The sequence below is a fragment of the Onychostoma macrolepis genome, chromosome 07 (assembly GCF_012432095.1).
Source record: "Onychostoma macrolepis isolate SWU-2019 chromosome 07, ASM1243209v1, whole genome shotgun sequence".
NCBI lineage: Eukaryota > Metazoa > Chordata > Actinopteri > Cypriniformes > Cyprinidae > Onychostoma > Onychostoma macrolepis.
The window spans coordinates 33,404,017-33,692,374 of record NC_081161.1 but is presented as its reverse complement, the minus strand read 5'-3'; the positions used below and the strand labels follow the sequence as shown (position 1 = coordinate 33,692,374).

Sequence of the window (288,358 nt, the reverse complement as noted above, 5' to 3'; positions counted from 1 at the left end):
GCCCCAGTTATCTAAATCTCACTCTCTCTTCCTCCTGATGAGAATTCAAGGACTTCTTCTCACACTTGAGCTTGTACGATATGTGTCGCCCTACTGCTGCTGCATGCTCATTTTAAGTCTGTAATATGTAGACATTGACTTTTTTCTTACTGGTTGGGGTGAACGACAGATGAACCCAATGAGCAGAGCGTTCAATGTGACCTGTAGGCAGACCGTATTCTTGACTAATCGATATCAAGGATGTAGGATTGTATTATTTTAAGGTGATATACAAGTGTAAGAGTGGTGAAAATGTCTTTATTTGGGCCGATTAGTTCACTTGTTGGACTTTTTTTTTTTTGGATGTGATCTACATGATTGACAGATTAAAATATAATTACTGTTTGTTTGTCTTTCTTTGTTTTAGCTGTGATTTGCTCTTTATCTCTGTGTCTCTGGCTCTTGCTCTCTGGGGTGTTGGGAAAGGGCTCACTCCCCGCTCTCCTAATCCTCTTTATCCTGTCTGAAACCTACCCCACCTGTCGTTACACATCTGGGCAAACACACACACACACACACACATTATGTGTGTTAAGTTAACACTGTCATATATAGCTAAGATTTAAAGATATAATGTATATAGTTGGCATATGGCAGTGGGAATTGGGATTCCAAATGGGCAATAAATACATGAAATGTATGAGATAATTATCATAATATGGTGTAATATTCAATCAAATGGTGAGACTTGCAGAATCAGTCACACTTTAGTGTTTAGATTATATTCAAGATAAATGACAGCACAGAAATTGTAATCAGTTCATCTCCTTATTCAATTATACACACAATTATTGCTTCCTAATTAAGATTTGAACAGCAGTGTGGGTTTCTGTGTGTTATGGGGATGCTGGTGGCTTTAAGATTGAAGATCTGGGCTAGTAATCTGTCGGTTAGCAGTTCATGAAGTGCAGAATTATTGGGATCCCCCATCACCAGTATGCCCTTGAGCAAGGAACTTAACCCTGGGCTGCTCCGAAGGGAAGAATCCCTGCAGTAAATGTGCTGTTAGTCACTTTAGGTAGGAAAATGTCTGCCTAAATGACAATAGTAAGATGTGATTTTAAGGTATTTCCCTTTAGAAATGTACTTTGACGATGCATGCTACCGTTCAAAAGTTTGGGGTCAGTAAGATATTTTTAAAATACTTTTATTCAGCAATTAAATTGATCAAAAGTAACAGTAAAGACAATAATGTTACAAAAGGTTTCTATTTCAAATAAATGTTGTTCTATGGAATTTATTATTCATTAAGAGTTCTGAAAAAATTTACCAGTTTCCACAAAAATATTAATTGGCACAACTGTTTTTAACATTGATAATAAGATGAAATGTTGCTTGAGCACAAAATTAGCATATTAGAATGATTTCTGAATGATAATGTGACACTGAAGACTGGAGTAATGGCTGCTGAAAATTCAGCTTTGCCATCACAAGAATAAATTACATTTTTAAATATATAAAAATAGACAACAGTTATTTTGAATTTCAGTCAAATTTCTCAACATTACTGTTTTACTGCATTATTGATTTAATAAATACACACTGTAAAAAATGCAACTGCACATTTTCCAGTTTACAAAACCTTTTGAGTCTCGTATACTAAAAAATACTGTTTTCTTGAAACTACATAAAAACCCTTGTCAGACCAACAAAATTACCCCAAATGTTGTCCCAACTAGTCAAACACAGTTGACTGAACAAAGAATTTCATATTGTTGAAATGTTAAGGCTTTGCGAGTTCCCAGCATGCATTGATGCAGTATGTTCAACCACTTTTATCCGTTTTCTGGATATCTTAGTCTTGTAACTTGTCTTACAAACAAAGACAATATTGTCTACTTATTGGACTAACTTAGCCATTAGTCTTTGTCATTTGTAAACAAGTAAAAAAATTCACAGAACATAATTTGAGACGCATTGGAAAAGCATTATAAGTCATTTTAACTAACAAAACTGTGTTAGCGGAACAAAAAAGAGACATGTGACTTGGGTTGAGTGAACAACTTGGTCCAAAGTTGAGTAAACTCAAAAAAGCTGTGCAGCAAGCTGCCTTGAAATTCTAAGTTAAGTCAACTTTTCATTTTTTACAGTGCAGCTTTGGTGAGCATAAAATGTCTTTTTAAAAAACTTTCAAAATCATCCCAATATCCCATATTTCCATATTCATCCCAAACTTTTGAATGGTACTGTATATATTTAAATATTTGCAATGCAGTTATTCTCATATTACATTTCTATAGAATATGTTTCACCATAGGATAGTTAGAGGATTAAAATACAAAAACATGTGAAATACACCAAGAGCTGAGATTTATTATCCCCAATATAGAAAAAAAAAATGATTCTACAAATTTTGCCTCTGTTTAAGAGTCAGCAAAATCAGTATGACCCTTTAACCTCAGCTTATTAGCAGAGAGTTGAGAGAATAGTTCCAATTCTCTTTGTTTAGATGAATTACTAATCAAGCCATAATATATTTCTAGCTTTATGTGGACTGCTTTTCATACAGCCTAATGCATATATAAATGAATATAACTTTTTACACTACTCTTCACTCGACAAACTGTCATTAATACATTAATACAATATATTTTTTTCTTAGTTAACATTTATGTAACTAGACAGGTCACGTCTTAACAAATGCTTATCTGCAAGGTCATCCTGTTTGTGAGATGAGCGTTTGTGCTCGTGCCGCAAAAGACAGAGTTTGAGGCAGAAAGCATCACCAGAGCCGAGCAGAAGACACCAACACACACACACTCACGGCGCACGCTCACACTAATGCAGTGGCGCATGGCTGCCGGGCTATTCTTTGTTTATTAGCATATCTAGATGACAGTGGCATCGCAGAGGCAGCGGTAATTAAGGGCACAACAATGGAAACAGTAATGATGATTGGCATACCATTACATGCCACAGGGAAGGAAGGAGGGAGAGAGGAAAAGAGAAAAAGAGTGCAGTGGGAAAAGAGATAAATTAAGAAAGCTTGCTCTTTTAATCTCAGCAGGGCTACTACCTCAGTGTGCATGCGGGTCTGTGCGTGGGTGTGCACGTGTGTGTTTGCTCTCTTGTTCGCCTGTGTGTAAATATGCGCCAGCTCGTTTACTTTCGCTGGGAAGTCGCTTGTTTTCCTTTCCCCTCCCTGTCACACAAGCACACTGATTTCTTTGAGATGGCTTATTCAGAGAGGAGGGGTTTTCTTTCACCCCGTCTCACCTCTCCTAGCTTTTACTGCTTTAAAACACTCTATCCTCTTAAGTGTCTCATCATATTTCATGCTAAAAGTCTACTTTTGCTCCCTGAGTATTTGTGACTTTTACATTTCACACTAGCATTGTTTTGCGCTTACAGGAAACATTTGTGCCGCATGAAAATTCTCTCATTATGTACTGAAATCTAAATGTTATTTGTATAATTTACCTTAATGTTGTTGTAAACCTGCATGACTTTCTGCAACTCAAACTAAATGTTTGAGCAATATCCTGATCTGTCTTTTCCACACTATTGTCCAAACGTTTGGGTGAGTATGTTTTTTTAATAGTTTTATTCAGCAAGGATGCATTAAATTGATCAAACATTGTAAAGACATTCATAATATTAAAAATTATTTTTATTTGAAATGAATGTTGACGTTCAGTCATCATTAGGCAGTACAACTGTTTTCAAGATTGATAATAATAACAAATGTTATTCACCAAATCGGCCTATTAAAATGACTTTTAAAGGGTCATGTGACACTGAAGATATAATGAAAATATATTAAAATAGAAATAAATACTATAAATATTTTGTGTATTGTAGTAAATTGTAATATTTCACAATATTACTGATTTTAATGTTTTTATTAAATAAATGCAGCTTTGGTGAGACTTTATAAACATTATAAAATCTTACAGACCCCGACCTACTAAAACAGTAGTGTGTGTAATGAAAGTGAATGAGAACTGGGGCTACAAGCTACAAAATGACAAAAAAATATATACCAAAGTAATCCAAATGGCACACTCACATTCCAAGTCATGTGATAGCAATTATGTGAGGAACCGACTGAAATTTAAGTCATTATTCACAAATAATCATACTCTCCAATGAGATTTAACCACTATGGTCCGAGTCAGTGAGTCAAACTAAAGAACCAGATTTACCAATTTATATCAGAGTTATCTGAACTGGGTCAAATGATTAATTGAAAACATCTGACTTAAAAGAACAAACTAGACATTATTCTCTTGTGAAGTTATTAATGTGCCAAGGACAGCAAGTGCAGATAACACAATTTTCAGTGAATAACATCTTAAATGCCAGTCTTTTTAATGATATCCTTGATATTAGGATTTGAATATAGCACATAAGTTGTATGGGCTATTTTTATGATGCTTTTGTGACCTTTTAGAAACTGGCAGCCCCAGTCCTCATTAACTTTCATTATTTTGAAAAGAGAAAAGAGAGTTGCCAAGATATTAATCAAAAATTCGCCTTTTGTGTTCCACAGAGGAAAGAACGTTGACTAAACAATGACATTTTTGGGTTTAATTTTCTCACAGGGATCAGAAAAGTACCTCTATCTCAGCACCTCTTTGAGGGTGTTTGTCTTTGTGAGCGTATGAGAGGTTGACTATGTGTTTTCCGGCACACACACATATACACACACATTAGGCGTGTTTATGTTGGTGTATGAGACGAAACGCTGTTTATATGCGCAAAAAGTGTCTCCAGACCCCTCCCATTCTGTTTCTCTTGGCACAGACCCTCCCTCTGCCCTACTCTGTATCTCTATCTTTCTTTCTCTTGCACACGCACTCCTCATCCTGTTTCTGTGTTCTCTAACAAGAGGGACTGTCCTTAATTACCCTCTTTGTACAGTAAAACGTACGGGTAGAAGTAGCTTTCTTGAAAATCTTCCTCTTAACCCTTTGATGCACTACATGGGTCTAAAGTGACCCGTCTGAGTTTATTTTTTCTATATCTTTGCAAGAAATTCATTTCACCGTTCAGAATTAAAGGGAATTCCTCAATTAACTTGTTTTTGATCATTACATATTCTTATTTTTCTTTTTTCTTTCTTACTTTTTGAATAAAAACTGTTTTTGTGTCACTACCCTTCTAATGCACAACATGGGTCTAAAATGACCCGTATTCATTTCCTATGTTATTTCAGCCATGGCTGAGAGTTTCTTTGCTGAATCTTTAAAAGAAATGCATTTTATAATTAATTTTTCCAGATATTCATTAAATATCTTGTTTTTGATTTCCACAAATCATTGTTTATTTTTCCTTTCTTCACTTTATAAAAAAAAAAAAAACTGTTTTTGTATTTCTACATCAATTTTACATACATGGGTCAAAAATGACCCATAGAGAAACCTTTGATTATTTGCTATTTTTTTGCAAGTAGGAACACATTTACTGCAGAAAACTATTCACCTGCCCCACATTTCACAACCCAACATGGCTGCTTTTGTATAACTGATGCATTTAGTCTTATTTTATCATTTATTACCACAGAAAATATTTGATATACTGTGGAAGATAACTGGACATAATATTTGAATGTTAAGGTTACCTTGACCTTGAAATGTCCAATACTATTAACTAGCTTGTTTTTGACATATATTCTAATGTTAGCTAGGTCAACAAATAATAGTCAAAATAATATATTATATACACGTATATATCATTGCTGTCAGGCAGAAACCTTGTATCTCCATATTTCATCATTTTTATTTTTTGTCATAAATAAGTGCTAATGGTCACCCTTTATGTCTGTCAGTGTTTCTGAAAAGTAATGATTTTGGACATACAAGGTTTCAGTCTGACAGCGACAATATATAATCAGGATATACATGATCAACTGCTTGTTGTGCACTCTTTATCTAGAGTGTTAGTATGGCTGATCCCAGACATTCTAGATTAACGGCTGAAATGTTTGTAGAGATGCTACATGATGAGGAAGATCAGACAATTCTTAGTCCTGGTTCAGAGTCTGAAATATCTGATGCTGATGACCTAGACTATATGTCACCAGGTCAGTCTGGAGTTGTGGGTGTAAATCCAGCTCTCCTAGATAAAGAAGACTCTGTGATGACATTGAAGACTTATCTGATCAGTCCTCTGAAGAGGAAACTCAGACCCAGTCCAATAGATTGAGTAAAAATGGTTTGCACCTATTCACGTAAGCGGAGAACACGGAGGTGGCCCATGGTGCTATGATGCAATGTGCTGGATGTTGCCACCCTCAATGCTTACACCAGGGGCTTTCAATGTTGGTCCTAGAGAGCCACAGTCCTGCAGACTTCAGCTCCAACCCTAATCAAACACACCTGAACAAGCTAATCAAGGTCTAAGGGTTACTGGAAAGCTAGAGGCAGGTGAGTTTTTATCAAGGTTGAAGCAAAACTCTGTAGGGCTCTGGCTCTCCAGGACAGATGCTGACCACCCCTGGCCTACACCAACTTCACTGAACAACACCCTGATTACATAGGTGGTGTGCCCAATGCATGACAGCTATTCATCAAGGAGCTGGTCAAAGAGCTTGTGGTGCCACATATGAAGAGGTGCTTGGAGGGCAGGCCCCACCTTCAGAACCATATGACAGAGGCAATGGAAAGATGTGGGATAAAAACAAAACATAGCCACCACCCGGCCTCAGATATACATCAGGCAGAACGGTCAATCAAAGAGGAAGAGGTCCAGGATCTCTGGTGTTCAGTGTCAGGCCTGTGTGCAAGGAGCACAAACCTGTAGTTGTCATTTGTGAGGCATGTAAGCACTGAGATGGCAGTTTGAGATAGCACTGTACCTTTATGATTTTATTTTGTTAGTTTTATTTTCATCTATTCTGTCACATTCACTACAGTTGCACTACAGACAGTTCAATTTCAGTGTTATCGGTTATCAGCGATGTGCGTACGTTATGTGTGACAAAATGGCAAATAAACATATTCAAAGTGTTAAATGTGTTGGTCTAAATAACTGCTAAAATAATTATTTTAACAAAATATCTTTTATTCTTTTGTTTTTTCATGCTTGCATAGATGGGTCATTTTTGACCCATGTGTGTAAACTTGATGTATTAACACAAACCCTAGGGGAAAAAACTAAATATTAATTTGTGGTCATTGTAAAAAATATATTTTGAATATTCATGGATCATGGAATTTATAGATCAGGGAATATTAAATGCTGAAATAAACTGATTTCAAAAGATAAAACAAGAAAATTCCCAGTGAAGCATGAAATAACATAGGAAATGAATACGGGTCATTTTAGACCCATGTTGTGCATTAGAAGGGGTTTTCATAGCGTGTGCATCAAAGGGTTAATCATTTCTCAGATAACCTGCTCTCCACAAACCAAAAGGGAATATATTTGGGCTCTTCTGAACTGAGTTTTCACTGAATTCATGTTTTTCTAATTAGTCACTGCACATTCAGTGAACATTACTTAAATTATTTAGAATTGTGGTAAGCTGTGAAATCCGGTTAGTTGATTAATGGTGGTGGTTGAAGTTAAACGAACTTTTTATGAATAGTCATTTGAATTACTGTGAGTCATTTAAGATAATAATGTGTCAAAGATTCCATAACTTTGTCTTATCATCTGTGAAGAGTCCAAAAGCTTCTGAATCATTGATTCGTTTCAGATGACTGCACAGACAGGGACACAGTGGTTGAATAATCAGCCGTAGCAGAGGTGGATCGATAGCAGCCGTCATGGAAAGCTGTGTGTGTGGACATGACAGCGAGGTCCAGACACAAGAGGAATGAAGGATGAAGAAACAAATATAATAGCCTAGAAAGAATCTTACGCAGACCTGTTATTTACAAATGATTCGAATGCACAAAACCAGGAATTCTAAGTAGTTGGAGTATAAGAACATGAGTAAATTCTAGTGCCTCTTACTGCTAATCAGTACTAATTTTAGATAGGCTTTTTATTAGATGCAGCATAAATACATTTTAAGATGAAGAGATAACTTACAAATTGTAATCCGTTACTGATTCCACTTAGCGTTAGGGTTAGCTTGTAATCTATTACATTACACACTTTTGTTCTATAATCAGGTTACTTTTTGATTACTTTTAGATTACTTTTGACCTAACTTGTTTATCACATTGATTTAAATAGGAAAATCTTGTTCCATGTTGATATAAAAATACAAAGAGAAAGGAGATATATTCCATTCATGGTTATTAACAACATGAAGTGCATTAATCCGACTACAATGGTTGAGCTGTATGTTATTGATTCACTACATAACGGATGACTCTAATTAGTGAATCAAACTGAATTAATTCTTGTAGTAGGTTCTGTGGTGGTGTTGCTGTGCCACTGAATAAGTAATGCAGGGAACTCTTTGAGAATGTTTTAGTACAGTATGCATTGCAGGTGCTAATGGAATTGAATGTCATTCATGCCATCCAATGTCAATCATGGTTTTGACATGGTATGCAGTCCAGTGAACATTGGAACATGGTGTGCATTTTTGTAGTTTTTGTTGGTTTTTATTGATTGTTAAGGTAGTATTTTATTGATAATTCTTAGTATTGGTGATGGTGGCTGTAGTATTTTTACTAGGCATTGTTCTAATTGACACTTTGGTCTCTGGTACTATTTGATGCTTTTTATTTTAATCTCAATACCCACCAAATCCATCAACCCAATTACTAAAATTTACCATTACACGCACTCAGACTGCACTAATTTACTAATCCCCTCTCATCACGGTACCATTCTGTTTGTTTAGCATCCTGCATGTGTGTACAGTATATGTGTGATTTTGTGTGTGTGTGTGTGTGTGTGTGTGTGTGTGTATTCAGTGCAGCTTTAATGAGAATCAGAACAATGCAATCAGATGTATGCCTTACCAGCCATAATTATGAGGAATATGCACAGCAGTGTGGATGATAGGTTTGCTCCCTCTCTCTCTCTCTCTCTTGCCAGCGCTCTGTGCTGACAGATGGTTGTGTCAGTCATAATGGGACAAATCCGATCGCTACCGAATGAAAGGCGTCCCTCCAGCAGAGAGAAAGAGAGAGAGAGAGAGAGAGAGACAGTCGATGTGTCTGTATTGATGTGTTTACTCGGGGTGAAATTGGCATCCATTAGAGAGAGAATTGTGTGTGTATGTGTGTGTGTGTTTCAGTGAGAATACAGGCTCTAAAATGAAGGCTGCATTAATTCATATTCTGTTACACATGCACAGACACTCTTCCTTTTCGTCATGTGTTCACACTGTCTCTTTTTCAAACAGATACACACACACATGCACGGCAGGGTGGACTGCGCAGACAGCTTGGCGATGCCGGGGAAGGTGTGTCTCCAGAGTTCCATTGTTCTAGTCAGAGAGGAATCTATGTGGAAAACCTCCTAGATAAAAAGGGGGTGGGGAATGGGGGGATGAAGGAAGAGAAAGGAGGAAAGAGTGCTTTTGTAGGAAGTGGTCTAGCAGTGTCCACAAGCCAGCTTCTTGGGAAGGGGGTGAGAGGTGTAGTGTTTATATATTCCTGTATTGTATCTAGGCGGATACAATGTAGGGAGCTGTCAAGAATGTTTTTTCTATATGATATGTACAAGGCAATATTCTGTAATGGTTTTCCCAATGGCTTTTACAAGCCTGAGAAAGAGCTTAAAAATGGATAATGGTGTCAGGATCCTCATAAAATAGAGAGAATGCAGAAGAAGAAACAAGAATGAAAAAATACTGCACATTCTTCTGCAGCTGGAATGTTACAGTAAATTATTCATCCCGTCAAGAATCCATTTCTTTGGAGGTCTCTCTTCATTCGTCTCTCTATCTCTGTCTTTCTCAATTTTTCTATAAGTTTAAAAGTGCCATGGAACACACAGGATTTCTAGCCGCACTGGGACTAAAATCCACCAAGACTTTGTCTTTCCAGCCATCTCCTCTCTCTCTCTCTCTCTTACTCTTACTCTCTCTGTCTTTTTGTACCTCTCTTTTGGGAGTCCACTAGTCTCTTAAACGATAAATAAAAATGCTAAAAATGTGTTGCTCTCATGAACTGAACTGCTAATACATGATTTTTCTGGTTTATTTTGTAAGACCAGAATGAACACTTGCTATTTTAGTTTACTAGCATTCTGTTTTAAGTTTAATTCAGTGCTTTGCTTTGATAATAGGAGTTCCTTGGAGGCCACACATCTAAAAACCGCCCAGGCTATGTCTTTTATATTATGTGACTTGCAAGTTTGCAAACATCTTCATTCTGAATGTGAATGAGGTGCTTTTGATTGGCAGCTCTTTAGACTTAATCCGCTAAGAGGGCTCTCCAGAGGGCTAGAATTGGGGAGGATGGGGTAAGAGAGAAGGCGTTCAGGGTGCTGACCTACGCACTAATGGAAACGGTCTGCTGAATGATCCCACTTTTGGCACCATTGGACAACAGCTGGGCCCTTGGAAGGCTCAGACCCAAAAAAGCCCATTTTGGAAACAGGCATTCATACTGGTAGTGTTTGAAAGATAGAGCCTTGAGATCCCTACAGACCATTTGTGGGCAGTAACAGACCAGTCAGCTTATGGTAACGATCAAGTTGTTGCCAAAAAACTAAATATATACTTGAGAAACGTGAATGAATGTCCAGATTTGGACTCTTAGTAAATGTTGTCGCATAACATTAAACAATTCTGGTTAGCAATCTTTTGTGGGGTTTTTTTGTTTGTTTGTTTTTTTGAAGGTCACCTTTCTGTTTTCCTTGAAGCAACTTGCTGTGATAAAAAGGCTGTGTCTTTCTGTGTCTCCACAGCTGCCAGGATCCCTGAAGAGGAAATTGACTGGGGCCGTCGAGAGTTCTGCATCACTAAACGGGGTCTCTGACACGTCTATGACCCAGGGAGGTGGCAAACGACTATGTCTGGAAGATGTCACCCTGGCCATGGGCCCCAGCTACCCTCAGCCCCCATTCCCTTCTGGGATGGGCAACCAGGGGGGTGTTCTGGAAGCTACTCGACTGAACAGCAACAATAATAATTTGGGCTCTCCATATTCCGTACCCCCAAATGCTAGTCCTGGATCAACACCAGGTACCGGGGGAGGCTCAGGGGGCTTGACAAGTAACTTCAACCCCAATGGGAGTTCGGCCACTCCTTCGGTGGAACAAGAACTGCAGGAGATTTTGGATGAACTTACAAAGAACCCTGATCCCTCTTTACCAGAGCTTGACATTGAGAAGATCTTAGGAAAAGAAAGTGATGAACAGGCAAGTACAGCTGGAGGTTTTGTCCACCCAGAAGGTAATGGCACCCCCAAAAGATCTCCACAGAGACAGTCACACCTGGAGGCCCACCTCACTCAGTCCCCTGGTTTCTCTCAAGCTGGGTCACCTCAAGTGGGTCCAAGTCCTGCTGGGGCACCATATACTCTACCACATCCTTCCAAACCAGTTCCGTCTCCACTCTCAGCATCACCCCTGTCCTCCTCCTCTTCACAAGGGCAAAATCAAGCACGGTCACCCATGCTTTCTGCCGCCCTATCAAGCCGGCCCGGATCCAACTGGCATGAAGTGTCCCGGGCTCAACAGCTTCAGCAGATGGCATCGAATAGTAAGCATCATTCTAACAACAGTGCAGGTCCCCCACCTGCACAGTCGGGGTTGTCTGGATTGGGCCAGCAGAGTACTTCTTGGGCTGGTCCCTCTCCACCTTACCGACCAGGGGATAAACTGCCTAACTCATCACCTCATCAGCAGCCCTTCAGCCCAGCAGGAAATATTCAGAGCCCCCAGAGTTCTCTAATCTCTAGCATGGCTCCAGCCCCATCAACCGGGCCTTCACCACCCTACAGGCCAGAAAAGCTAGCCAGCCCAGCAATTGCTCAGCCCCCTTTCAGCCCCCAGAACAGCATTCTGTCTGGAAATGCCCCACCAGGAGTTTCTGGCACTGCAATCCAAGGTTCTCAGGCAAGTTATCTTCCTGGTGTTGCCCCAACATCAAACAACACTCGACCATCACCTCCTTACCGACCAGATAAACATCCCAGTCCAGCTGGGCAATGCCAAGCAGGAACGCAACCTCCCACACAAGGACATCTTTTCAACTCACAAAATAATCAAGCACCTGCAATGTCTAGTCAGCTGTTCAAGGCCATCACATCCAACCAGCCACCCAGTAGCCTCAAGCTCCTAATGCAGGCGCAAGGAAAACCCTCACAGCTGCAACTAAACAAGACCACCACAGCTGGTATGGGTCCAGAACCATACACTTTCAACAACACCAAGCCGTTACGACATTTTGACCCCGATCCCTCAGTGGCCAAGCTGGGTCCTCTGGCTGTGGGAGGATATCGCAATGCTAGCATGCAACCCACGACGCCCACCTCAGCCACAGGACATGGGCATCTTCTTCCACTGCGCATGCAAAGGGGGATGCCTGCTGGTGGTATTGTGCCTCACTGCAGAGATGTGAGTACTGATTCTTGCTTGTTAAACCTGTGCGTAAAATGTCATATATTGCAAAACATATTTTCACAAATAACATCAGACAGTCAGACAGCTGGTTTAAAACTCAACTTTTGATATGAGCTTAAGGATTTTCATTACGTGCAGGACTAGTGCTTTCTTTGTCTAACTTGATGTGTTTAGCCACATGAGACTGATACTTTAATTTAAAAGGGTTAGTTTACCCAAAAATGAAAATTCTGTCATTTAATTACTCACCCTCAGGTCGTTCCAAACCCGCAAGATCTTAGTTCATCTTTGGAACACAAATTAAGATATTTTTGATGAAATTTGAGAGCTTTCTGACCCTACATAGACAGCAATGCAACTGACACATTCAAAGCCTAGAAAGGTAGTAATGACATCGTTAAAATAGTCACCATGTGCACCATGTGTGTGTTCTACGTCAAAACACCGGGCTCCTGTGTCAGCAACATCACACGCAAGCGTCGTGGTACTCTTGTAAACGCGCGTTGAAGACTTGACATGGAAGAGAAGAAATAGCTTTTTTTTTGCACAATTCTCGCTGCTTCATAACATTTACAGTTGAACCACTGATGTCACATGGACTATTTTAACAATGTCCTCATTACATTTCTGGGCCTTGAACACGGTATTTCCACTGCTGTCTATGCTGGGTCAAAAAAACTCTCGGATTTCATCAAAAATATCTTAATTTGTGTTCCTAAGATGAACGAAGGTCTTACGGGTTTGAAAGATGATGGTGAGATATTACTGACAGCATTTTCATTTTGATTGGACTCTCCCTTTAAGTACAGGTGATAGATTGATCAGACTGTGATGCATCTGTGTTGTCTTCATAATTCTTGTTTTGTAAAGTCGACAGACAGAAAAAGACAAAAGAATTACATTTAGACAGGGCTTCTATAATTACACAATTAAAAATCAAAATATACAAGAAGAGAGAATTAAATCCCTGATTTTTCCATTAGCTTGTGGAGCTTTGGGTATGCTCACTTCATACAGGGGGAGACTGTTTCTGAAAGATGGAGTGGGCACCCTGTGGTGTGTACCATGGGAAGGGAGGGGAGTGGGTGTTCCGACTCTGATGTGTGTATAAGGGGGGCAGTTGGGAAGCTCCAAAGGTTAATTGAATGGACAGCTGAACAGAGAGTGAAGGAATGTGAGTCTTTGTATGTGATTAGCATTCATGCTAAGAGGCTGAATATGCTCTGTCCATCTCTGTTAATTAGGATAAGGCCAAAAAAATTTTGTTCTGTTTTTTAGTTGTTTTGCTAGTGTATCATGTCTAAAAAGATCAAAATCAAAAAAGAGAAGAAAAAAAGCCACATTTTAAGTTATTTGTTTTGTGCAACCTGAGAGAAAACTTGATTTTGCTCTGAAGTGAGAGTATGTGTGTTTGTTTACACAGTAAAGAGCAAAGGCTTTGTGACTGTGTGTATGTGAGTGTGTTTGTATATCCGTGCAAACGAGAGAAAGACAGTGTGTGCAAATGTGTGTGACTATAGAGTTTCAAAGTACCGCTGTGCATTCTGTTTCCCTGCATGGCGGTCTGTTTGAAGACAGAGTCCCCCTCTTTCAGCCCAGTAGTCCTCTTTCATCACACCAATAAAAGATAATGAATTTTAGAGGAGACTGAGATTGAGGAAGAAAGAGAAAAGGGGGCCGGTTTCTTTAGTGTCTTGGCATGCATGGTTGCAAACTAAAGAGGGACTCAAAACTTCTATCCCCCAATCTGACTGGCTGTCTTTCTCTCTCTCTCTCTCTCTCTCTCACACACACACACACACACAATCAGAGTTATTCACAACCACATTTAACAACTCAACTCACAATGATTTTTGTTTATGATAAGAGATTAGATTTTTGTCCATCTTTTAGTAATTTCTAATCTTGGACATTTTTAATTAAACATTGTTAGTTAACCGAAGTTGCATTGCTTGAGTTTAACATTTATAAATATATAAAATTTTATACAAATACACACAATACAAATTATATTTTAATAAATGTATTTATATTTATCACATACAGTATTTTATAATTACATAATATTTACGTATTATAAATACACTTATAATATATTTATGTAAAAATATATAATATGTACTTATATATAACTAAATGAATAAACTTACACAAGTAATACACAAGTAACCACTAAATAGGAAAGTGTTTGTAATTGTTTTGGTAAAACTGTGTGACGTGTCTTATAATAAACACACCATGTACGTCTATTTCCTCGAGGAGCATAAACGGGTAGAAAACAAAAGTTTGATTGTTAGAAAGAAAGAATTGTTGATTGTAAAGAAAGATTCATGATTCACAAGAAATATACAGCAACACAGGTATTTTCCCAGCAGGAGCAGCTTTCTCGTAGTCGTTGACTCAAGTGGGGATTCCCTCCTCCCACTGAACACCTCTCTGTCATGCTTACAGTTTGTGGAGGAAGTCTGTTTGTCTGTGAGCTCAGAAGCAGAAGTGAGATTGCCTTTTTTTTTATCTTTGTAACCTCTCTGACACTCCTCAATTAGAGAAAGTAAGAAAAATCTTCAGAGCGATGAATTTATTGTAAAAAGCCCAGAACCAGGAAGAAGCGAGAAAGAAAGTGAAGAGGATGGGGACAAGAGTTGTTAAATGTCGAGAAAGTAAATTTCTATGTGGGATTTTAGAACAAACACATTTTCTCCTCGTCTTGCTGTCTGTTTGTAGTCAGTTCCAGTTACCTAGATATGAAAAATCCTTTTATCCTTTCCTCTACTTGCCTTTTTGACATCGGTGACAAATTCTTTGTTTCACTCTGTCTCTTTGTGCTTTCCCCCCCCCATTTTTTGCTGTCTTCTGTGCCTTGGTGTGACAGATTGGATAACCCTAGAGGGGTGTGTGTGTGTGTGTGTGTGTGTGTGAGAGAAAGAGAGAGAGGTATATTTGCCCTCACAGTAGCAGTGGACACTTGACCACATGTACTGAATATAGACACTCTCTCTCACAAAGCCTACAGGCTATAAACATGCCTGATTTGTGTTTGTGGTGTGTGTGCTGTCATATAAGCATAGCTGCTTCTGTCCACCTCTCTGTGTGTTTAAGTGGTCATTTGGTCTTTGCTCATGCACGAGGAGAACCTCAGGTGTGGTTTTATCTGATTGGTTTATGTGACTAGAGACCTTTTTAATGTCATTTCTCTCATTCCAAATTAATGTTTAAGTGACTCAGTGGATCTGAGGTCAGAAGGAAAGCGTTTGAGTAATGTTAAAGCGCAGTGGAGATGTGGTTGAATGGTGGAGAGAGTTGAATTTATAGGGGTTGAGGAACTGTGCTGCCTCTACTGTTTATAGTATCAACTTTGATCTCTGCTAAAAGTTCATTAAATATAGAGTTGTTGATAATCAGATGATTTGATTTTGAAAGAATTGAATCAGAAATGTTGATTATAAAAAGATTCTGTTGAGACTTTTCATGTCAAACTACAGTCATCTTTTTAAAGTATACTTGAAACAAAACACAAGGATTAAATGTTAATATCCCACCATTAACAATCTCCACCAGTGTCATTGTAGTATTATTTAAATACTGTTATAGCATTTATTAATTTAGCTTAAATTATATATTTTTTATATTTTCAGTTTTCATTTTAATACTGTAAGTTTTAATTTTGTTACGTCATTTTTATTTTTATTTTCATTTTTTCTATTTTTCTATTTTTATTAGTGCTGGGCAACGATTAATCGCGATTAATCGCATCCAAAATAAGTTTTTGTGTACATAATATATGTGTGTGTACTGTTTATATTTATTATGTATATGTAAATACACACACATGCATGTATATATTTAAGAAAAATATGTTATGTTTATATATGAAATATATTTGTATATAATAAAAATAATATGAATATAAATATATACATGTAAATAAATTTTAAATATTTTCAAAATATATACTGTATGTGTGTGTCTTTATATATACATAATAATAAATATACACAGTACACACACACACATTAAATAAACAAAAACTTTTATTTTGGTGCAATTAATCATGATTAATCATTCCCCAGCACTATTTTTATAGCTTTAATTTATTTTTATTTCGGTTTTTGTTGTATGAAAATTATAAATGTTGCCTTGGCGACTAACTGAAATAAGTTTAAGTTTTAGTAAGTTTAATTTTTCCATCTAATATTTATAATTTATTTTATTACATTACATTCCATTTCATTCATTTTAGTTAACAATAACAACACTGATCTCCACTCAGCCCTGTTAGTATGTATATGTATGTATCTTTCTCTTTTCTCTCTCGTTTGTGTGTTCATGTCCTTCCTTCAAGGCTGAAATGGTGGGGTGGGGGGGTTGGCTATATACATGGGAGAAAATATTGCATGCCAACACCACACACACACATCCACAGCAGTCTTCCCAGCAGGGTGTGGAGAGTCTAACCTTGTTTTGTGCCTCTCTTCTGCTTGGGCACGTTCAATGATTTTAACCATTTTTAAAAGCTCTAAGTGGGTCAGCTGTACATAAATGTGTCTGAGAGAAATGCCGAGACAGACAGACAAAGGGAGGGCAGGTCACTGCTGCCACACATTTCCCCACATGTTATCTATGGGTTTTGTGCCATGCATGTGTTTGTTTTATATTTGGAAAGTTGACGTGTCCTGAGTGACGTTGTACTCCATATAAAACTACTGTAAACAGAATTTTTCTAATTATTTGCTAATTCTTTCATTTATTCATTTTTGTGAATGCAGCTTTTATGACTTTAATTTTCTATACTTTATTCAGTTGTCACATCACAGGACCATTTAATATCAACTAGTGAAGGCAAATAAGGTAATAAGATATGTTTGTATTCATTTTAACTTTCATTGACATGTCATGCGCAAAACTCCAGACTGTGACGAACATGTGTGGCCACAAATGCAAAAGCAACTTAAAATCTTCTTGGGAAAGCTTTTTGTGCATCCCATATGAGATTTAGATATCATCTGATTAGAGTGCACCCCACTGTTTCCTGTGTGTAACTACAAACTCAGCATGAGCCATGATGGCTGATTCACAAATCAATGGCTCATCTTGGTCAAAAAGATTCATGAAACAGACTCAACCTTGCTGGTTTTGACTCAGTGAGTCAATGAATCCTTCAGAGCCGTTACGGACTTCACGACTGATTCTTATTCTCTCACTAAACTGCAAGTCTTTTTTTTTTTTTTTTTATCTCTAACTCGAAATGAAACAGGAAAAATTACTGTGATTGGTAGTTGCACCATTGTTTCGGACACTTTAGACTGTTGGTGTATACATTAATTAATATATTCTATAATATATAAGTGTTTAAAAAGAAAAATTCAATATTTTACAAAAATATTGGTGGTTTCTTGGTTGACTATGAGGTCCAATTGTAATCAACTGTAATGAAAACTTTTTTATGGGTGACATGTTGGAAACAAAATCAACTCCAGTTTTTTTATTTATATTTAAATAGCACAATTAACATCAGAATGTATGAAGTGATAACACATTTATATTAAATACAATTAGAAAACCACCCTAAAGTTATATAGTATATAACTTAAATCATTTAAGTATATATACCAAAACAGCATTTCATCACAGCACACAGCAGTGACTGTTGTCCTAAATATTTTATTTTATTTTATTTTTGTCTGGAAAACTGATGTGTCAATCCTACAGCTTAGCCCTTACTGAAGAGTTCATATTAGGGACACAAATGATATCTTGATTTATTGTAATGAAACTGACAAGGAGGTCTTAGACTAAATGCCTCCTTTAATTTTATTCAGTGAGTATAAGAAAGAAGCCTTGTTGTGTCAGCTTCTGTGCTTTGTACCCGGAGGAGACAGAGAGAAAAGAGAGACAGAGATAGAGAGGACATTCAGCAATCCAAGCCCTCATCAGTATTTTATTAAGGGAACGAGAGGGTTTTGCCTGCTTTCCACACACACAAATGCATATTCCTGCTCTTCGTACTCCCATTTCCAGCCGCCAGAATCTACAGACGTACTCTCAGTCAATGTCAAACACATTTACCTATCCTCTCTGATTCTTTGTTTTTTTTGTGTGTGTGTGTGTGTGTGTGTGTGTGTGTGTGGTGTTGCTGTTTTAACAAGAACAGCAACGATTAAACCCATCTGCACCAAATGCTCTCTCTCTGTCTGTTCAAAGGCAGCTCATGTTTAATTCTCTCGTTTTTTCATCTTACTGTGGGGGGAGAGAGGAGGGGACGGATGCTAGAGGAAGAGGGAGGGAGGGAGGAGAGGAGTGTCAGAGTAGAGACACTGAGAGAGTCTGACTCCAGACAGGAGAATGAGGCAGACATACAGAAAAAGCATAGTGTGTGAGCGACACTGAGAAAGAGAGTATGTGAGTTTAGTGAGGGAAGAAGAGAGAGAGAGAGAGAGAGAAGGAAGGAGGGAGGGAGGCGGAAAGGGAGAGACAGACAGGAGGCAGACAGAGTGAGACAGTCTTGGCGACTGAGTTCTGGGAGCTGCTTTACACACACACACACACACACACGTTCTAAAAGTATCTGAGTGATATACACTGTCTATAAAAAATATCCACCTACACAAGAACTCTGATTGTTTAATATCAATGGACTAGCTCAGATTTATTCAGGACTGAGGCAAAAGCAGTCTCTTGGATGTTCTTGTTAGTCTTTCTCGTCTGTTTAAGATGTGTACAATATGAAGTTATGTCAAACCAAATCATTTTTATTTTAAATACATATAACATGAGCATACTTTTCAACCAAAAACATATTTAAAAGATTAGGTTTTAAATGTAAAAGCAATATATATGCTGTTTACAATGAAGACAAATATACTGTATCTGTTGGTCAGTCTTTACTAGGATTAAAAAACAAAATGAGCATGTAATCAATGAAAGCCTGTTTCCGCCATATATACGAAAAATCGATGTAATTGTGAGATACTGAGATTATTATGAGATGATAATTATGAGGCGAGTAATATTTTGATATAAAAAGCCAGAATTATTACTTACTAAGTTAAAATTAGTTGAAAGTGAGATTTGGTATATCATAATTATATACATTTTTGTCATAATCATTACTCTTATTTTATAATATCGACCTTTTTCTATCTCAGAAATTATGACTTAATACTTTTTTGTTCACATTTGATTTTCCAAAACATGTTTTTTTTCATGTGCCAGAAATTAACATTCGTAGTAATGCAGTGCCATTCACTACCGAAAAGAAGTATTATTACCCTTAGTATAATTTAAATCAGCAGATCCTCATTCACGAACAAGACCGCTCATTCAGTGTCAATCTGAGTCTTTGAATTCACATTCAATATAGTGACTTGTTCAGTGAAGTGCATGTTCAAACCAAAGAAAAATGCTCAAATGCTATTGGCTTGTGCTCTAGTTAGTCTTTGAAGGCAGAAAAAGCCAAGCGGTCCAAGATTTTAAACAAGAGAGACATGAACTACTGTAAAAATACCAGTGCGTAGAAATGAATGAGAACTGTCCAGTTGTTTAAAGGGTTAATTCAAAACCACAAATTAATTTGTGAAAGAAATGCCACTATGTTTCACTCTGTATCGTTGTCATGCTGTAAATTCCTGTTTAGTCTATAATTCCCGGCTGTTGCTAAACTGCTCTCTTTGTATATTTAACATCAGTTTATACAAACTAGGCTACATGGCCAGCCACGTGTGTGATGACTTTTGGATTTAGTTAGACGCTGTGTTTGTGTTACAGCGGGTTATATAAATGTCAGATTGAGTCTAACACGACATGAAGCCATGTGTTGACAGTGATGACTGGCTGTTTGACAGCTCTAGTGTATCTGCTTGCCAGATATAGTACATTTACCTATATGCATGGTGCTTTTTCATATTTGTTCATGTCTTTATGTCAAATCTGTGTAACTTTAATAGTGACCATGCTAGCTCTGTTTCATATCAGTGCCTCTGCATGTAAAAGCACGAGTATTTTAAATTTAAAAATTTAAAAATGCATTAAGCTTGGATAATATGACATATTTCTGACTGTGTATTGAGTTGGAAATAATATAGGATGGGACTTGATTTGATTTGATTAGGTTTGATATTGGATTATATTTTTACCAGCCGAAATGAACTTGGTGACGTCAGCAGAAAAGAAAACTTGCTTCAGAGGCACAGAATGTACATTTGGAGCAGCAAAACCTTCAGTTCAGATAGTTTATGTCAGTTCTTTGTTATTGTCAAATATTTTCATTATAGTTCAGTATGACAAAGGATCATGTGTCCAAATGCCCTCATCCTTATAAACCATGAACAAAACTTCACAAGCTAAAAGAAAATATGACCCAGACGGCATTAAATACTGGCACGGGTTAAATTTCAGTGAGGACAAACATGGTTGGTGCTTTTAGTGAATTATTGGCTCCTGAGAGCATGAAAGTCAAAAGTTCAGAAGGCCATCAAAGTTCAAAGACAACCAAACACTCCAAACTACAAAGAAGAGCCTGTGGTTAGTCTGATCTTAATATATTGCAGCAAATTATCAGTTTATAGTTAAGATTAATACCATTTAATGTTGTATTTCAGAGACATTCTCATTTACTTTTGCATCGTAAACAATTTTGGGTCGCCACTCGGTGTTCTAATGTAAAATCTGAGCCTGAAGCCAAAGCGGTTGAGATGCAGTGATCTAGACAGCAGCTCTTGCTGTAGTGGATGCTGATTCAGTCTTTTCTCCTCTCAGCGCCTTCCTGCTCCTGTTTGGGTGTGTTTCTCTCTCTCTCTTTCTCTCTCTCTCTCTCTGTCTCTCACTTTCTTTCTCTTTTCTACCATTCATTCTGTCTGACATGCAGTCGTTTGTTGTTGTCTTTTCCTCGCCTTCTTCCAGACACCCTGTGGAGAGAGTGATGAAGGAGAATACAGGAGAACACAGAAGAGGGAGAAAATGACGAGGAGGGAGAGGGAAAAAAAGAGGGTGATGGCGTAAAACTAGCGCTGAGCGTTTGAGCCTTTGTTCTACTTTTATGTTGAGCAGGAATAAAAAATGCTGCGGTGCGGTTAGAGAATTACCAGATCTGAGTGTGATTTGTGCGTTTAAATGTGTGCTGTATAGCTTTAATAAGGATGTGTTTTCTTGAGCAGGTTAAAGATATCAGTCAAGTGCAGTGTGTCACTGTTTCAACAAAATTGATTTCTCTCTCTCTCTCGTGCGTTTTCTCCCCATCCATCTCATCTGTCCCAATAATGCACTCCCAGCTATAAATATATTATTTTAAGGGTGTAGAATACAACAATCACAAGCATCTATAAAATTGCTTTCACTTACTGGTGGTAGTACGCTACAAATGTTTCAGTTCCTAATATCAGAGCATCATATCACGGTGTATGTCAAAGTATAGCCTTATTTTAGACCAAAAAAGCAATTTTGGGGTATTTTAAATCATTTTTTCAACCATGCAAAAGAGTAAAAAGTAATGGAAAGTCATGGAAATGTCTGAAGTGAAGATGCATTTTGTAGTTGCGCTCAGCTCTAAATATTTAATCAGCTGAATATTGCTCTTCTGTAGAATAAAACACGCTCACATAGTGAGCATTACAAATGATTGCTTTGAGTCATTCTTTTGAATGAATCAGTCAATCTGGTTCACAATTTGGTCTTAATGGTTCATTAGCAAATCAGTCTAAATTAAACTGTTTTTTATTTGTTTATTTTAATTTCGTATCTAGTAATCACAGAGGATTAGAAAGGTTGTGGTAAATCCACTGGTCATTAACACAATCCATCTAAAAGATTTGCATAGCAGAAATAAATGCTCTGATTTATTACATCTATTCAAACCACCGACCTATAAACACCCACATTTATACACTCATGCAAACATCCTCCTCACGCCTAGAAATGATTCCAACAGGCCTAGTGTAGAGTACAAATTGAATTCTTTCAGATTGTGCAACACTGAAGGTTCAGTCGTAACACTCAGTGGTTTATTTTGTGAAATCTACTCAAGTAATGCCACAAACCATAGACACACCCAATCCTATTGGCCGAGGAACATGCTGAGGGGTGTGGCTACAGTCCACTAAGCTACCAAATCGACCACTTGTAGACATTACGCCCATATGTGTTTGTTCCTGTCTGTTATACACGTGTGTGTGTGTGTGTGAGAGAGAGCGAGAGACCACAGCATGGTTTGTGTCCGTGGTTAGTCAGACGTTACTTGAAACCTCTCTCAGCTTGACCTTTGTGTAAAAGAAATATTCATTATACATTACGTGGGTGAAAAGAGAAACATGTAGTTGTAGATACTTAGACTTTCTTAAAGATACAACAACCAGCATTAGACAGTTTTTGTATACACGACCTTTTAAAAGTAAGACTTTTTTTGAAAGAAGTCTCATCAAGGCTGCATTTATTTGATCAAAAACACAATAAAAACAGTAATATTGTAAAATATTATTATAATTTAAAATAACCGTGTTCTATTTTAATTGTAATTTATTTCTGTGATGGCAAAGCTGAATTTTATTCTAATATGCTGATTTGGTGTTTAAGTTAAATATTAACATCCAAAACAGCTGTACTGCCTATTTTTTTCAGGATTCTTTGATGAATAGAAAGTTCAAAAGAACAGCATTTATTTGACATATAAAGCTTTTGTATCAATTTAAAAGTCTTCAATGTCTCTTTTAATAAATGTCTTTAATGTAATTTGATTGCATCCATGCTAAAGATAATTTCTTTCAAATAATAATAAAAATCCTACCGACCCTAAATATTTGAATGGTTTCTATCAGTTTTTTATAAAACTGGTTGTCTGTAATAATGGTGGATGAATCTGCATGTCAACGATTCCAGTATAACACTAACATATTGCAATAACATACTTTACAGAATAATTTAGACAAGATTAAAACCCGGATTAAAGTTGGCAGTCCAGCAAATGTTACTAAAGTGAATCCATCTCTTACATTCTATCCCATTTTATTCCCTCCCCAACAGGGGATCATCACACACATGGATGTTCATTCCTGCCTCCTCTGTCGCACTCTTGCAGAGGAACATATGGGTGGGAATGTGGCATGCATAATTAAACAGATCACCAATAACGTTAACAACACCAGTTTGTTTCAAAAAAAATAAAAAGTTCAAATTCTGCCTCACTGATTTTTTTTCAGCATGATTTGTTCTCAACTTTAAGAATTGCTCATCGAAACATTCCCTTGAATCATTAAATTGTTGTACATGAGTCAAGTGCTCTGCATAATGCCTTTTAAATTGTGCATGAGGTACTTGGCTGTGTTTCGATGTTTAATACAAGTAGCTAATGACAGAGTAAGAGGTTGAAAAAAGAGGTTTCGTTCGGTTTCCTCCTTTTAAATAACAATAAATAAACGTAATGATATGCCACTGTGGCCCCTTAGCGTGCGATTCGTGTTTGCGTGTTTGACATCTGTCAGTTTTAATGGTGGCGGCTCCTCCACTCATCCCATGGGGCTTTATCTTCCACTCAGCACACAAATCTCCCAATCAATTTACCAAATGAAACCGGGTGTGCAGTGCTTAAAAGAACAGTCCATGCTTACTGAGCATGAGAGTGAGATGGCAAGAGAGAGAGAGAATATATTGTTTATGTGACCTGTTCCCCGGCATTAACCTAATTCATTCATCCAGGATTACATTCTGTTATTAAAGAAACAATGGAGGGTGAAAGAGAGTGAAAACAAGAGAAGACGTTCAAGAAACTAAGACGGAGGGAAGAATGAGAGAGCAAGAGAGATGGGCCAATTGATCTTGAAATATCAATATGTCTGATGCTGATTAAGGAGGTTGATCATGCATTAAAAATATCTGTTTTAACGCTAACCTTTTAGTTATTTATTCAGCAAGAAAGTTAATGTGTGTCATAAACATCAAAGTCGTAAAATGAACTGTCAGCAAGAAAAGCATCATGCAGTGGCATTTTATTTCATAAATATCGATATCAAGCAAGTTAAATGTGACATTTATCTTTTTGTGGCATTTACAGAAACAGAAACTCGCTCTACTACACCATTTGTTTTATTGTTTAATGACTGTAATTACCCATAATTATCTTAGAAAATCACAATAGCATTAAGGTAACCAGTGTTGATTCTATTGTACTTGATATTTGATTGATAAAAAACAATTTAAAAAACAGTTGGAACAACCTGAAGCTTGGATTGTTTCGTGTTTTCACATCTTTTTGGTAGCTCCTCCCTTTCCTGATCAAACTGAAGCTCTGGTTGTCACACTAGGAAAAAACAGTAGAAAGAGCAGCCACATAAAAACACATGGGTTTTTTATAGATCCTCTCGCATTTCTGCATCATGACAAGAGAGAGGGGAGTGATACTGAGATACTAGATAAATAAAAGGAGAAAATGTTCAAGGACGTGTGTGTGCGTGCGTTTTTGTGACAAATGAGGACATATAATTTGTATAATGACAAGGGTATGACATATGTATTACAAGGAGAAGGTGACTTTTCAGGACATTACGCCATGTCCCCACTTTTCAAAACGCTTATAAATCACACAGAATGGAGTGTATTGAAAATCTGAAATAGCAGAAAGTTTCCTGTAAGGGGTAGGGTTAGGTGTAAGGTTGGTGTAGGGCAATAGCACATACAGTTTGAACAGTATAAAAACCATTACGTCTATGGGATGTCCCCACTTTTCACGAAAACGATTGCTAACCTTGCATGAGGAGAGCCAAGAATTGGTGGATCTCAAGGTTTCCCTCCAATAAGTACCTTGAACGGGCTGCAGATGTCACAGAACACACACACACATCTCATATTTGGAATACTTGATTCTGATTGGTCAGTCATGACATACTGGGGTCAGTTTCAGTGTAATGTTAAACTGTAATTGGTAAACTGTATATTTGACCATTGTATCTGGTAAGCAGCCTTTTGTGCTTCAGTGCTTTTTAAAGTAAAAATGCATATATTTTGCATTATCATATATACAGTTAGTTATAGTCAGTTAGATTTTTTTCAAGGAAATTAATATATTAATATTTTTATATAGCAAGGATGCATTTAATTGATTAAAAGCGACAGCAAATGTATTTATAATGTATAATTTTTAATAAATGCTGTCCGTTTGAATTTTTATTCATAAAACAATCCTGAATATAAAAGGTTTCCACAAAAATAAAGCAGCACAACTAAAACAAATGATCCTTGAGCACAAAATCAGCATATCAGAATGATTTCCAAAGGATTAGGCTGTTGAAAATTCAGCTTTGACATTTTCAATTATATTAAAATATTTCAAATGTAATATTTCACAGTACATATACTGTTTGACATTTACATTACATTTAGTCATTTAGCAGATGCTAAATAGGGTCTAAATGACTAATACATTTAATAGCTAAATGACAAATACATTTAGTCATTTAGCAGACGTTTTGTTTTAATGTATTTTTATCAAATAAATGCAGCATCTGTGAATTTATTTATATTTCTAATTCATATACCTATTTATTTATTAAGTAGCCAAGTGAGTCTGGGTTATGACCACCCTTTTGGGGTTTATAGCAATTTCTCAAGCTTTTAGCTAACAGACATGGTTTGGTTCAGCTTTTAGCTAAATCAACACAAAGATTTAAATAGCTACTTTCTATTTCAGCATTTCTTGTGTTTCACTCATCCAGTTTTGAAATGGAAGCCAAAACGTAAATGCATTACAAAAACATTTGTGTGCTTAAAGGAAGATAAAACCCTACGGAATGAGTGTTATTTTAGGGCGACAGCCTGTCATGGTAGCTTTGTGGAGTGTCTTAGAGGCTAATAAGCTACGATTACAGGTTTAGAAAGAGCGTCTGAGGTGTTTATAAAGTGTTTGTAAAGGATTGCCTGTTTCATGTAGCTTCTACCAGTCTGATTTAGACAAGGGTGAGTGGTCTAAGCAGCTGATCTATCCTGACAGCAGTAATCCCCCCACGATCCCTCTCAGACTGTCTGTGTGTGTGTGTGTGTGTGTGTGTGTGTGTGTGTGTGTGTTTCAGTGTGCATGTCTGTAAGAATAACAGTGGAATGGAGCAGATTGAATAAGGATGGAGTGAGAGAGAGTTAAATAATAAAAGAGTCTCATAATGACCAGGAATGAGGGAAGTGTGTGTGTCTGTATGAATAACCTCTAGGGAAGGTGTTGTGCTGGTGCTCAGACAGAAGTAGTACTGCCTGATGTTCATGAATCTTTGTACACACACACACACACACACACACTTGTGGTCTGCAGGAAGGAAGTTCTGGTGTGCTGTTGACTGTTCTTGCAAACTGAAAGCCAGAGGAGCCACGGCTTGTTCGCTGAGATCTCTCAGACCGCCGTGTTATAGCTAACAACTCTCTTTCTAACTCTAAGCTGAGGATGAATAATTAAAAACTCTTTCAGCTTAGTTCACTAATAACTGCACATACACTGTTTGCGATGTGCTGCTGAAGTGCTTGTTTAAAATATGTTTTTGTGCTTCAGTGCTCTTTAAACTAAAATGTGGATTTTTAGCTTTATCATGTGTATCCCAGAGGATGCAAACTGAACCTTGCTGAAGTTTTGTTTTTTAATGTTGTGTATTTGTGATGTGAGGAAGCCTCTTAGGGAGAATTCATCTACACATAACTGGTTTATGGAGCAAAATAATAACTTTGGTTAATTATTTTCTTGTGTGCAAGTTTCACTTGCATTTTGTGGACTAGCCAGCAGTTCATATGAGAAAACAGCTGAAGAAACATACAAAATAAGGTCTTAAAGTGCTAGCACACCCAAAAATCTGTCATCGTTTACTCACTCTCATGTCATTCCAAACCTGTATGATTTTATTTCTTCTGTGGAACACAAAAGAAGGTGTTTTATGGATGTTAGTAACCAAGCAGTTTTTGACTTCCACTGTAGACTGTCAGAAAAAAAGTGCAAAATTAATAAATAAATTAGCCGTTGTACCCCTAAAGGTACAATGTTTGGCGGGGACGGGACGTGTATGGACAAAAAGGCACTGGGATATTTTTCAAAATCTTTTCTTTTATGTTCCACAGAAGAAAGAAAGACATACAGGTTTGAAACAACACTGAGCACCAGGGAGAGTAAATGATGACAGAATTTTCATTTTTGGGAATAACTTTTCAACATCCTTTTGAAAAAAGTTTTTGTCAGGGTTATTTTTAGGAGGAAGGGTATAGAAATTATCATTAGCTCAGTATAAAACAGTAGAAGTCAATGAAAAGTCAACACTATAATAGAAAAACAAGTGTGTGTGTGTGTGTGTTTTAATTGAAAAAAGTGTCTTTGGTTTCAAATGAGAGGTCAAATAGTACACTGTGGCAACACACACTGCTCTTCAGCTCTTCAGCTCTTAATTTCTTTGTTCCAGATAATCTTTCCCCATTCCCTTCTCATTATTAGATATGAGCCACCAGACCTGTGTGCTTGGTATTCTGCACCACACTCACACACACAAACACACACACACACACACACACACACACACACATACACCTGCAAGGTATCAGTATCTCAAGAGAACTACATGGAAATCAAACTTTCTCTCTCCCTGTAAACAGTCTACATTGGAAACAAAGCCCTCCTGTCTGTGTAGTCAAATAGACACTGTGTTTGCCCAGTAGATGAGAAACGCAAAGGCTGAACATGTGATCAGATCAAAAAAGAAGAAATGCCAGAGGTCTGTCCCCAATCGGGGACTGTAAGACATCAGGGAAGCGAGCAGCCAGTTACAGCAGCCTGTGTTTTTCATGGAAGAGAGGAAGTGAAAGACGCTGTGTAAATGCAACATGTGAACTAGTAGTCAACCATCATTCAATTTTAAATTCAATTACCGATGACCAATTGCTGGCTGTTATAATGTAGATATATGCTTTTTATTTGTTTGTTTGTTTTTGTATTTGTATTTTTTAGATTTCTTTTTTAATTTTTTCATTAAAGTGTATAAACCTCTATCATTTATGTATTAATTTACAGTTTTTTTTTATGTGAAATGCAATAAATTATTAAATGTCTGTAACTTTAAATAGCATTTAAGTGAATTCATTTTATTAAACATTCTATTTACATTTTTTCAATGTAATAAATCATTAAGCATATCTAAATTGAATTTTTCTTAATTAAAAAAATATATAAATATAGTTTTAGTGAATTGGCACAATGTATTTTAATTAAATTGTACTAACCTCCTATGATCTATTTTATTGATTATATTTAAATTATATGTAAATGTTTTTAAATTGTTAAATGTACATTATTTATTAAATTAAAAAATATTTCAATTTAATCATAAATATATTAATTAAAAAATATAAACATTTGAAAATATGCATCATCTATTGAACTAACATATTAGTCAGCCAACCAACACACCCAATATCCTTCTGGTTGATATATTGGTCTATAACTAATGAGAACTCATGCATTGAGAATTTTGATTGATTCAGTTTCTGTAGAGCTCTTTTTTATATTAGAAGACTTCAATAATTTGTATAATTGTTTAATCAATTAGCATTATTATTCAGTGTATAGTAAGAGATTATAACAGGTCTGACTCTGTGTGGAGAATATTCACTCTAACAGTACAAGACGTAACAGTGGCTAAAATGGCTTAATAAACCACTCGTTCAGATGCAGTTGAAGGCCGACCGTGTTGTCTTTGTGTTGTAGTGTAGCGGCTAAGCAGAGCCCGTCCCGAGTGACCTTGCCCTGAGGTGGAATGGAGGGAGGAGGGTGGACAGGAGAGGGGCGGGAGGGGGGTGTACACAGATGGTAGAGAATATGGTTCCAGGGTATTTCGGAGGGGCCTAGCTCGGACAAATGCAAACAAATAAGCCTCTGCATCCAGCGTGGAGAAAGAGAGCCTCATTGTTATAGAACTGCTGAGACGGATCTTAGAAGACAGCCAAGGTAAAGTAAAGCAATTCAAGAATTTACTAAGTAATAATTAGAACGGTCCGCCAGGGCCTAAGGTGTGAGAGCCGCACCGAAGATATCGTAGCCCAGCGCGGTTCTGTGGTTCTGCAAGGTTGAGGACACAGAGCCCAGCTGCGGCAGGAATGAATACTGAATAAATTAAGCACTCTGCCAAGTTAACACTAGCCTGGCAGCGGCTCTTTCCCTCTAAGCCCAGGTGTGTGTGAATGTGTGTACTGTACGTGTGAGAACATTTTTAATGTGCAAATATGTTTTGTGCGAATGCAGTATGTGGGCATGCTTTATCACACAAGTGTGTGTGTGTGTGTGTGCATCTTACGCTTTCCAGTGTCTGGCACTGGTAGGGGGATGGGTGAATATGTGTGTGTCTGTGTCTGTGTGTGTGTGTGTGTGTGTGTGTGTGTGTGTGTGTGTGCAGAAGTGCGTGCCAGGAACAGTTCGGGAATTTGAGGCGGTGTTTCAAAGGGTCCCAGGATAGTTAGCAGGCTTCAAAGCAGCAAGACTGGGGGAGCTTGTTCTCTCCTTCACATCCATCCACCCACACACCTCCGATCTTTATTCGCTTTCCCCCTCAATAACAGGATTTTTTTAACCTTAAATCTATTTTTACGTGTCTGAACAAAACACGTGGAAATCCTCGGCGCCCCAAGAATTGCATTTTTGTGATGGGGTGTATATGGTAGACATGGCACAATGTGGTTAACCAGACTGGCATGAAGACTGGATCTTGTCTCCAAGCCACACAAACAGAGAAGGAGAGAGAGAGAGAAAGAGGGAGCTGATATGTGTTGTTATGGAAGTAGGTCAGGCATCACATTCATTAACATCCTCCTCTCATGCCCAATGATGTGAGCCGCTCCCATTATCACACACGAATACGTACATACGTATCGCCGTAAGTGTGCAAGCATGAATCTGGGCATGCATATTAAATATTATCAGAGGTTATCGATTCGAGGCAGACGCTTATGCATTTGTAAAGAAAGTCGGTACTGTGTCGGTCATCATTTCATAGCAATTGAACCCCACCATCAAGGCAATAGACGTAAATAAACTTGGTTACTGTGGAGATAAAAGCAGTATTTAGTGCCTGTGCTCTGGACAGCTGGACTACTGCCAGGACGACAAAGCGGAGCTCTCTACACAACTCTGTCCCACTTTCTCTCGCACGCTTTCCTTGCATGCACTCTCTCTTTCTATCTGTCTCGTGTCTGCTTCCATTATCCACTGCGCTTTCTAATTCTACCTGTTTTGCAAAAGTTGTGTGCCTGAGTCAGTCCTTTTCTCTCTTCTTATTCCTCGCTTTCTGCCCACTCCATTCATCCTCATCTCATTCTTTCCTAACTCTTGCAGTCATAAGCTTTCCCTCCTTCTCTGTCCCTCCCCCTCTCTGCTCCCAGCAAGGTCACTTGGAGTTGCATGACAAAGCGACTTCACTGACATTCAACAACAACCTCTCTCTCTCTTTCCCTTCCTATAGTCCTGCACTGCTGCTTCTCAGACATTTTCCCATGACAATTAGCTAAAGCCTGGAGAATGGACCTAAATATAGAGAGATTTGATTTTCCACTTGTTTTTATTTTTTTGGCAAATAAAGCCTTACTTGGTGTTTAATTTGGGGTCTCAATCAAAGGATGCAACTAAATGTTTAACCCTGGAGGATTGTAATAGTTTATGAATGAGGGCATCTATGGTAAAACAACCTACCTCAATTCACTCTCTGTATGCGAGTAAACTATTGGAGTGAACTGTACTGGAGTGAGTACATTTGCAATAAGTGACTGCAAAAAAAAAAAAAAAAACTTGTAAAGGGATATGAGTCATTTAAACTATGCTAAATTAACTCAAAATATTACTCTTCCGAAATAAATCAAATGAAATAATGAAAACTAAAACGAAATTTAAAATATATATAAATAAATAAATGTCAAAAAACTATAATAACCCTGGTTCAGATGACAAAAGCAAGGTCAAACATGCACGCTCTGGGTTAAGTGAGAGAACATCCTTTCATGCTCAGCAGCACGCAAACGCATAATTGGTTTTATTTCTCTTGTTAGTTTGATATGGGTAATTACGTCTCTTTTATGTGGTTTAGGGCATATTTAGTGCTGTTTTTCATCGTTATGCCTTTATATAGCTTTTAATTCATCTAATTTTGCTTAAATTTGCTTTCGAAATAATACTCTGCACTTTTAATTATGTTCTTTTTAGATCATTTTGCTTACATTTGCTTTCGAAATAATATCCTGTACTTCTTTTTTATATTATTGATAATTTTATTTATTAATAGTATTACTTTATTGCTATTGTACTTATTTTGCAATGCAAACACAATACTGCAATACAAATGGAGAGAGGGAGAGAGAGAGCAATCCAAATTTACATTTCTTTCCACCCCGATGGATTTGACAGGGTTAAACATATCTCTCTTTCTTTGTTACCGTCTTGTACGCACAGGAACGGTTGCATTCTGTTCGACAACAAAGGCAGCGGATTGCTTTGATAACCTCTGCCGCTGTGATATCTAATCTATTAAATGCACGCTGAAATGTGAGTTGCATGAAAAGCTGAGTGAGCGCGCGGAACGGAAAGGGGAGGCGGTTTGCTTGACGGACTGCTTTACTTGAAACGTGCGTGTGTTGCTGGAGGCTCTGAAAAGCTTGTGAGGTGTTGGGGTGTAGCTTAGGACAGGGGAAAAGAATGAAAGGCCCTCTCTTATCGAGGGCACAATCGGAAACGCTGTTTAACTTGGCGAGCTTTCCCGGATGGAGCGCAAAGCTGCGTCCTGACAGACTAAAACATAAGTCACGGAGTATAACCATTTATATTTATCAATAAATACACTAGGCTGACTTGATAGAGAACAGACTGGGGTTTTTACAATAAGGGGATCGATAAAGACAGGCGACAGAAAAGCTCACCGTAAACTCTTGAGGTGGATCAAAGCGGTTAAACGCGCAGAGCGTACTGTTTTTGTTACGAACTGTGAGAGTGCGCATGTGCCATCTAGCGTTTGTTTAGAGGGAAAATCAAGGTTTTTATTCATATCTCCCTGCTGGATTTGTGAGAGAGCCGCTGATTATCATACTAATCAACTGACTATTTTCTTTCCTTGGGCTTTGCAGAGCATCTGAGCGGCTGACGAAATAGAAAATGTTTAAATAACATTTAAGCATTACTCATAATATCTTAAAGGGATAGTTTGACTAAAAATTCCAATCCTGGCATCATTTGCTCAAACCCATATGACTTTAAGTGATTGGTGACTGAAGCTTACTAAATTATGACAGAATATAAAATTTTTGGATGAACTGTTCCTTTAAGAAGTTACAGATGTGAGTGTTCTTTATAATCATTAGAAGTGTTAGTTCTTAATGGCAAACAGAATTGTGCATGGGCAATTCTCAGGCACAGCCCTAACACAACACAACCAACAAAAGCATGCATCTAAACCAGCTCTTCATTCCTGCTGCACATACCCAAGTGCTGGATCAATATCCATTACCAGCACTAGTGCTGCAGACAAGCCATTCATTTCCACTGCAAAGCACCACGATATTCCCCCTGGGAAGCCGTTTCACCACCCTGCCTGCTACAAGCAAAGATGATTACACCAGATTCATGCTAGGAGTGTCTGTTAGTGCCTCAGATTACCTCTGCTTGTTCTTGAGCATGATATGCTTAGCATCACACATAGCTAATATGTAGTTGGAGATTTAATTGAATTCACGCAACATAATAAACCCAGTAATTTCATTTTGTGTTTGTGTCTTTATGACGTGAAGCAGATCGTTGCATTCTGCCATGGACGGTATGCCAGACATGAAGTGGTTATCTCTCCACGTCTTCATAATGGTCCGTGATTAATGTTCTACTCCAGTTACGCATATGTTTTCAGGATTTGGATGGGAGTAGGGAGGGAAGAGGGTGGGGAGTGTTTCTTCTGTGGGAATGGGAATATGGGAATGCCTAGCTGGACTGTTCGGGTGGAGGGGTGCATTCAGACAAAGCCAACGAAAACAAACGTCCGTGGCTCTGGGAAGGCAGGGTCTGGTCTGAATCCTCTGTGGTTATTTACAGATGTTTACAACTTTGCTAAGGAAAGAAGCCCTGTTAGAACATGTGGGCTTGGTTGAGATGACCTTTTTAGCGGTGTTGAGTTACACTGAATGGCGTCACGTCTTTGATCACGGTGAGATTATGCGTAGTTAGTTACAGTTGTTTGTGTGGGTCAAGTGAAGGTGAGATCATGTCTGTGTGAATATGGCAGCTATTGTTTTGATGCATTTGAGTTATGCACATCTAAAATGTAGTTTGAAGGTGCGTGCAGGTTTAATAGTGATCTTTCTTTTATTGTGTGTTTTAGGATCAAGGTGCAGGAATGGTGCCACCGCTTCAGGACCCTCCGTCAGCTGTGCCACGGCAACCCCAGGGCAGCAACTACAACATGATGCTTAAGAATCAGCTAATAAACAAGCAGCTTCAACAACAAGTCAGTTCTCAAACTGCATGTTGAATGTATTATTCTGTTAAATTGTAATTTTGTTGTTTTGGATGAATGGCCTTTTGATTTGCACTTCTTAAGAGCTAGTATTTGATTGCTTTAATTGTGTTAATGTATTATTTTCTGCTTATAGGAAAAGCAAAGGCAGATGGAGCAAATGAATGGAGGGCATATCACAGACTGCCAACAGGTGGCACCATTTCAAGGTAAAGTATCATCACCATATAACATGAACTATGGTAATTACTGGGTTTCCTTTACCATTTTTGCATAAAATCTAAACACAGAATTTTTTCAAAATGCAAAAAAGTTTACACACAGAAAATTCTGAAACTGCGCACACAAAAATGCTCCTGGGGGCAAATCATTTATTAAGACTTGACATTTAAAAAAAAAAAAATGTATTAATAGAAATGGAATAACTGAATTTAAAATTAAATGATACATTTCTAAAAAAGAAACAAATAAAAATACAGAAGCCCTTATATGGACATAGTTTGGGCATGTTTTATGCAAATAACCAGTTGTGTAATTACTTGTAGGTGCAGCCTTTGGAGTGAGAAGTATGGAATACTTTTTATTTAGTGCCAGAATTTTGATATATGAAGAGATCAGATGCAAAAGCCTCTAAATGCCATCTGAAATTTTCTTCTAAAATGAGCATTTTTATCAGGCCCCTATATTTATGTTCAGTTATTTCACTTTAATTGCATAGAAAAGGACCTACACATTGCCATTAGAGTAAAATTACTAAACCTAAACATAGCAGCCTGATAAAAAATGCTAATTTTAGATGAAAATTTCAGATGGCACTTAGAGGCTTTTGCATCTGAACTCTTCATATACACTCCCATCTGTCTTCTTTCATTCATTTTATAAATAAAAAATAATACTTTTGATACAAGGATGCATTAAATAGTTTAAAAAAAATGTCCCAAAAAGACTTTTACAGATTTAAAAATCTGTTTTAAATAAGCTTTCGATTTTCAAAAAAAAAAATTGATATCATCATTTCCACAATCATTAAGTGACACAACTGTATTCAACAGTGATAAGCAGAGATGTTTCTTGAGCACCAAATCAGCATGTTAGAATGATTTCTGAAGGATCATGAGACACTGAAGCCTACACTAAGAGTAATGGCTGCTGAAATTACTTATTTTAAATAATTAGATTTCACAATAGTACTGTTTTACTGTATTTTTAATCAAATAAATACCCCCATGGTAAACATAAGAGATGTCTTTTTAAAACATTAAAAGTCTTACCAACGCTAAACTTTTAAATAATAGTATACCAATAGTGAACTATTTTTGCTGTCTTGCAGGTCCAGGTCGACCGCTCCCTCCAGAGTGTGGTGGATATCCTCTGGGAGCTTCTCAACAGCTGAATTCCTCCATGCTCTCCCATAGTGGTCCTTTACCCACAAACCGAATGGGTCTTTCCTCCAGCTCGGTCTCTCAGATGGGCCCGTCGGTTGGAGGATACGTGTGTGGCAAAGGTTCCAAACAACCCCTCTGCCACCCGTCGCAAGACTTTGGAATGGCGATGCAGCCTGGCCAGAGCATGATGGGAATGGGTGGGCCTCCACGTCAACCATTACACCCGGCTCACGCTGTGACGCGACCAGGAATGCCATGCCCCAACCTACCAGGCGGTCCCGTGCCAACCCACCACCTGCGGCAGGCATTGCACCAAGCTGGAGCTCTTCAGTCGCGTATGATGTTCCCTCCCCAGCAGCAGCAGCCCACGTCACAGTCCCAGCTCTGGCAGCACCAACAAGGGGTGCAACCGCATATGGACCCTGCGAACCACCCACATCCTTTCCCCGCCGGAGGAGCCCTACCTGGATGCGGAGGTCCTCAGTTTCCACAGCGATCCGGCATGGCAGGTATGCCGGCCAACTTCCCTGGGTCCCGTCCTCCTCCTAATCAAGTAGCCCCTGGTTTGGTTGGCAGACCGGACCAGAAGATGCCCACCACCCAGCCGCTATCCTCCATGTCCCAACAGAACCTCAGAATGCGAGGTCCACTTTCCGCTCTAGCTGTTATGAAACCAGGAGGTCCATCCATGATGCACCCTGCCCATGGGATGGGGCCTCCTAGTTACCAGACTGCTTCTGCCAGGAAACACTGTTCACCACAGGGCTACAACCCCGGAGATAAACTGCCTTCCTATGACTACACCCCACAGCATCAGAGCAATGGGGCAATGGCAGCGGGGCTACAAGGACCTGGAGGAGGAGGCGGTGGCCGTGCGGAGGTGGACTTCATAGACACTCTGGTGGGCAACAATGAAGACTGGCTGAACAATCTCACCATGATAGATGAATACCTTGAGCAAAACTCATAGGGACTGATCAAGAGTGTCCTAGGTTTGAAAATCACTACACAGTGCAAGAATAGGTTTGTGGGGTCATCACTCTGTAAGGGCATGTTCACACCAAGAGCGCTAACTATAACAAGAACTATATTAGTGTCCACTCCAGCGGACGGTAACTTTCTGTTTGCTATAACCGCATAGTTGTCTGCAGCTTTAAGGCCCCGATATACTCACGGCAAAGTTTTTATTGTTCTTCGCTTAAAAAGAAGTTTGAGATACACAATCAGCTGTATTCTGATTCTGACGCCATGGACCAGTGGTAGTTCCAAGGTGTTTACTTTTCCAGAAAGTTTGCTTGGGCAAGCTGTTTCGAGCTCCAGAAACGAACTTTGTTCTAAATTATGAAGTATATTGGGTCCTATACACATGCAAGCTTGGGTGGCATCTGATTGGCTTAAAAACCTTTTAGTTCATTGTTATAATTATCATCGTTGGTGTGAACGAATCTTAAAGTCCTAAAGCATTTTTTTTTCTCATGGCTAGCATTAGTGAGAATGTATCAGTGGAAATGAGGCACTGCTTAGGCGCTGCTAAGCCTGGCATTGGCCGTCATTAAACTTGCTTATATTATAAGATGCCCTTTCCTTTTCTCAATGGTTGCTCTTCCAGTGCTCTCTGCGCTGTTTTAATAATATTGTAATTATCATCAAATTTATTATGGAGTGAAACACTGATTTATGAAAACATGGGCTTTCCCCAGCAGTGTAAAGAAAGTTCTCATTCAGTTAAAGGGGCAGTTCACCCAAAAATGACAATTCTGTCATCATTTACTTGCCCTTATGTCTTTCCAAATCTGTATGACAGAATACATTTTAAAGAACTTTTTTTTTGTCTGTTCAATGGAAGTTTATGGGGTTTAAAACAACATTAACTTTCATTGTATAGACAAACACTTTTTATTTACTTATTTACATGGGGTGAGTAGATGCTTTTTGGGTGAACTGTCCCTTTAATGCAGTGTGGTAACAGTATTGTTGGCAGTCTCATGCCAGACCAGGCTCATATGTGCAGCTTTTCATTCTTGCTATTTGAAAAGCGTATAAAATCATTTCTGTGATGAACTATTTGAGGGTATTTCAAAAGGGGCTTGTCCTGTACATAAAGTATTTTGTAAAATATGGTTTCTTAAACTGTAACATACAAAAGAGAAGTACACATATTTATGCTTCTTTTCTGCTGATGAATTCTTCAGAATTTCTTTGTAAATAATTATTAAAAGAATAAATAAAACAAAAATGCAATGATGTAAAGAAATGAGTGTCACATTGAAATTGCAAATGAAATATTTTACACTAGGAAACTATTGTAATTTGTATTATGCAAGACAGTATGGTTAGTTTTGGAGTAATACTATGTATTACAAAGATGAAAAATTTGTTATGTTTTTGACATAACTGGACTTCTGGTACTCCAGTCTGGCTAAAGAAGGTTTTCTGCTTTGTGTTTTTAAATTGGGAGGTTTGGAGTACAATGTTTCTCAGCCTTGTTACAGCATTTCATTCTGACATAATTGCACAGTCTAAAGGTTCTCTAACTTGTGTCATATTGCCATAGCATAATACATTTTACACTAGACACCAGTGTCTTTGTAATAATCTGTTCCATCTAACGAATTGAGGATCTTAAGGATCTTGATGCTTTCTGGACCAAGGACACTTTTCAGCAATTCTAGGAATGTCTTTTGTAAGTGCACACCAGCTACACTGAAATTGCAGCCTCAATGTAGCAGAGGGACAAAATATATGATCACACCACCTATTATGTAATACAAGAGCAACACCTGTCACAGTAAGTGCATAAAACCCACAGTCCTTTGTGCCAGAGTCTTGGGTTTCCAGTAGTTCATGAACATGTAGTTGATGCCATGAACTTTAAGACATTCTGATTTGTGATTAATTGTGATTTATTATATTTTGTCTTCATATTTTTAGATTGGAAAATAAACCTCATAAAAACAAAAATGTCTCCTTTTGGTTTTTGTTTAACCTTTTCTTCTTCAGTATATCTTACTTCCATTTCCATTGGTGGTATGAGTGAAATTTATGACTACAGATAAATATTAGCACCACACCTCATTTAGTGTTGAGATGCCTGATACATACTGTGCTAAAATGATCTTATAGGGTCACAAGAGCACCACGGCCAGTATATCTCTTTGTGACTGCTTATCAGGACGAGGCGGGGACAAAGTAAACAAATTTGTGACACTACTGCTCACTTTAACTTCTGTTTTAGTCTGTTTTGAACAATCCTTAACTTTTGACACAGTTAACTTTATTTAATTAAGTTATTATGAAATAAACAGTTTCATTTCCTTCACAGTGTAGCTTTTTACTGTGGTAAATTAAATCACTATTTTCTTATCTAGAAGTAATATGCGAATGAGAAAATAAAAAAATAAAAAAAATAAAAATTAGTCTAATAAAGGTGCTCCAAAATTTTGTGAGGCAATATTTTCTTACAATCATTCAGTGAAGCCATACAGGACTCATGGAACCATGCATTAATGTGTATCTAAATTGTTTGATTTAGTACAAGCTAAAGGTTCTGCATATACAGTCTCTGTTCTTTTGCACTTGGTTTCCTTATAAATAGATACATATAAATAGCCATTTTTGGTATAGTTCCTCTTTATGCTGTTTTATGGTTTTGCCTGTTTCATTTTTAGATCAGCAGTTTTGCTTCCACATAAAAAGCTGCCTTTTTTTTGCATCAGCAGTTGATAGTTTTAGAAACTCATATCTTCATGTATCACAGTTACAGAAGTCTGGGTAAAATCAAACTTGATAATCTACACTTTGGAAAGCCACAAGTAATTCAAAGTAATACAAAAACCTGTGTGTAACTCTGTCTTGCTTTCCAGAACCATAATTTGCACAAGATGCTGTGTGGACAGACTCTAATGAAGTACAGTTAACTTCCATCTGTAAGAAGTGAATGGAATGATTGGTATGACTATGACACTGCAGGGATCAGATTGCACAGCCGTTAGCTAGACTTTACTGAGCAAGACTCTTTAGTTTGCACTTTTATGAAAGATGTTAACAGTGGCTTAAATGAATACAGACAGCTTAATATGCAAGAAAACTAATGCATTCGTGATGAGTCAAATATTAATAACCGGTAAAAGTAAAGTAAAGATGTGAGAGGAGTAAAAGAGTTATCGGTCATGTAATTATATGGGAAAATAAAATCTGTAGGCGTGCACTTTTTGGTGTTTCTCAAATGATAAACTTAATGGTGTCATCAGCTTTGACAGAAATGGGCAACAGGTTGAACACATTACAAGTTGTTTGTTATCAGGCAACAATGGCAACAGATGTATGCTCACCGTTTGTCCAAATTAGCTACTCTATTTCTGACCCTATAGTTCCAAGCAATGTTGACTGTCAACATAGAGGAGGAGAGTCATGCTAGCTGTCAAACATTTACACATATAGGCTATATGTGACCCTAGACCACAAAACCAGTCTTAAGTCGCTGGGGTATATTTGAAGCAATAGACAACAATACATTGTATGGGTCAAAATTATCGACTTTTCTTTTATGCCAAAAATCATTAGGATATTAAAGTTCATGTTCCATGAAGATATTTTCTGAATTTCCTACCATAAATATATCAAAACTTAATTAGTATTATGGCTAAGAACTTCATTTTGGACAACTTTAAAGGCGATTTTCTCAATATTTAGATTTTTTTGCTCCCTCAGATTCCAGATTTTCAAATAGCTGTATCTCAGGCAAATATTGTCATATCATAACAAACCATACATCAATGGAAAGCTTTCATATGATGCATAATCTTTGTGGTCCATGGTCACATATATGGTTAAAGTTAAAGTTATAAAGATTTTTGACTCTTTTGATTTTCACAAACTGATTATTCCAAAAGCTATTTTTTTCAAGCATTCTATTTTAATTATTTATTTTGTTAATTACTCACTTACAATAGATAGATCCTGAAGTAATGCATAAAAAAATATAGCTAAGTGTAGGATTGCCATTTTTATATTAAGATTTAGTATAAAAATGTATTCATTTTGTGTGATGAAATAAATGAGATGCTTTTAAATTGAGTATCTTCAACATCTGAAATCTTTTTCACGACAGAAACGTTAAGGTTTGACAGCAGGTTTTAAGAACGAGCTTCTTATTTCACCGTCCTTATCAAAAATACAACTCCCTAAATTCCTTGCAGTACATGACTTGACAAGTAGCCAATGGGCGCCGTGACCGCTGTCACGTGACACGGGCTGAGCGCTTCCTGCGGCGGTGCAAAACAGACTGGCGATCTGAGGGACGGAGAATTGCAGTTTCTGGGTAAGTAAAGACATTTGCAAACCCAAGATTGCTCGGGTCGCGCGTTATGACTTTTCGGCGAGGGTATGGTCTGTATTTAGGGCTGTTTGGAGCGGACTCAGGGGTAAATGTAGCACTTGAGAGCTGTCGTAGAGATAGGCCCGAGCTATTTCCTGGTCACAGTCCTGTGCTGGAATACATTCACAGTGTAAGAGCTCCCAAGAAATCGCGAGAAGTTAAAAAAGTGGACTTTTTAGACACTTGAGAAGCTTGTTGTGATGTGTATGTCGTTATCTGTCATTGTGTATGAATGGAAGTGTATATGTGCACATATGGGCCAGATAAATAGGCTACTGCTCATAATTTTCCATCACACCATCACATTAGTTAGTGAAAGTGTGTAGCTACTTTTGCCGTGATAGATCCGGGCATTTAAAGCCTTAGGGTGAGAGTTTTTGGAGTGTGAGTGTTTTGAAGTGATTGACAGATTGATTTCATTCCTCTCTCTTATCTCTAAGTTAAAAGCCATTTTCTTTATAGGCAGCAGGGGAAGAAGGCTGTAAATGTGCGTGGTCATGTAAGAGCCACAACAGTCCTATCATCATTATAAATAACTCTGTCTGTCTCTCTCACACACACACCCAGGCTGGTGCTGTAATCATTTACATGCCTGTCTCTGACCACTAACCTCATGTGTCGTTCCCTCAGGTGTCCATTTGAACCTCAGAGATCCATATTTGCCCCACAATCACTCCGAGATCTGAACTTGTGTTTTCAACATTATAGTTCATGACAAAAGTGTAAATTTAGGGCATATAGTGATTGCGCTGCTGATGTTGTCTGTATGCAGACATATTGCTGAGGTGTTTGGTATCAACATGAAAAAGCTTGTGGCATGTTTGGGTTGTTGGTTGGCTTTTATACGAACATCTTTTATATTTTTATTAAATAAAGTTCATTAAACACAGAATTATTATGATTTAATTCATGTTAATATTATACATTTCAGATAAAAATGGCTAATTGAAACGATTCATGTCCAAATTATTATGGCATTGCCATGGCACAATCAAAATCATTTTAATCAAGTGAAGATTTGTCCGCATATCTATCCCATTGCATTACTTGACATGATGTTCATTAACTTTCGCAGCTGTGGTGTTGCTGTTTATTCACAGTATGTTTCATATTTTCTTCTCACTTCCTATCACATCTGTGGTAGTCTCTGCAAAAAAAAAAAAAAATGAACATGACTGTAGTAACAGCAACTGTGCTTTTTGAGAACATTAGGGATCGTAGAAAATACATAATTTGAATGATGTTTCAGTCAAAGCTGGCCCAGGTTTGCATGTGACCAGCATCATTTTCCAACCATGCTCTACCCCTCTCTGTTTTCGTAGCTTCTTCTCGTACTGTTCTATAATTTCAAATTGAAAACTCTATACAAAGAGTTCAACAATACAGATGGCCTTGAGCAAACTGACACTTCTGTCTGACATTGTTTGGTTATAAACTTGTTTTTGCCTTGCAGATTTAAATATTTGTCTGTTTGTATTGCACATTGGTCTTTTGAAATCTTCCGAATTACATATGGTAATGGTTATTAATAAAGTTGATAATACCATGGTTATTAATGGCTTACACAGGCTATCATTCAAAAGTTTGGGGTCTGTAGGATTTTAACATTTCGGTTTCAAATAAATGCGTTCTTATGAACTTTGTTTACCAAAGAATCTTGAAATAAAAATAATCGCGTTTTCCACAAAAATGTAAGTAGCACAACTGTTTTCAATATTGATAATAATAAGAAATCTTATTTAACCACTAAATAAGCATATTAAAATGATTTCTAAATGATCATGTGACACAAAAGACCAAAGTACTGATGAAAATTCCGCTTTGCCATCACTGGAATAAATTACATTTAAAAATATATTTAAATTGAAATCAGTTAGTTTAAATTGTAATAGTATTTCACAATATATAATAATTTAATTGTGATCAATTAAATGTAGCCTTAGTGAATATAAGAGACGACTTTCAAAAAATCTTAGCAATCCCAAACTTTTGAATGATAGATGATGTGTAGATGAAAAATCACTTTATACCATTTTTGTCCAGCAAAAGCATGTTTATTCATTTGTTGCTGTCATAGTTACCCATTATAAAAATGTCAGAAATAAATATATTTTGAAAATGTAGACAGGACAGCCTACAAATCTGAACACTAGCCAGCAGAAAATAAAAATCTTTATTGTTGAGCTGAAAGAAAAATGACATGTCTCTTGTGGAGGTGGAAGAAGCAAACCCAGCGATGGCCTCGGCTCCTATAGCACCTTACAACTCCAGTCCTCTGGGGAACAGCTCCAGCCCAAACGTGAGTGAAGCCTGCGTGCAGACATGCTGTAATTGTGCTGTCCTTTGACTGTAACAGATTGTTTCTCATTTTTTCCCCTTTGCTTTACAAAACTACATTATCCTGTAAGTGTGCAATGCTGTTGTAGGAGGGTTAGACTTTCGTTTTCTGCATGAATTAATAATGCACTTCACTGGTATCAATAGAGCTGCCCTTTGCTCTGCTTTCCTATAGTATTAAGCAGCCATATAGATGCTACAGAAGAGGCATATCCTGCTTGTACTTCTTTTACATTTGAGTTATTTTAAACAGCGTTTTCAAGACCATGAAGTATTAGCGCTTTTAAAAATAATTTGTCTCACTCCAGGACTATAAGCTAGCTGCTCCAAAAGCAAATGGTGAAATTATAAATGCATTATAATAAAATATAACATATTATAATGTAATATATTTATACACAGGGTCATGATATTAAAAAAGAAAGTTGGTGTCTACGTTATCTATCTGGCTGACCTATTTTAAGACCAAAATGTGAACTCAGTCCAGCTTAGCTATTCAGTACATTTATAGAGTGATTAATACGCTTGCATATTGCATGTTGCTAAATGTGTGAAAATTGAGTAATTCAAACGGGAACTTGTCTTAGTGGTTAAAGCGAAATAGATTGTTTCCTTTAAAAGCAGAGCGCCCCTCCCTACATAAACACATGCATATGCAGTGTCTGGCTTGGCACATGTAACCTCTCTGGGCAGAGGGGATTCCAGGCAGACAGGGAGTTGGCACATCGCTAGCGCTTGAGCCAGGAGACTGCTGTTCAATACATATGTTAGTGGAGCTGTAACACCTGGCAGGTGATAGGCAGCAGAACCCGACTCTCCGTTTTTCCAGGGTCCCCGAGGACAGCTAGAGAGATTTTGTACAGAGAACCGCCCATCTGTCTCTGTGATTGCCTCTGTTTGTCTCTTTTATCTTAGTCAGTCTCATTTCTTTCTTTCTTTTTATTTTTCCTATCGCAACTTAATATGCAGAAACCACTATAACTAAGCCATTTGGGCTTGATTTCCCAGATGGCTGTGAACAATTGCAGACGAATGTTGCAGAAAATACACGCTGTACCTTTAAGATGTCTTTAACGTTGTCTCTTTTAATCCTCTTACTAGTTGGCTGTTTTTTATTCTCCCCCTTCCTGATCTGTCCTCTTCTGTTTACCCAGCTACCTCTTATTTGTGTGAACCAGGTTAGTTTCCCAGCTAGGACCACTCTGTGTGTGTGTTTGGCTGCTCCATTTGTCATCTCGAGAATACTGGCTAGACCATTACCCAGAAGCCCTTGCTTCACTCTGCCCACAGGGTTGCGACGTGCAAAACACTGAACAGCAGCAAAAGGCCGACAGAATAAACGACTACACGCAGCGAATGGCACTCTTAGCTTGCATTCCAGTTCACTAACCTTCAACTGGCAGCAGGAAAATAGCCCAGGGAAAGACAATCTGGATCCCTGATCACACACACACACACACACATAGAGAATCAGACTGGTGCTCACAGACAGAGGGTGAAAGAGGACAGTCTCCTCTTACTCTTTCTCTTCACTACTTCCTCTTCCATTCCTGTCACTCAGGTTTTTTTCCCAGCGTTTTTCTTTTCCTCTGATCAGATGCCAGTCACTGAGTACAATCATGTCTGGTGTAGAACTGTAGTGTTTTAATGTTGTGAGTAGTGTAGAAACCTTATTTGAGAGCTTTTGTGTGCGTGTGAGGGATGCGCCCATGTCAAGGCAATGTTCCTGCATGTTTTGACAGGCGTCCAGAGAGAGCCTGAAGATGGAGCCGCTGGCAGATGTTGCCATGCTGCCGGGAGAAGAGAGAGTGATCGGTGAGTGAGAGCATGTGTGTGCTTCTGGGCTCTTATTGAATAAGAATTAGTCTGATATCTCCATAATTTGGTCATACTTGTATATTTTAAAATTTGTTTTAATATTGACAATTTGTAATGTTCAAATAATGTGCTAGTTCTAAAACTGTTGATTCAAGATCGCTGATAAACTTTTTAGCTATTTAGGGACTTATGAAATGCGTTTTTATTTTATTTTTTCTGGATTCAGGTTTTTCAGTTTGAATTTTTCTGGACTCAAATTAAATTTTAGTAATCAAAAATCATGTCTAGTTAATTAAATCATGAACCCTATACAGTTTAAGAAATGTATTTAAAAAATAACATTTTAAGTAGAATGGAATATGTTTTTTTTTGTACAGTTTTGTATAGCCAAACACATTGCCTTTCAAAGTATGCTCCATTTGATAGTGTGCATGACGCATGAAAACTAGAAGGTTTCATCCTTGTCCAGAGTCTGCGCTATTTCTCTTCTAAAATTATTGATGCAAAATAATTCAGGACGCATATGCAAGTTGAACATACAGATTGTGTGTTAGAAAAATCAGGCTGCATGCATACAGTGCATGCTTACTGTGCATGAGAATACTATGAAATGTACAAATGTTCACTGTACACATTACCTTAGCATAGCACTTAAAATGCTTAATAAAGCACCTAAGTGAGTCAAGTCAGTGTTGCACCTAAGTGAGTCAAGTCAGTGTTGCACACTAATCATCGCCTAAGTGCTCTGACTTATGAAAACCAACCCAGTATTTAAACAGTTTTAACCTTAAAATCATGGGGGACATTGTTCATTTGTGCGCCATCCAGTGTTTCACACTCCAGTCCACTAGGTGGCGGAAATGTTTACCTGCTGCTTTAGGCTTTTTTACGGTGGCTGCCAACCAACATATTGGCAAGGATGCAGCATTACACAGTTGTATTTAATAATAATAAATAATAGAGGGCTTTAAAAATAAAGTACCTGGCAGGTCATGTGATCTCAAAATGGCAGCCCCTATGAGGGGGGACCGCTCTTTTGTTATATACTATAGTTTTGTCTTGAACACTGATATGACTGGAGTCTTCATTTAATGCGAGTGTACAACATTTTGATAAAACATATTTGTCGAAAGTAACTTTAATGCACCTTGAATTGTTTCACACAGAAATTTTAAGACTAACTTTATGGGATTAAATAAATGTTGAGCTTTATTTGTATTTCATACTCTCTTTTACTCCTCAGATAAAGACATCATCTACATCTGCCCTTTTAATGCTGCAGTCAAAGGAAAGGTGTTTATCACCAACTACAGACTCTACTTCAAGAACACTGACTCAGTAAGAGAAACTTTCATTTTCATTTCCCAAAATTGCAATGCATTAGTTCTCTACGTGTTCAGGCACAGTCATTCTGAGGCCATGTCAGGTGCTCCTTTAAAACCAGCTTATCCATTTCCTTCTGTCTTTCAGTCTATCCTTCTCAATTTCTCCTTTGAAGGCATGTTTCCGCATTCTTAATTTTGGATCAAATTTTAGTGTCCACCTTTAGTTATAGCACACATCTGTTAGTCTGTATTAACCCTTGTGCGCTCCTTATTTGGGAGTCACACTCTTGGTCTTTACGGTCAAAAGTGACAGGACACCTGAAATGCTGTTTTTTTTTTTTTCTTCAGTAAAATCAATCTAATATATTTTTGTTCAATAATATTTTTCCTTTTGTATTTTGAGAGAATTTTATGGTACTAATTAATATTTATGCAATAATTATGATCAATTTCTCCCATTGAAAATAGTACAAAAAATGTATTATTTTTCTTTTATTATTTATTATTTTTCAATTTAGGCCTTTAAAATCCAATTTTTTAATGCAGATTAGCACCTCCTGGTGTGAGCAAAGAAAGAAAAAACAAGTAATTTCATGGTGTAACCACTAGTTGCCTGTATAGGACTCTATAGAGAGGCTTGTGAATTCCCTAGTTGTTTTTAGACATAATTGTTTACTTTTATTAGGTTGTGGATATAAATATATATTTAGGCATTTTTTGCATTATTATTATATAGGTTATTATATAGGTTTTTGCATTATTATTAATACGGTCAACCCTGAACACAGAAAGCATTTTGTTACACAAAATATTAAAACTCTATAAAAATGTAACAAAAATGAACAGGAATGCTTTATCAGAGCCTAATCCTTTTGGGTCTGATCTGATTTCAACCTCTTATTTCACTCTTCTAACTCATTTTGGCAATATGGTTATAGCCATACCAATTTATTTGAGTGTGTATAATTGTGTATGTGTGTGTCTGTGAGTGTGTGTGTGAGTGGATGTATCTGTTTTACACTCTTGATGTTTTAGAGTATAACCCATTCCTTGCTGTCCACTTTTTAACTGCATTGTAGTTGAATTATTGATTTTATTTTACATAGTTGCTGTGTTACAGGCACACCAGTTCATTGGGGCGTAGATGTTTAGCACTCTAGATGTTTTAGAGTTTCACCCCTTCATTGCTGTGCAATTTTTTTTCTGCATTGTTGGGGATTTGTAGATTGTACACACAATTTTCTGTATTTTTAATTTTTTTCCCATTCATTTCCTATGGTATTCATAAGACCATGAGTGTGACTATTTTTTTTACGACCACTTAGCTTTTTCGAATCATGCCCTCAATTTTTTTGTGTGTTCACTTACCAAGTGCCATAAAAGTCACAGAGTTTCGTACCATTCTGGTGAAGCTACGATTTTAAAAATTCAAAATGTACAATTCTCCGGTCAGAAATGACCGAAGACCGCACAAGGGTTTTAAAAGAGAAAAGAGAAGGATATGAGAGGACAGGAAGAAGGAGGTTATTTCATATCACATCATATCAGAGAAAGGCTTTCATCTCGGTTCTGGCTCTGACCTTGGTTGGCACATGGTAGCAGACTTCTGCAGCCCTGTCTTGTGGATGTTTTGATCATTGCTGGGGTCTGTTGCCATGATCTGTCAGCCTGGCAAAGTGGCAGAAAGAAAACAAATCCAGCAGTACACAAAATTGTGAAATTCATCGATACAGTAATCTTATGTTTTACATTGAAGATCTAGTGGTGTCACACAAAAATGTTAGTGGACTGGTTAGATGGAACCAAAGACCTATTAAACAAACTTAATGTGACATGCTTTAGCACATATTTACTATAATTGCAAGGAACTGAAAGTTTCACTTCTGAGGTGTTTATAGTACATATATACGTGTAAGATTTTTGTCACTTCCTGTCTATAGGAGACACCAGTTACCCTGGACGTGCCATTAGGTGTCATAAGCCGTGTAGAGAAGATGGGCGGAGCCTCCAGTCGAGGAGAGAACTCCTATGGGCTTGAAATCACCTGCAAGGTATCGCTCACACAAAGCCCTATAAATTCATATTCCATAATTGCTAATGTATGGGAAAGCAAATGAGGGGAAAAGTGGTAGTAGGGTCCTGAAGTATCACCAGCCAGATTTGAACTCGACGTACTGCATGTGTAGTATCACACAGTTTTTAATATCCACTAGCTCCAAAAATGTTTTTGAATATTTTCTATAAATGTTAGTAGCATAAGAGCACTTCTTTACAGCTTCTGCTTTGAATGTAAACCGCTATAGTATGAAAATATGATAGGTTAGGTTAAAGCAGAACTAGCATCCTCTTTTTGAAAGTCTGACATTCTCAAATCGTTTGGTGTGTGTGTGTGTGTGTGTGTGTGTGTGTGTGTGTCAGGACATGAGGAACCTACGATTTGCTCTGAAGCAAGAAGGCCACAGTCGAAGAGACATCTTCGAGATTATTTTCAAATATGCTTTCCCACTGTCTCATGGAATGGTTAGTTTTTGGTGTTTAATTTTATTCTCAAATGATTTTATGAAATATAAATGAATGAAATTATTTTTAGATTCATTCAGAAATGATTTAAAACTAAATGAATCACTTCTGTGAATTTTATGCAGTGCGATTAAGTGTTGTTTCAACAATTTAGCATTTCACAACTGGCTTTCATCAGTAGCAGAATGCATGAAATACTGGTTTAACTTACTCTCTCACTTTTCTTTCTTTGACTTTCACAGCAACTCTTTGCCTTTCTGAGTCAGGAGAAGTATGAGGAGAATGGCTGGAACGTTTATGAGGCCATGGAAGAGTACAGGAGGCAGGTGAGGACCAGATGCCAGGACTTGTGATAGTGTAGAAACAGTCGTGCTGCCCTTTTTCATCCTTCTCACACTTGCAAATATAATCATTCTAATGTAATGCCATAAAATACTGCACAGTGTACTTTTACTAAAGATTGTGAGTTGTTTTTCTGTTCTGGTTGTCAGGGTGTACCCAATAGTGAGTGGAGGATCACTTTCATCAATAAGATCTACGAGCTTTGTGACACCTATCCCACAATTCTTGTTGTTCCATACAAGGCCACAGATGAAGATCTTAAAAGAGTCGCTACCTTCCGCTCCCGCTGCCGCATCCCGGTGAGCTCTTTTACAGATGACCAGTACGAACGGCCATAATCATGGTGTGGTTTTGTTGGAAGGTCATATTTGAGCTTCTGCTGCATAATGCAGGCTGTTTTGTGGAAATGTTTGGAGAATGTCAATTTCAGTTTTTGCACATAAATAAGAAAGCAGTGCTTTTCAGATTTATGTGATAGTATATTAACTTTCACCACATATTTACTGTGATATGTGGTTGGATGTTTATATATCTCTGTATGATGATACTGACAGAGATGCATTAATATTAAAATTCTGCCCAATGCAGAAAGCTATAAAAAAAATGTTTTGTTATGGCTGATAACCAATAAATGATGATGACCAATAAATACCCAATATTAAAATTCTGTGCTAGTTTGTCTAAATAAATGATAAAAAATAAAATTCTAAAAACTAAAATCAGTCATTTTAAATATTATAGATCTGCTAAAGATAAAGAGTGATTAACAGTTGTATTACACTAATACTGTTTTTAAAGATTACATGACAGAAAATGTCATTTTAATTTAAAAATAGGGAAATAAGCATGCGCAATTGTGGATAATATATATACAATTTTGAATATATATCCAGTTTACTAATAAAAAAGAAAATGCCTAATACTGGCAGATAACCAATATGGTATCAATACAAATTGTGCATCCCTAGATGATGATAAAGCATCTTCAGTTCAACAATGTGTTTTATATATATATATATTTGTTGATAACTTGACCATCTGTAATGATGATGTGTTTCCTTCCCCACTCAGGTGTTGTCATGGTTCCATAAAGAGAACCATGCTGTGATCACACGGTGTAGCCAACCTTTGGTGGGAATGAGCGGCAAGCGCAACAAAGATGATGAACGTTATTTGGACCTAATCCGTGAGGCCAATGGTACTACCAAACTCACCATCTATGACGCCAGGCCTAATGTCAATGCTGTGGCAAACAAGGTAAGGTTCCAGAGGGTTACTGATAAGTGGGGATTATTGGCAGGTGTGAGAGATTCAAATTCAAAAAGTTCTTTGTTTACCTCATATCTAACTTATGGCCTTATCCACTGAAGGTTTGGGCTGCTTTCTGTTTTCCAGTCAGTCTTGGACTCTTGGTTTGTATTAGACAAACAAAACTGTTTGCTTTTGCATGAGTATGTTCTCAGTTTTCGTGTGTTGCAAAACTAATTAAAAGCAAAACCAACCACAAAGTGGACCCAGAACTGGAACACTGTGGGGCTTGAAAGCTATCCTACACTGAACACCGCTGACAGAGCATTTTGAAATGGCCTTATTGATCCATTTTTTTTTCTTGCACAATGTGTTTAGGTACATGAAGTGTGAAAGCAAGTGTGCAGAATTTCTCTACATAATCACATATCTTAACCTGTACACTTCTCACCTCTTACCTCCAGGCCACAGGAGGGGGTTACGAGGGCGACGATGCATATCAGAACGCTGAGCTGGTCTTTCTGGACATCCATAATATCCATGTCATGAGGGAGTCACTGAAGAAGTTAAAGGACATTGTCTACCCCAATGTGGAGGAGTCTCATTGGCTCTCCAGCCTGGAGTCCACCCATTGGCTAGAGCATATTAAGGTTTGTCTTGTTTATTTTTCAGGCATACCAATATATTATAAAACTCAGCATGCTCTAATGTTACTACCTTCCTTCTTGCTCTAGCTGGTGCTATCAGGGGCCATCCAGGTGGCTGATAAGGTGTCTTCTGGGAGCTCTGTGGTGGTGCACTGCAGTGACGGCTGGGACCGCACAGCTCAGCTCACCTCTCTGGCCATGCTGATGCTGGATTCATACTACAGGACTCTCAGGGGCTTCCAGGTGCTGCTGGAGAAGGAATGGATCAGCTTTGGACACAAGTTCGCTTCAGTGAGTTCCAACTTAGTTTACAAAGTCTTGCATCTGTAAAACCACACATGTAGTGATAGACTTTGAGTTCTCTCAGCCATGTTATTAGGTGATTATAGCGTTACTACAGAATAAATAAGTGTAAACTACATCTGAGTGTATTATCTTTTGTGTAAACAAAAAAAAAAAAGAATCTATCTCTTGGTATTAACGTTATACTCTGTGTGTGTGTGTGTGTGTGTGTGTGTGTGTGCGTGTGTAGAGAATCGGCCATGGAGACAAAAACCATGCAGATCAGGACAGGTCACCTATCTTTGTGCAGTTTATTGACTGCGTGTGGCAAATGACTAAACAGGTATGGATCTAATTGTCTTAGCATGTAAACTATCATGCTGCTCCAAACCTGCATGGCTTTCTTGGTTTTGCTGCTGTTCAGTCATTGTGGACGCTGATATTTAAATATGTAACCTTGAGAGAGATTTGAGTGAGAAACAACTTGACAAAGCAAGCTTTGCATGTTGTCTGCACTCTTAAAAGTAAAGGTGCTTCATGATGCCATAGAAGAACCTTTTTTTGTCTAAATGGTTTCATAAAGAATCTTCAACATCTGAAGAACCTTTCTGTTTCACAAAAGGTTCTTTGTGGCAAAAGATGGTTCTTCAGATTATAAAAAGTAAGAAAGAGATGGTTCTTTAAAGAACCTTTGATTTAATGGTTCTTTATGGAGCCAAAAATGGTTCTTCTATGGCAGAACCTTTTAAGCACCTTTATTTGAATGAGTATGCAGTAGTATTAAGTACTTCATTGGAACTTGAACATCATTGTCTACTTTTATAACATAGAAAACAGCATCTTAAATGTCTCTTGAGTACAGCAAAAGAAACCAGATCATACAGATTTGGAATGCATTTTCTTAATGTGTTTTGTAAAATGATTTTATCCAGCTAATTAGAGTTTAATGCGTTAATGCAAGTAAATCTCTTTAACTTTTCTCTCTCTCCCACATCTGCAGTTCCCAACAGCGTTTGAGTTTAATGAACGTCTCCTGGTGGTAATCTTGGATCACCTGTACAGCTGCCGCTTTGGCACTTTCCTCTACAACTGTGAGAGTGCCCGTGAAAGCAATGTAAGAAATAACAAACAAACACACACACACACACACACACACACACACACACACACACACGTCACAAACAATTGGTGTGTCAGTGATATTAAACCACATTAATATGCAAACCTTGAATGTCCTTCCTACCCTGAATATCTGTAAAGTGTTATATTTAATAATGCAATCCATAATAATATTTCTAACTGATTTTGCATAGAGCCGCTAAATGGTGGCCTTCCAGATACTTCCAGATTGATAGTTCTGAGTTGAATTGAGAAATTAATATGAATTAAGAATGTCTTAATATTTTTTTCACTTTGTCAAGATTTTTAAAAATCCTTTGTTTATTTCCTGGTTTAACTAGATTTTGAATCACAGATTACAAATGTGCTCTTAATTTTGGACTTCACCGTATATTAATTTATAATTATTACATGCATTGTGGAAACAGGCTTGATCTATTAAAATGTTCTCCACTCTACCTTTCTTTATTTTTATCACACCTTTGTCTCTGAATCTCTGAAATCCAATCTTCTTCACTGCTTATTGGAGGCCACTTGTCATCAGTGAGATATATTGGCCTTTGCTTGCTTTCTCTCACACGCACACATTGCTTTTTATTTCTCTCTGCGCTCATTGTGTGAAGTAGAGCATGAGTAAAAGGGATGCTTCAGTGACTCTCAGTCAGAGTAGAATGCACTTTGGGGAGATGAAACATTCATTCTGGTGGCCCTCTAGAGCTGTCCATTGCTATAACAATGTTAGGGAACACAGTCCCACTTTACATCTACTGCTAACCGAAGGATTCAACACCTTACCTGCTGTCTTACCAATATATTCAACAGCTTAATAGCTGATTCTGTATTACCAATTACTTTAGTTACACCTGTACTTTAGTTCAAAAGACATTTTAGAATGATTTCTGAAGGATCATGCGACACTGAAGACGGAAGTAATGGCTGCTGAAAATTCAGCTTTCCCATCACGGGAATTAATTGCATTTTAAAATAGATAATCATAGAAAACAGTTATTTTAAATTGTAATAATATTTCACAACATGACTGTCTTTACTGTACTTTTGGTCAAATGAATTCAGCCTTGGTGAGCATAAGAGAGGAATCTTAGTTATTCCAAACCTTTGACTGGTAGTGGAAACTGCTTTGATTTTTTTAAACATAGAATAATACTTAAGATTCACTTTAAATAATGGAGTAATGTTTATTCAAAATGCTAACTTTCTGATTCTTCTATTCTTTCCATGTTGTTTCTTTCACTAGAACGTTCGGGTGAAGACGGTGTCTCTGTGGTCTTTTGTGAATAGTGACACATCCTTGTATATAAACCCCTTCTACACACCAGAGTCCAGTCGCGTGCTTTACCCTGTAGCCAGCATGCGCCACCTAGAGCTTTGGGTGACTTATTACATCAGGTGGAACCCTCGCATACAACACCAGGTATCAACATACATTCACAATCAGGTTGTAGCTTCCATAGCATTTTGTATGGTGATAAGCATCATTTAAGCTGATTTTTTTAGGGTATATACAAACAGATTTCTGAAGGGGGGAAAAGCATCTGCATCTTGTCTATAGTGGGTGTTTCTGCCTCTGGGTGGGATTGAGTGTGTGTGTGTCTGCACACCCGATTCAGCGGTGCAGAAAATCCTCTCTCTCCAGTTTAATTACGTCCTGACTGGCACTGCAGTGAACTGTCACTCAGAACGTCCTTATCACCACACACACACACACATTCTGTTACAGACGTTTTGCAGGAGCTGCTCCAGCATTGGCATAAATAAGCGTTTTACCACATTAGTCATAACAAAGATTAATGCTGTTTACCATTTACATATTAAATACCACCAAAACAATAGATCCAAAAAAACATTCAAATGTAATGTGTATAGACTATAGTGCCACGTTTGAGTATTAAACTGGACATTCTTATTATAATTATCCAGCTAATCATAGAAAATGCTTGACCGAGAACTAATATTCCTGCATCTTATTATGTGCATCAAAAAACATTTGTATCATAAAATGCAGATGTGATCAGTTTCCTTTCTTTGAAGTCAAACAGTGTTTTTGCTGCCCTCTGGTGGCTATTTGATGCATCTGTCACTTAACGTGTGCGTGTTTGTGTATATTTGTGCATATCAGCAACAGAGTCCAGTGGAGCAGCGCTATAAGGAGCTACTGGCATTGAGGGATCAGTACCTGAAGAAACTGGAGGAATTGCAGCTGTCGGACTCCGCCCCCTCCTCCACCCACTTGACAAACAGCTCCACCCCCAACGCTGCCACGCCCAATCAGCACATCACACACTTACAGACACCGTTTTGATCTCACTCACAAACTGTTACAGACGTTGGACACTTGTACATAGCAATAGTGATAATTATGGTAACACAATTAGTAGTGATGTCGACGATAACGAGTAACTAAACAATTATGCAATAAACCACAGTACGGCCTTCATCACGCAAAAAACGTTAAACGAAAAGAGAAGCCTTAAAGTGACAGTGCTGTTTTTTTCACGCCGCAAATCATGGATGAAAGTGAGGCAGATTATGTGTGGGTATCCCAGAAGCCACTTGGATACTGTTTGCAATGGTCATGTGACGATTGAAAGCGATGGAATCGGATGGACGTATGTGGATTATGTGTTGCGTTACGTGTGTTATTAGGGTTCTAAAGTGTCTAGATCGGAGTGAAGAACATTTTTGAATGTTGAGCACTAGTAAGATGGCATCTAAATGGTGTTCAGAGAGTGCTGGTCTTGTAAACTGTGGTCTGTGTGATGTGCAGTCAATCCAGTATCAAGCAGGGTCCTCAACCTTCGGTAGAGCAATCGTTTCATTAGTATGCTTGGTTTAACTGCTTGACAAACTCAAATGGCTGACCTCAAAAGGTAAAGGAAGCAAATGTGTTGTCTAAATGTCTTACTTTTTCCTCCGTAAATGTCATTCGCTGCTCAGGTGAGTGTATGATATGGTAGGAAAATGTTCTGAAGCGATTAATATTAGCTTGTTGAACAGAACCAGGGTTTTTAAGCGAGCGACGTGGATACCTTTTCGGTGCCTTTACTCATATCTGAGGTTTTCAGGTGTATGTTTTATAGCGAAAAGTTTTTTTTTTTTTCTTTATGGCAGCATCAGTGGTAGAATAGAGTCATTTCCATTCACTGTGCGTTTGAGCAACAGGTTGTTTCTTCTCCTGCTGAGTTCTGGAGTTGAACAGTTTGAAGCCCTACATGCTAGTGGCTTTACCCCATAAAACGACGTGCAGTTGCCACGGAAAGCAAATATTTTGTTTCTGATGGAGCTGACAGTATTGCTCCCAACGAGACGTAGTGTAGTCTGCAAAGTCTTTTGGGTAGGACGGAGCGGTGTGTTTGAGCTGTCCCAAATTCAGCCTTTTCTTGAGGAAGAGAGCGGTGACTGACACGGGGTTATAGAGGAGGGCTTCATTGAGTCATTGCTCATGCTGCCTCGGAAAACTGAACTTCTAAAGACTTTGACCTCAATGAGGATATGAAGTTTAAACCATAGTGTGCGAAGAAGACAAACAAGTTCAATAAACAAACAAACCATTTGCGGTTGGTTGTTTTTAGGGGGGAAAAAGACAGAAATCTATTTTTTATTTTGTACAAGTACCAGAACTATGTAATTACCTCAAACAAAAACCTATTTTACTGTTGAAAGTTCTATTGTTGTAAAATATAATTATTTTATTCAGTGTAAAATTTGACAGTTTTATAAAAAGGAAAGTAATTAGAAAAAAAAATGTTTTGGTTGGTTTTGGTAATTGTAGGTAATTTGTTGGACATCCTCTTATAATTTCTTTTCTTTTTTTAATGGGCATTTAAGTTTTGCTTTGTAACATTTTAAAGATCTGAAAACGATCTGATTCTGTAGGGAATTCTTTTGTTCTCAATCCCATCGCATGAGATTGAGTGAAGGAAAGCTGCACTCTGAATTTTTTTTCTGACATTATCTTAAGTTAGACATAACAGTTTAGAGGGATCTATTTGTGTTTTGTATTCCCACATGTATCCTTTATTTGTTGGCCAGCTATTGTTCTGTACATAATGCTGATTAAATTAATTTAAAGAGTTCACATGGAAAAGACTGTATGCTCATTATTTCAGGCATTCTGATTGTATGAAAGTAGGCTTTATTGTTACTTACATTACTGTTATGTGCAGCACTTGCATAGCATATAGACCACCTGATGCAATTTACCTTTTGTCTAGAGTGACTGATCACATTTAAAAAGATGTTATTCAAGACCTTCAAGCATGCATGACTGCAATGAAAATGCATACTCTAAAGACCAAAATGTGTGTACTATCAAAGTCATATGAAAACAGCATACTTACAGAGATTATTACCTAGAGATTATTGTTCTAAAAGCAAACAGATGCTTCCTTAGTTATTTTAATGATGTACATGCCTCAAATTAGCTATCTATTACGAAGTATATTTGATTGAAAATCATAAAATGTACACTGTAAAAAGTGATAAGTTGACTTAACTTAAAAAAATTGAGGAAACCCGTTGCCTTAATTTTTAAGTAAATGATCATTTAAAAAATAAGTTAAGTGAATTATCAAATTATCAAGTAATTTTAAGGCACCGGTTTCTTAATTTTTTTTAAGTTAAGTCAACTTGTCACTTTTTCCAGTGTACATTTAGTCCAACATACAGTAAAAGCTGATATAGTGAAATATTATCACAATATAAAATAACTGTTTTCTATTTTGGTGCATGTAATTTATTTTAAAATGTGATGTTAAAGCTGAATTTCCAGCAGCCGTCAGTCTTCAGTGTCTCATGATCCTTAAGAAATGCTCATTTAGAATATGCTGATTTGATGCCCAAAATATTTTTTATCAGTATCAATGTTGAAAACATCATTTAGTGCTGTCAAACCATTAATCGCATCCAAAATAAAAGCTTTTGTTTACATAATATATGTGTGTGTGTATATATATATATATATATATATATATATATATTGTGTGTGTATATATATATATTGTGTGTGTGTATATATATATATATTGTGTGTGTGTATATATATATATATTGTGTGTGTGTGTGTGTATATATTATGTGTGTATATATTGTGTATATAAATACAAACATGCATGTATATATTTAAGAAAAATGTTATGTTTATATATTAAATATATTTATAGATAATATAAAGTATAAGAATATTAATATATAAATGTATAAACATGCAAATATTTTCAATATATATACTGTATGTGTGTGTATTTACATATACATAATAAATGTACACAGTACATATATTATGTAAACAAAAACTTTTATTCTGTATGCGATTAATCGTTTGACAGCACTATTAAATATGGATTTTTTTTTTTTTTTTTAAACTTTTTTTCTTTGTTTAAATATATAAAATATTCCAAATCTTTTTGTTTAAACATCATCTCTGGTGAAAAAAAAAATGCATAGGCACAATATATATGGCTGCCGATATGCTAGTGATCTAAATATGGGTTTGGCGGCAGGGGGGGTTTCGTCATGGCTGCCTCCTAGAGTCGACATCAATAAAGAGAAACGCTGTTAGCGGCGGCAGCAGAGCAGGAAGCAGAGAGGCGACCGCAGAGCAGACAGAGCACACGAACAGCCGAAGAGAGATGACTTCCTAAACGCAGAGATTCCGCTAGCAGACTAGAGGAAGATAAACGACATTCGCATTTTACAAGACGGAGCTCGAGAAGTGGGAAATGGAGAAACAGCAGCATCCGTCGGGTTCAGAGAGTCCGGTGCTGCCGCCTGTCCCGCGTAAACCTCGGAACCTCGGAGGAGGCATCCCTGCACCTCGACAAGACAGCGTGGATTCATTAGACAGGTACAAGACTCGAGTTTATGCTCGTTATGTACATATATATGTTTCATAAATGCAGCGATCTACGGTGTGCAAATATACAGCGCGATACAGTCACGCTTGTTGTGATGAGAGATAAGACGCGTCCCATATATGGTTATTGTTATATTTACCCTGATATGTACTGTAAATGATAGTTTATTTGTGCTCATTTAACACTAATATCAAAATGATTTCTGTCCGTTAGAACCTATCAGCACGCATCCTTCCATCATCATTTTATGGTAACTCAGTAAGGTTAGCCTGTATTACCAAGAAGTGATACATTAACTGAAACAATAAGACATAAAAGCATTTTTAAAGCCAGGATGCAATGTTGCTGCGTTTTTCACCAATGAAAGATCAGACTGTGTGACACGTTTCTCTGACCTCATATTGCCATCTGTCATCTTCAGTCCACAGACCACAGGATGTCAGCACAGCACATTAATAAATACATCTAACTGTGCCAGTATGGCGCCTGTAGTTTCACATTTTATCAGCTAATGGCGGATGCATTTACTGAAGCACTTGCTTGAGTGTGTGTGTTTTTATTTTCCTCACACAGTCCTGGATCTCATGTGGAGTGGTGTAAACAGCTGATAGCGGCCACTATCTCCAGCCAGATCTCTGGTGGTGTCCCTCCAGAAGCCATTATCAATGAATGCAAGGTTAGAGAATGTTGTTCACTCTTAATCAGACCTGTATTGTATAAAATAAGTATGCAATAATGCACAGCCAGTTGGTCATTACCACAAAATAAACCCATGAATCGGTTCTGACTGTACATGATCACAACTTATAACTCTGCTGCTTACCAAATAAATCAACATATGGAAGTGAAATATTGACTTGAGTTGAAATAGGACGTTTATATAAATTATTGTGTGTTATATTTAAGCTTAGAAACACGGTTTTCAATGAATGTGACCCAAGTGTTAATTTTTTTGCCTCAGAGTGAGCTGTTATGATATTGTGTTTTAATCAACAGGTTGGGAAGAAGATAGATTTCAGGGTAAGGGTGATGGAAGTAGGGTGTTTGTCAGTTTGCTTTAAAAGGGCCAATGCTTTGAACTGCTTTGAGCTGTAAATTAGAAATTGTACATAATGCTACAAATATATAGCCACTGTTTGTGCACACTTAAGTCTGCTTTACCTTTGTGTGCGTTCAGTATGGGATGTTGCTCACTGTCTTTTTGTTATGTGTTTGTTTTCTGTTCATAAGCCCTTCTTTATGCTTTATCAAGGTGTTAAAGGATGAATCTCATGAAGAAATATCATATTGTCATATTTTATCACATATTCAAAACGGAAAAAGGGGAAGCTATATTCTGCATAAAAATGAAGCCTGTTTTTAAGATACAATTGTTGCTGTCTGCTGTATTTTCTGACAAGTTCTTAATCTGTTTTTACAGAAATTAAATGTAAGATTAATATACATTTTTAACCATATTATATACACATTTTAGTCAATTGTGCTACTCACCGAAATCTCCAGAAATCTCCATTGGTCTGGGATATTCTGTAAAGCTTGTCTGAGATAGTAACAGTAACCCAGGGGCCGGAGCTTATCAAAGGGTCATATAATACAGTAAAGAAAATCATCCTGAAATCTTTTCAAATAAAATTACATAATTAAATTCAACAGAAGTAAAACTTGTCTCATCTTACTGTCACTTTTTGTCGGTTAATTCAATGCATTCTTGGTGAATAAAAAAATTTACAGTTTTGAACTACTTACCCAACATTTTTAAAATATAGTGTGTGTATACTTAACTTTGTTCTTTACAATTTAAATAATATATAATTAATAATAATACAATATAAAGTAATGAGAATTAAATTTTTTACATTATAGTGGGTAGTAGAAAATATTAATGGTCCTTTTAAATAGCCTTTCTTTTTTTTTTTTGATTATGGGGTAAAATATGACTTGGAAATGTCTTGACATTTTGGCTAAGATTCAATCAAATGTGTGTTAAGTATGCGTGATTTTGTGCCTACATGTTCATGAAGGTGTGTGTGTGTGTATGTTTGTAACTTGTTTTTGTCTGATGTCTATGTGTGATCTCCAGGTGTCCAGGAGGCCAAACTTGAGGGTAAGGCTGAAGATCCAGAATCTGAGATCTCTATTGAAATGCATCAGAAGCATAAAAAACGCACATTTGAATTATTTAGTTGCTATTAGCTCAGATCTTCTAGTGAAGTAGTGATGGCTGAGCAGCTGTATGTTGTTGGGTTTTTTTTTTCTCTCTCTTCCTCCTTAAATCACACTTCCTGTGTCTGTGTGAGGATATGACCTATCAACCCTAAAGAGCAACTATTATCTTTGCTGCATTGTCTCTCTTTCTCTTTCCAAAACAGACACTAAAATCACAGGGACTTTTTAACAAACTCTTTTTTCTTTCTTTCTTTCTCTCTTTCTTTCTTTCTTTCTTTCTGTCACATAATCTGTATTTCTTCTGCGTCTGGTGCTCAGTCTCAGGACTCTGGTGAAGATGGCTGTCAGTTTGACAGTGACTATGAACTGCCATCTCACACTACGGCAAGTTTCTCTTGCTTCAACACTACCTGCTTACTCTAACCTTCCTCTGACTCTCCTCTGACGCTCTTTGTCAAGCCCTTACATCAGCCCAGACTTTATGATAGCAGCTATATTATTATGAGAAAACGCACTATTGTTCAAAAGTTTGAAATCAGTAAAAAGGTTTTCTTGTGAAAAAAAAAAAGTTTATTCAGCAAGGATGCATTACATTTTTGTAACAATGCAATGAAAATACTGTTTATTTGAGTTTTTCTTTTTTAAATCATGGCTTCCATAAAATTTATTAAGTAGCATAATTGATTTTAACTATAATGATAAGAAATGTTTCTTGAGCACCAAATCAGTATGTTAGAATGATTTCTGAAGGATCATGTGACACTGACTGGAGTAATGATGCTGAAAAGTTTGCCATCACAGAAATAAACTACACTTTTAAACATATTAAAATAGAAAAGAGTTTTTAAAAATAGTAATGCTCCTTCACAATATTACTGTTTTTACAGTATTTTTGATCAGATAAATGAAGCCTTGGTGAGCGAAAGAGACTTCTTTCAAAACCATTTAAAAGCTTTACCAACCCCAAACTTTTCAACGGTAGTGTATGAACAAGATACAGGTGCATCTCAATAAATTAGAATGTCGTGGAAAAGTTCATTTATTTCAGTAATTCAACTCAAATTGTGAAACTCGTGTATTAAATAAATTCAATGCACGCAGACTGAAGTAGTATTAGTCTTTGGTTCTTTTAATTGTGATGATTTTGGCTCACATTTAACAAAAACCCACCAATTCACTATCTCAACAAATTAGAATACTTCATAAGACCAATAAAAAAAAACATTTTTAGTGAATTGTTGGCCTTTTGGAAAGTATGTTCTTTTACTGTATACTACTCAATACTTGGTAGGGGCTCCTTTTGCTTTAATTACTGCCTCAATTCGGCGTGGCATGGAGGTGATCAGTTTGTGGCACTGCTGAGGTGGTATGGAAGCCCAGGTTTCTTTGACAGTGGTCTTCAGCTCATCTGTATTTTTTGGTCTCTTGTTTCTCATTTTCCTCTTGACAATACCCCATAGATTCTCTATGGGGTTCAGGTCTGGTGAGTTTGCTGGCCAGTCAAGCACACCAACACCATGGTCATTTAACCAACTTTTGGTGCTTTTGGCAGTGTGGGCAGGTGCCAAATCCTGCTGGAAAATGAAATTTTTGAAAATTCACGAGAAAGTGCACTATACAAACTTACATTATTATAATTCATGAACGCTTTTGAATACAGACCTAAGGTTGGTCTCTTTTTAAAGAAGACAATTAGCAGATTACTACACAAGTGAAATAATTTAGTAAAATTAAAGCATTAAAAGGTTATAGAAGTTTAAATTTACTGTAAAAAAAAATATTATAAAATTTTTATTTTATTTTATGTAAAATAAATATTTAAAAAAAGTTAAAAATCCAAAATTGCTATAAAATTAAAGCCATATGTGTACATAAGTTGTGTTCCAAATTTGAAGTTGATATGAAAAAAATTGAGGTTCATATACAATTTTGTTTAGGCGTTATACCAAAAACAGCCACCGGGTGCCTTTCAAACTCAGTTGAATTTTTTTTTTTGATGCATTTCTGTCATATTTCTATCAATTTCTCTCTCAATATTACTTCTATAACACAATAACCACCAAATATGGAATCTTGAGACTCAGACCTTTCCAACAATATGTATTTTGTCAAGATTATAAAAAGTTTTGATTCTAAATGACCATAATACATTTTGTAATATGACACCCCCGCTAAGGGGGAGGAGAGCGCTAAAACATTTTGAAATGCCATTTCTATGGTAATGCAATGTCCGATTTCAAAATGGTTTTCACAGGATGAATTTTGAGATTTTAAGCTTTCAAATGGTATATAACTTATGATGAATGCTAAAACATGTGATAGGGAAAAAGGCAAGGAAATAAAGACTTTTTGTGACAAAGGTCAGAACTCCTGTTATGATGTAGATTTATCATAGACTCTTGGCGCACTCTTGTCATAAATGAATCTATTACTGTTCCTACATAATTTGTAACAACAAAACAGAGAAGTTGCAACTTAGACCTTTCCAATGATATATAGTTTGTCATGATTACATTAGGATTTAACTGTAATATAGTGAAGTAAAGTTAGGCATCCCGTATACGGGACAGTGACGTTAAGGGGTTAAAAAGCTGGTCAGCAGAAGGAAGCATGAAGTGCTCCAAAATTTCTTGGTAAACGGGTGCAGTGACTTTGGTTTTCAAAAAACACAATGGACCAACACCAGCAGATGACATTGCACCCCAAATCATCACAGACTGTGGAAACTTAACACTGGACTTCAAGCAACTTGGGCTATGAGCTTCTCCACCCTTCCTCAGACTCTAGGACCTTGGTTTCCAAATGAAATACAAAACTTGCTCTCATCTGAAAAGAGGACTTTGGACCACTGGGCAACAGTCCAGTTCTTCTTCTCCTTAGCCCAGGTAAGATGCCTCTGACGTTATCTGTGGTTCAGGAGTGGCTTAACAAGAGGAATACGACAAATGTAGCCAAATTCCTTGACACGTCTGTGTGTGGTGGCTCTTGATGCCTTGACCCCAGCCTCAGTCCATTCCTTGTGAAGTTCACCCAAATTCTTGAATCGATTTTGCTTGACAATCCTCATAAGGCTGCGGTTCTCTCGGTTGGTTGTGCATCTTTTTCTTCCACTCTTTTTCCTTCCACTCAACTTTCTGTTAACATGCTTGGATACAGCACTCTGTGAACAGCCAGCTTCTTTGGCAATGAATGTTTGTGGCTTACCTTCCTTGTGAAGGGTGTCAATGATTGTCTTCTGGACAACTGTCAGATCAGCAGTCTTCCCCATGATTGTGTAGCCTAGTGAACCAAACTGGGAGACCATTCTGAAGGCTCAGGAAACCTTTGCAGGTGTTTTGAGTTGATTAGCTGATTGGCATGTCACCATGTTCTAATTTGTTGCCAAAATCATCACAATTAAAAGAACCAAAGACTTAAACTTCTTCAGTTTGTGTGCATTGAATTTATTTAATACACGAGTTTCACAATTTGAGTCGAATTACTGAAATAAATGAACTTTTCCACGACATTCTAATTTATTGAGATGCACCTGTATTAGCAGAATGAAATAACTGCTTTGTGAATTTTGAGAGGTTTTGCCTGTTTACCCTGTAGCAGGTTTTCAAGGATGTACGAAGGCAGGCGCCCATGGATGAAGTCCCACTGGTCCCTGGAGAGACAATCAAAACCACTGGTATGTCAGATCATTCGTGGTGACTCATTTCCTGTTTCTGCTTGTTTGGTGTCGGGTAAGATTTGTTATCTTCTGTCTCTGCAGTTAAAGATGTGATGTATATCTGTCCTTTCACTGGAGCTGTGACTGGCACACTCACAGTCACAGACTACAAACTCTACTTTGTCAGTCTAGAACGGGTATGGAGAAAAGATTAGTTTTTTATTCTCTTTCTCTGTCAAAATCAGTGTGGTGTCTTGTTATTGTGTTATATGTCCAAATAATTATATTATACATCTTATTCCATCCATCTCTGCAGGACGGTCATTTCATATTGGATGTGAACCTGGGTGCCATCAGCAGGTTGGAGACTATCAGTGTACAGAGTCTTGGGGAGAATACTAGTGGCATGGAGATCGTCTGTAAGGTTAGATTCACCACCATCCACCCACATGCTTGTCTGTTCCACCTGTAGTAAACATCCACCCACAACAATAGAGCTCAGTGTTAGTGTTTGGACAGAGTCTGTCTATAGGGGTAATTATTGTCTTAGCTGATTCATGGACAATGCATCTCTGTTTGTCTAGAAATAATCATAATCAGTTCCACTGGTTCATCTTGTTTATTGATTTCCTTTCAGTATTCAGTATTAGGCCTGTATGGCTACAAATGTGTTTGGTACAATAAATTTATACACTTCTCACTTAAATGTATACACACTGCTGTTCAAATATTTGGGGTCACGGAAATCATTCTGATATGCTGATTTGGTGCTTAAAAACATTTATTATTATTATCAGTGTTTAATAGTGCTGCTTAATAGTTTTGTGGAAACCATGATACATTTCTTTCAGGATTCTTTAAATAAAAAGTTCTTAGGAACAGCATTTATTTGAATAGAGATCTTTTGTAATATTGTGAATCCAAAGTTCTGTCATGAAACTCTAGATGATGCAGGCCGATAGGTTCTAATTCAATCTGATATATTATATCATTACTCGCATGGCACAGCTGATTTGTTCCTTTCGTATTAGCAGCCAATGAGCTCGCTGCTCAAAATTCAAATATATGACTAGTGCTTGCTGTAGCAGTTGCAGTGCGCTTCAGAAACCCTCCACCTTCCCCAGCTCCACCTGTATAGATCTGCTACGGGGTGATTTATATTGGGGTTATTTCATATGTTATATGTGCAGCAGCAGTATTTCCTCCATGCTCACAGCAGCATGTCTGTGGCTGTATTGGCAGAAGCAGCAGCGAAGAAGATCTACTCTGCGAAGGCCAAACACATTAACAATGTCATGTACATTCCCGTGCTAAACTATCTGAGAGTTGTCATGACAAGAAACATTGGTGGTTAAAACTATTCATTTCTATTAAAAATCTTACTGACCCCAAACTTTTGAATGGAAAAGTACAAAAATATTTATTTAGAATATTTATTTTTAAACTATATTTATATATTTTTTTACATTACATGTTGAAATACAAGTTAATTAAAGCAAATCAATAATTCCATCAGTATTTTAGGGAACAGGTTACTTTAAGGTCCAGTTCTCGCCATTAACTATGACTTCTGCTTCAATAAACTCCTAATTTGCTGCTTGTTAATAGTTAGTAAGGTAGTTGTTAACGTTAGATTAGGTAGGATTAGGGATATAGAATATGGTCGTACTAGTCTCGCGTAGCCAGACCTTCAGACTGACAGCAGAAGGTCTGGGAACCTTGCCAGCTTTGAATGGCCAAGACCCGCCCAAGTGGTCAAATGACTGACAGGTGAAGCAACCAATTAAAATGTAAAGATTTTATGCTGCACACTTTAAATATTTCACATACCTCCAGCGTTTAGTTGATCCTGATAAGCGATTATCATTGGTCCCTATACTAAAGTGTCACCTAAAGAACATTATAAATGCTGTGCAAAAATGCTGTGTGTTTTTATTGGTTGACTGTGTTTTAAATTAGTGTCTGAATTATCAAATTTTCATCTTATCAAAAGGAAAATAGATCTGATCCAATTTGGTTTGATTTCAGCCTAAAAAACTGCACTTTGTCCATACCAATGATTTGTGATTTGTCTCAACAGGATATGAGGAGTCCGAGGTTTGCTTATAAAAAGGAAGAACAGAGTAGCCTGGAGATTTTGGAGGTGTTGACCAAGTATGCCTTCCCCCTGTCCAATGAGCTGGTATGTCATGGTTCTGGTCAGTGCAGTGATTGGCCACTGGATCTGAGTGCAGTTGGTTCATGTCTCCACAATCCATTTGTTCCTTTTTCTTTTCCAGTCCCTATTTGCCTTCAAATACAAAGAGCAGTTTCCAGAGAATGGATGGAAGGTTTATGATCCAGTGGCAGAATATAAAAGAATGGTGAGACGTGCACTTCACTGAAAAAGAAAAGACTGGTCTGACTGAATACATAAATTGAGAATAATATGGCTTCATTCAGCCTTTATATAGTTCTCTCTTCTCTTTTTTTTGTTCTGTCTCCGCACTGTCTGCAGGGTTTGCCAAACGAGAGCTGGACCATCAGTAAGATCAACAGTAATTATGAAGTGTGTGACACTTACCCTGCTCTGCTCGTTTCCCCAACCAGTATTAAGGAGGATGAGATCAAACGAGTGGCCTCTTTCAGAGTAAAACATCGCATACCAGTAAGTGAGCATGTGTGTCTGTGCAACCTTACTTCACAAATCATCTTTTTTCCAGTGTTTTTTCCATTTTACACATTGTAATCTAGGGTTGTCTGCATTTCACATTAGTTACACATTCAACTGCATACTCCTCAGAGAAAGTGAATACAGACACTACCACTACCCAAAAGGTGTCTTGAAGAAATTAATACATCAATGAACTTAAAGTGCTTAAAATGCTTAAAAATAAATGCTGTTCTTTTGAACTCTGTATTCTTTAAAATCCTAAAACAATTGTATCACAGTTTCCACAAAAATAATAAGTGGGCGCACAACTATTTGCAACACTATTAATAACAAAAAGCACCAAATCAGCATATAAAAATGATTTCTAAAGGATGATGTGACACTGAAGACTGGAGTAATAGCTGCTGAAAGTTCAGCTTGCCATCACAGGAACAAATTATGTTTTAAAATTTCTAATAATGGAAAACATTTTATTTTAAATTGTAGTGATATTTCACAATATTGCTGTATTTTTGATCATGTAAATGCAGCCTTGGTGCACGTAATAAATGTTTTTTAAAAACATTTGAAAAATCTTACTGACCTCAAACTTTTGGGATGGTAGTGTACTGTACAGGCTCTATGATGACATTTGGGGTATTTTTATTTTTTTTCATTTTCGGTGGCATTTTTACCCAGGTGCTCATTAATTTTAAATGTTGTTTGATACTAAATACCTGTTACGGAGTGACAGAGTCGAGAGGCGTGCGGATCCATTTGCAAAGCTTTATTATTAAACATGGTCAACACAGGCAAGGGTCGGAAAAATGGCAAACAGGTATATAGAGGGCAAGACAGAAGAGTACTCAAGTAAACAGGCGTGGGTCGATCGATGGCGAACGTAATCCAAAGGAAGAGGCAAGTGAATAATCCACAGACAGACAATAATCCAGGCATGGTACAAACAGAGTCCAAACGACAAGATGAGAGAGCAATCCAGGACAGGCAGGCGATCAGGAAACAGACAATCAGGCGAAACTAGAAGTAACTAGACTGGACTAGAGCAAGGAACTAGGAACTAGACAAGACTGATAATAAACTAGCTCCGTAAAGTGCTATCACTAGGAGAGCGATAAACGCAGACAATACTCGGCAGTTTGAGAAGGGTCTGAGTGGGTTTAATATTGTGTGTGTGTGTGATTGACTGCAGGTGAGTCCAGATTCGTGACAATACCGTTGAAATTTTGAGAGTAATTAAACAAAAAAGCTAAAACAACATTAGAACGAAAATATAAATCAAGTAAACAATACTGTATGTTTTTCAGATATGTTAAAACGGGGGGAAAAAATAAAAACTACTGAAATAATTGACGTGAACATTCAAAAGCAGTCTGGACTCCTGTGCCTCATTTTCTCCTTCAGGTCCTCTCATGGATCCACCCAGAAACTCAGGCCACTATAGTTCGCTGCAGTCAGCCCATGGTGGGCCCAACAGACCGCCGGTGTAAGGAGGACGAGCATTACCTCCAGACCATCATGGATGCCAATGCGCAGTCCCATAAACTCACCATATTTGATGCTAGACAGAGCATTGTGGCTGATAATCACAAGGTAACAGTGATTTCCTTGTGATGTTTCTTCAGTTCAGTTCATCAGTGTAGCTGTACATGCAAAAAAACATGCTGCTAAGTATTTTTAGTGGAAATGTAGGAAAAAGATTTGTATTCCACTTTCTCACACTTAATGCACACATCCTCATTATGTTTTCCGCAAATGTAGTTTTGGAATTATTGAGTAGCCATCTGTGCTAATGTACATCTGAAGATCCTGTCAGGAGACAAAAATGGAAGCCAAGAATCTTCTCTAACTCTGTTCTGCTGTTTCATGCCTCAGGCTAAGGATGGAGGTTATGAGAATTATAATTTCTATCCTAACATGGACCTGAATTTCCTGGAGATCCCAAATATTCATGTTATAAGAGAGTCTCTGCGTAAGCTGAAGGAAGTGCTCTACCCTACCATCAACTATCCACACTGGCATTCAGCTATAGATGCCACACACTGGCTGCAGTACATACGGGTAAACACCAACTTGATCTTTCTTTCTACAATATGAATTAATAATAGATATTTTTGTTCTCCTACTCACCTTTATAAACATATTTTTGAAACCTCTCCCTGAGTATATGATTTAGCCATATACAGAGTGGCTGCAAAAAGTCAGGAAACGTCAAACCAAGTGGCATTAACAAAGAAACGATGCAAGACCTTTTCCAAGAACTTTTATGAGCCTTTTTACCAACTTATCCCAAGGAACAGGATTTAGTGGATGTATGAAGTAATTTCCCCTTAAGTCTGAACCAGAAAGTAAAGCCAGGTGCACACTTTTATAATAAGCCATGTCACACTGCGGGAATCTCAGGACTCATTACAAATGGACATACTGTGAGCCACATTCGCACGTGGAATTCAATTGGTGGCAAGCAAACAAAAGCAGTCTCTATTTTTAATTTAGATCATGGCTTGCCTTGAATAGAAAAAATGAAGACGATGTGTGTTTTTGCATTAGTAAGGTCATCAGGTTCGATTTTATTTTAATGGTCATTCGTCAGCTGTCAGTGGACATGATTGAAGACTACAGATTTTGGCCTAGAATCAGAGGAATGTTTAGGATTTGCAAGATTTGCTCAGATGGCAAATCATGGCTTACAGTGTGCACCCCACTTAAGACTATTAGACGCTTTTAAAGGAGTCGACTCTCTCGCTTTCTAGCTTTTGCTTGTGGGTGCGGTGCGGATTGCAGATAAGGTTGAGTCGAGTAAGAGCTCTGTGGTGGTGCACTGCAGTGACGGCTGGGACCGCACAGCTCAGCTCACCTCTCTGGCCATGCTGATGCTGGATTCATACTACAGGACTCTCAGGGGCTTCCAGGTGCTGCTGGAGAAGGAATGGATCAGCTTCGGACACAAGTTTGCTGCGGTGAGGAACGCTGACTGTGAAAGAGAACTATATATGTGGGGTTGAAAACTGAATTCAGCTAATCAGATGGGCATGTTATCGATGTTGGAAAATGTTTTGCTACTTGTGCTGTCAAACGATTAATCGCATCCAAAATAAAAGATTTTGTTTACATGTGTATATATAAATACACACACATACAGTATATATTTTGAAAATATTTACATGTATATATTTATATTCATATAATTTATATTGTATATAAATATATTTAATATATAAACCTAATGTATTTTTCTGAAATATATGCATGCATGTGTGTGTATTTATATATACATAATAAATATACACAGTACACACGTGTTTATTATGTAAACAAAAAAAATGTATTTTGGATGCAATTAGTTTGACAGCACTATTTGCTACTCAATATTTTTCTGAAAAACTTTCTTTGAATAGAAATATTTTGTAAAATTATAAATGTCTTTATTGTCATTTGAATGTCCTTTTAAAAATCTCTGTCTGTCATAGCGTGTTGGTCACGGAGATGAAAACCATGCAAACTCTGAGCGCTCACCTCTATTTGTGCAGTTCATCGACTGTGTTTGGCAAATGATGAGACAGGTGAGCTGCACCTTTTTTGCTTTCTAAGCACTAACATTTTCATTTATAGTAAAATGTCATGTTTGTGTTTGAGCCTAATTCCTAAGAATTCCCTTGAAATGGATGCTGGTGTTTTGCAACTCACTGTGATTGTCTTTATAATGTGTTCGCAGTTTCCCACTGCCTTCGAGTTTAATGAGCTCTTCCTCATCACTATCCTGGATCACCTCTACAGCTGTCTGTTTGGTACATTCCTTTACAACAGCGAGCAGGAGCGAGTAGAAAAGGTATGTACCATAGTGCCAACACTGGGAGGGTGGAATAGTAGCAGTTTTGATGGACTAGAGATGTTCCAATGCTGACATTTCACAATTTTCCTTCTGTTTTCAGGAAGTGAACAGTAAAACCGTGTCTTTGTGGTCCTACATCAATAGCCAGCCAGAGGACTTCACCAACCCATTTTATGTGGACTATGAAAACCATGTTCTGTTCCCTCTGGCTAGCCTCAGACATTTGGAGCTCTGGGTTGGATACTATGTACGCTGGAACCCCCACATGAGACCACAGGTGCAAAATGTTCTCAACCCATTAGCTTAAGCAATGCATGGGATGGCTAGTTTACTGAAACTAGAGCTTTTATAACTGACACCAGCTCTTTTTGACTTTTGATCAGATGCCTGTGCACCAGAACCTGAAGGAGTTATTGTATCTCCGTGCAGAGCTACAGAGGAAGGTGGAAGAGTTACAGAAAGAAGTATCTTCATCACACTCTATCTCCTCTTCATCAGAGCATGCGTATTCTCCCACAAATGGCGGTACACCTCTACACACCTCTGTGTAAATTGCATGCAACACTCACATTAGAGAATTCATCATTAACAGAATGTGTGGAAGGAATCTATAGGTTACAGTAAACATAGTAATGTGAAGTCTAAATCTATTGGTCGTTTCTCACTGGATAATGTTTTGGGCAGGATGTATAGAGGCCCAGCACATACACATGTGAAAACCTGCATGAACACCCAAAAAGAGGACAGTCTTCCACACAATTCAGGTTCATTTCGGTTGTGTGGAACTGCTCCTATAGACTGATTTCCAGGAAAGCGTTGATTGTAATTGAGTTTATGAAAAATAGGCCAGTATTTTCAATTGTGTTTAACTTGACTTGTAATTATTGACATAAGTTTTAATAATTTATTTGTATGTAGTCGAGGTAATATGAGCATCCTTTTCTATTTCAAAGCATTTCTGTAGTTTTTGTGTAATAGTTTTTCTTTACTGCCTTTGTGCCAATACCAGACCAACCTTTAAACTTTTCACTCAAAAAATCTTACATGAACATATTATTCCTCTTCCTATCAGCTCGTTCATATTGTGTCTTGTGCTCAAGTTTTAAAATTACTTTATTAGATTAGATTTTTAAAATTTTTTTATAAGGAATGGGGTTTTGAATTGTTATTGCTATTGCTTTTGCGATACTGCCATTTTGAAACCACATACTGTATTTGTTTTCATTTTTCTGTAGCACTTGTTAGTATGAAAGTGGAATTAGGTTTTAATGTGCACACCCTACTACTGCACTACTACTGTACTTTCATGTACTACTGAAATTTATGTTTACACAAGGTAAATAGGGACCATCTGATATACACACACACACATATATATATCAACTCATGATTGATTAAGCAAGTGCAAATATTTTTTTTTTATATATATATATATATATATATCTGTGAATCGCTCCCATATTTAAGCCATTCCTATTTAATTGGAATCCTTGGTGTTTGACATATAATGTTTAAAAAATATATATATGTAATAATTATAATGCACCTTAAAAATAATATATTGTGTATTTGTTTTTGTTTTTTTCTTTGAGTGTATTTTTGTATTTGTGCAACCCTGGTTATTCTTTACACACACACATTTTTTACTTCTGTTAAAAAAAATTGACTCCAGAAACTTGCAACCTTACTTGAAGAAAAATAAATAGGAAGGAATCCAAGACAAGATAAATTGTTTATTATTGGGTTTCTTAATGCTGATCTTTTACCACCAAGTGAGATACAGAGTGAAGTTTGAGTACATTTGAATATTAAAATGTCTAGAAGAGGATTGCCAGTTGATATCTGTGTAATTAATTGTGTTTTCATCACAGTCTGTATTTGAGTGAGCAGGCACTGATATAAACTGTGATTTTATGCTGAAAGTCAATATTTCTGAGGTTCACATCAAAACTGAATTTCGGTTCATTCAATGACAGATAAAGCTGTAGCATTACAGTCTGATCTGTGGCAGTTCCATGATGCAAGAACTAAACTGGCAGTGCAAATCAAGACACTTCAGAAACGTATGTCCCAATAACAAATTTTTCAAGTTAATAAATAAACCCAGTACACAAGTAAAACCTTTAATATCTACAGCTAGAATCCAAAACATGCATATCTGTACAGTTCAGCGCGTACACCCTTGTTTTGACAAAATTGCAACTATACTGGCCAAACGACACCAGAGAGAGCCCAGAGATCCTTACAAATGCAACATCCACCATATAAACTACTAGTACCCAGAAATGTAGATGGTCAATTGAAGGAATTAGGGAGGTTTTAACAGTCACATAATGCGTCCAAGCAACAAATCTGGAAGCAGTTCAACACAAACAGGTGATAATGTTGTCGAAAAAGTTCAAGACACTTGTGAATTTCCACATTTGCCTTAACCGAGACTGTTGTACCTTTCACTCAGCTGTTTCAAATTCATTACACTGGATCACTAGACTCACACCAAAGTCAAAGAACATGCAAAAAGGCAAAACCATCACATTTCATCTTTGGTGTTCTTCATTTCTAACAAGTGTAGCACCAAAAAAAGCTACATTGTTCTGGTAGCCAAAGCAGTAAAAAGAGTTACATTCAGCTAACATTCTCTTTGTTGATTTTCATCCTAGATACTCTACCAAAAGCCTTGGTAGGACGCGCATTTAAAGGAACGTACCAGGCAACATTCTGCGCCGATATGTCTCCGACATCATTACCATTCGCAAGACTTGTAAAACTGCTTTATCTTGGGCGTGTGAGTAAACAATATTTCAGATGTGTTTAAACTGCAGTAGTGTTAAGGTGAGGTCACATTTACCGTTGTTTGGCATTTTTTTGCAGGTGTAATTTCAACAAGAATCTATGTGATCAGGAATTTTGCACAAGGGCAAATGATTTTGGCGCGCAGAATTCGCAGCGCAAATTAGTCACACAAATCAACAGAAAGCCACCTAAACAGCATTTTTGCCTGCGAAATTTCAGAGAATGTGACCACACCTTTAAACTGGAACAACGTACGTAACCTAGTACGTCTAGTTTGTAGACATTCAAGTGAGGCAGCCCTTCTAACGGTCGTGACGGTTAGTGCTGTGTTAGTAAGCTAGCATGTCTTCCCTAATGTTAGCGTTGTAAGGCATTGGGAAGGAAAGCACCATTGGCAAGGGCTTGGGTTGGGGGTAGCAAAGGTGCACCTGAATTCACAGTGAAAAACAACAGCTACAGGAAAATCTGGAGCATCTCAAGTGGGGGAGAGGATGGTAAGGACTGAGCCGCTTTTTAATCCGGTTTTGCTAATTTGCCAATTCTAGATGGTGGCCTTCTAAATCAAGAGAAATGAGGGCTCTGGTCAAGCTCTGTGGCACAAACGCCAGACCCATGGCAAATGAAGTGGGGAAAATTAGCAAAACAGGAAAGCAGCTGGGGACTCGTTAAGGCAATAGCAAAACTAGCGAGGGTGTAACAGGTCTCTAAAAAGTCTCAAAGCTAAAGTTCAAACATGCTACAAACAATACAAACACTAAGCTAGGGCGAAAAAACGACTCCCCGTAATCCAAAAAGAGTGGGGGGGCACAAACATTTATGTACATTTACTGCTACAAGTGTAAATAGAGATACACTGATACAACGGTTTGAGTACAAACTTGGAAACGGTATGCGATATACAAGCACATTAACCCCTTAAAACCCCACAAAAGGCAATGGATCAGATTTAGCGATACGAAGAGTTACTAGACTGATTAAGTATTGCGCTAACATGAAAACACAAATTCGGTTACTTCCACCCACAAGTTACTTCACGCTAATGTATCTACTCGTTCTGATCACGCCGAATCAAACTATTCCTCAAAAGAAGGAATCGTAACCACTGACATCCAACTAACACACACAAAAGCAGTCAACACGGCTTCTTCTTCAACACACGTCAACACATCTTCACAGTTAAACCCATTTTAGTCATCGTTTCATTTTTTAAAGCAAATTAGAAGGAAGCAGCTGTTGGTTAGTTTTTGACTTCAGTTGTTCGTCTTTTTTTTTTTTTTTCTCAAAAAGTCACTCTAGTAAAAAGTTCGCCAAGACACAAAAACCTGCATATGTGTAACAATCTTTTCACATTGCTCTGTGAAAGCAAGGCAAATATATACAGATCATGTTAAAACATCAACAACAGCAAAAAACCTTCACAAATCCTTCATCTTTTTTTCAATTGCAGATTCCACAGCAACTGATCTGTTAAGCCTGTCTTGCTGTGAAAGCGTAAGGAAAACAGTCTTGACCTTTAAAAGCAGATTTCTATGATTATCCAATCAGCTGTTTTTGTAAACCTTGGATTAATCACTTGTATCACTGTTCATTAATATGCATTTGTGCACAATAGGAATGATGGGCTAAACTGACAAACAAAAATACTGTAGCGCAGTGTCTGTAGGACTCTTTGTATGGGCCTCCGTAAAAAAGACCCAAGTGGGATTTCTTGGGTCTCAGCAGATCATGCGAAAATTGTTAGGTGTTTTCCATTTCATAGCAATATTATTGCAAACAGGCTTACTACATTGTTGCATGTGAACAGTTGAAATAGAGTTTTAAAAAAATTACTAGACTTAAAAGCCGCTTTTCCACTATCGGGCCGAACGGTTCTCTTTGCTTAACCGTTCCGTTCTGTGCCGATCAGGGCCAGTCAACACGGATACGGTTTCGTTTTCCACTGCGGGGCTGATAACGGATCTCTTTGGAATGAAATTCAAATGCGTCAGTCGTTGCCGTGGTAACACAAGTGTTATAACCACAGCGTTATGGAGGATGATCAGAAATTTCTTTAGATTTTATTACTAATTTGTGTTTACATTGCTCAAAATAGCGCGCTTAGCAAGCTACGGAGAAACTAGCAGCCAGGCAACAGACAAGTGACAGATCCTGAGTGGCGAGGTCACGCACACGCACTCTACCAGCACGGCTCAGTACGGTTGTCTAACCGTGCCGAGAATTCCAGGCCGAGAACGGTTTGTAATCGTGCCGCGCCGTACCAGGCTCACAAAAACAACTGGAACCGTACCTGACCGTTCTTAGAACCGTTCGGCCCGATAGTGGAAAAAGCAGCTTATATTTAATGTTGATTTAAACAGTCACATTGATACTTAAAAAAGGGCATTGTGGTGCAAATGCGCTGGGAAATACAGTGGCATTCAAATTGGAGAACAACGATTTAGAACTGCGCCCGCTTTAGTTTGGATGATGCATTTCAGATTACACTGCATTTTCCTCTGTCGGCGGCTCAGCATTGGGAGGCTGGAGAAGAGTTTGTTGAACTGGAGCAGGACGGAAAATAACGCAATTATTAATCATTGTCAAGTATATATATATATATATATATATATATATATGTAAGGATAATCAACGGCTAGCTGTGCATTAAACGATTTGAATGCACAACGTGGAGGCGCGTTGGGTGGTTGCCTCCGTGAAGTGCATTCAAATCGCTTAATGCACAGCTAGCCGTTGATTATCCCGTTTATGCCATGGTCATGTGCCAGCATTCACATATTAAAGATGTTAATAATATTTGCGCTGCAATATTTGACCGGAACGATAAAAATTACGGTTATTTTCGTCTGTATTACTATTCAACTGTAACTGTATGTTACTATGGTTACCAATTTTTATAGGAAGCGCATTAATATAGAACGTGATTAAACTGACCTGGAACTACCTGTGCAGTTAAACAATTTAATCAACACCTGCCAGCCAATCAGAATCGAGTATTCAGACAGACCTTGGCATATATATATATATATATATATATATATATATACACACAGTGGGGCAAAAAAGTATTTAGTCAGCCACCAATTGTGCAAGTTCTCCCACTTAAAAAGATGAGAGAGGCCTGCAATTTTCATCATAGATATACCTCAACTATGAGAGACAAAATGAGAGAAAAAATCCAGAAAATCACATTGTAGGATTTTTAAAGAATTAATTGGTAAATTCCTCGGTAAAATAAGTATTTGGTCACCTACAAACAAGCAAGATTTCTGGCTCTCACAGACCTGTAACTTCTTCTTTAAGAGGCTCCTCTGTCCTCCACTCGTTACCTGTATTAATGGCATCTGTTTGAACTCGTTATCAGTATAAAAGACACCTGTCCACAACCTCAAACAGTCCAACTCCAAACTCCACCATGGCCAAGACCAAAGAGCTGTCAAAGGACACTAGAAACAAAATTGTAGACCTGCACCAGGCTGGGAAGACTGAATCTGCAATAGGTAAGCAGCTTGGTGTGAAGAAATCAACTGTGGGAGCAATTATTAGAAAATGGAAGACATACAAGACCACTGATAATCTCCTCGATCTGGGGCTCCACGCAAGATCTCACCCGTGGGGTCAAAATGATCACAAGAACTGTGAGCAAAAATCCCAGAACCACACAGGGGGACCTAGTGAATGACCTGCAGAGAGCTGGGACCAAAGTAACAAAGGCTACCATCAGTAACACACTGCGCCGCCAGGGACTCAAATCCTGCAGTGCCAGACGTGTCCCCCTGCTTAAGCCACTACATGTCCGGGCCCGTCTGAAGTTTGCTAGAGAGCATTTGGATGATCCAGAAGAGGATTGGGAGAATGTCATATGGTCAGATGAAACCAAAATAGAACTTTTTGGTAAAAACTCAACGTCGTGTTTGGAGGAGAAAGAATGCTGAGTTGCATCCAAAGAACAGCATACCTACTGTGAAGCATGGGGGTGGAAACATCATGCTTTGGGGCTGTTTTTCTGCAAAGGGACCAGGACGACTGATCCATGTAAACGAAAGAATGAATGGGGCCATGTATCGTGAGATGTTGAGTGAAAACCTCCTTCCATCAGCAAGGGCATTGAAGATGAAACGTGGCTGGGTCTTTCAGCATGACAATGATCCCAAACACACCGCCCGGGCAACGAAGGAGTGGCTTCGTAAGGAGCATTTCAAGGTCCTGGAGTGGCCTAGCCAGTCTCCAGATCTCAACCCCATCGAAAATCTTTGGAGTCCGTGTTGCCCAGCGACAGCCCCAAAACATTACTGCTCTAGAGGAGATCTGCATGGAGGAATGGGCCAAAATACCAGCAACAGTGTGTGAAAAACTTGTGAAGACTTACAGAAAACGTTTGACCTCTGTCATTGCCAACAAAGGGTATGTAACAAAGTATTGAGATGAAATTTTGTTATTGACCAAATACTTATTTTCCACCATAATTTAAAATAAATCCTACAATGTGATTTTCTGGATTTTTTTTTTTCTCATTTTGTCTCTCATAGTTGAGGTATACCTATGATGAAAATTACAGGCCTCTCTCATCTTTTTAAGTGGGAGAACTTGCACAATTGGTGGCTGACTAAATACTTTTTTGCCCCACTGTATATATACAGATTGCAATTTTAAGACTAAACTGAAGGTGTACTAAGTTTAAAGAAAGTTTTTCTATTATTGAATACAAATTGTAGGTGATAAATGTGCTAGCGAATGGTATCCGTAACCAAAAGGTTTTGCGCCATACTACATCCACGCCAGTAAGTGTCAGTCTAAGACCACAATTGTTTAGAAAAATGAACAGAATTAATGAAAACTTTACAAAAAATAAAAATAATAATTGGGAATATAAATAAAATTCACCACCGGCAAGATGGGGAAGTATGGTCTGGCAGACTTTTACTGGCAAATAATTGGGATATCTTAGTGCAAGTAAAATTAAAGCACATCATTCATTACTTATTCTGCTGACATTTAACAATACAACGCTAGTTAAAATCTATGAATTTACCCTTTAAATTTCACCAAAAAATGTTACAAGAAGACATTTGCCTCATAAATGCAACATAAACATGGTATATACCTTGTGGCTCCTGTGCAACTACAGCATCTGGGGCATCTGCTTTCACCATATCTGTATTCAGACTCTCTGTGGAAAGATAAAGCATGTGATAATGAATGCATGGAAAAATACAAACCGTGTGGAACAATTAAAAAAAAATTATTTGTCTTTACGCTGTATGCTGAAGCAAAACTTCTTCTTCTGGTAGGAGATGTAGCTGCTCACTGCACCAACCAGAGCCATAGCAACGGCGCTCACAATACCAGCAATGGTTCCAGTTTCAGCCATGGTGTCTATGAATGAACACATTGGCCACTATTAAAAGATTTAACTGTACCAAATTAGCAAACGCTATACAGAATTTTCTTCTAATAGCCCTGAAAACTATTTAACGCAATCATACCATTGTTGTCATCAGTAGAGTCCAAATCACCGCCACTGTTTCTGTCGCTGCTTCCGCCACTACTTCCACCTCTTCCACCTGTAGAAATATGAACATTTCAAATGGCACTCCTACTTTCATTTGACATGTCCCACAATGTGAGGATCTGTCAGGCAGTTTAAGCTGGTCACCTTTGCCTTTGTCAGGTTTGTAAGAGTTATCATTGCCCACATCTTCAAGGTCATCGTCTGAGAATTGATTACCTGAGAATTTAGAAAAGATCATTAGCCTGGAGACAACATGAAAAGTACTCATGCATGGTTCAGTCTTGGGTTTGCTAATCAGCATTCAATCAGAGACCCATAGTGATCTAAACAAAGGTGAAGCTTTTGTGACCCCAAAAGAGGAAAAGCCCAGCACTCCAACACTGCAGGAAACAGAAAGCTGAGCTGCCAACTAGGGCTGGGCCAAAAAATTGTTCGATTTAATATTGATTTTCAAGATAAATTGAACTTTTTCTGTATTTATTTCTGCTAAATTTTATACATTTACGATACTACTGGTTTTAATTAAAGTAAATCCTATTATTATCAGCATTCTCCTCTAGATGGCACCCTCTTGTTTACCTTGCACGAAGATGCAATACACTCCTCTAACACAATCTTAACTTGCAGTTCAGCGCAGCTACTGCAAGGAGCGTGAGCGAACCGATTATCTCTTCTGCTTTACTACAAGCTATAGCATGAAATGAACACGAATTGACATTATAAAGTGTTTAAAGACAAAGTACTGAAATGTATCATGTCTCGTGTAATTGCGAAGTCAGAGCTTCAAGATATAATTAAAACAGCTTGTAAACAATATGTCACCTAACATTTACCTCAGGAAAGCAATTTAATGTCCGTAACTTTTTATTTAGCAAGAAACAACTCTATAAAGAGGAGCGTTTTGATAAATATATGTACTATATTAATATTCATTAAATTTTACTTAACATGTTCCTGATATAGTAATTATGTAATGGCTATTTGAATAAATCTGTCATGAAAACACATTTTCATGATAAAAGCCACCATTTTAATGATGGTTACATAACCAATTCAAAAAGCAGAAACATCCTTTTTTCAATGTTTTCAAGTTTTTTTCAAACCAAATGAAAAATGAGAATTATTTTATTTTTATTTCTTGAGTATTGACTATTACCTAAAAATAAATAGCAATTAAATACTGAAATATACTTGTATTTTAAATATTGACATAGGCATAAAATATTTCAAAATTAACAAATATTGAGATCGGAATTGAATGTCTAATCAAAAAGCTTGTCTTATCTAATCAAAAGATTCATGAAATCTGTATCAATACCCAGCCCTACTGATAAATGCAATCTACTGAAAGCAATGAATCTAGCAATCTGATTGATTAAACCAAAATCCATGCAAAGTCAAGATGCAAGAGATCAGGAGCCATGGTGATCACTAGGTTAATGCTTCAGATCTAAACAGCCTTGACCTGAAATCAGACAGCGGTTAGATTTTAATAATGGTGAGATCAGTTTCGTTTTGTGGGTACAAAGGGTGATTTTTCCAGCCAAGAAGATGAAGAGAGGAAGAGGGCGGTAGAAGGGGTTTCCCAAGCAGTTACTCTATTTCTTACCACCAGTTCCACCTCTGCTATTGGGTTTGCCGTCATCACGGCCCCCTCCTCCGAGGTCTTTATCTGGCAGGGACAGGAGATGCCATCAAGCCTGGCTAGCTTGGGTTAATCCATGATTAGCAACATAGTAGCCTAAGTTTCCCAGTGATAGACTGTAAGGGTGATATTATTGTGTAAAGGTGACTTTTTTTGTGCGATTTTTGTGCATAACTTTTGGTTATGCCTTTGATTACCTTCAAGATTACATAGACTTTTACAGAAAATTGACAAAATGGATAATGATGTACAATATGTGATATTTTGATAGGAAACAGAGGGCCCTTCATCTTTTTTTCTGTACTATTTTGGCAAACAAAGTGGAGAAGTTTTATTTCAGCTCACCATTTCCTTTTCTCTTCAGAATGTAGAACAAAGTCTGCTGTGATGAAGCAGTTTATACTGGCCTAAAACCATTCATCATGAGTTCTTATATTACAACTCAGTTTAACGGGCTAGTTTTATCCGGACGTGGATTCTGCTCTGCAGAAGGTTACATTATTCTTGTTAAAGATGTCTGACTGAAACACTAAATTGCAAAAAAATGAAATATGGAGAAAGGTCAAAGTGGGTAAACAGAAAAATACCTACCGCCTTTGCCAGAGTCTTTGCCCTTTCCTCTGATATCATTGTCGGGGTTCAGGGCGTCTTCAAGATCCAAATCCCCAAAACCTATCAGCCAAAAAGAATTACTTACTACATAACGAATTAAATACGCATAGTACTAATTGTTATTTTAATATGGCTAAGTGACAATGAAAAACAGATGGTTTGTGTGTAATATGAAATGTGAATGTTTGAAACAAAACAAAGCTCAAATTTTATGCAATGAAGAACCCACACAATCTCACAAGACAAGATGACAATGAAGACAAATGTAAAGGATGTAATCATATTGTGTTATGATATTGGGGTGTAAGACACGCTGGATACATTCATAGAAGGAGTTGAGTTGGCATCCACCAGAAAATCTGTGCTTGTGGCCACGACTTATTTTAGCTGCTGCAATTCTATTATAATTTACATCAAATGAGTACAAGCTAAAGCATGTTTTTTTTATTTGCTGAAATGTATGAAAGGTATGCATTGTAGTAATAATGTATTATTAAGGACTATGCCTTCTGTTTTGTCTAAATATGGAAGAACATTCAGAGCATTATATGCAAAATGATGCTCCACAATCCATGATCGCATTTATTGTTAGACTCAGTCAAAAGTGAACACTGTTAAACAATATATTTAATAATTTTGGCCTTTCATCCCACTTTAAAACTTGCTTTGAATACACATATCTACATGACAAAAAACACGGACACAAACACGATGAACAGTTCTACAGGGAAACTGACAGCACAGTACAAACCAGACTGGGCTTTCCGAGGGGGAACAGAGGTTCGGAGAGGACTAGGGGGTGTTCGGGGCAACAGGCCCGGCCGAATGGTGGCATCAAACAAATCAGTGAATGTCTCTTCTGTTAGTGGAGGTTAGTTAATATGTTAGTATTGTAAAGCATTTGACATACAGAGGGTGCTGGGTACTCAAACCTATGATCAAGACTGATTAGTAAGCACCAAAATACAGTAATAAGTATTCATGAGATTTTTCTTTCACAGTATATATTCTTCAATGTTCAAAATAGGCTATTCCCCAACCTAAACTGCACCATACCCAATGTATATGAGCTCTAAGAGCTCTCTATCAGGGTAAATGTCCTGTTGACTCATCATAACACAAGACACAAAAACATGTATTAGCACTCAAAGATGTTAACAGCTCCAGTTGTTACTGAAGAAGGTTAGTAGGGATATTTGTTTTATGTTCATCTCAAGCAAAACAAGCATTTGAGATACATAAAGTGCCTCTCACCTGTTTGCTTGGGTTTTGCTGGTTCCTTGACTGTGGGCTTAACAGGTTTAAGGCTGGGTTTCACTGTTGAACAAATTAACATCATTTTATCAAATGATTTCAAATAAGGTGTTAAATTCCTTTAATTGTTACAAAGTCATATAAGGATAATGATTGCATCATTTAATTTTGAAAGGCTCATTTAACAGCATTTGCTCTGCTTATTACAGAGCTATTAATTACAAACAAACAATGATTACCCTCACCTGCTCCTCCTGCACCACCTGCTGGGTCCACTTTGGGTGGTGGGGCAGCTGGAGAATTAAAAAAAAGTTAATATACATAATAAAATCCATCTGATGCTACACTAAAAATATTATTGTATACAGTGTAGCAGACTAACATTGCTACAGTAAAAACCTGTTAATTGGTTACTGGTAAGTTAACTTGCTACAGTGAAAAACTGAAATAGATCTAACTTTACAATTAATGTAATTTTACAGTAAAATACTGTTAAATGTATAGTGGAAGTGAAAAAGAACAAGCAATCTTATACAGTGAACATTTTGAACATTATTATTATTTTTTTGTAAATTACAGTTTTAAATTACAACTGTTGTTTTGTTGTAGTTGTTTGTACAAAAAGTTGTTTTGTAAATGTTTACATTTCACTGTATTTTTACAGAATTATTCTGCCAACCAAAGCTTTTTCTGTAAAAAGAACAGGATTTTTTGTACAGTGTAAGGCAGTTTCGTACAGTATTACAAATCCCTATACTGCTGTCATCATTATAATTGCCATACTCACTTGGTTTATCTTCGTCAAATGCATCTGACAAGTCCAGATCCTGACTTATTCCTGCGAAACAAACAAAATAAGAAACATTCACAAAATATTTGTGCAGCTCAAAAGCAAACACTAAATGAGCATTCAAATCATGAACGAGCATGTAATTTGTATTTATGTAAATCATGCCTGAGCACCACTATAAACATAAACAACATAAACAATCAATATAGCGTCAGAACTGTTCCATGTATTATGTATTTCAGCTAAATTAACTGTTTATTATTTATGTAATAAATTGTAAAAGACCCCTGCTGGTGTTGTTAAGTCATTCACCTTTAATTTTGAGGCCACACCTTTTCTGCTGTCAAAGAAAGTCTTCTCATATGGGAGATACGTTGATGTGTGCGTGATGTGTCTCGTACCTTATTGCTTATAAATGCATGATTTTGTTTACGCAGATCATCCAAGGCCTGTAATATTCTTATTTGACTGCAATACTGGCAGTATGCGGTACCATAATAAAAATCTCAGGTGATGGATGGATGCTAATGCTAAAACTGGATCTCACGCCCAGCTTTACTAAAGACTCTTTATACAAATTCTACAGTAGTGCCGCTGCATTCCTGAATTTTAACAAAGACAAGAAAATGAAAAGCTTACAAATGCATTCTTCAAGCACAAAGGGACAAAGAATCTTTTGTGCTCATGTACTACACAACAAAGATGTTTCTGCAAAGATTCTTTCCCCATGTGTCATTTTTGGTAGTACATTTCTAAATAGTTTCTTCTGTAATACGCCAGACTCAACTCTCCATGTCTTATGCAATGAATGTCTGCCATATATTTTTAGCACTGGGTCACAGATAATGTGGTGCAACACTCCATGGGGCCGTCTTACTATTTCTCTATATGTCTCTTTTAATCTGTCAATCCCACTGTCTTTTTCTAAATTCCTCTTTCTTTCTTTCTGCCTGCCTCTTCTGCCTTTTTTCCTTGTTCAGTTGTAGGTTGTTTTAGTGCACATTAAGTTTAGCTAAAAGCAACAGCTACCCCTTATGCAGTGCTGCCAAAGCCAGCTCAGCATTGGCACAATGTTATGTGATCAATACATCATGTGACAGCAGTTAATCTATCTGATGTTTTTCCCATTCACAATAGATACATATGGGCTTAAATACAGTACATTAGTGAATATGTTTTCATTTTGGGTTTCATTGGTTATTCAGATATTGATAAATTACTGACAAATATATTGGAATTAAAATGAAAACATTTCAAAACATGAACCTAACACCTAAAACAGTGGTAAAACAATATGCTCATAAATATACAATGAGTTTTCAGGTAAGGGAGTGTAAACATGTATCTAATTACATATTCAACAGCGGGGTGTGGCTGACAGGAAAAGGGGAGGAGCAGTTTACCTCTGCCAGAACTGCAGACGCTGGCTGTCCTCATTCATTTCAATAGTGGTTTGGTAAGGGGATTTTTTTACAACATACCATCCGTGCTTCTAAACAGTATACAAAGTAGTGTTTTTTTCAGAAAAGGATGTCATTGGTTTTCATAGGCCTACATGATTTTGCTCATACAAGCACGGATTCTTTGACAATGAACTCGTGTGTGCCTCACACCAACGAGGGGGAGGGGGGGGGGGGACCGTAACCCCCCTGTCATAAAATGATGGTATCTTCCTATCTTCCGCAGTCTCCAAAAAATTCCAAACTCCTATGCTGTACCTGGGCGCATTGTGGCTTCGTATGCGCATGCGCTCTGACTCCAAGCCTCCCAACGAAGCCTACCTGTACCGTGCTAGGATGAGGAGACTATGTGGAAATAACACTGTTCTGTGAATATATTTAATTTCAAGCCGTACTGAACAGTATAGTTTTTTGATTTTCTTTCAAGCCCAGATATAAAACATGTTTAATGCCGTTATAACGTAAATGAAGCATTTAATTTTCTGTTAAATTGAGGGCTGCAAAACATAATGAATTGGTAAAATATTACAAGTTGGCATAATATTAGGCTAATATAATTTGCATTTAAAATACCTGACGATGAAATCATCAAAATACAAATATATGTGATACACATTGATTAAAAAAGAAACAAATTTATTCATAGCAATATCTTCAATAGTCCTAAATACATCTTTGTGCAAAGGGGGACCAAAATAACAAACAAGAGATTAATATTAGCGATGCCCTTTTAATATTCAGTAGTCAAGAACAGTTATATTCTTCTCATCCTCATTAATATGCTTAACGGACAGATTTAAAATGTCTCACCACGCAATAAACTCAATTTAATTCTTCGTATTTAGATGAGCATCATTTGTTGAGCCTCTGCATGTCATGCACAGCGCCGTAGCAATGGCTCGACCCAGACAGATGATCCAGACCCAGACAGATGTTAAAACGCAACTCAAACACCGTGATTTACGTGATTCCTGCACCTCGTGTTCTCCAAAAAAATGGGAGGCTACATTAAAGTCGAAGTCTAAATGCTTTAAATCAGTGCTTGCCTGCGGTGCCGACAAAAATGATGAAGTAGGCATGGCACCGGGTTCAACAAAGAGGGGCGCAGCGCTTACCTTTCACCACCAGCAGAGAAAAGACCGCTAGAAGCGTCCATGTCGAGAGCTTTTTCCCCATGTTGAAAGTCCGAAATGGCACCGGGATTTCAGCGATATTAAATATTGGCAGTAGATGATGTATATATGACTCTTTGCCCTTGGGGCCTAAGGGTAATTTTAAGAGTCGTAGCTCCTCACTTAGATGAGAAAAGCCTGCGCGAGAGTCTGCAGTGCGAATGAGCGAGCACGAGATTCACAGCCGCGTGTTAGATCACGTTTCCACACCGGCTTTAGGGCGGTTCCTTACGCTCAGCTCTGCTTTTTACTCAGAGCGCACTGTTTTTACAAATAGACGAACCTACCGATTATTCTTGCTTTATCTACAAATAAATTATAGCTATGTTAACATACTAGTGAACTTTGTGACCGGCTGAAGGTAGAACAGGCGCGATAAGGACGTGTTTACAGTTAGTTGCTCGAGGAGATAAGATGACCTCTCGTGCATTTGGCTATTCACTTGGAATGACTGAATTAGGATAATTGTGCGTCTCTGAATAATTAAGTGACTTGCACAATTAACTTCAGTTAATAATTTATATGTTGGTTTAACACTTGGATCTATTTTTTATGGCCTATAGTCAATTTATGTGCACTCAGTAATTATTAGGTAATTAAAAAGTTTTATGCATTAAGAAATTAATTGCACTTTTGGAAAAAAACAACAGCTGCTGTGAAGTACCAGCAGTTAGAAAATAAACAGTATAAAGTCCAAAACCTGGTAGGCTACTTGGACAAATAAAGGACAGTTAAAAACCTGAAAGCATGAGGACCTTTAAAACAGGCTGAATTATTTTAAATGCAGACAGTCATTTCTATGGTATGGCATACATCTATTTTGATAATATTAGATACTTAGTTTGCATAGTTATTATGTGTTGGATTGTTATTGCAACTAAAACACTATTATATTGTCATTCAGTGGTGTGCACGTGGGGGTGGCTATAGGTTCAAGCCTCTGCCCCTTGAACGACCAAAACACAACCCTGTCCCTGCTCCTGCCCCTGCAGAGGCCTGTGCACACCACTATTGTCATAGCAGCATGCGTATCTGTCAGTCACTAACTGGCAAATATAGTAATTTGCGGGTTTGACTCTTCTGGTTGGTTAACTGTTCTTCTAAGTGCTTTTTTTATGATCCATTTTTATATAAAAAAAAGGCATAAATGACCAGTCTATATGCATGTACTGTTGAGTTTTGATGTTCTCTTTGACTTCTGAAACCTAAGATTATAGCAAGTATGATGCTGAGAGAAGAAATGAGCACTTACATTATATCTGTGCTTTACTGTAAGTCGATGAAACATTGTGGTATGCTCACAGAAAATATATCCCATTTAAAATGGGTGCATAATCTAGATAATATGAGGTCATATAGGTCCCCCTTTTCCACGTGTTCTTGTTTTATTCAAGTTAGCTTTTTAGCACTTCCTGTTCCAGTTATTCTTGATATTAGTGGGTTTTTTGAAAAGACTTTTGGTTAAATGTCTGAAATGTGGTCTGTGGTTAACACAACCACATTATATTTTCATGTTTTACTCTAAAAGAAAGGAACGGGAAGGTATGGTGACCCATACTTGGAATTTGTGCTCTGCATTTAACCCATCCAAGTGCACACACACAGCAGTGAGTAGTGAACAAACACACACACACACACCCAGAGCAGTGTACATTAGTCTATAATAGTCAGTATATAATAGTATATAATATATAATTATATATAACAGTCTCATAATAGTTACAATATAATACTATAGTAAGTTATAATTTAACATAAATTACATTAGTATAGCCCCTTTTTTTAAAAACTTTTTGCTAACAAGTGGTCAGTGGTCATTGTTTGTAATGCCTGGTATACAGATGAAAGATGACCAAATGGCTCCTAAACGGTGATCCTATGTCATATTGTGAGAGCCAGCCATTGTCATGGTCCTGCAACCAAAGATAGCATGTGATGATTTTCTAACAGTGTCAGAAATTTAGGATAACCGTCTCACAGTGTGTTTGCTGCTACGACCAACATCTACGGACTAACCAATAAAAATGCAACATGAAAGGACATATTGATCAATGGCCACACTGCAAGTTTCAGGAGTGATAACCGCATTTAACTGCAGTGTGTATACGTGGCCAATGTGACATAAATGCCATGGAGGCTGAAAGCCCTAAAAGGAATACCGTATGTGGGATTCCATAAGGAATTTAACATCCGCCTCCACCAGCTCCTCTTCTTTTTTTCAGTACGCATGATGACGTTTTATTCTTATATATGTGACCCTGGACCACAAAACCAGTCTTGAGTCGCTGGGGTATATTTGTAGCAATAGCCAAAAATACATGGGTCAAAATTATCGAGTTTTCTTTTATGCCAAAAATCATTAGGATATTAAGTAAAGATCATGTTCCATGAAGATATTTTGTAAATTTCTTACCGTAAATATATCAAAACTTCATTTTTGATTAGTAATATGCATTGCTAAGAACTTCATCTGGACAACTTTAAAGGTGATTTTCTCAGTATTTTGTTTTTTTTGCACCCTCAGATTCCAGATTTTCAAATAGTTGTATCTCGGCCAAATATTGTCCAAACCATACATCAATACATCAATGGAAAGCTTATTTATTAAGCTTTCAGGTGCTGTATAAATCTCAATCTCAAAAAAAATTGACACTTAAGACTGGTTTTGTGGTCCAGGGTCACATATTAACTTGCAATTTAATACATGTCATCATCGTACAGTCTACACGTTGTACCAAAGTATATTAGATCTATATGTCAGTGTGATTTGTAATGATCTTACAAGACTGCTGAAGTTGCACAAGCTGCTGAAGTCTGTAGAAGGCATAAGATGACACACATGACATGAAAATGTATTTAAAATAAAAATACAAAATAATGCGTGGAAAAATGCATTTAAATACAAGTACAGTATATTTTGTATTTTGAAAATACACAAATTGGCCATCCAGTGCCGGGAACCGCATAGGCTGAAATCTATCTGGACCTATTCTGAATACAAAAATAAATAAATAAATAAATAAAATAAAAAATACATTAAGATGTGTTCAGCTGCTTAGAAACTTTTGTTTTCATTTTACATACCTCTTCTTCCCTTCCCCTCCCCTGTATGAAATATTTTTATATTTATTTCATGTGATGTTTTTTTTTTTTAATTAAAAAATAATTAATTTATATAGCATTCAACACTATTTGCTCAATTTGTTTTTGTTTGTTTGTTTTGTTTTTTTGTGGTGTACGATTCATCAGTGTCTTCACAAATGCACACAATCACTACACTAAACTGATGGTGACAGACAGCGATTAACCTAATTCTTTTATAAATAAACATTTGCATAGATGGGTGAACACAATCACCTGATTTTGTAAATGTGACAAATTGTTCATTAAGTACCAAGTTTGCCCTTGTCTAAAATGTGAAATGCTTACATTTACAAAATGAGCCTGCAATAGCAGAAATAGTGTATAAAATAATGGTCAGTGTTTAATACAAACGTTATACATGTTATACATGTTATCATATTCATATGTTTTGTTCTAATGTCACAAGTCATATTCTCAAGTTTACAGGGTTTTACATGATTCTTTGATTCATTTGTAGGAGTACTCAAAAACATTTTCACATCCAAAATGACCCACAACCAAATCAGTTTATATGTGAAGAAATCCAATTATTCACAGAAGATTGTTTGACAAACTACTCTGCAAACTACTTCCTCTCACCGCTGCTTTCTGAGTGTTTGGAGAATATGCAAACTGCAAACTGGTGTGTCTTACCAAATTATTTTAATATATTATCTTAATTATGAACACCCTGATTTGTAGTGCAAACACTTTTACCATTTGCTGCACGTTGTTATTGTTCTCGTTATTTCCCTATGGTGGCTAATGAACCGGAAGTTTCGCACATTCACTGTTGTCGGCCTACTTGTCAGCGTTTCACTTCGTCTTGGAGCATGCACACAAAAAACTGCCTGCCAACATGCAAGTGTGAATTTGAATTTCCTTTCACGGCATACTGCACCAATTGCACCAAGCACATCACACTCTATTACTCATTCGTCCATGCTTATTTTTCCAGTCCAACATTCCAGTAATTCCTGCCCACTAATTTCTACATGGATATATTTGCTTATCCCGATAGGCCTATGTAAACGCTTTAGAAAAGGTTCAATCGATTCAAAATTTATTTCATCGTCCGGATGTATCACTCAACCATGCAGTAATGCTTTAAACACATTTGACAAGTAGTTGATAAAAAACAACAACAACTGATTAACTAAAACTGATTGACTAACACTATTTTTCCCTTGTCAGTGCTGTTTTATTATTTCATGTTAACCGACGGCAAATCTGAGTGATGCACTATTTTAACTTTAATCACCAAGACATCCGCACCTTATTCCAGAAAAGTGGCTCACCCAATGCTGAATAGTATTTTGTATTTCAAATACGTATTTTAATGTATCTGAAATGCTGCCCATCCCTGCACATGACAGTGTAAAATATTGAGAAAATTATATACAAAGTCAAAATATATACAGTGGGTACGGAAAGTATTTGCTAAAATTCATTTTTTTTCCTCATCAATGTACACACAGCACCCCATATTGACAGAAAAACACAGAATTGTTGACATTTTTGCAGATTTATTAAAAAAGAAAAACTGAAATATCACATAAGTATTCAGACCCTTTGCTCAGTATTTAGTAGAAGCACCCTTTTGATCTAATACAGCCATGAGTCTTTTTGGGAAAGATGCAACAAGTTGTTCACACCTGGATTTGGGGATCCTCTGCCATTCCTCCTTGCAGATCCTCTCCAGTTCTGTCAGGTTGGATGGTAAACGTTGGTGGACAGCCATTTTTAGGTCTCTCCAGAGATGCTCAATTGGGTTTAAGTCAGGGCTCTGGCTGGGCCATTCAAGAACAGTCACGGAGTTGTTGTGAAGCCACTCCTTCGTTATTTTAGCTGTGTGCTTAGGGTCATTGTCTTGTTGGAAGGTAAACCTTCGGCCCAGTCTGAGGTCCTGAGCACTCTGGAGAAGGTTTTCGTCCAGGATATCCCTGTACTTGGCCGCATTCATCTTTCCCTCGATTGCAACCAGTCGTCCTGTCCCTGCAGCTGAAAAACACCCCCACAGCATGATGCTGCCACCACCATGCTTCACTGTTGGGACTGTATTGGACAGGTGATGAGCAGTGCCTGGTTTTCTCCACACATACCGCTTAGAATTAAGGCCAAAAAGTTCTATCTTGGTCTCATCAGACCAGAGAATCTTATTGCAGGCTGCAGTGATGGTTGACTTTCTACAACTTTCTCCCATCTCCCGACTGCATCTAGGAAGGGTTCTGGTCGTCCCAAACGTCTTCCATTTAAGGATTATGGAGGCCACTGTGCTCTTAGGAACCTTAAGTGCAGCAGAAATTTTTTTGTAACCTTGGCCAGATCTGTGCCTTGCCACATGGACAGCACCTGAGTTAAATATATGAGTGTCACAGCAAAGGGTCTGAATACTTAGGACCATGTGATATTTCAGTTTTTCTTTTTTAATAAATCTGCAAAAATGTCAACAATTCTGTGTTTTTCTGTCAATATGGGGTGCTGTGTGCACATTAATGAGGAAAAAAATTAACTTAAATGATTTTAGCAAATGGCTGCAATATAACAAAGAGTGAAAAATTTAAGGGGGTCTGAATACTTTCCGTACCCACTGTATATATATTTATTTATTTATTTATTTTTATTTATTTATTTTTTTGTCCTGATTTGAATAGAACACCAAATTTTGCTGGTCTTGCTCTCTTCAGGTACAACACTGAAAACATCTATCATAATAATGTAGTATAATATAAAACAAAATGGGACTATTACAGTCTGCTACATCCTATAAAATATCAAAGCAAAGAAAGTACATATATGGACCTTGCATGGTATATCATAACAGGACAAACATCTCCCTTGTGCATCTGCAAATGCTTTGCCATTGCAGTCTGTTTTATGTGGTGGTAAATATTATTTCAAGCACCACACTGGAAATGTCTTGCAGCATAGAGTTAGAAAGCATATAAAACATTAAACCATCTTTATCTATCTGTCAGGAGCCTTCAACTAATAGGCCTGCAGTGTCCCGACATCTGTAAAACCGAACAGTGCTTGAATGTGTGAAATAAACAGACACGAGAAATATGTGTTAGACCCTCATAGCCCTAGCAGTGCTGAACACATGATTATCCACCTTGATATTGTGTAGGCGCAGTGCATTTTTATGTTTATTTAACTTTTTCTCTCATATTTAGAATGTAATTATGATTAATGGTATAATTATGAAGCACTTTCCTGTTTTTCTGTCATTATATCTTACTATTGTGACAAAGTCTTTTGCCCAGTCTTTTGTCATTGCAGGACTATAATCCATCCTTTGTATTTTGGTGGAAATCATTACTACGATAGATGTTAAAGCAAAGAAGCACTAAAAAAGAAAATACAACATCAAAAGATTGTTCAAGAATGGCAGCCTGGTGTTTATCCCTTTGCAGGTTTACCAAGCATCCTCTAAATCCACTCTGACAAAGTGTTATATATTGGTACTAAACTTAAAAGGCACACGAACTGAAGCCCAGAGTTTTTCTGTCTAAGTTCTCTAAGCATCCTCAAAAGTAAAGAGGCTGGGCATACGAAAACCCACGCCAGGACCAATCTGGAAGAAGCGTCGCTAGATGTGCATGTAGCGCTGCCCAATGGCGAGGAATGGAGGTTGTTTTGAATCGGCGAGACTGCCTAGCCAATCAGGCCGGTCTCGTGTTGAGCTAGCGCGAGGCTGAGCGCATGGGGTTTAAAGAGGAGAGAGAAGGGAAGACAGTGGCGAGATTTCAATCAACTCAACAACACAGGTACGGAAAACCGTCTAATATTTAACACAACACATTCCACTTATTTTTTTAGCTCAAATGTATCATTTTATACACATTTATATATTTTTTTAAATGAAACGTGAAACTAACGTTTATTCCCCTAAAACAGATTAAATGTGATTTTTTTTTTATAAATGCATTCATATGTGAAGGTCAAAAAGGAGTTATGTATATTTGCAGTTTGCCAATTTTTGCATTTGGTCTTTCTGAGATATATTGCCTGTTTCTAATAAATCACAGAAATGTGAACAAAATCAAACTATTTTTAGAGGTCAAGCGCAATTTTCTGATGTGCTGTTATCAGCACTAATAATGGTTTCATTTCCTTTAACTGAAAGATTAAAAGTTATTAAACTGATTTTTTCCCCGGACTGTATTCTTGACGCGCATCGCTGCTGAATATGGCTCGCTATGTCCTGTCTATGAACCACCCTGCCTTCTTCTATACAGACCGATTTCGATTACATCTTCACGTAATAAACTTTTTTGTCTCCGAGATCATTCGCTTACGCAATTATTCTTTGCTCTCTATCTTATTATGTCAAGTATGCATGTGTATACGCGCTAGAAACATGTTATTGCATTTTTCCTTTTCCAACTTAAACAAGCGCGCTTGCCGTGTATTAAAATGGCTGGCGATTGAGACCATTGACGAGCAGCTATTCCTTCACGTAGCAAGGACGGGATAATTTCAGACAAAAAAACATACATTTTATTTGCAAAACCGCCCGTTCCTTTCGTTTTCGCCCTGGAATGTCTATCTCTAAGTCTTTGTATTAAAATAAAGACAGTGCATCGCGATTTATCATCTTTTTCAGCTTGACAGTTGCGCTGGATATACTCGCATAGGCAATGGCTGGCTGTAGTCTTTGTTAAGGCAGCACTGCGCCAAGCGACAGCTAGGGCTCAACTTAGAAAAACAGTTAAACACGCCAAAATATGACCTGACAGCCTTTAACAGTCATTTTAAACTAAAAGTACAACATTTATTTTAGTTGATAAACATGTTTTTCTTTTAATTAGAGCCCTTGGGTCGCTAGAATCGTCTTTTAAACCCGAGGGGGTGTGTATTGCTTTGTTGCACGGTCAACCCATCTGTTTGCTCGCTCTGCAAAGAAGCCATTTTAATGAATGAAGAACAGCAGCGCGAGGCAGAGCTTATACCAGTTACTATATATAACAGCCTCTATATGCTTGTAAACAGGCAGAACGCTGTAATGCACACTTTTAAACCAAGAATAGTAATTGAGCTCAAAATTAAATATTAATAAGGTGAAAAAGATTTGCAAAAATAAAGAACAGTTTCTGTCATGAGGATGCATTTATGTGAAGGATGTTGAATTATTCTTGCTGATGGCCTTTCTGTTTTTAGTGACTACTTTTATAGGCTACCACCACCGTCTTCACATGTGTGCTGCTATATAACCTATAAGACTGTGTATGAATGAAATTCATGTCTGTGCAGTAGAGTTGTCCAAACTTTTGCTAATAATAACAAACAATAAAAGGTGTATTGTTAATTGGTGTATTGTTAAAAAAAAGGCTGTGAACACCAAATCAGTCTCATTAATAATCAGTTCACATCCCCCATGCAAGAAGGACGGGTCTGGAATTCCCTTTGTGTATCATCTTAGTCTAATAAGCCCTGCACCCCACTGATGTAAGAAATTTTGTACTATTTAAAAAACAAAAGTACAATGGGTAACTTTGTGTTTTAATCAGTTTTTGATAGCCACACCTTACCAAAAATGTATTTATTAATTTTTTTCTGTTGTTTTATGCTCTTTATTCCCTATCATTTTAGATAAAAATACAGCACAAGAGAAGACTTTATTGGACATAGGCCCCTCTCATCTCACAAAAATGGCAAAAGGAGACCCCAGGAAGCCCAAGGGCAAGATGTCTGCTTATGCCTACTTCGTTCAGACATGCAGAGAGGAGCACAAGAAGAAAAGCCCCGAGATTCCAGTCAGCTTTTCAGAATTCTCCAAAAGATGCTCTGCAAGATGGAAGGTTAGATTTGAAAATAAATGTTCTAATATTATTTGACTCAAATGATTGAAATAAAGCAATGCAGAAGTACTTTCATATTCTCAGTGGAAAACGCTCTTGATTTGTTGTGTAGGCGATGTCCGTTAAAGAGAAATCCAGGTTTGATGACATGGCCAAACAGGATAAGGTGCGTTATGATCAAGAGATGATGCACTACATGCCTGGAGGCAAGAGAGGCAAAAAGAAGGATCCCAACGCACCCAAGAGACCACCGTGAGTAGCCCTGACACACATTAGCTCAATTATTAAAACTGTGTTTATGCAGTTATTATGAAGGATATTTTATTAATTTGATACTGGCAGAAAGGGTTTTTATTGCTATCTTGCCTTACATTCTAATATTCTGGCATTTTAATGATTTATTATGTAGAGGTTCTGAATGATAGTTATATATTTTTTTTTAATTATTAAAATAGTTTAAAATAAAAATATTCACAACATATCACATTATTGCTTATAAAGCATTATCTTACAAATGTTGATGAATAACTTCATTTTGTCACCTTTTATGATCAACAGCTCTGGATTTTTCCTGTTCTGCTCGGAACATCGTCCACAAATCAAGGCTCAGTATCCAAGCTTGGGTATCGGAGATGTGGCCAAAAAACTTGGCGAGATGTGGAACGGCCTCACAGATTCCAACAAACAGCCCTTTCTGATAAAGGCCAACAAGTTGAAGGACAAGTATCAAAAGGCAAGTCTCGATCTAGATGCTTCAGTAGTACATCATGTAAAATATCCCAATTCCAGTGTTTTGAAATATAACAATATTTCCTCTTTGTACAGGATGTTGCGGACTACAAGACGAAGGGCAAGGCTGGCGGTGTGTCCATGGGTATGGGAATGATGGGGAATTGTATGGCTCCAAAACCCATGATGAAGAGCAATATGGATGATGAAGAGGATGACGAGGAGGAAGAAGATGAAGAAGAGGATGATGATGAATATGATGACGATGAATAGACTGTCGTTTTTGTGTGTTTTATCAGTTATGATTATAATAACTATTTCTCCCCCATTAAAGTCCAGTAGATACGGAATACACTGGTGGTCTTTCATAGCTCCATTGTTGTTTTAATAGAGGTGGAGTGTTTTGTGTGCTGTTGGTGAGAGACTTCGTATCACAGTTTCTTACTTCCAGCTTTGTGTGCGTGTGAGCGCATGTGCACATGTCAAGATCTCACTTCATCATGGTAGCCCAGTGTCTTCCTAGCCCATCTTTGTATCCTTTTACCAATTGTATAACAAAAGGCCTTTAAACTTGTAATACCCTTCCTGTATATGTAAATCCCTGACCTATATATATTTTTTGTTGGTTTGTTTAAGAGGCTCCTGAGTGTGTAGCTCTGTATATGGTTGACATTGAGTAGATATTGTTTATGATTGTAGTATGTTGCATGTGGAAAGGTGTCATAGTTTGGAACTGTGCACCGATATCGGACATTTCATGCTAAATCATTAGCTTCCTCTTCCTTGTCTAATTTAGGAAAAAAATCAGTGCAAAAGAGCAGTTGCCACCAGCACGTCAGTTAGTCCTGTTGCAGGGATGTGCGCTATATGTTGTTTACTATACTACATGATATATTAGCACATCCATGATCAATGTAGGAAAGATAATTGTATTATCTTTCCTATATATTAACTGTTGTGTGATCTAGGAATGCACTATAGAAATACTGATTTGTGTAAAATGCTGGTATAAATCTGGCATTAAAAAATATAAAGTTAGCATTGAAAAAAAATCAGCCCTGATAATATGTAAACATAAAATGTCAATACTGGCCAGTATCGATGTGGTCACTGATATACTGTGCATCCCTAGTTTAATACTTATTTTTTTGTTGAATATAAAGTAAGAAACAACGCTGATGATAAACCTGTACTTATCTGTATCTTTGATTTTTATTTTATATGTTTGAGGTTTGCAATTAAATTGAAACATTTTTATTTGTGGCGAGTATGTCTGTATGTAGACCAAGAACATATGAGAGAGAATCCAGCATGAATGGACCTTGATGACAATATCTAGCATATTGTATGCACAAGATTTATTGAAAAACTTACAAAAATAGGTGTAGGAATGATTTTGGCCACCTTCAGCCATAGATCCTTAACTAAAGTTTTTAAAAGTTTGAAAGTTATAGCAATGATAGCAGTGGCTCTTGCACCTAATGATACTGAAATAAGCTTATATATACTTCTTTCTTCAACATAAGCAATAGTTTCAAATTAAATAATTATTCATCACTTTAAAAACAATAGCCTCAGCTGCGTCACGGTTTGCAAATGTACTGTACTACACTTAGACAAGGCACTCAAAAGTCCAGTTTGGGGCAACCAGACCCTGTGTAATGAAGTCCTTGTGGTCCACTATGGTCTCTAAATCATCAAAAGTTAGTCTATGAATCCCTGATTTTCAGTTTGATCTCAAACTAAAAGTTCTTCATTGTAGGAACTCTTGAAGGAAACTTCTGGCTTATTTTCTAAATGTCTAATAAGCACATTATTATACAACAACTCGTAATCAACAGCAGTTGTGTTAATATATATACAGGTGCATCTCAATAAATTAGAATATTGTGGAAAAGTTAATTTATTTCAGTAATTCAACTCAAATTGTGAAACTCGTGTATTAAATACATTGTTTAATTTTGCTTTAATTACTGCCTCAATTCGGCGTGGCATGGAGGTGATCAGTTTGTGGCACTGCTGAGGTGGTATGGAAGCCCAGGTTTCTTTGACAGTGGCCTTCAGCTCATCTGTATTTTTTGGTCTCTTGTTTCTCATTTTCCTCTTGACAATACCCCAGAATCTCTATGGGGTTCAGGTCTGGTGAGTTTGCTGGCCAGTCAAGCACACCAACACCATGGTCATTTAACCAACTTTTGGTGCTTTTGGCAGTGTGGGCAGGTGCCAAATCCTGCTGGAAAATGAAATCAGCATCTTTAAAAAGCTGGTCAGCAGAAGGAAGCATGAAGTGCTCCAAAATTTCTTGGTAAACTGGTGCAGTAACTTTGGTTTTCAAAAAACACAATGGACCAACACCAGCAGATGACATTGCAGCCCAAATCATCACAGACTGTGGAAACTTAACACTGGACTTCAAGCAACTTGGGCTATGAGCTTCTCCACCCTTCCTCCAGACTCTAGGACCTTGGTTTCCAAATGAAATACAAAACTTGCTCTCATCTGAAAAGAGGACTTTGGACCACTGGGCAACAGTCCAGTTCTTCTTCTCCTTAGCCCAGGTAAGACGCCTCTGACATTGTCTGTGGTTCAGGAGTGGCTTAACAAGGGGAATACGACAACTGTAGCCTTGACACGTCCTTGACACCCCAGCCTCAGTCCATTCCTTGTGAAGTTCACCCAAATTCTTGAATCCATTTTGCTTGACAATCCTCATAAGGCTGCAGTTCTCTCGGTTGGTTGTGCATCTTTTTCTTCCACACTTTTTCCTTCCACTCAACTTTCTGTTAACATGCTTGGATACAGCACTCTGTGAACAGCCAGCTTCTTTGGCAATGAATGTTTGTGGCTTACCTCCTTGTGAAGGGTGTCAATGATTGTCTTCTGGACAACTGTCAGATCAGCAGTCTTCCCCATGATTGTGTAGCCTAGTGAACCAAACTGGGAGACCATTCTGAAGGCTCAGGAAACCTTTGCAGGTGTTTTAAGTTGATTAGCTGATTGGCATGACACCATATTCTAATTTGTTGAGATAGTGAATTGGTGGGTTTTTGCTAAATGTGAGCCAAAATCATCACAATTAAAAGAACCAAAGACTTAAACTACTTCAGTCTGTGTGCACTGAATTTATTTAATACACGAGTTTCACAATTTGAGTTGAATTACTGAAATAAATGAACTTTTCCACAACATTCTAATTTATTGAGATGCACCTGTATGTATGTATACAGTGGTGTGAAAAAGTGTTGGCCCCCTTCCTGATGTTTTATTTTTTTGCATGTTTGTCACACTATAATGTTTCAGATCATCAAACAAATTTAAATATTAATCAAATATAACACAAGTAAACACAACATGCAGTTTTTAAATTAAGTTTTTTATTATGAAGGGAAAACAAAATCCAAACCCACATGGCCCTGTGTGAAAAAGTGCTTGCCCCCTAAACCTAATAACCGGTTGTGCCACCCTTTGCAGCAACAACTGCAATCAAGCGTTTGCAATAACTTGCAATGAGTCTGTTACAGCGCTGTGGAGGAATTTTGGCCCACTCTTCTTTGCAGAATTGTTGTAATTCAGCCACATTGGAGGGTTTTCGAGCATGAACTGCCTTTCTAAAGTCATGCAAAGCAGCCCCAGACCATCACACTACCACCACCATGTTTGACTGTTGGTATGATGTTCTTTTTAGGAAATGCTGTGTTGGTTTTACGCCAGATGTAACGGGACACACACCTTCCAAAAAGTTCAACTTTTGTCGCATCAGTCCACAGAATATTTGCCCAAAAGTCTTGGGGATAATCAAGATATTTTTTGGCAAATGTGAGATGAGCCTTTGTGTTCTTTTTGGTCAGCAATGGCTTTTGCCTTGGAACTCTTCCATGGATGCTGTTTTTGCCCAGTCTCTTTCTTATTGTTGAATCATGAACACTGACCTTAATTGATGTTGTTCTGGGTTCTTTTATGACCTCCTGGATGAGTCGTCTTTGTACTCTTGGAGTAATTTTGGTAGGCCAGCCACTCCTGGGAAGGTTCACCACTGTTCCAAGTTTTCCCCATTTGTGGATAATGGCTCTGACCATGGTTTGCTGGAGTCCCAAAGCCTTAGAAATGGCTTTATAACCCTTTCCAGACTGATACATGTAAACTATTTTGTTTCTCTGTTTATGAATTTCTTAAGATCGCGGAATGATGTGTTGCTCTTTAAACATGCGTCACTTTGTCAGACAGGTTCTATTTAAGTGATTTCTTGATTCAACAAGTCTGGCAGTAATCAGGCCTGGGTTTGGCTAGTGAAAATTAACCCAGCTTTCTAAAATAATGTGGTTAATCACAGTTCTTTCATGATTTAATAGGATGGGACAATTAATTTTTCATGTAGGGCCAGGTAGGTTTGGACAGCTTTTTTCCCTTAATAAATGAAATCATCATTTAAAAACTGCATTTTGTATTTACGTGCATTATCTTTGTGTAATATTAAAATTAGTTTGATGATCTGAATCTTTTAAGTGTGACAAACATGCAAAAACATTAAAAATCAGGAAGGGGGCCAACACTTTTTCACACCACTGTATGTATATTATATATATATATAATTATTTGCAGAGCTGGGTAATTACTTACAAATTGTAATCCGTTACTGATTCCAAATTGCATGACAAAAATTGTAGTCAGTAACGTAATCCATTACATTACACATTTTAGGTAATATAATCAGATTACTTTTGGATTACTTTTGACCTAACACGTTTATCAAATTGATTTAAACAGGATAATCTTGTACCATAATTATGTCAAAATACAAAGACTGAGAAAATATATTCCTTTCACTGTAATTAACAACATGAAGTGCATTAAACATTATATATTACATCAAGTTTCACAAACTGGGGTTCATAAAGGAACTGCAGGGGATTTATGAGTTTAATGAAAGACAAACATGTAATTCAGTCATAAAAATGTAAAATTAAAATAAATCATTTTAAAATAACAATCAAAATAATTCACTTACTAAAAAAGAAGAAATAGTTTATGTTTACCTGCACGCCATATGACCATTAACCAATGTCAGAGAACCATGAACATGCAAATGTGATACTTAACTATTAAAATATTTATTTTAAAATCTCAGGGGTACTTAAAGGGGTCACTGATTATGATTTCACCTGTTTTTTTAAACTTTAGTTAGTGTGTAATGTTGCTGTTTGAGCATAAACAACATCTGCAGTTATGACGCTCAAAGTTCAATTCAAAGGGAGATATTGTCTTTTACAGAATTGCTGATTGACCCCCCCCCCCCAGATTCAGATGACAAAAAGTTTGAGAATGTCTGCAAATAAGAAATAACGAGAATTTGTGCATTTTAATGAGTTTGAAAGACAAAAGCCTTTCAATAATACATAATAAAAGATGGTTAAATAACCTACTGAGTGATAATTCAAATAAAAATGAATGTGTTCATCAGTAGTTGATGCAATGTTGAAACACTTCTTAAACCTGAAAAGATTTTTTGTAAATCCAATGTTCAAATGCTGTGTAGCACCTGACTAATGACTGATCTCTGTGTGAATCTCCACAAAACTGGAGACTTTCTGAGTGTATAAAAGCAGTAGACTATTTTAGAAAGCAAAATTTAAAAGATAAAAAAGAGGAATTAGAGAGAATCAATAAATAATGAATAATTTATTGCTATTGTGTGAATAATATGTAATCATGTAATCAATAAAAAAAGTAACTATAGTCTGATTTTGAGTATTTTAAAATGTAATTTACTCTAATTACAAGTAGCTACTTAATTTTTGAAATCTGATTACGTAATCCAGATTACATTTAATCAATTACTACCCAGCTCTGTATATTTGACAGGAATATTCCTTTGGTGACATTTATATGGATGTTGTTTAAATTTACGTCGCTAGATGGCGCAAGGCTTTATTTTATTGTACAAGTTTGCATGAGTTCATGGTTGGGTTACATAATGCCATCATGGGAATTCTTTCGATAATGACATTAGTGACATGCTGAAATTAGATGGGAGTCACATGCAGTCATAAAAGATCTCTATATTAGTTTGTCGTGGGGAAAAAAAACAACTATAGTTTCACAAATGCAGTCCTTCGCAGTCTGTTGCTTTCCTATTTAATGTCATTCGCCTCATCATTTTGACATTTTAATGATGCCCTCACAGAGATAACATTTCAACGTTTGACATTTAGATGAAAATGCAAAAGTCTTCCAAACCTTGTTAATTATATTACAAACACATTTTCACAGTTTCTCCGTAAAACGCCGAACGGGTTCTCGGACACGCCATATGATGTGCGTAAATATGTAAATGTTTTAGTTTTTCCTCCTATACAGTACTAAGCAGCACACGTTCCCTCTGATTGGTAGTCCCGAGGGCAAAGTGGGAGGATTTGGTGACCCACGGGATGACGTCAGAGATTTCGCCACATTTCATTGGCTACTCACGACGCCCATCAAACTCCGAGGCCAAAGCCCAGTTGCTTGCTGTCTGAAGCGGCAGCGAGCGGAGTGGGGAGTGAGGCTTCCGTCTCTGGGCTGCGGAAACTACCCTGCGAAAGCCAGCGAGAGTGGCAGTGATTGAGGAAAGGAGGACCGCTTTACTCGGAGTCTCGGCTCGGTTAGATATCCATTACATAGCATCTTCCCCTGATTGAAGGAAAAGGCCTGCGGAGATGGGCGACAAGGCGGGGACCAGGTAAGAAGCAGTTTTCAGCGCAGGTTCAATTCAGGCTCTGACTTCTTCTTTTGAAGTCACGATATCCTAATCTCGCAGCCCACCTTATGAACAACAATCCCACCGAACCTCGGAGGCTGGAGGCACGGCGTGGGAAACCTACTAGTTTATCTGAGTGAGGTACACGTTTAATCTGTAGCCTACTAACAAGTTACAGGATATGCATCGGCACTCGAAGCAAACGCTCTTAAAAACATGATCACGCTGGACATCTTATGTACTTCACCCAGGGTGGGGTGACTGACCAGCACGCTACACCATAAACCTCCAGCCCTGCTCTGGTCTTGTACAGCCTTGCAATTGAAATCTCTTCGGAGTATGCGTAGGAGTGCGGCATTTAGTTTCTTTAACGGCTCGTCTTATCAACTGCGATCTGATGTTATCTTGTTGTTTGAGGACCCAAGTTGTGATTGATATATATATTTGCATCGCTCTCTACGGCTGGTCATATTTATTCGCTTCAGTAACAAGCCCTTACTACGACAGGTTATTTTAATACTGCATGACTGAAACTGAGCAGACAGTGTATTATTTTCCGCCCCGCTGCCAGAAACCGAAAAGTCTGTCTGTCGCACCCAGTGCGAGAAATTCCTGCTCATCACTGCACGCTCACTTCCTCAACTTTCAGAAAAGGCCTCGACGTTTCCTGTTGCAGAAAAGCGGTGGGGTTTGATGTGCCTAAAATCTCATTTTAACACCTCTCTGTGCCTGTCTGACTGTGCAGATTAGGCCCTATAGGCGCAGTGTAGATAGATAGTCGAGTCGTGGGCGACCATGTACGTGCGCTGAGTTTGATGAGTAACCCAGCAATTCTCTCAGTTGTGCCTTCAGTTCTGCTTACATGTCACGGCTCACACCATCATGAGAGGAAACCCATGGGCTTTCTGCCTCCTGTCTATTTGGAGGTTACATTTTGGGCTTTAACAGAGGGGTTGCATGTTGGTTTGGCGTATGACACAGTACTTGCACAATACATGCAAGAGGCCCTTTTCATATTCACATGTCATGTTAGTTTTCGTAACCCCCGCAAGCCTGACGACTTTTTTTTCTGAAATTGAATGTTTTTTTTTGTTTGTTTTTTTAACCTTTATATATATATATATATATATATATATATATATATATATATATATATATATATATATATATATATACCTTTATATATGAATTTTTTTAAAAGTTTGCATGTATGATACAAAATGTAAAGGCTTTTATGGAGCTCACAGTCAAGGAGGAAAAACACCTACATTTTTAGAGGCCCAAGCTGAGCAAAAATATGTAATTTAGTGCAGATGTTATATGATCAAAAAGTAAGATGAAATTTTGATAGCTTGTAATGTTTAACCATATAACAGAATACCTGCAAAAATGCATATTAGTATCAGTTGTCACTCTATGTCTTCTAATAATATGTCTTATTAAGATGATATTTAAATGTTTAGTTTTATGATCAAAGCTGTAGTTTTAATTATGGGTGGCAAAGCACATAATGCAATACAATACAATGACGATTGAGATAATGTTTTGTAAATAAACAATTTTTCTTTAAAAAAAATATATGGTTAAGTAAACCCTGTTCATCCTGAAATAGCACTAATACCTTCTGACATTGCTTTATAAAAATCATTAAAGATTCACAGCAAAAAGCATGTGTACCACGACCTGCAAGTGGGCATTTTTAGAAATATACTGAATGGTTTTTTATGTACTAAAAAGTATGAATCAATCAGACGGTGGAAGGCATTGTGTGCAACAGGTTTTTCAGAAAAGTTTTGATGTTTACAAGTTATGGCATTAAAATATTATACAGAAGGCATTATAGGGTTAAAGCGAAAGTTAATGTTCTTACTTTCTACCAAACCTGTATGACTTACTTACTTCAGTGAAACACAAAAGGTCTTGTGTGGAATGAAAGCCTTAGTCACTATTCACTTTCATTGTATGGAGAAAAGATGCACTTGAACGGTTACTGAGGCTGACAGTTCCTAGCATTTTGCCAAACGTCTCCTTTCTGTGTTCCACAGATGAAAGTAGGTCATAGGGGAACGACATGAGGGTGAGGAAATGATGAAAAAAATATCAATTTTTGGGAGAGATATCCCTTTAACCTTCATATTTCTCTACTCAAGGCTTTGTTTTTCCACTGAAATGCAAACTTTTGATTTGAAAAGAACTCGAAGGAGAGCAGTGATTGTTACATGGTTATTGTATTGTAATTAGATTAAATAGCATGGCTTTTGTGTGTGGGGAACAGTTGTTCATCGGCCCACTACAGAGCAAGCCATGCACAGCAAACTTAGCTCATATTGATTGACACACATTCATAGCGCTGCAAAGCTGTGAAAGAGGCGTTTTATGTAGGTGTCATCGGCGCTTCTGTGCATTCAAATTAGCCTTGGGTAAATTAAAGCTTGCCATCGCTCCATAATTTTTTTTATTTATCATACTTGCTATTTATTAACAAATTTTGCCACCAAAGACCTCAACAGTACACCCCTGCCTGTTGCTGTTTTTGCTAGGCAAATTCTGATTCATCCCCTCTTGTGGTTCACTCAGTGGAGTGGTTGAGGGGGTGTTGGTAGATCTTACAGGCTTAGTGGTGTGTGGTGGTCTTATGAAATGAAAAGGCCAAATCCCCTCTGTGTGCGTGTTGATGCTTTTTGAATCCAGTATAAATTCATGTTCTAGTTCTGTTTGATGTTTACACATTTTCCGAGTTAATTTTTTATATTCTTGTATTATTAACATCAAGTTAAAATCAAGTCACATCAAAGTTTATTTTTAAGCATTCTGCATTGCTTCAAAAACTGTTACAGTGTTGTAACAATGTTTTGCATAACTTTAATTTATTACCATGAACTGTTATTAGGCCATTATAATTATTAATAGTTACCTTCCTTTCGACTCATTAGTCATCAAATCCTCTGTACACGCAATAAATATATCAATGTGGCAGGCACAGCGGTGCAGCTTTCATTTACTCACTAAAAACAGTTATTTTATTTCGATTCATGAACAGAAGTGATGTCCAAGTTACTTTGTAATTAGTTAGTCATTTTCACCAGTTTGACCTATACAAATGATTTGCAGACTGTTTGCGAACATGAGAGACGGGCATCAGTGCATTGACAAGATAATGAACCAGTCACTATGAAGTAGGCATTGCCATCTCTCACATGACTTCTCATTAAAAACACAGTGAGTTTAAGGGAGGCAGACAAGAGTAAATAACAGAAATGTATTAAAAGAAGCAACGTTTAGGAAGAAAGAATGGCCGAATAGGAAAATATAAAAAGCTTTAGAGACAGTAAGGTGGAGTGATTTAAGAGTGAAAGCAGGAGGACTGTGCTTGCCTAATTTCCAGCTTGTGCAGCTGTTTTATACCTAAGTGTATGTTTACGATTGCTCTTCAGTCCAGTACCAATTCACAAGAGATGTGAGTGCAAAGAGTCATGAGTTATTCAAGGGAACTTGTCATGCATTGGGAGTGACTCCTCAGGTCACTCCGAGTTTGGTAATCACAGGGAATCACTGTGGTAAGACCAAAACAGGAAAAGTGGTTGGAAACGTTGTTTAAATGCTGAGCAAAATGTCATGTAGCTCCATACCAGTGTTTTTGTATTTGCTCCATGCTTGCGCAATATCCTGCCGCTGAGTTGAACATTGATTGGGGATTTACTAGAGGCTGGTTAGTATATATTCCCCATACTCCAGCTTGTGACATCTGCATGCTCAAACCTGTACTCCCCTCATGCTGTCCTCATTTTGTAGTGGGATTGATTGGTGTGGTCCATTAAATCACATCTGCATCAGTACATGAGCGAGATGAATAGTTTTGAGTGTGTTTTCACCTCTTCTCGTGTTGTAATTTTCCCCTCATGCCATCATCTTATCATCTTGCCTTGTTAATCTCACCTTTTCGCCTTTTTGCTCTCTCTTTCATCAGTGATTGAATGTTTCAGGTCCTCTAGTTTCACAAGGAGTCAGTTTTAATGCATCGAAACTGAATATTTCATTTGTGCAATTACAGCAATAGATAGTTCAGCAAAAAAAAAAAAGGCAGTAATTCCAAACCTGTATGACTTTCGTTCTTCTGTGAAACGAAAAAGAAGATATTTTGAATGTTTTTGCCTATTCAATAATCCAGAACGATCTGCACTGACCTTCATTGTTTGGACAAAAAACACTTTTCAGATTCATTTTGTGTTCTGCAGAAGAAAGGAGGTCATACAGGTTTGGAACGACATGAGGGCAAGTAAATAATGTTAGATAATTCATTTTTAGGTGAACTATCCCTCGAGTCTCATTGACCTAGATGGAAAGGGTGTTATCGATAATGGCACACAACATGGTCACAGCGTTGCTGTTGCCACCCAGGTTCGATGTACACGTGTGTATTTATCTCTCACACACACATACACACTTCTAATTCATCAGCTGATGGCTCCATTATCTCATTTTAAGCTGAAAGGGCAATTCACTGGAGACTATTTAGACACCCGTCTGCACTGATGGATTAAGTCTCTACATTTAACAGGCGCCCGGTTCCTCTAACATAGTCTAGTTTGTAGACTGAGTTAACCTCTCTCATGGGATTGTGTCCCAGATGAATGATGTTCCGCTCCACTGGTTTCGTTTTCATAGATGTTGTGGGTTTTTGTGTGCTGAATAAGGCCCCACTTGCAAAAACTAAAGCTGATGCTACATTTTAACATTTTATGATGAAAATGAGTGGCACTTGCATGCCTGAAACTCACCAACTTGATGCTAGGTTGTTTTGGGTGGTTTCCATGAAGCTTTTAGTCAAAAAGCTGTGAATATTTTGTTCTCTAGATACAGTGCACATACCTCATTCAATGTAAATCGTATACGCTTATCGTAAGCATATAGTGGAACGCGAAGCCTTTCAAACTCTTAGTTTGCTAAAACTTAGGTGGTTCACACATGCACACTAAAAAGTTTCCGGTGTCTGTTCCGATGCCAGTTCTGAACTCGCTTATATAAAACTTACTCGTATATAGTAATATACTTTTACTTAAGAAGCTGCACGGTTTTATGCTGTCATCCATGTGGTTTCCAAAGATTAGGGGTTTGAACGAGGTATAAGCAGTACTAATATTGTTTCTCGTCTTAGCAAGCACATATAATTATATAAACAGTCTGACTTTCTCTAAGAATAACTAAGTTGCAGTTATTGTCAGGAGTATTGTCCTGTGCATATAAGATGTTGTGAATCACTTTACACTGTCCCCTAGGCTCCTATTGCGGAAAGCGGGAATTCAGAAGAATTGACCAGTTTGAGTTCCCAATGGGAAGTGGTCTAGAAAAATAACATTTACACACGCAGCACCTCAGCAATGGAAAAATAATAAAATGGAGAAGCGTTCTCAGCTGAGTTCCTTTTTTCCATTTATATTGCTGTTTTAATTAGAAAATTGCTTGTACTTGACCTCTATATCTTTTTTCCAAATAACTTTTACTTTGCTCTAGATGTGGGCTGTTGAAAGTAAGAGGGAAGAGCTCTCTAAAATAGGCTGTAATTACGGGCACTAGTGCACACTTGCTCTGTGACGTCACGTGGTGTCTGAGTGGTTAGCCTAGTGTCCTGTAAATTGTCCGCGTGTGTAAACGGCTGACAGGTGATTATAACCAGACATCCTTGGCGCTTCCCTTGGCTCCATTCTAAGACAACAGTGAGATTGATTAAGTCTCTCTCTCACACGTTTACTATCTCCATCCATTACTGTGTCTATTTTTCTCCTGCTGGATCCTCTCCCATGGTTTGATCTTTTTGCATTTCAGACATTTGCATGATTACTTACTTTGTTTAAATTTCTTGTTTTTACTGCACACATGCCTCCAAATGTGAGTATCTACTAGTTTGTCATGTGGGAGGATTTGTTTACTGTATGATTGATGAGTTTATTAGAGCTTGATGTTAAGCATTTCCTGGTTCTTGTCTTCAGGACAATTAAATGATTATTCTCATTTGTTTTAATGTCCCAAAACTTTTTATCAATACAGCCTCAATGCAGTAAAGTTATCAAAATCGGATCGTCAATCATCAGGAATATGAAGTCAACTATATAGGCAATTGGATAGCATTACTTTTACTGCCATATGGAAAACCAGGGATGTTTTTTTTAGACCAAATTAATGTTCATTTGTGATTGCTGTAAAATATTAAACTAAAATATTTTAAACTATTATAACTACCAGAAAAGTTATTTCAACTTTCCACTCGTATCGCTCTGAAATGTTCCAAATCTCTGAATGCAGTAGTAATAATAATAATATAGATGATGATGATAATAATGAAATAATATTCATTATTGTTAATAATAAAACAATGATAAAATTGTTGCTGTTGTTGTTAATAATAATAATAATAAAAAATTATGCAAAACTCGATTTCTGTCATAATTTCATCACTTTCATGCAGCATTGAAAGGTTATTGAGCCCTCAAACTATTTTCAATTCATTTTATTTGCCTGAAGGAAGACTTTGGAGAAGTGCTGTCATCCTGTGTTACTTTAACTTTGTATTTACAGGCTTACAGCTTCACTAATTTGAATATAATCAGTCTGGAGAACGGTGTACAAGCAGAAAGAACTAGAATGCAGTCTACAAGCAAATGGTATTTGAGATTTCGTGATTGTCCTGAACAAATGTCAAAGTTGAGTCCCGAGTTCATATTTGTGTTTGTATATGTAAACCATCCGTACAGCCCAACCCAATGCTGTGATGAGCCATGTCCGCTCTTCTAACACTAAAAAAAAACAAAAAAACTTATTTGTCTAGATCCAGAAATTTCATCCACGCTCCATGTTAATTGCTGGGCATGTTTTGACTTAGGCTCAAGATCTCTTTGAAACGCTCTTTAGAGGGTATCTACAAACCACATCTAGTATAACTAGGGCTGAAACGATTCCTCGAGTAACTCGAAAACAAAAAAATCATTGAGGCAAATTATGTGCTTCGAAGAATCGTTTAGTTCATTTACTAGGGATGCACTGAATTTTCGGCCGTCGCTATGCTCCCCGCTCTGCTCTGCTCACATGCGCTGATAATAATAGCTTTGCCAGGGTTTTTATAGTTTTATACGTTTACTTGATATTTCTTTACACAGAATCATCATTTCTATTCACTTCCCACTGATTTACGCGATCTGATGAGCATTAACTCATATTACGCGATCATATCTCTCTCTGTTTGAATGAATGGCAGAGACGCGCGTTTTCCTTTACCTCACACACACACTGAAGCGCGCTTGACGCTCGCGGTGATTTCAGCGTCTGCCGTCTCAATGAGGACATAAACACACAAACATCTCCAGAACCGCTCTGAGAGTCACTTCATGAGCGTTTCATTTGAGCAAAACTAGCGTCATACACACAGGAATTTAAAGGTATTTACCTGCAACCTGTCAAAATAAAAGTCTGGTTTAATTTGAAGACATTGCAGCAGAAATATATTACTATTGTTCAGCAGAATGTACATACTACTACTACTGCTACTACTAAAGTTATGAAAACTTTACTTTTTAAGGAATGATCATACAACATTTCTTCCATGTTTTAATTTTAATAGTAAATCCCCTTTGTTTGCCAAAAAGTTTAATTTTCAGTAATTTAAAGATAAATAAAATTAATGTTTTATACCTTCATTTGATAACCAGATATACAACACACAATTTCTGAGGAAAAATAAAACATTTCATAAGGCGATTTTAAGAATAAGTAACAATAAAACATTAGGTGAGAGAAAATAAAACGTAATTTTATAATTGTCATTTTCTTTAATCATAGCTATAATTATAATAACACCTAAAATGTTGCGTGTAAAAGGTTTGTTTCAGCCACTTGAAGGTTGGGTACATTGTGTGCACATGATCAGGATGGTACCACCTCCGCCGCATTTTGAGAAAGGAAAAACCCTGTTTGCAGGACTATACATTATTTGGATAATTAGTCAAAACAACAACAGTTATGTCTGAATCTGTTGCATAGAACTGAATAAAAATAATAAATTGATATTTAATATTAATATATTTTCTTTCCAATTTTCTTTCAATAAAAGTGTGGTTATTTTATTGGCTTTTGTTTTTTAAATTCCGTGTCATTAGAATTGAGTTAAATTTAGAAAGTCTTACAAAACTACTTTATATTATAGAATAAAATAAATAATTATTACAAAGCAGTTTCGGTTTTCGGTTTCGGCCCAGAATTTTCATTTCGGTGCATCCCTACCATTTACTGTAACTTCATACAGAGCATTGTGTTTGTAACCACATGCTCCTTTAAAGGATTACACACACACCAGTATGCAGAGAGACATTTAAGAGGGTTTATTCTGCAAATAACTTTTAAATTCATGTTGCTGAAAAATGTGTTAAGCATTAGCTTCCTGCCCACTAATTTTTGCATCTTACAAAAGCCACAAAGCCTTCTAAGAAGACAGTAAAGGCTCATGTCACGCCTGAGCTGTAGTTTGGCTGAAACTTGAAAGTTAAATTGCACAATGTTTAGGTTTTATTATTATTTTTTTATTACTATTATTTTGATTTATGTCTTAGTTTTAGGTTGTACTATGTTTACCTTTTTTTTAAAAGTAATTTGAAATAGATTTTTATATATTTGTAGTTGCATTTTGAATGTAATATATGCAGTTTGCAAATGTAATATATGCAAATGTAAATTTTTCTAAAAAGGAAACAAATTACTCGTTCATTTTAAGAGACCTGTCTTATTTTCTCTTGCATATTTAGTATTGCTCTTTAATAAATAAAAAGTTCTTCTTTTCCGATTAATCGATAGAATGTTCGGTAGAATACTCGATTACTAAAATATTCGATAGCTACAGCCCAATGTATAACACTTTCCTGTTACAGCACATTGCACAATATTTCACCACTGATTAATTTGATTTGATTTGATTTCTGTTTCTTCTACTTTGCTGAATCCTGTTTAGGTCATTATAATGTTTGTAGTCAGTGTAGTTACTCAGACAGCAGATGGGGTGCACTTATAACAGGCTATGTATTGCACAAAAAATCCCACTGAATATTGCAGTCTAATAATTAGAGTTTATATTAAACAAACAGCATCAAGGGTCAGATTGTGATGTTTTGTCTAAGTCCTGATTTTGTTTGTATGTGTGATTATGATTGAGTTGAACAATTGTAGTAGTAGAAGTGCTCCTCACATGGGCCCGGGATGAAATTGTGGGGTCAGAAGGCTTGGGACAACATTTCCTGACAACAGCGTGGGCTTACACTGGCTTCTGGAATATATTTCCATAAACAAGGGCGTGAAATGTTTTTCATACATATTTGTCTGCAAGTTTTGCTGTTTTCCTTGTCCTCTCTTGAGCTAGAAAAACATGCAAACACGCACACAGTGTCAGCAGGCAACAGGAACACACGCAGAGCGCCGTTGACGCAAGCTGCATGTTCAGGAAGGCAGCGAATGCATGACCCATGCCTTTCTCATCTATGCACTCACACTGCTTGCACAGTTCTTTGTGCATGCATCTTTCTCGACACTTTTGCTGAGCTCTGATCATTTTAGATTTTTCCCTGCCTGTACACGTGAGTTATGACAGGACTTTGTGTTGCGGCGATCGAGCTACCCTGAGGTTGTTATTGAGCGTGTTTCTGAGAGGGAGACTTCAGGATGATACTGAAAGGACTTTATTATGTGGAATATGCTTAATTGTATTCTCATAACTCGTGACATTTTTGTTTTCCACTGTTTATAAATCATTGGACAGGCCAGACAGAACTGAGGAAGCTGAGACCCGCCAGACAGCAGCTTGCTGATTCAGTGTCACCTGTTCACAGTGAAGTGCACTAACTAATGCTGTCTACTTCCTGTTTGTTTTTGTTTTTTTGTTCTAGTGGTAGGGGCCGTTTTCAGACTAAAATGTCCAGTGTATTTGTGGAAACGGATATACAGGTTGCAAGTGACACGAGCAAATAAAATCAAGGATATTCAAGTGGTCTAAAAAGTAATTGAAAAGCATTATTGATTTTCTGTTTCATATCATTATGTAGCAACAAATATATATTGCTTGCATTACCCCTTAAATGACCTGTGCTGTTTGGCACAAATATGAAAAGGAAAATAATTCCTTTTCATAGTTCTATAATTCTGTAGATACTTTGTAGATTATTTGTTTATTTATTGATAGTGGATCTTTTTTTTTAATACTTTTCATATATTTGGAAAAGTCACTGTATCACATCAAGAAATATGGCTGGACATTTAATCCACTCTTGGAATGTGCGGCAAGCTCAAAGAACTACTACTCTATGTCTGATATTTTATGTTTGCATCATGGTGACAGGCTGAAAGCTGCTGTTCGTTGTTTTTACTCAATATTTATAGTTAATAATAGTCAACTGGTGTTATACCTTCAGTCATTTTGAATTTGAATTACCTTGAGAATTTTTTTTAAGCATTTTCCTTGTATTATTCCTGAAAATATAATACAGTCATTGCCAAAAATATCGGCACCCTTGGTAAATATGACCAAAAGAAGGATGTGACAATTAATCTGCATTGTTAATCCTTTTGATCTTCCAGCTCTAAATGTTCTCCTATAATGCCTGAAGAGGTTAGAGAACACCTGACAAGAGATCAGAGACCATTCCTTCATCCAGAATCACTCCAGACCCTTTAGATTCCCAGCTCCATGTTGGTGCTTCTTCTCTTCAGTTCACCACTCATTTTCTGCAGGGTTCAGGTCAGAGGACTGGAATGGCCAGCAGAAGCTTGGTTTTGTGCTCAGTGACCCATTTTTGTGTTGTTTTTGAGGTTTGTGTTTGGATTATTGTACGGTCGGAAGATCCAAACATGGCCCATTATAAGATTTCTAACAGAGTCAGTCACTTCTTGATCTTTTTATCTGTTGGTATTTGATAGAATCCATGATGCCATGTGTCTAAACAAGATGTCCAGGACCTCCAGCAGAAATACAGGCCCACAACATCAAAAATATAGCGGTATATTTCATTGTACACATGGGGTACTTTTATCCCTGTGTCCACCAAACCCATCTTGAGTGTTTGCTGCTAAAAAGCTCATTTTTTAGTTTCATCTGACCATAGAAGCCAGTTCCATTTGAAGTTCCAGTCGTGTCTGATAACTGAATATGCTGGAGTTTGTTTTTGGATGAGTTAGGAGAATTTTTCTTGAAACCCTCCCAAACAACATGTGGTGATGTAGGTGCTGTTTGACAAATATTTTTTTTTAAAGGTTTTTTGACCCCGAGACTCAACTATTTTCTGCAATTCTCCAGCTGTGGTCCTTGGAGAGTCTTTAGCCACTCAAACTCTCCTTCTCACCGTGCATTAGGACGATATAGACACACGTCCTCTTCCAGGCAGTTTCGTAACATTTTATGTTGATTGGAAATTCTTAATTATTGCCCTGATGGTGGAAATGGGGATTTTCACTGCTCTAGCTCTTTTCTTAAAGCCACTTCACTAATTTGTGAAGCTCAATTATCTTTTGCTGCACATCAGAAATATATTCTTTGGTTTTTCTCATTGTGATGGATGATTAAGGGAATTTGGGCTTTGTTTTCCCTCCTATTTATATTTTAGTGAAACAGGAAGCCATGGCTGAATAATTTCATGTTCATAATCACCCTGGAGTGCTCAAAATTGTGAATATGAATGGGAATATACTTCAGAGATATTTTACTCATAAGAATTTCTAGGGGTGCCAATAATTGTGTCCAACAGCTATTTGAGAAAAACATTTATTTCATAATGATATTTCCCCCCATTTTAAATTCTTACTATCTAATGAAAGGTTAGATTTTTGTGAATTTATTTAAATAAAATATCAAATAGATTAACAATGCAGATTAATTTTCACAGCCTCCTTTGATCATATTTACCAAGGGTGCCGATATTTTTGGCCATGACTGTATATATAAGACAGTTTTATACAAGATGTAGTTGTAGTTCATGCATCTTTTCTCCAAAGATATTTAACAAGTGATTTGTTTAACATTTACATCGTTAAAAACTTAAAAAAAAAAAAAAAATTCTAACTAGAGGGTTAATAAAGAAAGTTACTTGAATCATTTTGTAGTTACAGTTTCAAGTAGACTACTTAAAAAATCATAAAAATTGAGAACCGGTCAAATTTTCCAAAAATAAAAAAATCAAGATTTACTTTTTTTGACATCACCCAGCCCTAGGTGGATATTATATGAGCAGAACAAAAAAATGATTTGATGCTAGTGATGTAAAGGAAGATTTTAACAGCAGAATGTGCAAGATAAAAGAAGTTCCTGTATGACTCTTTCTTTTTTTCTCACACTGAGTTGCTGCTTGAAAATTTGACACTTTCCGCAAATGTCTTTCTCACAGCGAGGCCTCAGTCTGCAGGACTTGCTGCGCATGTATATATGTCTACGTGCGGCCCATAACTCAAACCCTTGGTGGTTTCTCACACCTACACAATAAGAACAGGAAACGCACAGGCTGAATGAAGGAAGTGTGACCACCACATGATTAGGCAAGGGTTCTGACTCCACTCCTCTCCTCCTTCCTCTCTCGCTCATGCGCTGTCTCTTTCTTCCTTTTGCCGTCAACTCTTTTTCAAACTTCATTTGTCAACACCTTTCTTTCCTAATGGTGTTTTTGCAATTCTCTTCCTTCATATTTCAGATTCCTCTTCACTTTTTGCTGCGCTGTTAGATATTCAGATCTGCCATTCATCGCTATCATATAGTTACTTCATTTAAATGTAAAAAGTCCCAAACTTAAGACTTTTTTTTTAAATTAAAGCTATTTTAGAAAGGTTTAAAAAGTTTGGCCTCAAATTATTCCACTTTTTTTCTGTTTATTGAAATGTTATCCCCATTATTTTATCTATTTGCTTATTTTTTTCTGATGTGACTAGATGTAATATATGACATTTAATTTGATACATGGGTTTATTATTCTCTCATTTCCTGGCTAATTAAACTGTTTATGATAATAGTAGTTATATAGAGTTAGTGTGGAAGAGGGTCGGGTTTCCTCGGGCTTGGGAGAGAGGAAAACGGGATCAGGATGTATGTAATGATTCTGCTGAAGCGCAGAAACCTTTCTTCCTCAGTGATATGGGAATAGAATGGAGTGTGTTTATTAGCTGACATGTTACATTATCAGCTTTTTTTTGCTCTTATATACTTTCCATACCTCTCTTTAAGAGTGAGGCCCTCGGTTTAGGGAGCTCCAGTGTGGATCTTTCCATGTTCACTCTTGGCAAGCTAACTTTGACCTCGCAGATATGAAACTTAATTCTTTATTGTTAAGGATAGTTGACCAGATGAAAATTTCAAGGGCCAATTAGCAGAGTTGTGTTTGTTGGGTACAACTGTAAACCTCATTGTGTGAAAGCGTGCTGACGGAGCGCGTTATCTTTCACAAAGTTTGTGATGTGAGGCGTGAGGGAGAGCCATCTTAGCGTTGTGTGCCACATTGTTGCTTGCTAATTGCTGATGGGCCACCATTTTGTTAAGGTCCTGTCACTGGCACTGCCTTCATATCTTTCTTTTCTAAGGTTTTTCACAGGAGCCTTCCTTTTTCAGACCTTCATTTCTTGTCTGAAGAGTCGACTGAGAATATCAGAGGGGATAAAAGCTAGTGTAAAGTTAAATATCTTGTCAGTCTGTTTCTATTGATTGTTCTCAATTTTTTTTTTCAATTGTGCTCTGTTTTTATTTTTTTTTGTGGTCCCTGTAAAGATATCCTGAGAGAAAACAATCCTTTTTTTTGATGCACTGATATGATTTCCCCACTCACTCATTTTCAGTCACTACTTTAATCTTTTGAGATGCCACAGTTCATCAAACGTGAAACGGATGGTGTAACTTTGGCAATAGAAAAATAGTATTGCTCAACTGCTGAAGTGTGGTGAATGAAACATAACATTGGTCATGGGTTTTATTCAGTATGACTTTTTGCATTTTAATTCAAGTTAGTAACTGGAGGTCAAGACTCATGGCACGACAACAACAATGTAGCATGCTTGTTTTTGTGGGTTACTTTTTTTTTTTTTTTTCTAATTTTGAAAGCAGTCTCTTGTGCTCACCAAGGCTACATTTATTCATTTAAAATGAAAACAATTTCTGTTTTAATCTATTTTAAAATGTAACCGGAGTTTGCACTCCTTTGGACTCTGTGGCGTTTGGGACGCACTGTGACTCTGGTTGCTTGGTGTGCCGCTCCATGAGGGACTATTGGTTGCTGCATTTTACTCTATATATTTCTCACTCTGGACTATGCATTTTCTGATACCATTATTATTAGTAGTAGTATTTATTCCGGTGATGGCAAAGCTTAATTTTCAGCAGCCATTACTCCAGTCTTCAGTGTCACATGATTCCTCAGAAATGATTTCATCTTGCTGATTTGGTGCTGAAGTTCAAAAGGATAGCATTTATTTGTAATGTTATAAATGTCTTTGCTGTCACTTCTGACCAAATTGAATACATCCTTGCTGAATAAAAGCAAAAAATCTAACTGACCTCAAACTTTTGAATGGTATTAGGCAGTGGCCAGTTTTAGTGTATGCTGTGCAGTCTGAAGTATGTACTCCAGCAGTGTTTCTCAGACTCAGCTGCCAAATTTGAAAAGACCTTCACTTAGTGTCAGTACATTTGAGGACACACCAGACCTGAAAATGAGTAATAATACAAATTATAATCAAGTACAGTACAATTATGCACATTAATGTCATAAATGATGAAATTAATGTCAAGCATTTGCCTTTTTATAGTCTTTCCTAAACACTGTATTTTCACTTATCACAGTGGTACTGACAAGTGCAGGTTTCTCGCCCCCTCCTTTTATTTTCGGGATAAATGGATCCTCAACTACATATCCTGTTTACTTCACTACATTCAGATTCCTAGAATTTCAGAGGAAATATGGAAGCACTTTTGCAATATTATTTTTATATTACATGCATGGAATTTAGAGGTTACTTGTTTGCTACATGGCTCTAAGGCAATGTTTGCATATTTTTAATGTTTTATCAGTAGTTACACATTGACTGTTGCTGCGCTTACAAATTATTTTTAGTCAGTTAACCAAACAGATCTTCTGGCACACTTCAGTAATATATTTACTCCAGTTTATGTTCACTATTTAAAATGTGACATCTTTAAATTAATGTGCCAAAGAATGATAATTATTAGACAATCAAAGAAACATTGTATATTTTGCCCGTCAGTTTTCCAATGTTATCATTTATATAATTGTTCTGTTTCCTGCAGCTTCATTTGTGAGGGGTTCCTGGTTGATAAGAATGATGTTTCAACTGGATGCTTGTTGTTTTGCATTTATAATAAGAAGATAAATTATGCCGTTTAGACTGTCAGGAAAAGAAGAAGGTTCGTATAAACTTGTGTATTTGCAAATGAGATTATTCTGTATTCTGTGAGTTGCTTGATTGAAAGATGGATCGTACAACCAAGAGATGTAGTTCTGTAGGCCGTTATATATGTGTTTGCATATAGCAGTCTGTTCCGCAGTTATCTGACATTGAAAGGCAGTATATTATGAGCCATTTATAGTTTAATGGCGGCCTGTAACTAATCACTTATTTATTAATAGCTTAGGCTATTCTCTATCACTGGCCTTGTACTTGCACCAGTGCCGATCGTTACTCAGTCAATTGCTGATTCCATCAGAAAATGCTAAAGCTGTCGTCTCTCTTTCTTTCTCACCCTGTATCTTCATTCCATTCTTCAGTTTGTTTGTTTTTTTTGTTTTTTTTTCTTCATGTCCAGATGCTTCACATAGAGTAACTCTGTAGACGTTGGCTTTTTGGCTCCATGTAATGCACAAGCACTACCGCACACGCAGTCGGTGACGCATGAGCCGTTTCTGATCCCGAAAGCTGAAGTAGATCTTCTTCAGTCAGCAATTACCAGTGTGCTGTGCTGTGCTGTCAGCTTCTCTGGCACCCTGATTTCTCACTTTAGCGCTTGTATGGCCTGATGGAGCTTCCATAATAACTTTGAGTAGCACCCAGGAGACAAAATCTTCAGAAACCGTATTTACACCCGTAAGCTGATTTAGCCTAGCCATAAAGTGGATTATGAAAGCACATAAACAGACTAAAAACAGGAACAGCAAACACGATCGTGCAATTTAGCACTTCCTAGTTTTGTCTCATTGCTTTTTCAATGTATTTTTCATGAATATGCTGAGCACAATTTATACAGTGTTCATGACCCCATACTTTGAAACAGTGTTGTTTTTGAGACCTGGACATTCCTGTCGAATTAGACTGTGTGGTCGTGACCCATATTAAAATACCAGTCTGATCTAAATGTCCTGACGTACCTCATATGAGTTAATCGCATATGTTTGTGTTAGTGTTTATTGGTGAGTGCGTCTCTAGCTCGTTGGAAAAAAACGCACAATCCTTGACAATGACGCACGCTGTAATCTGCTGAAACAATAGGCAGAATTCAGCGGGTGATTTGGTATTAAGTCTTGGGTTTAGCCTCTGGCCGTGCAGAAAATTGACAGCCAGAAATGTGGGAAATACACACGGATCTCAGATCTTGCCTTTGCATAGCAAAATGCTGTAAACTTATCCATAATTTTGTTCGTAAACAGCAACCAGCCCTGCAGTGTTTATAGCCTGTGGTATCCTGATTACACTGGACACTTCATTATTTACTAGCTTACAATTGCAGCATTAGTCACCAAAGCAGACGCCGTTATGTAAGGTGACGGTTCATATTTTTTTAAATTACATTTTTAGTTAAAATACTTTATCCTATTCCAGCTTAATATTGAGATGTAAACTATTATAGAGGACTTAGATTGCAACTTAAAAATAACATAAATCAATTATCAGTTCATTCAAAGTTGAAAATGTAAATTACTTTTCAATTTGACAAACAAATACATATTTCAAACGGTTCTTTTAACCAATGTTGTCAATGTTTTTAATACTTCATGTTCATGTTGAGTACATTATGTTATGGGAAACCGTGTTTCACACAGTGTGCTCTGCTACGTACTGCGTTTTTTTTTTTTTTCAAATGTAGAAATAATCCAAATATTCTATGCATACAGAAAATTAAAATACTCTTTGCAGTATGTATATTAAATACAGTCACACTTTATTGCAAGGTCCAATTCTCACTATTAACAAAAAATCAACTATGAATTTTCCCTCAAACTCCTAATTTGCTGCTTATTAATTGTTAACGTAATTAAGTTTAGGTATTGGGTAGTATTAGGGATGTAGAATATGGTCATGCAGAATGTGCTTTATAAGCACTAATAAACAGCCAATATGTTAATAATAGACATGCTAATAAGCAACTAGTTAATAGTGAGAATTGGTCCCTATACTAAAGTGTTATGTTAAATACCGTGGAACTAATACTCAGTGTTGGGAAGTAACTAGTTACATGTAACAGAATTACGTAATTTAATTACAAAATAAAAGTAATTGTAATCAGTTACAGTTACTGAGAAAAAATGTGTAATTAAATTTCAGTTACTTATGTAAATGTTAAGAATTACAAATGGGGTTTCATCTGAATTTTTTCACACACACTCCCACATACAGATTTCATTGATTTCTTTTATAAATTGCAGTGTATAACAACACACTTTTTATCTTGTCAAAAACAGCTCTGTTCACAGCGACTCATTTCGGTGCATAGCTCTTTACATGCTAATGAGCTCTGCTCAGCCCGCCCCTCTCTTCTGTGGAAGAGCAAAGGCGATTCGCAAATAATCATAAAAAATATAAAGTGAGACGTACTTCTTCTGGAGGTGCAGCTGGATCATGAACAATGGGTACTGATCCATCCTTGAGTTTTAACTTTTTAACAAAACCTGCCTTGAATTGTCCCTCGTTCAGAAAGCGGTATGGAGTAAAATGATTTTTGCAGACATAAATTAATTTAGGTGTTTTCGGTGGCGCATTACCATCAAAAACTAATCCTCTCCGTCCTCAGTGGCTTTGATGTCGGGGAAAAAATTTTGACTCCTATTTTCTTCTACATCTAACAACAAAAAACCTGCATCACTTACAAGACATTTTTGTCGATACAGCTGCTCGAGTGCTGAGAAAATGACGGACTTTGTACAACTGGCTGAGTGCAGAAATATGCTAATATGGGACAGTACGTCAGCGGTGGGAGGGTAAATTTTGAAAATCAAAATGGCCTGATAATTGAGACTGTTTAGGTTTTTGGGGGATTAAAAAAATTTGCGAATGGATTTTTATAATTGTAGGGTGGTTGTGTCCACACACTGCTAAAACATATTTATATGCAAATGAAGATATTTTGCATCCAATATCTCCAAAATTAAAATATTATAATCTTAATTCAAGTGATGAAGGATTTCTAAAGTCTGAAAGTAATCAGTGTTGAGTACAACTGTAAGGTTAACCCGGCCTAGTTTACATGTTTGAAAATGATTAACAGTTGAAAACATCAGAAATTTTAAAAAGTAATCAAATGTAATCAGTTACATTACTTTAATAAAGTAATTAATTGAAAAGTTACACTACTTATTACATTTTAAATAGGGTAACTTGTAATCTGTAACCTATTACATTTCCAAAGTAACCTTCCCAACACTGCTAATACTAAATAAATAAATAAACTGAATCACACCATGCAGTTAGCATATTGCTACAGGTTAAAAAATATGAAGTAATTATGCTTGATGTAATTCTGTACCTGCTTGTGTACTTTTACAAGTGAACACCAGAGGTTAGAGGGTTTAATGTGACCATAATTGAAGAGTTGTACTTGGTTTTTATATTGATGCACTTTCAAGCATATACACGGCCACTTGTTTGTGTGTGTGTGTGTGTGTGTGTGTGTGTGTGTGTGTGTGTGTGTGTGTGTGTGTGTGTGTGTGTGTGTTTTAAGCTTTTAAAAATAATGTCTGGCGTTTACAGTGCTCTCTCCATCACCCTCACTCTCGGCATGTCTCTCTTCCTCTATCTGCCTTGATAAATGTGCCTTTATTTAGCCCCTCTTTACCCTTCCCAAATTAAATTGAGACCCTGATTGATTTTCCCATCTCTCTCTCTGCTCACAGTCCTTGGCACTAATGAAGGTGCCTGGTCGAGTTTGTCTCCTCTGTGTGTGTGTGTGTGCGTGTGTGTGTGTCCTTACGCTGTAACAGGCTCCATTGTTAAATCTGTAGGGACTTGGGTCCTTTTTTGGAATGATGTCATCAGTATGATACCGTCAGCGTCAGTCTTGGCCTCTGATTGGCTGAGGTTGAATTGGAGGGATTTGAGGAGAGAAATGAAAAGGTAACAAAAGAGTAAGCAAAGATCTTCACTTTGTGTGTTGTACGGATTTAAAAAAAAAAAATGTATTATGGATTTTATGAAAGCGTTTTTTTTTCTCGTCCAAAAATAGTTTTGTAAATATAAATAATCAAGAAACTTCAAACAACACCCTTTATTGTATCATTAGGTCAGTTCCAAGGGTACGTCTTTTGCATTTTACATTTGAATGAGGGTACAGGAACTATTCACTGCCTCTGTGTGAGAGTAAGTATATTTGTGTACAATCACTAATATTTGCATTCCTGCAGAGCAGAGATATGTAGTCTTGTGTATATTTGTGTATGTTTCCTTGCTGTGTTTGTAAATGGCTGCCAGTAACTAGGATACGACTGGCAAAATCATTCTTCTGGATTTCAGAAAAATAAAGTTTAAACTTGTTTGCGATGTGATCCGTGTGTATTTTAACACCATAAATCTGCTTGAAGGTAAATATTCAGTCTGACACTTGGCATATGGCAACCATGAAACGCTGAGATAAATGTTTTCCTTTCAGAATTGTATTGCAGCAACTGAACATGCTTTCAAAATGCCTACAAGCAGTTGTTACTACTGTAAAACCACATTACATTTTTCTTAAATGGATTTCAAAATTTTTACCAGATTTCATTTTTTTTGGTGGCTTTTTGACAGTCTTGTGAAATAAGTCTCACCAAGGCTGTATTTATTTGATCAAAATTACAGTAAAATATTAATATGGCAAAAAATATAATTGGAATTTAAAATGTTAATTTGTTTCTATTTTAATATGTTTTAAAATGTGGAAAATGTGTTTGTTTTTTTTTTTTTTTTTTTTTCATTAAATATCTTTATTCTTGTGATGGCAAAGCAATTAGTCCTCCAGAAATAATTCTAATATGCTGATTTGTGGTTCAGAAACATTTCTACTTTATTATTGATCGTGTTGAAAAGAGTTGTATCTATTAATATTTTTGTGGATATTTTTTAGACTTCTCATATTTTGATGAATAGAAAGTTCAAAAGAATATATATGTGTGTGTGTGATTAATCATCTTTTTTATATATTCTTTTTTTTTATAATCATTTTTTAAACTCGTGTGTGTGTGTGTATGTGTGCAAGCACATAATAAGCCACTTTTCACTCCAGATTCACACTGCCTGATGTTCTTTCTCTCCAATTTGCGGTCACCATCTTTTTTTCTTTCTTCAACAAATGCATGCTCTGTACTTTGTGTGTGGCGTCTTGAACTTTATGCCTCATTCTGTTGTCATGGCAACACAAGAAAGCTCATCTGGCTGCTATGGTAACCGAATACAGCATATTTAGGTAAGTGTGCAGCTTAACTGGGATAAAGTGGATAAAAAGGCAGATCGTGGCGTTCATATGCACTCCTTTTTAATTAACCCTTTGTGCTGCAGGCCTCGTTTCCAAGTTATAGAGAGCGTATTAGTGCGATTGCATGTGTGTCTGGTTCTGATGTGGTTTATGAGAGTTTCTGATCTTCTATATAAAGCCTGTGGTTTTTTAGCAGGTGCATGCAGATGCAAGCTGGCAAACAGGCACACAGACAGAGGTGTGAATGTGTGTGATGCATGTGGCTTTGGCAGCTGCCCCAGACCTTTTTTATAGGTTATGCAGTATTAATCCGATCTATTCATTAGAGAGCACTGGTCAGGCTGCGACTGTAATGCTGCTTTAAACTTTATCATCTAAGAGAGAGTGAAGGAGACGAGGCCTACACTTGATGAGACTGATATAGAAAAAAAATGAAATTAGTCCCACTGATTAGCAAGGAATGTGAGAAAGGAGAGGAGATAAAGCGTTAAGGAGCTGAAGATTGAACAAGAACAATATGGAAATTGAAAGGGTCTGGTAAGAATATAATGAGTAGAGTAGGAGTGGGCGATATAACCGGTAGAGATTTTGGACTATCGTCTTTATTGCAGTTGTCCACTCATGTCATATTGCTGTGCTCTGTGGTCATGAAAATGTATTGTTTGCACATATTTTTAGGCATTGCGGTTTAAAAACAAGTGATTTTAAGCCGTTTAAATGCAAACAAGAACGGTATATGGCTGTCTGTGAGACTGTTTCTGAGTGGCATGCGCACTAATTCGCTGCTGAGTGTGAGTATGTTTGTTGCTTTATTGGCCTTGAACAGTTAAATACACATACTTGTGTGTCAAAATGCCTGTCTTTGCAAGTATCCTCATAAAAACAGTCATTTAGATTTTAAGTAAAAGCAAACAGCTGAGTAAGAAAATGATAACAGTATATACTGTGAAGCAGTATATTTGATATGGGCAGCTCTTAAAGTGACAGCAGTCTAAAATTCCTGATGTCTGTCATTATTGTTAATCAAACAACAAAAGAGAGAAGATCTCTCACTGCTCTTGACTAAATCACTCTTGTAACTTTAATACTGAGAAATAGGTCTATATATTTAATCTACACACTCAATTAATTTATACAATAGCACTTCTTATTTATTTATTGTAGGTTTTTTTTTTTTTTTTGTCCTATTGCTTGTAATTAGTTTCTTATTCTTATTTCATCACTGACTGTTTATTTATCTTCAGTGAGCTTTAGTTTCTCTTTTTTTTTTAAGGCTTGTAATAGTTTTTTTGTGATATTGACACTGGTGACACGAATTATAAAGAATTATAACAAAAATTTTGATATCATAAAGACCTTATTAAAAGCAAAAATAACTATATCGTGATGAACATCGTTATTGTGATTCTAAAATAACTCATATCGTGATATAAGACTTTGGTCATATCACCCACTCCTAGTAGAGAAAGAAACTGAGAAAGGATATATTAGAAGGTTTATATATTCAGTCCGTAAATACAATTTAATTTAAATTTAGGGATACAAATATTTGTTGTTCTACAGAGATACATTCAAGACATGGATGTAATGTTGAATCAGTTCATTTAAAACCCATTTAAACCATAATATTTGGTAAGCTGTGTTTGCCTTACTCTTTGTCAAGTATCATTTCCTTAATAGCAAATTAAATATCAAAAAACATTCATAATTGAATTTATATTAAATTTGTAGCATTTTGAGTATTCATCAAAACTTTGATTGTTGAATATTAAAACTCACAAATGGATCAAAACTCAGCACTGTAGTTCTGACAGAGATGCCTTTCATTAACCACGGAGCACAAAATGAGCTCAACTGATTCCCCTCGCTGTTGCCCTGAAAACAACTTGACTTTCATCTTTTCATTGTTCATTTTAATTGTGAATTCTCTCTAAAGGAATACTTGATTGAAGAGCAAGCTGTAGAATTAGCCTAAATAACATTTTATTCTTTTATTTGAGAGGCTTATTTCTTTTATTAGACAGCAAGGCACCAATTTTCAGTTGTTACCTTTAATTCATCAGAACAAGCAATTTTTCTGCCAAGTACTATGCAGTGCACTGCTGTTTGGCTTTAGTAATATGATGACTTTTACAGTCTCTTACTGTATTCTCATCAATGCTGCATTTATTTGATCAAAAATATAGTAAAGACATTAATATTCTATTTTAATATATTTTATTCCTTTGCAGCAGCCATTACTTCAGTCTCGCATGCTTCAGAAATCATCCTAATATGTTGATTAGGTGCTTGAGAAACATTTTTATTATCATTGATGAAAATGGCTCATTTGTGGAAATTTCTTTGTTGAACTGCGAAGTTCAGAAGAACAGCATTTATTTGAAATAGTACACACATTTATCATGTTTCAAAAGACTGTCTCTTTTCATCAATTGAATGTATCCTTGCTGAATAAAAGTATTAATCTCCTGATCCCAAACTTTTGAACGGCATGCAGTTCATCAGCCTAACTGTAGACTGTTAACAGATGTCAAACAACTCAAGCACGTATATTATAACCAGAAATGCAACTTGGGAGCCGTATTGTTTTAATCTGTTATGAAATACAGATGCACTCTCTGTAGTTGAGAAGCTCATTATGTGTTACTGGCATACAGGCTAATAGACTCGCACTTCTGTAGCGCTGTCAGTGAGCTGGATGAGAATGTACCCATGTGAGCATTCGTGGGTGTATTTGTGGCATTTTGATAAATGTGGCATCCCAGCAGCAGACATTTCTTTTGTACTTGTCATTTCAGAACTTCACAAGTTTGTGTGCGTGTTTGGCACCTACAGGCCCATTGTTTGATGTCCTTTGAGTCTGATTTGAGCTGGAGTTCATGACTGAAGAGGATGGGTCAACAGTCTCCATCCATCCATCCATCTCACTCTCTCACTCTCACACTCACACACACACACACACACACACACACACACACACACACACACACACACACACACACACACACACACACACACACACAGACAGACACACACAGACACAGCCTATCAGTGTCAGGCCATGGCAGGAGCTCTGCAAGCCTTTCTCATAATATTCCTCTTCACAGGCGTTTGTGGCACTTGTGAATGTTCAAGTGGGTTGAATATTTTGTGTGTGTTTACTGACACGCTTTGGGTGACACGTGTGTGTACGTGTGTGTGTGTGTGTGTGTGTGTGGGTTTTATATCGGTGAGAGGTAATGACCACATGCCACTTCCAGTTCAGTGTGTTAGTGCATGCGAGTGATTTGATGCCATTGCTGTCAGTTGAAAGCAGCTCTCTGAACTCATGAGGAGAGGAGAGGTGTTTGTTAGTAAGAAAAAACAGGGAAGTCAATCTAGAAAAAGCTATATGTCAGTTTTCCCATATATGTCATCTCACAAAAGTATGCATTCGAAGTTTTTACTTTTAGTTTTTTTAAATAAAAATATTTTTTGCCCTGTCTGTCTATCGTTTATCGTTCTTACTTCATTTCTCTATTGCACTGTTTGTTTGTTTCCAGATACAGTGTACTTGTTTGTTTCTTTACTTTTTGCTATATTTTCTCATAGACATTCATTTCTGGGTACAGTTTCATTTATCTCTTGTTGTTGTAATCACCTGAGCCATAAACGGGGTACTTTTGGGCCACTCAGCTTTTAATGGCCATGCTGAACAATTTGGGCACCATGATATATTTTTCATACATGTTGTTAGTAAAAACTGTATGTATTTAGGACATGTCTACCTTTAAATGGCCATCGGTGGAGAAAAATGCTTTTGTGCACATAATGATGTAGTTACAGCATCTCTCGTCAGCGGCCAGCGGGACCACGCTAGGCAGTCAAACTCTGACGACCGCTTGGAGAAAAGGCTGTTTAAAGAGGTTTGGAGTGGGATGCATAGATGACATAATGAAGTGAGGGATGGTGATTCAGAGAGAGAGCGTGACTCTAAAAAAGAAGGGAAGGGAATAAAGAGGGAGAAAGCACATGCTGTTATTTCTCCGTCATTCGAAACAGATGGAGCTCTGGGACGCCACTCCTCTCAGAGCAGGGTTGAGACAGTTTCCTCTCATATGCTCTCCATACTTCTGACATCATTACAGACACCACCACGATCAGATCTCACTCAGACTTACTCCTCATTGAGCTTGTCAGGTGTGAAGTGGACACACAAAGTAACCAGTGTATTGTTGTGAGAGGTCAGTTGGAATGTGGGGTGTGTTTTATTTCCGTCTTCCTGTGCTGAAGGTTCAGCCGCTGCTGACGGTGTCACTCTTCTTTACTGTTGTGTGCTATCAGCTCCTGCTGAGAGTGAGGTTTCACTCTTCCTTTCCACCCATTTATTCAGCTTTTTTTTTTTTTCTCTCGGTATTAAAAAAAACATAACACTAAGATGTAACTTTTTTTTTTTTTTTTTTTTTTTTTGGGAAAGAAATGGGTTAGTTAAGTTTGCAGTATTTTTGCAGCAAAAATGTGAGGGCTGGAGAAAATCTTTCACCCGAATAACCTCTATTTAAATTAACAAGAGATGCACTGACCAAGACAAAAGAGATGTTCCGATACCCTTTTTCCCTTCCCGATACCGATTCCGATACGTAGGTGTGTATCTGGTTATACAGCTGTATGTACTACTAGACCTGTATGAATTGATACAATTATTTTATGGTATTTTATTTTATTAATTATTCAGATGGCAAAATTTCAAAAAGGGGATGACTTGGATGTGAGGGATCCAGAGTGATTTTCTGAGCCCTTTTCTTCACTCTGGATGTATACATTTCTTGAAGGGTGGGCAGAGGGTCACCGATAGTCTGTTCAGCAGTCCGAACCGTTCTCTGTAGTCTTCTGATCCCTGATTTTGTAGCTGAGCCAATCCAGACAGTTATTGAAGTGCACAGGACAGACTCAGTGATGGCTGAGTAGAACTGTTTCAGCAGCTCCTGTAGCAGGTTAAACTTCCTCAGCTGGCAAAGGAAGTACAACCTTTGGGCTTTTTTTACAATGGAGTTGATGTGAGTGTCCCAATTCAGGTCCTGAGAGATGATGGATCCCAGGAACTTAAATGTCTCCACTGCAGTCACAGTGCTGTTCATGATGGTGAGTAGGGGGAGTGCAGGGGGGTTTCTCCTGAGTCCACAATCATCTCCACTGTTTTGAGCGTGTTGAGCTCCAGGTTGTTAAGACTGCACCAGACAGCCAGCTCTTTAACCTCCTGTCTGTAAGCAGACTCGTCACCGTCCTGGATGAGGCCGATGAGTGTGGTGTCGTCTGCAAACTTCAGGAGCTTAACAGAGGGGTCTTTTAGAGGTGCAGTCGTTGGTGTACAGGGAGAAGAGCAGTGGGGAGAGAACACATCCCTAGTGGAGCGGCTGTTTGACATGAATTTCCCCAGTCTCACTACTTGCTGCCTATCTGTCAGAAAGCTGGTGATCCACTGACCGATAGAGCTAGGGACAGAGAGCTGGGTTAGTTTGGTCTGGAGGAGTGCAGGGATGATGGTGTTGAAGGCCGAACTAAAGTCCACAAACAGGATCCTCACATAAGTGCCTGATTTGTCCAGGTGTTGCAGGATGTAATGCAGACCCATGTTGACTGCATCATCCACGGACCTGTTTGCTCGGTAAGCAAACTGCAGGGGGTCCAGTAAGGGTCCAGTGATGTCCTTCAGATAAGCCAGAACCAGTTTTTCAAATGACTTCATGACGACAGACGTTAGAGCCACAGATCTGTAGTCGTTAAGTCCTGTTATCTTGGGTTTCTTTGGAACAGGGATGATGGTGGAGCGTTTGAAGCAGGAAGGGACTTCACACAACTCCAGAGATCTGTTGAAGATCTGTGTGAAGATGGGGACCAGCTGGTCAGCACAGGTTTTCAAGCAGGCTGGTGTCACACGTTCTGGGCCTGGTGCCTTCCTTCTCTTGTTCTACCTGAAGACCTGGTGCACATCATCTTCACTGATCTGAAGTACAGGAGTGGAGGAGAGGGGGGTTGCTAGAGGTGTTAACAGTTGTGTAGAGAGATGGTCAGGACGGGTGTGGTGGGTTTCAAATCTACAATAAAACTCATTCAGGTCTTCAGCAAGTTGTTGATTTACCTCAGTGCTGGGGGATGGTGTCCTGTACTTGGTGATGGCTTTCAGGCCATTCCACACTGAAGTGGAGTCATTGGAAGTGAACTGATCTTCCAGCTTTTTAGCATAGGTCCTTTTAGCCACTCTAATCTCCTTATTCAGTGTGTTCCTGGTCTGATTGTACAAGACTCTGTCCCCATTTCTGTAGTCGTCCTCTTTGGCCTGATGAAGGTGTCTGAATTTTGCTGTAAACCACGGCTCATCATTGTTGAATGTTACATAAGTCCTGGTGGGAATGCATATATCCTCGCAGTAACTGATATATGAAGTTACAGTCTCTGTGAGCTCATCCAGATTGGTGGCAGCAGCTTCAAAAACACTCCAATCAGTAAGGTCGAAACAGGCTTGTAAAACCCGCTCTGTCTCGTTGGTCCATCTCTTTACAGTCTTTACCACAGGTTTAGCAGATTTAAGTTTTTGTCTGTAGGTTGATATAAGATGAACCAGTGATGGCAGTGATCAGAGAGCCTCAAAGCTGCTCGTCTGTTTTGTTGGGTAGAGAGCGGAGATTCACCAGATGGATGCTAGGCAACGGCGTTCTAAATCCGCGCTGTCTGAGCTTCACGAGCGCGCCGGCTCGCTTCCCCCGTCTGTGCATCCTGAAGCGTCTGAACAGCGCCGCCGCTCTGTCGACTACTATGTTCAGCAAAACATTCGAATAATCGAAAACTGGTAGGAGATTTTGTGGTGTGTTCTGCCGAATGTTCAGCAGTTCTTCTCTGGTAAAACTGATCGTGTTTGAGAAACAAAAAACAGGAAAAACTAACAAAAACACTAAAACAACTGGATAGCGAAGCACCATGGCTGCTGTGAGTGGCGCCATCTTGAGAGTATCGTTTCTTGAGAGTATTGTTTCTGATTCTGTTATGGTGCTTCTGAATTCATTTTGTAGTTTTAACCCTCTAGATTTCATTCATTGTAATTGCATGGGAAAGAATAACCAGTCATTATTAAAAAAAAAATTCCCTTTTGTGTTCCACAAAAGAATGTGTCTTTTTGGAACGACATGAGTAAATGATAACAGACTTAACCCTATATTGTTTTTATTAGCCTTCTCTTCATACTCTTTCTGTTTTCCCTTTATGTTTTAGCCACTCTTTCATGTTCTGTCATTGTGTATTTCATATTTTCCCACATTCAGATGAGTCACTGACACCTACAGTCTCTTTTGTGAGCTCTCTAACTCTCTTGTTTGTTCTCTTTTGCTCTCCCTTTTTCTGGGCAGCTGCGTTTATCCCATTTACTGTTTTTGTGTTCTTCCTTTGTCCGTCTCCGCCTCAGTCTCTTTCCCTTCCTTTTGTCCAGCTGCTTTCTGTTTGCAGCCTCTTTAGTTGGTCAGTTTTTCATCATTTCTTTCTTTCCTTCCTTTTGTCATGCCCTTTCTGTCTCTACTCTCATCTTCTGTCTCTCGCTCCCAGGGAAAAATGAGGCTTATTCTTATGAGATTGTGTATGTTTGCCCATGTAACCACAGATAATATTTGAGTAATTACATTGGTTAACCGCTGGTTTTCATATTTCCTATGTTTTTAAGCCTTACAATGTTCTAAAGACGGATGCGGGATCCTAATGTAACTTTTTACCGCACCTGCTAATGGCAGGTGATCTGAGAATATTTCTTAGTGGGTTATGAAGGTGACTTGTTTTCTATTTTTATTTTTTTTTAATCCCCCAGTGTGGCACTTCCATCCAGGGTTTATAATTATAATACATTTTTAATTTTAATTAGTTAAATTAGTTGATTAGTAAATGTGTTTGCATCTTTGGATTTGTTTTTTTTAATGTCAGTGTACATTTTTAGTTTTCATCCCTTGCTAATAACATTGCTAATTTTTTTTTCTTTTTACTTTAGTTTAAACTATGTTTGTTCCCTATGTTTAAATTTATCGGCCAACTGAAAGCATTGCTTTTGTTTTTTAATCAAGTTTCTTGCATTTGGCACTTGTTGGGTGTTGAATTTGTACCTTTAATGGATGAAAGAAGAAATACTAAAAGCGGTATTTTTGTTGAATTCTGCACATTGCAGAATAGTATAAACAGCTTCATTTTGAATACAAGCCTTTCTGATTAACTGGATTTGGCATTGCATTGCCCTGGTCTTTCTGAAATACCATCATGGAACTTCATTTCAAATTGAAATGTGCAGTTAATCTTTTCTTTAGTCTTTCATGCTGCTCAAGACATCGTTTTAATGATGTTCTCTCTTTCCCCTCATTACAGAGTCTTCAAGAAGTCCAGCCCAAACTGCAAGGTAAGATTCCCCAGAGTATGTTATGAGGTGGAAGGTGGGCCCTTCAGAGCTCTCAGTGGACCTTTTCCTTCCCTTTCCTGTCTCTCTCTTGCTTCTCCTCCCTCATTTTCTACCCGTCTCTCTTGGTGTTTCTCTTCCTGTTTGCTTCTTTAAGCTCATTTTAATTGCCTTGAGTGTGTCTTCAAACTCTCTCTTGATTTATTTGGTTGTTTGTTTGCTTCCGTCTTTTCGTTCTTCCTTTTGACTGTTTCTTTATCAGTACAGTGTTGGTTATCACAGCATTATTTCCTCTATAATATCTCTCTCTCTCGGCTTGCATTTGTGCTATTTCCACCCAGCTGCTGCCTTCCTACCTTATCTCAATCCTCTCATCTCATCTCTCTCTTTCGTTCTCTATCATGGAAAGCGTTTTGCATGTGGAGGATGTGTGTTTCGAGATCACACCATCTAGAAGGGTTGTCTTCAGGAAGGGAGTAGATCATCTAGGGGTCAGCGTGGCATGCCTTAGGCTGTTTAACTTGTTTGCCTGCAAGTTCCTTGATAGAGGCACTGAATGCTTTTTGCGTTATCTCAAGGGTCTTTTGTGTAGCAAGTTCAAACTTGTGCTTGTCTCTGATTTTACTCTTTCTAGCTCACAGTATACTTGGGGAAGAGGGACTTTGTGGATCATCTAGATCACGTGGACCCTGTAGGTAAGTCAGATGGGAGTTCCCGCTCAAAACACCTTGGGGAGTTTTTGGTTGAACCACTTAACTTCCTTTCATGCCTTAGTAACAAAAATTAGCTATTGCTGAAGAGTTGCGTCTTTTGTGGAGATGTTGATGAACAAAATGCTTTGTGCTTATACCTACATAAACTGTTATTAACTGTTATTTTAAAAAAAACTTGGTTTCTCTTTATAATCCACCCTTTCAAGGGAACGTCTCTCACTCCATGTTGCATGGCAGCCAGTCACGGGAGACATTAGTCGGGGAGATACAGACGTTTCCCTCATTACATTTGTGCGGGAAGATTAGCTCTGTCAGGAGTATTACATATTGTAATGATAATCTTTTACAAGATAATTGTTATAATGCTATGTTAATGGCCTCTGTGATCTAAAAATCTTTTGGAGTGCCTTTCTAAACCTTTCTAAACCTGCACTACTGTTCAAAAGTTTGAGTTTGGTAAGATTTTTTTTATTTTCTTTTTATTTGGAAAAGTCTGGTTATGCTCACCAAGCAATTATTTTCTATAATAATGTAATTTATTCAGCAACCTTTACTTTTTCAGTCTTCAGTGTCACATGATCCTTCAGAAATTATTCCAATATGCCGATTTCATGCTCAAGAAACATTTCTTATTATTAACAATGTTGAAAACAGTTATACTGCTTACTATTTTTAGTTTTTATTTTTAGCATTTTTTGATTAATATAAAGTTCAAAACAGCATTTATTTGAAATAGAAACCTTCTGTAACATTATAAGTGTCTTCACTGTCAATTTATTTAAAAATACTTACTTAAATACTTAAATAATACTTAAAATAAATCCAATTAATTACATGATTTACTGATTAATGTAAATCACAGATAATATACTTGTATGAGTATATATGCTAAGAATAAAGTTTTGGTCATTGCTTCACATCAGATTGTTTGCACGTAATATATTTTTTTAGTCAAAGTTAAAAGTTGTTCAAATAGGGTGCAGACTGTGGACTCACAATGCATATAAATAAATAAAATGTTTTATGAAGCAAAATTACTACATTCTTAATTTTATTGTAATGTAATATAATTTATTAAAAAAACATTATACTACATTAAAGTGTAAATTTGACAACCCCAGTATTATTTATACTGGTACTTCTTGCGGTTTCTCTGTCAATCTATCTTCTTATTCACTTGCTCTGTATTTTGTCTGACTTTAGATGGGGTGCTCTTGATTGACCCAGAATACCTTAAAGACAGAAAAGGTAACATATTGATTTACTGTACCTCCAGTTTTTTTTTTTGTGTTGCCTGTAATGTTTATTTCTTTTTTTTAAACAATAAATCATTTTAACCAAAACAGTATATTATATATTTATCACTCTTTCTCTCTGTACCCTGTGCCCTTTCACCAGTGTTCGTGACCCTGACGTGTGCCTTCCGTTATGGCCGTGAAGATCTGGACGTGCTGGGCCTGTCTTTCCGAAAGGATCTCTTCATTTCCAGCTTCCAAGCATATCCCCCTCTGCCCGAGGAGCGCAAGCCGCTCAGTCGCCTACAGGAGAGACTGCTCAAGAAGCTGGGCCAGAACGCATACCCCTTCAACTTCACGGTGACTCTTTACTTTTGCTTTTTCTTTTTCTTTCACTTACACTTTGAAGTTCTTGTCATGTTTAGCTATACATATGTGTTTCGAACCAGAGTAAAAATTACAACTTTACAGACCCAATCAAATTTCCTAAAAACTTTCCTATGTGACACTATTAGATTTTTATATTCATTGACCAGTTTGTGGCCAAGTTAGTTTGCTAAAGTAATTTTATTTGTTGGACAGATTCCTCAGAACCTTCCCTGCTCAGTGACTCTACAGCCCGGCCCAGAGGACACAGGAAAGGTAATGCCGCGATCTTCTCAAGATCAACTTAAACTAGTCGACTTTTTAATTGACCAACATATCCCTAAGCTACATGCACATACACATTGTTTAAAACATCTTTTCTTTTCTCTCGGTGGTCATTTATCCCTTTAATTTGACTTGCAGGCATGTGGTGTTGACTTTGAGGTCAGGGCATTCTGTGCTAAAACTGTGGATGAGAAGACTCACAAACGGTAAAGTGTTGCTCCTTGTGAGTTTCTTTTCTTTTTTACTGTTTATTCACATTGAGTGGCCTGTTTACTTATCAGGTACAATATATTGGAAATATTAACCAGTGCATTGATGTTTGAGTCCCATTCACAAATAATGTTCAGGTTATATAGACTACCGTTTTTTTTTTTTTTTTCAGCAAGGATGCATTAAATTAATTAACAGTGTCAGTAAAGTTTTTTTTTAAGTGGCAGTAAAGACATTCTTTTAAAAGTTGTCCATTTCAAATAAATTCAAAAAGAAAAAAAAAGTATCCTGAAAAAAAGTATCTCGGTTTCCACATAAATATTAAGCAGCACAACTGTTTTCAGCATTGATAATAAGTAATAACATATCATTATAGTACACTGAAAAATCAGTGTATTATAATGATTTCTGTCATGTGACACTGACTATTTGTCATCACAGGATTAAATTACATTTTAAAATGTATTAAAAACAGAAAACAGTTATTTTAAATTGTAATAATCTTTCACAGTAAGTTTTAGAGACTTATGGACTTCTTTCTAAAACATTAATCAGGCCCCAAAGTTTACTCAGATGGAGAGATATTATGCTTCTTTGCGATGTCAGTACAACAGAAGTTGTGTCTAACTGTCCTCTGCTTAACAGGAACTCGGTGCGGTTGGTCATTCGTAAGGTGCAGTATGCTCCAGAGAAGCCTGGTCCACAGCCAATGGTGGAGACCACACGCAGCTTCCTTATGTCTGACCGCTCCCTTCACCTCGAGGCCTCGCTAGATAAAGAGGTGTGAACATACATCTAGCCACAGGCAGACTTCTTCTATTGCACTCTGCTTACAATTTATTGAAGTGTCAAGTTTTGATGTCTTTTTACTCAGCTGCTACTGAAACTGCTCTCTTTCAATGAAGTTTACTTTAGTGCATAATACAAATAGTGCAGAGTATGTATTACAAAGTAAAAGATCAAATGTGCAATGTAAGTAAATTTAAAAACATCAAATATTGGATTTCCTTTTTCTTTTCAGCTGTACTACCATGGTGAACCTATCAGTGTCAACGTCCATGTCACCAACAACTCCACCAAAACAGTTAAACGAGTTAAAATCTCTGGTGAGATGAACATTTCATCTTTTTTTCAAACATGTGTTTACAGTAAATGCTGCAATGCAAGAGTGTTTTATGTTTTTGTTTTAGAGTTGCATTTAGAATTGCTAACATCAGCTAGCTTAAATCCTTTCCTCTTCCCCTTTTCCTTTCCTGTTGCTTTTGTCCTGCATCTGTATCTCGTGCACTCATAGATGTTTACTGCAGATAAATGTTGTTTACTTCACTGTTTCATAATTCATCTGTGACAGAATTGAAAAATATCTTGGTAGCTCACAGGTTTGTTTGCGCTGAAATACTGCTTTTTCTGTGCTGTGGTTGTAGTTTGTGTCTCAAAAGTCAACATGAAATGTTGCTCACAACCTAATTTACTTTTGTAATGTGACATTTCTGAGTGAACTGGATATTTAATATCTATTCATATTTACTGAAAATTAAAAAAATATATCAGGTACACTACTGTTAAAATGTTTGAGGTCGGTAAGATTTTTATTAAGACATTCATTTGATGATACATACAGTAATATTATTATAATTTAAAATAACTGCTTTCTGTTTTAATGTTTAGAATGCAGTTTATTCCTGTGATGGTTCTGGATTTTGTTTTAGCAGCCATTATTCCAGTCTTTAATGTCATACGAGTCTTTCAGAAATCATTCTGATATGCTGATTTGTTGCTTAAAAATTAATACTTTGCTGACTAAAATGTGCTTTAAATCGACAAAAAGTGACAGTAAAGAAGTGAAATTTGACAAAAGATTTCTTTAAATAAATGCTGTTCTTTTGAACTTTCTAATCCAGAAAAAATTTCCATCACAATTTCCACAAAAGTATTAACTGTTTTCAACATTGATAACAATACATGGTTCTTAAGTGACCCCAAACTTTTGAACTGTAGTGTATTTAATTTTGATGTCATGTTGACTTGATGGGAGCAATGCTTACTGAACTGTACACAGGTTTGTGATTATAATGTGTTTTTATGAATTTTTTTGTTTTGTTTAGATCCTCTTTTATCAAGTTTACCCTTTAAAGGGTTACTCCACCCCAAAATAAAAAATTTGTCATTAATCACTTACCCCCATGTCGTTCCAAACCCGTAAAAGCTTCTTTCATCTTCAGAACACAATTTAAGATATTTTGGATGAAAACCGGGAGGCTTGTGACTGTCCCATTGACTGCCAAACAATTAACACTGTCAAGGCCCAGAAAAGTATGAAAGACATCGTCAGAATAGTCCATCTGCCATCAGTGGTTCAACCGTAACGTTATGAAGCTACGAGAATACTTTTTGGACGCAAAAAAAATAATTCAACAATTCAACAATTCGTCTCTGCGTCAGCGTAGCGCCATATTGGAGAGTATCCTATGCTGATGCAGAGGACACGAATTGTTGAATAACGTCGTTATTTTTGGGGGGTTTTTCCATACAAAAAGTATTCTCATCGCTTCATAACGTTACAGTTGAACCATACTTTCATACTCTTCTTTCATACTTTTCTGGGCCTTGACAGTGTTAATTGTTTGGCAGTCAATGGGACAGTCACAAGCCTCCCGGTTTTCATCCAAAATATCTTAAATTGTGTTCTGAACGACATGGGGGTAAGTGATTAATGACAAAATGTTCATTTTGGGGTGGAGTAACCCTTTAAGGTCCTCTTGTGCTCATGTGTAGTTTAGTGTGAATGTCAGCTGTCCCGCCTGTGATTTAATTGTGTTTGGTTTGTGTAAGCTCCCTCCCGACCCTGGTAACCCCGCTGTGTATCCCTGCTCTCTCCCCACAGTGCGACAGTATGCCGATATCTGTTTGTTCAGCACCGCACAGTACAAATGTCCCGTGGCTCAGGTAGAAGCCGAGTGAGTAGCCCTCTGTCCCAAATTCTCCATCTCTCTCTACTCTGTCCCTATCTTTACCTCCTTCATATTCAGTCCTCCATCATCTCTTCTTTTTTATCCTCTCCCCCTCTCCTGTTCTGTTTAAAAGGTCCTGCTTCTGATTTTACCTCAGTCATCTCTTCTTGCTCAGCCTTTGTTGCTGTAAAGTAGGAGTGTGTTTAATACACATCTCACAAAGGTTTATGTATGGTCAGAATAGATTTTTAGCATTTGAAGGGACAGTCCACCCAAAAATGAAAATTGTTCTCGTTTTCTCACCCTCTTGTCATTACAAACCTCTGTGACTTTCTTCTGTGGAACACAAAAGATGATATTTTGAATAATGACTATCATTCCTATTTTCTTTGTTTGTATGGACAAAAAATCTAACAGAAGTCAAGGGGAACCAAAACTGGTTACCAACATTCTTTAGAATAAATTATTTTGTGTTCAAAAGATGACAAAGTCATACAGATTTGGAACCCCATTTGAATTAGTAAATGATTATATAGATTTTTCAATTTTGGGTGGCCTATCCCTGCTAAAGCCATGCTCGTGAAACCAATGGTCCTGTGGAAATTTTGTTAAAAAGCTTTGCTCCTTCCCCGCCAAATACCCAAGAGCTACGCAACGCTTGTTATTAGCTTAAAGTTGGAGCGGTCTGTGACCTTCTCAACCTTTCCGTAGTGTTCATTCCGGCTTTTAATAGTAGCATCCCTTGACGTGACACCAAATACCTCAATCCCTTCATCCTTCTGCTGACAGCCCCATGATGGTCCAGTTTCGCCTCATAGTCAGTAGTTTTTAGTGCTGATAGGACGACGAAGACTGTTCTCTCTCAGTGCTACAGGTTACAGATGTGGTTCTTTACTCCCATGACACCTACAGCAAGTCTGTGGGCCGACATTCATCACGGTGAGTGTCATATCTAGCTGTTCGTTCTGGATCCTGTGACCCTGAGCCCATCCCTGGTTGTTGATGATGGCTCTTGGACCCCTTTTTCCACCATCTCCATGAGACAAGGCCTTCACCCCAAAATAAGGACTGTAGCTGTCCTTTCTGCTTTTTGTCTTGTCCATAGCTGCTCAGTCAGTCAGTCAGCTGCTAGTTTAGCTTCCAGCTTGAATGAACCCAGGTGGTTTCCCTTTATTCAGCTTTTGTAACCCTCTGAGAAAAACAAATCATGTATGGGTAGAATACCAATGATCCATGTATGCTGTATGTTTCTCTTCGTATTTTTCTGTTGTCTTTTCACCATATATTCTCCTGATCTCTAATCCTAAGGCATTGTTTATGTCCCCATAAACTACATTTTACAGTTTGTCTTTCCTGAACTCATCTAAAGTGCTGATTGATGCAACACATGAAAGGTGCTTTATGGGATTTTTATGGGCTGGCACACAGACATGTTCCTATTATCTGATAGAGATCACTGAATGAGGTGTCCTTAAATGTCATTCATGTCTGACAGCTCTAGGCTCTGTAAACAGCAGGCTATGATCAGATTCTTTTATTTAGTCTGTCAGAAGACTTTGAGGAGCTTGTCAGTAATTTTGCATGTTCACTCGGCAGCCCTTATATGTGACCCTGGACCACAAAACCAGTCTTAAGTTGCTGGGGTATATTTGTAGCAATAGCCAAAAATACATTGTATGGGTCAAAATTATCAATTTTTCTTTTATGCCAAAAATCATTAGGATATTAAGTAAATATCATGTTCCATGAAGATATTTTGTAAATTTCTTACCGTAAATGTATAAAAACTTCATTTTTGATTAGTAATATGCATTGCTAAGAACTTAATTTGGACAACTTTAAAGGCGATTTTCTCAATATTTTGATTTTTTTGCACCCTCAGATTCCAGATTTTCAAATAGTTGTATCTCGGCCACATATTGTCTGATTCTAACAAACCATACATCAATGCTGTTTCAATGCTTATTTATTCAGCTTTCAGATGATGTATAAATCTCAATTTCGAAAAATTTACACTTAAGACTGGTTTTGTGGTCCAGGGTCACATAAGGGAAGCAGAAAGCTGAGTATTATGCAATTTATTATGCAGTTGTGCATGTTTGTTTATTAGTTCTAGATCAGCTACAGATCAAGTACAGAAGGGTATTTTTTTTTTTTTATTATTATTTATTTATTTATTTTTTAAAACGTTTTGATGCCACAGAACCACAAAAATAATTATCTCATTGTGAGAAGCATGCTGTAGAGGCCCATTTAGAATTTTTTTTCCACAGACCACATAGCACCCCCTAGGGGTTACCTGCAATAATGAACTATTATGTACTGAAGTAGATGGAATGTAGATGGAAATCAAAGTTTCAGTTGGCCTTGTTTTTTTTTTTGGTGATTTCTCATTAGTACTATTGTAGTATAGGGCTGCAGAAGGATTAATCGTGATTCATCGCATTCAAAATAAAGGTTTATGATTACATAGTGTGTGTGTGTATATATGCATGTATATATACAGGTGCTGGTCATATAATTAGAATATCATCAAAAAGTTGATTTATTTCACTAATTCCATTCAAAAAGTGAAACTCGTATATTATATTCATTCATTACACACAGACTGATATATTTCAAATGTTTATTTCTTTTAATTTTGATGATTAGAGTTTACAGCTCATGAAAGTCAAAAATCAGTATCTCAAAATATTAGAATATTACTTAAGACCAATACAAAGAAAGGATTTTTAGAAATCTTGGCCAACTGAAAAGTATGAAAATGAAAATTATGAGCATGTACAGCACTCAATACTTAGTTGGGGCTCCTTTTGCCTGAATCACTGCAGCAATGCGGCGTGGCATGGAGTCGATCAGTCTGTGGCACTGCTCAGGTGTTATGAGAGCCCAGGTTGCTCTGATAGTGGCCTTCAGCTCATCTGCATTGTTGGGTCTGGTGTCTCTCATCTTCCTCTTGACAATACCCCATAGATTCTCTATGGGGTTCAGGTCAGGCGAGTTTGCTGGCCAATCAAGCACAGTAACACTATGGTCATTGAACCAGCTTTTGGTACCTTTGGCAGTGTGGGCAGGTGCCAAGTCCTGCTGGAAAATGAAATCAGCATCTCCATAAAGCTTGTCAACAGAAGGAAGCATGAAGTGCTCTAAAATTTCCTGGTAGATGGCTGTGTTGACTGTGAACTTCAGAAAACACAGTGAACCAACACCAGCAGATGACATGGCAGCCCAAATCATCACAGACTGTGGAAACTTCACACTGGACTTCAAGCAACATGGATTCTGTGCCTCTCCACTCTTCCTTCAGACTCTGGGACCTTGATTTCGAAATGAAATGTAAAATTTACTTTCATCTGAAAAGAGGACTTTGGACCACTGAGCAACAGTCTAGTTCTTTTTCTCCACAGCCTAGGTAAGATGCTTCTGACGTTGTCTCTGGTTCAGAAGTGGCTTGGTAGCCCTTTTCCTGAAGACGTCTGAGCGTGGTGACTCTTGATGCACTGACTCCAGCTTCAGTTCTCTCCTTGTGAAGCTCTCACAAGTGTTTGAATCGGCTTTGCTTGACTGTATTCTCAAGCTTGCGGTCATCCCTGTTGCTTGTGCACCTTTTCCTACCCAAATTATTCCTTCCAGTCAACTTTGCATTTAATATGCTTTGATACAGCACTCTGTAAACAGCCACACCTTTCAGTAATGACCTTCTGTGACTTACCCTCTTTGTGGAGGGTGTCAATGTTCGTCTTCTGGATCATTGCCAAGTCAGCAGTCTTCCCCATTATTGTGGTTTCAAAGAACAAGAGATACCCAGAATTTATACTGTAGGGATGGTCATTTATTCAAACTCAAATGTAAATATTCTAATATTTTGAGATACTGATTTTTGACTTTCATGAGCTGTAAGCTCTAATCATCAAAATTAAAAGAAATAAACATTTGAAATATATCAGTCTGTGTGTAATGAATGAATATAATATACGAGTTTCACTTTTTGAATGGAATTAGTGAAATAAATCAACTTTTTGATGATATTCTAATTATATGACCAGCACCTGTGTGTATATATATGTGTATATACACACACATGCATGAGGAAAAATGTTTTATATGATTTATATATATATAAAATATTTATATCAAATATAAATTCTATACAAGTATAAATATATATACACATTTTTTTTAATGTATACGTGTGTGTGTGTGTGTGTGTATATTTATATATACATAATAAATATACACAGTCCACACACATAGTATGTAAACATAACCTTTTATTTTGAATGAGATTTAATCGTTTTGCAGCCCTGTCGTAGTATTATTTATGTACTGTATATATTAATTTTAATTTAATTTTAGTTTTGGTTAGTGTTTTTTTTTTTTTTTTTGTATTTAGCTTTATTTTTATCTATTTATTTCATTTTAAATACATTTTTGAGTTTTTAATACTTAAATTTATTTTATGTTTGTTTCCAAGGCAACATTTCTCATTTTACATTTTTTCATCCAATATTTTCTTTTTTCAGCCATATTTCAGTTATTAAAGATTTTCACAACTTCTTATAGAACTATTTTACCTCCCTTTCACCCCCTTATTACCCAAATGCATTTAGCCACAGTTTTCACCATATACTGTTTTTAAACAGTTTCTAGTACTGAAGATTAATCATAATATCTTGACAATATGGTCGGTGCTTATTTTTCTGATATGCATAAAGCACAGGACTCACTCTCTTTTGTTTTGGCCATGTGCAGTGACCAGGTGTCACCCAGCTCCACGTTCTGTAAGGTGTACACACTCACTCCCACACTGAGCAATAACCGTGAGAAGAGGGGTCTGGCTCTGGATGGACAGTTAAAACATGAAGACACCAACTTGGCCTCCAGCACCATGTAAGTGGCCTTCAGCTGACAGTGCAGCACATGCTGCTTCTTATGTGCTGCCAGAAAAAAGGCAAAGCAATTTAAGCTTTAGTACATTTTGTGTTTTTAGTGCTTATATAGTTAACCCAACCCATATGTCCATAAACCCTCCAGCAGAACCTCTCGAAAAGCTGCATTGCTTTTTGTAATTGCTCTGTATGTTTAGCATGTGTTTCTCTGTGCTTACAGAGTGAAGGATGTGTCCAATAAGGAGGTCCTGGGAATCTTGGTGTCCTACAGAGTTAAAGTGAAGCTTGTGGTGTCTCGTGGAGGGTGATTGTCATTTGACACAGTAATACTTCAGACTTTTTAGTTTTGTGCAGAATATCCTAACACTGAATCCAAACACTTTGTTTCATTAGTGATGTGTCAGTGGAGCTGCCTTTTGTCTTGATGCACCCGAAGCCCTCCGAACAGCCCAACTCTAGACCGCAGTCAGGTAACAGCTCGCGTTTATGCCGTTATGTCTGCATGCGTGTTTTATGTATATGAAATGTCTGATATTTCTTAAAGAGATAGTTCACCCAAAAATGAAAATTTCGTTCCAAACCCGTAAGACCTTCATTCATCTTCAGAACACAAAGTAAGATATTTTTGATGAAATCCGAGAGCTTTCTGACCCAGCATAGACAGCAACTGACATGTTCAAGTCCCAGAAAGGTAGAAAGGATATTGTTAAAATAGTCCATGTGACATCAGTGGTTCAACCGTAATATGAAGCTACGAGAATACTTTTTGTGCACAAAGAAAACAAAAATAATGACTTAATTCGACAGTTTCTTCTCTTCCATGCACATGCATGTGTCGTGATACTCTTGTGAACGCATATCAAAGAATGACATGGAAGAGAAGAATTGAAGTCATTATTTTTGTTTTCTTTGCGCACAAAAAGTATTCTCGTAGCTTCATAAAATTAAACCACTGATGTCACATGGACTATTTTAACGATGTCCTTACTGTTTTTTCTGGGTCTTGGAACATTGTGATGTTGTGTTGCTGTCTGTGCAGGATCAGAAAGCTCTTGGATTTCATCGAAAATATCTTAATTTGTGTTCCGAAGATGAATGAAGGTCTTACGATTTGGAAAGACACGAGGGTGAGTAATTAATGACAGAATTTTCATTTTTTGGGGTGAACTATCCCTTTAATTATAGCTTTTTTCTACTTTTCTATCTCTTATTCAAATATAGAAATATATATACTTTATATTTTTTAATGTCTTAATAACTACTATTTGATTTATTTCTGCTTTTTCAAATAACAACTACAGCAACATAACTTTTCCCGTATTATATATACTATTATTATAATATTATAACTGATATTAATAATATTATTTTTTATAAAGGGTTATATATTATGTAATTGATTTTATTACATTTTGAAGTTGCTTTGAGTAAAAATGTCAGAATTACATTAAACTTGATATATCAGTGTGTGTATATACAAATATGCATGTCCCACAAACTAGCTGTGAACATGATACTTGTAGCATAGTTCAATTTTGAATGAGAAGATAATATCATAATCTTAATATTACTGTATTATTATGAGCATTTTTTACAGCATGTATAATGAGTTTAGACAATGTAAGTGTAGTTTTGATTGAACTTTGGAAATAGTTTTTTGATTGCCTAATTTTTTTCTAATCCGTGCCCACCACAGCTGTGCCAGAGACAGATGTCCCTGTGGATGCCAACCTCATAGAGTTTGAAACAAAGTGAGTTGGCCGTGTGTCTCCTTCACAGTATGAGACTCATGTTTTCGCCCTGTTTGCGTAACATAACTCTTGTTTCTTTTTGTCTTCAGTAATTTCTCACAGGATGACGACTTTGTGTTTGAGGACTTTGCAAGGCTCAGGCTGAAGGGAATGAAAGATGAAGAGGACGATCACTTCTGCTAACGGCCCCTTCACACACACACACACACACATGACACCGTGTGGAGGTTGTAACCGGGCGACAGGGGTGGGGTGTCAACCTGCCAGTACTCTCATACCTCTGCTCCACTGGGTCCATCTGATAGAGTGGAGCACTTACTGATATTTTCAGAGCCTCCTTTCTTTCTTTCACTCTTTCTTTGTCTTTTGGCTCCCTTTCACACCATTTTAGCATCTGTGAGGTGGTCTTTTAATTGACCTCCTGTTTCTCTGGTCATATGAAGCACTTCACTACGATGCTTAGTTGTTGGATAAAAAGATTGAGGGAGAAGGAAACGGAGGGAGAAACTGATCGGTCATCTAAACATCAATGTATTGTTGGTGGGCAAAGGGTCCATTGATTCAGGGGTGAATATTAATTCGTTCTTTCTTTACCTTTTTAATTTCGTTTCCTTTATTTCTTGTCGTCATATTCCCACTTATATATCAAGTGGGCATTAATAGCTATGTAATTATAGTATATGTTCTATGTTATTTCATTGTACAGTACATACACTGTTCGCAAACACCATAGGGAACTTGAGTTTGGTGTTAATTTTATTCCACTTTCCTAGACCCATAATCCGATCCATCCATACTTGCTTAGCAGCTTTTATGTTATAGTTATGTAAAATGTATACATATCATACGAAAATATGTAGTAACACTTTTCTGTGCACTTGTTGTGCGCGCAATACTCAAATAATTAAGGATGTGGCATTTTTTAGTGGAAAAGTAGTTGGCAATACGCGTCGGGACACAAGCATCTGGTTTCTTATTGTAAATTTTAGCATTTATTCCACATGTTGAGTTATAGAATATGTAAACACTGCTACAAGTCTTCAGTGCGAAATTAGCTTGTAGATAAAACAAGAGGACAGAGACAAGCTCTGTATGTGCCACCTACACACACTCACACACAACGTAATTCCTCATTATTTGTGCCTGCCAAACTTTATTTGCCAAAATGTGATGATTTATAATGTTGCTTGTAAGTTAAGCTCAGTTCGGTTGAAATTCTCATGCTCATTCCATGTTTTAGTTCACAGAAACTGTTGATGTAACCATTGGACTGCCAGAAATATTTTGATGATGGTTATTTTAAAACGCATTTATAGCATGATTTCCAGGAAATTTGACTTTTTATCTTGTTCTCCCAGGATCAGCCCTTTCCTATGATATTCTGCATAGTTTACTACTGAACAATGGCAAATTTACTTATGTTACAATGTGTACAAGGAAGTAACATTTTGCAGTGAACAAAGTGGAGCTCCCATTGAAGGACAAAAAGCTATCTCTAAAATAAAGGATTGCTTTGTTTAAAGCACCCATACAACCATGCCAATGTGCATACTTGGTTAGATTTCAACTTTCATGTGCCCTTGAGTTGAAGATGAGGTCATGTCTGTCTTGTTTTGTCCTTTTCTGATGTATAATTGCTGTAATATTGTTTTATGTAAACTTTGGAGTCATCAGTGCAGGTTCATAAAAACCCAGCTGTGCAGGTAACTGTTCTGCTACGCACTATCCTATAAATTCTAGTACTTCATAAGACAAGAATGTAACTGATCAAGGTCAGTCATGATGTATTTCCTAATATTATAATACAGAACTGTGACAGGATGTTATTTTAAATTCAAATGTAATTGTTTATGAAAATGAACCTGATCAATCGATCCAGAAATCTTCAGCTAAGCTTTATACCAAAACAGTCTTGCGATTTATACCGTCATGAGTCAGACTGGCCAGTGAAAGTCAGAGGAGGATGTGGAGTTGGTGATTTTGAATTTTGAACTACTTTCCTCCCCAAACCAACAGCTGATTGATTCATTCAGTTTGGCAGTGTCTACAATCCAGGAAGTGATCTGTGTAATGTACACAAGTGTCGATTTTTACTCATTTGTGATAGTCAAGCCACCAGATTTTTACAGATGACACCACTCTGTTCACTGACATATGTCTAAACCCATAATGCTGTAATGCTCTGATTTAGTATTAATTATAATCTTTATGATTTTGCAAAGAATATTGTTTATAAAAATCTGTGATTAAGCACATTATGTGGAGTTGAGTTATGATGGACGTGGCTTAACAGATCTGAAATCTTTTCAGAAAAAACAATAGCAATAGGTTCACCTAGTTCTAAACCAGCTGCAATTACATGCTTTGACAAATATCACTGAAATCTAATCATTGCAAGAGAGTTGTTTAATATATTAAATTATCTATTGGTTGCTACATGCACATTTATTCACTGTGCTCTTAAGAAAATAATGCCTTTTAACTCGCATTGGTGTGGCAGGGAGGTCATTTCCAATAGATGAGTTGATTTTCTGTCCAATATTGAGTGCTTTGCTAGAAAACTGTGCATGCATTCTTGAGGTGACTGTAGGGTTTGAGAATGCTTTACTGTTGTAATGGTGTTCTCAAGCCATCGTTTTAATGTAAAGCTTTTATTTCAGTGGAGCCTGTTTTGTTTGCTGATTCAGTTGGATCTAAGGTAACCACATGCTCGTGTTGGTAACAAGAACCCATTTAAGAGTTTTAATAAATTATTTTTAAGCTACTTCTCACAACTAAAATTGATACTGAATAAATAAAGATACACTACCAGTCAAAAGTTGGGAAATGTAATTATTTCTTTATTCGTTCTATTTTGTACAAAAAAAAAAAGTAAAATCATTAAAACTATAAAATAACACATTTAGTGGGGGAAAAAATTATTAAAGAAATTCCTATCCGGCCTACCAATTTCAAACATTTTAAAGTTTAGTTTTGTAAAGATGTTTATATTTAGATAATTTGTATTTGTCAATTCTAAGTAATAAACTTGGGGTCACAAGGTTTATGAGATAATGGAAACATAACTTCAGTCAAGTGTATCCAAACCTGAGGCTGGTAGTGTATTCTGCTAAATTAATAAAGATTTTAAAATATATTTAATTGAAATCCAATACAGTGTATAATCTATGTCATTTTAGTCAGTAAAATGTATTTAAATTCAATGGGGAAATGTTATTTTAAAAAATATATATTTTATGTAGCTACACTGTTTATTTTGTTGAGCATTTTGGGGGATAGGAAAACATTATGATTTAACAGTCCTGTATCCGCCTCTTTCTGTAAAGGCAGATTATATAGAAAACAATAACCTAAACTATTTGAATAAAATACCAAAACTACTCGAGGTTTGTCTACTACAGACATATCTACTAATAATACCGGTCAGAACCTGACGCGTCGTGTTGACGTCAAGCGAGCAGCCAAGCACTGTTCGCGTCGCGGGGTTTGTGCGTCATACAGGGGCGCTAAGATGGCTTCAGCGGCTTGGCTGCATGGCCCCAACATAACGCGCCTAACAGAAGGACTGGTGTCTGTCCTGAAGGAGGATAGACCTGAATATCTACCTGCACTTCTAGCAAACTACCGTGAGCATGGAGTGGTCGGGGCTCAGGTGAGTTAGGGCTGAGGTCTGGTCTACACTTCTAGCGCGCGACGCGAGGTAGTACGCGTGCTTCTTTGATGGAAGCGTTATCGTTATGTGGCTTTCCTTGTTTGCAGTGTACAGTGTCAATATGAATATGAAACGTTGTAATCATGATTTAATGATATGTCTAATGACCAGTGTGCTCGTTTGTGTGGTAACTGAGCTGATAGTCAAGTTCACATTAGTTTGCTGTTTCATATGCAGTCTTATCCTATAACATGCCTCTGTGTTTCATTTAAAAGCACACTGAGGAGATGTTCGTCTGTCTGTTTGTATTAGTGACAGTGGTTTGAATGGTTTTTCAGAGCACTGGAGCTGTGGGTGGTCTGGTGGGCATCAGTAATGCACGGCTCGGATCCAGTAAGACCAGGTGAGCTGTCAAGAGTAAAACTCAAATCATTTTTTTCACAATATCTTCCCAGCTCTACCATTGCATTTTTCATAAAACATTTAAAGACGTTTCTTGCATGTCCAAATCCTATCATGCTCTTAGTCTTAAAAAAAAAAAAAAAACTCTTCATTTAGTCTTAATTTCACACTTGTCTGAGTTCTAGATCGTCATTTTCTTATTAATCAGCAACTTTGTGTTTCAGTACTTTTTACGTTACTGCCTTCTTCTGTTCAAAGGTTTTATTAGAACAAGCATTATTTCAACAAGGAAATAAATTGTTACACATTGTCACTTTCTTTCTGTTTCAGGATCATAGCCATTAATAGAATAGAGGAAAGGAAAAGAAAAATATTATTTAAAATAATAATAAAGATTTTAAATTAAATAATTACTTATAAATTCTGCATAGATAATACATTAGACAGGATTTAGGATGTTTTAAGAGTAATTTATAAAAGAATGGCATTTCCAAAAATAAATTAATTAATTAAAAAAAATTTTTTTTTCTTAGAACATGATTTGCTGTATGTGTTGTGTTCCTCTGTTGTTTTATATAAAATAATTTATTAAATGAATAAATTATGGCCTCTGAATGTGACCCAAAATACATTTTGTAAAATGTTATTTATAACCAGTGTGACGATCAGCAAAAACATTAAAGTTTGGCATCTACATCATCTAAATGCATTTTAATGATCTCGTTATGGGCAATGCATTTATTGATGTTGTAGTTTTAGCAAATGTTTTGATGTATTGTATTTTTTAATCAAAATGTCATAATTGGACCTTGCAGTGAAACTTCTCTTTGGTGACACATGCTGGATTTCTCCAATCATTCAGTCCACTTAAACCCCATCTCTTTCTTACAACTGACTGCAAGATCTCATTCAGATCTGCCTCCATCCAATCAACTGATGAAAAGAATAGAATCAAATCCCCACCCTTTGTTTTTTTTTTTCTTCTTCTTCAATAATCCCTTTCACTCCAAAGTACATCACAATATGGAAAAACAGATCTGTCGCTACTTCTCTTTCATCTTGACTTTATATTGATGTGATGACGTGTGTTTCAGGTTCGAGGGTCTCTGTCTCCTGTCCGTGCTGGTGAAGGACAGTTCGAGTGAAGTGTTCCAGCAGCATTGCCTTTCATGGCTGCGAACTCTGCAGCAGGTCATTCAGGTGAGAGATGTCTTTAGAAATTTGCTTTCTGTTCTCCTGCCTGGATCCACTTAATGGGTCTTTCCTGATTTTATTCAGTTCTGTAAGATTTAGTAATGTATCTGCTGTTGTTCTCAAACACACAGTCGCAGGCCCCGCTCCCCACTGTGCAGCTTGCTGTGAGTGTGCTGCTGGACCTGTTGCAGTACTCTTCCCAGCTGCCAGAGCTGGCCAGGGAGGTGGGGCTCAACTCCATCCTGGGCATCCTGACCTCCCTGCTTAGTCTCAAATCTGAGGTAAAAATATGTGCGTGTCCATGTCACATTTAGATTTAAATCAGTTAAACTGTAGCCTTAAATCAAATTAATTTTGTACTGTTATGTCGATTTCCGAAAGATCATGTGGTACTGAAGTCTGGAGTAATGGCTGCTGAAAATGCAGCTTTGCCATCACAGGAATAAATTACATTTCAAAATAGAAAACGGTCATTTTAATTTGTAATAATATTTTTCAATATAATTTTACTGTATTTTGATCAAATAAGTGCAACTTTAATTAAAAAATCTTACCAACCACAAACTTTTGAACAGTATTGCATATTGTTTATTAAACTGAGAACAATGAAATTTGTTGTGCCAGATAAAAGCATCAAAATAAGTTTTTTTTTTTTTGTCATAGTGCCACCTAGCTGCTATGAAAGGAATGACGGCGTGTATGATCTACTACCCACGGGCTTGCGGATCTCTGAGGGTCAGTATAACCAATAACCTTAATGATATCTGTTTTTTTCCCCCCCAGTTACTTTGTATTGGAATAGGCTAATCATTGTCTCTTACAGGAAAAGCTTGGAGCATATTTCCTGTCTAAGATGGACTCGGATAATCCTAAAGTGCAAGAGGTTAGTTACATCTGGTTGTGGAATTAAAGGATAATGTGTGTAGCTGATTGCTCAAAACAACTGCATCAGAATTTCTGCATTATAATTCTCATTTTTATTCACTGGAAGATGGCTTGTGAATGTTATGGCCGATTGCCCTGTCTTGGTGGGGTGTTGGAAAGAGGGGGAGGAGGGCGCAGGGCTGAGGGCTGGACCAATCAGCTGCACTGCCTTCTAGCATCAGCCAACGGCATGCTGGGACAGCTGTACCAGGGTGCAGAAACAGGTATGTGGTGTGTTCTGAGTGTTTGTGTTGTATTGAGAGAAACATTTGTGTTAAGTTCTTGCTGGTTTTTTGTGACGTCACTGTTGCAGAAGGAACAGTGCAGTATGAGGGTCCTGGTGTGGAACTGCCTTTCCCTCCCCTGGATGACGTAGATCCACTTCTGATCCTTCAGCTCCATCATCGTTACAAGGCCGTTTGTCTGGCTATTAAACACACTCTTAGGTAGTGCTAATGTTGTGTGGCTTAATTCATGGTTTTTGTATAGCTGTTTGTCCTGTCTGTTGAGCTTAGCTCATTTTTAATGAAGATCTTTGAGATGTTGGTCCATATTAGTGAGATGTGTTTCCCTCTCACAGTGCTGATCCAGCATCTTCAGTCCGTCTACCTGTTCAGCATGTTCTCAATTTTGTGTGTCGAGCCCTGGCAGTCAACACAAAGAGCATTGTAAGGCTTTAACTCACTCTCTGTATGTTTATATGCACCTTAATGATGTTAAGTCACTGTTCATGATATTATTCACTGAACTTGCTTAATGTTGATCTGGACGCTAACTTAAGGGGTTTGTTTCAGAGTCCAACAGGAGAGGGCTGTCTGAGGCTGATGGTTTTACCCTCTATACACATTGACACTCTAGAGCTTCTCTCTGTTCTCATCAAGGCGTAAGCAGACACACACACATTTTCTCAGCTGTCTAAATGGGGACATTCCATAGACTATATATATATATATATATATATATTTTTTTTTTTTCTTTCATACAGCTATTACTAAACACTGTAGCTTTCTGCATTTTTACCATTAAAAAAATAAATAAATTTAAATTAATCGTATGTGACCCTGGACCACAAAACCAGTCTTAAGTCGCTGGGGTATATTTGTAGCAATAGCCAAAAATACATTGTATGGGTCAAAATTATCTTTTTTTTATTTTATTTTTTTATGCCAAAAATCATTAGGATAATAAGTAAAGATCATGTTCTATGAAGATATTTTGTACATTTCTTACCGTAAATATATCAACTTAATTTTTGATTAGTAATATGCATTGCTAAGAACTTCTTTTGGACAACTTTAAAGGCGATTTCCTCAATATTTAGATTTTTTTGCACTCTCAGATTCCAGATTTTCAAATAGTTGTATCTCAGCCAAATATTGTCCGATCCTAACAAACCATACATCAATGGAAAGCTTAATAAATCTATAAATCTCAATTTCGAAAGTTCAGTTTTGTCATCCAGGGTCACACATTTTACAGACAAAACTGTGGGCTAAGTAGGTGCACGTGCACCATCACCTGCCATTTTTCACAAAAAGGGTACAGAGTAGGGCTGAAAAAATTGCCCTTTTAAATAAACAAAAGTTTATAATATAACACAAAACATAACATATACAATATACTAATATAGTCTCAATCAATGAATCTGACATCCTCATTAAAACCATGGAAGAGTTCCAACAATGCAACTTTCATGTATTTAATATTATATAACATTAATTGTGTGACTGCTTGATTAAAGAATTGTATATTGGTGGTTGCTGGTTAAATGTACAGAAGTAGCTGATCATTTGGGATGTTTTTTTTTTTTTGTGGAACAGTGTGGGTGGTGGACTGGTCCAGTATAGCAGTGTGCTTACAAGGCTTTTCTCACAATCTCTGTCTGCGTGGACACCTCTGCCTGAGGCTAGTCTGGGCCAGCAAAGAGCATACAGGTATTACAAAAACACCACTGATGATGGAAAATTAAATATTAACCTCTTTGTGTCTTGAATTAAAAATAATCTTGGGCACTCTGACCATAAGCGGTCAGGCATGATTATCTTTTATTAGCATTTCTGAAATGCTTCTCCTGTGAACACTTGATCACATTTCATTGTGGCATAGTAACACTGATGTAGTGAATAAAACACAAAGTATGCTCACTCACTGTTATTTTAGTTAAGTGTCCAACCTTTTCACGATATGTTCTATTTTACCTACAGTGCAGTGCGAGTGACTGTGTACCGTACCATTGAACTGTGGGTAAGAGTAGGAGGTGCATCTCTACTTCAGGCAAGCCCCTCCCACACAGAATTACTTTTCACTCATTTGATGGGTGACATCACGCCAGCATCAGAAGCAGTCAAGGTAGGTTTAAGGGTCTTTATAACACAAATATCATTGGGAGTGAAATTAGAGATGAGCCTCCTGGGGAAGATGGGTGTGTAATCTAAAGAATTGTATATTTATATTCTGCCAGAATGCACTAAATTAATTAATTGACGGTAATATTTCAATTTCATATAAATGTTAGTCTTTTTCTTGAAAGAATCCTGAATTGCATCACGGATTCTAAACAAAAAAAGCAGCACAATTGTTTTCAACACTGTTAATAAGACATTTTTGGAGCATCAAATCAGCATATTAGAATGATTTTTGAGGGCATTGTCGTTTCATTTTTAAGACCACTTTTTAATCAAAATGTATACATTAAATTGTAGTCCTGCTTAAAATATTTCCATTTCTTTCTCCAATGGTTCTTTCTTTTGCTGTCTAGCTTCGTTCTGGACAACAGTCACAGTCCATAAATGACCTGATTGGTTCTGCTGGCAAGTCAGGTCCTCGTCGAACGAAAGGATTGGGAATGGGAGATGGAATATCACTACAGAGGAAAGGAGATGTGCTAGCCAATCAAGACACGTGTGTTGCTGCTCTTCGGGGTGAGCGCTCAGTGAAGATCAGTGAATTTTAAAGTTTACTAGCAGAAATAAACATTTATTTACTAATGATGAATGAATCCTTTACAGCATTAAGACAGATCATTTTGACCAGTGGAACTTTGTTGAAAGAAGATCTGCATAAGGTTTGTTCGTGTTTCTGTTTTGAGGTTTTTTTATGTTACAAGTATGGGAAGTTGTTTCATGTTGCTCTTCTAAACACTCCCTCCCTTGTTAGAGGATCCAAGACCTGGTGGTGCCTCTGTGTATGCGTCTGCAGCAGCAGTCTCATTGTGTGCAGGAGGTTGGTGCTGTCAGTGGCCAGTATGGCAGCCCCTCTCCTCGCCGAGAGCTCTACCGCCTCTTACTAGCACTTGTGCTGGTGCCCTCTCCTCGCTGGCCTCCTCCCCTCTCCTGCGCAGTGTCTGCCTTCAGCCACGGCCGGCGAGATCACAACATCATGGTGAGTGAACATCCTTGACTAAAACTTTTCTCAGAATTCTGTTGGCCAGGCCACTTTTTCAATAGGTCAGTTCCCATAAAATTCAATCAGATGTTCCAGCAAAATAACCCCCTGTGTAGTTCATCACATTATCAAACGAACATTCAGTTTGACATCCACAAAGTTTTATGAGTTTCATATTTAGAATTTTTTTTTCTGAAAGAAATGCCATTTTGATATTTTGTTATAATGCATATACATTTATAAATGCATTAAATGAGGCCTAAATGTCCAAACATGTTTTGGGACCACTGTATATACAATGTTACACCTTGTTTTCTCCCTCTCTCACACAAACACACATTCCAACACTGGCCCACTAAGCTTCCATTTATAAGTTTAACATTATGTCCCATATTGTGTTTGTAAACAAGACAAAATGCTAAACAGAATGTTGAATATTCATTCATTGCATCTAAATGTTATCCACTAGAGGGAGTCTTGCTCTAGTGGTCTCACTTGTTTGCTGATTAACTATTTCTCAGCTAATTTCCTATACATTTATTATTGTGACATCAAGTGTATTGTGCTATTGAAAGCAGAAGCGCTACAGAGTTGAGTAAATGCATGTTGTAATAAGAGGCTGTTGAAGTCTGTTTCGACAGTCTACAGGTTATTTCAGTAACATTTTATAAGGTTTAACCTCTTAGCGTTCCAGCATTCCACCTGCGGGACATTTTGCATTGTTAAATTTGACAGGAATACTTAACATTTTTTAATGCAGGTATCGTAAACTAACAATGAAGATCCGTTTTACTGCATTTATTAATATAGGCTCATTTAGAAATATGCTATTGTTTACTAATTTGCTTATCCATGATACCTTATTTAAAGGGGTCATATGATGCAATTTTTCTTTTTTTCCTTTTCTTTAGTGTTATGTAGCTGTTTGTGCATGTATAAGATCTGAAGTTACAAAGCTCAAAGTCTCCCACAAAAGGATTTATTCTATCTAAAAGAGAAGTCTGATCCAGACCGGGCTAAAACGCCTCATTCAAACACGCCCCCATATGTCTATGTCACTATGTGGAAATATTTGCTTAATGCCGCCCAAATGTTCACGCAAAGAAAGAAGGCGTGGTTTCAGTAACCGCAGTAGTGTTGATGCAGCCATGTCAGGGAGACGCTGTGTGTTTCTATGCACTTTATTTGGCCCTCCAAAAGTAGATGCAATTAGGAATCATTGTTAAGATTTGTTTGCAACAGAACAGCACAACCCAAATGTTTGAATTTGTGCAACGCATTTTATGGACAACAGTTTCGTGAACCTAGGAGAGTACAAGGCTGGTTTAAAGTTTAAAGGTCTATTAGTTTAAAGGTGCAGTAGGAGATATGCATCTCTAATCACGTGCGACGTTTGTTCTATTCGACCGTAAGTGCCCTGCGAAGTGGACCTCACCGGCTATTCCGCCATGATTCTAGTTCGAAGTGAGCATATATGTTCCATACAAAGGGCATTAAAGTGTGCGAGACGAAAATTTAAATAGTATTCATTTACAGAGGTATATTATGTCACACTTCACACTTCTCTAGTATGTTTCATCTGTGTGTGAAGATGCTGCGCAGCGCAAATCCGTGAATGAATGAACTTGAAATTTTGAATGTGATAATATATGTAGGCATTAACATTAACAGCTTGACAACATTATATACATAATGCAGTTATTGTTAATGAACTGAACCATATTGTAAAGTGTTCCCAGTATTTCTCTGGTATCTCAGACAACCTAAAATATACACATGAAAACATATATAGGCATAACAGTCTATCAAACCAGTGATTTGTGAAATCAGTTTACCAAAATCCAGCCCTTTGTATACATTCCAGTTTAAACAATTTAACGGCACCCAACCTACCTGAATGCGCAAACATGAAAAAAAAAGTCAGTATACAGTGATTGACGTACACAGACACTCATTTTGACATTTATGTGGCTGTTTGCTTTCACTGTAAAAGCTCATTCTGGGTGGTGTACTGGCCATGTGCTTCAAATGACGCAGGAGACTGTAACTGGAGACAGGGTTTCATGTTTACAAAGGTGTAAAGGAAAGTATTGAGAGTTTAAAAAGAAACATTACGCCTGGCAAACTGGTTCTTTTATTGTCTCCAAAAGCTAAATTTAGCCAATTTTAACACTAGAATAGAAACTGCCGAGTGAGCATGGCTCTGGCAGAGTTGCATCTGGCTGTGGTTCATCACACAGCTATCAAATTTCTTCATTTAGCCAAAAAAAGGAAACTTGTGCCTTTTTATTTAACCTCATGCTGTTCCAAACCTGTTTGATTTAGGAAGGTATTTTGAAAAAAAAGTATGTTTTTGTTTCTTTTTTTTTTTTGTCCATATATACAGGTGCTGGTCATATAATTAGAATATCATCAAAAAGTTGATTTATTTCACTAATTCCATTCAAAAAGTGAAACTCGTATATTATATTCATTCATTACACACAGACTGATATATTTCAAATGTTTATTTCTTTTAATTTTGATGATTAGAGCTTACAGCTCATGAAAGTCAAAAATCAGTATCTCAAAATATTAGAATATTTACATTTGAGTTTGAATAAATGACCATCCCTACAGCATAAATTCTGGGTATCTCTTGTTCTTTGAAACCACAATAATGGGGAAGACTGCTGACTTGGCAATGATCCAGAAGACGAACATTGACACCCTCCACAAAGAGGGTAAGTCACAGAAGGTCATTACTGAAAGGTGTGGCTGTTTACAGAGTGCTGTATCAAAGCATATTAAATGCAAAGTTGACTGGAAGGAATAATTTGGGTAGGAAAAGGTGCACAAGCAACAGGGATGACCGCAAGCTTGAGAATACAGTCAAGCAAAGCCGATTCAAACACTTGGGAGAGCTTCACAAGGAGAGAACTGAAGCTGGAGTCAGTGCATCAAGAGTCACCACGCTCAGACGTCTTCAGGAAAAGGGCTACCAAGCCACTTCTGAACCAGAGACAACGTCAGAAGCATCTTACCTGGTCTGTGGAGAAAAAGAACTGGACTGTTGCTCAGTGGTCCAAAGTCCTCTTTTCAGATGAAAGTAAATTTTACATTTCATTTGAAATCAAGGTCCCAGAGTCTGAAGGAAGAGTGGAGGCACAGAATCCATGTTGCTTGAAGTCCAGTGTGAAGTTTCCACAGTCTGTGATGATTTGGGCTGCCATGTCATCTGCTGGTGTTGGTCCACTGTGTTTTCTGATGTCCACAGTCAACGCAGCCATCTACCAGGAAATTTTAGAGCACTTCATGCTTCCTTCTGTTGACAAGCTTTATGGAGATGCTGATTTCATTTTCCAGCAGGACTTGGCACCTGCCCACACTGCCAAAGGTACCAAAAGCTGGTTCAATGACCATAGTGTTACTGTGCTTGATTGGCCAGCAAACTCGCTTGACCTGAACCCCATAGAGAATCTATGGGGTATTGTCAAGAGGAAGATGAGAGACACCAGACCCAACAATGCAGATGAGCTGAAGGCCACTATCAGAGCAACCTGGGCTCTCATAACACCTGAGCAGTGCCACAGACTGATCGACTCCATGCCACGCCGCATTGCTGCAGTAATTCAGGCAAAAGGAGCCCCAACTAAGTATTGAGTGCTGTACATGCTCATAATTTTCATTTTCATACTTTTCAGTTGGCCAAGATTTCTAAAAATCCTTTCTTTGTATTGGTCTTAAGTAATATTCTAATATTTTGAGATACTGATTTTTGACTTTCATGAGCTGTAAGCTCTAATCATCAAAATTAAAAGAAATAAAAATTTGACATATATCAGTCTGTGTGTAATGAATGAAAATAATATACAAGTTTCACTTTTTGAATGGAATTAGTGAAATAAATCAACTTTTTGATGATATTCTAATTATATGACCAGCACCTGTATGTATGAAAGTCAGTGGGGTCAGATTTTGTTTGGAGAATTTATATTTTTGGATGGAATATCCCTTTAAGAGTTTCAATTACTGTGTCACTCTGAACAATAGTGATGTTGTCTCATTCATTGTGTTGGCATAGTCAAATTTGTACTGAACTCACATAATGTGACTATTGGCAATTCCCTTTTGTTTTTTTGTTTCTTTGTATTTCCCTACAGGTATCGTCATTCTGCGCTGAAGCTCTGACTATATGCAACACCCTTATTCATCCTCGCACACCTTCAATCTCTCTCCCTCTCACCCCTCTAACTCTCAAATCAACCCCAGTTGCCCCTGTCCTTGCCTCTGGCCAAAACCCCTCACTGTCCATCCCTACCCTCCTTGGTGGACCTGCAACAGGGCCACCTTTCCCTGCCAGACATCCCATGGGCTTAGGTCCCGCTACCTTGCTTGGTTCTTTGGAGAACCATCTACCTTTGGCTCCTCCGGTTCTTCCGACTCCAGCAGGCACTACAGCCACCCCAGGTGACCTGCTGCTCTCGCCAGCCCAACCGTGTGAACTGGCAGGTCTTGGAGCCCCTGAAGGTCAACGACAAGTTTTTGTCCGCTACGATAAAGAGGAGCCGGAAGATGTAGAGATCTCTTTGGAGAGCGATTCAGATGATAGCGTGGTCATCATGCCAGCAGGTATGATGATGGAGATGCAAGATGGAGCGGCAAATGCACAATCATTGTCCCAGTCAGCAGTTCCTGTAGTAGGTGGCCTGCAGCCTTCTGCCCCCATAGTTGGTGAGGTTGGAGCAGTTGACACGTCGCTCCCTAATGAGCTGCCCACCTCCATTCCCCACCAGATTCTACCAGCTAATGCTAATAACATTAACTCTTTCCCTGGACCGAGCCAGACAGCCCAGCTTGTGTCTCTGGTGCCACCTCTGAACTCAACTACAGCTTCACTCTCAGCATCACCTGCCGGACTTGCAGACTCGCTGACGGGTGGTCCGCAACTTCAGCAGATGTTGATGCAGACTTCTCCAGGTGGGCAGCCACCTACGTTGGGCTTGTCTTTACAGATGCAGCTTCAGAACCAGATTGCTCAGACCAGCCGTCAGCTCCAGCAGCAGCCACCAGCGAATGAGGTGGACCAGAACGTCATCAACATCAACAGCTCAGATGATGAGGAAGAGGAGGAAGAGGAGCTGGAGGAGGAGGATGAATTAGGAGAGGAGGAAGAAGAGGAGGAGGGCCTGGAGGATGAAGAGGAGGAAGAGGAAGGCAGTGACTTCATTGATGATGAGTACTGTGAGGACGAGTTTGAAGAATATGAAGACGAAGAGGATGAGGATGAAGAGGAAAGTGAGGAGATCCAGCCGTTGGAGGGAGACAATGGCAGAGGGATGATGGGTGAGGAGGAGGCAGAGGTCATGATCGAGGCAGAGGAGCAGCAAGGGATGGAAATGTTCTGCATGGAGAGAGAACAAGAAGTAGAACCAGGGATCGAGGAGATGGAGGGTGTGAGGAGTGTCTATGCAGATGAAAGAATCAAGGAGAAGGGGACCGTAGAGGAAATTGAGAACATTGGAGCAGTTGAGAGAAATGAACCTGTGGTTGGCAAGGATCAAATAGAGAGTCTTGTAATCAGTGGAGATGCAGAAGGCCATGAAGAGGACACCAGAGTGGAGGCGGTTGAACCTGAAGTGAAAACATGTGAGCAGGAAGTGGCAAAACCAGAAGATCCTGAGGAAGATGCTGGGCCGTCACAACAGGGTCAGGAATTGAGTGTAGAAGATGAAATTCAAAAGCAAGAACCAGAATTACAGCCCGAAGACACAACCAGTCAGAGTGCACCATCGACGTCTGAGCAAGAGGTGTTACAGAGTGTAGCTGAGACAGCAGAAGAAGAGGTAGAGAAAGAGAGCGGTGAACAGGGAGAGGATTCAGAAGTAAGGGGAACAAAGAGGAAAATGGAGGATCGTGAGGAAGGAGAGTCTTCTGAGCAAGGCACCGAAAAGAAAAAGGTAACCGAGTAAACCTTGGTACTGAGTTCTGAATTCTCCAAATGCATCGCCCTTAGCTACACAGGCTTGGATTGATTCAAAAAGAATACTTGAGCACCAAATTAGTATATTAGAATTTGATGATATTTCTGACAATGAAGACCTGAGTGATGGCTGATAAAAATGGCAGCTGGGTCATTCCGTGTCAAATCAACCAAATTTCAGAAATTTCCCCGGCTGAAATTTTTGATTTTGATTTATTTTTTTCTGAAGAAAGATAAACATGCATAGTTATTATAGCCCAAATATTAAATGTCATGGATGAATATTCCATGTAATCCACTATTTTGTAGAGGGGGGTCAAAATGGCGATTTTCACCTGAGATTCAGAGCCAAATTACAGGGGGTTAAAAATGACTTAAGATGGCAGCATCACAATATTGTTTTTACACAGAGATTAGTAGGACTGTTAGTAAAATATGTTGACTTTAGCAATCTTTGTTGCATTATGTGCCAATGGTGACCATTCAAAAATGGGGAAAGAGCACATTTCAAGTTTTTTTTCTCCAAAGTTTGCATACCTGTAACTCAAAAAGTATTAAAGATATCTTAATGCCCTTTTAGATATTGGGTCTCAACAAACTTTACTTTTGGCTTCTTAATTTTTAAGGCCCTATATGGTTCGGTTCCAGAGATATTGGAATTTCAATATGGCTCCAAGAGTAAATTGTTAAAATGTATATATTTTCAATGGTCAAAAACCAAATGTGGGTCAATTTTCAAAAATATTATTCTTATTTTCTTTTAAAGAGGAATGTCTGAAGAACAAATAATGTTGAAACAACTAGAAATGTATCTTGTCTACTTCTGTCAAAGCTACTGCATTGAAAATACCGGAGTGCCATAAATATTCTTTTTCCAAAGTTTGCGTGCCTATAACTCAAGAAGTTTTAAAGATATGGCAATGTGATTTTATATTCTAGTTCTTTATAAACTTGGCTTTTATAATCTACATTTTAAAGGCCCTACATCATTCAGTTCCAGAAATATGGGGCATCACAATGAGGCTCCATTTTCTGATTGTTAAATATTACCTATTTTAGTGGCAGAAAAGCAGTGGTGTAGTCGGGGCCATACATTTTGCCCAGGGCTGTTTGCGTATTACGACTTCTAAGGATCAATATTTGGTATACCCACTTGTTTTGTTATTTCGCGAGTCCGCAATTTACTGTAATGTTAGCACCTTTAACTGTGTCCCATGCTGTTGTGTGAAACTCGTGATTCTTTGTTGTAATCAGTGCATTATCGCTTCTATCGTTCAGTGTTTTGAGCGCAATTCTCTTGCTGCATGGACATATGGTGAGCGAGACACTCTCATGTTGAAGTAGCCTATCAGTAGGTGAAATTAATTAAAGTGCAATACATATAAGAAGTGACATAACTAAAAAAAAAAAAAACACCCAAGACAGCAGTGCAATCCTGACAGGAAACATCTCACTAGTGGGCGAGCCTCCGTTACAAAGCGTCATTTTAGATTAAGTATTTGCACTTTCTATACAGTTATTGAAAATGTATGGCAGAAGAGGGAGCATCTGAATATGAATTACTGCGAATGTGTGGTTTTCCGAAACTATTTTATTGATAAAGTCCCTATTTGCGACTGAAAACTAGCCTATATATCTGATAATGAAAAAAATGATCGGTATGCCGATCAGCATATTTTTAAGTGCCGAGTTATGCAAGCTCATAAATCCTCTCATTATAACAAAGGGTAGACACACACTGGGGCTGTTTACACCTGGTCACTTCATGCGTTTTTTTCTGATCGGATAGCTATCCGATCCCGACAAGACCAGGTGTAAATGCCCTCCGAACCGCTTTTGAGACTCATTTAAATCCGATCCTCAAACCACTTGAGGAGGGGGTCTGGGCCACAATCCAGACGAAACTGGACAAGTGTAAATGCATCTGGTTGTTGACACCACACATGCTAATTTTACTCCTCCAAAAATACTAAAATAATAAACGTGTGAGAACGTTTTATAGGCTATATGGTATGTTATAGTCAGATATGACCGCGCTAATGCAACAAGCGTCACCGCGGATAGCTGAGGATCTCTTAAGCTAGCTGACGCGCAAACTGCCGTGAATGAAACTGAAAGTTAGTCGCAGACTCTCAACACAGTCATCTTCATTAAAAGTAGTGAGACTAACCTATCTTTCCAGTGCTGATGTCACGCTCTCTCCTGTTGCGGTCTCTCATATTGAAATTAGCTGATAATGAATAAAATGCAGCGCCTATGTATTGCTTTCATTGACGTGAACTCCGTTAAATTTGCATATAGCGTGGGAATTTAAGAACGGATTTATATCCGTTTTGCGAAGACACATTTATGTGGCCAAGTGTAAATGGAAACGTTTTAACAAATCAGATATCCGATCAGAGAAAACGCATGAAGTGACCAGGTGTAAACAGGCCCTATGTAAATAATAGATTCATTATGCAGTGTAGAGAGCTTCATTGAATAACTTCATGAGATCGCAATGAGTGACAGCTTTTAAAGATTATTAATGAAGTTTGCAAATGTGATATTGATTCAGAAATTGAACTTCTGCGCATCTCCATTCAAATGTTATGAATGAACGTGCATTTTTAAACGAATATAGTGAGTCAACTACAAATTCATAAAGACACTTGCTTCATTCTTGAATGAATCAGCCGTTCAAACGAATCAATTGAATGAACAATTCAGTGATTGAAATTAGTGATTTGCCGCCACCTACTGGCAATTGTATTTTCATAATTAAAGGATCATTTCAGTTATTTAAATCATTTCAATCAATCATTTTTATCAGGCTCCTATGTTTAGGTTCAGTTATTTTACTCTAGCAATGCATAGGTCCTTTTCTATGCAATGAAAGTGAAATAGCTGAACAAATATAGGAGTCTGATAAAAATGCTCATATTAGAAGAATCTTTCAGGCAACTTTTAGAGGCTTTTGCATCTAAACTCTTCACTTGTTCTTATTCTATTGTTTTAATTAGAAATTTTGGAAAAGCTTATGAATCTAACTTTTGAATTTGACAAAAGATGACATGCTTTTAATAAAGTTAGAAAAAGGCCGTTACAAAGGTAAAAAAAACAACAACCTGTAAATCACTTTAAGAAGTCAAATATCGCCTTTTAATTAACTATGTAGAACTCTATGGAGTACTTATAAACCATAAAAACATTTACTTTCGTGATTTTTTTTTTTTAATTTATTTATTTTTTTTTATAAATGTTGTTTGGGGGAGGGGGGGTAAGCTTGGTAATAGTAAACCACTTTTTTTCGAAGAACTACACTGCTGAAAAGCAAATGTTAGTGACTTTGTATACAGCTGATACTTAGTGTTTAAAGCAGAATGTCTGAAGAATAAGTAATGTTGAAACTAGGAATGCATCTTGTTTCCCTCTATCAAAATAATATGCACAGAACATACCTGTCGTAGTGCTAAAAATGCACTGAAATGGTCAAGCTGAGGGACATTATCTTTCTCTCAGTAGTCTATTCATAAGATTCTATATTTGAATCTGTTTCAGGGATATTTGGAAGAAGTGATTTTGTTCATTTTAACAGCTTCTGAAGCTACCAAGAATTCAAACACAGTACTGTAACATGTTTGAATGAAATCCCACACCTCATAGGGAAAAGTGGTTGTTTTACCACACATTGCATTCACATCAATAAACCAAGTTTTGTCTAACCTGGATTATTAGATTTTTATTTTTATATATATATATATATATATATATATATAAGTGAGCATAGTCATAATGTTAAAGGGCATATTTGGCAGAATCACTGACAGTACCTTAAACATTTAAGGTCTCTCACACTTGAAATAATTAACATTGGGTAATTCTAAACCCAAATGGGATCCTGGGTAATCTTATTTTACTTTTCACAATGTTCATACTTTACCTAGAGTTAACAATTAATCCTAGTCATTCATAATCTGATGTGTCACACTGTAAATCCTGGGTTACTCTTATTATTTGCATTGTCAGCAGTGATGACTAGATAAACACAAAACCACATTTGGTGTGAAAATGGGTAGGATACGGCAGTTTTGTCATATACAATTGATAGAGTGAAACAAGATGCATTGCTAGTTTCAACATTACTTATTTTTCAGACATTCTGCTTTAAACACTAAGTATCAGCTGTATACAAAGTGACCAACATTTGGTTTTCAAGTGCTGAAATGGGTAATATTCAACAATCTGAAAATGGAGCCTCATTGAGACCCCCATATCTCTGGGATTGAACAATGTAGGGCCTTGAAAATGAAGATTCCAAAAGAAAAGTTTATTAGGAACTAGAATCTAAAATCCTATTGCGATATCTTTATTTCTTGAGTTATAGGCATGCAAACTTTGGAAAAATAATATTTATGGCACTCAGACAGGTATGTTCAATGCAGTTGTTTTGACAGAACTAAACGAGATAAATCTTCAGACATTCCTCTTTAAAAGAAAAAAAGTATCATATTTTTGCAAATTGACCCACATTTGGTTTTTGACCATTGAAAATGTATAAATTTTAACAATTTACTCCTGAAGCCATTATTAAAATTCCAATATCTCTGGAACCAAACCACATAGGGCCTTAAAAATGAAGTTTAAGACCCAATATCTAAAAGTGCATTAAGATATATTTTATACTTCAGTTACAGGCATGCAAACTTTGGGGGGAAAAGTGCTGTTTCCCCATTTTTGAATGGTCACCATTGGCATATAATGCAACAAAGATTTGCTAAAGTGAACAGATTTTACTAACAGACCTACCAATCTTTGTGTAAAAATAACATTATGATGCTGCCTTCTTTCTGAAGCCATTTTTAACCCCTTGTTATTTGGCTCTGAATCTCAGATGAAAATTGCCATTTTGACACCCCTCTCTTTCTTCAGAAAAAATATTATCAAAATAAAAAATTTGAGCCGGGGACCTCTGGTTGAGTTGACATGGAATGACCCAGCTTTGCTATCACAAAAATAAATTACATTACAAACTAATAAAATAGAATAAAGATATGTTTAAATTTAATTTCACAGTATTACTGTAGTTTTGATCAAATAAATATAACATTAGTGAGCATAAGAGACTTATTTAAAAAAAAAATTAAATAACTTGCAGACCCCAAACTTTTGAATTTTGAACTTTTGAAAATTGGTTTCTGTAGTACTTCTGAGTACACTGTGAATCCCTAATGTTGTGTTCTCAGCATTACTGCAAAGGCCAGCGATCTCCAGTAATGATGTTGTTAAATTTCACCCTTTCCAAGTAACTGTATTTCCTTGAATACTGATTATTGTTACTGCCACAGTAATGCATGAACATGCATGAGGTATGTAAAACAGCAAGGATTCATATTACATCAGCATGTGCATACTAGGCTTGCTGCGATAGACGGTGTTGGCAGTGATACCGGTGTTAAGCCGCAACACCGGTTATGTCTCTTGCCCACCGCAGCACCGTCCCTCACCGTCATTTAGATTTTTTTTAATAGTAATTAAAATCATTTAGAGAACAGACACAACAATTAAAACTGAATGCGGCTGCTCAATGCAGCACATCAAACGAATGACAGTCGCGCATCACAGATCAGATTTAATTTATCACGTGAGGAGAGTGAGTCGAGCTGACTGTCAAGAAGAGTGAGTCGAGACCATAGACTGTGAAAAAAGGTAGAGACAGACAAGACGATGGCGGAAGAGTTTCAAAACGAATATAAAAGCGCCCTTTTTAAAAATATTTTGCATTTTGAAAAGCCTGTTGACCTGCCATTTAGCCTATCTAAGGTGATATTGGAAATTGTTTTTGTTTTTTTGTTTTTTTTAACATTCGTTTTCTCATTTGTTTGATTCCACGGTATTTGCTGATTTTTATTTTATTCAAACTAAATTTTTCCCATTGTTTTACATCAAGGTGTAGCCTATGCAGTCCGTGCCTCCAAACTTTCTTAATTGTTTTGCTAATAAACGTTCTAAGTTTTATAATTAGGCTATTTGTTCCTCAGTCTTTACTGATTTTCAGTTTTCTATAGGCTACCTATTTAAAATTTGTAAATTAGGCCTATTTATTATTTTATATTAGGCATATAGCATGGTATATTTTTATTCGTTTGTTAATAAAATTTATAGGCTATGTTCTACGTTGTATTTTGTTGTTGCTTGAATTGAATTCAAGCAATTGATGCCGAATTGACTCCAATTTAAAAATGAAAGTAAAATGCACACAGTGCTTTTACAAGCTATTTAAAATCGAAGGAAAGCGAGGGAAAACTCAAACGACCCCCCCTCCATGGTGATACCGGTATTACCGGTGTTGTCACACGTCGATTAACCGGTGGGAAAATTTCCTCATCGTCACAACCCTAGTGCATACTTGCATGAAGTAGCTTCTGGCCTCAGTTTGGATTAGTTCTTTAAACAATTGAAGAAGCCAAAACAAATGAGAGTGCCTTGTATGTCTTGTAATGTATTTTGTGCGCAGTGTTTACTTTTTAACTACTCGACTTGTACCGTTTATTCATGTAAACAATATATTGCTTATTCAGAGCATTTCTCTCCAGCACATTCTCTCGAACTTGCTCAATCTTTTTACAGATGGATGAGGCAATGGCTTCTATGCTGGCTGACTTTGTTGACTGCCCACCAGACGATGACGATCGCGGAGCCTCACACTCCTAACATGACCAAACTTCTCATTCACTCAACTGTCACATCAAAGGAGCTTTCCAATGAATAGTCAGAACCTGAAAGGTCACATTTGACTGATACTGTTGCCTCAAACTCTGCTGTAGTTGCACTAGAACAGCTCCAAATCGGTTTCTTTGATGAAAGGGTTTTAGGCTTTCATGTTAAAAGAAACACCAATACCATTGATAATGTTCAACCGTTCATAAGTTGAGAATAATAAACTTTTAAGTGGTCATGATTGGTATTTTTCTTTTTCTGGCAGCTCAATACAAGTATGATGACACAGTAGTCACAAGTATTCAAAAGTTCTTTTATCAGTTGAAAAGTATGATTAATGTTGTGTTTTGTGGTCTCTTTTTTTTTGTATTATTTGTATATGTAACACATACTTGCCATTGTGTTTAAAAAATCATGCAATAAAGAGGATCTGCTATGGCACTTTGTTCATGGATTCTGTTGAAATTAGACACTATCATTTCCAAGGTTTAGGTGAAGCAAATAACCACAATTTGAATGAAATCAACATGTCGTAATGTGGAACTGATATTGAGTGTTCTCAAAAACAATCTTGCATAACAGCAGCTTGGCGTGAGATGTCTACTAAACGGTGAACTCTGCGGATATGGCATGCAAAACAAGGCCACAGGAATGCATTCATTATCCTATATAAATTCATTTCCTGGACTCTGATCCCGCTCCTGCTTGACTTCCTGAGTATTTTTTGGTACTACAGTACAGTGGGGAAAAAAATTATTTGATCCCCTGCTGATTTTGTATGTTTGCCCACTGACAAAGAAATGATCAGTCTATAATTTTAATGGTAGGTTTATTTGAACAGTGAGAGACCGAATAACAACAAAAAAACCCCAGAAAAATGCATTTCAAAAGAAGTTATAAATTGATTTGCATTTTAATGAGTGAAATAAGTATTTGACCCCTTCGCAAAACAACCTACCATTAAAATTATAGACTGATCATTCCTTTGTCAGTGGGCAAACGTACAAAATCAGCAGGGGATCATATAATTTTTTCCCTCACTGTATGTTCCTTTTAAGTTTTCTTTAATGTTGTCATTTTAAAGGATGGTGTGATAATATGCAGTGCTTTTGCATGTTGTCTTAACAGGACACAAATATCAGAATACTTAGATTATCACATGTTTAATGATGTGTTACAGAGTTTCTCTGTAACATATCTCTTATGCAAAAATGCACTAGCTCAGCATATAAAGTTACATTACAGTCTTGAATGTGGTTCATTTTCAAGATATGTTTGCTGTAAGAAAGTATGTACTTCATGAGGTTAAATGTTCATCTACATATAGCTTTGAGGTTCTGTACAACCATTCAAAAGTTTGGGGTTGGTAAGATTTAAAAAATAATAATAATTTGGAAAGAAGTCTCTTGCATTTGTTTGATGGAATTCATTCCTGTGATGAAGCTGAATTTATCAGTTTCTTCAGTGTTACATGATCCTTCAGAAATCTGATTTGGTGCTCAAGAAATATTTCTTATCATCAGTGAAAACAATTTTGCTGCCTAATATTTTTGTGGAAACTGCAATACATTTTTGTTCAGAATGAATGGATGAATAAAGTTAAGAAAATGCAGTTATTTGAAATGGAAATCTTTTGTAACTATGCATTCTTGCTGGTGTTTGACCCCACATTTTTGAACAGTAGTGCCTTAAAATATCATACCAGAGGACAACTAGCAGACAAAGGAACGTGCTTACATTACACCACATCATGTCTGTCATGTACTTCCTCAACACCAAATAGATTTTGCATATATTTAAGCCTTCTGCCAACACAAACATTTCCTTGTAAATGCAGACATGCACAACCTTAAAGTTTTAAAATGTTTTATTTTGCACTCTATATCTTTTAATGAGATTATAAGTTTAAATGTTATGTAAAACCCTAAAACTTTCATGTCCGTATTCAAAGACATTCAGGACCAAAACTGAAACAATAATGTGAAACAAACCACTGGAAAAATAAGTGAAATGTCTTCCTGGAATCCTGGTATTTGTCAGTACCCTGTTAAAAAGGTAAAGTATTGCTTGTAATTCTGCACAGAACGGCCTTCTTTACAAATAAACTCTTGGCAGTGACAAGCTGTAACACTTCGACCTCTTAACTGAAGTGTTGTTATTAGTCTAGTTGCGATGTGATTGTGTTGTCTCAGACACAGGGCTCATGTGAAAGTTTCACATAGGCTTCAGTGAGGTTTCACAAGTTCAGTACAAAAATATTCTTATGTTTAACCCATGTGGTTTTTCTGTGAGCTAGTACTACCCACTTCCTTGAAATGGATAGCAAAGAAAAATTGAATAAACAAATGAGGAGGTTAAAATATCAGCCCATAGAGGACTATGACAGAAAAGGCTATAGAGGTGGGAGAGGGGGAAGGGATGGAAAGGAGGTATGAGGGAGGAGACCAGTAGAGACAGCACATTTCAAAGCAAATATCTGAGTGATTCATTCAGAGAAACTGGAAGGTCAGTGAACAGCCAGTTACTGTACACAAAGGGGTTTGCAACAGGCTAACATGAAAGAAGGAAACTAGATGGTCAAGAAAAAAGGCAAGAGAAACTACAGCAGAGAAGGAGCAACACAAAAAGCAGATTTTCACCACCACACCATTCTACAGAGAAAAGGTAACGTTTTTTCCCAACTATTCTTCAGATTTCTGTCAATTTATTGGAACATATTTAAGCAACTCCAATGGGTTCTGTTGATTTAAGTTATATCTATGAGTGTTTCTCTACAGGTTACCTCACTGGTAAGAACTCTGTGAATCTCTGACAAATGGAATAACTAGTCTAGGCACTTCTTTAAGCTACTTTAAGTCCTTCAAGGCATCTTTGCTGATGGCCATAATATGATGATGCTTCTAAGCTTTTAGGCAATGTAGGCTATGTGTGTCTGTGCGCTCTATATGCAAAACATTTTTATGCACCTGTACAGAGTGCAGTTTTATTAGCAGGCGTAACGGACAGATAAATGAGCTTGCTCTAAAATATCTTGGTGAAACCAATCTGATATTGATCTAAAGTTTTTCTAGCTGTGTGGGTGTTGGCTAAAGATACCATGCTTGATTAATTTAAACTAGAAAAGTGTGAGAAAGCTACTACAACAGCAACAACTAATGAAACTCTTTACCATATACTAATACAGTTTTACAATTTTAAGCTGTATAAACAGACATAAATTATCACTGAACAATAGCATATCTTAAATTAATATTAACCTAGATTAATAAATGCTGTAAACATTTTTATTCATGATGCCTAATGCATAACTAACAAATAAATCTTATATGTTTCCTTCTATTCCTTAATATTAATACTGTACTGTCATTTTTTTCTACTGTAAATACCACATACACAATGGACTCCTTTATTTTCATGGTTTGAATTGTGTTGTATTTGTATTGTTGCAACAGGGGAAGCTCACTAGATCAAATTGCGCTTAAGTGTCTACCCGCATTTGAATCTTTTCTATCTGATAATACATTGAGGGGTTTTATTTTCTTCAAGGCCCTATGCTGATTTGATTGTAGGTGTGTCTTGGTTTCATGTTCAAACTTAATCACATCAATTATTCTGTGAAAACATGTGATTTAGCCCAAGGGAGATTCTAATTCTAATGCAAGAAATCCTCTTCCAGCCATCATTGTTTTCCGCTTTCACTTCCACCGTTTGCTTTTGTAATCGTCCAGTGCAGACAGAAACTGATTGCAAAATACTTTGAGGCAACACATACACTGAACAAAATTATAAACGCAACACTTTTGTTTTTGCCCCCATTTTTCATGAGCTGAACTCAAAGATCTAAGACTTTTTCTATGTACACAAAAGGCCTATTTCTCTCAAATATTGTTCACAAATCTGTCTAAATCTGTGTTAGTGAGCACTTCTCCTTTGCCGAGATACTCCATCCACCTCACAGGTGTGGCATATCAAGATGCTGATTGGACAGCATGATTACTGCACAGGTGTGCCTTAGGCTGGCCACAATAAAAGGCCACTGTAAAATGTGCAGTTTTATCACACAGCACAATGCCACAGATGTCGCAAGTTTTGAGGGAGCGTGCAATTGGCATGCTGACTGCAGGAATGTCCACCAGAGCTGCTGCCCGTGAATTGAATGTTAATTTCTCTACCACAAGCCGTCTCCAAAGGCGTTTCAGAGAATTTGGCAGTACATCCAACCGGCCTCACAACCGCAGACCACGTGTATCATCCAGCATCTTCACCTCCAAGATTGTCTGAGACCAGCCACCCGGACAGCTGCTGCAACAATCGGTTTGCATAACCAAAGAATTTCTGCACAAACTGTCAGAAACCATCTCAGGGAAGCTCATCTGCATACTCGTCGTCCTCATCGGGGTCTCGGCCTGACTGCAGTTCATCGTCGTAACCTACTTGAGTGAGCAAATGCTCACATTCGATGGCGTCTGGCACTTTGGAGAGGTGTTCTCTTCATGGATGAATCCCGGTTTTCACTGTACAGGGCAGATGGCAGACAGCGTGTATGGCGTCGTGTGGGTGAGCGGTTTGCTGATGTCAACGTTGTGGATCGAGTGGCCCATGGTGGCGGTGGGGTTATGGTATGAGCAGGCGTATGTTATGGACAACGAACACAAGTGCATTTTATTGATGGCATTTTGAATGCACAGAGATACCGTGACGAGATCCTGAGGCCCATTGTTGTGCCATTCATCCATAACCATCACCTCTTGTTGCAGCATGATAATGCACGACCCCATGTTGCAAGGATCTGTACACAATTCCTGGAAGCTGAAAACATCCCAGTTCTTGCATGGCCAGCATACTCACCGTACATGTCACCCATTGAGCATGTTTGGGATGCTCTGGATTGGCGTATACGACAGCGTGTTCCAGTTCCTGCCAATATCCAGCAACTTCACACAGCCATTGAAGAGGAGTGGACCAACATTCCACAGGCCTCAATCAACAACCTGATCAACTCTATGTGAAGGAGTTTGTTTGCTATAAAACAAACTTTTAATATGTAAAAAACCCATACTTTCAATTAACTTTAATTTTGTAAATTACCTGTATTTGTTTAAGTTATTATTACTTAATCAGAACAACCCAACTGCAGTTTGATTGATATTACTTGGAATGCACAATAAAAATTTTTTTTCAAAAACGTGATGTCTGGAAAAAAATGGAGTTATTGGTTTTTGCAAATGAACTCTTCACACACACACACACACACACACATATATATACATATATATATATATATATATTCTGTGATGGTGACTGAAACAGTAGACAATATACTACATCTACATACATTTGTATTTGTATGTGTGTAGATGGAGTACAAAGTGACAGTGGCAACTGGAACCTCAGAATATTCAGGAACCAATAACTATATATACGTGACTCTGGTTGGAGAGAGAGGAGAGAGTGAGAGAACCGTACTGGACAATCCAGGCCTAGACTTCTGCAGAGGAGCAGTGAGTAAACATGCTTGTGTGCTTATGATTAAATATACTTTTTTCTTCCTTCTTCCTTTATCTAGTGCAGTAGAGATCTTTTTTCTTTTTCTTTTTTTTACATGTGACAAATGATCATAAAATTTTTTTTAAAATCACATTTCCAGAAAAAAAAAAAAAAAAAAAATGTCTAAAATGTAGAGTAACACCAATGTTAAAATGTTGACCAATAATGTTAAGAAAAAGAATGGTATTTTTTATGTAATAGCCAATAACTGATAAATGGCTGAATTATTTTGAACTATTCAGTTTAAAAAATTAAAATAAAACAAGTGAATTTAGACATCATGTTATAATGCACAGTATGAAAAACAGATAATCATTCTGAGATTTGTTAAATATTACATTTAAACGTGTTGTTAAATTATTTGTGTTTTTAAAGATAAGGTGAGCATTAAATGATGGCAAAGGTAATCTAAATGTACAAAATGTGATATAAGCATAATTAAATATGCAATACTGACTAAAAATAATAAACTAAAACATCTCTAATATTGATATATTCCTATCATTTTGTAGGTGGATGATTACACAGTTAAAAGCGCTGCTGATTTGGGTCGTCTGATACTGTTGCGCCTGGAGAAGCAGAAGTACTGGGTGGAGGATAACTGGTTCTGCCGTTACGTGAAAGTCAGTGTACCTGGACAAAGATGCAGCTATACTTTTCCCTGTTACCGTTGGCTAGTGGGAGATAAAGTGGTAGTAGTGCTGAGAGAAGGCACAGGTCAGTTATGTTGAACTGCATATGCAATAACTAAGATCAATCTGAGATCAAGATGAATCCACATGATTAATACCTCTACTCCGGTTCCTTTTCTCTCATAGCCAAAAAGATCAGTGATGACACCTTGCCACTGGAGATATCTCATAGAAACACAGAGCTTCAAGAGAGGCAAAAAACATACAGGTCATCAAAACGATTGCATACACTGAACTTATCACTGCATTCCTTTCTTTGTAAAGAATGTACTTCTCACAAATCCCTGTTGAACTCGGTGTCTCACCTACCAGATGGCTTGCATGGGCCCCGGGCATTCCAAAATGCATTGATGCCAAGTCAGAGGCCGACCTCCCCCAGGACGCTCGCTTTGACAACGAGAAGCGCAGTGACTTTGTGGGATCCCTTCACTATGCGTGAGTAAAATGCACTACAGGTTTTGCAGTGCAAGTATTGTTTTATTAGAGTCTCTTGTTCCCCTGCAGGGACATGCAGAGAGTTCCTCAGGGGCAGGGGCTCAAATGTAAAAAAGGGGCAATATGAGGAAAAAAAAAAAAATTATAGGTCAAAAGACTGGATAGATTACCATTTTGTATTTTTGCAAGAAGTCACTTATAGTCATCAAGCCTGCATTTATTTGATCAAAATTTCAATTTTAATTTTATTTACTTAATGCATTTATGCAATGCTGATTTATTAGCAATGTTGAAAGCCTGTGATACTTTTTTTCTGGATTCTTTGATGAATAAAGAATTAAATAAGAACAGCATTTATTTAAAATAATAACTTTTGTAAGGTCAATATATATATTAAAGATTGATAATCTTAGAAAACATCTCTATTTTGAATAAATGCTGTTCTTTTTAACATTTTATTTATCAATGAACCCCAAAAAAGTATCACAGGTTCCAATAAATAAATAAATTAATTAATAAAAAAAAAAAAATTAAGCAGCACAACCGTTTCCAACATTGATAATAAATCAGCATATTAGAATGATTTCTGAAGGACCATGCACTGAAGAATGGAGTAATGATGCTGAAAATTCAGCTTTGAATCACAGAAATAAATGATATTTTATTAAAATAGTATAAATGTATCTTAAAATAGAAAAACATTCTTTTAAATTGTAATAATAATTCACAATATTAGGCTACAGTTTTTTATGATCATTTTTGATCAAATAAATGCAGGCTTGATGAGCATAAGACACTTTCATAGTGCTGCATGATTATCAAAAATGGTAATATAATAAAGTCCTTTCACGTCACCATTTCGCCAGCCTACATTTCACATAATAGGCCTGTAGGTGGCACTTGGGCTTAAATAACTATGATAGTTTCATCAAACAGTAAACGATGTATATCATACATAAATATAAGTGAATTGTATAGCCTAATTATTACCATAATTGCGACTTTTGGCTCTGCACGGTTTTGTGCAGTGCTTAGTCATTTAGCATCTGTTTTCTTAGCGATGTAATTTGATTTATAAAATGAGACAAACCACATATCCAGATCGCTCCACAAATAAGCTCATCTGTCCATGTAATTTTCAACCAATTTATGAATAAGAACGGAAAATAACCGCTCATATATTGTCCAATGAAATTTGAACTTCTTTTGCCAGATCATGATTGATTGGTGTAGGCTATTATAGCCACATGACTATTGGGCATTGATGAATTATGTAATATTCTACAATATATAATATGTGGATTTTTAATATGTGTGAACCCATAGCTACGCCTCAGATTGACAGATATGTAAAAATAAACAGGAATTTTCAGACTTTTGAGCAATTAGTTACTGTTTTGTACAAATTGTCATATTAATAAGAATTCAAATGCATTTTGTTTTATTGACCACAATATCATTGCTATTGTCCGAGAGGGGCACTTTTGAATAATTTTGAAAAAGGGCCCCCGATGCCCCCTCTTCTGTACGTGCCTGTTCCCCTGTCTATGCATTATTTAATTAGGGGCCAAACACCGAAGGTGCAATGGCACCTATTGTATCTGTGGCGTTCTTTTTCTTCTTCTTCTTCCGCTCTTGAGTCTATGGCAGCCCATAGAACCACCTTTAGAAGAAAGTTGTGAAATTTGGCACACTGACTGAGGACAGTCCCAACATTAACCATAGCATGAAAAGACCAAAAAAGTCCAGGGTGCTCAGAGAGTTCAAAAAATATATATCTGAAGGTGCTCTTTGGGGTCGGGAATTCCAATGAATGTAAAAAAGGGAAATCCAAGGCACTCTTCTTCAAAGTCCTTTAAAAAGCCTTTATTTTACTGGCTATTTCTTATTAGAAAATATAAAATACATGGGGGAACAACCCACGCCAGAAGCGGCACAAATAGCCTTCTTCAGGGTGTGCTTCCCAGACAAACAATTTCCCCTTTTATATATATATACAAATTAGAAACACCTGAGTGACATGGTAAATTACCACATGGAGTATGCCAAAACAATCCACTAGGTGGCTGGCTGTGAATATTCACATACACATGTACATGTCCATACACATATACATATATATATATATATATATATATATATATATATATATACACATACACATACAGTCCACTAAATGGCATACATCATCAATATCTACAAACAAGGAAGGTCCACTAAGTGGATCATAGCCAAGGATACTGGTTGGAATTCGAAACAAGAGCATGATTTTCTCCTATGTCAACATCCTAGAATACCTACTTTTTACATGCTCCCAAAGGTTCATAAGTCCCTCGAATTTCCTCCGGGCAGGCCTATTATATCATCTAATGGTTCTCTCACAGAGCCAGCCTCGCAGTTTATAGACTTTCAGATCAAGCCTTTGGCTCAACAGCTTCCTTCCTATATACAGGACACTACTCATGTGTTGAAGGTCTTAAGTGACATGAGAATTCCAGATAACTGTTTTTTAGTCACATTAGATGTAGAGTCCCTGTACACAAATATTGCTCATGATGTTGGACTGAAAGCTTTACAACATTTTCTAATGAATAGACCTATAGACTCTTTGCCTCCCTCTGAATTCATTATTCAGTTTACTCAGGGCTTGAATTTCGGCGCGGGATTGCGGGGATTGCGCATAATTTAAACCATTCCCGCAAATGTAACTTTTATAATGCGAGAAATTCCCGCACAATATTTGCTTAATCTCAGATCAAATTATGAAATACATCCACAGCAGCGAAAAAAGAAATCACCGGTTCAAACGTCTATAATTTAGAATTTAATTCCACAAACAGCGCTGCACCGGAGTCCTGCAGCATCGGCGTGCTCTCCGCGGCCTGCGTCGCTCTGATCTTATTCACACAAGGCTGTGTGACGCGCTCTCATATTCTGAGCCGCGCGCAAATGCGACTGAAAACTACTGCGTGCGACTATGAAAAAAATATTTATTTTAGATTTGCAGAGTTGAGTAATGTCACAGACATATCTCATGAATCCTTTCATAAACGAAGAAAGTAGACACAATGTAAATAAGAGATTCATTATGCAGTGTAGAAAGCTTCGTTGATTATAATGGAACTTTGTGAGATCGAGATGAACTAAGGAGAGTGACAGATTTAATGATTAGTAAGGGAGTTTGTAAATGTGATATTGATTTAATACAACAGTTCAGTAAACAAGAAGTTAATATTAAGTGACTTACATTGTCTGACTATAACACTGTTGCCTGATTTTGCTCTATTTCCTCGATGAAAATAGTTTGAATCATAGCCACAGCTGAGCTGCTGCGCATCTCCATTCAAACACAGCGGCGTCTCCTTTATGAATGAACAGGCGTTTTTAAACGTATCTAGTGAGTCAATGATTCAATTACCCATTCATAAAGACAGTCACTTCCTTGATTCCTGAATGAATCAGCCGTTCGAACGAATCAATTTAATGAATGATTCAGTGATCAAACCAGTGACTTGTCGCCACCTGCTGGCAGTTTGTTTAAATTTTGACGTATCTTTCAGTTATTCAAATAATTTAATATTTCTATAACCTATTCAAATTGTATATTTAAACATGAATTTATAAATTTAATTGCACTCATACCAACTCTGAGGCTCATTAAACGTCTGAAAATACACCTACAAGCCACTTTTGTGTTGTTCTGCTCCACCTCTGTACAAATTAATTTTGTTAATACTGATTAATTTGATTGATATCTTATTATTCTTATTCTAATTAGAAATTTTAAAAAGCTTATAAATATGTATTTTTAAAAATTTAACAAAAAAGATGACCATACTTTTAATAAAGTTAGAAAAATGCCATAAAAATAAAATTCCCCTGTAAATCACTTTGAGTCAAATATCACCCTGTAATGGGATGGCTAATTTTTGATCACAATTTTTGATTAAACATTAGAAAAAAAATAATTAGCCCATCTTAGAAAGCTGAGACATTCCTTCATTCAGAAGGCATAAAACTGAAAGCAACTCAAAATAATGAAACATTAAGTGACATATATTAGTTGAGTTCTTAATGTCAGTTTGAAGGAGATCATGATGTGTTTTGTATAAAATAAAATAAAAATGTAAAAAATACAAAAAAAAAAAAAAAAAAAGTAATTGAACTGGAATATATGAAATACACTGATTCTGAAAGGCATTCATAAATAGTTTTAATACAGTTCCTAATGTCAATTTGGAGGAGAGCATCAAAACTTAAGCTGTTTTAAAAACCATACATTAAAATTTGTAGACATAAATAAATGAAGACGATTAATTTTGCCCCGATGTCAATTTAGACCCCCCCGAATCTATAAATCCCCCCCATGTGACCCATGTAAGGGGGGAATTCCCCCCCAGTTTAAAAAACGAAATTCAGGCCCTGTTACTGAATGGACACTTAAAAATAATGTTTTCCTTTTCCAAGACCTATTGTATATTCAGGTTCGGGGTACTGCAATGGGTGCATGCTTTGCCCCTAACTATGCTAATCTTTTTTTAGGTTTGTGGGAGAAGGATTTTGTCTATTCTAACAGCTACAGTGACAAGATAAAATGGTGGGGGAGGTATATTGATGATATTTTCTTGCTATGGAGTGGTTCTTATGAAGAACTGTTACAGTTTTATGATCACTTGAACAATAATGACAGATATGTAAAATTGTGCATGGAATATTCTAAAACGACCATTAATTTTTTAGATTTAACCATTTCTAATGGCAAAGATGGGAAGCTCCACACTACTGTGTATCGCAAAACAACAGACAGAAACACTACGTTGAAAGCAGATAGTTTCCATCCAGATTGGCTAAAAAATAATATACCTTTTGGCCAGTTCCAACGTTTTAGACGTATTTGTGATACCGACAATGAATATGAGGTGCAAGCTAAAATCATGTCCAGTCGATTTTCACAAAGAGGCTATCCTATAGAAATTATACTTGATGCTAATAGGAAAGCCCAGTCCATTCCTAGATCAGAGCTACTTCAAAAAAAGAAAAAAAGATCCTCTAAACAAAACCAGGCTTTTTTCGTTAAAAATATAGTTCTTTGGCCAATCCCATAAAAAGGATAATATATTCAAATTGGAATCTTATTAAGAGTGACGCTGTGCTTAGAGAAGTGTTTCCTGTACCTCCAAAAATTAGTTTTAAGAGGGCCCCTACATTACACGATAGGTTAGTACCAAGTCATCTTCCTGCCAAAAAACAGATTACTTGGCTTCTTAGACAATTAGAAGGTACTTACAAATGTGGGTTATGTAATCATTGTTCTAACATTAAAGAATGCAAACAATTCTGTGACTTTAAGACTAATAAGATGTACAACATAAAAGCATTCATTAATTGTAACACTACTTTTGTGGTATACAGATTATCATGCAAATGTGGATGTTTTTATGTAGGTCGGACCAAGAGACGTCTCAAAGACAGAGTATCGGAGCACAAAAATGCCATTAGGAAAGCCAATTTGGATTATCCTATGGCTAAACATTTCCAAAATGTGCACAATAGTAATCCAGAAGGCCTAATGGTTGAGGGTTTAGAAATGATCAAAAAGAACATTCGAGGTGGTGATCGATTAAAATTACTTTTACAGAGAGAAACATTTTATATATATAGTTTACAGGCCACAGTGTACCCTGGGTTGAATGAGGAAATAGATTTCAGTCCTTTCTTGTAATCATTCGCTCTCTTCCTCTCTTTCTTGTTCTCTATATGTGTATATGTATGTGTATATGCATGTATATGTATGTATATATTTGTTTGGGCTTCATTTGTAAGATAGCCACTTAGTGGACCTTCCTTGTTTGTAGATATTGATGATGTATGCCATTTAGTGGACTGTATGTGTATGTGTATGTATATATATATATATATGTGTATGGACATGTACATGTGTATGTGAATATTCACAGCCAGCCACCTAGTGGATTGTTTTGGCATACTCCATGTGGTAATTTACCATGTCACTCAGGTGTTTCTAATTTGTATATATATATAAAAGGGGAAATTGTTTGTCTGGGAAGCACACCCTGAAGAAGGCTATTTGTGCCGCTACGCGTGGGTTGTAGTCTAGTGGTCAGGAGAAATGAAAAATTGCTATTTTTGCTTATAACTTCTGAATGGTTTGGCCAAAAATCCCAAAACTGGTCTCTTTAGATTAGGTGGAGCATACCAAGTCGAACCAGACCCTGTTTCACATGACAGACATTTTGGGCGTCGGCCATTTTGAATTTTGTCATAAAATGCTATATTTAACGAACGCATTGACGTATCGTTACGAAACTCGGTATGCATCTTCGACACCATGCCTCAATGGTACTCAAAAAGTTTGGATGCAGCGCCACCTTGTGGTCAAAAGTTACAATGAAATTTTAAAAAATGCGAATAACTTTTGTTTACATTAGCCCATTGTAATGAGACTGATGTTGACAGATTCCTTGGATCATGCTGAGAACATCGATACCAATAATGCCAATATTGGCCGAACTTCCTGTCTGCCATTTTGATTCATGTTGAAAACCTACTTTTTCATTGTCATCTCACTGACCATGCCACATCAATTTGGTAACAGCGCCACCTATTGGTTGAGTGATGAATCATTCATTAAACATCAATAATGACATTTTCAAAACTGTTAATAACTTTTGCTAGCATTCGCCTATTGTAATTGTAGCGCCCCCTACCTGTCTTTATTTTAATTAAGTAGGAAAGTGCTCCAGATTCATTAATAAAATGCCTACAGATGTTGAAGTTAGGCCCCTCTGGTGTCACTAAATGAATAATTTTCTTTTAGAAAGCTACGCAGAATTAAATCTATACGCACCTTAACTAATCAAGTCAACAAACACTTTAGAAAGAATAAAACACTGGTAAAAATATGAAAAAAGTAGAGTATTTAATTAGAAAAGAATTATAGAAATGTAAATAGATAAAATAAAGGGATTTCAGAATGTGAAATATTCGCTCACTCACTTTGTCCTTTAAATATGACACAATATTTGAAGTATATTTGAACAGATTAACTCAAAAGGGGATGACAGTATTCAATAACTCTTATATATAAGACCAAATATACTCTGAATATTCACCTATGTGTTCAGTGCACTGAAAAACTCTAAATTAACCAATATAGTGGGCCCACACACACACACAATCACAAACCCCCCGTTGCAGGCCTGAATCGTGGCTCGTGTTCGTAGTGGCCGGGAAACAGAAAATGGCCTCTTCACTCTCCTGAGCTCAAAATAAATCAAACAATGATATCTCAATATCACGTGAACACTCCCGCAATCCGGAATCCTGTAGCAGGCCTCGCGCAGGCCTGGCGCAGCTCCTCGATCTCTCCCTCCCTCGTCAGCCGACGAAACGCACCTCCCGCGTCGCCAGAGGAACCCCAAATAACGCGGGTATTTGGGGCGCTATCTGGTACTCAAATGTACTCCCTCGTTGTGGAGGAAAACAACTGCGGTAACTGTCTTTAGTCTTGCTTTTTTTCACTGTTGCGTTAACTTATCAGTTCAGATGCGCAGAATTGCGCAGTGATACTCACACAGCCGGTATTCGCGCCTGAACGGCAGATTAACCGCACCGGATGGCCGTAAAACACTACACGGCGATCTCAACAAATAAACAAATGAATACGTCAGTGTTTCACACACGATCTACATTAAGTTCAAGATTTTTAAACTTGTAAATATATTCACTCTCTTATCGCGAACAATAGGTCTCTCTCACACTGCCATCTCTCAACTGAACTCCCGCACTTCTTCATAACTTCCCCCCTCTCCCAAAAACAACCACTCACGTTACACAAAACACCTGTGAGGGCGGAACTTAATTCACATAAACCAATAAAATAATGAAACACCTAACTTGCTGGTTAATGCCACGTTATACACATGTACATTTCAATCAACCTTGACCTTGGACGCTCTTAAAGGAACACACCTCTTTATACATCAATATACGGAGATGTATATTTAATTCACATTTTAGCTCTGGATTAGGACTAAATAAAAACAAATACATTAAGATAACCCATTTCTGAAGAATTGTATTCTACTGGGTTACATAATGAAACTCAAAATATTCCTTGGGTCATGCCAACAAAATAGATACCAATTAGTCGCCCGTACTTCCTGTCACGCCGTTTTGATTCTCCTCGACCGTTGGTCCGATTTTCACAAAAAATCGAATCAGATCATCTTCAGACTTTGCTGAAAATTTTTTATGGATTTTGTGTCGATAGACAAAACCTTTATTGTATAGCACCGCCACAAATTTGTGTCATGATGCCAAAATGACTCTGAGGCTGTATCTCTGCAAAGCTTTGACATATTGACACCAAACTTTGTGTGTGCCATGACACCACAACGATTTGATAACAGCACCACCTGTTGGTCAAAAGTGATAAGCCATTAAATCATATTACTAGGAGTTCAACATAATTTTTCTGCCATTTTCTGCCATTTTAAAATCATCTTAAAATGGCTTCCTTTACTCATTGCTGCAGTTGGTCTGATGCTTGCTTCTGTAGTGCTTGGCCCCGTAATTGCTGCTTGCAGCTATATTTACTATTACATTCATCTAATCACTAATCCATTTGTACACCATTTGGCCTCTCAGGCTTTTGGAGCTCTCTCTGAAAAAACTGGCAATCAAGTTCGGAAAGTCCTGGAATGACCTGGACGACTTCAAAAGGATCTTCTGGAAGCTAAGAAGCCCTATAGCTGGTAGCAATCACTTCATCTGTCCTTTTTTTTTTTTTTTTTTTTGTGGCCAAATACTTATTAGCTAAATTACCACAAAATATGCACTTCATTAAATCACTTAATTCTCGGAAAGCTCTCTTCACAGAAAATTGTACAATAAAACATATTTAAAATGGCCATAAAGGGCATTTCAACAGACAGGTGAGCAGTTATAAAAACAGGTTGTGGTAGCATGTCTGTCGGGAGCTATTTTTGCTCCTTGTTTATCTCATAAATATGCAAATGAGAACATAATCCAGGGATGCAGTGACGCCGTGAAACATTTAAACCTGTTATAGCTGTTTGTTGATTGATTTTGTTCATTGGCTTGTTTTAGAATAATCATTGCTGAATCAACCAATTTACAAATGTGTTTCTAAATGTTATTAAATGAATAACATGAATTGGTGATAAATATTCTGATTAGAATACACCATGGAGCACTGGAAAGAAGACTGGTTTTTTGGTTACCAGTTCCTCAATGGCTCAAACCCACGGATGATTACCAGGTGCAAGGAGCTGCCCTCAAACTTCCCTGTCACTGGAGACATGGTGCAGTCTTCTCTGATACCTACAACCACGTTGAAGGAGGAACTCAAGGTGAGAGTTTAGTGTTTATTTTCTTAAAAACAATGGATTCTTGGAACAGTGGACAATAATGTTTCTTTGTCTCTTCTGCTAAAGAAAGGAAATATATTCCTGGTTGATCATGCGATAATGGATGGGATTCCTGCCAATGTAATCAGAGACAAGACACAGCACATAGCTGCCCCACTTTGCTTACTGTATGAGCATTCTGAGAAAGGTCTCATTCCTATCGCCATACAGGTAAAACCTGCTAACTCACATTTACTTAGAATTATAATAATCTATCTTTCTTAAACTTAATCCTGCCTCCATCAGCTGAAAATATGTTTGAAAAAAAGACGAAAAGCATATAAACATGAATTTTGCTGATTATTTATTAATGTAATAATGGTAGCAACATTACAGGAACACATCCAGGAATGAACTGTTAAACACTGATTTAAAGAATCAGACATGTCTGATTGTTCCTCTCCCTTCCTTTCAGCTTGAACAGAAACCTGATAAGGACACGCCTATATTTCTACCTAGCGATCCACCTCTGGCCTGGTTATTGGCCAAGATGTGGGTTCGTCACGCTGAGTTCCAGGTCTTTCAGTTGTTATCACATCTGCTACGCACACACTTGGTGGTAGAAGTGATATGTGTGTCCACACTCCGACAGCTGCCTGCTGTTCACCCTATATATAAGGTTAGAGGAAGTCTACAGAAAGTGCTTTTAGGAAAGATACATTTGCATGTTTTTTTTGTTCCAAAGTATTTTTATTGAATATTTTGTCAAACATGAGACATATAATACAGGTAGACATCTTTTTCATTTTTTAGATAACGTCCCTACCCACAACAATTCCCTCTGTTGCACGATTATACATTTAAGCTTTCTAATATGAAAAAAAATAAAGAAATAAAGAACATTTTTTACTACTCCTCTGAGATAACTGAGGGGGTCCGCATGTTTAAAGTAAGATAATCACTGTTAAATTGAAATCGCTGGTCATTTCATTAAATTATCCAGTTGTATTGTATGTTGAGCTTTCATGTTTTCTTTCTGTCACTTTTTGTCTCAATGCAGCTCTTGGCTCCACACCTGAGGTATACACTTGAGATTAACTGTCGTGGCAGGACACAGCTCATCTCCCAGGATGGCATCTTCAAAAAGGTGAGCATCTGTAAACAATAAAGCCGACAAAAAATAGATTATTTTTAGCACTTTGGATTTTGGGCACTGGAATTTTAGTTGTCTTGGATCTTATCACCCACTAAAACCAGCCAATCACAAACAACGTAACTGTAGAGTATTTTCAATTCACTCAGTAGGTCATACATTTCAAAAATTGTATTTTTCAGGTGGTATCAACAGGTGGAGATGGACTCTTGATTCTGGCCCAGAGGGAGTATGAAGTATTAACTTATCGCTCCCTCCAGCCCAAATTCGACTTCTTGGACAGAGGTGTTACTAAACTGAGAGATTATTTCTACAGGGACTATTCTCTGATGATGTGGGATGTAATTCAAAAGTAATTTACTGAAATATGATTTTTTTTCATTCAGTGCTTTTAATACTTATGACTGTAGATTACAGTAATTCTTTTAGACATTTGCATGTGAAAACTCCTTAAACGCTCTTTTTTTGTTTCTCTTAGTTTTGTTTCAGGAATAGTTTCCCTGTACTACAAGAGTGATGGTGAAGTTGAACAGGACTCAGAACTTCAGGCGTGGATTAATGATGTGGCTGTGGAGGGCTTTGTGGATGTGCCTCATTTTGGTAAGATATGAATACATCACTGGACTCACAAATGTCCTGTAGTGGATAAAGGATGTATTTAGAACACTGTGCAGTGTATTTATTTAGGCTTGACAATATACACTACAGTTTGAAAGGCTGTGGTCAGTACCTTGTTTTTAAAAGAAATTCATACTTTTATTTGGAAGGATGCATTAAATTGAACAAAAGTGACAGTATAGACATTTATAATGTTACAAATGATTTCTGTTTCCAATAAATGCTGTCCTTTTGAAATTTTAATTAAAGATTCCTGAAAAAATGTATCTCAGTTTCCACAAAAATATTAAGCAGCACAACTGTTTTTAAAAACTGACAGTTATAAGTGTTTATAAGTGTATATTTTGATGGGCAGAGGAGACTTTTTTTCAAAACATATTTAATCAATCTTGCCAACCCTAACATTTTGGAGGGTAATATTAATCAACCAATACAATACACAAATACAGGTCACCAATATTGCATTTTAAAAATGTCAAAAGACATCAGTGAGATATATACACATGCTGCAGGTCAGATACACCATTAAGTCAAAATAAAACGGGAAAGGAAGTAATAAAGAACATAAAGGATAATAATACAGTGACCCCATGTGGTCACTGTCTGTAGTATGTGTCTCATCACGATGAACCTGTTTGCCTTGTGTTTTTGTGTGATGGAACCGAACAAAGAGAAAAAATTAACTACAGGTGCTGGTCATATAATTAGAATATCATCAAAAAGTTGATTTATTTCACTAATTCCATTCAAAAAGTGAAACTTGTATATTATATTCATTCAGTACACACAGACTGATATATTTCAAATGTTTATTTCTTTTAATTTTGATGATTAGAGCTTACAGCTCATGAAAGTCAAAAATCAGTATCTCAAAATATTAGAATATTACTTAAGACCAATACAAAGAAAGGATTTTTAGAAATCTTGGCCAACTGAAAAGTATGAAAATGAAAAGTATGAGCATGTACAGCACTCAATACTTAGTTGGGGCTCCTTTGCCTGAATTACTGCAGCAATGCGGCGTGGCATGGAGTCGATCAGTCTGTGGCACTGCTCAGGTGTTATGAGAGCCCAGGTTGCTCTGATAGTGGCCTTCAGCTCTTCTGCATTGTTGGGTCTGGTGTCTCTCATCTTCCTCTTGACAATACCCCATAGATTCTCTATGGGGTTCAGGTCAAGCGAGTTTGCTGGCCAATCAAGCACAGTAACACTATGGTCATTGAACCAGCTTTTGGTACCTTTGGCAGTGTGGGCAGGTGCCAAGTCCTGCTGGAAAATGAAATCAGCATCTCCATAAAGCTTGTCAACAGAAGGAAGCATGAAGTGCTCTAAAATTTCCTGGTAGATGGCTGCGTTGACTGTGGACATCAGAAAACACAGTGGACCAACACCAGCAGATGACATGGCAGCCCAAATCATCACTGACTGTGGAAACTTCACACTGGACTTCAAGCAACATGGATTCTGTGCCTCTCCACTCTTCCTTCAGACTCTGGGACCTTGATTTCCAAATGAAATGTAAAATTTACTTTCATCTGAAAAGAGGACTTTGGACCACTGAGCAACAGTCCAGTTCTTTTCTCCACAGCCCAGGTAAGATGCTTCTGGCGTTGTCTCTGGTTCAGAAGTGGCTTGGTAACCCTTTTCCTGAAGACGTCTGAGCGTGGTGACTCTTGATGCACTGACTCCAGCTTCAGTTCTCTCCTTGTGAAGCTCTCCCAAGTGTTTGAATCGGCTTTGCTTGACTGTATTCTCAAGCTTGCGGTCATCCCTGTTGCTTGTGCACCTTTTCCTACCCAAATTCTTCCTTCCAGTCAACTTTGCATTTAATATGCTTTGATACAGCACTCTGTAAACAGCCACACCTTTCAGTAATGACCTTCTGTGACTTACCCTCTTTGTGGAGGGTGTCAATGTTCGTCTTCTGGATCATTGCCAAGTCAGCAGTCTTCCCCATTATTGTGGTTTCAAAGAACAAGAGATACCCAGAATTTATACTGTAGGGATGGTCATTTATTCAAACTCAAATGTAAATATTCTAATATTTTGAGATACTGATTTTTGACTTTCATGAGCTGTAAGCTTTAATCATCAAAATGAAAAGAAATAAACATTTGAAATATATCAGTCTGTGTGTAATGAATGAATATAATATACAAGTTTCACGTTTTGAATGGAATTAGTGAAATAAATCAACTTTTTGATGATATTCTAATTATATGACCAGCACCTGTACATGAGCTAAATAAATTGCAATTGAAATTGACTGTTAGGAGTAACTATTGATGTTTCTTGCATGTCAGGCCTAGCCAGTGAGCTGAAGACAAAAGAAGAACTCATCACACTGTTAAGCGTGGTGATCTTTACCAGCACAGCACAACATGCTGCCACCAACAATGGACAGGTAACTAACACATCACATCTTATCAAATCTAAAAATCCTGCTTATGGATGCAGTTTACCAGAAATACAATCATTTACATGAAGTGTGTTAACTAAGTACTAAAAATCAGTTTACAAGGCATTACATAACTTTATTGTGATCACTGTTGATCTCCCTCTCTGTACTGTAGTTTGATTGGTGTGCATGGGTTCCCAATACACCTTGCACCATGCGTCACCCTCCACCAACAGACAAGGATGCTGTCACCATGGGCATGATCATGGACACACTCCCCGATATCAGCCAGTCCTGTGTGCAGATGGCCATCACATGGCACTTGGGCAGAGCACAGCCGGATGCGGTGGGTCAATAGCACAGGCTGTCACAACTGTGCTTTTATATTATTTACATTCATAGAAGTGCAATATAATCCATATTTATAAGTAACATCAGACTATATCCATCCAAAAGATATTTATTTCCATGAAGCATTAAAATTAATTAATAGATTATCACAATGACTTTAACAGTTCTCTGTTTCCTCTCTTTCTTTCAGATCCCAATGGGCCAGTATGTGGAACAGTACTTCACTGAGCCTGCTGCTTTGAAGGTGATTGATAAATTCAGAAAGGAGCTGAAAGAACTGGAGGAGCAGATAATAGCTCAGAATGAGGGACTGGAACTGCAGTACCTGTATCTGTGCCCAAGTCGCATGGAAAATAGCATCACCATTTGAAGAAAACTCTCAGTCTAAATTTACGTGTATATGCATCTGTGAGAATTTTCCTGAGCAGGTCAGCTAAATCTTAAAGTTAGCACACATTCAAATTACACTCAAAGTGCCTTTCCTAGTTATAGCTGAAACCAATGCCTTTCTCAGGAATGTGATATAATTATGTAATTAGTTTAGTTTGTAACACTTTTTAAAGCATTAATGCATTGTTGTTGTTTTTTTTTACATTCAATTTCATGAACAGTATTTTTTTTCTTTTGAAAACAGTGAAAACATTAAAAAAAACATTCTGTCAGAAGTCACTGAAGTCAGTGGTGCTGAACTGATTTCTGTGGATTTTTACTCACTACTGTATTGTTTAATACATGTCATCAGCCTTATAATATGCACTTCATATGTACTCTATATATAGCCCATTCTTTTTCCAGATGAGGACAATGAAACATGCATTACTACTGTACTTGTACCTATAGGTGTATGAAAAAAAAACATGCATTGTACAGATATTGTCCATAGCAAATCAAGTCTGTTTCGTTATTTCATATTGAATTTTTAACCTTGAGTACTTACACATGAGAGGTTTTGTTTAGAGTTTCCAGTTACTCATCTAAAATTTTAGAACCATGTTGACAGAGACAAGGTCTACACTTATGAATTCCTAGAGACAAACTGCATAGGCAAAATCATGAGTCATTTATTGTGACAACAGAACCAATGTGACTGTGTAAAATTCCATTCAACATTAACTTAATGAGCCTGCATATATGATAGGTGTTTAAGTATAAATAAAATCAAAATTAAATCATTTGTTTACGTTTGGTTGGATCTACTGATCAAAAGAGGACTATAAAAGGCAAATTAGGGAGGCACCATATAATCATAATGGTTAAGCGCACACATGTTTTACGATAGGCTTCAAGATAGAAAGGCAATAAAGAAAAGCACAGTAAAATAGATAAACTTATTCAATCTTAAATATCTACACTCGTTTAAGGATTCATTTTAAGGCAAATGCAGCATTACTACATACGAAGACAACAAAGGAATTTAGAGGTAGAGTTATACTCCAATCACTAGGTGGTACTAATGCACCAGATATTCCTTGCGCTTGTTCAGACGAACTTGACAAAATGACAGGAATCCAATGCCAACGTAGATTGCTGCTGCAATGAAGCAATTGTATCCAACTTGATTGTACAATTTATAGATGTTTTGCAGTGGCGTCGGCCTGAAATGAGAGAAAAGAATATTGTGTTAGAAAAAAGCCAAAACCCATTCGACAAGACTACTGGACTACATTTTTGGCCAGGCTGAGGGGAAGAGAAAAAAAAAAAAAAAACACTGTCAGAGCTTCTATCATGAAGTCTTGAGAATATGTGACATTCCCTATGCTAGACAGACTTATTTTCCAGTGTGATTAAATGAGTAAACGGCAAAAGGAACTCACCCGTCTTCCATGTCTTTATCTGTGAAAGGTACATCCTCTATGAGCACAGCTGAATGTGTGGTGAAAAAAATCCCCAGCATTGCCTAAGAGGAATAAGACAAAAAACCCCCTTGATTATCATGTAGGGCTGTATGTCTGCTAATTTTCATATTCAGGGTCCCCACACCTTTATGATTCCCCCCATGATTTTATTCCGAATAGTTTGTAGTGACTGGGTAAGTATTTTCAATATCGATATTTTTATAATTACAGACCTCACAAATAGCAATTCCTAGCTAAATAAATACTTTAGCTGAAATGACGTTAACTAGAAATTTACATTACTTTTCCAGGCCTGTAAATCAAACTTTTATAATTCCCTGACATTTCTAAGCTTCCCAGGACAATAGGAACCCTGCATTGTTGTTGACATTTTGTGTGAAGGGAATTTACTACACTTATGCTTAATGTATTTCAATGACCTTTCAGCATGTATAAATTGTATGCATAAGAAACAAAAGAACAGTGACACAATAGAGAATATTTAACTTACCAGCATAATGACACCCCAAATGCTCAGGACCAGTCCACATGCTGCCAGTTTAGGACCACAGAAAAGCAAAGAAGCCATTCTATAACAGAAGTTGATCAGTTTTCAGATACTCGGAGATATCAGAGGACCGTTTCAAATATAAACTTTATACAACCGTCATTTCAACTTTAAAAGTTACTTTTGTTTAAGTTTTCTAGCCTCGGCGAGATCGGTGTCAACAGTCACCCGACTAAATCAGCTGACTTTAGAGGAAGCGGAAGTACAGTGACTGCCGAGTGCAACGTCATAAAGAGTTTGAAACAAACTTTATGCACTTCGTTAATATTCAGAGCTCCTTAAGTGTCTGTTTAGACAAACACACAATCTATATCCATTCCGACCATCCTTTACGCGCTTTATTAAACCACTTAAGATGAGGAAATACAAAAACAGCCACTTATGATCGTTTTTAAGCATTCGTAGTTTATTTTGCTTGAATTATGAAGTTTTAAAAGATGTTTTGTCCTCAACCGAGGGTTTATCTAAATGTCCTGTAAACACAAGTTAAACCCAGCAGTTCACTGATGATTACAATTTTGCCTTCATAAATTAGGCATGTGTAGACTTGTTGACATTTGACACCTAAACCCAAACGGTTTACTTTTCATCTTAGAAACAAACTTTTTTTGTGCAGCTGTCTATTAGGAGTTCTAAGTATGTATTCACTGGTCTTTTGTAATGATTGCAAATGATGAAACTGGACACCTGAAGTGGTTACTTTTATGACTCTTGTCTCATTCTCCTCCCTTCACGTTCTCTCCCCATAACAAAACGTCGCCAAATTCCTTTACTTTTTGGCTGTCTGCGTTAAAACATTTTTAAGGAACAAAATGTTGTATTGACTAAACAGGCGAAAAACGATAGACATTACCCTCTAAAGAACGTAATGTAAGGAGCAGAAAAGAAATATAAAATTCATCTCCATGGATGAAAAAGAGTGAAAAGGATAACGAAGACGAGGAGGGCGCGTAACGGGACAGCACTGAGGAAAACGAAGATTTAAAGTACAGGAAAATTATGAAAATGTATGATTTTTGACTTGTTGGACAGCAGGGCAGAATTTACAAACACATTCCACCAAAAAAAGTAAGTGTACTTCTAAAACTAAGCAACACCGCAGTTTTAGGATACATTGTGTCAGTGCAATACGTGGCCAAACGTGATAGCATACGGCTACATTAAAAGGCCTTTTAATAATTAGAATGTATAAATTAGGTAAAATATGGAAATATTTTCCTGTTTATGATTTAAACCTAATTTCCAAACTAGTTAGTATTTTTCATATTTTGGGACAATGCAGTTTCTGTGGTAATACGGTAGATGGCTCCTCATGTTCTGGATGTTGCAACGTTTCTAGGGGAAAAAAAATGCTGAAATGTTTCGTCCATATTCTTTGAAAGACAAACAAAACAGATGTTGCAAGACAAGCTGTTTTACTAAGTAAGATGTTACTTGAATTGAAATACACACCAGTGTCTAATATTCAGGGATAGTGTCTGTTCAGTTAAAACTAAAAAACTTTTAGATATTGGTAACTAATTTGAATTGTTAAAAGTTACTAGAATAAGTAGGCATACTATATATTTAATAAATAAATACAAAAAAAAAAAAAAGAATAGGTACCAGAATCTGTAGTTGGAGTGATATATGAACCACAGCATCCTATAGAATTTAATGGGAATTGAATAGGAAGAATGTGAAATTTGTTAACAATTGAATAATTACTAGTCACTACTGGTTGGCTATAGTAGCAAACGAATAAATGCTAGTATGTAGTAGGGTCTCACTGAATAATATTCTTGTAAGTGAAACAGGTACTGGACACTATGATTATTTTCTAGTAATTGAAAAGTACTATATAGTATAATTACATACTATAATTAAAAAGTACTTTATAGCACCGAGTACTATAAACGAACATAGATGGGCTCATTTAAGAAGTAAATTTTAAAAAGAGTTTGCCATATATGGGTGAGTCTGTCCTGATCTGATGATGCATAACAGTTTCTATTAAAAAAAAAAAACTATGAGAGGCAGCTTCTGTCTTACTATCTCCAAAAACATTTGGTGTTATAGAATTGTTATTTATTTGATTTTTTATTGTTTTCCCCTAAATATATTGTCTTCTTGATCCTCACTGTTAGGGACCTTGAGAATGGATGGAGAAAAAGAAAAAGAGCGGGAGAGAGGAGATGAAAAAGAGAGTGATGAGACAGAGGAGGATGCAGAGGGGGCAGCCTTATCATGGCAAGAGGGATACCCTGATGATGACCTGGGCTTACCCATCATGCACTGGGAGGATCTGAGTCTCCGTATTGCTGAACTTGAGAAGCAACAAGAAGAGCGAAGACAGAGGGAAAAGGTCTGAATGAGAGTAAAGATAGTAATGTGCGTTAAATGGTAAAAGATTTAAAAAAACAAAAACAAATGACACTTCCTGTTTTGCTTTGGCAAGAGCTACAGTTCTTTTTACTAGAACTCCTTGACTATTTATCTACAATAACAGCTACCATGAATTTATACTGGGATGTTTTTCTGCAGGACTTGGACAGGCTGACAGTAGACTGGCCAGAAATCAGAGGGCTGAGCAGTCACAGAGAAACCTATGAGGACATGGAGGATGATTGCAACAGTCGTCTGACTGCTCTGACAACAAGGTCACACAGATTTCATAAATCTCAACTACTTTTCTTTTCACTTCCTTGGAATATGAATAAAATCTATAGCAATAGTGCTTTATTATTATAGGCTTCAGAGCCAGATGAATCTACAGCTTTGCTTCATCAACAACAGTGAAAGTGAAGAGGAAGAAGAGGAAATGGAGGCAAAGAACGAGGTAAAATAAATTGCAATATTGACATTTTCACTGTTAATCGGCACGAGCAGCAACATACTGTAATGTGAACAATGTGATATTTAAGACATATTTTTGTTCATGTCTGTTATTGATGAGATTTACTTGGTAAGATTAATAATTGCTTTTTATGCTCTTTGTTACCTTTTCAGGTGGCAAAACAGTCCAGTAAGAGTGGCAGCAATCAGAGGTTAGAGAAAGAACGTGGTTCAAGCTCTGCATCGACTAAGAAAACCAAATCAAGAGGGTTCAAGAATGATGTTAGAGCTGCACTGAGTGTACTCAGACATAAATTGAGATTGGAGCACAAACAGGTTAGAAAAGAGCACATACTCATACTTAAGTGTGTATTTTATTTTATGTGTTAGATAACTTCAAGAAGCACACCTATTCAAATAATTAGGCATTATTTTCTATTAGTTATGTAGATGCCATGTTCTGTACACTACCATTCAAATATTTGGGGTCAGTAAGATTTTTTTTTAAGAAATTAAAGGGATAGTTCACCCAAAAATTAAAAGTTGATGTTTATCTGCTTACCCCCAGGGCATCCAAGATGTAGGTGACTTTGTTTCTTCAGTAGAACACAAACAAAGATTTTTAACTCAAACCGTTGTAGTCTGTCAGTCATATAATGCCAGTCAATGGGCACACAATCTTTGAGAGAAAAAAAAAAACATGCACAGACAAAATCAAATTAAACCTTGCGGCTCGTGACGATACATTGATGTCCTAATACACGAAACGAGAAACTGAACAGCATTTATATAATTTTTTACCTCTGATACACCGCAATGTCTGACTTTCCTGAGCTCATCCACAACATCCGACGCGTGACGCGTCAACGGCTCTGGCACATAGATATATATATACATACAGTGGGTACGGAAAGTATTCAAACCCCCTTAAATTTTTCACTCTTTGTTATATTGCAGCCATTTGCTAAAATCATTTGTTCTTTTTTTTTTTCCTCATTAATGTACACACAGCACCCCATATTGACAGAAAAACACAGAATTGTTGACATTTTTGCAGATTTATTAAAAAAGAAAAACTGAAATATCACATGGTCCTAAGTATTCAGACCCTTTGCTCAGTATTTAGTAGAAGCACCCTTTTGATCTAATACAGCCATGAGTCTTTTTGGGAAAGATGCAACAAGTTGTTCACACCTGGATTTGGGGATCCTCTGCCATTCCTCCTTGCAGATCCTCTCCAGTTCTGTCAGGTTGGATGGTAGCGTTGGTGGACAGCCATTTTAGGTCTCTCCAGAGATGCTCAATTGGGTTTAAGTCAGGGCTCTGGCTGGGCCATTCAAGAACAGTCACGGAGTTGTTGTGAAGCCACTCCTTAGTTATTTTAGCTGCGTGCTTAGGGTCATTGTCTTGTTGGAAGGTAAACCTTCGGCCCAGTCTGAGGTCCTGCGCACTCTGGAGAAGGTTTTCGTCCAGGATATCCCTGTACTTATATCCCGCATTCATCTTTCCCTCGATTGCAACCAGTCGTCCTGTCCCTGCAGCTGAAAAACACCCCCACAGCATGATGCTGCCACCACCATGCTTCACTGTTGGGACTGTATTGGACAGGTGATGAGCAGTGCCTGGTTTTCTCCACACATACCGCTTAGAATTAAGGCCAAAAAGTTCTATCTTGGTCTCATCAGACCAGAGAATCTTATTTCTCACCATCTTGGAGTCCTTCAGGTGTTTTTTAGCAAACTCCATGCAGGCTTTTATGTGTCTTGCACTGAGGAGAGGCTTCCGTCGGGCCACTCTGCCATAAAGCCCCGACTGGTGGAGGGCTGCAGTGATGGATGCACTGTGAGCTGTAAGGTCTTATATAGACAGGTGTGTGGCTTTCCTAATCAAGTCCAATCAGTGTAATCAAACACAGCTGGACTCAAATGAAGATGTAGAACCATGTCAAGGATGATCAGAAGAAATGGACAGCACCTGAGTTAAATATATGAGTGTCACAGCAAAGGGTCTGAATACTTAGGACCATGTGATATTTCAGTTTTTCTTTTTTAATAAATCTGCAAAAATGTCAACAATTCTGTGTTTTTCTGTCAATATGGGGTGCTGTGTGTACATTAATGAGGAAAAAAAAAGAACTTAAATGATTTTAGCAAATGGCTGCAATATAACAAAGAGTGAAAAATTTAAGGGGGTCTGAATACTTTCCGTACCCACTGTAGATGCCTCATTAGCGACTGTTTCTATGGGCTGCGATACCTAAGGATCTACGTATATATCTATGTATATATACATCTATGTTCCAGAGCCGTTGACGCATCACGCGCCGGATGTTGTGGATGAGCTCAGGAGAGTCGGACATTGCGGTGTATCAGAGGTAAAAATTTTATAAATGCTGTTCAGTTTCTCGCACAAACCGATCGTTTCGTGTCTTAGGACATCAGTGTATTGTCACGAGCTGCAAGGTTTAATTTGAATTTGTCTGTGCATGTTTTTTTTTCTCTCAAAGATTGTGTGCCCATTGACTGTCATTATATGACTGACAGACAACAACGGCTTGAGTTAAAAATCTTCGTTTGTGTTCTACTGAAGAATCAAAGTCACCTACATCTTGGATGCCCTGGGGATAAGCAGATAAATATCAAATTTTCATTTTTGGGTGAACTACCCCTTTAATACTTTTATTTAGCAAGGATGCATTCATTTGATCAAAGCTGACAGTAAAGACTTTTACATTTATACAAAAAATAATTTTCAAATAAATGCTGTTCTGTAAACAATCACAGTTTCCACAACAGTATTAAGCGGCACAAGGGTTTTCAACATTGATAATAATAATAATAATGTTTTTTGAGCACCATGTCAGCATAGAATTCTGAAGGATCATGTGACACTAAGGGGCTGCTGAAAATTCAGCTTTGCCATCACAGGAATAAAATATATTTTACAATATGTACAAATAGAAAATAATATTTCAACATAATGCTGTTTTACTGATTATGATCAAATAAACACAGCCTTAGTGAGCATAAAAACATTTTAAAATCTCACATCCCTGAACTTTTGAATGGTTTTGTATAAATGCAAAGTTATAATTGTACTTCACTGACCCCAATCACAGACTATACCTCCCAGTGAGGCTGTCAGAGAAAGGAAGCACTATGAACGAAATGACTTGAAGAATTTCAGCTTGAAGGAGTTGAAAGCGCTGAGGACCTCACTAAGCAAAGACATTCATGGTAAGCCTAAGTATTATTTTACATATTGCGTTAAATTAATGTCTGTTGTGAATAATTGAGTAAGTCTGTGTATGTGTATAGACCTCAGTTCAGAGCTGGTGGGTCGACTTCTCACAAGGGACCAGCTGAGAACAGAGCAAGACGCCATGCTGCTGGAGGTACAAGATATGACATCACTCTGATGCACAGTCAAAAAATAAATATTTCCACTAAGGAACAAAATAACAGGACCCTTCCTTTACAAGACTGTCCGTGAGCTGCCTGAACTAATTGACTTTACTGTGAAAAGCTACAGCACTCCATCTTCACTTCAAAAGACTTTTTCATTACAGTATTTTTTTTTTGTTGTTGACATTTTTAAGGCACCGATGAGGATTTAAAACTGCAGTTTACACTCTTACAGTTGCAAGATCTAACTGATAAAGCAACAAAGCGGCAAAAGACAATATATGTCATGACATGCTCCTTTGCTCAATATTACTTTAATTTGTTTAGTGCCAAAGCCAATTATGCCAAGTCTCACGTGTTAAGACATGGCTCATTAAATGCTACAAAGTATGTGTGTGTACATACATTGCCAAGCAACTCATAACTGGATTGTTTGTGTCATTGTTTGTGAAATACTTAAATATTATTTTGTGGAATAAAAGGGAATTGAGTAAGATTGTATACGTGTTCTATTTTGTTGCAATGGTATAATATTGTTCTTCTGTTGTGTGTGTCTGTGTGTATTTTGCCTAGCCAGAGTTTGTGTTGTCAAAAGGCCAGCTCAGCACTAATAGAGGAAAGAAGAAAGAGGGAGGGAGGGACAGATCATGGAGCAAGAGATGACCAAGGAGGGTTGGATTGAGAGAATGGTCAAAATAGTTCAAGAAACTGATGTGAAAGGGAAATATTCAGGGCTGAATGACTAGACAAAGCCGTCACTGCATCCAGATCTTCTTCAATTTGCTCTTCTTGATAGTCAAATTAGCTGTAACTGTGTTGGAATAGAGGCGTTCCTCAGGTTTTATTTATACTGAGATTCTTTGTTTTTTCTAAAAAGGACTTTATTGCTCTATACTAAATAGGTAAGTGAAAGATTTTTAACCGCTCGTTACCAGATGTAATAGGATGATTTTCGCTGTCCTTGTGTATGTCAATGGTGTTTTATGGTTTCAAAATTCATGTTTTGCTTACCCAGAAAAATGTTAATGTGTATCTTGTCTATAAATATTCTTGTATTTTTAGTCTCACTATTAAATAAGTTTACAGCTATGCAGGGCAGTGAACTTTTGCAATATGTGGGCAATGTGAAGGGTTGTTTGCACTGTTTATGGTGTTGTCTGATTCCCCAAGTAAGGACCTTGTTATTTATTTAGCCAAAGCAGACTACCTTAATGTCATTTAGTGACCTTCAGGTACTCACTGATTTATTTACATAGTGCCTTATATGTCTGAGAAGTGGTAGGCAATAAGCAATTCACCACGAGCTCAGTCAGCTGTGTGCTAACTTTACCGGGAGGTGGGGATAGCCATGACATCCATAGAATCCCAAAGGATGTTTAATGTGCAAATGGAGCCAGAGGGAGTCTAGGCGTAGTTTATCAAAGGCTGAAAGTTTCTAAAGCTGGCAATTACATATCATTTATATTTGTTTCGAGGAAGAGGGATGGGGTAGAGGTTTCTGGTGTGAGGAACGGGGTGAGGGGTGGGTAAGATAGAATAGAACATAGAGGGGAAGTGTGGTTACTGTTTGATGGGTTAATGAAGTGAAAAGGGTCTGAATCAGCAGCACATATACCTATGCGCAAACAGTACCAGGGGTTGTGAAAGAGAAAGGGAGGGCTTGTGTGGGATGACGACTGCTTTTAAAGGTTTTGGCAAGCTGGTATTTTTTGTGCATCCTAACACCAATGTATCTCTCATAGATGTTAAACTAGACCACAAGGAGGAGATCGTTGGAAACTCAAACAAACTTGTTCGTTGGAGAAGACGTGGTTTCAGAAGCACAGAAATGGGAGGATGAAACCAGGACGCTCCCTAAGAATCCGATTAAGAACTAGCCGACAATGACGACAAGTGCGCCTACTGTTTTGTTTGAAACAGAGAAGGGGGCAGACGCCCAGCTTTCCTCCCCACACAACTCTTCAGTTAATGGCTCCTGCAATATTGACGAGTCCTACAAGTACATCTTCCTGCCCATTTGCTACTCCTTTACCTTTGTCTTCAGCATAACCCTTAACTTTGTGGTTCTCTACCGTTCCTTTCGACACACCAGGCACTGGAATGCGTCCCTGATTTACATGGTGAACCTGGCCACGACAGACTTCATGTATGGCTTATCTTTGCCCTTTTTGGTGGCCAGTTATGTCATGCGGGACGACTGGGTGTTTGGAGACTTCATGTGCCGTCTAGTGCGTTTCCTCTTCTACTTCAACCTCTACTGCAGCATCTTCTTCCTCACTTGTATCTCAGTGCACCGCTACCTGGGCATCTGCCACCCCATGAAGACCATCACCTTGGAGACCAAACGAGCAGTAAAGGGGACTTGCGTTCTGGTGTGGATTGCCGTTTTTGCACTAACGTGCCCAATTTTCCGTTTCGCAAAGACACAGAATCTTCCACGTGAAGGTAAGGGTTCTAGGGAGGAGATGTTTATTAACTGCTGGGATGATGCTATTGATAAAGAGTTCCATGATTACATCCCTTACGGGGTCACACTTCATTTCTTGGGCTTTTTTGTGCCATTCAGCATCATTGCTTGGTGCTACTCGCGTGTAGTGTTAACAATATTTCGGACGCTGCACTCTCAACCTCCTCCTCAAAGAGTCAGAAGTGGGACGGGCTGTGAAAGCGTCGCAGGAATTGGGGGAGAGGGCATGTCAATCATCTTGGGGGCTCAATCGCCTTATGTCAACAGACGGCGCAAGTCCATCAAGACCATAATTACCATCACTCTCCTCTTTGCCCTTTGCTTCTTCCCCTTCCATGTCACTCGCACCATCTTCCTACTGCTGAAAGTGACGAGTAGGGTGCAGTGCCACACCATGCGCATGGTTTCCATCTGTTATAAAATCACTCGGCCACTGGCCTCGTTCAATGCCTGGCTGAATGCACTGCTTTACTTTCTTACTAAAGAGAAAAATGGGCCCTGTTGTCAAAAACCTGAACATGCCCAGCATGGCCTGCTATGGCCACTTAGAATGCTAGGTAAAGGAGAGGAAGAGGAGAATGAAGTTGAAGAGATAAGGAACCACAAGGACAACGGAACAACAGATAAAAACAATACACACAGAGGTCTGCCTTAAGTAATGAGCACGTAAACATGAACAAACGGATGTTTTTGTTATTTTCTCTGTATTTGTATAACTCTGTGTGTTCACATTAAACATGGAGGATCTTGTCGTTTTGTCTTTTCAAGACCCCTTAAAGATTGTTTTGCTTGAATGGTTAATTAGTTATTGTTAAAAAAGAATATATATATATATATTATATATTAAGTTGAATATTGATTTAGGGTATATAAATTGCAAAAACACACATATATAGAATAATAAACTAATTTATAAGGTATCTTATGTTTGCAGTTGTTGGCATACCTCAGGGTGGACACATTTTGTGCAGGAACTATGTTTAGCACTGTCATGGATTAATATGTCATGTTGTGAATAATTAAACTGTTCTAATAAACATTTTCTGAACCTGTTTAAATGAAAATCTAATTATGGCTGTGATCTTTTGAAGTCACTATACATTATTAAGCACTATTCCAGATTGGTATGTCTTTGTGCGAGTACTGAATCTAAATTTGTTGCAGAATAAACAACTTAAAGTTCAAGGTGTCCGTTTAGGCATCTTGTTTGCATTATATTTCTAAGTATGAGGACATTACACATAAAAGAACATTACACATATTAGAAAATGCTGATCATTTCTACATACATGTCTGTATCATTTATTCATTTAACATACTTACAATGACCTTTTTCCATAGTTTTTTATTTTTTTTTATTTCTAAGTACATTGGATATGAGTACTTCAGTATACAGCACAAGCAGCCTACCCTTTGTCCTTCCGTTCTTCTAAAATAAGTTAAAACCAGGTGATCCACGAAAGACCTCAGCTTCATAGACTGTTATTACTACTTGGTATTACATTGGTTAATGATCAGCTGTCCTGTTGCAAGATTTTCTGAAAGAAGCCTGTCTAAATGTAAACATATATGGTAGTAATGCATGTTATAATACCTTGTCGGCAAAATAATATAACTATTTCTGTTCTTCTAAGATCTCAGTACAATTTGCTTTTGCAGTAAATGATAATGTACTGTATATGATACAGTCATGAGTACTGATGCACAGATCATGTATACTGAGTAGCTAGATGTTTTAATATCGAAGAGATTTTTGCCTAGATGTTGTCATAATTCATAATTTTGATATTATTGCAATAACTGCAGACACCCTGGACCAGTGATGGAAATAATAATAATAATAATAATTATTATTACTATTGCAGTGTTAATTTTCTAGATTTTATCATATAAAACACAGAATGTCTGTTTGTTTCAAATACCTTAAACACATACTAGACTCATAACTAGACAGAGATAAAGAGAGTAAGGTTAGATAAAGTGTACTAAAAAAAGGGCCAAATATTTATTTATTATTGGACCCTGGTAAACATCTGGTGCATTTTTGTCACTTTATGTGCCATGTGCCAAAGGTTCCTGACCGTGTCCTGGACATTATATTTGAGGCTCTGTGCACTCTTCTCGTAATAATATGTTGCTAGATTTGTAAAATGTAGTAAAACTAAGCAGTGTTTTCGATTCATGAGGCAAAAACAAGCTCTTTACATCGACTGTTCAGCAGGGGGCGACATTGTGGCCATTCAAAATTTAAGTTTGGAAATTTAAAAGAAAACCTTCCCGACCTGCACCGCGGCTAAGGCACGACCTTGACGGTTATTAAAAATTATCAAAAAATAATTATAAATTATTGAAACAAATAATTCAACAATGAATAACTAGAATAGCTTATGTTAACCAATATGCATTAAATCCTTTTGCGGAAAAAAATATTTTTCACTGAGGAAAATTTATATTTATTTTTTTATCTGTCCCGTGTCATCATAGTGGTAGAGCTGCTGCAGTGGAACATTGGCGCCATTTTCAAACTTCAGAGCCTCAGTGACTGGAACTCTTGTAACAGCTACATTATTCCTCATTATGATTTTTTTTTTTTTTTTTTTCAAATTCTTTCCTCAGGACCCTTCATTACTTTAACTATTATTTTTTACAAATATTGGGAACTGGAAGAGGATTTTCATAAAAGGTAAGCATATTACTCCTTTATTTTTATAATTATTTTAAGGTTTTTTTAATCGACATAATTTTTTCACAAACTTCGACAAAATGTGTCCCATTTATCATTTACTGACTGCGAGTTTTATTTTTTAATAAAGTAACACAAACATTTAGCTGTAAATACAAAGTAATAGTAATTTAACTAAATATGTAAAACATCTTTTATAGAATTACGAAGCGTTGGTAATTTTATATTTGATGTTTATGGTAAGCTGTTTTAGCACTTTTCTTTTGTGTTTTATATAAAAAAGAAAAACAAAACAAACATACTTCCTTACTATAGTTAAGCAGACTACCTCCAAAACGTGTTGGAACCCGCGGGATAACGTTCAAACAACTTAATACAACTTAAGCGATGCTTCGAATGTATTGACAGCATAAAGCAAACCGAATAAAGTAGTCTTCTAGTCTTTGTCATATGTTAGCTTTTAAAGACAATGATTTCTCGGTGCCTCTAATGTTCTGAACCACTCCCCTCTGTTGCTGTCCCTTCACCCACAACCAAGCTTTCAAGCACTACTTTCCCCTCTTTTAATTCGCTCCATAAAATAATGGATTTCGACGTTAGATTTATTCACAGCGATTTCTTCAGTTGAAAGTGTAGACAGGAATGAAAATATATTTATTGTATATTGTCTAACATCGAAATGACAGTTAAAGTTGTTCATTGTACGTTATTTGAAAATCAGAACGTTGGTTCGTCAAATGACATCCTTAGGTGACGGTGTGACGAAATAGAACTCTGCAGAAAAATAACTACACTTTTCAAATGTAACGTTAGTTGAAAACGCGCTTTGAGGTGACATTCAAAACCACGAGAGAATTGTTTGGCGATGAATCAAAATTTCAAGTTTCCAAGTATGCAATTTTCAAAACTATTTATGACCTGCCCCATAAAATAAATTCTCGATAACCGACTAATTGTCTGTTTTTGAAACCTACATCCATCTTATATCGATTCAGATTACTACGTTTGAATAACTGATTTTATCGTGTTTCTCGTAGTTAGGCAAGACAATTATTATTATGCCACCCAATTAATATTCCAGTTTGTAATATCACAATCTATTGTCGAGCTTTACCGTTTATATGTATCTAATATATTTAATCCATTTACAATTAGTGTCAAACCAATTAATTTGCAAATAAACACATTATAGAATGTATTATAGAATGCTGTTTTAAAAGTTGCCCTAAAGTGTTACAGTTATTATCAAAAGTAATGTAATGGCCTTTACAATGACCCTGTAACCTCGTGATAAAAGTACACGTAGCTTTTTCTTAGTTTTGGCATGAATTTTGCTTTATAGTTAATGTATTAATTCCAGTAGTTTCCTGGTTGTCTTTTCGTGTTTTTTTCTGGGCTCACAAGATTTTCTTCATGAACAATTTGAACATTTGAAATGCTGCAGTTTTGGCAAGTCATTCTTGTCATATTGACTTTTCTTTTTTTTTTTTTAGAATGTCTAAAAGTATGTAGCGTGCAAGTACTGCATTGGCACTGACTGAGCTTTATTGAACAAATGAATAAATGGCATAGAGTGAGGATGAGGTCTTGGGTATGCCAAGCTCTGCACCTGTTCGTACATGTCATATTTAACAATATTGTTTGATTTTGCTACACATCTGCTGAAAGTAATGTAAGGGAGAGGCTGGGCATGGCACGGGATGGACTGTTTGGAACTGGGAAAAAAAAAAGTTTCAAAACAGTAGTTTTGTGGGGGGGGGTTTGTGGGGGGAACCCTGCTCATTAACCACATACTGCCATATGATTTACATAAGTTTATATGATTATATTATAAAACTGTTGTATATACTTGTAGTACTGTCAATTTTTTCTCATTGTTTAATTCAAGCCTCTTTATTTGCAGATGTCAAAAAAAAAAAAAAAAAAAAAAAATTCTTTAGTGCTGGGCTTTTACGTTTTTAGTTTGGGTATTTTTAGTCTTCCTGTTTTGGTGTGTGGTTCCTGAAGCTTAGTACTTTTGTCTTTGGTTGTACAAGATGATACTGGTAGGATTAAAAGGTAAAAGACAAGGGACTGTATACTTTTGCTACAGAAATGATCTTCACAGAGTGTACTATTATGAATTTGCTCTTTTAGGTTAATCTTTAAGAATTTTATAATGACAGTGATTTTTTTTAAAATGTGTTATCTTGCATTAGCTGTGTATTATTAGTAAAATATTTTGAAGCTAATCTGGTTTTCAACCTGGTTGGTTGCATTAGCCTGTAAAAGACATTTTGTGAAATGTAAGGTTGTATTTTAATCGAACTCGCCATGACAATATGTTGATCTGAAAATGTATTGATTACTGGACATTAATTTCTCTTTTAATTCTGCTCATTTGACTTGAATTATCACAGTGGTCTTTGTCTTGTCTGGCTCTATGTGTGTGTGTGTGGTTTGTGTGTACTGTTGGACCATGGTTGTGCTACTCAGTAAAACTATCTGTAGAACCAGATCAACATATTCTCCACTCTTTGTAGCCAGCCTTGTACTACACAGAAAACCCACAGAGACCCTGCATAAAATCCGGCCACATTGAGAGCATAAAGAGTATCAAAGTGTTAAAACTTTGCTTTGTTTGAACACTCCAAACTGTTGACATCTGTTTTTGCTGTTCCTCCTTTGTTTTTGTTTTTTTCAATGGATAATGAACTAATGGCGAGAATATAAAGTCACGTTTTACTTTAATTTGGGACAATGCGTTTGGACTTGAAAACACCCCCTGTGCGGTCGCTCGAGTTTGGAGTTTGTGGTGAACGCTTGCCCGCAGTTTAATGCAAAAATACACCACAAACGCATAACACTTTTCCTAGTTTCATATCCCCCTTTCTGTGCGTCTTTGCAGCCGAGCCTTCTCCCTCTTTTGTTCCCCCCTCCCTTTCTCTCCGTTGGCTGTGTGAATGCTTTGGCAAGGCTACAAGAAATCAAGCAAGCGAGAGCTGCTAGCACTGACGCGCCCCAGACACTAAGCCCTAGAAATTAATTTTTTCCTCCGAAACGGTAGCGCCGATGGCCCTCAAACTTCACACTCTTCTAAGGGGACCCCAGGGCGATGCCCTGATTTTTTTTTGGATTTTTCCTGTCCCCCGAAAATGTTCATTTTAATTGTAGAAACTGATGCCCCGGGAAAAAGGCTACAACCCCTGCTTTTTATGCCTACCAAGTTCCTCAGGCAGCCTCACTAGCTACAGCTAAGCAGAGGCTGCACACTGCACTGGACTGCTGGTCTGAAGGTGAATAGGGAGAGAAAGGGGTTTAAGGGCTGAAAATAGGTGCTGGTGGACAAAAGGTTTAGGCACTTATTTGACTCTTGGAACCCCACCCCCCAATCTGGAATGGGAGCCCCAAGCTCAGACGAATGGGTGTATTTTTGACCTGAAATTAAGACTTGGGATTCCCATTGATAAGTGCATGTGTGGGTTTGTTTTCCTTTTTAATTCTGTTTCTACAATTTTTTTGAAAGCAGCCAAACTGTTTTAGGTGTAGATTTAGCTGTAGATTTGCGAAGAATTAAAATATTTGAGGTGGGCGAACTACTTTGTGACTTTAATCGAGTTTTCTGAAAGAATGAAAAAGTCTTTTTCAAGTACTTTGCTTGGCTTTTTTGAATACAAAAACAACTTCATTGAATTAAGTTGGGGAATTACTATTTTTTTTTTTTTTTTTTCTTACCCAGGTGCAGGAGACAGACTACACTGGAAGAGGGGAGTCCGGCGGGTTACTTTGGGAATACCAGGCACCTTTTCCTCTCCCCTGTTGCCTAACATGCTGGAGAACGGGGATCGAGGGTAAGTGAAATCTTTCCTGTGTCCGTTTCAAAATTTAACCAAAACGGCCCCTGGTTTGAATGGGTGAGCAAAGTTAGGCCAGGGTGTGTATGTGTCTATGTAAGTGTGTGAGCTTCTCTTTTAGGTCTCCCTCTCCCACCCATTTGCTGTCTATCCTTTTCTCATTTTCTCTCTCTCCCTCTCTTTTGCTAACACCCCCCACCCCCCTTTCTCTCCCTCTCGATGAACGACGGGCAGAAGTAGACAGAAGCAAATGCCTTCTGCAACTGTGCTGACGTGATCATTTGACTCAGACCTTAAATAGGCTGCCCTTTATGAGATGGAAGTGTGTTTGTCAGGGTTGATTATAACTAAAAGTATTAAATGTAAAATATTCGCTATCATATGTTTTGGAAAAACGTTGGGTTTTTGTGTAGCACAATTTTAGTCACACCTTAGCCTGCATTTTGCTGCTGATAAACTTCCTCTTTTTTTTACTGTGAACTTCTGCTTCACAATAAAGACTTAAATATCTTTAAGCAAAAATTGAAGATTGTGTTTTGGTGTGTAACAGCAGTCAGAATGAATTATTTTGCAATTAAATCTTGATTTTCTGCTGACATTAGAACTTCATCACACAACATCGGGTGTGGTGTACTTAAAAGAAAAATTTCAAGTCCTTCAAAAATACTTGGTGTTTCTTTTTGTCTACCACAACAGTTGATATTATAAATATCAAATACTTTTTTAGTCCTTTCAACTTTTGTCAGTTATTAGTTTTGAGCAAATTAAAACTGTAATTTGTTTTTCACTAAAACAAATCATTATGGTGGTTTTCCTACTTAATTGATGCCACATTTATTTTGGTCTAGTGTTGTTGGTGTAAGCTTCCTTTTTCAAAAAAATAAACAAAAACAGAGAGGGAAAATTTTACAAGCAAAATAACAAAAAATAAGGGAAGAACAATGAAATGTAGTGATGGGCCAAGATCTTTCTGCCATTTACTTTTTACACACTACAACAATTGATCTGTCATATGCCCTCATCTTTCAAACACCACTGGCTTTTCACAGATGAATAATACAATAATCTTGATCTGGTAGTCACGCTTCTAAAAATCAGATGTTCCTCTCGTTTTTCTTAACTACCTCCCCTTAATCATCATCCTCTTATCGCTCCAAAATTAAAACCTATGTTCTGGAATATACTGTGGACCTTAAAGTTAGTATTTTTGTAACTTTTTATTTTTTGTTAATGTATACTTGCCACTTTTGCTGACGAATTGTCTTTTATATAGGTTGTGAAAATGATTCTTTATGAATTGTACGAGCATTCTTTTCTTTCTGTCCTCTTATGTGTTTTTACATTTGGACAAAATGTACTCCTAATCCCAGGAATCTGATTTAATGTAAAATTTTTCTTGGCAACAATTATTTTATTGGATAATTAAAAAATGCAATGTTGTAATACTGTATGTGTAATACTAATAGATACTTTAACTTTTATAGTGATACTTAATTCTGTTTCACAATATTAAGCCTAAGAAGTTTAAAAATTAGAGATGTAGTTATTTTTTGGTGGGGGTGGGGGGGATACAAATAAATAATTTATATATATATATATATTTCTTTTTTTTCTTTTTCTTTTTACTCACACTAAATTATTCCTATGGTAATAAAGCCATTTTGACAGGCGCTAGTGTTTTCTCCTCATCTCCCCCCTTTGTTATTATCCTCCATTTTGTCTTCATCCTCAACATCCATTTTAGGACAGTGTGTGCACAATAACTCACTTATTAAGTCTCACAGGGCATTATTAGAATGGCATGAAAAGATGTGCGTGACCACGAGCTTTCTCATAATTGTCTGTGCTAAAGAAATAATGCTGTCACTCTTTGCAGTCAAACAACTTTTATTACATATTATTACAGTCTGTTCACATTGCATTCTCATCACATTTTCATCTGTCATTATTTAATTTAATTTTTTGATAACTTGCCACTAAATATCCATAAGACATTTCTATATTACACATAATTAATTTTGTCCCTAATCTTATCCTAGTGAGGACCAGTGGAGTCTGTCGTCATCTTTTTATTTAGCCCAGAGTGCCCTGTAGCAGCACATCATGGTTTGTAAGTTCTAAGGGCAAATTCCAAATTATGATGTGCTGTCACTGGGAGCCTGGGAGTTTCTCCATTAACATGGCAGCATTAAACACCTAATGTTCTGCTTATATCATAAATCACTGTGTAATAAATGCATCAGAGGTAAGCCTCTTTTTTTTTTTTTAAATACAGTAACAAGTGGAGTGAGATGCAGTCTGAACTGTTTGAAAATGTATTTAGAATTGGCTTAAAACTGTCTTTCAGACTTATGAATAAAAATGTGACACAGTAGAGTGTTTTTTTCCAACTCAAATGATATTTTTACAAATGACCAGACACAATAAATGATTCATGACTGAATCACCAGGTGTGGCTTAGGTAGCCTGTTCAGCGAGTTATTCCCAGACAGCTGGGAATTCACATCCTGTATTTGTTAGTCTATATTTTAGGAGATCAGCATTGCTTTTTACTGTGATAGTGTAACCATTCAAGCTGTTGAATTAATCTGCATATATTTTGTATGTTCCTTTCGTCCTCTTTCCTCCCTTGGACCACTTGATGTCTCAGTGTGCCTGACAGTAGCAGCACATCAATATTGGCAGCTGCCCTCTCCCTGGGTTGCCAGTATGGTTTGTGCTGCTCCCGTCAGACAGACACACTCAGCGACTCTCCAGTATTTGGAGCAGTATGGAAACCACCTGTCCAGAAATTAAATGTTGTATGTATTTTACCTCGACAATGTCAAAATTAAAACGAAAGCCCTTCTTCTTGTTCAGTTTTGCCTGAAAATATCTAAGAGAAAAGTTTCACATTAAAAATGACAAACAAAACCTCATTTGAGTGAAATTTTTTTTTATTTACAGTACAAAAAAAAAAAAAAAAAAGACAGGTAATTGTGGTTTTAGTCTGTCTCCGATAGACTGGTGAAATCCAAACCGTGCCATCTTCACTGTTCTGCTTTTAGAAATGCCATTCAGATACAGAACTGATTTTACACCATGGCTGGTTGAGTTCATGAGATTAACAGTCACACACTTAGTGAAGTTATTATAACCAATTAGGAAGAACAGAGATATAGGCAAAAAGTGTCATCATGCTGTGGGATTGTTTATGAGGAGGTCAGATGGACTGCATTTTACTCTTTTTCAAACAGAAAATCTGTGATTTAATGCTGATTTAGCTGTTCTTAATGTTAAAACATTGGTAGGGCTAAGACTATATGACCAAATTGTTAACAGCCCAATCATGCAGAAGTTATTTGACTATGCCCACAGACCGTTTCAGATCAGATCGATAAAACGGATCTAAACACCTGAAGTCAACATAAGACAACTTGCTTAAGCTGCATTTATGTAGTGGAGGATGCCACTGCCACATTGCTATAAGAGGTTTCCAGAAAATCCTGGATGAAGATCATCTTGAGTTAAACCCCAGTCTAAAAGTAGTAGTTTTTTGTTTTGTGTAAAAAATTAAAGAAAAGTATATTATAAGGTAAATAGACCAAAGATATTACAAAATGTCTAAAGGAAAAAAAAAAACAACAAGCCCCCCTCCCCCCTTTTTTAAACAATGTACCAAGCGAAGCATTGACAGTGCATTAAGGTTTTTGCACAACTTTCCCCCCAAAACAAAGTAATAGTCATAATACTTTTGATAATGGTTGAAAAAAAAAAAAAAAAGTACACAATAATGCCTTTACAGTAACTTATTTTAAAATTATGCATTTTGGACCCAGAACAGAAATATGTATTAAGCAAAATTTGCCAGCCTCTTTTAAAACTGTGTCCTTCATTGGTAAAATATGCCTAGCTTGACTATTAACTTAGAAATGAGTCTTTTCCTGGAAAAAAAGAGAACTGTCTCCAGATTAAAAAACGCAAGTTTCTTGAACCCCGCACTGAAGTGACATGATTAGTTCCTTTTCCTGATTGTATGTTGCAGAAGATTTCAACGGGATAACAATGGCAAGTCACTGGAATTCATGATGAGACTGGAGTCGAGATTTAGACTATCTGCTGGGAAAAAATAAATACAGATATTGTTTTCCCTTTAAGGACTGGGAACAAGGAGGAAAAAAAAACACTGAAAAATTTGTTTAAAATTTAGAGAGAGAGAGAGAAAAAAAAACACCTTTCTTACCTTGATCAAAATTGAGCTTTTTAGATGTGGAACTATCACCCAAGCCCTCGATATCTACCAGATCGCTGTTGGCATCAGAGTCGTTCAGTGCACTGAGAGTGACATCTGAGGAAAAAAGATATGAATGCAGTAGTTACATTGTACTAATCAAAATGCTGAAAATAGTTGAGGTTGAATGAGATAAATAAGTTGTTTCTGAAAGTAAATTTAAAACAATTTTTCTGGAAGGGTAATTTGAATGTGTTCAAGTAATCACAAATGAATGCATTAAGAAATGCTTACCTGCCGTCTTTGATGACTTAATGCTTGATGGACCTGTGGTTGTTCGCTGTAAACCTGCAGTCACCACAACCTGAGACGTTGGCACAGCGATGACTTTAGGTGGGGCTGGGGGAGCCATAGAAACCGCCACCTTTTTGGTACTCTTCTTTGGTGAATCAGTGGATAAAGGAGCTCCACCATCTTCATAAATCTTCCTCTTGACTGTTGTTTTCATTTGTGCCCTAATGGTTAAGAAATGTCTAATTAGATGCTGACAAGCTACACAATGAATAATGATGTTTTATGACCTACAAACATAGACATAAACAATAAAAAAAGTATTAAAACATCTTTAAAACCTTATTTGGCTTTCCCTGAATTTACACAAGAAATGGCGATCAAGAAACAGGCATTCCTTTCCAGATTTAAAGTATTCTAACTGCATTAAAAAGTTTAGATTTCACCTGCACTTGAGGAAGACATTATTGAAATTAACAGACTCCTTACATTGCGTGTGGTATTTATTTATTTCTTTGGTAGGGTAATCTTAATGCGTTCAAGTAATCTCAAGCTCTGTGTGTATCCACCTAGCTCTGCCTGTAAACAGCAGTGGAAGTTACAAGGCCCATAATATCATTGAAAATAATACTTTATCTTGTCCGTGACATCCTGAAGCAATTTCAAGTACAAATCCAAGTGGGATCATATTAAAACGTTTACATAAAAATGTCTCAATAATTTGCTAATGCATTATTAAAACATTGAACTTAACAATTTACTATAATATAGATCAAAGCAGACAAAGAGCTGGTAAGAAAAAGCAAAGAAAACAAATTAAAATCATTAATGTAAATATTTTCCCTGTAATGACCATATGCATTACAAAGAGCGGGGCTGGACAAAATATATACCTTACAAAATTAACGAAGCGTGCGTGTGTGTGTGTAATATACCCACTTTAGATTTGTAAGAAAATGTAATTATATTTTACAAAAACCTGATACAGTGTGAATATTAAAGGACATAACGGAAAATAGACAATGTCTCACCCTGCTGGACTAATATCTGCCACTGGATGCAGCTGCATGGTCAGCTCTCCCAATTTTGTGAATGCAGCTCCAGCTGCAGAAAAGATCTCACCAACCTAAACACGTGAAACAAGAAATAAATACAGCAACGAGTGTATCCGAAAATGTGTTTTTACACGGGTATTAGGTTGATGGTTAGCATGCTAGCTAATAGCTTTATTTTAAACAAAATGAAAAACATGTCCAGTAGGAAGGCAATTAGCATGGAAGTACACTATCAAGGTAAACATTTAATCCGGTACCATATTTATCAACACATTTACCTTGGTAGAGGCTGAAGTCATTGTTTTGATTTACAACTGAGTAACAAAGGCTGCGCTTTAGAAATGTTAGCAGACAGCTAGCTGACTTGGGTACCAATGATTGACTTAAAACATCCGCGATACTTATTCTTCAACTATTTACATTATGAAATAATAATAAAAACATTGTTAACTAAACGAGTAGCATAAGTGCGCCATAAAGATGACACTGTGATTCAATGGCGCTTATTGGTCTAAATTACAACCGTCGGTCGTTATTGGTCAACACCAATGAAGTATTCAATACGCTCAAAGCTGCGTTGAAACTGCGCAATGGGTTCACTATTTCTCTTCATATGCTATGCTCAGTTGGAATTCTGTTCATTGATCCAAATACATCTGATATTTGTCAGCACCATTTCGACCTAGTACCTAATTTTAATCCCCATAAAAATAAAAAATTTCTGCGTATGATGTCTGAAGCGACACGTTTGCTGTTTCAGAAACTTGCTGGGTTTTTTTAACCCACCTTGTTCGTCTTTGTGATCACCGAGAGGAAAACGTTGTTTTAAAATAAATAAAATGTAACGTCAAATGTAACGTTTTTAAATTTTTTATTATTATTTTGTAGATAGTTAATGTAATAAAATACGTTATATATATATATTTATTATTAGCCAATTATATAACAGTTGGGGAAAAAAAAACATGTTAGATGAATACAACTAAAAGTACATTAAAAAGGAAGCGTCGGTTTATATTGTACAATGTATAATCTGTAACAATGTGCGTATACTGCCCTCTGGTGCACAAAACCGTCAACTAGGATCCATGTGCAGATGTATTTTGAATGAGAGAAGAACCACACAATCAAGCAGCTTTCTTTTAATTAAGTCAATAACTGTTTATTGAGGTTGCGTTGGAAAGCTTCTGATATGGTGCCCAGAGAGGGCGGATATGACAAATAACACCATGCGGAGGATTTGCACGATGCTGTCACTTTACATGTTTGGCACTAATTTGACACAGCAGGCAATATCTGGACCAAATTAATAATAATAATAATAATAATAATTTAAAAAAGAAGAACAAGAAGAACAACAATAACAGTGATTGCTATTATTATAAGTATGTTCTCAAAGTGCAACAATTGCAGAACATAATATGCTTGTTTAGCCAGGTGCAATGTTCTACATATATTTGGGGTAGAATAATATGGATTTACAATATAATATTTATACATAACATTTTTGTGATAAACTTAAGAGGCAGGTATCCTCAATGGCAACTAGTTTGCTTGCCTAAATGTCTACAATTAGGAAACCTACAAAGCCATACTAAAGTTGATGCAAATTTGACAAACAGCAACATTAAAAACGGAAGAAAAATAAATCTATAAAATAGCATATGGCACTCTATATTGCTTTGAAGAAACAGTTGATTTACAGACAGTTACAATAACCATGATCATTGCTGTCAATTCATGACCACTGTTTTGATCAGTCAAGTCAGTGACATTACATGAGCATCAATGCATTCAAATAAATATTCAATTTTAAGTGTATCTTGTTATTGCTAACATTAAAATCTATATCGGGGCTATTATAATGTTTTTATAGCCATAAATATGTATTATTAACAGACATCAGCACTGATATTGTCAGAGAGGATAACAGTCCATTTTTAAAGCACATAATGCAGAGGAGGGGGTGTTAAGGGCATGCACAAGGGGATTTCATGGAGGGGAAGAAAAAGCAGCTGTCATTCAGACCCATAAACACGCATAATCATACCGTACCCACGTGACACTTATCTAGCTAGTACAATATATTATTTCCATTTAAATGGCATTGTTTAAAGCTAATCTATATTATTCCAGTCATAATCAGAGGTTAAATGCTTGGTGCCGACCAATCGTTTTGTGCTGGAAGACCTGCTGTCTTAACAGCACTGAGTCAGATCCCTTCCACAGTGTTAAGAAAAGACTAAATGAATGGTTCTAGACAAGTACACTAGATTTAGTAAAACAGGCTGGCTGGAAGTTAATGAGACAGGCATAGACTAGCATTCACAAATTCAGCATGTTCATAATAAACATGAATATGCACACTGGGACAGGGTATATGAGAGAATGATTGACAGTAAAATACAAAAAATGTTTGATCCAGATTCACAGGCAAAATGCAAATATATGTATGCAATTCCACACTCGTAATGAATAAATACACAAAAATAAAATATCTGCTCTTTTTTTTTTAAGCTAACTAAAAACACTCCACAGAAGTTCTTTCGATACTTGATGCAATCATGCAAATAATTTACTTAAATAAAAAAATACACCAAATATTACAATAAATATAGAACATGATAGGAGGTGGCTTTTATAACCCTGTATTCTTGTTTGTCCTCACAGCTTCCTCTTGCCTGCGTTTTCCTTCATCATCCTCCCACTGCATCAAGGGTGAAGGTAGGGCTGGAGTTAAGATGGCTGACACAGCGGGCTGTCATTTCAAATGAGCACTAAGTAAATTACTCTCCCTCCATTATCGTAATGAGAAGCCTTTCCCATCGAGAGAGGGAGACAGCAAGGGAAAAAAATGATATTGACCCTTTGGCACACAAACAACATTAGTCTTACTCACCAAGCTCACTTTCTCTGTCTAAGATTAAACGCTCAAACGTACAATGCCCATATGAAATGTGAACTAAGAAGAGGTGAATTCACTAGCGATATTCCACATATAAATGCATATATTGACCTAAGTAGTTGGTATATGGTAAACACAGACTTTCTCTCTCATACGTACACACGAGAAGAGTCATGCTGTGGGCACTAGAATGCATGCAATGTAAGTAGCAATCGAAATAAAAAATAGTTTTAAATATTAGTACAGTAACACACAGACTTGCCCACACAGAAACAATTCAGAACAGTTAGGCAACATACATGAAATTAAATGGCTCCTGATTCCTGCATGAAGTATTAGTATATTGAGTTGGACCACAGTCAGAAAGCAGAGACAGCAGACAAGTTCACACAATAACTGGGATAAACTAGCACATGAAATACTGAGCAGATGCGGTAGATACAGAGTGGAGATAAATGTACTGTGAAGCAGCCTTTATAAATTTAAGCCTATAAGAAAACAGGATAAAAACAAAAAATAATAAAAAAGTGGGATCCTGAGGACCAGTGTAAATGAGGGTTTCTAGGTTCCAGTGGAACAGACATGCATGCTCACTGTTTAGAGGTAATATAACTATAACATTTTTTCTGGTACATACATTTGATGACCGTAGCACTTGATAATCTCTAATAGCAGCTTGAATTCACCTCCTCTACTTGTATATTGGAAGATACCACTTATATATTTTGTCACATAATATAATTGGTTGATAAGAATAATATCCGACACAGGGAGGAACAAAAGTGCAACATTCACAAATTCATGTTCCTGCCTGCTCTGAGACAGCAATCAAAGAAAAAGCTTTGGCAACCTTTGCCGTTCTGAAAAAGAGACTATTAAGGGTTATGGTCATCAGTTTTCTCTTTCTTTGTTCTACGCTTTTCTACATTTACGTCAGATTTATCTAGAGATCTGTGCAGCGCTCCTGCTTGCTGTAATGGTCGAACTGGCTCTTCCAGTGCATCATGTAGGAGCTCCAGCGATGGAACTCCACTTTCCACTGCCTCTCAACATCATCAATGTTGTCTGGGTAAGAAATATGAAAATACATATATAAGGAAAACAACAGCATGAGGTTTGAGAGAAAGGCAAGTCAAAAGGGCTGATGGTGAAGGATGATTTTTAAGAATCCATTAAAGGGGTCCTATTATGCTCTTTTACAAAGTCTTGATTTTGTTTTGGGGGTGTAATAGAACATGCTCTCGTGATTGGTGGTTCGAAAAACACATTATTTTTCCACACAATTTACATAATACCTCTCCCCAGCCTGAAACAAACGGCTCGATAAGTTCCGGGTTTGATGAAGGTTTCCGAAAAACGAAATGTGTTGTGATTGGTTAGCTGTTCCAGTGCGTTGTGATTGGCGAACAGCTTAGACCGTGTTTCAGTACTGTCCCGCCCCTTGCCAAAACAGCAAGTTCGTCAATATTGCCATATCAATTCGAGCCGGATTCAGACCCTGAGAATATTGAACAGGAGCATAGCGCAGAACCTTTGCACGCACGGATATTGCAGGACATTAGAGTGGTAACTTTATTTTTATTTTTTTGCTAAATCATGTTTTACATAGGATGTCAACAACCGCTTAAAATAACTGCATTTACTATGTACAGATAAGTGCAACAGTAATATGTATTATGTTTATTGTTCTTTAATTCTAACATTATAACATGAATTGGAGTGAAACTGTTAAAGTTGAATTTATTTATACCATAGTCCAGTATTTCCCACACTCTATTTGTGGCGACATATATATGCAAATTAATTCTCTGCCAGCTGTTGGAGTGGGAGAGATAGCGGTTTCCCTGGTAACGCTGTACACAAAGCAGAGCTCCGCTCACAAACGCTGCTTTATCAGGCATTACACACAAGATTAAATGAAAACGACATCCAAATTTTTCTGAAGACAGTCGGTTTCCTTCAGAAATACAGTGATATACTGTGATATACAGTGCTCATGTTTATTCAAGGAAGTCCACAAATAAATCAATGTATGGGAAACACTGTCTAAGTCTCATAATTTAAGTGTAAATTCTGCAGATTACATTATTGTCCAGTATTGTACTGTCAGCAATTTATAAAAACGTTTTCATAATAGAGAACGAGGAGTTACGTCACAATCTTTTCACTCTGCGTTGCATTTCGGGAAGGCGCCGCCATCTTCTTTCACTATCCGTTCCCATGGTTACTTATCATTCTCTATATGGATAACTGCTTATCTTTTGTTTTTGCCTTTAAGTTAAACAATCATCCATTCTACATTGTATCGTTTGCAGGGAAGAGAAGCTAATTTATCGCATTGCATGATAATTGGATTTTTATTTTCTCTTAGGTTTTGTAAAATTTCATTTACAATGTTGATCTGAAAACAGTGTCACCCGCTGGGCGCTCGCTGCTGCTTCAGCCGTCATATTAAATTATCCAAATAAAAGTGTTCAACAAGCTGACAGAAGCCATTTCTTTGTTGGAAACTTTTAAATGACAAAGTATAATTGTTGTCATTATAAATATTCATTTGTCCATGGAGACTGTGGGTCACATTCAGCGAGTCACAAACTCGCTGTATTTTTATATTTATTTCAACAAATGACAAGCAAAATCAAATCCCTAGGAGCTTGTGAACAGTTTTGTAGCATTTTAAAATGCTGGTTTAATGTACAGTGATGCTAAAAGACATGCAGGTGAGCCAAAATATTAAGGCGACATGTTTAAACGTTAAGCGTTTTCCTCTCTTTAGAAAACCGTAATGTAGAAAGCGCTTATGGATTAAGACAGTGATATTTAATGTTCATATTTTGCGCTCATCCGTTTTTCAGCACATTTTATGATTTATTATTAGTAAGGTGTACAGAATGTGGTCTTTTATTATCACTGTCTCTGTGCATTAAAGGGATAGTTCACCCAAAAATGAAAATTCTGTCATCGTTTACTCACACTCAAGTAGTTCCAAACCTGTATGAATTTCTTTGTTCTGCCGAACACAAAGGAAGATATTTTGAAGAAAGTTTGTTATCAGGCTGTTTTGGGGCACCATTGACTTCCATAGTAGGGGAAAAAAATACTATGGAAGTCAATGGTGCCCCAGATTGCTCTGTTTCCCACATTCTTCAGAATATCTTCCTTTGTGTTCAGCAGAACAAAGACATTCATACAGGTTTGGAACTACTTGAGGGTGACTAAATGATGACAGAATTTTCATTTTTGGGTGAACTATCCCTTTAAGCATGTTATTGAGAAGAATATGCTTAATGTAAATAAACGCGTTGTGTTCACATTTTGAGCTAATATGCGTATCTGCACATAGTATATGCTTTACAATTTTATCTTTATCACTGTCTTGGTCCATTAAGCCACTTTAAGCATTTTAGAAAGTCCCCTGTTCAAGTTCTGCTAACTCACAAGCCTAGTGAGAGTCATACTCGCAAAGAAAGTAAGTTATTAAACCAACAAAATCAAATCTTTAAAAAACACATAGAAATGTGATTCTTTTATTGAGTGGGAGGCAGTGGGTTTAATCAGTGACATTAACAGATTTACTATTCAGCGTCTTCTCCGCGACCTGCTTACTTTGGTGTTTTTACACATAGAAAAAAGGCGACAAAACATACTGCATTATCCAGTTTTCTCTCATCACGACAAAAAAAAAAAAAAAATCAAATACTGCCCTAAACTCAACAGCGGAAAGGCAGCGCTATCCTGCAAGTATGGCGGATAAACAAAGCAGTTTTCCAGAACTCAACGTGGCCCTACGTCACATTCTCATTCTCTATTGTAACATACATATTTACATAATTATTCAGGTGCATGTGTAATAACTTGCGAAAACATGAAGCTACAGCAGCACTTCTTCTTCGTCGTCATCTTGTCTGATGCACTCAACCAAGCCTTCTAACCACGACCTTGTCCCTCCCCACCCCCCCAAACATTAGAATTTCCTTAGCCGCGAATTATTTTAATGATATTCTAATTGACCGCTTTGTGATGTCACAAACACCGGAAATCAACTTTGTAGTCCAAACGAGCCGTTTGTTGTAGTTCTTGAAATGGATTTTTTTTAAAAACTAAATATCTCCCTTTGGAGTGGACTTTGAGATTTGTAACTTTGTAGATCTTTTTTATGCCCAAACATACACACTGAGTAAAATTCGAAAAGTGAAAAAGCATAATAGGATCCCTTTAAACTACTCAGACACATCACTATAAAGTTATAACCCATTTAACAAAGCAGCTGCCAACAGCCCCCACAAGAGAATTTACAATTTACGATTTTAAGTTACTCTAGACAGGCCTGCACAATCCTCCCTGCCCCCACTTGAAGGAGCAAGTGTTTAATTGCTTCATATTCTGGTTCACTTCCAGTGTAATAATTGGCAAAAGACATTTGTTTAGATTAGAAGCAGAAAAGATACATTTGCACAGACAAGGCATTTCCTTGAGAAATAGTGAATGGTTTATATTATAGCTATTACTGTATGTTCTTTGAACCTCTTTTGCCCACAGAAGGAAACAAAAAATCAGATAGAAACAACAACAATAATAATAATATTAGCCTTATACAATACATATTCTTTTGTAAGATGATTTAATCTTACTTCTGTTATGAAGACTCCATCTCCTAAACAACCATAAATTCCACTGGCCTATCCATAAAACACAAGCCTGCAGTTTCTCACCTTCAGACTAAATTTAAAAAAAAAATGACCCACAGTTCCTCTGTAGTTACTCTATGTCCATGTTAATAAATATAACAAAATATATTTGCATGGCAGTGGATTATCAAATGTTGGGTTCATTACCTGTAATGTTAAGCAGACGAGGCAGGAAGCGGTTCCACAGAGCACAAACCTGTGTTCTTAGACCCTTGTGCACCTTCAGTGGCTCTGTGTTCAAGCCCACATGCTTTTGGTCAGTAGCTGTATATTGAGGCCAACGTCCATGGACCGTCCTCCGACCGTCCATGGTGCCATCTGTGTTAATGTTGGGATTACTTCATGTAGACAGAAAAAAGAAGACCAGGCATAACTAAAACATTCCATATAACTAATAGATAAATTGAACCTTTATACGAAATGCAATAAGACAAATATTTAATTGGGGCTTGACTCGTTTGCTATTTCTCTTACCCGGAACGGGCAAAATTGGCCCAGTATCTCATCATTCGTCGGCTGAGTTTCTCTTCTTCTGCAGTGTAATTGAGTCGTTTATCTAATGGCAGGCCAAACACAAACTCAATCTCATAACCATGGATTACTCCCATCCACTCAGGCCAGGCCAAGTTTGAGGCTCGATGATCAAACAGGTAAAGGTACACAGCACCTAAGGACGAAGAGGGGAGGTACAGATTGAGAAAACTGGGCCTTGAACTATTTAACATTTAATATCCCCTCTTCTTCATCCTATTGGTCTTGGACTTCATACTGACACTGTCAGCAAGTTTATTAACTGTTGCCGCTTCACACCTGAGTGTTTATTCTTTATCATTACAATGAACTTACCATTTGAGTTGCCACTGTTTGTAGTTGGTCCTGAGTTTGCCCAGCCTTGTGTCCCAAGAGCTGCAGCTCCCGACTGGGAATGGAGGCTAGTATGCTGAGCGTATGACTTTGCAAAGTGCTGCAGAGGACAGATGACATTTTGATCTCCTACAATATCGTCCATTGCATCTCGATTCTTCTGGGGGTTGTTCTCATCCATCCAGTCAGTGTACTGAAGGATAACTGCCTCCAAGCCAATCTCATTAGCATGAGGAACACCCATCTTCACACCTTCAAGGAAGTCTTCTCGAGATATCAAACTCTCATTGTCTTTACTGAATCCCGGCGCACCATACAGCAAGAAGTAAGATCCCTCATCCTGATTTACACCCAACATTATCTGAGTGTATTTGAAGTTACCCGAGTTAATCATGGCTTCTGGGGTGTCAGGAAGGAAAACGCCATCTATGACAGGCACAAAGGAAAAGCGGAACAGGCTGCTATAGGGGAGAACTTGCCACTCCTGATCAATTAGTTTCTCTGGTTGTTTGTTCCTCAGGCAGTCAACCAGCTCAGTATCGTTACCTTCGCTGCAGCCAACAAGTTTGCCCAACAAGGTGGCCCTCCGACGGGCCTCATCAAAGCTAACAGTAGCCCAGGGGGTATTAGGAACACCACTCTGCATTATGGCACGAGTGAAGAACGGGCGGCTGTCCGGTGATAGAACGTGCATGCCAGCTGATGCTCCCCCAGCACTTTCTCCAAAAATGGTGACCTGTTTTGGGTTACCGCCGAAGAAATGGATGTTTTCTTGGACCCATTGGAGGGCCAACCTCTGGTCAAAGAGACCTACATTTCCTGGTGCTTCTGATGAGCCATTGAGGGCGAGGAATCCAAAAGCTCCAACACGATAGTTCATAGATACAACCACTACCTTTTCGGTGTAAGCCAAGTACCGGCCATCATAGACATCAAGAGAGGAGGAGCCACTATAGAAGCCGCCACCATATATCCAGACCATTACTGTGAGGTTCTGGGGCCTAGGGGTAGGAGGTACCCACACATTAAGGTAAAGGCAGTCCTCGCTCATCATTCTGTTGGGGTTCCACATCTCGATACCAGGAAAGCCTGGGTAAGAAGTGTCTACAAACTGATAGCAGGCATTTGGGTAGTCTCTAGCCTCAAGGACTCCATTCCAGGGTTTTTTGGGCTCTGCTTTCTTGAAACGTCTCTTCCCAATAGGAGGTTCAGCATATGGGATGCCCAAGAAAGCGATCACATGACTCCGGTCTGGAACAGGCAAGCGTACACCCTGCACACGGCCCAACCTTGTTGCTACTACTAGGTCGGATTCGCTCTGTGCAAGACAGCAGTGGAAGAGGAACATGAGGAGCACAGCAGGCAGAAGGAAAATGTCTGAGGTCTTCATGGTGTCTTTTCTTTTGTTGGATGGGAAACTATTGCGATCTCACTGTTCTGAGCCAAGCTCAGTATGACCTGTAAATGAAAGACAAAAGATAAGGCAACAAAATACATTTGTGATCCATTAAATTTAATTAATATGTATAATAAAAAAGTAAATTAAAGTAACTTAATGTGACTGAAAGAACGTTCACACGAATTTCAAGGCCAAACAAGATATAACAGTGTGACTAACCAAAAAGGGGCCGATGCATAAAGAAACTCAGCTGTAGATTGTTAGATAAATGCTCACTTTCTAAGACCCACAAACACACCTGTGAGGTGGATGTTTATGTTTTACATGTTGCCTGGTTGCTATGCTGACTGGATTAGTTCTGGGGGCACAGTTAGGGATAGGAGCACATGAATTTGACTGCAGCTGTGTGAGTGTCTGTCTAAACAAGGCTATTTCTGTTCCCCCTGCCTCCTTTGCCTGTGTGGGGTTCTATTTTTGAGGGTGTCACTTCTCTCTACCAGTCCATCTGCCTCTCTGTCCATCCAACCCTTTATCTGCTATGCATATGCTACACAAAGCATCACTTAAGTGATCTTGGCAATCCACCTTTACACAATTAAAGAGACAGTTTGTCCAAAAATGACAAGCCAGTATGACTTTGTTTCTTCTTTGCATCACAAAAAATATATTTTGATTAAAAGTTTTCTTTTTGTCCATACAGTGAACTTTGACCATCATTGTATGGAAAAACAGTTAAAAAACATTGCATTTTTTTGTTCTGAACAATGAAATACAGGCTATCCAAGGCACCATCCATGGATTATTAAGATATCTTAATAAGGAATTGGTGCCAAATGCATTAAACTAGACTGCTCATTACATAATCTATTGGCGGTTTCAGAGAAACCGATCTTAAAATAACAAGCAAGATTATATTGGACTCAATAGTGAAAAGAGGCTTGGGGGACTGCAATGCAATTCATCAGTCACAGCATCTCAATGGATTTATTAATATCTTAAAAGACAGCTGCATGCCGGAAATGGGGGGCAAGGGTAGCTATAAGCAGGGATCGGGGATAGGCAGAGGGGGAGAGGCTGGCCAGACTCAAATTAGATCCTGCAATCCATGTATGAAGTTCACTGGGGGGTTTGCTTTCAACTTGGGATTACACGTTCTTGTGCACACCATCATGTCATTAAACACACAGCTTTCTCTCTCTGCTAACTTTCCACTATGAGGTAGGATGATAGCCCGGCTTTTTCAATTTAACGGGAAACTTTAATGCTAAACCATAATGCACATATTTGTCGCTCTCATTCTTTGTATTTGTCACATTCATTGCCAGCCAACCTTAATCTATCTCAGGTTGAACTCTGTTGCCATGGAAATTAAGAGCCTGCACTACCTACTGCATCCTGTCTTATTTGTACCATCGGTCTGTACTTGATTTCACAATTTTTTCCATCTCGAAGACTGTTGCTTACTTTTTGTGTTAATGAAGGACTGAATTAACCCTTTAAAATCTATATTTGCAATTCAGTAATGTAAACTGTTAATTTTGTAATGACCACAAGCAGGTCCAAAAAAATGCAGAAAGCCTAGAGTAAACATGGTTACTTAGATTAGTCAGAATTTCCATCTCCCTAACAGTGCAAGCAAAGATTTTGAGCGAATTAAAATACTACCAGCAAACCTAAATGACGTTCTGTTCATGCTGTCATTTCTTGGTACCCTCAGCGTGACATGACCAACAGGCCATAACATTTCAAAACTGACAGTTTGATGAGCGCCACTGAGAACGATGGAATTTTCCGTTTCGTGGTCTGTCCGTCTAATATTTCATATGAAAGTGCTCAGTAGCGAACACGTGCCAACACATACACACTTGTGCTCATGCTGTCCAGAAGCCAACTGTAGAGACGCTATTATTACAATTACAACCACAATATTTTAAGCTTTCAAACAATCCCCCAGTTGATGAGGTAGTGTGCATGCTACAATAGAATGTTAACATTAATTGCTCTTCTCTGAGGCAGTTGTACGACTATAATTAACTTTTCCCAGCGGAGCACAGCTTCTGAAGTCTAAAAGCTTATCATAACTGCATCAACATTTGAGTCAGAAGTCTCTACGTAATTGTGAGACCAAGTGGGTCATTCTTGTTGTGCTGTATATTTCGAGCTGTCTAATTTAAATCAATATGCCTGTGTTGTAATGTAAATATATCAGGAACAGACTTCCAGAATATGCTCTGGTTACGTTTAAGAAAACCCTCTGTAATATACTCTTACAGTTATTTCTAAAGGTTTTCTTAACTTAAGGGGTTTGTTGCAACTAAGCATAAGCACTTCAATTTTACATTTACATTTAGTTATTTAGCAGATGCTTTTATCCAAAGGGACTTACAAATGAGGACAATGGAAGCAATCAAAACCAACAAAAGGGTAATGATATGCAAGTGCTATAACAAGTCTCAGTTAGCTTAACACTACACATAGCAAGGTTTTTCTTTTTTAAATTATATAATAAATAAAAAGAAAACAGATAGAATAGAAAAAGCTAGTGTTAGAATTTTGATTAATTGTTGGTCACTTATTTACACAATGGCAAAAGATGAACCGGAGGATGGGCATAAAAGGTATAGTTAAGTCATTGCTCAGTGAGGGGGCTTAGTTTTTATGTTTTTAACCCTTTTTTAGGAAAATGTGACATCGATTTGTCACTGTCACTGCCTGGAGGATGATGTCATCTCAACTTAGGTTATGATAGATAAAGGGGAACAGCAAAAGACAAACAGATGGAAAGTGATACTGAGGACACACACAATAAAAACTAATAATTAAAAAACAAATTCATATAATAAAAAGGAATATTTCAGGTAGCCTATGTTTAATTTTGCTGGGTGTATGGATATTATACCTGCATTATCTCTTAATAAACTGCCAGTGAAAATGTGAGAAATGGTAACACCCACTCAAATAGTGGTAATTGTGATATTGGGTTAAAAAAATCTAATGTCTTACATCTTTACAAATCAGGGGTGTAATATTGTATTAAAATACGATGGGGACAAGCAGGAACGACCCAAGGCGTTAAAATAAACAAAACACAAATACCCGTAATAAACGCAATGAACCCATTCATCTGGTTTAATATGACATGAAAGCTATGAGATGGAAATCCGACAAAATTGTATACCTTCAAATCACCGTGCTTTGCGGTGAACTTCAATAAACAGATATCACAGACGCGCACGCAATCTGAGCGTTACGCACCAGCAGGATTCAAAGCAAACGAGCGGCCGACTGACGCTCTAATGAAGAGGTAGAAAACCAGAGGAGACAGGAAGGTTACAAGTAGACAGGTGCTGAAGGTAAACAAGACTTAATTTTTAAGGAACCAGGGCCTCCGAGTGCGCGTGCGCCGGTGTATTTCTCCAGCACGTCTAATTACATCCATTCTTTAGCACCACAAATATGACCATTAAAGGCACGAGCATCGAATACTCTCAATGTTATTCTTTTTTGCATGCTTGTTTATATAGCCTATATATATTTGTTCACAATGCACATAATTTTAGCCTTTGTCATGTTTCTAACATTATCCGTTTTAGCGGAGTATAAACCAGAAAATGAAGGCACTGATTCATATTACAATTATGCAACAAAAATCGGTTCGGCCTGTAAAATTACATAAAAGTGCAATAATCAAAGCCGCTAATGTTTATTATATTCTTAATTAAAAACGCTACAAACACTTAAGTATTCATGGCTGTATAACAACATCAACAACAACGTACTACAGTATATACATTTAAACCATAATAAAATAAATATAGTCAGCTGCCTTCATCGGTTGTACATGAAATGTAAATATGCCCCGAGTAGATGCGCTCCAACGCTGACGCCAAATTCACGCATTCTCATCTCATCATCTGTATATTTTATTATTTTTACACAGTGTTGCCTGTTGTATCAGTCAGCTGAAGAGCATATGAAGTGCCCGAGTAAAACCTCACGGAAGCCGCAAAGATGCCTAAATTGTACCTGGTGATTCCAGTTCACAAGCCGGCTTTGCTTCAGCGCCTCTCCCCCAGGCTCTTCCCCTCCTCTGCCTGTCCTTGAATGAAGAAAGCCAGAATTGTTACCGTGCCGAAGGGCGATAAGAAAAAGCAGGACAACTGGGCTGGGGGTAGCGTGAAGGGAGTGAATTGTAGTCTCGCCTGTCTGATTTTAACGCTGGATCAAGCCTCTGACGGAACTAGGAGAAGAGCCGTACTGCACTGGTGTGTCGGTAGGGGGAGACTCCTTATAATAAGCATAATCGACTAAAAAAAACAAAACAAACAAACTAGAGTTCTCGCGAGACGACGAACCACACTGTTCGTTTTCAACCACCCATCTCTTAAGTGCCTATGTAGGGTACGTCGTTTGTACAGCCGTCAGCATTAAGTGCACTTATCAGGTCCACTGTATTTCTTGTTTTGAACCGCCGTTTAATGAACGCACAGTGTGCAAAACAAATCACATGGTTTATTTTTGGTATTTAACATGAGTTTCTTTCTCTAAAATACCTGTAAAAGATCCATTACAACTTAAATAGTCTTTTCAAATCTCAATGTATAGGCCTACACATAACACTGAAGGATAAGTTTTATGTTTCAATAGGGCTAAACTCTCTCTCTTGATCTTTTTGTTTTTCTGTATATAAATCATAAATATTCTTCTTCTACATATAAGCATTCTTAACATAGGCCTAGGGGTTTTTTCTTTAGATAAGATATCACCTTCACTGGTTCAAATAAGTGCTGATCCATCTTCCTCAGGTATTGTTCTGCCTTGATGCCACTAGCTTCACACAACAGCATAGAGCATGGAAGAGAATAGCAAGAGGAAGTATGTAGGCTATATCTCAGTTATTTTAAAGAACTTAAGCCTCCCCTGAAAAATAATTTGTGTAAACTTGTTTACTTGTGCACCATTATTTATATTGCTACAATGCTCTGATATACTAGGCAGAGGAAAATTTGTCATCTACATAGTCTTGCTGATGGAAATTACAATACACTATAGGCTACCATTACGGATTCCTACACATTCCTTTATTCCTCCTCACTTCCATTGTTAATGACCAGGCTCAAACAGAATCTGCTCCAACAGAACTCAGCAGAAAGCGCTGCAAATATCTACGTAATTGAAGCATGTAAATTTGTACGTCATTTCCCTCGCTTGTATGGTTATTAAACTTTTTGGTGAATTAAATTAATGATTTAACTATGTTCTCCATTCAGATTTAACACAAATATCAGCACAGAAAATGCTGAAAAAGTCAGCAGATTACTTCCGGGCCCACTGAACTTGGAGAACACTTACAGATCTTAAGTTAGCTTTGATTTTATCTGCTTGTTGGAGTGAATCTCTTGTGGAGCTCAGTACCGATTTTAACATGCGGTACTTACATATAGCTTTGTAAACATGTACTTGTCAACATAAAGTCAACAGGTCCTCCTCAGCATTGGGGCCTGCGTGACGTTAAAAGTGTGGGAGACAAAATCACTCATTTTATAAAAATGTGCGTTGACAAAATGAATTAAATATTGAATTAAAACATATGGTAAATAAGTGGTCAAGTCCTATTGCTATTAGTGTATTTTGCCTCAGGGCACATTCTAGTCTTTAAATTGAGAATTAAAGTGCACCATTTTAAATGCTAATACAGTGTAAATCCATCTTCCTCTCTGTTGGTTCTGCATTCTGTAATTCCTGCCAAATCAGCACCAGCCATGGCATCCATGTATTTCCAAGCCAAGTGGAGAGTGAAAAAACTGCAGACAAAAAAACGCAGAGAGGGTGGATGGAAAAAAAGAGCCTTGTCAGAGCAATCAATAAGGGCAGTTAAAAGCATCTGTTTGCTGAGCTCAACCTATTATCTAATTGCTGGCCTACTGGTGATTGCATGGACACATTAATCTCTCTCTCCCGCTCTCATTCCCTCCCTCGATGTACCCCTAATAATTCTGGCCTCATAATTCACTGCTTTAAGTTTCAGCAATTTGAAGACAAAATGCTGATTATGCTTGCAAAAATACTCAAAAGTTACACCATTAACTAATCCTAATTAATTTATTAACTAATTAACAAGTCATTAGCTAACCCTAACAAAAATATGTTTTATGCAGCAATAAAGAAGTGCATTGAGCATGAAACCTGGGCATGAAAATCGTGCAGATTACATGAAATTATGTAAAAGTTGTGCAGAAATGCATACACTAAATCAATCCTAACTGAGATTAACAATGATAGCTGAGATTAATAATAAGGCACAGAAGATTAGTTGTGCTCCAGGTGAAATAAAAAAACAGACAGACTAACATAGAGAGCTGAGTTGCAGAATTGTTCCAGTTTTGCCAACATTCTTTTCTCTGCCACTGTACCCAGATAGTCCATTGTATCATGTAATGGGGAAGGACTATTTCAATAGTTTGAAACTGCTCCCCCGCAAGGCCAAAGAGTGGAAACACATACATGCAACTGTAAATATTATATCACTTGCTCACTGTATTCTTTGCAGTGAATGGGTGCCGTCATGCGTTGAATGAGAGTTCAAACAGCTGATAAAAACATCACAACAATCCACAAGTAATAACAAATCTCCAGTCCATCAGTTATTGTACAATGAAGTGAAAAGCTGCTTGTTTGTAATAAACAAATCCATCATGAAGATGGATTTGTCTTCAAACCACTGAGGCCTCTATCCTTAATATTGCATTCTCCATGTGAAGAAGTAATCTCATCTGAATCAGGAAATATGCACAAATCAAACATTGTTTAAGTGAACAGTCCAAAACAGTTCTAAACAAAAATGTCAATGGAATTTAATGTGAGAGGACAAAATGGACCATTTAATTGAAGGAAGTGTTATTATGGATTATGGACTGGTATTTTAGATTAGATTAGATTAGATTCAACTTTATTGTCATTACACAAGTACAGGTACAGGGCAACGAAATGCAGTTTAGGTCTTACCAGAAGTGCAATAGCAGCAAGTGCAGGATATACAATGGTTGAATAAGTGCAGGACAAGGATATGTACTGAATATATGTATAAATTAGTGGTGGGCCGTTATCGTCGTTAACGTGCTGCGTTAACGTGAGACTCTTATCGGGCGATAAAAAAAAATATCGCCGTTAATCTATTCTCAAAGTTGGGTTGGGAGCTGGGTCTATACTACGCAAGCTATGATGACTTTCACCTTGATATTTTAGCGCGGATGTATACCTAGCCGAATTGCACTGTAGGGGGCGAGAGCGAGTCTTCGAACCTGTGTGTATGCGTGCTAACATGGATGCAGCTATGAAGCCGCCGGGTTTGCTTCAGGGAAAATCTATTTTTATGAAGCTTCCCAATGGAAATCGGCAAGTCATTTCTGTCTCTACGTTACATGGTCGCGCTCTCTGTATCGCGCGCACAGCGGAGTTCCGCCCCGGTTCGCACACGCACACACACACACACACACACACACACACAAAGAAACAAACGTAAGCGCACACACAAGTGCGCACACTCCTATTTGTAAATATTAAGCCGCAAAACGTCTATCTAAATATGACTTCTGTGTGTCTCTGTGTGAATGTATGGCGCAGACGCACGGGTTTGTTCACTACTCATACAGAAGACCGCGTGACGCTTGCGGCGATATTAACGTCTGTCGTCTCACTAAATGAGGACATAAATACATGAACAACATCTCCAGAACTGCTCTGAGAGTCACTTCATGAGCATTCGAGCGTTTCATTTGAGAAAAACTATCCTCACGGCAACCCGTCAAAATAAAAGTTCGGTTTCACTTGAAGACATTGGGCAGAACGTAATAGGCTACTACTACTAAAACTATTAAAACCTTATCTTTAAGGAATAATCATACAATGTCTTCAATGTTATTATCAATATTAAATTCTTGATGACTGCTAGTTGTTTACTTATCTACTTGGCAGAATTCAAATGAGCCATTTTAATCTAGATTAATCTAGATTAATTCCAAGATTACAGTGAGATTAATCTAGATTAAAAAAATTAATCTATGCCCACCACTAGTATAAATATATATAGAAAGATGGTTATTAATATAGACAGAATTTACAGGTGAATATGTATAGTGAATAAATATACAGATGGCTATTACTATAAACAGAATTTACAGGTGATATGTACTATCAATATAATATATATACAGATGGCTATTACTATAAACAGAATTTACAGGTGATATGTACTATCAATATAATATATATACAGATGGCTATTACTATAAACAAGGTGTAAAAGTGCAGTGGAAGTGATTGCATATTACAATTAGACGTACGGTGCAAAATGTTAATGTAAACATTGATAATGTAAACAACAGTCGGCAGTGCAAATGAGCATAATCCAATTTAGGTATGGTAGTGCAAGATACAAAAGTAAACAGTTGTTACTGTAATAAAAATTTACATTCAGTAGTGCAAATAAGGCCGATGTGAGGTAGGAGAGAAGAGTTAATAATATATGAGGAAGTGGATCAACGGGGGTTAGAGTTCAGTAAAGAGACAGCTCTGGGGAAGAAACTGTTCTTTAATCTGCTGGTCCTGGTCCGGAGGCACCTGAAACGCCTGCCGGAGGGCAGGAGAGAAAACAGTCTGTGGGCTGGGTGAGAGGTTCTCACTGACAGAATAATAAAATGAGTATGGTATAACTATAACTGTTAGCATAACTTTAGTACACATTTCAAGAGACAGCTCTGGGGAAGAAACTGTTCTTTAATCTGCTGGTCCTGGTCCGGAGGCACCTGAAACGCCTGCCGGAGGGCAGGAGAGAAAACAGTCTGTGGGCTGGGTGAGAGGAGTCCTTAAGGATGCTGCGAGCTCGATGCAGACAGCGTTTCCTCTGGATGTGTTCAATGGCAGGTAGTGGAGTCCCTGTGATGCGCTGGGCAGTTTTCACCACCCGCTGCAGTGCCTTGCGCTCCGCAACAGAGCAGCTCCCATACCATACTGTGACACAGTTGGTCAGGATGCTTTTTTGGCTCGAAGTTACATTTTAAATTAAAGGGATAGTTCACCCAAAAATGAAAATTGTCATTAATTACTCACCTTCATGTTGTTCCAAATTTGTAAGTCCTTCATTCATCTTCAGAACACAAATTAAGATATTTTTGATGGAATTGGAGAGCTCTCAGACTCCATAGACAACAAGGGTCCTTACAAGATCAAGGTCCAGAAACGTAGCAATCCATGTGACATCAGGGGTTCACGAAGCTAGAGAAAACTTTTTATGTGCAAAAACCCCCCAAAAAATGACTTTCTCCAAAATGGCTCTAGGGTGACGCGGAGGAGACGAATTTGAATAATGTCCACTGAATGCAAACAGCGTATGCTCTTCTGTGTCAGCTGTGCCAGCTGTGTCTGACAGGTTTGGAACAACATGAGGGTGAGTAATTAATGACAGAATTTTCATTTTTGGGTGAACTATCCCTTTAAAATGCCTTGATGGATTTGTTTTTTTGCAAACACATAGCTGTTCGCTTTTCAAGACATAATTGATGTGCTGCACCCTCATTCTGATGGCACCCATTAAGTGCAGAGGATCCGTTGGTGAGCAAGTGATGTAATGCTCAGTTTATCTAAATCTGCTCTAAATGACGAAATAAACTCACCCACACACTGGATGGCCCGAGGGTAAAAATTACATTTTCAGCAAATTATATTTTTGGCTGAACAGTTACTTTAAATATGCTAAAAATAAAGAAACCACTACAGTTTTGCTCACTTTTTTACTCCGACCTACTCCTATATTTCTCAGCAGGATTTTTTTTTGTGAGTGACACTAAGCTACTCTAGAGCTCCTCCTGGTGGGAAGCCCTCTTGATCATGGTGAGTTAATGATTCAACTTTAAATAAAGTGTGGTAGATTGTAACATCCATAAACTAATTTACACAGTTTAGAAATAAGTAGTATCTGTCAAAGGAACTTGAACCTGAAACACATTGATATGGGAACATTATGTATTATATAATATATAAAAAAATATTATATAATATAGAAAGTTTGAGGCACAAAGCACAAAAAGGTGTTCCAACAAGGGTCAGAAATTAACTTATCCATTAAGGGGCAATTGATTTTGTATGGAATTGATTATCTGTGTTGTCTTTGGTGTCAAATATTTTTTAAACAGTTACTTCTGTCAGAACTCTTTAAAATTGTATAGGCTATAAAAAGGATATTGTAATAATAATTATTAATGTTGATTAATAGAATATATATAATAATGTTTTTGTTTTTTGTTTGCGTTTTAGGGAAATGGCATGTCATGTTCTGGCTGCACACACACAAAAACGTTGGTCAATGACGTTAGTCTTTTCCAGTGGTTCTCAACCTTTTTTGAGTACTGGACCCCCATAATATCTTAAACCATCCTTATGGACCTTCCAAACCCCTCCCACCCTCCCCAACACTGCTATTGACATGTTCTTGTGTTGTCCATTTTCCTTAGCTGTTCTAGTGTGTCAGGTCCATTGGTAGATGGCCCATCAGGTTTTTTAAGCCCCCTGTCCATAGGCCAGTCTTGATAAATATTTTTTAATTTGATGATATGCTGCCTCAGAAACAATATTATTGCCATTTTAAGACCATTTTATGCCACTGACTAGCAGCAGTATCAGCACTGAGCTGTCAGTCATTATGTCAGCAGGTGACGGCAATGGATTGACTATAACCATTCTTTCAACAGATACTAGTATGTTTTTTTTAAAAACATTTACATTTAGTCATTTAGCAGATGCTTTTATCGAAAGCGACCTCCAAAGTAGAAGCAATCAGAGCAATGAGAGAGCAACCATATAAAAGTGCTGTGACCAGTCTCACTTAGTCTAGCACAGTGCACATAGCAAGGCATTTTTTTTTAATAAAATAAATTAGATATAATAGAATAGAATAGAATGGGTAAGTGCTAGTGTTAATTGGTCAGGTGATGGCGAAAAATGTGTGTCTTTAGAAGTTTTTTGAAAATGGCTGCAGATTCAACTGCTTGGAATGAGATAGGCAGGTTGTTCCATCAGAACAGTCCAGGAAAAGATCCGTGAGAGTGATTTTGTGCCTCTTTGTGATGACACCACAAGGCATTGTTCACTTGCAGAACACAAGCTTCTGAAGGGAACTAGCGAGTTTAGGTATATTGGTGCAGTGCCGGTGGTTATCTTGTAGGCAAGCATCAGTACCTTGAATTTGATGCAAGGTAGCCAGTGCAAGCTGATGAAGAGGGGTGTGACATGAGTTTTCTTTGACTTGTTGAAGACCACTCTCGCTGCTGCATTCTGGATCAGTTGCAGAGGCTTGATAGTACATGCAGGAAGGCCCGCAAAGAGAGCATTACAATAGTCCAGTCTGGAGACAACAAGAGCTTGGACAAAGAGTTGTGCAGTCTGCTCTGATAGGAAGGGTCTAATTGTTGTATAAGGCAAATCTGCATGACCGGGCCATTGTAGCAATATGGTCTGTGAAGCTTAACTGATCATCAATCACAACTCCATCAGCATAGCAATGATAGGAAAAGCCATGCTTCTGAATGACAGATCCTAAAGATGACATGTAGATGGAAAAGAGAAGTGGTCCACGTACTGAGGCTTGAGGAACCCCAATAGCAAGAAGTTGTGACCTCACTCCTTCAAGACACCCTGAATGACCTACCTGAGAGGTAAGATTTGAACCACTGGAGTGCGGTTCCTGAGATGCCCATCTTCACGAGGGTGGACAGGAGGATCTGATGGTTAACTGTGTCAAAACCAGCAGACAGATCGTGCCTAGTGTGAATAGCCCCATAGGGATCTAGTTATTGTTTCGATTCAAAAGCGTCATCGCGCCGAACATTCGTGCCAAATTTTCACATTCAGTCTACTGTACGACATGCACTCATCACTGTATAGAAGCATTTTAAATTTCAACCGACTGTTGGGCCGTGTTTCATTCTTCATGGAGAATGATGGCATTCATGTGTTCTGTTAACGAGCTGAGCTAGTTGATCATTAATTTACTGAGTGTTAGTTTGTGATCTGGTTTGGTATTAAATGCAGGGATGGGCAGTATTTCTGATAAATGTATTTAAAATACGTATTTGAAATACAAAATACTATTTTGTATTTAAATATCTTTGAAAAAAATCGAATTTTTTGGATTTAAATACATTTAAGCTTAGTATTTTTGTATTTTCAAAATACATAAAATACTTTTTGCCAGTCAACCTCTTTATTATGCAGTTGATTTCCTGTGTCAATTAGTTCAGACATGCCACTTTCATGTAAGCTGCAGCTGTACAAGTCCATCTAGATTTGGGTGAGTGAATTTTCATGATTCCTGTAAGGAAATAAGGAATAATGCTGCCTTCGTGTGTGGAAATTTCCTACTTCCCACTTCTGAAGTTGTGACTACGAGCTTGTCACATTCAAGTGTCGGAAAGAATCATGGAGGACCCCATTTTTCTTGGGGAAATTTGATCAAAGTCTGCGTGAACCGGAAGTTGTTGCCGACTTTATTTCAGTGTAGTGACGTATTTCCAGCTGAACCTGAATATTGAGTAGAGAGCAGGGTTTTATTTTAGCGCTCCTCCTCTCGGTCTCTCACTCATAGCAAACTAACGGTTGGAGGGGCGTGTTTAAGGATATTCTGCCCAAGCCGTCAAACTGACGTCATCAAAAAAGGAATGCCATTCCAGAGTGGAAGTAAATGTTCAGATTTTGAATAAAGATTACTAAGACAAACATTTTTTTTCAGCGGATTAACTTGCTTAACATCAAGACAAGCAATGTCGCTAGTAAAGTAAATAAAGTCCATTTTGATTTCATGCCGACTTTAAAGCCTAAATTTTTTGAAGATATTTAATTTTGAGTAAAATGTCCCATTCATTGACAACCATTTAAACATTCACAGCACTATTTACTTTGTCAGCTTGACAATTCTGGATTTTCTGTCAAATACATGCTATTTTGCTGTGTATAAAACATAAAATGCGTGAAATAGTTATTGCAGTTCTACTGTATATGCATTATATAGCATGCTTGTCGCAGAAACAACTGTTTTCCCCATGTTTAAAGTTTATGGCCTGCACAACAAAAATGTTTGATATCAAAATGATCTATTTCCTAGCAAGGGGAAAATAACCGTTTTAATATTTATCACTAGCACTGGACATTAGAGCTAGCCAGTCAGGCTTGATAATTTTTTTGTTTTGGTTTGGTCAAATTTTGGTTTTATCAACTAGCTAGTCAGTTGTATTTATTAAACTTTAAGCATTACTGCTTGCTATGGCTGGGTGATATGGCAATATAGCTATATGTTGGTGAATATATAAAGTGTGAACGACACCGGTTCAATGTATCGGTAACACTTTACAATAAGGTTCATTAGTTAAAAACATCAGTAAACCTGAACTAAGAATGAACAATACTTCTACAGCATTTATTATTAATGTTCATTGCAGCATTTACTAACGCATTATTAAAATCACAAGTTGTTTGTTAACATTAGTTAATGCACTGTGAACTAACATGAATAAACAATGAACAACTGTATTTTCATTAACTAACATTAACAAAGATTAATAAATAGTGTAATAAATGCATTGTTCATTGTTTGTTCATGTTAGTTAATGCATTAACTAATGTTAACAAATGACACCTTATTGTAAAGTGTTACCAATGTATCAATGCAGGTTTTAGTAAGCAGGATTTATTGAACCATTAGGGAGATTAAAAACATGAGTAATAAAGCAAGAGATGAGTTAATAAAATTGCAGTATGCTGTGAAAAGAGAACGCAAGAATTCAGTAGGCCTACTCGCATTCTGAAAGGCAGCTTTCTGTGTGCGCTCCCCGAGACGAACTATATATAATGTTATGATAAAGATGCAGGGTCCCACTTTACATTAAGTGGCCTTAACTGCTATGTACTTACATTTAAATTAATCATTTGATACATGTACATTGTACATACATGTTTACATTGTATTTATATTTTTAAAAAATACCTGCATGTAATAACATCTGTAATTAATTTCTGTAATTACATTTATTATTACATTGTTGACCCATCCCTTAGGCCAGGGGTGGGCAAACTCGGCCCTTCCAGGCCACTTTCCTTCAGAGTTTAGCTCCAACCCTAATCAAACGCACCTGAACCAGGTAATCATTGTCTTCAAGACTACTAGAAGGATACAGGCAGGTGAGTTTTATCAGGGTTGGATTAAATCTCTGCAGGAAAGTGGCCTGGAATGTTGCCGGGCAACTTTGGCCAATGTTGCCATCAACAGGCAACAAGGTGAGACACAGGGCCCACGACTGATCTAAAGTTATCCAGATAGAAATTTGTTACCCATTCTCAATGGGAAAGTGCCCAAGGAACATTGCTCAAAAAAGTTCCTCTGCAAATTTGCTCAAAATTCAGCTTTACACCTTAATCCACCTTAAACCTACCCATACCACCAAACCTATCCATAACTTAGTTCACACTACACGACTTTACACGTCGGCAGATCGCTGTGCTGTTCAGACTACATGACTTGATTGTCTGTCTTTAAGTCGTTGTGGTGTTCACACTACGTGACTCTGTGTAAATGATCCGCAACCAGGGGTTACACACTACACGAGCTGACAACAACTCTGTCACCCAACGATTCGGTCCCTAAACCACGTTTTGTCATGAAAACATGCGAGAATTGACCGTTCGCACTTCGCAAAGAGCTTGATTGACATGCGATCTGACCAATCAGAAGGCGTATATTATGTGCAGCCGCTGCGGCCAGTCTTCATAGAAATACATGTTAAAACGGGGTAAAAAAGATAGACTGAATTGAAACTTTTTCAATATAACTAAATATAAATATGTGCGGAGGGTTAAGCTGTGCTGTTGTTGGCTGCCATGGTAATGGCAATAAGCTAAGGTATTCCTTTAAAGTACTTGTTTTGCGCACCAGAAAATCTGTCATGTCCGGCGCTGTATGCATGGATGCAGCGCTTAAGCTAAAATACTGAGTGAGAAATAATAAAATAAAATGTTTAAATGTGTGCTCTTATCATTCTGTGGACAAAATCCCATGAACTTCGCCCCGAATGGGAGCTTTATATGCACGTGTGCTCATCTGTTTTCAGTGCAGGTTAACCGCGACGCTTCATGTCATCTTCGTACTCATTAAACTATGACAGGCCCTTTACTGCAAAAAGATGGTCACTGCCACACTCTAAAGTGATGAAACTACGACGCCATGTGCTTCCCTTACAAAAAATAACTGCAGTACATTGAAGTACAGTATAAAGTAGTATAAATGCAGTACAATGAAGTACAACTGGACAATTGCAGTATAATGAAATATATAACTGCAGTCCATTAAAGTTCAAGAGCAGTAAAACTGAAGTGCAATGAAGTGCAACTGTAGATTTGCAGTATAATGAAGTACAGATACAATCCCCGCTAGAAATTTTACGTTCCCAGCACGTTCTGAGAACGTCCCCGCTGGTGTCAAAGACGTCACCTGGTAACGTCCCCATATTATAACCAATACAGAACGTTCCCGTTAAGTCATATCTGGAACATTATAATGACCCACAGAGGACCGTGTGGGAACGTTCTGTTAAAGTCCCAAATGTTCTCTTTATAACGTTGCTATGTGACCATATTATAACCAATACAGAACGTTCCCGTTAAGTCATATCTGGAATGTTATAGTATGACCAACAGAGGACCATGTGGGAACGTTCTGTTAAAGTCCCAAATGTTCTCTTTATAACGTTGCTATGTGACCATAGAATAACCAATACAGAACGTTCCCGTTAAGTCATATCTGGAACGTTATAATATGACCAACAGAGGACCATGTGGGAACGTTCTGTTAAAGTCCCAAATGTTCTCTTTATAACGTTGCTATGTGACCATAGAATAACCAATACAGAACGTTCCCTTAAGTCATATCTGGAACGTTGAACAGCAGCACTTTCATAACCAAAAGAGGACGTTTTAGGAACGTCCCTAATGTTCTCTAAAGGTTCGGGACTCTTGTCACCTTTACAGAACTTTTAGGGAACGTTGCGCAAGGTCGCGAGAACGTCCCCTCCTATGTGGGATATAACTGCAGTTCAGTGATACACTGAAAAGTCTGTCTGATTAAATTTATTTAATTGTATTTATTTATGAGCATTTTTAAAAAAAATAAAGCTCCTATGTGTTACGGTCGTGTATGCTAAGGAGGCGCACAACGAGGAGTAGAGAAAACAAAAGTCTTTTATTAATAATCCACAGTAGAATTCCAGGAGCATTGGGTAGCAAAACACTTATGGCAAACGAAATAGCAGACAAGGAATGGAGGGTGAACACAGGCTTTAAATAATAAACGTAATCAAGGGGAAAACAGAAACAGGTGAGGATCTAATTAACCAATGGGGGAACAGAAGAAACTAGGTCAAACATGTGACACTATGATTAGGTTCAGTAATTTCACGGCAATGAGGTTCTTTTCATTGCCAATAAAGTCTTCTTGTATAGGCCCTGTACTGCCGTTATGCTGTATTGTGCAACATGTAGCAAGTGCTGTGGTTACAGTAGACTTGGCAAGTGTTTTTTTTTGTAACGTAGCCTTCCTATAAAATTTTTGTACAAAAAATATTTGCCTATGGAATATTTCACCCGCATAGATTAATAACTCGCACGTGTGATCTTCCTTCGCGCCAAAGGTCGTTGTCCTGACAACCAGTCTCGTGAGCAGCTGATTACTTGTAACAGACAGTAAATCAGCGTCTTTTCCGTAGTGTCCTAAGATGGATGTAAAGTACAAAATACGTTTTGGTTTGAAAACATCGTTCATATTTGAACTTTCACAATTAAAGCACAAAGACATGACAACATTACACTCCGAGACCATTCACAAGTGTGACAAAAGAGAAGAAACGCTTTCCGGAAGAGAAGTTCATCAGGCGAGCAGGAGACTAGTCGACTCATCCAGTTTAGCGGTGAGTATAAAGTCTAATGTCCTCATATATCTTTAGTTATAATTTTAGAGAGATGTAAAATGACTTCACGGATATCTTATTCAACCCGCTGAGATGAGAAGAAAATGAGAGGAAATGCCGCTTCAGTATTGATCTGTAGCTCACGCGGTCAGTGCGCGAGGAGCTTATGATAGAAAGACAAAACTGGTTTAATGCTGTTTTTACTACACTTTTACTATAATAAACACCAACATCTCAATACAACCAGTGACAACCCTGTGTATGTATTCAGGGCTCTCAAGTTATAGCAAAAGTTTGGAGTGAGATTAGGGGAGGGGCCACACAAAGGGGAGGGGTCACTCAAAGGGGAGGAGCAACTCAAATATTTGCAGCACCCAAGTTTTTGCTATAGCAGTTCAATTTTACCTATTGTTCATAATTGACCAGCACAAATAGAAGTTATAACATTTGGTACATCTGATGAAAGACAAATTCATTCTAATAAAATAAAAAGATTTATGTATTTAAAAATACAAAAAGAAATTTTGCCTCAAACGAGCCAACTGAACAGCACTACTCAATGTACATACATACATTACAGTACTTACCCTGAGCATGTATGTCAAACTGTGTGTGTGTGTGTGCGTGAGAGAGAGAGAGACAGAGAGGGAACACATTTCAGCTTGTGTTTCTTTTTTTCTGTTGTAAATGTTTGTTGCACATTTTGATGCCTGACAGGGGTAGAGGACTCCCACATAAAGCACTGTCTTGATAGATAATAGCGTTCCATCCAGAGCCAAACTGTTTCTAGTTTTGGTTTTGTTCAAACCCACCATGGAAAACACACTGCATCTGAATTAGAATTTGGGGAAGCCTCAGTGCTTTATATGAGAGCCCCCTACCCCTGTCATCAAGATGTGCAACAAACACAACAGAAAAAAAACAAAAATTCATAAGCTGAAATGTGTTCTGTCTCTCTCTCTCTCTCTTTCTCTCTCACACACACACACAGAGAGAGAGCTTGACATACAGGTGCTGGTCATATAATTAGAATATCATCAAAAAGTTGATTTATTTCAGTAATTCCATTCAAAAAGTGAAACTTGTATATTATATTCATTCATTACACACAGACTGATATATTTCAAATGTTTATTTCTTTTAATTTTGATGATTATAACTGACAACTAAGGAACATCCCAAATTCAGTATGTCAGAAAATTACAATATTGTGAAAAGGTTCAATATTGAAGACACCTGGTGCCACACTCTAATCAGCTAATTGACTCAAAACACCTGCAAAGGCCTTTAAATGGTCTCTCAGTCTATTTCTGTAGGCTACACAATCATGGGGAAGACTGCTGACTTGACAGTTGTCCAAAAGACGACCATTGACATGTTGCACAAGGAGGGCAAGACACAAAAGGTCATTGCAAAAGAGGCTGGCTGTTCACAGAGCTCTGTGTCCAAGCACATTAACCCTTTAACGCGTACGATCACACCGGTGTGATTAGAACGTTCAGTGCGTCACGTCATCAACTGCTGAATTCAAATATGCTTTCTGGCACGGAGCCAGATCAGACACGCGAGCGCTTGTAATATTATCACTTATTCAGTGTTTTCAACCATATAATGCTTATTTTAGATTTCAGACATTTAAATACACATAAGTACTAGCAAAACCATACATTTATAGTTTGTAAAATATGCACTGATGTCTATGGAAGCAGCAATAATGATCCTTACAAATATAATCTGACGACATGTTTTATTGATATCATATACAGATTGTGTAGATAACTTTAAAGTTTACTCTGCTCTTCTCCCAGTTTACTGGAGACTTACTTTAACGTGTTTTGGGAGGAGAGGATGAATTTACGTGTTGTTAATCCCACAGCTGGCGGCGCCCATCACCCGGTATAGATCAACTAACACGGTCATTATAAAAGTGTTTAAACAACCAAATACATTTACTTGCACATATTTCAGAATCGGAATATCAGATATTTCATAATATAGCGAGTATGTTTCTGAATATTAATATTAAAAAACGGAAAAAGGAAATAAAAGAAATCCATGTGTCATACAGCGCTATTAGGGCTGCGGTGTGTCACATGACAAGCATGACTGGGTGTTCACAGAGCTCTGTGTCCAAGCACATTAACCCTTTAACGCGTACGATCACACCGGTGTGATCAATCTTGGCTGGTCCCTGAAGTTTACGATCATAATATGACAATCCATGTGTCATACAGCGCTATTAGGGCTGCGGTGTGTCACATGACAAGCATGACGCGTCGCCATGGAAACAATAAGGCTATAAATTCTAAAATAACGGTCGCCTAAAAAAAACTCACGCCGGGGGCTCAGCTAGAATATTTTAAACTCACGTGCGAAAGGGTTAATAGAGACGCGAAGGAAATGAAAAGATGTGGTAGAAAAAAAGTGTACAAGCAATAGGGATAACCGCACCCTGGAGAGGATTGTGAAACAAAACCCATTAAAAAATTTGGGGGAGATTCACAAAGAGTGGACTGCAGCTGGAGTCAGTGCTTCAAGAACCACTACGCACAGACGTATGCAAGACATGGGTTTCAGCTGTCGCATTCCTTGTGTCAAGCCACTCTTGAACAACAGACAGCGTCAGAAGCGTCTCGCCTGGGCTAAAGACAAAAAGGACTGGACTGCTGCTGAGTGGTCCAAAGTTATGTTCTCTGATGAAAATAAATTTTGCATTTCCTTTGGAAATCAGGGTCCCAGAGTCTGGAGGAAGAGAGGAGAGGCACACAATCCACATTGCTTGAGGTCCAGTGTAAAGTTTCCACAGTCAGTGATGGTTTGGGCTGCCATGTCATCTGCTGGTGTTGGTCCACTGTGTTTTCTGAGGTCCAGGGTCAACGCAGCCGTATACCAGGAAGTTTTAGAGCACTTCATGCTTCCTGCTGCTGACCAACTTCATGGAGATGCAGATTTCATTTTCCAACAGGACTTGGCACCTGCACACAGTGCCAAAGCAACCAGTATCTGGTTTAAGGACCATGGTATCCCTGTTCTTAATTGGCCAGCAAACTCGCCTGACCTTAACCCCACAGAAAATCTATGGGGTATTGTGAAGAGGAAGATGCGATATGCCAGACCCAACAATGCAGAAGAGCTGAAGGCCACTATCAGAGCAACCTGGGCTCTCATAACACCTGAGCAGTGCCACAGACTGATCGACTCCATGCCACGCCGCATTGCTGCAGTAATTCAGGCAAAAGGAGCCCCAACTAAGTATTGAGTGCTGTACATGCTCATACTTTTCATGTTCATACTTTTGTTGGCCAAGATTTCTAAATATCCTTTCTTTGTATTGGTCTTAAGTAATATTCTAATTTTCTGAGATACTGAATTTGGGATTTTCCTTAGTTGTCAGTTATAATCATCAAAATTAAAATAAATAAACATTTGAAATATCAGTCTGTGTGTAATGAATGAATATAATATACAAGTTTCACTTTTTGAATGGAATTAGTGAAATAAATCATCTTTTTGATGATATTCTAATTATATGACCAGCACCTGTACATGTTCAGGACAAGTTCTGTAATCCTACTGTGTGTGTACAGTATGTACACTGAGCACTGCTGTTCAGTTGGCATGTTTGGGGCCAAATTTCTTTGTATTTTTGATCCTTTTTTAAATATGTAAAACAATTTATTTTATTTGGATGAATTTGTCTGTCTTTTATCAGATTCACCAACTGTTATAACATCTCTAGTACTTTCCTTTCAGGAAGCCAAAGCTAAGTTAAAGCTTCTGATGGCAAAGCAGTTGGAGAGGTTTTTTTTTTTTTTTTTTTTTACTGCATCAATAATACTTTAGCACGAATTTGGCTATATTCATCAACATCAGCTCTCACTGTCTTTTCAGAGGCAAGTGATTTCGTAGAGGAATCTTAAAATCGAAAAAAATAAATGAAGGGGTTACCTACAGCATTCATCGGCTCTTTCTCTTCCAACTTACACTCCATGTGCGCACGCATCCATGTTGCTTAGTAACGAAAGCGCTTGCGGCAGAATCGCGTAATTTAAATGGAATCAACATCCTAATTTCTGATTGGCTGGTAGGTGGCATTTAACTCTGTATAACTCGAGAGTCGAAAGAGCTATGAACTCGGCAGAAAACTTACCTCTGTATTCCCTCATCTATTAATTTTATAGTAATTGTAGCGGGACAAGTTGTGCCTTCTCAGCGTGAGAGCGTTTGAACTGGTTGAAATGCGTGAGTCTCACGCTGAATGCGTGAGACTTGAGAGCCCTGTGTATTTAATTATGCTATATGGCTCAGCAATTTGTTATAAGCAGTTCTGTAGAAATGAGTCATGTTATTGTCCAGCTCAGTTCAGTTCTCAATAGCATCAGTACATCATTTATAATAATGGAATAAACAAAATTGTACTGAATACAGTGTATTTGTTTGTTTGTTTGTTTCTAGGAGGAGTGGGGATTCAATCTTCAACTGGCTGGCAGGAGCTGCCACTGGCAGGGCTGGTGGCAGCTGCCAGTCTGATTCCGTGACCTGCTAGTGGCTGGCTGGCTGGCTGGCTGGCTGGCAGTATGCCTTAGCAAGTTTCAGCAACCATAAATGTTTGCCAGATTTTGTGTTTTGTGCTTGATTTCTTATTGTGAACCTGTTCAGTTCTTTACTTTTATATGGTCGAAGTTTTAGAGGATTTTAGCCGATTAAAGTGTTTAAATGGCCGTGATCCCAACTGGCAGCTGATTGTCGCTTCCACTGGCTGCTCAGTCAGACAGCTGCAAGAGCGCTCCGTGTTATAACGCGTTCCCTTATTCCAAGGAATTCTAATAATTTTATTCCCCCTAGCTACAGTGGAAGGAGAGCAAAACACATAAATCTGCCATAAATCAATGGTTCCCGATAGTGTACTGCCAGCTGCCAGGCAAACCTGGTGAAAAACTACAGGAAACGTTTGACCTCTGTAATTGCAAACAAAGGCTACTGTACCAAATATTAACATTGATTTTCTCAGGTGTTCAAATACTTATTTGCAGCTGTATCATACAAATAAATAGTTTAAAAATCATACATTGTGTGCGCAGAACAGGAGGTCGGCCGCGTCGTGGGGGCTGAGCCAGGTCAATGGGCCTAGCCACGTCCAAGTGAGCCGGTTTAAGGCGGTCAATGGAGAGTCGCTCCGGTTTGCCGCCCCTGTCCACCACAAAATGTTTGTCCCCTGTCTCCAGGACCCGAAATGGGCCCTCGTAGGGTGGGTGTAGCGGCCCCCTGTGGGCGTCGTGGCGAATGAAAACATAGTCAGCCGCCTGAAGACCAGCAGGGATGTGCGACTGAGGGAGGCCATGACAGGAAGTAGGGACAGGTGTGAAAAGCCTCGCATTGTCCAGTAGAGCAGAACGCTGGAGAGTAGCAGACCAGGGAACCGTAATGCTAGGGACAAAATCCCCTGGAACCCGCAGCGGTTGTCCATAAACCAGCTCCGCGGATGAGGACTGAAGATCCTCCTTTGGTGCAGGGCAGCCTTCATCGACCTATGAAAACATTCACAGAGTCCGTTAGCCTGCGGGTGATATGCGGTTGTGCGGTGGAGTTTCACTCCGAGGCTCTGTGCGACGGCATTCCATAGCTCAGACGTAAACTGCGCGCCTCGGTCAGAGGATATGTCCGAAGGGGTGCCGAAACGGGCAACCCAGGTGCCAATAAATGCCCGTGTCATTTCGACAGATGCCACTGACGTCAGCGGCACAGCCTCAGGCCAGCAGGTGGTCCTGTCAACCATGGTTAACAGATATGTGAAACCGTGAGAGGAAGGCAGAGGACCAACCAGGTCCACGTTTACATGGTCAAAACGCCTCTCAGGAACAGGGAACAACTCTAATGGGGCTTTAGTGTGGCGGTGTACTTTGGCCCGTTGGCACTCAACACAGGTTTTAGCCCAGTCCCTAACATCCTTCTTGAGGCCATGACAAACAAACTTCGCTGCAACCAGTCTCTGTGACGCTTTCGAACCTGGGTGGGAGAGACCATGGATGGCATCAAAAACTTGTCGTCTCCATCCCGAGGGAACAACCGGCCGAGGACTACCTGTGGAGATGTCACACAGGAGCGTGGTGCCGGCGTCGCCAAAAACCACGTTCTCGATCTGCAGCCCTGTAGTCGAGGTCTTCAGGAGTTGAACATCCGAGTCTGTGGTCTGAGTTGCCGCCATGCGGTTGTAATCCAAACCCAGATGGACTGCCCCTGCCACAGCCCGTGATAGGCAGTCCGCCACGCGGTTGTTCTTACCGGCAACGTGCTGCAAGTCCGTGGTGAACTCTGAAATGTAGGACAGATGCCGCTGTTGGCGGGCGGACCACGGCTCAGCCCCTTTGGCCATGGCAAAAGTCAGCGGCTTGAGGTCCACAAAAGCAGTGAAGTGTCGGCCTTCCAGCAGGGAACGAAAGTGTCTGATGGCGAGGTAGAGACCCAGCAGCTCCCGGTCGAAAGTGCTGTACTTCCTGCTCTCAGTCCAGTCCACAGTGTGCTTGGGTTTACCTTTCAAAGCCTCGTGCAAGGGCAGCATGAGCTGAGCGGCTCGAGGGATGAAGCGGTGGTAAAAATTCACCATGCCGAGGAATTCCTGCAGGGATTTGACAGTGAGCGGGCGTGGGAACTGTGTGACTGCCTCCACCTTTGATGGGAGAGGGACTGCCCCATCCTTAGTGACTCTGTGTCCTAAGAAGTCAATAGTGGAGAGACCGAACTGGCACTTGGCGGGGTTGACAATTAATCCATGTTGGCTTAGCCGCTCAAAAAGTGTTCGAAGGTGCACCAGGTGCTGAGACTTGGACATGCTCGCTACAAGGATGTCATCCAAGTACACAAAAAGGAAAGGCAGCTCCCGCAAAACAGAGTCCATGAGGCGCTGAAAAGATTGGGCGGCATTTTTCAGGCCGAACGGCATACGCAGAAACTCAAATAGACCAAACGGCGTAATCACTGCCGTTTTGGGAATGTAAGGTGGGTGTACCGGCACCTGATGATATCCCCGGACGATATGTGCTGGTGTGCTGAAAAGTCCTGTATGTTTGGGACAGGGTATCTGTCAGATGCCGTTGCCTCATTAAGCCGCCGGTAGTCACCACACGGGCGCCAGCCGCCGCCAGGTTTGGGGATGATGTGGAGGGGTGATGCCCACGGGCTGTCAGATCGGACGTACTATGCCCAGGCGTTCCATGTTGGCAAACTCAGCCTTTGCCACGGCAAGCTTGGTTGGGTCGAGGCGCCGAGCTCGGGCGAAGACAGGAGGACCAGTAGTGGCGAGATGGTGCTCCACACCATGCTTCACGGCAGATGCCGAGAAAGTGGGCTGAGTGAGGGCTGGGAACATGGCAAGTAGACGGTGGAAATCATCGGATGTTGAGAGCATGCTAGACAGTCGGATGGGGTCGGCCTCGCTGAGCGTGCACATATAAGAACAAAGCGTGACGGCGTCAATCAGACGGCGGTTCTTTACATCCACCAACAGTCCATGTGCACATAAAAAATCAGCGCCGAGGAGGGGGACGGCGACCTTTGCTGTAACAAAGTCCCAGCCGAACTGCTGTCCTCCGAAACACAATTCGACATACCTCGTTCCATGTGTGCGGATGGGGCTACCATTGGCAGCTTCCATAGGGGGGCCGTGGCTGTCGGTCACCATGTCCAAACGGGATGCAGGCAGGACGCTCCTTTGTGCCTCCGTGTCGCACAGAAAACGGCGTCCGGAGATGCTGTCGTGGATGAAAAGCAGCCCGCCTACGCGGCCGACGCTCATGGCCACTGCTAAGCGCCGGCCCTGACATTTCCCGAACCGCCGAAACTGCATGGTGAACGGCATTTGGTAGCTTTGGTTCCAAACTTTGCATGGTAGAAACACAAGCCTGAAGGCTGTTGGGGGCCAGAAGGCTGCTGCCGACAAGAAGTGGTTGCCGCGAAGAGTGTGGAGTCGTCCCGCGTCGCCATAGCGATGTCTTGTGGAAAAAGCGCTGTCAAGACAATGTTCCTGACTCGCCAGGAAAAATTTATCAGCCTCTTCAGCCAGTCTCCGACAGTCAGTGATTGTGGTGTTGGCCAATGCAGCTCTCACTTGAGAAGGCAGCTGACGCAGGAAAAGCTGGATGAAAAGAAAATCTGGTCTGTGCTTGCCCAGAAGATCCAGCATACGGTCCATGAGCTCGGACGGTTTGCTGTCACCCAGTCCTTGAAGTGAAAAAAGCCTGCTGGCTCTCTCAGCGTCCGACAGTTCAAACGTTTTTAACAGGTGGGCTTTGAGCGCTGTATACTTCTCAGTTGCCGGAGGATTTGTTAGAAGGCTCACCACTCTGGATGCCGTTGAATTTCCGAGAGCCGACACAACATAGTAGAATTTTGTTGTATCCGCGGTGATCTCACGCAACGTGAACTGCGCTTCAGTCTGGGCGAACCATGCCGATGCCGACGATTCCCAGAATTCGGGGAGTTTGAGGGTGACAGCGTTCGCGGTCATGGTCGTGTCGTGTCTCTGGATACGTCCAGCAGACTAATGTCGGGGTCACCAGTGTGGAAATTGCAATAATTCGCAAGTGACAACTTCTCACTTTGAGCACACGAATGCGTGTCATTTATTTAGCAGGTAAACACAGGAAGACCAATGGCGCTGAACCGCGTCCCACGTCATCACGCAATTTAAAGGGACCGCGATCCCTGTAGTCATGAATAAACACACTAAGAACAAAGTGCTGCGTTTATAATCAACAGTGTGTAGAACTATGCTTAACAACAAAGGTGAATTATGTATGTCACATTCACTACAATATATCCATTACTTCTGCTTTCTGAATCTTGCATTTGATGATGACACACACAAACCAGGATGAAAATGAGGGAGCTGACTTTGAGAGAAAAGCAAGCAATTTGGATGCTAAAAGAAAAGAGGAAGTCAATTAGAGCTCTAGCAAAAACAAAGGGCATGGAGAAATCAAGAGTTTGGAAACCACCCGCGACACCAGCAACCAACAACTACCTGATCGGCTGAGAAAACAACAGTAGTTGAATCAAATCAAATCAAATCTCTTTATTGTCACACATCATGTGATGACAGACAAATCATAAAAGCTGTGAAAATTAATCCTAAAAGATGTGTCTGTAAAATCACCAACAACTTCCAGAAAGCTGGGGTGATGCTCTGACAATCTACTGTCCTCAGGAGACTTTGACACAGAATTACAGATGCTACACAGCAAGATACAAACCTCTGACCAGTTCCAAAAATAGAAAGGCAAGATTAGAGTTTGCAAAAAAGCACAAAGGTGAGCCAGAATAGTTTTGGAACTGTGTTTATGGATTGATGAGACAAAGATGAACCTTTATCGAAGTGATGGGAAAGCAAAAATGTGGAGAAAAAAAGGGAACTGCAATGACCCCAAGCATACAGCCTCATCTGTAAAGCATGGTGCAGGTGGTGTCGTGGCATGGGCATGCATGGCTGCCTCTGGAGCAGGCTCTCTCAACTTTACTGATGACTTAATGTATGATGACAGTAGCAGAATGAATTTGGAAGGGTACAAAACCATCTTGTCTACCAATATTCAACAAAATGCCACCAGATTCATTGGGAAGTGCTTCATATTGCATCAGGACAATGACCCAAAACACCCTGCCAGTTCAGTCAAGGAGTTTATAAGGGCAAAGAAATGGAAAGTCTTAGATTGCCCAAATCAATCTCCAGATTTAAATCAGATTGAACATGAATTTCACCAGCTGAAGAGGAGAGTAAAAGCAGAAACTCCCCAAAACAAGCAACAATTGGAATTGGCTGCATTAAAGGCTGGGAAAAGCATGTCAAAGGATGAGACCAAGAGTCTGGTGATGTCTATGGGTCACAGACTCACTGCTGTGATTGTGCACAAGTGATCTGCAACTAAATAATAGCTTTTAATCTTTTATATCTGCCTTATGTTCATTTGTCCCAATACTTATGCTCACATCAATGAGTGGGATGAACTCTAAAAGTGCTGTTCTTTTTATTTGGTAAAACATGTATGTGTTGAAACGGCTAATAATAAAATGTGACATTCTGTAGTTTTGTCTCATATTCATCTCTTCATCATATTTGCCAATGTTTTGACTCCACAGCCAACAGAACAATTTTGTCTTCACTGTTCCAATACTTTTGGAGGGCACTGTATATATATATATATATATATATATATATATATAATTTGTAAACAGTTGTTTTCTTGATTTTATTTGTAAATAGTCTTTATTTTTGTAAAGCACTGATAATGTCTGTGGTCCGTGATTTTACAATTTTAAGTTGTCTTTTATTGAATCATTAAAAAGAATTGCAGTTTGTCCTGTTGTCGCTGAAATTACTTTATGAGAAAGATTAATGTTATTGGGATAATTCACTTTTTTTAATAGGTATTTTTTATGCTTTACATTATTGCATAACGAGTCTTATTACATAACATGAATCTAATATCGTCACAACTACTGTCACTATACGTACTGTTACGTTCCCCTCCTGCCTAGGGGATTGGGAGGGGAAGTAACAAAGGTAAAAGCATAAAATTAAACAGAAACTAGCAAAAACACACTTCAGTCCTCTGTCCCAGAGTGAAGACAACAATTCAGATATATATATATAAAAAAAGGGTTTATTTACAAAGAAAAAAGGACAGACAGTTTAACACAGGATATAGGGAGCAATGGCTCAGGAGAGGGCAAGGCCTAAAATAACAAAAAACGATTAACTAATTAATTTTAGGAGCAGCTAACTTACCTCAAATGCCCAAAAGAAAAAAGAAATAAACAACAAAAACTTCCCTTAACGCCCTAACTGAACCAAAAACAGGGATGAAAGTAATACTCAAAGAAAAAAGGCACTCTCTCCCTACAGCTTCCCTTTTAACTCACGTAATATACAGAAAAAGAATACACTAACGGTCACCTATCTTAGGCTCTTCAACAAAGCAACAACTATTAACCACTCAAAATCTGAGGACAAACAACCATCCAACAAGTTCAGTCTGGAGCAGGGGAGAAGTGGGTCTCTCTCTGCAGGCAGCAAACACTGGACTGCCATATATCCTCCACCCTCAGCCACAGGCATGCTCTGATAATGAGCTACAGGTGATGATGATTCAGCCTAAGAGGAGAGTGAGAGTGTGAGAGAGAGAGAGAGAGAGAGAGAGAGAGAGAGAGAGAGAGAGAGAAACCAAGCACAGCACACACAACCACGCCCACACATTTGTATCAGAAAACAACACATACGTCCAGGGACGTAACACCCCCACCTTTAAAAATACAGACCAGCAATAAAAAAAAAAGTCCACCTACACACTCGCTTAAGGTATACGACTAGTAATACGCCTCCTAAACTTACATGTCCCCAGTTCTGGAGAGCGCATCAGCCACAATGTTGTCAGTGCCTTTGATGTGCCGGATTTCAATATTGTAGTCCTGTAATTTGAGGGCCCAGCGCATCAACCGCTGGTTAGAAGAGGACATATTGGAAAGGAAAGTCAGAGGGTTATGGTCTGTATACACAGTTACTGGGATGGCACTACTCCCAAGGTAAACTTCAAAATGCTGCAGTGCCCATAGTAAGGCCAGGGCTTCTTTTTCGATGATTAGCTTGCTGATGCTTCAGGAACTTTCTGGAGAAGTAGGACACAGGATGCTCGATTCCGTGAGCATCCTCTTGAATCAGAAATGCTCCAGCACCAGAGGTGCTAGCATCCACCTGCAGTTTAAATTGTAGGTCAAAGTTAGGGGCAATCAGCACAGGAGCATTACACAAGAGATCTTTTGCGGCTTCAAAAGCTCTGTCAGATTCATAGCTCCACTTAACTCTTGATGTGCTTAGTAGGTCTGTGAGGGGAGTAACAACAGATGAGAAATTTTTGCAAAACCCCCTGTAGTAACCTGACATGCCCAGAAACCTACGAAGTTCACGTTTGTTACAGGGTTTGGGAAAGTTTAGAATGGCCTCGATTTTAGCTTCCACTGGCTTCACAAAACCATGGCCCACCTTCTTCCCCAAGTAGGTCACTATGGCTTTTCCCACCTCACAATTAGCAAGGTTCAGGGTTAGAGAAGCATGTGCCAATCTCTCAAAAACCATCCCCAATATTTCAATGTGATCCTCCCAAGACTTAGTATAGACCACAATATCATCAAGATAGGCATCACAATTGGGCACATCTCAGAGTACAATATGCATCAGCCTCTGAAACGTGGCTGGTGCATTGCGCATTCCAAAGGCGAGGACATTATATTGTAGGAAGTGGTCTGGGGTGGCGAATGCAGAAATCTCTGAAGCACGGGTAGTCAGGGGCACTTGCCAGTAGCCTTTCAACAAATCCAGCTTCGTGACAAACTCAGCAGATCCCACTCTGTCTATACAGTCCTCCATTCTGGGGAGTGGAAAGGAGTCAGCTTTGGTAACTGTATTGATCTTGCGGAAATCTGTGCAGAATCGGTACGTGCCATCTGTCTTGAACTAACAAGCAAGGGGAGCTCCAGGGACTCTGACTATGTCGGGCTAGGCCATGCTGTAACATATACTCAACTTCAACTTTCATGATGTTACGCTTAGTTGGATTAACCCTGTATGGGTGCTGTTTAATTGGTCTAACTTCCCCCCACAGCAACGTCATGCTCTAGAATTGAGGTTCTCCCTGGCACATCAGAGAACAATGACTCGAAGCGATGCATCATCTGAATAATCTGCTTACTCTGGTCAGGATATAAATGAGCAAGGAATGAGGGCAAATCTTTCAACACAACAGAGTTTTGCAACCTTCCACCAGTTTGATAATTAACTTGAGCAGCATCCTTCACTCTTGACACTTTGCTGCAAGTTGCCATAGCAACAGGTACCTGAGACCCAGGCTCAGATGGGGAAGCAGGCTGAGAGTTGCTTACAAATCTCTTTAACATATTGATGTGACATATTCGGGTTTTGCGTCGCCTATCAGGAGTACGGAGCACATAGTCGGTGTCACTAAGTTTTTCTTTAACTTGATAGGGGCCAGAGAACTTAGCTTGTAAGGGTGAACCAGGTTCGGGAAGAAGTACAAGAACTTCATCAGATGGATGGAAACTACGGGAGACACTTTTCTCATCGAAGCGTTTTTTCATTCTTGCTTGTGTCGTCATCAGATGTTCCCGAGCAAGTTCACGTGCTCTGTGTAACTGCTCCCGAAAGGAACTAACATAGTCAAGGATGGTTACTGGCGAGTCATCTTGCGCCAGTAGTTGTTCAGCTAGCACTTTAAGAGGACCACGTACTGTATGTCCAAATACAAGGTCTGCAGGACTGAAACCAAGAGACTCCTGCTCTGCTTCTCTTATTGCAAACATCAAAAATGGCAAGCCTTCAGCCCAGTCCCTTCCACTAGAGAGACAGTAGGTACGCAACATTGTTTTCAGTGTTTGGTGGAATCTTTCTACGGCACCTTGGGATTGCGGGTGATATGCACTCGAGAGTACATGCTTGATTCCGAGCTGTACTAATGTCTGAGTGAACAGCCTCGAGGTAAAGTTGGTACCTCGATCAGTTTGCAAGACTCGTGGTAAGCCAAACATGGTACAGAATTTAATCAGCTCTCGGATGATTATAGGTGCCTTAATGGAGCGCAAGGGAACAGCTTCAGGGAAACGCGTGGCTGTACACATGATGCTTAGAATGTACTTATGCCCCGATTTTGATTTTGGTAATGGACCCACGCAGTCAACCAACAAGCGCTCAAAGGGTTCTTTCATAATTGGTATGGGCTGTAAAGGAGCAACGGGAACCTTCTGATTTGGTTTACCAGCCAATTGACAGACAGTACACAAACGGCAGAATTTGGACACGGCTGACTTCAAGCCAGGCCAAAAAAAGTAGCGGGACACACGTCGGAATGTCCTCGTGACACCCAAGTGTCCGGAAAGCACATGCTCATGAGCAACTTTTAATACGTGTTCCCTATATGACTGGGGAAGTACAATCTGGTAAATATCATTAAGGGCAACATGAGTTTTTGGCCTCCATCTACGCATTATAACTTGGTCATCCCAGAAATACATTACCTTACCAATAGATTGTTTCTTGAGTCCCACCGTAGACTCGATGCACCTTGCTAATGAAGGATCTGTTTTCTGAGCAGCTGCTAATTGTTCCCTTCCCACCCCAACAACAGGATTCAGTTTTGGCACAGTCTCTGCATTATCAAATCCCTTTACCTCATCCTCGCTTGGGATCAAGTCATGATCATTTGAGTTAACCAAGAAGGTTTCAGAGAGGTCAACCACGTCTCTGAATTTCCTTGCTTGGGCACGCGTTACAGCACATGCAGGAAAAGCAGCAGGGAAACATTGGGCAAGTTTTGAACGGTCAATTACAGTTGGTTCAGTAGTAACGACTGGGCATGGGAAAACATCTCCACCGGCGAGGTCGTTGCCCAAAATAACATCTACCCCTTCAATTGGTAATCGAGAGCACACCCCAAGCCTCACAGGTCCGGTTACTAACTCTGATTGAAAGTACAGATCATGTAGGGGAATGCTGAGGCACTGCATACCAATACCTCGAACTAAAACATCTGCACCAGAATAACTAGTCAGCGATGGTACCCTATTTTCTAGAATTAGTGACTGGACTGACCCAGTGTCTCTCAGAATCTTTACTGGCTTCCCTTCCGATTCAGATGAATAAGACACTGTGCCATCCAGCAAAAACGGCCGATACTCACAAGTAGCAGTGGCGACATTATCAACATCACTTAACGTGTGAACCAAAGCGGTACTTTTAGGTCGTGTAGCGGCTACTTTCTGTTTCCAAGCTCTACAATCGGAAATTAGATGATTTGGATCAAGACAGAAGCAGCAAGCTCACTTACCATTACTTTTCCTACGAGGCGAATTGGATGGAGTCTCAATCCTAGCACGAGAAGAGTCATAGGCCTTTTCTCGGGCTGAGCCCTCACTGGTTAGCGGCACTAGGTTACGCCTCACAGTAGTGAACACGCTCTTATGCGTTAGAGCAAATTCGGCAGCTAACACGGCCGCATCAACAAGAGATGTCACTTTTTGTTCATTTAAATGTACCACCACACTTTCGGGTACACAATTCTTGAACTCCTCCAGTAAAACTAATTCTTGAAGGTGCTCAAGAGTGGTAACTCTGTTAGAAAAACACCACTTCTCAAAAAGGGTGCGTTTTTCTCGGGCAAACTCGACGTAAGTTTGTTTGGCAGTTTTAGCATGGAATCGGAATTTCTGTCTGTATGCCTCCGGCACTAATTCGTAAGCCCTCAACACAGCAGCTTTAACGGCATCGTAGTCAAGACTCTGCTCAAGGGGCAAAGCAGAGGAGACTTCCTGGGCTTTCCCAGTAAGGCTGCACTGCAGAAACAGAGCCCACACATCTTTAGGCCAGTTCAATTTTATGGCTATGCGTTCAAATGTGACGAAATATGCATCTGCCTCACTCCCTCTGAATGGAACAAGTTTGAGATTTTTACTAACATCAAAACTTGTATTTGCACCAACCTCAGGCAAACTCTGAGGGGCAGCAGCCAGAGAGCCAACAGAAGGAGGTCGTGACCGCGCCTTAGGCACAGGCCTGTTTTTCAGGTCCTGATCTTTTAACTGCTGTAGTCTAAAAGCTTGGTCGGTCTCTGCCTCTACAAGACGTAACTTAACAAGTAATGTTTCACGCTCTTCTTGTTTAATCAGTAAATCTAGCTCCTTCATTTTAAATGCCAGCACAGGGTCAACAGGTTCAACATTAAGATGGGCCCTATCTGACACAGCTCCCAAGCCCACATCAGGCAAAACATCTTCCTCCTCCATAACAGCCGACTCTGGTAAAATCCCAGTTTCCACAAGTTTATCATGCAACACTTGCTTGATAGTCCTTTTCGCTGCCTCCCTAGGAACACTGATATTAAAAAAGTCAGCTATCAACAATAAATCAACTTTTCTACAACGTTCAAAAACTTCTGTGGTAGGATGGAAAGTGAATGCAATCAAATCAAACTCCATCTACCACAACTTCCTCACTTACCAAAAACTGCCAAACAGCGCAAAAAAAAAAAAAAGAGACTTATCACAAATAGATGAGTCTCTAACTAAATTAGGCGAACGGACGAGCCCCCAATTGTTACGTTCCCCTCCTGCCTAGGGGATTGGGAGGGGAAGTAACAAAAGGTAAAAGCATAAAATTAAACAGAAACTAGCAAAAAACACACTTCAGTCCTCTGTCCCAGAGTGAAGACAACAATTCAGATAGATATATATATATATATATAAAAAAAGGTTTATTTACAAAGAAAAAAGGACAGACAGTTTAACACAGGATATAGGGAGCAATGGCTCAGGAGAGGGCAAGGCCTAAAATAACAAACAAAACAATTAACTAACTAATTTTAGGAGCAGCTAACTTACCTCAAATGCCCAAAAGAAAAAAGAAATAAACAACAAAAACTTCCCTTAACGCCCTAACTGAACCAAAAACAGGGATGAAAGTAATACTCAAAGAAAAAAGGCACTCTCTCCCTACAGCTTCCCTTTTAACTCACGTAATATACAGAAAAAGAATACACTAACGGTCACCTATCTTAGGCTCTTCAACAAAGCAACAACTATTAGCCACTTGCTAATGCACCACTCAAAATCTGAGGACAAACAACCATCCAACAAGTTCAGTCTGGAGCAGGGGAGAAGTGTGTCTCTCTCTCTGCAAGCAGCAAACACTGGACTGCCATATATCCTCCACCCTCAGCCACAGGCATGCTCTGATAATGAGCTACAGGTGATGATGATTCAGCCTAAGAGGAGAGTGAGAGAGAGAGAGAGAGAGAGAGAGAGAGAAACCAAGCACAGCACACACAACCACGCCCACACATTTGTATCAGAAAACAACACATACGTCCAGGGACGTAACAGTACAAATCAGAATGACCAGCCGCGACTGGATTTGACTGCTTTAATTGCGGGAAAAAACCTAAAACGTCAATCATCCAAAAAAAAAAAACCAGTCATAAATTGTAAAGCGCTTTGGGTGTACGGCAATACACAATAAAGCGCTATATAAATGCATCATTCATTCATTCATAAAAATATATTCATAACAAAATAGTGTATTTCCTTGCAGCGAGAGTGATAGGATAGGCGTTATACTCACAGCGGCTGCCTGAAGCTGCCAGCCAGCCACTGGCAGGTCACGGAATCAGACTGACAGCTGCCACCAGCCACTGGCAGGTCACGTGACCTGCCAGAATCAGACTGGCAGCTGCCACTAGCCACTGGCAGGTCACGTGACCTGCCAGTGGCTTCTGCCAGCCAGTTGAAGATTGAACCCCTACTGTCTAGGAGAGCATCAACCCCTAATTGACATGAGGAACAAATCATTGAAAAGTGTTCAGTGTACAGTGTACCCCTCTTTGCAACAGAGGAAGCATTAGGAAAGAGAAGAAGAGAGAAAGTGAAAAGGCACTCAACAGATGTTGGTGAGACTTTATTTCTGGAAATGCTTTAAAGGTCACTCACATTCTAGTTAGCCACAAATGTAAACATGATTTTAGATTTTAGTCTTTAAGTGAGATCCATAACTCCAGCTACTTGTAGGCCTACAGTCCTGTATATTTCACACTAAATTGTGATGCTGCCTGAATCAAAATCACACCATGTTCATTTGTTGGCCAGAGGAGAACTGATCCCTAAACTAAACATACTCTCTCCCAATGTTTTTTTTATCCATTCTGTCACCTGACAGAGTTTGGGTTTCCTTGCCACTGTCGACTTTTGGCGTGCTTATTTGGGGACTAATAATATTCAGCAATATTATTGATCTGACTCCACTGGCACTATTGGATGAGTACTGAACTGAGCTAGATGATGACACCACTGCTATCTAGATGCACTGAAATTATTTTATATTTGATGATTTTTATACAGTTAATCGAAATTAACTCAGAGTCAACACTGATTTCAACTGAACAATGACACATTTTACTGTTTAGAGCTGCTTCACAGCAGATGTGAATTCTGTTTGCATCATTATTTTTCTTTTTATCATTTTAAAGCAGCTTTGAAACAATCTGTATTGTATAAAGCCCTATATAAATAATGGTGACTTGACTTAAATTTTTTTTTGGACGCAAACAAGTGGGGCAAAAAAGTATTTAGTCAGCCACCAATTGTGCAAGTTCTCCCACTTAAAAAGATGAGAGAGGCCTGTCATTTTCATCATAGGTATACCTTAACTATGAGAGACAAAATGAGAAAAAATCCAGAAAATCACATTGTAGGATTTTTAAAGAATTTATTTGCAAATTATGGTGGAAAATAAGTATTTGGTCAATAACAAAATTTCATCTCAATACTTTGTTATATACCCTTTGTTGGCAATGACAGAGGTCAAACGTTTTCTGTAAGTCTTCACAAGTTTTTCACACACTGTTGCTGGTATTTTGGCCCATTCCTCCATGCAGATCTCCTCTAGAGCAGTAATGTTTTGGGGCTGTCGCTGGGCAACACGGACTCCAAAGATTTTCGATGGGGTTGAGATCTGGAGACTGGCTAGGCCACTCCAGGACCTTGAAATGCTTCTTACGAAAGCCACTCCTTCGTTGCCCGGGGGGTGTGTTTGGGATCATTGTCATGCTGAAAGACCCAGCCACGTTTCATCTTCAATGCCCTTGCTGATGGAAGGAGGTTTTCACTCAAAATCTCACGATACATGGCCCCATTCATTCTTTCGTTTACACGGATCAGTCGTCCTGGTCCCTTTGCAGAAAAACAGCCCCAAAGCATGATGTTTCCACCCCCATGCTTCACAGTAGGTATGGTGTTCTTTGGATGCAACTCAGCATTCTTTCTCCTCCAAACACGACAAGTTGAGTTTTTACCAAAAAGTTCTATTTTGGTTTCATCTGACCATATGATCATCCAAATGCTCTCTAGCAAACTTCAGACGGGCCCGGACATGTACTGGCTTAAGCAGGGGGACACGTCTGGCACTGCAGGATTTGAGTCCCTGGCGGCGCAGTGTGTTACTGATGGTAGCCTTTGTTACTTTGGTCCCAGCTCTCTGCAGGTCATTCACTAGGTCCCCGTGTGGTTCTGGGATTTTGCTCACAGTTCTTGTGATCATTTTGACCCCACGGGTGAGATCTGCGTGGAGCCCCAGATCGAGGGAGATTATCAGTGGTCTTGTATGTCTTCCATTTTCTAATAATTGCTCCCACAGTTGATTTCTTCACACCAAGCTGCTTACCTATTGCAGATTCAGTCTTCCCAGCCTGGTGCAGGTCTACAATTTTGTTTCTGGTGTCCTTTGACAGCTCTTTGGTCTTGGCCATGGTGGAGTTTGGAGTTGGACTGTTTGAGGTTGTGGACAGGTGTCTTTTATACTGATAACGAGTTCAAACAGATGCCATTAATACAGGTAACGAGTGGAGGACAGAGGAGCCTCTTAAAGAAGAAGTTACAGGTCTGTGAGAGCCAGAAATCTTGCTTGTTTGTAGGTGACCAAATACTTATTTTACCGAGGAATTTACCAATTAATTCTTTAAAAATCCTACAATGTGATTTTCTGGATTTTCTTTTCTCATTTTGTCTCTCATAGTTGAGGTATACCTATGATGAAAATTACAGGCCTCTCTCATCTTTTTAAGTGGGAGAACTTGCACAATTGGTGGCTGACTAAATACTTTTTTGCCCCACTGTATCTCTTTAAAGGCAGCTTTAACTTTTTAAACTAGCTGTAACAGGTGTGTATTACACAATTTTAATCAACTTCAGTGGAGGCAACCCGTTTCATGTCGGGTGGTTCTTTACCTCATGCATTAAAATCATGTCATGCACACCTAGCCATGGATTAGCCCGTATGTGTAGAGGGTTACAGGTTATAGACAGTATTAAATGAAGGGGGCACAATACCTGTGGAACACATATATTCTATATACTGTATTATAATAATATATTTAAATTATATACTTGTATATTTGTAAATTGTTTTTTTTTCTATTATTATTATTATTATTATTATTTATTTATTTTTTTTACTTAAGGTTAGAATTTTGAACGAAAAACCGAAATGATAAAGAGGGCAAACAACTTTGGAGGACTCTGTACAGTATTTAAACATGATTGTGTCTATGCTTTTTCCCAGAAATGCATGTTATTGTGCAAGGGGTAGTTGCATGGACTATCAGTGGAGGGACAGAAAGCTCTGAGATTTCATTATAAAGATCTTCATTTGTGTTCTGAAGATGAACGAAAGACTTGCAGGTTTGGAACGATATGAGGGTGAGTTATTAATTATAGAATTTTCATTTTTGGGTGAACCAACCTTTTAACTTCTTTTACCTGGAGTGCTCAAAGACATTGTTAATGCAGACCAATATGTCATAAGAAATTAATTGGGAGTAGAATGAATACTTTACACAAACACTTGGTGACATCACAATTCAAGATTTATTTTAAGCATACTAAATATGCCTGTAGTGAAAAGTGTAACTGAAACTTGAGAATTTCTGATAGTTTTTGTTTGTTTGTTTTTCCAGACTACATCCAAAATAGTGTTTCCACATCTGAGATAAAGGCAATCATAAGAACCAAGCGGAAAAATGAGGATAAGCTCTTCAAAAAATTAAACCTGTCTGAATAATGAGGGAAGAAATGTTCATGATTGCGTGATTTGTAAATAAACACTAAATACATTGTGTAACTCTCAGCCTGTTATTTTAAGTTTAAAGAAAAGTAAAATCATTTATTGTTGCATTGCTGTTTGAGACATTCACTGTTGTTTTGTACCTTAATTTATTATATTGCAGTTGTGTAAAATAAAACTTGTTATTCTGAATATTCTGGTTATATTTCAGTGTTACTGTACAGCATTTTATTAGTATTGCACTTTGGTAGTACTGAATTGTACTTCATATTATATATTGCAGTACTACTGCAGATTTATTGCAGTATAACTGTAGTAATACTTCAGCTGTATTGCAGTAATATTGTTCTATAATAATGTTCTATTGCAGTTGTTTGTTAGTAATACTACAGCTCTACTGCAGTTGTATTTCAATAGTACTTCAGATGTATTGCAGTAAAACGGCAATAATGCAGTTTTTTCATGTCCAAAAAACTGCATTTTTCTACATGTAACAAAAACTGCAGTAGGGTGAATTCGGGTAATCTGGGACACCTAAACTCCAGTGTGTTTATTTCCTGTTCTAATCAAATTTAGTCAACAGGACTTTTACTATAATTTTAGCATGGATGTCATGTGACAAAAATCACATGACTTCATGGGGGTGATTCCACAGAAAGGGGTGGGGCACTTGTCAATCAAGAAGCTCCCCTGGGAATTGCATGACAAGGTCAATGACATAGGATTCTGACTAGATTAATGTTAAGGACATAAATCTGTCATAAATAAGACAATGTTCCTAATTGTTGTTAAATTACGTTTGTGATCTATTCAAGCAACAAAATATGTATTAAAGTGTTGAAAATGTGTTTTAGTTTTTTTTCTTTCAAACATTTTTTTGTTGTCCCACATTATCAAATATGATTGAGAATGTGGGACAGCATGCTTTGGGTAATCTGGGACAGTCTTCAAATGGGGGAAATATGCATTTAGGGACTTCATAAATCTAATGACAAGGGTCAATATATGCCATAATGAGAAATGTGTGTTAATTCTGGAGGTTATAACATTAGCACAAGTTCACAGTAGCTAGCAGCTAGCTAAAGCAGCTAGCTAGAGAGATGCTACAGAGACGGAATCTGGGAAACGTATTCCAATAGCAAGCAAAGGTATCAGGATGAAGTAAACCGTTAATTTCATTTCCCAAATTCCCAGTTAGTTTAGTATATACAACGGTTCAAATCACTGAGCAGGAGGGGGATCTGCGCCCAGGCCAGTTCAAAATGTTCTGTTCACAAACGCACGCACACACACACACACACACACCCACCCACCCACCCACACACACACACACACACACACACACCACCCACCCACCCACACACACACACACACACACACACCCACCCACCCACACACACACACACACACACACACACACACACACACACACACACAGACAGACAGACAGACAGACAGACAGAGTCATTAAGTCAGCTAAAATATGAAAATATCCATGGCCTTTAATTAACTCAATGAAATGTATTACAAAATGCAATGGCACCACAGCGTCAGGAAAAGAGATGGCAACAGAAAGAGCGAGGAAGAGAGAGAGAGGGAAATAAGAGAAATAAGAAGAAGAATGAGAGTAGAATGAAGGGAGCTATTGGTGATATTGTGTTTGGCATGCATAAAGTATGGTGAATATAGGCATTTTTTAGGCCTAATACATATGTCCCAGATTATAAAGTGACCTGTCCCAGATTATCAAATTCAGGCAGAATTTTTTGGAATTTTCAGAACTAAAACACTTAATAGGTGTGGCATGTCTCCTCTGGGCATAATATCTACATTATTTCTTCTGGTGTGGTTAGAAAACATCTTAGGGATTTCAGAAAAGTCTAATGTGTTGATCTAATGTGTTAGATAGATATCGAAATAAATCGCAGAAGTCAAAATTGCAAAAAATGTCCCAGATTACCCGAATTCACCCTATTACTTTTTTAAAAAACTGCAGTAATTTTTTGTAAGGGTTTTTAAAACCATTTTTATAGGTTTCACGTTATATTGTTGGCTCGGAAATTATATAAATGCGCATGCCCAGTAGCCGCAGCTGTATCCCTTCTAGCCTTAACCACAAATCAGACAGAAGAGCAGATTAACTTCGGTGGACTTCAATTTGAAAAATGGTGTGTCCCGCGGTTGAAATAAAACACTTTCTGATGTTTATTCATATTCATTTTGTGCATTAAGTAAATATGAAAAGACAATCGGTTCAAGTGTTTGAACTGAGGCAATACAGTGATCTGTCACGACACATTGAAAGCCACAAAACGGTATTTATTGTTTGAATTTCTTTAAAAATAACTCAATTTAAAAGCTGAGAGTCCTGAGATATTGTTTCATATCAGAGTGAACCTGCTCTGTCTTCTCTGTCGGTGTGTTGTCAGTTTCCTCTTTGATCTGCGATGTATTTTTCACTGCGTGAGAACACGTGTGTAGTGTGAGAGCTGCATTGTTTGTCGGTCATGGCAACAGTAACTAGGGTGGGCGGGTTTTGCGAACGGTCTGCCTTGCTCTTTCATTGGCTGTAGCTCGTCACGACACCTGACACCACGTGATTTCGAGTCGGCCGACCGGTCCAGATATTTGGCATGTTAGATATTTGTTTGGCAGCGAGCGTCTTTGATGCATTGTTGTGTAGTTCACACATAAGGATTGCGGAGCGCCGATCACCCGCTGATTTTCCCCCAATTACAGCCCGACCTGTCGGCGAGCTCGTTAATTTGCAAATCGGGCTTAAATCGGGTTTAAAATCCTGTAGTGTGAACTAGCCTTTACCCGTATCCCACCTCAATAGCAGCAGAAGTGTTTTGCAATACAATATGAACACAGTTGTATTGTACTTATTTTTTGAAGTACATAGTAGTTAAGGCTACCTAATATAAAGGACCAGATATAGTTCTAAAAGCTTTTTTAAATCTAAACAAATAGCAGTGTCCACACCACAACTATAACGGCACAAAAAAACATGATATTGTCCAAATCACTTTCAGAGCAATTTTATACTACTGATGAATGATAAAAACATTGACAGCCAATCAAAATCAAAATCAATCCTGTGTTATAGAGCTCAAGCATTTACAGTGACAGATCACATAACTGCAGCAGCACATGCTTAGAATTCGCTAATAAAGTTGTCTTTATAATTATCATTATTGGTGCGAACAAGCCTTAATAGTGGTTCTTCGCTGGATGGCCAGTTTTCAAATGTATTTTATCTATTTTCAAAATACAAAATACTGTATTTTTATTTAAATTTTTGCAGGCAGTATTTTCTTTGTGTATTTAAATACATTCTTGCAGGCAGTGTTTTGTATTTTTATTTTACATTTACATTCTAGTCACTTAGTAGACGCTTTTATCCAAAGCGACTTACAAATGAGGACATTAGAAGCAATCAAAACCAACAAAAGAGCAACAACATGCAAGTGCTATTACAAGTCTTGGTTAGCCTAAACGCAGTACACATAAAAAGGATTTTCTTTTTTTTTTTTTTTTTTTTTTTTACGAAAACGAGTAGATAGAATATAGAAAAAAGAAACCTAGTGTTTTTGTAAAAAAAAATTATAAGAAACAAGTAGATAGAATAGAAAAAAGAAAGCAAGTGTTAGTTTTACAAGAAAAGCTAGCAGTTAGAGAATAAATATACAATTGGTAGAGGGTCAAATGTGTGTTGTTGTTTTTTTTTAAATAAAAAGAAGACAGTTAGATAAAATAAAATTAGAATAGAGAGTGCTAGAGTTAGAGGGTCAAATAAAGATGGAAGAAATTAGTTTTTAGCCGTTTCTTGAAGATGGGTAAGGATTCAGCTGCTCGGATTGAGTTGGGCAGGTCATTCCACCAGATGGGAACAGTTAATGAAAAAGTCTGTGAAAGTGATTTTGTGCCTCTTTGGGATGGCACAATAATGCGTTGTTCACTTGCAGAAGTCTGAAGTAATGAATTTAGGTAAAGGGGTGCAGAGCCAGTGGTGGTTCTGTAGGCAAACATTAATGCCTTGAATTTAATGCGAGCAGTTATTGGTAGCCAGTGCAAATTGATGAACAGAGGCGTGACGTGTGTTCTTTTCAGCTCATTAAAGATCAATCTCGCAGCGGCATTTTGGATTAATTGTAGAGGTTTGATGGAATTGGCTGGAAGACCTGCCAAGAGAGCATTGCAATAGTCAAGTCTGGACAGAACAAGAGCCTGAACAAGGAGTTGTGTTGAATGTTCCGAGAGAAAGGGCCTGATCTTCTTAATATTGTATAACGCAAATCTGCAGGACCGGGCAGTTTTAGCAATGTGGTCTGAGAAAGTCAGCTTATCATCAATCACAACTCCAAGGTTTCTGGTTGTTTTTGAAGGAGTTATTTTAAATACATTTTCATGTATTTATGCCCATCTCTGATTAAATGTAATGGTGGTAGATATTCTTTCAGTTTTCAGATATCTGTAGGCCTACTGATATTTAGGGGAACACTTTAAACATCTTGTGCTCATGTAATAACTATTTTGAACACTACACAAAAATTATAAGGCATTGGCTAATGAATTTACAATGATGAGTGATTGTCATTTCAGCACTTCATGAACAGACAGCGAATTAAGCGCGTTCACACATTTTTGGGATACGCGCGTAGAAATGAAACAAACATTTGTAAATTCCCATACAGAAAACAATTTTTATAAGCTAGATACTTCAGGAAACACGCTGGAAGAAAACGGACAAACATTGATTACCCTGTTCATTTCTACAGAAGCATTCATCAACGAGATTTGTCCCAGTGCTCCCGATGACCAATCTGGGCCTGTGGAGCAATAATACACTAGGGCTGGGCTATGCACTCTACATTGTAATGGTGTGAAAAAGTCTAGTCTAGTTTAAATTGATTCAAGTGCTAATGATGTAAGTCCTAATACCTTCGGAAATTTACTGGTTTTAATAATTAGTGTCAATATACAATAAAATAACGCATAAACATTTTTGTAATGAGTCTATGGACCCCCTGCAATTATGTGATGGACCACTAGGGGAATGCGTTCCCCCTCGATTGAGAAATACTGTTCTAGTCTAGCCCAAGTTATGCAGAAACTACTGTTATAATCAGTGAAGCTGTGAAATGAATCTCTTATTTACTTCATCTCTACAATTTGGTTGTTTTTAAAGAGAGAATTCGTGAGCTCGCAGATTTCAATCATTGAGTTGGGCGCACTCAACAAATCTCCAGCGTTTTCAGCACTGAATCGATACACATCTGATTGGATTGAGTTTATTGCATTCATAAGCTCAACAGAAACGTGTGTAATTGACCCTTCTCAAAAAACCACCCTCCTTAGTTACTGTTGCTATGTCTGACAAGCCATGCTGCTCTCACTCTCACGCTGTGGCGGGACATGCTTTTACATCAACGAAAGGTGGTGTACAGATGTAACAGTGTTAAAGAAGATGTGCTGTTCAGATCTACAAGCGCTCTTCATTAACGTGTAATTGACCCTTCTCAAAAACCCACCCTCCTTAGTTACTGTTGCTATGTCTGACAAGCCATTCTGCTCTCACTCTCGCGCTGTGGCGGGACATGCTTTTACATCAACGAAAGGTGGTGTACAGATGTAACAGTGTTAAAGAAGATGTGCTGTTCATATCTACAAGCGCTCTTCATTAACTGCAAGCCTTTCTACTCGCCGCGGGAGTTTTGCTCATTCATTCTTGTGAGTGTTTACATTCCACCGCAAGCGCACGTGAGCTCAGCTTTACAGAAACTGGCCGATCTGATCACAGACACAGAACAACAACACCCGGACCCGGTTTTAATCATTCTTGGGGACTTTAATAAAGCCAATCTCTCCCGTGAACTGCCAAAATACATATAGCACATCACATGTCCCACCAGACACAGTAATATATTGGATCACTGTTACACAGCAATAAAGGAGGCATATCACTCTGTCCCACGGGCAGCTTTAGGACTCTCTGATCACTGTTTGGTTCATCTTATACCGACCTACAGGCAGAAACTGAAATCAGCTAAACCTGTTTTAAGGACTGTTAAAAGATGGACTAATGAAGCAGAGCGGGATTTACAAGCCTGTTTCCACCTCACTGATTGGACTGTTTTTGAAGCTGCCTGCTGCCACCGATCTGGATGAGCTCACAGAGACTGTAACATCTTATATCAGTTTCTGTGAGGATATGTGCATTCCTATCAGGACTCATTTAACCTACAACAACGACAAACCATGGTTCACTGCAAAACTCAGAACCATTGCTCCGTCAGGCCAAAGAAGATGCTTACAGGAAGGGGGACAAAGTCTTGTATAAACAGGCCAAATACACACTGGAAAAGGAGATCAGAGTGGCAAAGAGGAATTATTCTGAAAAAATAATTATCTTCCAGTGTGTAACCCATGTTAAAATATGACATAAATAAGAATAAATAGTTTAAAAGCTGTATAAATAAGTTTGAAAGTTAAGTGATTCATTTACAATGTAAGTTAATTCATCAAGAGTTAATTAAAAATGTTAATACAACAATTTAATGTTTAAGATTAAAAAGTATGCTGACAGAAAATTCATGTCACTGCCCCTTTAAGGGACTAGTGACGCTAGGCACGGCACTTCAGTGACGTTGCAGCAGAGGAAAAATCTGAGAGAACGAGCTGTGTTAATAAGCAGAGAGAAGAGTGAAAAAGTTGATTTTGCAGTTAAAAAAAACATAACTTACCTGGTCGGGAACTGACGGGGATTTTATGTGAGCTAAGCCACGTCGGTTTTGGTGAGTTTGAGTTGTTTTCTCGCATTTTGCCGTGTTGTATTTTTTTTTTTCTTTCTTTGGCGGAGAGCTAACATTTAAAAACGTAGCTGTTTACAAGGAAATGCTTCGCCATAAACTGTTACAAGTTAATGTTTTGGGTTTATGAAAATTGAATGTTATAAAAGTGAATGCTTTGTAAATGAAAGATGTGTGCGGTAGTTGTGTCGGACACGGAGCCGTGAGTTAAAAGAGACTGCTCCGCCACCATTTTAGAGGTGAAAAAGCACCGTAGCAGTAACGTTACAACTCAGAGACTGTGAAACATTCATTTGTGTAATTTGAGGATTTAAAAAGAGATTTATTGTGCTTATGACCCGTTACACAGGTCAGGTTTTTTGCTTGGTTTGAAGCTCGGTCGGAGCAAGGATTGGTCTGCAGTGTGCGGGCGCGCACATGCACAGACGGGATTCAAGATGGCGAGCCAGACCCGGACTTTCAACTCATCTTTTCCATCGCATCAGTGAGGAAATCTCCGCATGGTGACTCGCTGCCAGAGTGGTAGGAGTATCAGAAACTGGTTTTGGACTGAACTGAAACTGATTGAACTATTATTTTTGGACTGAATCGAACTGAAACTCTTCATTGAACTGAATAATTGAACTCACATTTGGACTTGAACTTGAGTTTAAGGTGTTATACTTTTATTTTCATATTGAGTTCATATGTTTGGATGTGATTTGAAATGCTTGTGGTCCACTTTGATTGGTTGTGTAAATTGAAGGTATTTTCTTACCTGTAAAAGAAAGGGAAAAGAGTTAACTCAGGAAGAAAATAGGAATTCTAAAATAGGTGCAACCTAGGAAAAGCTAGTCTAACTTGGATTAGCCTGACTAAAATAACTTGGGTGAACTAAAGAACAAAAAGAAAGTGAAATACCTTTTCATTTATTATACTTACCTCAATAATAAGAACCTGCAGGGTTTTATTTTATTTTTTTGTTATTTTGTTTTTGTGTATTGTATATTCTACGTGTCTTCTACATTCAGTAAATTGCCGGCCTTTTGTATTTAAAGCAACGGTCTCTGGTGTAATTATTTTTCGCTCCCCACTCCTTAGAACCTAGAACTGGTCCAGTGGCGCAGTAAGTAGTGTGATACCGGTGCTACAAACTTGGCGAGCCAGCCAGGAGTGGCTTAAAGCATTTAAAACTAGAAACCAGAGACCGTATAGTGTTGTTAACAGTGATTCATTATGGATGTTATTCAAACGAGTAGCGTGAAAGTCCCTAACTCAGTTATAGTTAGTGGTATAGCCGGTACAGAAACTGAGGAAGAACTATATGATTTCCTGAAACAATATGGTCCCATTCAAAGGGCAATCCCAGTAGATTCCGCTGAGCCAGAGTCAGACAAACAGGTTATAGTAGAGTATGTGTATGGTACAGCTATGCAGTCTCTCTTACCTTCATTGCCACACAGACTCAACAGTAAGACTCGGACTGATGTCACTTATCACATTAGAGCCTTAGCCAGTGTCTACACACCTGTAGCTAGCAAAACAGCTACACAGACTTACCTTTCAGAGTTAAGGGACATTGCAAAACTGACTGGCAAAGACTTTGCAGCTGTCCTCAGAGAAGAGCTCTCCGTCATCAGTGAGAGTGTCGATCTAGATCAATCAGAAACCCAAGATGAAGATAAGGAACAAAACTCACCTGATACCCCAGAGCAATATGAAAATGCCGCACAGGAAAGCCCCCTGCCCAGTACGGTCCCAGGGCAGCATGTTCAACATCATTGGTCTCCACCCCCATCTAAAGAAAAGACACAGCCTGCTCTAAAACTTTCTGACGTCAACCCACCTGACATACAAAAAGTAAAAGTCGAGCACATAGTGAGAAATGAAGATTCTGCTCTGCAGGTGCACACTTCTTTGAGACTCAGACCCTTCTCTGGGCGTTTACCCCGATCCAACAATGAAGTGGATTATGAGACATGGCGTTCCAATGTGGAACTTCTCCTTAAAGACACAACACAGTCTGATCTTTACAAGTCACGAAAGCTTCTTGAAAGCCTCTTATCACCCGCTATCGATATTGTGAAGCACCTGACACCTGAATCTCCTCTTAATGCGTACTTGGAGATCTTGGACTCCGCTTTCGGCACTGTCGAGGACGGAGACGACCTTTTCGCAAAGTATCTTAACACAATGCAAGATAACGGTGAGAAACCCTCAGCTTATCTACAACGGCTGCAGGTGATGCTTAACACCACCCTCAGGAGGGGAGGTGTAACCGCAAGTGACCTTGACCGGCATCTTCTCAGACAGTTTGTCAGAGGCTGCTGGGATAACATCTTGATAGCTGAACTCCAACTAGAACAAAAGAAACAGAACCCACCTACCTTTGCTGAACTTCTCCTGTTACTCCGCATAGCAGAAGATAAGCGTACTTCCAAAGCATCCCGCATGAAACGGCACTTCAATATTGCAAAGCCAAGAGTGTCTTCTTATTATCAAGGTATTTATGTGCAGAGTGAAGAAGACTGCAACCCATCTCAGCCAGCTCTTGATCACAGGTCCGAAATCCAAGACTTAAAGAAACAAATAGCTGATTTACAGTCTCAGCTCACACGAATCACACAGAAAGACAGTGGAAAGGCTAAATCAGCTGCCAGACCAGTAGCCCCCCAAACAGCTATCACTCCAACATCTCAAAGGCTGCACCACAGCCGAGATGTAAACAACAACACAAGCAATAGACCAAGGCCCTGGTATTGCTTTAGATGTGGAGAGGACGGACACACTAAGCCTCAGTGTGAAGGTGAGCCGAACCCATCTCTTGTAGCTGAGAAGAGGAAGCAGCTAAGAGAAAAACAGTTAACATGGGACATTGAAAATGGCGCTTCAAAGCCTGATCATTTAAACTAGACCCAGTTCCGGTTGTGGGACAAACGGGGACTGGAACACAGACAAAGTGTCCCAAAAAGAAGCTGCACAGAGCCCGTGTGTACTCTCACACACAAAAACAGACAGTGACCCTGCCAAAAGGGCTGATTGGAGCCAAGTGCACTGCACAAGTGACCATAGGCAACAAAGACTGCAGATGCTTGTTGGATTCAGGCTCTCAAGTAACAACGATCCCCAACTCTTTCTATTTAGAGAACCTGTCTCACTTACCTATGAATTCCTTGAATGACCTGCTTGAAGTGGAAGGAGCCAACGGCCAAAGCGTCCCTTACCTTGGCTATGTTGAGGCCACCATCAGATTCCCAAAGAGCTTGCTTGGAGCGGACATTGAGGTGCCCACACTGGTTTTGGTTGTACCTGACATGCGTTCCACCTTGTCATCAGTGCTTATAGGCACAAATACTTTGGATGTTCTCTATGAAAAGTATGCAGATATCACACATCAGGACTATGAGTCTCTTCCTTACGGCTACAAAGTTGTATTAAAGACCCTTGAAATCAGGAAAAGACAGTCTGTTGATTCCAGTCTAGGAGAGGTGAGGCTTCATAGTAGGGACTTTGAGACTATTGCAGCTGGACAGACCAAAGTCCTTGAAGGATCAGTGAGCCGCAGGACAACTGATGTTGGAAAGTGGGTGATGGTAGAGTCACCGAGGTCATCCTCCCTGCCAGGTGGCATCCTGGTGACAGATAGCTTGGTAAGCCTACCACCGAAACTACCACGCTGCATACCAGTCATGCTCAAGAATGAGTCACATCATGACATTACCCTATCTCCAAAGGCTGTAATAGCAGAGATACACGCTGTCAAGAGTGTTCAATCAATTAAGAGCCCTGACTCAGACTTTCCCACAAAACCTGACCGAAAATTAAATCTCAACCTTGACTTCACTGACTCTCCTGTACCCAATGAATGGAAAGAGAGGATAACTGAGAAATTAAGTTCCATGCCGGAGGTGTTTGCACTGCACGAGCTTGATTTTGGTCGCACTGACAAAATAAAACACCACATAACCCTCAGTGACGAGACAACATTCAAACATAGACCAAGACCTGTACACCCCCAAGATATAGAGGCTGTGCGTAACCATCTCCAGCAACTCCTTGATGCAGAAGTCATCCGTGAATCGGAGTCACCCTTCTCCTCGCCGATTGTCGTCGTCAGGAAAAAGAATGGCGATGTCAGACTCTGCATAGACTACAGAAAGCTGAACGCCCAAACAGTAAAAGATTCATATGCCTTACCTAATCTTGAGGAGTCATTCTCGGCGTTGACCGGGTCCAGGTGGTTCTCAGTGCTCGATCTCAAATCAGGCTTCTATCAAATAGAGATGGAGGAAGCAGACAAACACAAAACCGCATTCGTCTGCCCACTAGGATTCTTCGAGTTCAACAGGATGTCTCAGGGGATAACTAATGCCCCTAGCACGTTCCAGAGGCTTATGGAGCGCTGTATGGGAGAGTTGAACTTGAAGCAAGCCCTAGTTTTTCTTGATGACCTCATCATCTTCTCCTCGACACTGGAGGAACACGAAGGAAGGTTGATGCGCGTGCTCAACCAATTGAAAGAGTTTGGCTTGAAATTGTCGCCAGGGAAGTGCAAGTTCTTCCAAACTTCAGTAAAGTACCTCGGCCACATCGTGTCTGAAAGGGGCATCGAAACTGATCCAGACAAAGTAGCAGCATTAAAAACCTGGCCAAAACCAAACAACCTGAAAGAGCTAAGAACCTTCCTGGGTTTCTGCGGTTATTACCGCCGGTTCGTAAAAGACTACTCAAAGATTGTGAAGCCACTCAACGAGCTCACTGCTGGCTATCCGCCGCTGAGAAAGCACACTAAAACCAGAGAGAACCCTGAGAAATATTACAACCCAAAGGACCTCTTTGGTGACAGATGGACGCCTGCTTGCCAGGCAGCGTTCGACACCATAATCGAGAAACTGACACCAGCACCCATTCTCGGGTTTGCTGACCCCAAGGTCCCCTACATTTTACACACAGATGCAAGCACCTCGGGACTCGGTGCTGCCCTTTACCAGGAGCAACAGGGACAGAAGCGAGTTGTTGCCTATGCAAGTCGAGGTCTGTCGAGATGTGAGTCCAGGTATCCTGCACATAAATTGGAATTCCTTGCCCTTAAATGGGCAGTGACGGAGAAATTCCAGGACTACCTATACGGTAATACGTTCCTTGCTGTCACCGATAGCAATCCGTTAACATATATTCTTACCTCTGCTAAGCTCGACGCCACGAGCTACAGATGGTTAGCCGCTCTGTCGACATTTGATTTCCAGCTACAATATAGAGCCGGTAAGCAAAATCAAGACGCGGACGGGCTGTCCAGGCGTCCCCATGGCAGATTACCTGATGACACATCATCACGAAAAGAGTTGGAGAGGATACAACAATTCACAAAAAGACACTTGTCAGAGGCTGATTATGCACACCTGGATGAAAATACCATCAAAGCTATCTGTGAGAAGCATTTGGTTCGTCAAGTGATCAACAATCACCCTGAGGAAACATCACCCAGCACCACCTTGGTTGTGTCACTTGCCCTTCATCCAAAGGCTCTCCCACAAAGCTTTGAAGAAGAGGATCAGCTTGGTGGCTTACCTGTTATCCCCTCATTAGCACCAGCTGAATTAAGAGACAAGCAAAATGCTGATCCCTGCATCCGTGAAGTACTCAGGCAAGTGGAGTTAGAAGAGAAACCCCCACCATCCTTGAGGAAGGAACTTCCTGAGCTTGGTCTCTTATTAAGAGAGTGGAGCAAACTTATGGTCTTAAATGGTGTATTGTATCGCAAGCGGCAAGAGGGTGCTCAGACTCACTACCAGCTTGTGCTCCCCGAAGTCCTGAGACCCTTAGTCCTTAAGAGTCTCCATGACGACATGGGCCACATGGGCGCGGAGCGCACCCTAGATCTCGTCCGGAAACGTTTCTATTGGCCCAAAATGTCAGCCGAAGTGGAAACTAAGGTCAAATCCTGCAACCGCTGCATACGACGTAAGACTATGCCAGAGAAAGCTGCACCACTCGTCAACATCGTCGCTACAAGACCACTCGAGCTTGTGTGCATGGATTTTCTCAGTGTGGAGCCGGACTCCAGTAACACCAAAGACATTCTTGTCATTACCGACCATTTTACGAAATATGCAGTGGCCGTCCCCACCCCAAATCAGAAAGCCAGGACAGTGGCCAAGAGCCTGTGGGACCACTTTTTCGTCCATTATGGTATCCCTGAAAAACTCCACAGTGACCAAGGTCCCGACTTTGAGTCCCGAACAATAAAAGAACTGTGTGAGCTCATTGGCACTCAAAAGATAAGAACCACCCCTTACCATCCGAGAGGGAACCCTGTAGAACGCTTCAACAGGACCCTGCTCAACATGTTGGGAACCCTCGAGAATCGGAAAAAGAGCCACTGGCGGGATTACGTTAAACCGTTAGTACACGCCTATAATTGTACAAAAAACGAGACAACTGGTTTTACCCCTTACGAGTTAATGTTCGGGCGTCAGCCAAGATTGCCAGTTGACCTAGCCTTCGGCCTACCAGTCAATCACCAGCCAGGCTCACACTCGCAATATGTTCGCAACCTGAAATCTCAACTCGAAGACAGTTACAAAGTAGCAACTGAGAATGCTAAAAAGACAGCCAGTCGCAACAAAGCGAGGTTTGACAAGCATGTTGTTGACTCCACCTTGAAGGAAGGCGACAGAGTCTTAGTTCGAAACGTCCGCCTTAGAGGCAAGCACAAGTTGGCCGACAGGTGGGAGCCCGATGTGTATGTTGTCCAGAGACAGTCTGGGGATGTCCCAGTGTATGTTGTGAGGCCTGAGACAAGAGATGGTCCACAAAGAACTCTTCATCGTGACCTCCTGCTGCCATGCGGTTTCCTTTCTGTGACCTCAAGCGAAAGCGAAACTAACCCGTCAATGGCAGTGAGACGACCAAGAACTCGCCAACATCCTAAAAATGACAGTTCAGATGGAGCTAACGGGGATGAATCCCAATCTGACTCTGAGGAATATTACTTTGATGGACACAGAAACCTAAGAGTGGAAATACTAGGTTTTGATCCGACCCTTGAACCCATAGAACACTTACCAGAAAGGATTGAACCGGAACCCTCCAAAGAGTTGACTGCTGTTAAGCAGGGTCCTTCAGACGTGACTATAGCTTTCCCTGAGGATGTTCCAGTAGAGATTTATGACCCGAACTTACCTGACCCTGGAAACAATGACTTACCTGATCCTGAAGAGAGCAGCTCAACCGCTGGACAGGAAACTGGAAACCTACCTGACGAAGACCTGGATAATGTCCATCCTTCTACTCAACCTGCTCAGGAGGGAAAAGAAAACACAAGTGTTACGGACCAAACTGACATCCAGACAGAAGGTGACTGTTCTAGAAGACCTATCAGAGATAGAAAAGCGACTAAAAGACTGACTTACCCTGAGCTAGGGAACCCGTTAGTTACAATAGTTCAGTCTTTATTTCAAACCTTGAGTGATGTGTTTACAGATTCCCTTGAAGAGCCTAGCTTTCCAAAAACCCCTAGAGTTATGACAGTATAGATTCAAAATGCACAGGGACGTGCATTAGGTAAAGAAGGGAGGATGTAACCCATGTTAAAATATGACATAAATAAGAATAAATAGTTTAAAAGCTGTATAAATAAATTTGAAAGTTAAGTGATTCATTTACAATGTAAGTTAATTCATCAAGAGTTAATTAAAAATGTTAATACAACAATGTAATGTTTAAGATTAAAAAGTATGCTGACAGAAAATTCATGTCACTGCCCCTTTAAGGGACTAGTGACGCTAGGCACGGCACTTCAGTGACGTTGCAGCAGAGGAAAAATCTGAGAGAACGAGCTGTGTTAATAAGCAGAGAGAAGAGTGAAAAAGTTGATTTTGCAGTTAAAAAAACATAACTTACCTGGTCGGGAACTGACGGGGATTTTATGTGAGCTAAGCCACGTCGGTTTTGGTGAGTTTGAGTTGTTTTCTCTCATTTTGCCGTGTTGTATTTTTTTTTTTCTTTCTTTGGCGGAGAGCTAACATTTACAAGGAAATGCTTCGCCATAAACTGTTACAAGTTAATGTTTTGGGTTTATGAAAATTGAATGTTATAAAAGTGAATGCTTTGTAAATGAAAGATGTGTGCGGTAGTTGTGTCGGACACGGAGCCGTGAGTTAAAAGAGACTGCTCCGCCACCATTTTAGAGGTGAAAAAGCACAGTAGCAGTAACGTTACAACTCAGAGACTGTGAAACATTCATTTGTGTAATTTGAGGATTTAAAAAGACATTTATTGTGCTTATGACCCGTTACACAGGTCAGGTTTTTTGCTTGGTTTGAAGTAGGGCTGCAACAACGAATCGATTAAATCGATAAAAATCGATTACTAAAAGCGTTGGCAACGAATTTCATAATCGATTCGTTGTGTCGCGCGACGCGGAGACGTTTGATTATTAAAAAAAAAAAACTTTAGTTGAGCGGAGCGAGTGAACACACTCGGTCTCTCTCGCACGGATGCTAGCAGAGTTTGGCGCCTCATAAATAAAAAACAAAAAGTAAAAAAAACAAGCAAAAAAAAAACGAGCGGAGGTAGAGGAAAGATACATGGCGGAGGCAGAGAAATCCGTGCGACCCAAGTCATCCAAGGTGTGGGAGCAGGGGCGGCGTTTGCGTATGGCAGTTGCCATACCCTAGCCCAGTCAGGTGCTGTGAAAAATTATCCAAACTTGAGTCGCTTATAATTCGTTTTTATTATTTTAAATCAGAGAGTTTTAAAAATAGTAAACCAATGATAAGCATTAAAATAACTTGTCAGTAAAACTGTAACGCCATTGGATCATCGAGCTCTCAGCGAGACCTCGTAACTTCACCCCGCCTCCGTTCAGATTGACGCGCGCACAGCCTGGAGAAGATGAGATCTCTGCTTTTCGCAATGCAAGGGTGAATAAATAATTGGTGTTTGAATAGTACAGCGTTTTCTTTACTCAAACACTATGTCAGTAAAGGATAATGTTTTTGTGTGTTTGAAGAGTGGAGAAGAATTAGTTATTTGCTGTCTATATACGTTTTAAATATCCTGTGCATTATGTGCATAAGCGCTTAATTTGAGATTTTGGCCAAGTGTATTAAACAACAAGAAAAACTAAGCGCCCATATAGCTACAATCAAAGTTATATAACCTGTAAAGTTGATGAAAGCATAATGCACTTAATGCACTTATGCACTGCATAACAGTTACAGCCGTTCTAACGACAGACAAAACACTCCATCTCCGTCATTCTCTGGTCAAAACATTATTAACTCCATTTGAGCTTGATTTTCATATAATGTTAAGTGCAGGTGTCTGATACAATACCAACGCTAACGACGCAGTGTTGTTAAATTATTTAATTTTTGCACTCCCCTATATATTTGGCAGATGTAAAGCATACATGTGTATGTTTTTGTGTTAGTCCATTTTTATTTTATTTTATTATTATTATAACAGCTCAGGGATGTTCAAGGAGCAACATGTTTGTGCACTTTCTAAAGATTTTAGTTCTGTTTTTGAATGAAGGGTCGGAAATGAATGCTTTTTTTTTTTTAAATCCGATTCATCGATTAATCGAAAAAATAATCGACAGATTAATCGATTATTAAAATAATCGTTAGTTGCAGCCCTAGTTTGAAGCTCGGTCGGAGCAAGGATTGGTCTGCAGTGTGCGGGCGCGCACATGCACAGACGGGATTCAAGATGGCGAGCCAGACCCGGACTTTCAACTCATCTTTTCCATCGCATCAGTGAGGAAATCTCCCGCGCATGGTGACTCGCTGCCAGAGTGGTAGGAGTATCAGAAACTGGTTTTGGACTGAACTGAAACTGATTGAACTATTATTTTTGGACTGAATCGAACTGAAACTCTTCATTGAACTGAATAATTGAACTCACATTTGGACTTGAACTTGAGTTTAAGGTGTTATACTTTTATTTTCATAACGAGTTCATATGTTGAATGTGATTTGAAATGCTTGTGGTCCACTTTGATTGGTTGTGTAAATTGAAGGTATTTTCTTACCTGTAAAAGAAAGGGAAAAGAGTTAACTCAGGAAGAAGAATAAGAGTTCTAAAATAGGTGCAACCTAAGAAAAGCTGGTCTAACTTAGATTAGCCTGACTAAAATAACTTGGGTGATCTAAAGAACAAAAAGAAAGTGAAATACCTTTTCATTTATTATACTTACCTCAATAATAAGAACCTGCAGGGTTTTATTTTATTTTTTTGTTATTTTGTTTTTGTGTATTGTATATTCTACGTGTCTTCTACATTCAGTAAATTGCCGGCCTTTTGTATTTAAAGCAACGGTCTCTGGTGTAATTATTTTTCGCTCCCCACTCCTTAGAACCTAGAACTGGTCCAGTGGCGCAGTAAGTGGTGTGATACCGGTGCTACAAGTGACTCAGCATCAGAGTGGAAAGGTCTGAAATAGATCACCAACTACAAGACACCATTCCCCAGCACTGTGGAGAATCAACAACTGGCAGATGATTTGAATGAGTTCTACTGCAGGTTTGAAAAAACACCCCACACCCGCTCTGAACACCTCTCCACACAACCATTAACACCTCCAGCAACCCCCCTCTCCCCCACACCTGCAATTCAGATCAGCGAAGATGATGTGCGCCAGGTTTTCCGGAAGCAGAAAAGGAAAAACGCACCAGGCCCAGATTGTGTTACACCAGTCTGTCTGAAATCCTGTGCTGACCAGCTGGTCCCCATCTTCACACAGATCTTCAACAGATCACTGGAGCTGTGCGAAGTCCCTTCATGCTTCAAATGCTCCACCATCATCCCCATCCCAAAGAAATCCAAAATTACAGGACTGAATGACTACAGGCCTGTGGCTCTAACGTCTGTGGTCATGATGTCTTTTGAAAAACTGGTGCTGGCACACCTGAAGTACATTACTGGACCCTTACTGGATCCTCTTCAGTTTGCCTACAGAGCAAACAGGTCTGTGGACGATGCAGTCAACATGGGACTGCATTATGTTCTGCAACATCTAGACAGACCTGGGACTTATGCGAGGATCCTGTTTGTGGACTTCAGCTTAGTTTTTAACACGATCATTCCAAACCTCCTCCTGCCCAAACTAACTCAGCTCTCCGTGCCCACCTCCGTCTGTCAGTGGATCACCAGCTTCCTGACAGACAGGCAGCAGCTAGTGAGGCTTGGAAAATACACATCCAACACCCGTATGACCAGCGCTGGCGCCCCCCAGGGTTGCGTCCTCTCCCCACTGCTCTTCTCCCTCTACACCAACGACTGCACATCTAAAGACCCCTCTGTCAAGCTCCTGAAGTTTGCAGACGACACCACACTTATCGGCCTCATTCAGGACAGTGACGAGTCTGCTTACAGACAGGAGGTTAAGGAGCTGGCTGTCTAGTGTAGTCTTAACAACATGGAGCTCAACACGCTCAAAACAGTGGAGATGATCATGGACTACAGGAGAAACCCCCCTACTTTCCCCCCACTCACCATCATAAACAGCACTGTAATGACAGTGGAGTCATTCAGGTTACTGGGCACCACCATCTCTCAGGACCTGAAGTGGGACATTCACATAGACTCCATTGTTAAAAAGGCCCAGCAGAGGTTGTACTTCCTTCGCCAGCTGAGGAAGTTCAACCTGCCACAGGAGCTGCTGAAACAGTTCTACTCTGCCATCATTGAATCTGTCCTCTGCACTTCAATAACTGTCTGGTTCAGCTCAGCTGCCAAATCTGACCTCAGAAGACTACAGAGGGTAGTCCGAACTGCTGAGTGAATCATTGGTACAACCCTCCCCACTCTCCAAGAACTGTACTCATCCAGAGTGAGCAAAAGGGCTGGCAAAATCTCTCTGGACCCCTCACATCCAGCACACTCCCTCTTTGAACTGCTGCCGTCTGGTCGACGCTACAGAGCTCTGAGCACCAGAACGGCCAGACACAGAAACCGTTTCTTCCCTCAGGCAATGCATCTCATGAACACCTGACAATAATTGTGGAACACACACTATTTATACATTTATACACTTATTTATCTAACACACATACTTAGTCTACATTTCAATTTGCACATAATGTACATACAACTGTCTATTGTTATATACCTGTACATACAATTGTCAATTTGTATATTTTTATTCCTTATTTACTTGTTCTATTTTTTTCATTCTTTTTTTTATCTGTGTTTTTGTTCTGTCACTGTCATTCTGTTGCATGGAAGCATGTGGAAGCTTCTGTCATAAAAACAAATTCCTCGTATGTGTAAACATATACCTGGCAATAAAGCTCATTCCGATTCTGATTCTGAAAGACGTCAATACAAACAATTTTTCAAGTTTAAGTCTACCGAAGTTAATCTACTCTCCTGTCTGGTTTGTTTGTCGGACAAAATTTTATGTTATGATTGGTCAGATCACCTGTCAATCAAGCTCTTTGCAAAGGGTCAATTGGTTATAAGCCTCAACGCATGAAAAGCAATTTGCAATGGTGCAGATCTAAATGAAATTTTGAAAAAATCAGCAAATTGACACTTTTCATTCATTTTCACATTTCATTTTAATTGCGACAGCCGTAATAGGTTTGCCATTTTTGCCCCTTTATCTTGAATTCATGGGGAATTTTTTTCATATTGGTGGCATTTTTGCCACAAGCCGCAGTCAATTTCCAAACCTGGTTCCAACAACTGTTTCCCATAACGTTTCAGCTCCATCCATTCTAGGTGGGTTCATGCCATGTCGTAATTACAAAATTGCAACTTGTAAAAAAGTGTTCACGTCATTTGTGCAACTCATAATTACAATTTATAAACTGGGAATTTTCTGAGCGCTACGACTTGTACTATGTGACCACGGCCCTATGGCTGTACCACCGAACCACACAGATTCATTTATTTGGGCATGGATAGTATTGCCAAAGAAATGCATAATTCCAAGGACTTGAACAGCTCCGAGTGGCAAGTCATCTGTTATCATCTCAAAGTTATGGTATTATGACGTGGTGTAAATGCAGCATATAACCATCAAATATAGTATGGAGACAACGTGAGCTGATTTTTAGCAAACTCAATAATCTTTAACTGATCTGACTGCCCGGGTAATCTTTTGTCTTCATAAAAGTGTTCTGACCTCACAAAAAATAAGTCAAGGTTAGTGCAGTTGGGAGGTTGAAAAATTAATCTGTAAATATATTTTCGTAAACCAGAGTCCCAAATAACTTTTATTTCCACCATCACTGGAGATATCGACAAACTAATTTGATATCTTTATTAAGAATCTTTTTATCAGGCTTCTGAATAGTTTGTTACCTTCGATATGTCAAATGGCAGATAAGGACAGCAATAAGGTAATGCTAAAAACTTTGGAAGACATTAATGATACAACAGGCCTGCAGTAATGTCACCAACCATGACCAATTGCACACATTTCATGATGAACTTGCATAAAAATGTCTGACAAGCATATGACAGGTAGGTATGACTGGGTGTAGTCCACACATGCCATAAAAAATCAACAGAAATAACGTACACAGGAGCAGGATACTGGTGGCATGAATGGTGCAACATTCAGATAGTCAATTCTTCATCAGGCTGAAAGGAATAAAAACATAATTTGGTTGAAATGTAATGTACAACTTTAAGCATTCAAAATTTGGTGATTTAATATTTGTAAACTGAAACAATTGTTTGTAATTTTTACAGAAAAATTAATTAATAATATTATATATGTGTGTGTGTATATATACAGTGAGGAAAATAAGTATTTGAACACCCTGCTATTTTGCAAGTTCTCCCACTTAGAAATCATGGAGGGGTCTGAAATTGTCATCGTAGGTGCATGTCCACTGTGAGAGACATAATCTAAAAAAAAAAAAAATCCAGAAATCACAATGTATGATTTTTTAACTATTTATTTGTACGATACAGCTGCAAATAAGTATTTGAACACCTGAGAAAATCAATGTTAATATTTGGTACAGTAGCCTTTGTTTGCAATTACAGAGGTCAAACATTTCCTGTAGTTTTTCACCAGGTTTGCACACACTGCAGGAGGGATTTTGGGTTTAGGTCTGGAAACTGGCTAGGCCACGCCAGAACCTTGATATGCTGCTTACAGAGCCACTCCTTGGTTATCCTGGCTGTTTGCTTTGGGTCATTGTCATGTTGGAAGACCCAGCCTCGACCCATCTTCAATGCTCTAACTGAGGGAAGGAGGTTGTTCCCCAAAATCTCGCAATACATGGCCCCGGTCATCCTCTCCTTAATACAGTGCAGTTGCCCTGTCCCATGTGCAGAAAAACACCCCCAAAGCATGATGCTACCACCCCCATGCTTCACAGTAGGGATGGTGTTCTTGGGATGGTACTCATCATTCTTCTTCCTCCAAACACGTTTAGTGGAATTATAACCAAAAAGTTCTATTTTGGTCTCATCTGACCACATGACTTTCTCCCATGACTCCTCTGGATCATCCAAATGGTCATTGGCAAACTTAAGTCGGGCCTGGACATGTGCTGGTTTAAGCAGGGGAACCTTCCGTGCCATGCATGATTTCAAACCATGACGTCTTAGTGTATTACCAACAGTAACCTTGGAAACGGTGGTCCCAGCTCTTTTCAGGTCATTGACCAGCTCCTCCCGTGTAGTTCTGGGCTGATTTCTCACCTTTCTTAGGATCATTGAGACCCCACGAGGTGAGATCTTGCATGGAGCCCCAGTCCGAGGGAGATTGACAGTCATGTTTAGCTTCTTCCATTTTCTAATGATTGCTCCAACAGTGGACCTTTTTTCACCAAGCTGCTTGGCAATTTCCCCGTAGCCCTTTCCAGCCTTGTGGAGGTACAATTTTGTCTCTAGTGTCTTTGGACAGCTCTTTGGTCTTGGCCATGTTAGTAGTTGGATTCTTACTGATTGTATGGGGTGGACAGGTGTCTTTATGCAGCTAACGACCTCAAACAGGTGCATCTAATGTAGGATAATAAATGGAGTGGAGGTGGACATTTTAAAGGCAGACTAACAGGTCTTTGAGGGTTAGAATTCTAGCTGATAGACAGGTGTTCAAATACTTATTTGCAGCTGTATCATACAAATAAATAGTTAAAAAATCATACATTGTGATTTCTGGATTTTTTTTTTTAGATTATGTCTCTCACAGTGGACATGCACCTAAGATGATAATTTCAGACCCCTCCATGATTTCTAAGTGGGAGAACTTGCAAAATAGCAGGGTGTTCAAATACTTATTTTCCTCACTGTATATATATATACAGTATATATGTATAAATTCTTCATGATGTGTATTTCTTATTTTAGCCTAAAGACCAGATATTGTTCATGTGATACTTAGTGTGCTTGCATTTTATTAGAACAAAGTACAGAGTACACTGTACTCAAACCATCAAAGCAAACCTGGATTGTGGTCATAAACTTAGCATTTGGAACCATGACAGCAAATAAAGCAAAAACATCATCTTTCCATCTTCACGTAACTAGTGAATGATAAAATGTATTTTTCCATGTTGTCATGCTATTGTGTAATTCTAATTTATTCATACGGTGGTGGCTAAAATGATTAGAACACTAGTATTTTCACCAGCTAAAAATGGATTTAAGTCAGTTATTTCTATCTTTTGCTGTAGTGTGTCAGTAGGAAATATCAGTTTACATGTCCAAACATTCATTTTGCCATTAATTGTAATAATCCAGTGAGATTTTTGTTTGCATAAGGAGTCTGACAACAGCCAATGCTGCATATAGAGATCTGATCTCACCATCATCCAGTCTGTCTGCAATGACATGAAGAAACAGAACAAACTGAGACTAAATCCAGAAGAACTGTGGCAACGTCTCCAAGATGCTTCAAGAGACCTACCTGCAAAGCGCCCTGTGATACTATGCTCAAGTGCACCGAGAGCAAAAGCTGCTTTAAACGCAACGGATGGTAACACTAAATGTTGATTTAATTTAGTTAATAGAAGTTAATTGATAAAGAAAATCTATTTATGACATTATTTTTGACAGCATCCTCATTTTATAGCATTTTTCACAAGTGCCTAAAACTTTTAACAGTACTATAACTTTGCAGGTAGGTTTCTTGAAGCATCTTGGAGACGTTGCCACAGTTCTTCTGGATTTAGTGTGTCTCAGTTTGTTCTGTTTCTTCATGTCATTCCAGACAGACTGGATCAGATCTCTGTGTGGAGCACTGGCTGTTGTCAAGACTCCTTATTAGTGCTGTCAATCGATTAAAAAATTTAATCGCGTTAATCACAGTCGTGGACTGTGGAAAAATCTGGAAGATGATTATGGGTATGCAGAGAAGAAAAAATCATCTCTTTTTTCTTGTAGATATTGGACCGGTTCATGTACAGTATACGGTTATGTTTACAGTGAGGCATGGCTGGCATATCACATCAGACAGGGATTATATAAATTGAGAATGTATTCTTGAAACATTAATTCATATGGCATATCTTTTTTATTATTATTTTTAGCCTTCAATATAGATAGTATTTGCAGAGTTCTTGCATTGAATGACCTTTCAGAATTTACCAAAGCCTAAGACAAACTGAAATAACAATGCAAATAATTTCTGTGTGGAGCTTTCATGTTTCTCTGGGCTCTCTGGCTTCCACCACAATCCAAAAATATGGAGGTTAGCAGAACTGTAAACACTAAATTGCCACAGCCAATTTACGCTGATGACCTTTGTAGTTAAAACATTAAATGTGTGTGAAAAAATAGAAACTAGCAAGGATATATAAGCTTTAGCATCTATGTATCTAGTATCACATAAACTTTGAGGACTATAATGGAGAAATTCAGACAGAGCTCGCTAACAGTAATTTCACTTTCTCAGTCATAAGCCACAAATGGCAAGTGAACACTAATTAGAGACCATATTCACTGTACGCATAGATTATGAGAAGTTGATCTATTTCTAGTTGTTATACAATCCTGGATGGCATTTTTTTTTCTGGCCTTAAAGGCCATTATAAATACACATTTGCCTTTATAATTTAATACATTCTGTAACAAGAAATACATTCCTTACATGCTATTATTTAAAAGAACTGTTATTTATTGTGATGTGTTACATAACAGCTGTGTTCCTTCAGTCAGCCATTATATCCCAATCATAAGAGAGTTTCAGAGTGTTATATGTCGGGAGAATATCGGGAAAATATCGGGAGGAAATATCCACCAGTTTGTTTAATAACAGTGTGTTTTAAAATGACGTTGGAAAATAAGTAGAACTGTGAAATAATTTAAAGGAAACAAGTCTTTATCTTTATAGGTGTTTAATGATCTGTTCAAACCTCTCTCACAGTGGACTTTGATATGTGATTATGGTTTTCCGAATGTGTTTTAATATCTAGAGCATGCACTCAGGGCAGTGAACTGTTACACAAGCTGACATGTGTTAGAAGCTACAGCAGTACAGGACTGAGGCTCCGGTGTATTATTTTTCTTGTGTTTGGACTCTGGCATCGTTCTGGGAAATGATTGGGATAAGCTACATGTCTTCATTCATTCTGATCTTGAGTCTTTCTCTCATTTCAGGTAGGGTGAAAAATATACATAAAATATGAATTTTTGCGAATGAAAATATTGTATGGCAGGATAAACATGTAAATAATGTTGCAGAATAATGAGAGATTACATTAGGGCATTATTAAAAATTATAAAAATGTAGTTTTTTTAACAATAATTTTTAAATATTTTAAAAAACAATTTGCAATGTCAGACTTTTTCAACTGGGATATAAACTGACCCTGCACATAAGGTGTTAGTTGTAAAATAAATATTGGTCCCACTTTATATTAGGTGGCCTTAACTACTATGTACTTACATTTAAATTAATCATTTGGTACAATGCACTTATTGTGTACATACATGTTCTTACATTGTACTTATATTTTAAAAAATACCGATATGTTAATTAATCAAATTATATGTTAATTGATTATATGTTAATTAATTTCAGTAATTACATTTATAATTACACTGTTGACACATCCCTTACACCTTAACCCACCCTTAAACCTACCCAAACCATCAAACCTGTACCTAACCTTACTTGTATCCCACCTCAATAGCAGCAATAGTGTTTTGCAATACATTATGAACACAATAAGTACATTGTACTTATTTTTTGATGTAAGTACATAGTAGTTAAGGCCACCTAATATAAAGTGTGACCGAAATATTGAATACAAAGTGAATCCTAAATCCCATGTGTAACAACAGGACACAGTGTGTGTGCATGTTAAAAGAATGATAATGTTTGGTGCTGAATGTTTTGTAATTCAGATCTGTTGTTGAATATGAAACAATAAACATCCTATTAAAATAATATTAAAAACATAATGTTGGTGTTTATGTGGGAGAACCAACTAAGGAACAAATTTTGTCGCTGTCATACCTTGATTCCTCCAGAAGCATCTTGTAAGATTACGTGGCCCTGGAAGTGTATTTAGCAAGCAATACTTTATATCTATCAAAAACAAATGTGTGCCATATGCAAACTCTCAATAAAATATAAGATGGCAATTTGGTGAATTGAGAAAGTCGGTGAATGAAGATTTATTGTTTTATGAGTATTCAGTTTCATAATCTGTATAAACCCTCTCCTAGAAGACTTTGCTACAGGAGAATGCAGAGATAGTTTATATTTGAGAAAAGAGGTGACCAAGTGTTGAGGTGACAATTACACCCCATCAACAATGGTAATTTTGCAGGCACATAAAGTGACTATGTGGCATAAACAATAAAGTTACATTGACCAAATCTGAATGTTGGTGGGGGGGAAAAAAACATTATCCCAGGCCTAACCAGCTGATATTGTGTTTACAACATGAACTATAAGATACAGTAGCAGAGTGAAGAAAAACAACAACAACAACAACAAATGTTTCTTTATCCACCATCCACCAACTGTTTCTTTATCCAACAGCCACTTCTACAGAAAATCCTGGCTCCACAACAGCAGGTAATTTTTTTTTATTTAAATCACAACCAACTAAAATTCATTTAAGAAGTTGTTCTATAATTTTTATATACACACATATTACAGTATATAAAGTTTAAAATACACTATACAAAAGCAACTAGACAGACAAAACAGGTTGTTAATTTGAAACGTTCTTAACTTCTTTAAACTTGGCGAATCATTTTAAAACCACAGCACTTTATTCGCAAGACCCATTATGTTAGAATTATTTATTTTTGTAATTTTTAAAAAATGTCTTGCGTACCTTGCAGCATTTGTCTGTGACTTGAGCAGTTTTCCAAAATGGAAACACGCAAGTTAATTTCAAACATTTGCATGTAAGAATAAAACGTCTGTCGCACGCATGCTTTGGATAACTTGGGTTGTGGTCTTGCACGCTTGATCTGTGTGATTGCCATAGAAATTAATTTTTTTTCACTACTGTACTGAGGCATCATTGTCTGTTGTCAGTGTACAGAACCAAGCACTAGATAAGGAAATTCACTGTCAAATTTTCATTATTGATTATTAACAATTTTAGACTGACTAGAAGATATCAGAACAGTTTATTAACTATTTTAGCCTATTTTACTATATTTTTTCAGTTTATTAACTAATTTAGATTTGCCGTTGCATCCCTATACATACCACTAGTATTAAATCATATCATATTTATTTTAATGTGTACCATGGCTTGTCAGAGCATCGCCACAGCTCTCTGACTCCTGCCTATGTTTTTCTCCCTCCTTTTCTCACCTATGGATTTATTATTCCCCTTGCAATAGTTAGGCCTATTTTTGTCTTCCAAGAATATTTTGGATTCAATAAATTCCCAATCGTAACCCAAACGTTTCAATGCTCATATTTTCCAATAATAGGCTAGCCACAAGAATACATTATTTTATGTCATAAAAATTGCTTGCTAACCATTTTTGTGTAAAGTTATATTTACAATCTTGTTATGACACCATAAACAGAAGAAAAACTTTTATAAAATTTCCTAATTTTGCTTTTAATTTTCTTCAAAGATTTCCCCCCTTTATTTTTTTTTTACTTTATCTCCATTTTTGCTTGGTGTGTCAATGAAAAATGGTTATCAGGAGTATGCAGTTGAGAGCATGATCATCATGGTCCACATTTACATCCAGTCTGCGCAAAATGAGATCCAAACCCACAATTTTAACTGATAATTCAGATTTACGCAATGGAAAGTGCTAAATATTTTCAAAAAATTTGCTAAATAGTTTTATTATTTTATTAATTATTTTCTTAGATTAGTTTTCTCATAAAAACCTACCGTATACTGCAACTTTGTGAAACAAATCGTGCTGAAACAAGTATATAGGGCATTTTCGACAAATGTTCCACTGAGTGCAGAAAAAATAGGCTCAGTGCTATACCAATAACAAGGACTGTTTCTATTTCCAAAACAGATCTCGCTTCAAATTCAGCTAGTGTTTCCGAAACAACTTCAGGAGAACCCACTTCAGCTACAGTTGACTCCACTGATACATTATATATTTCAACAACTACTGATATCACATCAACCAGTGGACCTTCAAATACAGAAACGTCTCCAGCTCCAGATGGTAGTACAACAGAGAGTTCTGCTGTAACTTCAGGAGAAACCACTGCAACTACAGCTGACTCCACTGATTCAGTTTCAACAACTATTGATATCACATCAACCAGTGGACCTTCAAATAAAGAAACGTCTCCAGCTCCAGATGGTAGTACAACAGAGAGTTCTGCTGTAACTTCAGGAGAAACCACTGCAACTACAGCTGACTCCACTGATTCAATTTCAACAACTATTGATATCACATCAACCAGTAGACCTTCAAATACAGAAACGTCTCCAGCTCCAGATGGTAGTACAACAGAGAGTTCTGCTGTAACTTCAGGAGAAACCACTGCAACTACAGCTGACTCCACTGATTCAATTTCAACAACTACTGATATCACATCAACCAGTAGACCTTCAAATACAGAAACGTCTCCAGCTCCAGATGGTAGTACAACAGAGAGTTCTGCTGTAACATCAGGAGAAACCACTGCAACTACAGCTGACTCCGCTGATTCAATTTCAACAACTACTGATATCACATCAACCAGTAGACCTTCAAATACAGAAACGTCTCCAGCTCCAGATGGTAGTACAACAGAGAGTTCTGCTGTAACTTCAGGAGAAACCACTGCAACTACAGCTGACTCCACTGATTCAATTTCAACAACTACTGATATCACATCAACCAGTAGACCTTCAAATACAGAAACGTCTCCAGCTCCAGATGGTAGTACAACAGAGAGTTCTGCTGTAACTTCAGGAGAAACCACTGCAACTACAGCTGACTCCACTGATTCAATTTCAACAACTACTGATATCACATCAACCAGTAGACCTTCAAATACAGAAACGTCTCCAGCTCCAGATGGTAGTACAACAGAGAGTTCTGCTGTAACTTCAGGAGAAACCACTGCAACTACAGCTGACTCCACTGATTCAGTTTCAACAACTATTGATATCACATCAACCAGTGGACCTTCAAATACAGAAACGTCTCCAGCTCCAGATGGTAGTACAACAGAGACTTCTGCTGTAACTTCAGGAGAAACCACTGCAACTACAGCTGATTCCACTGATTCAATTTCAACAACTATTGATATCACATCAACCAGTGGACCTTCAAATACAGAAACGTCTCCAGCTCCAGATGGTAGTACAACAGAGAGTTCTGCTGTAACTTCAGGAGAAACCACTGCAACTACAGCTGACTCCACTGATTCAGTTTCAACAACTACTGATATCACATCAACCAGTGGACCTTCAAATACAGAAACGTCTCCAGCTCCAGATGGTAGTACAACAGAGAGTTCTGCTGTAACTTCAGGAGAAACCACTGCAACTACAGCTGACTCCACTGATTCAATTTCAACAACTACTGATATCACATCAACCAGTGAACCTTCAAATACAGAAACGTCTCCAGCTCCAGATGGTAGTACAACAGAGACTTCTGCTGTAACTTCAGGAGAAACCACTGCAACTACAGCTGACTCCACTGATTCAATTTCAACAACTATTGATATCACATCAACCAGTGGACCTTCAAATACAGAAACGTCTCCAGCTCCAGATGGTAGTACAACAGAGAGTTCTGCTGTAACTTCAGGAGAAACCACTGCAACTACAGCTGACTCCACTGATTCAGTTTCAACAACTATTGATATCACATCAACCAGTGGACCTTCAAATACAGAAACGTCTCCAGCTCCAGATGGTAGTACAACAGAGAGTTCTGCTGTAACTTCAGGAGAAACCACTGCAACTACAGCTGACTCCACTGATTCAGTTTCAACAACTATTGATATCACATCAACCAGTGGACCTTCAAATACAGAAACGTCTCCAGCTCCAGATGGTAGTACTACAGAGAGTTCTGCTGTAACTTCAGGAGAAACCACTGCAACTACAGCTGACTCCACTGATTCAGTTTCAACAACTATTGATATCACATCAACCAGTGGACCTTCAAATACAGAAACGTCTCCAGCTCCAGATGGTAGTACAACAGAGAGTTCTGCTGTAACTTCAGGAGAAACCACTGCAACTACAGCTGACTCCACTGATTCAGTTTCAACAACTACTGATATCACATCAACCAGTGGACCTTCAAATACAGAAACGTCTCCAGCTCCAGACGGTAGTACAACAGAGAGTTCTGCTGTAACTTCAGGAGAAACCACTGCAACTACAGCTGACTCCACTGATTCAATTTCAACAACTACTGATATCACATCAACCAGTGGACCTTCAAATACAGAAACGTCTCCAGCTCCAGATGGTAGTACAACAGAGAGTTCTGCTGTAACTTCAGGAGAAACCACTGCAACTACAGCTGATTCCACTGATTCAATTTCAACAACTATTGATATCACATCAACCAGTGGACCTTCAAATACAGAAACGTCTCCAGCTCCAGATGGTAGTACAACAGAGAGTTCTGCTGTAACTTCAGGAGAAACCACTGCAACTACAGCTGACTCCACTGATTCAGTTTCAACAACTACTGATATCACATCAACCAGTGGACCTTCAAATACAGAAACGTCTCCAGCTCCAGACGGTAGTACAACAGAGAGTTCTGCTGTAACTTCAGGAGAAACCACTGCAACTACAGCTGACTCCACTGATTCAATTTCAACAACTACTGATATCACATCAACCAGTGGACCTTCAAATACAGAAACGTCTCCAGCTCCAGATGGTAGTACAACAGAGAGTTCTGCTGTAACTTCAGGAGAAACCACTGCAACTACAGCTGACTCCACTGATTCAATTTCAACAACTATTGATATCACATCAACCAGTGGACCTTCAAATACAGAAACGTCTCCAGCTCCAGATGGTAGTACAACAGAGAGTTCTGCTGTAACTTCAGGAGAAACCACTGCAACTACAGCTGATTCCACTGATTCAATTTCAACAACTATTGATATCACATCAACCAGTGGACCTTCAAATACAGAAACGCCTACAACTCCGGGTGGTAGTACAAAAGAGATTTCTGGTTCAACTTCAAGATATCCCACTGCAACTACAGTTGACACCACTCTTGTGACAGGAAACAGTACATCTACACCAAATACTACAGCTGATTTCACAACAACAAAAGATGTTATAACAACAATTACAAGCTCAACAACCAGAACCACAACTGCTATTCAATGTGCAAATGGTGGAACTCCACAATCAAACAACGAGGGTTGTGTCTGTCCAACAGGTTTTACGGGGAGACTCTGCAGAACTATTGAAAATGACATAACAATAGGTTTGTCTATCAAATAGGTTTTGGTAATAATTAAAAATAAATTATTTAATGATTAACTTCTCTGCATTTCCACATCACAAATGTGAGTGGGATTGACGTGCAAATTTTTCTGGATTAATTTGGCTACAAAATCATTTTTAGTCTTGTCTGTCAGAATACGTTCACCACAATTAAAGTTACTGCAGTAGTTTTGGGGGGTTTTTTCCCAGTGAGATTTGTCTCATTAATTAAAATGTAGTGCTTTAAAAATTTCTTCAAATCTGCATGAAGGTGTGGCTTAATAATGGTATAGCTCCAATTTTTGTAAATGCAACAGAAACCTAGTAACAAAACAAATCAGCTAGACTTCATGAGATTTAGTGTTAATAGTAGCATTAATTTTACACTTCCTCATACTTTTCTTAAAAAATATATTTTCTGAAAGTTATATAATTTGTAAAGTATAAATAGTATTAACTTTTTAAAATTTCCTCTATTTTTATTTTAGATGTCATTGAAAGGACAGTCAATGTTACGATGGAAATGGATGAGGAATTTAAAGATGAGCACAACAACAGTTCATCAATAGAATATAAAGAGTTTGTTAGAAGATTCAATAATACAGTAAGTATTGTGGTTTAGATGGCTTGATCACTTAA

General features: G+C 38.0%; 13 protein-coding genes across 33 annotated transcripts in view; 8 read left to right on the top strand and 5 right to left on the bottom strand.

The window, feature by feature from the left end:
- Nucleotides 1-38,272, top strand: part of si:ch73-211e3.1 (mastermind-like protein 2) — a 69,988-nt gene extending 31,716 nt beyond the window's left edge. For 2 of the 3 annotated variants that reach the window (XM_058782682.1, XM_058782681.1), the window contains exons 2-5: nucleotides 10,804-12,456; nucleotides 33,804-33,929; nucleotides 34,075-34,147; nucleotides 35,269-38,272. In XM_058782682.1, the coding sequence (XP_058638665.1) occupies nucleotides 10,882-12,456; nucleotides 33,804-33,929; nucleotides 34,075-34,147; nucleotides 35,269-36,293 (2,799 nt within the window). In that variant the 5' untranslated portion in view covers nucleotides 10,804-10,881 and the 3' untranslated portion in view covers nucleotides 36,294-38,272. Of the gene's footprint in view, nucleotides 1-9,292; nucleotides 9,353-10,803; nucleotides 12,457-33,803; nucleotides 33,930-34,074; nucleotides 34,148-35,268 lie in introns of all 3 variants that reach the window. The other variant, XM_058782680.1, reaches the window with a different exon arrangement.
- Nucleotides 38,273-40,506: 2,234 nt separating this feature from the next.
- mtm1 (myotubularin 1) lies at nucleotides 40,507-56,443 on the top strand. Of its 2 annotated transcripts, none has more exons than XM_058782662.1 (15): nucleotides 40,507-40,643; nucleotides 42,916-42,999; nucleotides 44,780-44,852; nucleotides 46,099-46,193; nucleotides 48,121-48,231; nucleotides 48,599-48,700; nucleotides 48,943-49,026; nucleotides 49,192-49,341; nucleotides 50,114-50,299; nucleotides 50,755-50,940; nucleotides 51,025-51,228; nucleotides 51,470-51,562; nucleotides 52,220-52,333; nucleotides 53,594-53,770; nucleotides 54,476-56,443. In XM_058782662.1, exons 2-15 carry the CDS (start codon nucleotides 42,937-42,939, stop codon nucleotides 54,656-54,658), a joined length of 1,821 nt encoding a protein of 606 aa, XP_058638645.1. In that variant the 5' UTR covers nucleotides 40,507-40,643; nucleotides 42,916-42,936; the 3' UTR covers nucleotides 54,659-56,443. The 2 variants fall into 2 exon arrangements, with proteins under 2 accessions (XP_058638645.1, XP_058638646.1); XM_058782663.1 differs by lacking the exon at nucleotides 40,507-40,643 and adding an exon at nucleotides 40,690-40,774 and having other exon boundaries at nucleotides 42,923-42,999.
- A 1,408-nt stretch (nucleotides 56,444-57,851) lies between these two features.
- Nucleotides 57,852-75,617, top strand: mtmr1a (myotubularin related protein 1a). 9 transcript variants are annotated; one of them, XM_058780763.1, is made up of 17 exons: nucleotides 57,852-58,201; nucleotides 58,785-58,887; nucleotides 59,208-59,231; nucleotides 60,696-60,761; nucleotides 63,975-64,050; nucleotides 64,135-64,229; nucleotides 64,349-64,456; nucleotides 66,113-66,214; nucleotides 66,312-66,395; nucleotides 66,530-66,679; nucleotides 68,087-68,275; nucleotides 68,558-68,743; nucleotides 69,436-69,642; nucleotides 70,153-70,245; nucleotides 70,398-70,511; nucleotides 70,615-70,791; nucleotides 70,898-75,617. In XM_058780763.1, the coding sequence occupies exons 1-17, from the start codon at nucleotides 58,077-58,079 to the stop codon at nucleotides 71,063-71,065; spliced, it is 2,067 nt and encodes a 688-aa protein (XP_058636746.1). In that variant the 5' UTR covers nucleotides 57,852-58,076; the 3' UTR covers nucleotides 71,066-75,617. The 9 variants fall into 9 exon arrangements, with proteins under 9 accessions (XP_058636746.1, XP_058636745.1, XP_058636751.1 ...); XM_058780762.1 differs by having other exon boundaries at nucleotides 63,972-64,050; XM_058780768.1 differs by lacking the exon at nucleotides 60,696-60,761 and adding an exon at nucleotides 60,292-60,315 and having other exon boundaries at nucleotides 70,898-75,616.
- Nucleotides 72,235-86,067, bottom strand: cd99l2 (CD99 molecule-like 2). 4 transcript variants are annotated; one of them, XM_058780772.1, is made up of 12 exons: nucleotides 85,693-86,067; nucleotides 83,115-83,165; nucleotides 82,573-82,620; nucleotides 82,328-82,390; nucleotides 81,825-81,932; nucleotides 81,053-81,133; nucleotides 80,426-80,488; nucleotides 78,961-79,032; nucleotides 78,791-78,868; nucleotides 78,561-78,680; nucleotides 78,409-78,474; nucleotides 72,235-75,847 (listed from the first exon to the last, which is right to left on the bottom strand). In XM_058780772.1, the coding sequence occupies exons 1-12, from the start codon at nucleotides 85,751-85,753 to the stop codon at nucleotides 75,786-75,788; spliced, it is 873 nt and encodes a 290-aa protein (XP_058636755.1). In that variant the 5' UTR covers nucleotides 85,754-86,067; the 3' UTR covers nucleotides 72,235-75,785. The 4 variants fall into 4 exon arrangements, with proteins under 4 accessions (XP_058636755.1, XP_058636756.1, XP_058636757.1 ...); XM_058780773.1 differs by lacking the exon at nucleotides 80,426-80,488 and having other exon boundaries at nucleotides 85,693-86,066; XM_058780774.1 differs by lacking the exon at nucleotides 81,825-81,932 and having other exon boundaries at nucleotides 85,693-86,063.
- A 6,427-nt stretch (nucleotides 86,068-92,494) lies between these two features.
- On the top strand, nucleotides 92,495-96,662 carry hmgb3a (high mobility group box 3a). Its single transcript, XM_058780777.1, has 5 exons — nucleotides 92,495-92,642; nucleotides 94,468-94,676; nucleotides 94,789-94,928; nucleotides 95,235-95,409; nucleotides 95,502-96,662. Exons 2-5 carry the CDS (start codon nucleotides 94,527-94,529, stop codon nucleotides 95,676-95,678), a joined length of 642 nt encoding a protein of 213 aa, XP_058636760.1. The 5' UTR covers nucleotides 92,495-92,642; nucleotides 94,468-94,526; the 3' UTR covers nucleotides 95,679-96,662.
- Nucleotides 96,663-101,891: 5,229 nt separating this feature from the next.
- On the top strand, nucleotides 101,892-145,865 carry arrb2b (arrestin, beta 2b). Its single transcript, XM_058780357.1, has 15 exons — nucleotides 101,892-102,120; nucleotides 131,183-131,213; nucleotides 131,845-131,905; nucleotides 133,127-133,171; nucleotides 133,322-133,518; nucleotides 133,741-133,800; nucleotides 133,948-134,015; nucleotides 134,665-134,800; nucleotides 135,041-135,125; nucleotides 136,904-136,976; nucleotides 141,723-141,860; nucleotides 142,080-142,163; nucleotides 142,253-142,329; nucleotides 143,556-143,610; nucleotides 143,700-145,865. Exons 1-15 carry the CDS (start codon nucleotides 102,098-102,100, stop codon nucleotides 143,791-143,793), a joined length of 1,227 nt encoding a protein of 408 aa, XP_058636340.1. The 5' UTR covers nucleotides 101,892-102,097; the 3' UTR covers nucleotides 143,794-145,865.
- Nucleotides 145,866-147,046: 1,181 nt separating this feature from the next.
- On the top strand, nucleotides 147,047-166,268 carry pelp1 (proline, glutamate and leucine rich protein 1). Its single transcript, XM_058780356.1, has 17 exons — nucleotides 147,047-147,262; nucleotides 147,601-147,665; nucleotides 148,759-148,864; nucleotides 148,990-149,139; nucleotides 149,522-149,593; nucleotides 149,682-149,741; nucleotides 149,850-150,006; nucleotides 150,096-150,228; nucleotides 150,363-150,450; nucleotides 150,577-150,665; nucleotides 151,603-151,716; nucleotides 151,987-152,131; nucleotides 152,541-152,703; nucleotides 152,791-152,846; nucleotides 152,939-153,163; nucleotides 157,309-159,105; nucleotides 165,738-166,268. The coding sequence occupies exons 1-17, from the start codon at nucleotides 147,122-147,124 to the stop codon at nucleotides 165,819-165,821; spliced, it is 3,645 nt and encodes a 1,214-aa protein (XP_058636339.1). The 5' UTR covers nucleotides 147,047-147,121; the 3' UTR covers nucleotides 165,822-166,268.
- Nucleotides 166,269-168,257: 1,989 nt separating this feature from the next.
- alox12 (arachidonate 12-lipoxygenase) lies at nucleotides 168,258-187,300 on the top strand. The gene is made up of 15 exons (XM_058781835.1): nucleotides 168,258-168,491; nucleotides 171,185-171,328; nucleotides 171,887-172,091; nucleotides 172,193-172,274; nucleotides 172,379-172,501; nucleotides 181,172-181,278; nucleotides 181,724-181,896; nucleotides 181,981-182,124; nucleotides 182,369-182,572; nucleotides 182,954-183,040; nucleotides 183,229-183,398; nucleotides 183,525-183,646; nucleotides 185,968-186,068; nucleotides 186,238-186,408; nucleotides 186,604-187,300. The coding sequence occupies exons 2-15, from the start codon at nucleotides 171,185-171,187 to the stop codon at nucleotides 186,781-186,783; spliced, it is 2,013 nt and encodes a 670-aa protein (XP_058637818.1). The 5' UTR covers nucleotides 168,258-168,491; the 3' UTR covers nucleotides 186,784-187,300.
- A 154-nt stretch (nucleotides 187,301-187,454) lies between these two features.
- rnaseka (ribonuclease, RNase K a) lies at nucleotides 187,455-189,013 on the bottom strand. Of its 2 annotated transcripts, XM_058781841.1 has the most exons (4): nucleotides 188,938-189,013; nucleotides 188,760-188,838; nucleotides 188,228-188,310; nucleotides 187,455-188,008 (listed from the first exon to the last, which is right to left on the bottom strand). In XM_058781841.1, the coding sequence occupies exons 2-4, from the start codon at nucleotides 188,835-188,837 to the stop codon at nucleotides 187,864-187,866; spliced, it is 306 nt and encodes a 101-aa protein (XP_058637824.1). In that variant the 5' UTR covers nucleotide 188,838; nucleotides 188,938-189,013; the 3' UTR covers nucleotides 187,455-187,863. The 2 variants fall into 2 exon arrangements, with proteins under 2 accessions (XP_058637824.1, XP_058637823.1); XM_058781840.1 differs by having other exon boundaries at nucleotides 188,760-189,000.
- Nucleotides 189,014-189,156: 143 nt separating this feature from the next.
- Nucleotides 189,157-198,533, top strand: LOC131543982 (P2Y purinoceptor 3-like). 4 transcript variants are annotated; one of them, XM_058781837.1, is made up of 9 exons: nucleotides 189,157-189,884; nucleotides 190,943-191,160; nucleotides 191,340-191,455; nucleotides 191,547-191,634; nucleotides 191,805-191,966; nucleotides 194,749-194,866; nucleotides 194,948-195,024; nucleotides 195,612-195,936; nucleotides 196,777-196,906. In XM_058781837.1, the coding sequence occupies exons 2-8, from the start codon at nucleotides 190,954-190,956 to the stop codon at nucleotides 195,714-195,716; spliced, it is 873 nt and encodes a 290-aa protein (XP_058637820.1). In that variant the 5' UTR covers nucleotides 189,157-189,884; nucleotides 190,943-190,953; the 3' UTR covers nucleotides 195,717-195,936; nucleotides 196,777-196,906. The 4 variants fall into 4 exon arrangements, with proteins under 4 accessions (XP_058637820.1, XP_058637821.1, XP_058637822.1 ...); XM_058781838.1 differs by having other exon boundaries at nucleotides 195,608-195,936; XM_058781839.1 differs by lacking the exon at nucleotides 195,612-195,936 and having other exon boundaries at nucleotides 196,777-196,875.
- Nucleotides 198,534-206,760: 8,227 nt separating this feature from the next.
- On the bottom strand, nucleotides 206,761-210,095 carry zgc:92664 (uncharacterized protein LOC436695 homolog). 2 transcript variants are annotated; one of them, XM_058782097.1, is made up of 5 exons: nucleotides 209,852-210,095; nucleotides 209,550-209,644; nucleotides 208,522-208,742; nucleotides 208,240-208,344; nucleotides 206,761-208,115 (listed from the first exon to the last, which is right to left on the bottom strand). In XM_058782097.1, exons 1-5 carry the CDS (start codon nucleotides 209,870-209,872, stop codon nucleotides 208,048-208,050), a joined length of 510 nt encoding a protein of 169 aa, XP_058638080.1. In that variant the 5' UTR covers nucleotides 209,873-210,095; the 3' UTR covers nucleotides 206,761-208,047. The 2 variants fall into 2 exon arrangements, with proteins under 2 accessions (XP_058638080.1, XP_058638081.1); XM_058782098.1 differs by having other exon boundaries at nucleotides 206,761-208,112; nucleotides 209,852-210,094.
- A 620-nt stretch (nucleotides 210,096-210,715) lies between these two features.
- Nucleotides 210,716-223,711, bottom strand: ache (acetylcholinesterase). 2 transcript variants are annotated; one of them, XM_058783145.1, is made up of 6 exons: nucleotides 223,456-223,711; nucleotides 222,608-222,722; nucleotides 218,013-219,488; nucleotides 217,641-217,833; nucleotides 217,314-217,504; nucleotides 210,716-213,543 (listed from the first exon to the last, which is right to left on the bottom strand). In XM_058783145.1, exons 3-6 carry the CDS (start codon nucleotides 219,418-219,420, stop codon nucleotides 213,422-213,424), a joined length of 1,914 nt encoding a protein of 637 aa, XP_058639128.1. In that variant the 5' UTR covers nucleotides 219,421-219,488; nucleotides 222,608-222,722; nucleotides 223,456-223,711; the 3' UTR covers nucleotides 210,716-213,421. The 2 variants fall into 2 exon arrangements, with proteins under 2 accessions (XP_058639128.1, XP_058639127.1); XM_058783144.1 differs by lacking the exon at nucleotides 222,608-222,722.
- Nucleotides 223,712-248,013: 24,302 nt separating this feature from the next.
- LOC131543855 (uncharacterized) lies at nucleotides 248,014-248,556 on the bottom strand. The gene has a single exon (XM_058781670.1). It carries the CDS (start codon nucleotides 248,554-248,556, stop codon nucleotides 248,014-248,016), a length of 543 nt encoding a protein of 180 aa, XP_058637653.1.
- Nucleotides 248,557-288,358: the final 39,802 nt, after the last annotated feature.

Bases quoted from the DNA above. Each gene is read 5' to 3' on its own strand.
- mtm1 (XM_058782663.1), top strand. From the start codon at position 40,690: ATGACTTTTCGGCGAGGGTATGGTCTGTATTTAGGGCTGTTTGGAGCG. The intron at 46,194-48,120 runs GTAAGAGAAACT...TCCTGTCTATAG, and splicing joins ACTTCAAGAACACTGACTCA to GAGACACCAGTTACCCTGGA. The intron at 51,229-51,469 runs GTGAGTTCCAAC...GTGCGTGTGTAG, and splicing joins TTGGACACAAGTTCGCTTCA to AGAATCGGCCATGGAGACAA.
- zgc:92664 (XM_058782097.1), bottom strand. From the start codon at position 209,872: ATGACTTCAGCCTCTACCAAG. The intron at 209,645-209,851 runs GTAAATGTGTTG...TCACGTGTTTAG, and splicing joins TGACTTCAGCCTCTACCAAG to GTTGGTGAGATCTTTTCTGC. The intron at 208,743-209,549 runs GTGAGACATTGT...CTTAACCATTAG, and splicing joins GCAGATATTAGTCCAGCAGG to GGCACAAATGAAAACAACAG.
- hmgb3a (XM_058780777.1), top strand. From the start codon at position 94,527: ATGGCAAAAGGAGACCCCAGGAAGCCCAAGGGCAAGATGTCTGCTTAT. The intron at 94,929-95,234 runs GTGAGTAGCCCT...TATGATCAACAG, and splicing joins AACGCACCCAAGAGACCACC to CTCTGGATTTTTCCTGTTCT. The intron at 95,410-95,501 runs GCAAGTCTCGAT...CTCTTTGTACAG, and splicing joins TGAAGGACAAGTATCAAAAG to GATGTTGCGGACTACAAGAC.
- LOC131543982 (XM_058781836.1), top strand. From the start codon at position 196,918: ATGACGACAAGTGCGCCTACTGTTTTGTTTGAAACAGAGAAGGGGGCA.
- cd99l2 (XM_058780772.1), bottom strand. From the start codon at position 85,753: ATGGGGAAAAAGCTCTCGACATGGACGCTTCTAGCGGTCTTTTCTCTG. The intron at 79,033-80,425 runs GTAAGAAATAGA...CTAAATTCTCAG, and splicing joins TAGCAGAGGTGGAACTGGTG to GTAATCAATTCTCAGACGAT. The intron at 78,475-78,560 runs GTAAAGACAAAT...ATCTTTCCACAG, and splicing joins GTTTTGCTTCAGCATACAGC to AGAGTCTGAATACAGATATG.
- pelp1 (XM_058780356.1), top strand. From the start codon at position 147,122: ATGGCTTCAGCGGCTTGGCTGCATGGCCCCAACATAACGCGCCTAACA. The intron at 148,865-148,989 runs GTGAGAGATGTC...TCAAACACACAG, and splicing joins CTCTGCAGCAGGTCATTCAG to TCGCAGGCCCCGCTCCCCAC. The intron at 149,594-149,681 runs GTCAGTATAACC...TGTCTCTTACAG, and splicing joins GGGCTTGCGGATCTCTGAGG to GAAAAGCTTGGAGCATATTT.
- rnaseka (XM_058781841.1), bottom strand. From the start codon at position 188,837: ATGGCTTCTTTGCTTTTCTGTGGTCCTAAACTGGCAGCATGTGGACTG. The intron at 188,311-188,759 runs GTAAGTTAAATA...TATTCCTCTTAG, and splicing joins TTTGGGGTGTCATTATGCTG to GCAATGCTGGGGATTTTTTT. The intron at 188,009-188,227 runs GTGAGTTCCTTT...CTCTCATTTCAG, and splicing joins GATAAAGACATGGAAGACGG to GCCGACGCCACTGCAAAACA.
- mtmr1a (XM_058780762.1), top strand. From the start codon at position 58,077: ATGGAGAAACAGCAGCATCCGTCGGGTTCAGAGAGTCCGGTGCTGCCG. The intron at 64,051-64,134 runs GTATGTCAGATC...CTGTCTCTGCAG, and splicing joins AGAGACAATCAAAACCACTG to TTAAAGATGTGATGTATATC. The intron at 70,246-70,397 runs GTGAGCTGCACC...ATGTGTTCGCAG, and splicing joins TTTGGCAAATGATGAGACAG to TTTCCCACTGCCTTCGAGTT.
- ache (XM_058783145.1), bottom strand. From the start codon at position 219,420: ATGAAGACCTCAGACATTTTCCTTCTGCCTGCTGTGCTCCTCATGTTC. The intron at 217,505-217,640 runs GTAAGAGAAATA...GTCTACATGAAG, and splicing joins GCCAATTTTGCCCGTTCCGG to TAATCCCAACATTAACACAG. The intron at 213,544-217,313 runs GTAATGAACCCA...TTTCTTACCCAG, and splicing joins TCGTCTGCTTAACATTACAG to ACAACATTGATGATGTTGAG.
- alox12 (XM_058781835.1), top strand. From the start codon at position 171,185: ATGGAGTACAAAGTGACAGTGGCAACTGGAACCTCAGAATATTCAGGA. The intron at 171,329-171,886 runs GTGAGTAAACAT...ATCATTTTGTAG, and splicing joins TAGACTTCTGCAGAGGAGCA to GTGGATGATTACACAGTTAA. The intron at 181,279-181,723 runs GTAGCAATCACT...TATTCTGATTAG, and splicing joins GCTAAGAAGCCCTATAGCTG to AATACACCATGGAGCACTGG.
- LOC131543855 (XM_058781670.1), bottom strand. From the start codon at position 248,556: ATGGTTTTTGAGAGATTGGCACATGCTTCTCTAACCCTGAACCTTGCT.
- arrb2b (XM_058780357.1), top strand. From the start codon at position 102,098: ATGGGCGACAAGGCGGGGACCAG. The intron at 133,801-133,947 runs GTAATGCCGCGA...TTTGACTTGCAG, and splicing joins GCCCAGAGGACACAGGAAAG to GCATGTGGTGTTGACTTTGA. The intron at 141,861-142,079 runs GTAAGTGGCCTT...CTGTGCTTACAG, and splicing joins AACTTGGCCTCCAGCACCAT to AGTGAAGGATGTGTCCAATA.